The sequence below is a fragment of the Gnatocerus cornutus genome, chromosome 7, assembly GCF_029298725.1.
Source record: "Gnatocerus cornutus isolate USDA-ARS CGAHR chromosome 7, icGnaCorn1.1, whole genome shotgun sequence".
Classification (NCBI taxonomy): domain Eukaryota; kingdom Metazoa; phylum Arthropoda; class Insecta; order Coleoptera; family Tenebrionidae; genus Gnatocerus; species Gnatocerus cornutus.
In genome coordinates, this window is record NC_142239.1 from 11319829 (window position 1) to 11569406 (window position 249578).

General features: G+C 37.6%; 50 protein-coding genes and 3 long non-coding RNA genes across 64 annotated transcripts; 26 read left to right on the forward strand and 27 right to left on the reverse strand.

Moving 5' to 3' along the window:
* Positions 1-16980: 16980 nt before the first annotated feature.
* On the reverse strand, positions 16981-19703 carry kel (kelch protein). Its single transcript, XM_088042568.1, has 7 exons — positions 19452-19703; positions 19252-19398; positions 18802-19203; positions 18659-18755; positions 17901-18599; positions 17376-17857; positions 16981-17070 (listed from the first exon to the last, which is right to left on the reverse strand). The coding sequence occupies exons 1-6, from the start codon at positions 19496-19498 to the stop codon at positions 17429-17431; spliced, it is 1821 nt and encodes a 606-aa protein (XP_087898694.1). The 5' UTR covers positions 19499-19703; the 3' UTR covers positions 16981-17070; positions 17376-17428.
* A 49-nt stretch (positions 19704-19752) lies between these two features.
* LOC148170955 (erlin-1-like) lies at positions 19753-21159 on the forward strand. The gene is made up of 4 exons (XM_088042571.1): positions 19753-20075; positions 20120-20200; positions 20248-20356; positions 20407-21159. Exons 1-4 carry the CDS (start codon positions 19962-19964, stop codon positions 21081-21083), a joined length of 981 nt encoding a protein of 326 aa, XP_087898697.1. The 5' UTR covers positions 19753-19961; the 3' UTR covers positions 21084-21159.
* On the reverse strand, positions 21147-22809 carry SmydA-3 (SET and MYND domain containing, arthropod-specific, member 3). Its single transcript, XM_088042569.1, has 2 exons — positions 22601-22809; positions 21147-22545 (listed from the first exon to the last, which is right to left on the reverse strand). The coding sequence occupies exons 1-2, from the start codon at positions 22806-22808 to the stop codon at positions 21194-21196; spliced, it is 1560 nt and encodes a 519-aa protein (XP_087898695.1). The 5' UTR covers position 22809; the 3' UTR covers positions 21147-21193.
* A 214-nt stretch (positions 22810-23023) lies between these two features.
* LOC148170957 (uncharacterized) lies at positions 23024-24219 on the forward strand. Its single transcript, XM_088042272.1, has 2 exons — positions 23024-24091; positions 24136-24219. Exons 1-2 carry the CDS (start codon positions 23093-23095, stop codon positions 24184-24186), a joined length of 1050 nt encoding a protein of 349 aa, XP_087898398.1. The 5' UTR covers positions 23024-23092; the 3' UTR covers positions 24187-24219.
* Positions 24220-24270: 51 nt separating this feature from the next.
* LOC148170958 (uncharacterized) lies at positions 24271-24746 on the forward strand. Its single transcript, XR_015770527.1, has 3 exons — positions 24271-24381; positions 24428-24488; positions 24534-24746. It is a non-coding gene; the product is annotated as an uncharacterized LOC148170958 (long non-coding RNA).
* Position 24747: 1 nt separating this feature from the next.
* On the reverse strand, positions 24748-26460 carry LOC148170959 (SET domain-containing protein SmydA-8-like). Its single transcript, XM_088042570.1, has 3 exons — positions 26385-26460; positions 26164-26339; positions 24748-26119 (listed from the first exon to the last, which is right to left on the reverse strand). Exons 1-3 carry the CDS (start codon positions 26435-26437, stop codon positions 24873-24875), a joined length of 1476 nt encoding a protein of 491 aa, XP_087898696.1. The 5' UTR covers positions 26438-26460; the 3' UTR covers positions 24748-24872.
* LOC148170960 (uncharacterized) lies at positions 26440-27933 on the reverse strand. Its single transcript, XM_088042273.1, has 2 exons — positions 26511-27933; positions 26440-26464 (listed from the first exon to the last, which is right to left on the reverse strand). The coding sequence occupies exons 1-2, from the start codon at positions 27848-27850 to the stop codon at positions 26440-26442; spliced, it is 1365 nt and encodes a 454-aa protein (XP_087898399.1). The 5' UTR covers positions 27851-27933.
* Positions 27934-28776: 843 nt separating this feature from the next.
* On the forward strand, positions 28777-30680 carry CSN4 (COP9 signalosome subunit 4). Its single transcript, XM_088041561.1, has 5 exons — positions 28777-28981; positions 29027-29106; positions 29156-29859; positions 30190-30418; positions 30462-30680. Exons 1-5 carry the CDS (start codon positions 28899-28901, stop codon positions 30593-30595), a joined length of 1230 nt encoding a protein of 409 aa, XP_087897687.1. The 5' UTR covers positions 28777-28898; the 3' UTR covers positions 30596-30680.
* Positions 30681-30774: 94 nt separating this feature from the next.
* On the reverse strand, positions 30775-32565 carry LOC148170962 (voltage-dependent anion-selective channel-like). Its single transcript, XM_088041564.1, has 5 exons — positions 32348-32565; positions 31618-31940; positions 31345-31572; positions 31032-31240; positions 30775-30980 (listed from the first exon to the last, which is right to left on the reverse strand). The coding sequence occupies exons 2-5, from the start codon at positions 31935-31937 to the stop codon at positions 30889-30891; spliced, it is 849 nt and encodes a 282-aa protein (XP_087897690.1). The 5' UTR covers positions 31938-31940; positions 32348-32565; the 3' UTR covers positions 30775-30888.
* A 695-nt stretch (positions 32566-33260) lies between these two features.
* LOC148170963 (protein lin-54 homolog) lies at positions 33261-35994 on the forward strand. Of its 2 annotated transcripts, none has more exons than XM_088041557.1 (4): positions 33261-33350; positions 33612-33767; positions 33813-34732; positions 34876-35994. In XM_088041557.1, exons 1-4 carry the CDS (start codon positions 33332-33334, stop codon positions 35878-35880), a joined length of 2100 nt encoding a protein of 699 aa, XP_087897683.1. In that variant the 5' UTR covers positions 33261-33331; the 3' UTR covers positions 35881-35994. The 2 variants fall into 2 exon arrangements, with proteins under 2 accessions (XP_087897683.1, XP_087897684.1); XM_088041558.1 differs by having other exon boundaries at positions 33822-34732.
* A 5-nt stretch (positions 35995-35999) lies between these two features.
* LOC148170964 (uncharacterized) lies at positions 36000-37522 on the reverse strand. The gene is made up of 4 exons (XM_088041565.1): positions 37161-37522; positions 36653-36776; positions 36448-36603; positions 36000-36400 (listed from the first exon to the last, which is right to left on the reverse strand). The coding sequence occupies exons 2-4, from the start codon at positions 36764-36766 to the stop codon at positions 36035-36037; spliced, it is 636 nt and encodes a 211-aa protein (XP_087897691.1). The 5' UTR covers positions 36767-36776; positions 37161-37522; the 3' UTR covers positions 36000-36034.
* Positions 37523-37756: 234 nt separating this feature from the next.
* Positions 37757-38889, reverse strand: eEF5 (eukaryotic translation elongation factor 5). The gene is made up of 4 exons (XM_088041566.1): positions 38779-38889; positions 38215-38443; positions 37930-38168; positions 37757-37883 (listed from the first exon to the last, which is right to left on the reverse strand). Exons 2-4 carry the CDS (start codon positions 38414-38416, stop codon positions 37842-37844), a joined length of 483 nt encoding a protein of 160 aa, XP_087897692.1. The 5' UTR covers positions 38417-38443; positions 38779-38889; the 3' UTR covers positions 37757-37841.
* Positions 38890-39114: 225 nt separating this feature from the next.
* Positions 39115-40419, reverse strand: LOC148170966 (NADPH-dependent quinone oxidoreductase VAT1-like). Its single transcript, XM_088041562.1, has 4 exons — positions 40271-40419; positions 40036-40221; positions 39782-39992; positions 39115-39738 (listed from the first exon to the last, which is right to left on the reverse strand). Exons 1-4 carry the CDS (start codon positions 40325-40327, stop codon positions 39155-39157), a joined length of 1038 nt encoding a protein of 345 aa, XP_087897688.1. The 5' UTR covers positions 40328-40419; the 3' UTR covers positions 39115-39154.
* A 111-nt stretch (positions 40420-40530) lies between these two features.
* Positions 40531-42868, reverse strand: SCCRO3 (defective in cullin neddylation 1 domain containing SCCRO3). Its single transcript, XM_088041563.1, has 4 exons — positions 42565-42868; positions 42357-42511; positions 41605-42047; positions 40531-41551 (listed from the first exon to the last, which is right to left on the reverse strand). Exons 2-4 carry the CDS (start codon positions 42430-42432, stop codon positions 41162-41164), a joined length of 909 nt encoding a protein of 302 aa, XP_087897689.1. The 5' UTR covers positions 42433-42511; positions 42565-42868; the 3' UTR covers positions 40531-41161.
* A 56-nt stretch (positions 42869-42924) lies between these two features.
* Positions 42925-44613, reverse strand: LOC148170968 (uncharacterized). The gene is made up of 5 exons (XM_088040427.1): positions 44383-44613; positions 44199-44339; positions 43966-44152; positions 43719-43915; positions 42925-43670 (listed from the first exon to the last, which is right to left on the reverse strand). Exons 1-5 carry the CDS (start codon positions 44398-44400, stop codon positions 43074-43076), a joined length of 1140 nt encoding a protein of 379 aa, XP_087896553.1. The 5' UTR covers positions 44401-44613; the 3' UTR covers positions 42925-43073.
* A 46-nt stretch (positions 44614-44659) lies between these two features.
* LOC148170969 (uncharacterized) lies at positions 44660-57998 on the reverse strand. Its single transcript, XM_088040428.1, has 11 exons — positions 57670-57998; positions 57182-57624; positions 56842-57132; positions 56565-56796; positions 45825-45949; positions 45715-45781; positions 45360-45668; positions 45232-45315; positions 44972-45185; positions 44800-44927; positions 44660-44754 (listed from the first exon to the last, which is right to left on the reverse strand). Exons 1-11 carry the CDS (start codon positions 57928-57930, stop codon positions 44668-44670), a joined length of 2241 nt encoding a protein of 746 aa, XP_087896554.1. The 5' UTR covers positions 57931-57998; the 3' UTR covers positions 44660-44667.
* Positions 49478-50482, forward strand: LOC148170970 (syntaxin-1A-like). The gene is made up of 2 exons (XM_088041806.1): positions 49478-49846; positions 49979-50482. The coding sequence occupies exons 1-2, from the start codon at positions 49478-49480 to the stop codon at positions 50462-50464; spliced, it is 855 nt and encodes a 284-aa protein (XP_087897932.1). The 3' UTR covers positions 50465-50482.
* On the forward strand, positions 51911-53785 carry LOC148170971 (triokinase/FMN cyclase-like). Its single transcript, XM_088040426.1, has 4 exons — positions 51911-52195; positions 52240-52884; positions 52936-53416; positions 53456-53785. The coding sequence occupies exons 1-4, from the start codon at positions 51967-51969 to the stop codon at positions 53718-53720; spliced, it is 1620 nt and encodes a 539-aa protein (XP_087896552.1). The 5' UTR covers positions 51911-51966; the 3' UTR covers positions 53721-53785.
* On the forward strand, positions 54223-56546 carry Hpr1 (THO complex 1-like protein Hpr1). The gene is made up of 4 exons (XM_088040425.1): positions 54223-54359; positions 54406-55077; positions 55123-55346; positions 55396-56546. Exons 1-4 carry the CDS (start codon positions 54321-54323, stop codon positions 56405-56407), a joined length of 1947 nt encoding a protein of 648 aa, XP_087896551.1. The 5' UTR covers positions 54223-54320; the 3' UTR covers positions 56408-56546.
* A 506-nt stretch (positions 57999-58504) lies between the features above and the next one.
* Positions 58505-60400, forward strand: LOC148170973 (uncharacterized). The gene is made up of 5 exons (XM_088042274.1): positions 58505-58512; positions 58549-59199; positions 59251-59971; positions 60021-60193; positions 60238-60400. The coding sequence occupies exons 1-5, from the start codon at positions 58505-58507 to the stop codon at positions 60398-60400; spliced, it is 1716 nt and encodes a 571-aa protein (XP_087898400.1).
* Positions 60401-74181: 13781 nt separating this feature from the next.
* On the forward strand, positions 74182-74776 carry LOC148170974 (uncharacterized). Its single transcript, XM_088042275.1, has 2 exons — positions 74182-74480; positions 74524-74776. Exons 1-2 carry the CDS (start codon positions 74182-74184, stop codon positions 74774-74776), a joined length of 552 nt encoding a protein of 183 aa, XP_087898401.1.
* Positions 74777-74781: 5 nt separating this feature from the next.
* LOC148170975 (uncharacterized) lies at positions 74782-77475 on the reverse strand. Its single transcript, XM_088042276.1, has 9 exons — positions 77248-77475; positions 77069-77209; positions 76781-77027; positions 76351-76735; positions 76172-76306; positions 75982-76127; positions 75413-75947; positions 74948-75368; positions 74782-74907 (listed from the first exon to the last, which is right to left on the reverse strand). The coding sequence occupies exons 1-9, from the start codon at positions 77473-77475 to the stop codon at positions 74782-74784; spliced, it is 2364 nt and encodes a 787-aa protein (XP_087898402.1).
* Positions 77476-80837: 3362 nt separating this feature from the next.
* Positions 80838-139243, reverse strand: LOC148170976 (kielin/chordin-like protein). Its single transcript, XM_088041037.1, has 5 exons — positions 139138-139243; positions 95156-95307; positions 82166-82289; positions 81954-82118; positions 80838-81897 (listed from the first exon to the last, which is right to left on the reverse strand). Exons 1-5 carry the CDS (start codon positions 139202-139204, stop codon positions 81728-81730), a joined length of 678 nt encoding a protein of 225 aa, XP_087897163.1. The 5' UTR covers positions 139205-139243; the 3' UTR covers positions 80838-81727.
* LOC148170977 (uncharacterized) lies at positions 89042-90336 on the forward strand. Its single transcript, XM_088041168.1, has 8 exons — positions 89042-89048; positions 89114-89137; positions 89201-89228; positions 89440-89487; positions 89536-89608; positions 89674-89801; positions 89846-90031; positions 90077-90336. The coding sequence occupies exons 1-8, from the start codon at positions 89042-89044 to the stop codon at positions 90093-90095; spliced, it is 513 nt and encodes a 170-aa protein (XP_087897294.1). The 3' UTR covers positions 90096-90336.
* Positions 102812-104085, forward strand: LOC148170978 (casein kinase I-like). Its single transcript, XM_088041169.1, has 4 exons — positions 102812-103350; positions 103396-103766; positions 103818-103920; positions 103953-104085. The coding sequence occupies exons 1-4, from the start codon at positions 102812-102814 to the stop codon at positions 104083-104085; spliced, it is 1146 nt and encodes a 381-aa protein (XP_087897295.1).
* A 161-nt stretch (positions 139244-139404) lies between the features above and the next one.
* Positions 139405-145466, reverse strand: snama (something that sticks like glue). Of its 3 annotated transcripts, none has more exons than XM_088040978.1 (11): positions 145305-145466; positions 145059-145250; positions 144766-145009; positions 144029-144716; positions 143746-143978; positions 143275-143694; positions 142968-143171; positions 142753-142878; positions 142301-142582; positions 140586-141459; positions 139405-140534 (listed from the first exon to the last, which is right to left on the reverse strand). In XM_088040978.1, exons 2-11 carry the CDS (start codon positions 145222-145224, stop codon positions 139527-139529), a joined length of 4245 nt encoding a protein of 1414 aa, XP_087897104.1. In that variant the 5' UTR covers positions 145225-145250; positions 145305-145466; the 3' UTR covers positions 139405-139526. The 3 variants fall into 3 exon arrangements, with proteins under 3 accessions (XP_087897104.1, XP_087897103.1, XP_087897105.1); XM_088040977.1 differs by having other exon boundaries at positions 144026-144716; XM_088040979.1 differs by lacking the exon at positions 142753-142878 and having other exon boundaries at positions 144026-144716.
* Positions 145467-145935: 469 nt separating this feature from the next.
* LOC148170980 (cyclin-A1-like) lies at positions 145936-147134 on the forward strand. The gene is made up of 4 exons (XM_088041793.1): positions 145936-146109; positions 146160-146465; positions 146512-146766; positions 146812-147134. Exons 1-4 carry the CDS (start codon positions 145936-145938, stop codon positions 147115-147117), a joined length of 1041 nt encoding a protein of 346 aa, XP_087897919.1. The 3' UTR covers positions 147118-147134.
* A 106-nt stretch (positions 147135-147240) lies between these two features.
* On the forward strand, positions 147241-148956 carry LOC148170981 (uncharacterized). Of its 2 annotated transcripts, XM_088040567.1 has the most exons (4): positions 147241-147330; positions 147379-147488; positions 147535-148083; positions 148144-148956. In XM_088040567.1, the coding sequence occupies exons 1-4, from the start codon at positions 147316-147318 to the stop codon at positions 148850-148852; spliced, it is 1383 nt and encodes a 460-aa protein (XP_087896693.1). In that variant the 5' UTR covers positions 147241-147315; the 3' UTR covers positions 148853-148956. The 2 variants fall into 2 exon arrangements, with proteins under 2 accessions (XP_087896693.1, XP_087896692.1); XM_088040566.1 differs by having other exon boundaries at positions 147535-148956.
* LOC148170982 (sialin-like) lies at positions 148869-150607 on the forward strand. The gene is made up of 7 exons (XM_088040568.1): positions 148869-148956; positions 149006-149184; positions 149235-149474; positions 149516-149821; positions 149870-150149; positions 150194-150435; positions 150482-150607. Exons 1-7 carry the CDS (start codon positions 148953-148955, stop codon positions 150605-150607), a joined length of 1377 nt encoding a protein of 458 aa, XP_087896694.1. The 5' UTR covers positions 148869-148952.
* A 171-nt stretch (positions 150608-150778) lies between these two features.
* Positions 150779-155425, forward strand: LOC148170983 (receptor-type tyrosine-protein phosphatase C-like). The gene is made up of 14 exons (XM_088040564.1): positions 150779-151395; positions 151436-151759; positions 151807-152352; positions 152399-152631; positions 152677-152931; positions 152972-153455; positions 153502-153578; positions 153624-153761; positions 153808-154070; positions 154116-154251; positions 154296-154625; positions 154673-154950; positions 155072-155204; positions 155249-155425. Exons 1-14 carry the CDS (start codon positions 150855-150857, stop codon positions 155333-155335), a joined length of 3825 nt encoding a protein of 1274 aa, XP_087896690.1. The 5' UTR covers positions 150779-150854; the 3' UTR covers positions 155336-155425.
* Positions 155426-155436: 11 nt separating this feature from the next.
* Positions 155437-157753, reverse strand: Hacl (2-hydroxyacyl-CoA lyase). Its single transcript, XM_088040565.1, has 4 exons — positions 157349-157753; positions 156940-157239; positions 155753-156888; positions 155437-155706 (listed from the first exon to the last, which is right to left on the reverse strand). The coding sequence occupies exons 1-4, from the start codon at positions 157511-157513 to the stop codon at positions 155487-155489; spliced, it is 1821 nt and encodes a 606-aa protein (XP_087896691.1). The 5' UTR covers positions 157514-157753; the 3' UTR covers positions 155437-155486.
* A 2029-nt stretch (positions 157754-159782) lies between these two features.
* Positions 159783-160116, forward strand: LOC148170985 (uncharacterized). The gene is made up of 2 exons (XR_015770379.1): positions 159783-159857; positions 160026-160116. It is a non-coding gene; the product is annotated as an uncharacterized LOC148170985 (long non-coding RNA).
* Positions 159853-161307, reverse strand: LOC148170986 (uncharacterized). Its single transcript, XR_015770380.1, has 3 exons — positions 160747-161307; positions 160269-160693; positions 159853-160222 (listed from the first exon to the last, which is right to left on the reverse strand). It is a non-coding gene; the product is annotated as an uncharacterized LOC148170986 (long non-coding RNA).
* Positions 161308-161532: 225 nt separating this feature from the next.
* Positions 161533-166810, reverse strand: Cdk5alpha (Cdk5 activator-like protein). Its single transcript, XM_088041046.1, has 2 exons — positions 166105-166810; positions 161533-162951 (listed from the first exon to the last, which is right to left on the reverse strand). The coding sequence occupies exons 1-2, from the start codon at positions 166750-166752 to the stop codon at positions 162571-162573; spliced, it is 1029 nt and encodes a 342-aa protein (XP_087897172.1). The 5' UTR covers positions 166753-166810; the 3' UTR covers positions 161533-162570.
* A 1057-nt stretch (positions 166811-167867) lies between these two features.
* On the forward strand, positions 167868-169154 carry dgt6 (dim gamma-tubulin 6). The gene is made up of 2 exons (XM_088042169.1): positions 167868-167985; positions 168032-169154. Exons 1-2 carry the CDS (start codon positions 167981-167983, stop codon positions 169152-169154), a joined length of 1128 nt encoding a protein of 375 aa, XP_087898295.1. The 5' UTR covers positions 167868-167980.
* Positions 169133-170211, reverse strand: nero (deoxyhypusine hydroxylase nero). The gene is made up of 2 exons (XM_088042170.1): positions 169835-170211; positions 169133-169780 (listed from the first exon to the last, which is right to left on the reverse strand). The coding sequence occupies exons 1-2, from the start codon at positions 170112-170114 to the stop codon at positions 169161-169163; spliced, it is 900 nt and encodes a 299-aa protein (XP_087898296.1). The 5' UTR covers positions 170115-170211; the 3' UTR covers positions 169133-169160.
* A 125-nt stretch (positions 170212-170336) lies between these two features.
* mRpS23 (mitochondrial ribosomal protein S23) lies at positions 170337-171353 on the forward strand. The gene is made up of 3 exons (XM_088042172.1): positions 170337-170460; positions 170506-170667; positions 171052-171353. Exons 1-3 carry the CDS (start codon positions 170417-170419, stop codon positions 171311-171313), a joined length of 468 nt encoding a protein of 155 aa, XP_087898298.1. The 5' UTR covers positions 170337-170416; the 3' UTR covers positions 171314-171353.
* An 89-nt stretch (positions 171354-171442) lies between these two features.
* On the forward strand, positions 171443-172519 carry LOC148170991 (uncharacterized). Its single transcript, XM_088042173.1, has 3 exons — positions 171443-171794; positions 171835-172081; positions 172136-172519. The coding sequence occupies exons 1-3, from the start codon at positions 171496-171498 to the stop codon at positions 172502-172504; spliced, it is 915 nt and encodes a 304-aa protein (XP_087898299.1). The 5' UTR covers positions 171443-171495; the 3' UTR covers positions 172505-172519.
* A 6-nt stretch (positions 172520-172525) lies between these two features.
* Positions 172526-175290, forward strand: Nup75 (nuclear pore complex protein Nup75). Its single transcript, XM_088042163.1, has 9 exons — positions 172526-172698; positions 172750-172830; positions 172879-173320; positions 173367-173620; positions 173666-173788; positions 173835-174053; positions 174308-174420; positions 174467-175003; positions 175053-175290. Exons 2-9 carry the CDS (start codon positions 172807-172809, stop codon positions 175255-175257), a joined length of 1917 nt encoding a protein of 638 aa, XP_087898289.1. The 5' UTR covers positions 172526-172698; positions 172750-172806; the 3' UTR covers positions 175258-175290.
* LOC148170993 (oxidized purine nucleoside triphosphate hydrolase-like) lies at positions 175249-175862 on the reverse strand. The gene has a single exon (XM_088042171.1). The coding sequence runs from the start codon at positions 175808-175810 to the stop codon at positions 175292-175294; it is 519 nt and encodes a 172-aa protein (XP_087898297.1). The 5' UTR covers positions 175811-175862; the 3' UTR covers positions 175249-175291.
* Positions 175863-176004: 142 nt separating this feature from the next.
* On the forward strand, positions 176005-183482 carry lqf (epsin homolog lqf). 4 transcript variants are annotated; one of them, XM_088042165.1, is made up of 7 exons: positions 176005-176397; positions 176742-176787; positions 178398-179158; positions 179198-179327; positions 179382-179417; positions 182004-182433; positions 182480-183482. In XM_088042165.1, exons 3-7 carry the CDS (start codon positions 178398-178400, stop codon positions 182749-182751), a joined length of 1629 nt encoding a protein of 542 aa, XP_087898291.1. In that variant the 5' UTR covers positions 176005-176397; positions 176742-176787; the 3' UTR covers positions 182752-183482. The 4 variants fall into 4 exon arrangements, with proteins under 4 accessions (XP_087898291.1, XP_087898293.1, XP_087898294.1 ...); XM_088042167.1 differs by having other exon boundaries at positions 179204-179327; XM_088042168.1 differs by lacking the exon at positions 179382-179417.
* Positions 183483-184115: 633 nt separating this feature from the next.
* LOC148170995 (ribosomal L1 domain-containing protein 1) lies at positions 184116-185432 on the reverse strand. Its single transcript, XM_088041012.1, has 2 exons — positions 184381-185432; positions 184116-184330 (listed from the first exon to the last, which is right to left on the reverse strand). The coding sequence occupies exons 1-2, from the start codon at positions 185339-185341 to the stop codon at positions 184173-184175; spliced, it is 1119 nt and encodes a 372-aa protein (XP_087897138.1). The 5' UTR covers positions 185342-185432; the 3' UTR covers positions 184116-184172.
* Positions 185433-185555: 123 nt separating this feature from the next.
* On the reverse strand, positions 185556-186972 carry LOC148170996 (alpha-tocopherol transfer protein-like). The gene is made up of 6 exons (XM_088041658.1): positions 186598-186972; positions 186391-186550; positions 186088-186343; positions 185938-186048; positions 185790-185892; positions 185556-185745 (listed from the first exon to the last, which is right to left on the reverse strand). The coding sequence occupies exons 1-6, from the start codon at positions 186728-186730 to the stop codon at positions 185597-185599; spliced, it is 912 nt and encodes a 303-aa protein (XP_087897784.1). The 5' UTR covers positions 186731-186972; the 3' UTR covers positions 185556-185596.
* Positions 186973-187072: 100 nt separating this feature from the next.
* LOC148170997 (cyclin-dependent kinase 2-associated protein 1-like) lies at positions 187073-187907 on the forward strand. 3 transcript variants are annotated; one of them, XM_088041485.1, is made up of 2 exons: positions 187073-187298; positions 187348-187907. In XM_088041485.1, coding segments are annotated over exons 1-2 (276 nt in total). In that variant the 5' UTR covers positions 187073-187296; the 3' UTR covers positions 187622-187907. The 3 variants fall into 3 exon arrangements, with proteins under 3 accessions (XP_087897611.1, XP_087897613.1, XP_087897612.1); XM_088041487.1 differs by having other exon boundaries at positions 187073-187293; XM_088041486.1 differs by having other exon boundaries at positions 187073-187192.
* LOC148170998 (protein C10) lies at positions 187888-188384 on the reverse strand. Its single transcript, XM_088041484.1, has one exon. The coding sequence runs from the start codon at positions 188296-188298 to the stop codon at positions 187918-187920; it is 381 nt and encodes a 126-aa protein (XP_087897610.1). The 5' UTR covers positions 188299-188384; the 3' UTR covers positions 187888-187917.
* Positions 188385-188582: 198 nt separating this feature from the next.
* Positions 188583-192279, reverse strand: LOC148170999 (uncharacterized). Its single transcript, XM_088042278.1, has 7 exons — positions 192274-192279; positions 192148-192227; positions 192110-192113; positions 191950-192064; positions 191588-191718; positions 191378-191528; positions 188583-188917 (listed from the first exon to the last, which is right to left on the reverse strand). The coding sequence occupies exons 1-5, from the start codon at positions 192277-192279 to the stop codon at positions 191597-191599; spliced, it is 327 nt and encodes a 108-aa protein (XP_087898404.1). The 3' UTR covers positions 188583-188917; positions 191378-191528; positions 191588-191596.
* A 368-nt stretch (positions 192280-192647) lies between these two features.
* LOC148171000 (uncharacterized) lies at positions 192648-208978 on the forward strand. The gene is made up of 2 exons (XM_088041483.1): positions 192648-192740; positions 208313-208978. Exons 1-2 carry the CDS (start codon positions 192733-192735, stop codon positions 208872-208874), a joined length of 570 nt encoding a protein of 189 aa, XP_087897609.1. The 5' UTR covers positions 192648-192732; the 3' UTR covers positions 208875-208978.
* Positions 195667-200968, reverse strand: LOC148171001 (sodium/potassium-transporting ATPase subunit alpha-like). Its single transcript, XM_088040859.1, has 7 exons — positions 200795-200968; positions 200514-200749; positions 199454-200472; positions 198067-198826; positions 197773-198018; positions 197507-197722; positions 195667-196406 (listed from the first exon to the last, which is right to left on the reverse strand). The coding sequence occupies exons 1-7, from the start codon at positions 200962-200964 to the stop codon at positions 195991-195993; spliced, it is 3063 nt and encodes a 1020-aa protein (XP_087896985.1). The 5' UTR covers positions 200965-200968; the 3' UTR covers positions 195667-195990.
* Positions 204745-205135, reverse strand: LOC148171002 (ankyrin repeat domain-containing protein 40-like). The gene is made up of 2 exons (XM_088041171.1): positions 205102-205135; positions 204745-205051 (listed from the first exon to the last, which is right to left on the reverse strand). The coding sequence occupies exons 1-2, from the start codon at positions 205133-205135 to the stop codon at positions 204780-204782; spliced, it is 306 nt and encodes a 101-aa protein (XP_087897297.1). The 3' UTR covers positions 204745-204779.
* Positions 208979-210106: 1128 nt separating the features above from the next.
* On the forward strand, positions 210107-214249 carry tous (testes of unusual size). Its single transcript, XM_088040619.1, has 8 exons — positions 210107-210345; positions 210392-210665; positions 210713-210978; positions 211097-211545; positions 211590-212299; positions 212361-212678; positions 212723-214075; positions 214119-214249. The coding sequence occupies exons 1-8, from the start codon at positions 210137-210139 to the stop codon at positions 214239-214241; spliced, it is 3702 nt and encodes a 1233-aa protein (XP_087896745.1). The 5' UTR covers positions 210107-210136; the 3' UTR covers positions 214242-214249.
* LOC148171004 (platelet-activating factor acetylhydrolase-like) lies at positions 214217-216196 on the reverse strand. The gene is made up of 6 exons (XM_088040614.1): positions 215922-216196; positions 215491-215591; positions 215329-215443; positions 214768-215281; positions 214550-214720; positions 214217-214504 (listed from the first exon to the last, which is right to left on the reverse strand). Exons 1-6 carry the CDS (start codon positions 215965-215967, stop codon positions 214276-214278), a joined length of 1176 nt encoding a protein of 391 aa, XP_087896740.1. The 5' UTR covers positions 215968-216196; the 3' UTR covers positions 214217-214275.
* On the forward strand, positions 215705-217068 carry LOC148171005 (thymidine kinase 2, mitochondrial-like). The gene is made up of 5 exons (XM_088040615.1): positions 215705-215933; positions 216195-216330; positions 216383-216689; positions 216727-216951; positions 216999-217068. Exons 1-5 carry the CDS (start codon positions 215866-215868, stop codon positions 217013-217015), a joined length of 753 nt encoding a protein of 250 aa, XP_087896741.1. The 5' UTR covers positions 215705-215865; the 3' UTR covers positions 217016-217068.
* Positions 217069-217364: 296 nt separating this feature from the next.
* Positions 217365-234491, reverse strand: dimm (basic helix-loop-helix family member dimmed). Of its 3 annotated transcripts, XM_088040616.1 has the most exons (6): positions 234395-234491; positions 224955-224997; positions 219332-219492; positions 219134-219279; positions 218303-218439; positions 217365-218251 (listed from the first exon to the last, which is right to left on the reverse strand). In XM_088040616.1, exons 3-6 carry the CDS (start codon positions 219474-219476, stop codon positions 218116-218118), a joined length of 564 nt encoding a protein of 187 aa, XP_087896742.1. In that variant the 5' UTR covers positions 219477-219492; positions 224955-224997; positions 234395-234491; the 3' UTR covers positions 217365-218115. The 3 variants fall into 3 exon arrangements, with proteins under 3 accessions (XP_087896742.1, XP_087896744.1, XP_087896743.1); XM_088040618.1 differs by lacking the exon at positions 224955-224997 and having other exon boundaries at positions 234395-234490; XM_088040617.1 differs by lacking the exons at positions 224955-224997; positions 234395-234491 and adding an exon at positions 221851-221984.
* Positions 234492-249578: the final 15087 nt, after the last annotated feature.

The following is a 249578-nucleotide window of genomic DNA, read 5'->3' on the forward strand; positions in this document are numbered from 1 at the left end:
AAAATATTGAGAATCTTTGGTTCGTTTCAGAACTGAAAATTTTTAAAATCCGTCCCTGTTGCTCAAAAAATTTGAAAATTGGAACAAAAAATCAACATGTCAAAAATAACATTTTTTCCAAATTTCATTATTCTAGCATCAAAATTAATAAAAATACAGACGCGAATGAAAAATATACAGAATTTTTGGCTCCTTTTAAAACTGAAAATTTCTAAAATCGGTCCCTATTGATCAAAAAAATTGAAATTTGGAACAGAAAATCAACAGGCCAAAAATAATAATCTCTTCAAATTTCATTATTCTAAAATTAAAACTAATAAAATTACAGATGCGAATGTAAAATATTGGGAATCTTTGCTTCGTATCAAAACTGAAAATTTCTAAAATCCGTCTCTGTTGCTCAAAAAATTTTAAATTTGAAACAGACAGTCAACAGGTCAAAAATAGTTATCTCTCTAAATTTCATTATTCTAGCATCAAAATTAATAAAATTACAAATGCGAATAAAAAATATTGAGAATTTTTGGTTCTTTTCAAAACTGAAAATTTTTAAAATTCGTCCCTGTTGCTCAAAAAATTTAAAATTTCAAACACACATTTAGCTAGTCATAGATAATTATCTCTCCAAATTTCATTACTCTAGCCTCAAAACCAGCAAAATGCCAGGTAAATTACAAATTTGTAAAGTAAAAAAATTTAAAGCCTAAAGCCCATTTTTGTAATAGGGCAGTCCAAAAACCGGAAATAACTTGAGAAGCATTTTAAAACTCGGAAAATAATTTGGAAATCCTACCTTTAGGTTCCATCGTTGGCATCTACTTCATTGTTACGAACAAACTGCAAAGAAGAAATCAAAGTTAAAATTTCGCCATTCCCTATTTTTTAAAGGACCTACCCTTTCATCCTGCCAGAACTACTGTCACGTCAGATTCCAGAACTCCTCCATAACCACATTCTTCCAGAGACCACTTCACACCACTTTAGCACTACTTTTTACTTTTAGCACTACCAGTAGGGCACACGCACTAAAATAACTACTTTTCGGCACAGTTTTAGGGGTTGAAAGTCGCGACACATCACGGAAATCAAAATTAGGTTGATTTGCCTGTAAAAAAATTTGTAAAATAATTGCTGGAAGCTGAGACGCAAACCGAGAAAACCTGAAAATGCTGAAATTTGGGAAAAATTCCACTGAACTTGAGAGCCTTAAAGATAAAAACTAGGAAACCTAGAGGAAACCTGGAAAAAAAAATTATAGAATAATTTAATTAAAGTTCCATAAAGATAAAATAAGGCTAATCCGCCGAAGAAAGCTTTGTTTCATCGCAATTCGCAGCTTTCCTCCAGCTCAGAAATTAATTTATGGTTTTGAAAATAAACAATAAAGGATACATTTTCCAAACTTAACAGCGAGACTCCAGAAAGAATTCCAATGTTATCGATCACCGGTATTTAATATTCGTCGTATCAGTCTGCCCTCTCAATACAGAGGCGGATTCCATCCGAGATTTATGACGGGAAGCGGAAACACGAATATTATTGGGAGCCATTCCACTGTGAAAATAGCGTTTTTATTCTAGACGAAGAATTTAAACACACATGGATGTAGTTCTTCTTTTTCTTGGAAGAAAATGCAATTTTCTTCGCAGTGGCGTGCCGCTTAATTAAAGTACACGTCTAAAAATTTTCAACCGGCGTCTAGTACGATTAATTTGAAAGCTTCTCTCTGTTAAAAATTAAATTCTCGTGCAGACATTATTTTCAACTCAATTGACGTGGGTTGTAATGCACGTGTTCAAAGAATAAAACCTTGACAGCGCTTATAAAAATGTTTTAAGAGTAAAATATCGTTTCTTTTCGCGCGATGATGTTATTTTTCTTTTTTGTTGTTGCGGGTATAGAATTTTATACAAAGGCGGAATTACAATGCCGACGTGCAAGGTTTTCTTCTTCTGCAAGGTCAATTATTTTATTGAAGGGAACAACACATCTTCGTCTAAAGTGTTGGGGTTTCCGCCGGATATTAAACGGGCTGTGAGAGGCTGTGTTATTTCTGTTTACATGGCAATGTTTGGCTTGCCGATAGACTGGGAAACATCTGTTTTTGCTCTTAAGGACTATAACTCCGACAAGGGTTGCTCTGTTGGGGCACATACACACTATGACATATATCTGTCACCGGAATTAGCTCGCATTTATAAGATTTAACACCCGCGAATATAAAACTCGAGTTAATTGTTTCATCCCCTAAACGACGCACAGTGAGACGAATCGTAGGATTTAGGTGGACAAAAGTCGAATTTTCAACTTAGTTCTGTGTTTCTACTTTACAGCCCTTAGTTCATTTCATGCCCCAATTTGCCTCCCTCCTTCATTAAACTTATCTTTCCATTTATGTACTCCATACAAAAAATAGTAATTTGTGTACCAAGGTCAAAAAGTGTTTCCTTTTTGGCCGAGCCTTTTTTTAATGGCCGAGCCGATAATGGCCGTGATACACACAAGATTTTTAGGCGACATCATTAAACTTACAAGTTAATTAATTTTCATTTATGATTTATTAATTTAATTATTTATAACAACTGAATAATTGGAAATATTTATGAATCCTTCAGAAAAGTTCTTATTTTCTTTATTTACATTTGCAGTTTCGGCATGTGCAGCTTCACAATTTGTATGAATTAGATTTGATGTGCTTTGCAGCACTGCTAGACATGTAAAAGACTCACTTTTAGGCCGCTTTTAAGGCCTAAAAATTTCATTTTCAGTTTAAGTCGCCTAAAAATTTTATTTTTAGTTAAGTCGCCTAAAAATTCCATTTTTAGTTTAAGTCGCCTAAAAAATACTTTTTTTAAAGTTTAACTTAAGTTTTTTTTTCAACTTCTATGTATATTAATTAACCACTCAAACGAAACAATTTTTAATAATTTCCAAAAAAAAAATATTTAAGAATATACTTGTTATTTCTTTCTCAATTTTACCGATTTTTAGTAAAATATGAAAATCGAGATTAAAAAAAATCAGAGCCAATTTTACAAAACCATCTATAGTTTCGTGAGTTGTGGGTATAGAAGTATTCGAAACCAGTCTGTATAATTTATAATTGTTTTTTGCAGATAGAACTTTGAACTCCTAAAATTTTGGAAAACCAGTAACATTAAACCAGTAAAAATCGCAATTTTCACCAAAAGTGCAGTTAGAACCTTGTCATTCCAAACCCGCGAAATATCTGTCACCAGAATTAGCCCGCATTTATAAGATTTAACACCCGCGAATATAAAACTCGAGTTAATTGTTTCATCCCCTAAACAACAGGGCGAATATTCAATGTTTACAACCTGAAATCACGAAATCCCCCGACATATAAATACTCGAGGCAATTAAAGCCGCTGGAGTTGTGCATGTGACAGCGGTTATCGCAACGTGTATCGTCCGTATCTCGGCTTTGGTCCGGTTATCGGGCACATGTCACGCGTCCGACGTTTCGGCCGAACGGCGCCATTCATCTTCAGGGATAGCGAGGACACCTCGTCGTGTTTGCCGTCCCCGTCCGTTTAATTGCTTCGTTATAGATGTCAGAATCGGTCGGCCGATTTGGTTAGTCCGTGGTCTGTTAAGTGAGTTAGTCGAGTCGGGGGCGGCTGCACTCACACCGGGCGGCACTTACCGGGGGCCTGCTTGGGTTTCGCAACGATCGCGCCGCCGCCGGCTCAGGCAACCACTCAACGCCCGATATTAAGTTAATGTACATTAAATTAGATATTGAACAAACGCCAACGTAAACCGAGCCGAGTTAGTACTCTGTCAACAACCCTCATTTCGATAATGCTTCTCTCTTCGGATTACTTAGACCCATCATCTACTCTCTACAATTACAGACAACACATACACTTCCGGAAGTGAGTATTTGTGTTGCCATCACAGGGACTATATCCCAGTTTTCATATCAAACAAGGATTGCCCCATTCCCGGGCTTGTTAAACAAAAGGGGCGGCAGACGGGCTTCTTCTCGCATGATGGAAAGTTTTTACTACCCGAGAGCATCGCTGCGCCCACATTAGGGACTTTATTAGCTGAACTAGACTACCAACAACAAAATTCTTCTACTTACCAGAAATCACGTCCTCTTTCCCGGCGCCGATACAAAAAATTCTGAAAATTCCGACCAAATCTCCTCATTTTCTATGGAATTTTCTAAAAATTAGATGTCGTTGACAACCTCTATGTGTCTTTAAATTTCAAGCCAATTTCGTCTTCGATTAATAAAATTTTGGAAACCTACAAAAGAAAAATGTCATGTTAAAAAAAGTTGAAAGGTTTCGTCAACAAAAAATTTAGAATGATTTTTAATTAGCTTAGAAATGTATGCATAATTAAGAATTAAGACGAGAGGTTACGACCGAGGTGGTTGTTTGGATACGTTTTTTGTTGTAAAAACCGCATTGATAAAGATAATGCAAGCCAATGAATAAATTTCAATTTTTTTGAGCCACCGAAACAAATTTTAGCAATTCTCATTGTTAAAACGAGCCAAAATTTCCAATATTTTTCATTCGCATCTGTAAATTTATTAGTTTTGATGCTAGAATAATGAGCTTTTAAAAGATTACTACTTTTCATCTGTTGACTGTCTGTTCTAAATTTCAAAGTTTTTGAGCAACAGAGACGGATTTTAGAAATTTTAATTTTCAAACTACAAGAAAAATTCCCAATATTTTCCATTCGCATTTGTAACTTTAGTAATTTTGATGCTATCGCAACAAAATTTACAGAGATTACTGTTTTTGCCCTGTTAACTGTTTGTTCCAAATTCTAAATTTTTTGAACAACAGGGATGGTTTTAGAAATTTTTTGTTTCAAACTACTAGAAAAATTCCGAATATTTCCCATTCGCGTTTGTAAGTTTAGTAATTTTGCCGCTATCGCAATGAAATTTGCAAAGATTACTATTTTTGGCCTGCTGACAGTTTCTTCTAAATTTCAAAATTTCTGAGCAACAGGGACGGATTTTAGAAATTTTCAGTTTCGAACTATAACAAAAGTTCCCAATATTTTATATTCGCATCTGTAATTTTAGTAATTTTACCGCTATCGCAATGAAATTTGCAGAGATTACTATTTTTGCTCTGCTGATAATTTCTTCTGAATTTCAAAATTTTTAAGCAACAGGGACGGATTTTAGAAATTTTCAGTTTCGAACTAAATATAACCAAAATTCTCAATATTTTCCATTCGCATCTGTAATTTTAGTAATTTTGATGCTATCGCAATAAAATTTACAGAGATTACTGTTTTTGCCCTGTTAACTGTTTGTTCCAAATTCTAAATTTTTTGAACAACAGGGATGGTTTTAGAAATTTTTTGTTTCAAACTACTAGAAAAATTCCGAATATTTCCCATTCGCGTTTTTAAGTTTAGTAATTTTGCCGCTATCGCAATGAAATTTGCAGAGATTACTATTTTTGGCCTGCTGACAGTTTCTTCTAAATTTCAAAATTTCTGAGCAACAGGGACGGATTTTAGAAATTTTCAGTTTCGAACTATAACAAAAGTTCCCAATATTTTATATTCGCATCTGTAATTTTAGTAATTTTACCGCTATCGCAATGAAATTTGCAGAGATTACTATTTTTGCTCTGCTGATAATTTCTTCTAAATTTCAAAATTTTTAAGCAACAGGGACGGATTTTAGAAATTTTCAGTTTCGAACTAAATATAACCAAAATTCTCAATATTTTCCATTCGCATCTGTAATTTTAGTAATTTTGATGCTATCGCAATAAAATTTACAGAGATTACTGTTTTTGCCCTGTTAACTGTTTGTTCCAAATTCTAAATTTTTTGAACAACAGGGATGGTTTTAGAAATTTTTTGTTTCAAACTACTAGAAAAATTCCGAATATTTCCCATTCGCGTTTGTAAGTTTAGTAATTTTGCCGCTATCGCAATGAAATTTGCAAAGATTACTATTTTTGGCCTGCTGACAGTTTCTTCTAAATTTCAAAATTTCTGAGCAACAGGGACGGATTTTAGAAATTTTCAGTTTCGAACTATAACAAAAGTTCCCAATATTTTATATTCGCATCTGTAATTTTAGTAATTTTACCGCTATCGCAATGAAATTTGCAGAGATTACTATTTTTGCTCTGCTGATAATTTGTTCTAAATTTCAAAATTTTTAAGCAACAGGGACGGATTTTAGAAATTTTCAGTTTCGAACTAAATATAACAAAAATTCTCAATATTTTCCATTCGCATCTGTAATTTTAGTAATTTTGATGCTATCGCAATAAAATTTACAGAGATTACTGTTTTTGCCCTGTTGACTGTTTGTTCCAAATTATAAATTTTTTGAACAACTGGGACGGTTTTAGAAATTTTTTGTTTCAAACTACTAGAAAAATTCCGAATATATCCCATTCGCGTTTGTAAGTTTAGTAATTTTGCCGCTATCGCAATGAAATTTGCAGAGATTACTATTTTTGGCCTTCTGACAGTTTCTTCTAAATTTCAAAATTTCTGAGCAACAGGGACGGATTTTAGAAATTTTCAGTTTCGAACTATAACAAAAATTCCCAATATTTTCTACTCGCATCTGTAATTTTAGTAATTTTACCGCTATCGCAATGAAATTTGCATAGATGACTGTTTTTGCCCTGCTGACAGTTTCTTTAAAATTTCAAAATTTTTGAATAACAGAGACGCATTTTAGAAATTTTTAGTTTCAAACTACAAGAAAAATTTCCAATATTTTCCATTTGCGTTTGTAATTTTAGTAATTTTGCCGCTATTGCAATGAAATTTGCAGCGATCACTATTTTTTCCCTGCTGACAGTTTCTTCTAAATTTCAAATTTTTTGAGCAACAGGGACGGATTTTAGAAATTTTCGGTTTCAAACTATAACAAAAATTCCCAATATTTTCCATTCGCATCTGTAATTTTAGTAATTTTACCGCTATCGCAATGAAATTTGCAGAGATTACTATTTTTGCTCTGCTGATAATTTCTTCTAAATTTAAAAATTTTTAAGCAACAGGTACGGATTTCGGTTTCAAACTATAACAACAATTCCCAATATTTTTTATTCGCACCTGTTAATTTAGTAATTTTGATGTTATCGCAATGAAATTTAGAGAAATTACTACTTTTAAACTGTTGACTGTTTGTTCCAAATTTCAAATTTTTTGAGCAACAAGGACAGATTTTTGAAATTTTTGGTTTCAAACTACAAGAAAAATTCCCAATATTTTGTAATTTTGTAATTTTAATGCTATCGCAATGAAATTTGAAGAGATTACTAGTTTTGCCCTGCTAACAGTATTTTCTAAATTTCAAAATTATTGAGCAACAGGGACGGATTTTAGAAATTTTCAATTTCGAACTATGTATAACAAAAATTCCCAATATTTTCCATTCGCATCTGTAATTCAAATAGTTTTAATTCTAGCGCAATAAATTTTGAAGAAATAAGTACTTTTAATCTGCTGACTGTCTGTTACAAATTTCAAATTTTTGAGGAACAGGGACGGATTTTAGAAATTTTCCTTTTCAAAACAAGCCAAAATTTCCCAACATTTTCCATTCGCATTTGTAATTTTATTAGTTTTGATGCTAAAACAATGAAATTTGGAGAGGTTACTATTTTAGATCTGTTGATTGTCTGTTCCAAGTCTTAAATTTTTTGAACAACAGAAACAAATTTTGGATTTTTTAGTTTTAAAACAAGACTTCAAAAAGTTTCTAAAATTAGTATCATTTGCTCTAGAATTTTGTAAATGGGCACAATTAATACACGTGTCATAAGTAATATTTTTAGATATGTAAAATCGCGACTGTAGCGTTAAAAACAAAACTTTCCGAATCTTCCATTAGAGTTGTAAACGCGATTATCTAATTTTCATTGCACCTGGGCCATCCCCGAGCACTCCACTCCCCCATTTCCCGCTCAAAGCACCCATTTTTTCATTTCCATAATTAATTTATTAATGCCACCAATTTAATGTCCCCAAAAAAAAATCCCACTCTCATTTCATTCCACCCTTAACCCGAGAGAGTGCGGAATCGTCCAAGTTTTTAGACATTTACAAAACACCCCCGTTAATGTAACGACACACACAAAACTTCCATTATTTAGTTGCGTGCTAATTAGAACAGTGGCGGCGCATGTTTTTGTTGGTAATCACTTTTACGTCTTGAAGGGGATGAGACGCGTTGAAAATTAAATATTTTGAGAGAATGGCTGGGATCATCGATTGCTCAGAAGGCGGCAAAGATGAAATCCCTTGTCGGGGTCGGAGCGTGCGTTCATTTTTTGCCTTCATCCTTCATCGGGACGTGAAACTCGATACATGCACGGCGAGGGTGTGTTCTGTCAATCTACACAAGGGAGGAAATCTCCAGGAACTCGTGTAGAAGTTTAAATAACACAGTGGAGAGAACGAGGCGGATTGATATTTTGAGGGAGCGGTAACAAGTTCGACGGGTTTTATTGTTAAATTTGCTTTGTCCACTTATCGGGAAGATAAATAGAAACCGAATTGAAAGTTCTCCACTGATTTGAAACAAGAGATTATATAAGAACAATGCGTATAAACAACCACAAAATGGAGGAATAGACACAATGAAAAATTTATCAAGTGTACATTATGGTAAACCATCTCGATAAAAGTGCAAATATTTTTCAATGCGGTCGTTTCTGGTGCAAATCCCGGACTATTTAGTCGTTCCGGAGCTGTTCCGGATACGATCTAATCTCAACTGAAAGCTGGAACAATTTCAGGAGCACACAATAATACAACTGTGGACCGATTTATATGTTTTTTATTTATGTGTTAAGCATATGCCGATGATTTATACAAAAAAGAGAACGGAAGATTAGAACGATGAAATACGGGCCACCCCCTGCGTGAATTTACAATATTATCGAGGGATATTTATGTCTCCGATCACACAATGAGACCTTTTCCCACAAGAAACAGAATGGGAAGTGTACAGGGAGAAGGGTAATAGGTCAGTCCGGGGGGTCAATCGGCGACGGTACACCACTGGAATTATACATAAGTTCGAAGCCCTTTTAACTATTTATGAGTCTTACCGGAGAAACGGAATAACTATGCATGGGCTCGCTCTTAACACAAAACAAAATCTTTTTGTTGGGTTAAGGTATCATCAGCAAGGTCGGACTCGAGATTAATCAAGCTCCGGGTCCTTTAATCAACTAATTAGATTCGAGTTCAGGAGAAGGTGAGAAAAAATCCGAGATTCGTTAAGAATTATTATAAAAGGACATCACCAGGATAACGCTGCCATTACTTAATTACATTCAATCGAAAGGGTAACCAGACCAGGAATTTCAATACACGCAAAACAGAAAACGACCAGTTCGTCCCCGACAATTCGTCCCCCTGTTAATTCGTCTCCGGCTTTTTCGTCCCCAGGTCGATTTATCCCCCAATGCAATTTACTCCCAGTAGAGCAAAAAAGAAAAATTTGAGATATTTTTATTTTGAGAGCGAACGAAAGTCTTGACCTATTCTAGCTAAATTTGTAATTCTCGTAATTTTGATCCTATTTAAACTAAATTTGGGGGGATTACTATTTTAGATCCGTTTAGTAATTGTGCCAAATTACAAAATTTTAGAGCAAAAGAAAAAAATTTTAGAAATTTTTATTTTGAGAGCGAACGAAAATCTGTACATATTGTAGTTGAATTTGTAATTCTCGTAATTTTATTCCTATTCTAACTTAATTTGGGAGGATTGTTATTTCAGACTCACTTATTAATTGTGCCAAATTACAAAATTATAGAAAAAAAAAGAAAAATTTTAGAAATTGTAATTTTGAGAGCGAACGAAATTCTCGACATATTGTAAATAAATTTGTAATTCTCGTAATTCTAATCCTATTTAAACTACATTTGGGAGGATTGTTATCTCAGACTAACTTATTAATTGTGTCAAATTAAAAAATTATAGAGCAAAAGAGACGAATTTTAGAAATTTTTATTTCTAGAGCAAACGAAAATTCCGACATATTCTAGTTAAAATTGTAATTCTTGTAATTTTGATGCTACTTAAACTCATTTTTGGGCGAATTACTATTTTACATCCGCTTATTAATTATGCCAAATTACAAAATTATAGAGCAAAAGAGAAGAATTTTAGAATTTTTATTTTAGGGCCAACGAAAATCACAACATATTCTAGTTAAATTTGTAACGCCCGTAATTTAAATGCTATTCGAACAAAATTTGGGAAAATTGGTATTTTAAACCCACTCATTAATTGTGGCAAATTACAAAATTATAGAACAAAAGAGAAAAATTTTAGAAATTTTTATTTTGAGAGCGAACGAAAATCCCGAATTATTTTAGTCAAATTTGTAATTCTCACAATGTTGATGCAATTTAAACTAAATTTGGAAAGATTATTATTTTATATCCACTTATTAATGTGCCACATTACAAAATTATAGAGCTAAAAAAAATTTTAGAAATTGTTATTTTGAGAGCGAACGAAAATCTCGACATATTGTAGTTAAATTTGTAATTCTCGTAATTTTAGTCCTATTCAAACTAAATTTGGGAGAATTACTATTTAAAACCCGCTCATAAATTGTGCCAAATTACAAATATGGAGCAAAGGAGATAAATTTTAGACATTTTTATTTATAGAGCGAACGAAAATTTGTAATTCCCGTAATTTACATGCTATTCGAACGAAATTTGGGGAAATTGCTATTTTGTATCCGCTTATTAATTGTGCCAAATTACAGAATTATAGAGCACAAGAAAAAAAAATTAGAAATTTTTATTTATAGAGCGAACGAAAATTCCGACATATTCTAGTTAAATTTGTAATTCCTGTAATTTTGATGCTATTTAAACTAAATTTGGGAAAACTACTATTTTAGATCCGCTTTTAAAGATGGCTACAATTGTTGCCAAACCCTATGCAGATAATAAATTATGAAAAACAGATTACGTTTTTGTAGTATGTGACCGTAAATACGTGCAGTTGATGCTCTTATTATTATTATTATTATTATTACAGGCGCATTTAAACAAAGCTTTCAGGGACAAATTTGCAGGGGACGAATTTCCAATAGAACCAATTGACCGGGGACGAAAAGATTTGGGGACCAATTGCCGGGGACGAACTGTCCGCAAAACGAACAAAACGCGGATAAACGCTTCTAATGAAACATTTACCATGAGGACCGTCCGTCAAACCGCCCCAATTAATCCAAATTAATAAATCCCCACAATATTTACATGTCAAATAACCCACCAGCGTCGTCTCATGCATCTGGGCAGCAGGACTCTCCCCCATCTCCACCCCCGAATAACTTTGTTGATTTGTTTCACTTTTGCGAATTTAATCGAGTTTGAGCGAAGAGTATCAGCGGCCTCTTAATACTTATTAAGTAGTAGTGTAATGTTGTAATTAAATTTGAACAGGGTTTTCTCCCGAAATTTACATAAATTGCTTGTCAGCAAACTTACTATATAAGCCGCTTAACTTCTACGATCAACTTAGGGCAATGTTTAATATAAGTTATACATATAACATCGCACCGAGCCGCCATTAACCAGGACCTCGTTTTTATTTTTACTACCAACACTGCGTCGTAAAACTCCCCGACGAAAAAATGTGGGGGCTTTTAACGCCACTAACTGATTTTTGCAAACTGACATGTGCTGGGGGAAAGAAAGTAACAACTAAGTTTAGACTTTGTCGGGGATTTTTTTTCGGGGCAGCTAAATTATTCATTTTGCGCCACCTCTACAGCAAACTTTAATTCCGGGTCCGATGCCTCAATTAATATTTCACAGTCTTGTGTTGTTTGAAACGTCAATATTGACGCTGCGCCCCGTTAATTTACGAGTTTTATTGTAGGCAAATTTAACGATATTTTCAGGAAATTTGGGCGCATTTTAGAATTTCGGCGAGTTCTTCTTAAAAAAATTATGTAAATATGAGTTCTGAAATCGCATGATAAAATATTCCTGAACGCCTCTAGCTCGTATTTCAGTATGCGTGCATCGGCCGGTCGATGTGTGTTCGACTCCTATTTGGAACTTGCTCGTTTTAATAAATAAACAGCACTTACATCCCTTAAATATTTACTTGACATCCCTTAATATTATGGCGATTAAAAGTATATAATATTCAAATTTAGAGCTTTCAGAGATTCAATTTGCAATTCATAAACGAGTTTAATTGCTTCGTTATATCGGCGGGTACAGACGATTTTGTCAACTCCCTTATTTATCTCTCGTTATTTATTAACCGGGTGAGACATTAACGACGTTTTTTCATGACTGTTGACGTTCATTTCAGCTGAAATTGGAAACTGTTTGAATTAGTAATGAGTTTGACTTTTTAGTGCATTTCCTTGTTGATGCAGCGCGCTGAACTGACCAGACGTGCGCCGTGCTCTGCATATATACCACTTCCCCCCACCCCAGTCCAGCCACGCCCACTCGCCTGCTTTTATTCTCTTATTCATACTCATATCTACTCCAATCACTCCTAATTTGAATAAAGCAGGCAGGAAATAAAATCCCCGCTCAAGTCCTTAACGCACACTTCCTCATATTTAATTCATAAACATGTTCACAGATCTTCGCTCTCCATCCAGTCCATTAAGACCAATTATTGGTTTGCACTCCCGACACTTGTTGGTTTGTACATTTGTGTCGGTAATCGCCTATAATTAAGAAAAATGAATGCGACGCCTCGTTCTGGTCGATTCAGGTGGGGGCGCCGCAAGGCTCGCACTGCGGCCCGCCGCTGTTCCACTGTATAAATTTATTCGAGTAGTCATTTAGGGCCGTCCGGCGTAATGCATTGCTGGAATTCGGCTGTGTCTCACTGTCCTTTCTGCGAGTACACGGTTCTGCACTCGAACGCCGCCATTACTCTTCACTCGGTTAGATGACAAAAGATGTCGGCGTTATGAGGCGGGACGCGAGTTTTGTTTATGGGTTTGCCAAAAGTTGGGGAATTTACATGTTATTTATATTGCGGAGAGTGCAGGCCGGGGATTAAAAACCGAACAGTGCAACACAAAACTCAAAATTCAAAATAATTTTGGTGGATGCGCCGGGACAAATCCGGCACCAAAATCGATGACGGATTCTTCATTTAACCCTTTAACTGTTATAAACGTACGTTTTGCCATTTTTCTCAGAAATTAAATGATAAGAATTGGAAATTATGGGGACAAATAAATTCACATTTACGTGACACATTGCTTATTTAATAAAACACCCTATATTTTATTGTATTTTTGAATTCTATATGCAAATGGAAGATCAATTTCTATATACCGTGCTATACCTAAATTGCATCATTTTTGAAATATCTCGATTTTTCAATAAAATTAATCAAATTTGCAATACAAAAAAATATTTCCACAACCATTTTTGAGAATTTTGTACTTCTATTAGACCACCAAATTTGTTTGTAAAAGATCCACATAAAATTGAATTGTCACCATTCCAAAGCATGCGTAAAAAAATTGGAAACAAAAGAGTAAACACTTTTTTTCCGTATTTTTAGTAGGAAATTGATGTCCAATACATAAACTTAACGCAAAATTTTATTGTACGTTTGTATTGTGCTTATTTTTCAATTATCGTGGCGATTTTGAAATAGATTATAGGGTACTTATTTCGGAAAGAAAATTACACTTCTGTTGTGCAATTTTTTTTACAAAAATCAAAATATCTCTGAAATGGTTCAATTTAAGTATAGCAGATTATACATAAAGTCACCTTTAGTCTGGATATAAAATCTGAAAATGCAATAATATATGAGGTGTTTCATTTCAAATAAGCAAGTTGACCACTACTTTCCACATAACCGAAAGTGTCATGAATACGTGAATATTCTCATTCGATTTGTCTTATTCGCTTATTTTTGTTCCCAAAATTTCAAATTCTCATCTTTTGTAGTTTATGAGAAAAATGTCAAAATGTATATACAGAGTGTCCCAGAACATTTTTAGCCCAAAAAATAATCGAGTAAAGACTAAAAAACGGTAGCCCATCCAGAAGCTAAACAGAATTTGAAAATCGGTAACTATGGACACATACTCGTTCATTGATCAGACTCTCGTTGCCTAGGAAGATGGAATGGTTTTTTACTCCACCTCTAAAATAAGCTTTCGGGATTGGTTGTTAATTTTTTATCCTTTCTCAAATACTATTAATAAACATAATCAATTTTTGTTTTGAAATTTACCATCTGGTATTGCTGTCGGCACCCATCCTTGCTCTCTGAGTCATAAGTTTTAGAACACCTTGTATATACTTTTATAACAGTTAAAGGGTTAAAAGGCACAACCACTGTGACTCCTAAAAAAAAGGTGATTTTTGGATTTTTTTTTAAAGAAAACTTCTGCATGAAATGTTTTCAAATTTGGAGAATACATTTTTACATAAATAATAAAAAAAAGTTGAAGTTTTCAGAAAAAAATATTTAATTCTGCCCGAGTTATTAAGTATTTCCCAAGCCACTAGAAAAAAAGCCCTCCACTGCTGCAGTGATTGTGGCCTTCTCCATCCTTGAATTCAAAAAAATTAAAAAAATTATTAAACTTGAAGATATTTCCCGTGGGATAAACTTCAATAGTAAAAAAATTTTGAAATTTGACAAAACAGCAAATTTTTGAAAAAAAAAGTCAAATTTCGCTCAAAAATTTGATGATTTTTAGCCAGCCAAAATTACATTTTTTATACGATCGAAAAAAATAGAGGTTCATCGTACAGAGCAAGACATACAAAATAAAACAAAAAAAAATTCAAGACGATCGAATGATTTGTCTTTGAGTTACTGCAGCAAATTTGAATAATGAAGTTTCGAGAAAAACGCGTTTAAAGATAACATTATTATAGTTAATAGCTAACTAAGTAGTTATAACTCAAAAACTATTTAAAATATTTATTGAAACTCTTCTAGATTATTTTTAAAGGTATAGGCTATCAATATGCAAAAAAAAACGATTTTTTCCAAATGTCCCAGTGGTTGTGCCCCTAAAATTTTGTATTTTGATCGTCGAGATGTGCGTTTTCCCCATTTTTTCCGCGCGTTTGTCTTAGAAAATAAAATCGGGAAAGCCTCCGCCAGAATAAGTCTCTATAGCGTTCATCCTTATATCGTTATTCGTTTATATGCGTCAATGTGCCTCTCCATCTGTAAACGTAAGATAAGAAGCAAGACCTTATATCTAACCTCCCTTAAAACCGATCGATCTCTCCTAAATTCAGGAGGTGAAAAACTGGAAACCCCCTAAATTGGAAAGGACGTCGGGCAATCTTATTACCGTCTACATATTCCAGCGCTGTGCGAATAAACTCACGTATTCTTGATTCGGAAAAAAATGCAATTTTCCCAAAGACCGAACAGTTGTCGAAAGATGACCCTTTTTGAGAGCATTAAAGAATCTAATTTGGTAAGCGCGGGAAATTCGACTTTTCTCGTCGCTAAATCCCAGTTGAGCCGCTTCCAACGAGCCGGGATTTAATATCCAGGTCCGGACCCTTACCTAACTGAAACTTTCGTTAATAATAATGCCCCTGATAATGCTGACTAGTCCCCGAGATGCTGACTTCTTGTCAAAGTCTACTCACTTAATGGTTATTATCCCCGCGGCTGCTTTCTTGTTTACCATTCAAATTGATTGGTCGCTTTTAGCCCGGCTTAATTATGATTTGTAATTTTATTCGAAGAACAATGGAGAAAAAATGAAGCAACGTATTCAGAGCACACAAAGCAAATTCGAGTCGGACTGTTTTGTCAAAATTGAAACTAACCACAAAGGGCTCATTAACAGATTTGCCCATTGTTGGAAGATTTGTATTACTTGGGACGCTGTGTTCCTGCATCTGCGGTTTGAAGGCGTTGAGGGGGCAATTTACCAACAATGAACCGGTGAATAAAACACGAATTTGCTGGAAATTTATAAATTGGGACGGATTAGGACAACGCTACGACTCGGTGCGTCTATCTGGCCTTTGGATAAATAAAGTTGTTCATCGTCAACATTTTTATTTTTGTATCCACTTTGAATATCTAGTCTACAAAAATTAATAAAATATAGATCTTAGGCTATAATAGAATCACCCAAAATACTGAATCACAACAAGAGAAATAAAATCGTCGTTTTTCAATCCATCGCTACTCAAGCTATTCATTATATCACATCAGGAAGTATAAATAAAATAAAAAAAATAAAACTAGTTCAAGTCAAGTCGAGATAATTACAACACATATTGTCTTTTTTCGTCACAATCATGAATTGTCACAGTTACATAATTATAAACCTAGAAACTACGACTTTTTTTTCGTTAGAACGTCTAGTTTGAAATCACAATTAGCAAAAACAACTAACTAGAAGTTTATCCCTAATATGCGGCCAACCTCTGATTTTAATGAGCTTGTTAGCACAACATCGAAGCGACAAAAACTTTTCAATAGAAAAATAGAATTTAAGTTTGTGAAGGTCCATCACTGGACTGCCCTTCTCGATCCTGTAAATCCTCCTCGCTTTCCGATCTCTGAGCCAACAAAAAATCAATAATCCGATAATCCCGTCCCGTTTCCGTGTTAGCGATCCACAAAGGCAGCCACTTATTAGCCAACAACCACTGCACGGAGACTTTACTGATTCGCCCTGTAGAATCCGCCGTACCGTATATACTCTCTAGGGCGTAATGATTGCTGTTGATACTGCCACAAGAAGACGACAGATGGCGTTCGATGCGGCCTATCCCGTGACCTATAACGTCTATACGACCGTAGGCGTTACCGATACGTCCGTACGTGCTACAACTAGGCATATCCGGATTGACGTCATAGAGCGGTTGCTGCTCGTCGGAAGGTGGCGCTGGGGGCGGTGGCGGCGGAGGCATCGCACCCTCCTGTCGAACATCTTCAATTGTTTCGTAGATGTTCTCGTTGTCTGGGTTGCTGGCGTTCGGGTCGATCGTCTCATAAAAGATCGGCTGGTGGTCGTAGCCGACGGCGCCTTCGGCGTTGCTGTTTTCGTCACAGTTGGCGTATCTACAAGAACTTTCAGGATCATTTCCTGATTCTAATTGGCGGGGAAATTGGACGGAAACGGGAAGAAAAGTGCAATAAGCACGTTGCACTTTGGAAAGATTTCATTTGGGAGCTCGCTTTTAACAGTCAGCATACGCAACTGGAAGTTTAAAGACCAAACTTTAAAGTTGGAAGTTTGGGATTTCCGGGAATGGGACCTTCGTGGCTCGTTCGGGTTCTGACAACTCAGATTGGGGCGGTTCATAAATAGCAATATTTAACACACAAGAGGCGCAATAGTCATTTACATTTAAGATTTTACTCACCTAGTCGCCGCCGCCGTTACGCCACTGACCCTGTTGCCAGCAAGAGGCGACCTTCAAATCGGCTTATCTATGATCGCCACCCCCGCATAGCTGCGTCCAATCCCCATGCAACTCGGCAACATCGTCCAAGTGTCAGTTTTGGGGTTGTACACCTCCACCGAGGAAAGATTGCTGCATCCATCGTCTCCTCCCACGACGTAGAGTGATCCGTTGAGGGCAACCACCCCCGCGTTGCGCCTACAGAATGTCATGTCGCTGACTGCAGTCCACATTCTCTTAGCCGGGTCGTAAGCCTCCACGGATTTGCGAACTTGAGGGCCATCGTGGCCTCCCACTGCGTATAAAACCCCATCGAGGACCCCAACCCCGGCGCCGCTGCGCCGACATCCCATGTCCTGAACGGGGGTCCAACAATCGACGTCGGGGGAGTAACATTCGACAGAGCTGAGACACTGGCGGGAGGCGCCGTCGTAGCCCCCGACCTAAGATAATTGAGTGTTTGGAAGCGCGGGTTTTATAACTTACCGCGTATAGAAGGCCGTACAGCACCCCAACTCCCACGCTGCTCCTCCTCGTCGACATCGGCGCAATCGACCTCCACTTCTGCGTCGTGGGATCGAACATTTCCGCCGTATTCAATCCAGTCGACCCATCAAAGCCTCCCACTGCATAAATACAATTCCCCAAAACCGCAACCCCAAGCGTTGACCTTCTCGCTTCCATGTGCTCGCAAGTGTTCCACTGATCCGAAGCCGCATCGTAAACATCAACCGTTCGGACCCGTAACGACCCATTGAAACCGCCGACGGCGTAAACTTTCCCGTGGAGAACAGCCAGGCCGGCTCTACACCGTCGCGTTGGCATCTCGGCGACTTGGTACCATTTCTCTTCTTTGAAATCAAAACATTCCACGCTGCGGATCGCTTTGGGCGCTTGACCGCCGACCACCAACAAAACTTTCGGCAAACCGACGGGTTGGCGCGGTTTCGTGCGAGGACTATGAAAAGCGGTTTTATTGTCGCCTTGGAGGAGGTGGTATTTTAGGGCTTCGATTATGTAGTCTTTGCATTGGAGGTCGGCTTTCAAAAGGGGCTCTTTCTCCACGCGCTGGACGAGGTACTCTTTGGAGGTGAGCGGAAGACGGACGTGCTCCATGAGCGAGGACAGGTGCTTGTGGCGGGAGTCCAGGTCGTTCTGCACCCACGTAATCACGCACTCGAAAACCTGCAAATATAATAAACTGTTTAGTTACTTTGGCACAAACATGCAATTATTTACTTCACCTGCTCCTCTGAAGGTACAGTGAGTCTGTCGCTACAAATTAATCTAGAAACTTGCTGAGGGGACAAAGAGAGGAACTCCTCACATTCCACAACCTCACTAAAAAACATGATTAGACCACCGCCAAACCACTGCTCAAACTTACATAAAATGTTGCTCAATGTAAGACTCGGCATGAGTCAGCAACTCCAAACAACCATGTAAATCAGCAAAGGCCCTAATACCTAGACAGTTTGTTGGGTGCAACTGCATCTGCAGAAACTCGCAACAAGCATCCCTAACATCAGTCAACTGTAGCAAATTAGCTGCAGGTAGTAAAACTTGAACGTTATCTTCAGTTACTTGAACCTCAGAAGTGTAAACATATTCAACTAAGATTTGTAGAGCCTGGTGGTCTACTTCTTTTAAAACAATCCTGTCTTGTTTGCTCTCCTCAAAACTTGTAAACATTGCATAAAAATAGGGGGAACAGGCAGCAAGGACCATTTTGTGAGCAGGGATCTCTACTGTGTCAGCTATGAGAATAACATCACACAGAAGTCTTTGTCTGTGAAAACAACAAAATTATGAACGAAACACCCCCAGACAGTCTTACTTTCTCAGTAAATTCATGGCATCAAATGCCCTTTGTGTGTGGTGGTAGTTGCGATACGGGGGCTTGTCTTTGCCCCCACTTCTAGGAAGCTGTTTCTGCGAGCTCTCATCGAGAGAATTTTGACTGTCGCAGCGAAGAAGAAGACAACTAAAACGAGTTTTTCTTAAACTGAAACTTTGGAAAGAATTTTGTTTGTTTACCTTCCTTGTCTCTCCATCACGTTGTCTTGATCTGACGTCAGATCCATTGTTTTCGATTGTTCGTACCCGCTACACTAAATCATTGAAAATTTAGCACATTCTAGTCTTCGTTTCGTTAGTTTTAACGAGATTTCGTGGCACAAAAGAAATTTCACTAAGATTTCCGAATTTTTACGCATTTAAGAAAAAAAGAACAGCTGACAGTGCGCAGGCGCAGTGACAAGCATGCGTACCAACTTAGTTACGTAACGGGACAAAAAAAACTGTTTTTTTATCATAAAAAAAAATTATAAAGAAATTACATGAATAAAACATTTCTTTGTACCTCGTTAAGTTCCTGTTGTTTGATCAATAAATAATAAGCTTTGTCGTTACAATTTTTTTCTTATCTGATGTCAACTGTCATTATCACCTAACCTCAAAACAAAATGAGGGTCGATCTAAAGATTTCCAATAATACTAAACTGATGTGCTTCATAAATTATTAACGACTTCATTGTTAAAAATAAAATGTCGAATTTCACTGAGCATTTAATTATAGGTTCTGTTTTGTCTACATTATTTATAATTTTCAACTATTCCCTCCATAGAATTGAAGAGGGGCACATTGGGGTGTATTTCAGGGTGAGTTACACATTTTTTTACTTGGAAATAAAGGGGGCTTCCAGGGCGGAGCGCTACTTCCGGTGACGAGCTACCCAGGGTACCACATGATGATCCCTCTTTTGACTTCGTACAAATCCATGCAGGTGAGTGCCCCCCGAGCCCGTACGCTCTTTAACTACTCGTTTTTAAGGTCACTCTGCAAACGGACGAGGTCAAAAATGTCCCCTGTGGCACCAGCGGGGGCGTCATGATTTATTTCGATCGAATTGAGGTGGTCAATCATCTGAACTCCAACAGCGGTGGGCCCCCTTGTTACCCCCACAACGTTTTACTATCTTTTTATTTCCAGTCATGGACATTGTGAGGAACTACACTGCCGACTATGACAAGACGCTTATCTTCAATAAAGTCCACCACGAACTGAACCAATTCTGCAGCATCCACACGCTCCACGAAGTCTACATCGACCTCTTCGACCAAATCGACGAAAACTTGAAGCAAGCCCTCCAACGCGACCTCCTAGAAATGGCTCCAGGTCTCACCATCCAAGCCGTGAGAGTAACAAAACCCAAAATTCCGGAAGTCATCCGCAAGAACTACGAGCTGATGGAGGGCGAAAAAACAAAGTTGTTGATTGCGACGCAGCACCAGAAAGTCGTGGAGAAAGACGCTGAGACGGAGAGGAAGAGAGCGGTGATCGAGGCGGAGAAAGAAGCACAAGTTGCGAAGATACAGTATCAGCAGAAGATCATGGAGAAGGAGTCGTTGCAGAGGATCGCGCAGATCGAAGATGAGATGCATTTAGCGAGGCAGAAGAGCCACGCCGATGCGGAGTTCTACAGTATGAAGCAACAGGCGGAAGTTAACACTTTGTTGTACACGCCGCAGTACCTGGAGCTGAAGAAGTTCGAGTCTTTGGCGCAGAATAACAAGGTCTACTTCGGGAAGGACATTCCTCAGACGTTTGTTACGACGGGAACTGTTGAGGCTGTCGTCGATAAGAAGAAGTTGGAGGGAAGACCATAATGTGATTTATTGATTAATTGTCCACGTGTGATATGTTAAACCACTTGTATTATAATAAAAGCGTTTGATTAAAGAAGTTTTATTTATTTCTAATTATAACAAGAGAATCTTTAGGCAGTCTCCAAGAGCATGTCGAAATTCTGCTGCAGGGCTTCATGTGCTTGCGCCGCCATCATCGCCAGTTGTCCCTCACTCGAACTCGGTTCTTCGTTCTTCAAGATCTCCACTGCCTTCCCCAAAGTGTCAAGAGCCTCTTGCAGCTTCTCCCTGAACTGCTCTTTGTCTATAACATCGTAGTTGTACGCGTTCCTGGCCAACATCATCAACGGTGCGTGCAACTCATAGAGCGTAACTCCTCGAATTCTGGAAGCTCCAGGTTCCACCACGTCCAAAACCGCCAAGAGATCCTTGCACAGCTCAACTTTCCTCTCCAATAACAAGTCAGGCATATCCTCAATGGTGTACCCTTCAACTCGTCCATACATCTGCGTCAAGGCCGTTCTTAGAATCGTCATATAGGCGCTCTTGGGATGAAACACCGATCTGTACTTCTTGAAAATCGTCTCTCGTTGTTCAATACCTTCAGGTCCGGTGACGTACTCAACCGCATCGAGTTCGCTCTGCACCGCATCATAGACTTTCTTCACGGCGACGGCGCTGGTCTTGAACTCGCAATGAGTGCACTTCCATTCGCACGTAAAACTTAAAGGATCGCTGCTGAGGATGACCCCATTATCACATTTGTTGCATTTAAGAGTCCCCATGTGCGTGCCGAGCTCGGTTTTGTCACGACACCGCTCGCACTCGCACAAGAAGTATTTACTTTCTTTCAAGAAGTTGCGGCGGACGAGCGTCGGCCACAACGAGTACGTGTAACTGCTGAACAACTCGCCGTTTTCTGGGGTCTCTACAGCCGCTCGGACACTCACTGAGAAGTCTTCAGTTGACACAGAATGATGGACGTTGGAGACGCAGTTGTGCGACAAAATTGCGAGGTTTGGGTACAAGCATCTGATGAGGAAACCAGAAGAGGTGCGGGCTTCGAACGCGTTGACCTCGAGGATCCCGCAAACTGTGTGGATCAACTCTTCGGGGAAGTCGCACTTGCATGGTCCTCTTAAGTAAGCGACGACGTTGGTTTGGTTGAAATTCCATATGGGTTTGGTTTTGCGGATTTCGTTGTGGGCTTCCATGGAGGCTACTTCTTCCTCCCAACGTTTCGGGTGGCGTTCCTTCGCCAAGAGGACTCGCAGAGGAGTGATGCATTCATACTGGAGGCACACATCGGTGGGGTCTTCAACGGACTGGAACTTCACGCCGGCTTTAGCGAAAATTTGACACTCGTTCTCGGAGTGGACTTGTAGGGCTTCGCACTCGGGGCCACAGACTGGCCATCCACATTTCGAACACAGAGTTGAGCAGTCTGAAGGAGAACAACACCCCAAACACAACGGATATGTATCTATGTACAAAATTTTAGTTAGTTGAGAGGTGGCGGTACGAATCTGCGAACTTACCAGACTTGGGGCCGTAAGCAAAAGGCGTCTCTCTGAAGATGAGGTCACCGGGCTTCAACGAGCGCTTGGCCACGGCGTAGCGGCCAACTTTTTCGTTCTTTTTTACGGTAAATAAAACTTCCTCAGCCATTTGTGTTGAACTGATGCAGGGAAGTGGACGCGGCTTATTATAGACCAGTGTTAAAACTTCGAGAGGCTTCTGGTGCATTCGATTGGCAACGCGCCCATGCCATGTGTTATATTCGTGCTTATTTGGGTCAAAGACTCTTCTTTAGTGTTGGATAATGCGAATTCGAAGATAAAAACGTGGAGGAAAAAAATCCGATTGAATTGTCCATTTCCTGGAAGGCAATCAATCAAATTAATGTTGTTTTCTTCGCGACGCCGACACGAACTCATGAATTTTTCATTGCAGCAAATCGTTAATATCTCGATTAGAATCAAATTTCAGTGTTTAGATGTTTGTCTTTATCAAATTCCAGTGATTGAACAATGGAAGGCGTGAACAGACCTCTCCGATTATTGGCCTCAATTTTCCTATTGACCGGTGTTAAGAACAACATCTTCTGGATTTCCATCACTCTGGTGGTGTTGAGCATCGCCGTCATCACCAGACAAGTGTTGAAACCTGTCGATGTCACCAAAGACTTCATTGTAATGTCGGTGGAGATCGCCAGTCACAATCTCCCTCTAGTGATGACTTCCTGCTGCTTAATCTTCACGAATCTCCGAAGAAACTGCTTCCAACAGTTTAGTAGAGAAATGCGGGCGTTGAAGAAGAAGTTTGAGTCTCTGGGATTCCCAGTGGATCGCCGCGAAAGAGCGAGATTTGAGCGCCGGCTCGCCGGTATCCTTTTATTGAAAATTGGAGCTCAACAGATCCCGTTTCTTACAAAAGGATTTCCCTGGAACGAATTTAATTACTTGGAGTTCATCATTCAAAACGTCCCTCTTCTGGTCCTGCACACTTTTCTCTCGCTGTGGATCCTCCACGTTAACAATCTCCGCATTCTCTTCAAGACTCTCAACTCGATGCTCAGAACAATTCACCACCAGCAGAACTGGATGGCGCAGGATTTCCGCGCGTTACGAAAATCGACTCATCACCGCAGAGTTCTCCAGGCTTGTGCAAGTCTCTACGACTCCCTGTGGTCACAGTCGAGGCAACTCAACGCGGTTTTTGCCCCCCAGATCTTATCAATCATCCCCTCAGTCTTCATCGTGGTGATTTTCAACTCCTTTCAAACTTTCAAAGTGATAAAAGAGCGGATGGTGCTTGAGGCGAGTTGGATCATCTTCGATCTTCTTTACTTCGAGGTGTTGTTCGAGCTCGTCGTCCCCTGCATTCTTGTCCAAGACGAATCAGAGAAGTTCAAAGAGACGCTGTTAAAGATGAGTGGGAGTGAGGGGTTGATTCTTCAGAGCCACCACCAGAAGGTGGAGTTTTCGGCGTGTGCGATTTTTCCTTTAGATGGGAGTTTGATTTACACAGTAAGACCGTGAAGAAAACGGGCAAAAACTGTATTTTCTTTCAGATTCTTGGCGCGCTGACCACCTACCTCGTCATTCTCCTCCAGTTCGATTAGTGTTTTTATTCTTTGCGAAGCGAAAGCAGTGTGCGCTACCGAAAAACCGCAACTTGGTTTCGTTGACCAACTTTCTTCCTTCCGGAAGGTAATGAAAGTGGCTTTTTATCAAATCGCGTAAAATATATAAAGAATTCGTGGTAAAACCCGCCAGTCAACTCCGAGCTGTCTACCACGATGAACTTTGCCAAAATTGTAAGTGCGCCCGAAGAATTTCCACAAATTACGATGTGTCTTTCAGATTGCCGTTCTTTTCGCTTTTATTGGGGCGACTCTGGCCGCTGTCTACCCCCAAGAGAATGGTAATTAACACCGGGGAGTCTTCAGGGTGGTTATTTTGTCTTTAGTTGCAGAAGCTAGTGAACACCGCTTGAAAAGAGATCATGGACGTGGCGTCACCGGACCTGTGCACACTTATGTTAAAACCGACAAGCACGCCAATTTCAAATGGGGGGTGAAGCACCACGTGGGGCACCACTACGCCGGACGCCGTTGAAATCCTCCTCCAGACGCTCATTTGTACTTTTTTACAACCACTGTAAATAAATTTAGGAAATAACTCGACTATTATTTAACTCTTGGGCGCGCGCCAACTAACTGAACTGAAATAGATTCTAGAAGATTCGAGAGCCTCCGAAGAATAAGTTACCAAAAAGAGGTGGTGACGTAAAATAAAACATTAGAAACTACTTCTTATTTTTATTTTTCTTGGTTTTGATCACCTCCACTTCTTCGTTCTCCGCCTGGAAGTTATTCATGGTCGTCCTGAGCATCTTGAGCTCGGCCAACGCGTTCTGCGCCAAGCGTCCTTCAGGACTCTTCACCGGTTCGTACAACAAATACTTAAGCGAGTTCTTCAGAGTGCTCTCAGCAGTGGAGAGCAACTTCATAAACTCCACACTCCCTACTTCTTTGAATGTTAACCGCGCTAGACTAATAACCGCCGAGTGGAGTTCGTACAACGCCACCGCTTGAATCCGCGAAATCCCCGGCTCGATCTTCTTAAAAATCTCCAAGAACTTATTGCAAAGATCGACTTTTCTCCGCAGAGTCTTAGCCGTTGGAGGCGCTTGCGTGTAGAGCTTCACCAAGCACTGTTCGACTTCCAACACCAAGTGGTGGTGCGAATGGAAAGTGAACGAGAGTCGCGAGAGGAAGTCCTCAAGAGTGGTGATGTTGGGGACAATCTCATCGATTCTTCGTCTGCATTCCGCGAGGGTGCTTCTTATTAAAGAGTGGTGGTACGTTCGCTTACACGAAGAGCATGTCCATGATGGTGGGCGCAACACCCCTTTAAGACACCGAGGACACTTCAAGGAACTGAGTTCGGTTCCGAGTTCCCGCGGGTCAAGACACCTGGAGCAACCACACTGGAAGTATTTTCCTTCTTGGAGTTGCTGCTTCCGTTCTTCATTCCCATAGAGGACGTTGGTGTAGTTGAACGAAATTGGGGCTCCTTCGGGAATGTCAACAGCGGCGTGGACGTACAACACGAAGTCATCATCCACCCCCACGTGCGCGTTTGCCATGCAATCATGAGCCATGAGTGCAGCTTCTAAATACAACCCTCGTAGGTTTTCACCGGGGTTGAACCCCGAGCGGTTCTTCGGCGGCTGTCTCACATCGAAAGTGTTGGTGTCAAGAACCCCGCAGATTCTCTGGACAGTTTCGCTTGTCACTTCCCTCTCAGTGATCATATTCAGTTTTGCTAAGACATCTTCGATGTTGACACGAACCCTGCGGTAGATTTGGGAGTCGCGACGCGCCTCCAGGTGGCTCTCCAAGTCTAACAGTCGTTGAAACGTCTCGCTTTTGGAAGACTTCCAGAGGAGACACCTCAAAGGCGTGGTGAGATCGGCGTTCATAAGAAAATCCTCGGGTTTTAGTGGTGTTGTCTTCAGAGCTGAACACTCCTCGGGGGTGTGGAATTGGCCTAAAATTACGTAGAAACGTGGGGGCTGCGAAATAAAGACTTACCGGTGCATTGTTGGTTGCATAAAACCGCCGGACAATGCGGACAAACTTCAACTTTTTTTATTTGGGCACAACAATTGAAGCAAGTGGTGGAGCCCCCTAGTTGTGGGGCCAATAGAATGGGGGCTTCTTTGAATATTAACTGACCCTGCTTAAGTGCTGTTGTGGCCACGAGGTACCTAAAGACATCGTTTTTCGTACTGTTAAAAAAAGAGGGGTTTTACCGTCCGAAAACTTCATTTTTTGCTATTTTGTACAGAGATTTAGCCTCTGCCATTGTCACAGTATAAGAGAATGAAACGAACTAAAATTAGAAGAACGCCTCATTTTAAGCTAATTATAAAGTAAACCACGTGATTTCTATGTCGTAATAAAACTCGGAAGAAAATTTAATTATTTTATTCGGTCTCTTGAAATTCCTTATGGCTACATTTTCGTTTTTATCTAAAATATCCGGATTCTCCTCCTCGGCGATGGTGTCCAACTTCACACTCTCCCCCAGCTGCTGCTGCTGCGCTTGGAACTTCGGACAGTCCTTCTTCAAGTGTGTGACGTCCCCACAGACCTTGCAAGCCCCTCCTTTGGGATACAGCCCCCTTGCATTATCCGGACACTGCCTCGCAATGTGCCCCTGTTCATTGCAGATAAAACACTGCGCAAATTTAAACTCTTGCCCCCGTACGACTCTACACTCAAAATGTGTGTGCTCAGTCGACCCACACTTAAAACAGATCCCAGTCCCCGATGACTCCGCCAGCTGGTTCCCTACATCCGGACATTCCGAGAGATTATGTCCAGACTTCCGGCAGTTATAACAAACTTTCTTCTTCTCTCTAGCGAACGCTTTCTCCGCCTTGCGTCGCTCGAGCTTCAAGGCGATTTTCATCTCGCTTCGCGGGAGGCCTTTGCCCATCATTTGTCTGCGTAACTGGTGAATTCTGTCGGCGTCTTCTTTCTTGATGGGGAAGCCGTCGACGTAGGCGATGTCCACTTCTATTCCGTTGATTATCATGCGGTCGATGGGCTTTTTACGGCGCTCCGGTTGTTTGGGTTTGAAAGCTTTGCGTTTTTCGATCTGACGGATTTTCTTCTCCTTCTTCTTCTCCACCTTCTTTAGCTCGTCTTCTGTTTGAGGGGGCTTCTTTGGGGGCTTTTCCTTCATTTTGCGCGTCTTCGAGTTTTGTTGGAGTTTGGGGGCAGTTGGAGATTCGGGGTCTTCTTTTCCGTTTTCTTTCTTCTTCTTTTTCTTTTTCTTCTTTTGTGGCTGCTCAACACTGCTGGGAGACTCATCTAATTGCGTTTTATTCCTTACGTCAACTGCTTGCTCATTTTCCTCGGGTTTCCCAAGTGTCTTCTCCTTCTTCTTCTTCTTCTTCTTCAGTACCTCTGTTTCTGTCCCTTCATTTCCGTTCTGTTTTCTTTTTTGGGCCCCCTTTTCGCTCTCTTTCCGTTTCGATTGTTGTGGGAACTCTGCCCACTTCGCACTCTTCGTCTTCTCCTCTTCCACTTCGTTCAAAAACGCTTGATAATTCTCTTGCCTTTGCTTGTCCGCCTGTCTTTTCTTCTCCAGTTGTTGGCCTTCTTCCTTCTTCTCCAAGAGTTGTTTTTTCATCTCGTTCCATGGCGTCGCCTCTTCAGGAACCCTCTCATTTGAGGCCTTCGAGCCCTTGGCACGTGCGAACCTCGTCATTTTAACAATTTAACACGTTTATCTGACGTTTTACACAAATTTGTGGTTATGTTGATTAATGAGGGTGTATTACTGGTTGCATGCAAAAAACTTTTTTCACTAATTTGTGCTTGTTTCAGATGTATTCCAGTGAAGAATTTTCTTCAGTGGTTGTTCCTTCTTCTAATTAATGTCTTTTGTATGTTTTTATTTTAGAGCTTTCCTAGCATAGTTAGTTAAGTTAGCAATTAAGTTAGCAACAAGTTAGTTAGGCCCTTCAAACTAAAAAAGTTTTTTCCAGAGCAGAAATAACAGAGGACCAGTAGTCAAAAGAGCTGTTCTTGAAGACACAAAATGCTCAGCGAAGGTAACAGTTTTTCTTTTTGTAATTGCTGTCCCTAATAACACGAAATGTAATTTCAGATACGGAGTTTAAAGGAAATCGAGCCGCTCGTCGTCTACCAGCTAGGGGGTGGAGACCCTCGGGTGAGTGTACATTTGTTTTCTTCTTATTTGTCGCTTTCTGGGGTTGAAAACGAAGAGTGTTTAACATTTAAAGTTAGAGATTGTTAAAATTTATTTATTTAATTAAGTTATGTATTGTGTCTGAGTTAATAAAACTTATACAAAAATCGATGTATTTTGTTTTATTTTCCTCACGTTAAAACTACAGTTAAACCTCAAAACAGCAAACACAAATTATCGCTTTTTTTGAAAAATTTTAACTAGAAATTCATAAAAATCTCAAAAATGGTAATCTAAGAGAAAATAATCAAAATCGTCTCAAAACACGAAATAGAAAACTCATTTTAACCCCAGCTGCTAAAAAATTGATTCAAAAAAGCGTAGTTTCGTTCCTGAAGTAAATTTTAATAATTTTAGGCAAAATGGTGAATGCGCCGGGATAATTTGAATTTTTGACATTGACAAAACACTAGGACCCTCTAGCGATGCATCTTACAACTCGAGTGGCAGCTGTCAAACTCGCATTTTTTTCCATTGTCAAAACAATTTCTCCGAAAAAGTGTTGAAAACTCGTTCCAGCAGCCCCCAACTGCTCGTGGTCACAATGTTCGAAAAGAGCAACGCAATCCGGACCCAACTAGCCAATATCATAGCTTCCGGCGGCTCCCACAAAGACCAAGCCGAGAAGTAAGGTTATGTTTACTCAATTTTTTTCTACCATTTTTACCGTAGGTACCGCTTAATCCTTGAAAACATTCTGACGGGCTCCGGTCCTGAGCTCAGTGAAGGTCTGCAAATCTTCATCGAAGCAAGTACGGGTATAATTAAAATCTTGATCCAACTTAACCTTACTATTTCTAGTTGTGAATGAAAATGTGAGTCTCGTCATTTCAAGACAGATCCTCACTGAGATTGGCGCTCATTTAATGAAGCTCCCTGATGAGATTTCCAAGGATGTGTGTCATTACATGCTTGACAAGGTGCAGCCTCGAGTTATTTCCTTTGAAGAACAAGTTGCGAGTATCAGACAGCACCTCGCCGACATTTACGAGCGGAATCAAATGTGGCGCGACGCCGCCATTGTCTTAGTAGGAATCCCATTAGAAACAGGCCAGAAACAGTATACAGTCGACTACAAACTAGAGACTTATCTAAAAATCGCGCGTCTATATCTTGAAGATGATGATCCAGTCCAAGCCGAAGCATTCATAAACCGAGCTTCACTACTCCAAGCAGAATCTCGCAACGAACAACTACAAATCTACTACAAAGTTTGCTACGCGAGGGTCCTAGACTACCGCCGGAAGTTCATAGAAGCGGCTCAACGATACAACGAGTTGTCGTACAGAGTTATCGTCCATGAAGATGAACGAATGACGGCGTTACGAAACGCTTTAGTGTGTACAGTTTTGGCGTCTGCCGGCCAACAGAGGTCGCGCATGTTGGCGACTTTGTTCAAAGACGAGAGATGTCAGCAGCTGCCGGCGGTCGCCATCTTGGAAAAGATGTATCTTGAGAGGATCATTCGGCGGTCCGAGCTACGAGATTTTGAGGCGCTGCTACAGGTGAACTAGCGCTAGAGTTATACAGGGTGATGATGAAATTAATGAATCATCCTGTATGTTTTTTATTGCGTGCTAATTTTTCTGTTGATTCCACAATTTCACGATTTGATTACGATAATTGAGGCATTTATAGACGTTACGCAATATTTTTTGCATTCGAAGGTTATCGCTATCTTCGTTTTTTCTTGTTTCTTGTCGCCAAACTGTAATATTGAACAACATTAAAGTGTGTCATGATAAACATTTGACGCACGTGATAAATGAACACCACTTGACGTCAATTACTCAACGTTTGTTGAATATACAGGGTGATTTAATAAAATTTTGCAGCCTCACCAGAAGGCGAGTACCATCGATGGTTCAACTATTTTGGACAGAGCTGTAATCGAGCATAATCTTCTCTCGGCCAGTAAATTGTATAATAACATAAGTTTCGAAGAATTGGGGGCGCTTTTAGAAATCCATCCATCGAAAGCGGAGAAGATTGCGAGTCAGATGATAACAGAGGGCCGAATGAATGGTTATATCGATCAGATCGATTCGATTGTTCATTTTGAAAGTAAGTTTCGTTATTTTTTGCTCGTTTGAAACGTGTTTTGTAGCTCGCGAGACTCTGCCTCAGTGGGATAAGCAGATCCAGTCTTTGTGCTACCAGGTAAACTCTATAATAGAGTCGATTACGAAAAATGAGCCCGAATGGATAAGCAAAGTGATGGAGGAGCAGATGGTATCGTAATAACACTCAGTTTTTTTGTAAATGATTTTATTGTTTTACAATACTTAATGTCAAAAGAATTAAAAGCTTGCACAAGTAAAAAAAACTGTGTCGGAAGTAGCAATTTCGAAGTAATCCAAAAACGATAACAAAAGGACGACTTCATAAAAACCCTACAAAACGCAAAAACAAAGACGTAATCAGGTATATGTTTTAATACTAAAAAGTCCCATAGAACAATTAAAATATCTACAATACAGCAGGCTGAAACGTGTTTTTGGTTCTAATACAATTTGGAACAGACAAAATTCTGATTAAGCCTCTAATTCAACGGCGAGACCGATCTTGTGACCGCCATTGTTGAAGTTCTTGCCATCGATAAGAGCCGACAAGGTCAAAGTCACGCCTGCCAATCAAACAAAATTAGATGAAGCACAAGTGTCCAACGTAAACTTACCCTCGCGCAAACGCTGCTGATAACCCAAACCAATCTGACTGGAATTGTTGACTTTAGCGCGGATAGCGGCGTCCTGGTCGAGGTCGTATTTAGCCCCAATGCCAAATTTGGTGTTGTTGCTGCCTGCAGACCACGCCAACTGGATGCCGGTTTCCAATTTCGGGGACAGTTTTTGATAGATGGAGCCACCGAACTCCTGGCCGTCGTCACTGTGATCGCTAGATTTTAGAATGGGTTAGTAGGGTAGGATTTGGGTGATGATAGGACCTTTGGGTTTAGGTTGGTACGGCTGGTTTTCTCGGGGTGCACTTACACGTTGGTGTGGAGGATGAAGTCACCAGTGGAGAAGCCTAGAGCAAAGTTGTTTCTTGTTAGCTTGGACTTTTGGGTGTCGAAGGCTGTTTGGTAGCCGGCGAGCCAGCCCTGGTGTCCCACGACAGCAGAGGCCTGGATCAAGGGGCCACTAGTATCCAAATCCACGTCAGTGTTCAACGCTACCCTATCGTTGGTGAAGGCGGACTTGACGCGAGCCGACTTGCTCCTGCAACTCTCAATTCAACCCAAGTCACTTGATTAGTTGTCTTACCCTGTCTGTGGCGAAAAAGTCAAATCCGCGGACAATTTTAGCCCCTTTAGAAGTTGATCTTGAATGGCCACCTCTGTAGCAAGAGTGTTATCAGTGTTCCACTTCTCAGAGAACGTCAATCCGTACTCTTTGACTTTGTACTTCGTCTCCAACGACCCAAAGACTTTCCCAGATTCTTGATTAGAGATTCCTCCAGTGTTGAATTCCACCCCTGAGCCAGTTTTAGTCTTGCAGTCCAATTTGATGAGCCCAAAGTGGTAGCCCTTGCCGAAAACATCCTTGGCCTTCTTGCCGAGATCAGAGTACGGTGGTGGGGCCATGATCTACAACCATAGGTGCTCAAAAATAGAACCTAACCTTGACTTTACAAAAAAATTTGACAATTGTGGAAGTGGCTCCAGCTCCACCTCGCGACCCCAACCACAACCAACTCAGGTCACGACCGGCCAAAATGGCGCTGGCGGAAACCCCCTCGGAGACCCCAAAACACCCTTAAATAACACATACCCCCTCGAGCGACCCCCGCGGGTTCACCAAAACCGGCGCCCCACCCCCACCCGGCCACTGCCGCCGTTTCCACGGAAAAAATCAATCGACCCTTCTTACATAACAAATGACGATCGGGACTCAGGCAACTCCGTTTTTTTGCTCACAGGGGCTGTTTTAGCCCCCAGACGAAACGTGGCGCGTTCATGTGACCGATTTCATTGAAATAACGGGAATTTCTTACCTGTGATTTGAAGCGGTTAAAAAATAAAAGGGTCGCGTTCGATTATTGCGTTGTTTAGTTGAGAATAGGGCCGACACTGGTTTGGAATAAAATCCCGGCGAATTATTTCAGGTTTCACAGTTATTTAGAACCGCGACCACACCGTGAGACGAACCTCCTCAAACCTCAAATTTCTTTAATTAGACAGAGACGACACGAAGCGCTGTTGCCACGTCTACACCGCACTATTTCGGTTTTATAACCGAAAATAATCCCCCAGGCTTATCTCTTATCAATTCGTTGTCCTCCTTATCGCTCAATCTAAAGCGGACAAATCTAATTTATGCAAGAGGAAACAATTGTAGCTCGGGTGGATAATTCGACGTAAAACGCAACGTCACAAGAGACGTGGCAACAGCGCCAATCTACAGGGCGGTCGATTTTCAAAAATTCCCTGTTTGAATTAACAATGATTATTAAAATAAACAATAAAAGCAATAAAAAGACGAAAATACAAACCATGCGTGTTTCTTCTTTGATCGGGGGGCAACAGGAGGGCGTGCAAGCCACATTCTTCGAAGGAGTTTTTGAGTCGAACTGCAGCATCCGAACTTCCGTCTTGGGATCATCATTTTTTACCCCCCCGTCCAAAATTCTGGGGCCGTCGTACTTTCCGGCACTTTTAAAAAAGGAATTTGCCATCACTTTCAAAAAAAGCGCTCCAAAAACTGCAAGTTTTACTGCGACATCGCGACGTTAAAACTCGTCAAATTGTACCAAAGAAACGTCAATCGGCCCCCTTCATCGTTACCCAGCTCCCTTTTTCAATAGTTTCCACGAAAATCCACAAATTTAAAGGTTTCCACGGAAAATCTCCCTAGGGTTTTTCGCCGCAGACGTTGGCACCAACAAACGCTTCCCTGATCACGTGACCTGTCAAATTTGACTATGGTGTTTTGAATAGTTTCAATTTTTAGAAAAAGACGCGGATTTAAGGACGAAATTATGCCCTTCGGTCAAAAAGGTACAGTGCCCACGTTCTAGGCTTGCTTATTTTGAGGTTGGAGGTTAGTTTCGGGTGTAGGGTGACCACAATTTCAAAAGGCGTCCTCTGCAGCTTGTGGGGCGTCGGAATTCAAATAAAAATTTGAACGAGAAGCGCCAAGATGCCACCAACGCTTGTGCCTGAGCCCCCTTTTGTTCAATTGTGTTCCAAACGTTCATTCAGTGGAGCTTTTAAATGGGGGCCCTTGTTAGACTCTCATTTGGCATTTTCGCTTTTTAGGCTCGGGGGATGACGTGGAGGCTCTCGTGGACACTCTCACCATCGACGGGACGACCCTCACTGAAAGCAACCTGTCTACGTTATCTTCCACTGATATCCAACAGCTCGCAGAGTTGTCTCATGAGCTGCATCTAACCAATGACCTGGAGACTGATGGTAAGGAAATTCGTTGTCTTTTCGAGTTTTATCTGTGATTTTCAGAGCCTGAAGTTATAATAGAAACGGTTGATGACACCGGACACGTTGAAGAAGAGGTCATGCAGAGCGAATTAGCTCATGAAGTCGAGATTGAGACAGAGAGAGCTCCTTCCCCTGAAGAAATCCTTCCAGACGTTAAAACCAAGACGACTATTCCACCTCTGCGTCCTTTGACCATCGCCCCAAAGCCTACAAAAGTCCCCATCGCCATGAAACCCGTTCCAGGGCAACAACTCCTTCTTTTACAAGGCACCGGGTCCAACCAAGCCATCAAATTGGTTGCCTCCCAGGGACAAGAACTCAATCTTGCCAATCTGTCTTTGGGGCGTCCAGTTGCCATCAAACCCGCGATGAAAACCGTCACGAGTCAAGGGAATATCGCTCTGGTTCAGCCCAAACAAGTCGTTATGAAAAAAATCATCACGACGGGGCAAAAGACGGTCCCCAAAACCACCACCACGATCAACAAACAAGGTCATATCATGGTGGTCCAAAAAGCTGATCAAGTCAAATTGTTACCATCGCAGACCCTGCCGAGCCCCACGAAAACGATAACTTTGCAACAAGCGCAGGAAATGGGGCTCATCGCGACTACGAAGATTTTACCACAGGCGCAATCAACCCCTAAGCACACCGTGGTGTTGAACAAGGCGACGGGGTCTCCGAAAACTATTAAGATTGTCCCCCAGGTAGCCCCCGGGCAATTCGTGGGGGGCAAAACTGTCATGAGTCAGATGAAATCACCCACGAAAATATTACCGGCGACTCCGACTACCTCGACGGCGAAAGCCCCCCAGAGGATCATTTTCAAGAGCGCGGGAACGGGGCACACAATCCTCCCTTCGGCGCAGATTATACAAGTGGCGGGCACCCAGGCGTTGAGCACGGGGCAGTTACACCAAATTAACATACCTGGAAAGGGGGTAAGTGGACTGAATTCCCCCTGATTTTGGCGCGGTTTTTAAAAATTAAAAAAATTGATTTCTCCTCCCCAGACCTAGTTCCCTCGTCCCTTCCCAGGTGAGCCCCCATCTTACGTCCCTCAGTGATAACTTTGGTTTTCTAGATGCAGTATATAAAGTTCGTGACGGCCTCCAGCGCCGAGTCACTCCCTACTTCAGCCACCACGATCACAACAGTGAAGGCCCCAATCCATGCCTCCCCCACGAATATAGTCCTGTCTGAATTAAAACCGGCGGTGAGTCAAGGGACGGCTATCGCCCCCAAGCCGTTGAAAAACATTGCCGCGAAGACCACAGTGAGCACGGGACAGGTGGTGATGCTCCCCAGTTACGTCCAGACGCAAGTAAACTCCAAAGTTCCGATCCCGATGAGGCACACTCCAGTGACGAAACAGGTTTCGCCGGAGAACACCGTGGCGATGACGCCCGATGGGAACTTGGAGTCCAACGGAATGAGGCCGAGGAAGCCTTGCAACTGCACCAAGAGTCAGTGCTTGAAATTATATTGCGATTGTTTCGCAAACGGCGAGTTCTGTTACATGTGTAACTGCATGAATTGTTTCAATAACTTGGAAAATGAAGATCATAGACAGAGGGCGATAAAAACGTGTCTGGAAAGGAACCCCAACGCCTTTCGACCGAAAATCGGAAAAGCGAAGGATGTGAGTGGAGACAGTTCCATCCGGAAACACACAAAAGGGTGCAACTGCAAGAGATCCGGATGTCTGAAGAACTACTGCGAATGTTACGAAGCAAAGATCGCGTGTTCTAACAACTGCAAATGCGTCGGGTGTCGAAACATTGAGGATTCTTTAGAGAAGAAAGGAATGAGGGCCAATTTGGACGACAGTTTCTCCCAGCCTTTACAAGGGAAATTGAACGTATCTAAAGACGTGGCACAGTTCAGACCAAGAAGAGCCTCCAAGAGTCGACAGGCGATTAACTGCATCACTGAAGACGTCATCGAAGCCACGTCTCAGTGCATGTTGACCATCTCCAACAGAGACGAGGCTCTCATGGAGGACGAAGAAGTCACCAAAAGTCAAATCATCGAGGAGTTTGGTAGGTGTCTCAAAGAAATCATCGATCATTCGATGGTGCATAATTGATAGCGATAGTTGAGCCACTTTTAGCAGGTTTCAAAGTTTATTGTTAGCGTTAAGTTCAAATCTATTGTAATTTTGCATGGTCTTAATAAATCTTTATTTTGCGGTTGTAAAGAATAGTGTGAATTTCATATTTTTATTAAAAAACAATTACAAATCAAGCATTCTTATGCACCTTGTTCTGGTGCCGAATTAAATACGAATCTCTGACGAACCGCCTCTGACAGACACCGCATTCGAACCCCCTTTGACTAGTGTGGCCTTTGACATGCTGCACCAATTGACTCTTGGTGTTAAAAACTGCGTTACATTGCGGACACGACAACCCATCAGACACGTGCGACCACCGATGCGCCACCAAATAACTCTTCACTGCGAACTTCTTCTCGCAGATATCGCACCCATAGGGGCGCAGCCCCGTGTGGACTTTCTTGTGCGTGTTCAAACTCGATTTTTGAGTGAACCTCTTATCGCACACGTCGCATTTAAACGGTTTTTCGCCGGTGTGGGTCCTCAGGTGCACCTACAACAAGCCCAGTCTTCTAAATTACAAACAAAGGGGAGAGTCACCTCAAGATAGGGCTTCCGGCAGAAACAAGCCTCGCATTGATTGCACTGAAACGGTTTGTTTCCAGAATGAAGCTTCATATGGACGTAGTAACTCGAGGTTGATGAAAGGACTTTCCCGCAGACTTTGCATATTTGAGGTTTGCGCTTTTTGGGCTCCTGAAACTTAAAAGTTGGGTGATTTGTCAAAGGGGGTGAAGAGACGTACGGCGTCGGAAGGGGCGCTAGACTTGTCACTCTCTGAGGTGGAGCAGCCGTAGAAGCTGATCGGCTCGATTTTGATTTCCGTGTCGAAGACACTGTGGGAAATGGTGCCGAACATCGGGGGGCACCTGGGGGAGGGTAAGACACGTCATGGTAACCTATATGATCCTAGTTTTACGAAATAAGATAGTTAAACGTCCGTTCACAAGTCCAGTGGAAACCGTATTTTTGCTCCGAAAAGGAGAAATGTTGCTTTTATTTGTTAAATTTGTTTGCATGCATACAATAATTACATTTATGTGATTTTTTCTTGGTTTTATTCATAATTATCGCCAGTTTTGGTACTTTATTCGTTCAATTTTGAGGTTAGGTTGGGGCCCCATTTCGGCAGTTTCGTTGCGAAATTAGCATAGATTGATACAATTGTACGAAAATGCGTTTTTGTTCAAATAAAAAGTCCGTTTAGTTGATTGGGGGAAAGAATGGGGAGGTTTCGTGCAAAAGCGAAATACCTTAAAACGGACTTTGGACGAAACCAGAGAAGACACTCATGACAAGTTTACATCTTCAGACAAAAACGAAACGAAACAGTGATTATTATGTTGGAATAGTTTTTTAATTATACATTTTCCGTTGAGTGATAAGTGACGTCACTTTGTCCCTAACCTCACTTAATCTTTGATTTTCCAAGGGGTGACTGACCAAGTTGGAATGAAAGTCACGTTTAATTCCTATGTTAATGTATTTAAACCAATTCCAGGAAATTATTGCAAAAATCAATTGGTCAATTATTAAAAAACTTATGGCTAAACAATATCAAAACAATCTTTAAAAAAATTCTATACTTACTGAACATAGTTAACAAAAGGAATCAGAGCCAGCTGCCTCTCAAACAAGACAAAAAGAAGAGGCAGATGGCTGCGACCTTGGCGGAACTTGAATAAAATTTACATAGATTCAAAATTAAATTAAATTTTATTGAACATAAGATTGTAGCTTTTGCATTAGAATTTCGCCAACAAAAGTACAAGAGATGTAAAATGTAAACACCACATTGACGACCTGCGAGTCCACCTGGTGTAGGTAAGCTGTTGATATAACTGGTCCAATACGATAATATATAGCTTAGCGGCTGTGGAGGCCTCTGGACTTGGTGAAAACAGGCTGACGGCCCCCACATCACGTGACCGGGATTATTTATCAAGTGCAGTGTTTGTTTTCACAGCAATAACCACCTGAAAAGTTCCATCAGACTCTGATGGCTGTAAAGCGAGTTCTCACCTCTTCACCACAGGATTTGAGCACTGTACATAGAATATCTTTGCCGGCGTCGTACTCGGTGCGTAGTTGCGTGCCGACGTCTCCTTCAGGAACTTTGAGGTCCTCGCGCAGATCGCCGTTGTCGGACATGAGAGACAAGTAGCCGTCGTCGGAAATGTCAGTCAGTTGATAGTCCTCGCGCTTAACGTGCGGGACGTCCATGTTATGTGTCGAAGGGCAAATATCTTCGTATTTCTTCCCTACATAACCTCACTTAGTAACTCTCAAACGGGCCAATCAACTCACCTGTGAAAATATCAATGCCTACTAGATGCACTTTAGCATGTCCGTGTTTGCCAGTCTTAGAAGTCGACATTTCAACAATCTTGCAGGGTCGGGATTTGAGCATGACGAAGCCGTTCTTGCGCAGGGCGGAGCACTGCATGGGGTACGTGGCGGAGGCGCCGGAGTCCCCAGTTTCAAAATGAGTGTCCTCGATATCGGCCATGGTGCTGACTTTGTGTGACCGTGCAAGCTGCAACAAAACAATAACCTCAAAGGGCGTCCACGCGGCGCGCTATGGGGGCCCCCTATAACCCCCCCACGACCAAAACACACGCCCCCGAGCCGCCACGACTGGCATTTCGCCGCACTTTCGCCGGTTTTCAAACGTTTTCGTGGGGCCAAGAGGCAACATGGCGCGAACATACACCTAAATCATGCACACTGTCAAAACGGGAAAAGTCAAAAGTCGGGAGTGATAGGAACGGACGGGGTGGTAACCAAACCGGGAAAGTCGGGCGTGGAGGGTGGAAGGGCTAAATTCACACAGTTTTCAGGGGTTTTTTAACAGAAAAATGAGCTACTCACATGTGTCCAAGATGGCAAATGATTCCAAAAGAAGCGTAAATGTCATGCGCGAAGAAAAACGAACGGTACCCGTGGAAGCGACTGCAGCGCCACCACCGCGCCAAATTCAAACGCCGGTGATAACCTTAGGTTATCGCCGATTTACACAAAAGCACAAACACGTGCTTAAAACCAACCAAACTGTGATAACGAGCCTCACGACTACAATTTATCTGATAACAGCGAAATCACGTTTGTTTTGATTTTTTTGTAACACCCCTTCACAAGTCTGGTGGAATTTAAACAATTTCAAAAACGCTGAGTAACTCAGAGTGAGTAGAACAAACTCCGCCCACGTAACTCCATGACTCTTTTATTTAATATTCAAGTAAACAGATTATTTGTCGGGTCTCATGCAAATCAGTACTTTTCCAATATTCTTTCGCTCGGCCAGCAACCTCGTCGCTTCCACCACCTTCTCCATGGGAACCACAGAATGGATCTTAATCTTCACCTCCTCGTTTCTCACCATTTCGAAGATTTTCCTCAGTGCGCGTCTGACTTTCTCTGGATCTTTTTCGATTAAAGTCCCTAGGTGGAGTCCGGCAGCCGCTCGGTTGAACACCACCAATTCTTCCAGTTTTACGTCTTTTGTGGTCCACCACCCTTTCAAGAGGGTGAAAAGTGACAATTTCCCTTCGTTTTGAATGAGATTGTTGGCCCCAATCACTACGATCCGCCCCAAGGGCTTTAGGAGTGTTTCCAAAAACCCAAAGAGGGACCCCGAGTAATTCGAGACAATTAAATCAAACCCGTTGGGGCACTTTTCGGTGATATTTCTCTTGAAATTCTCGTCAAGGGTGAGAGTTACATTGACCCCATTCCTCGTGACTTCTGGGTACTTTTCCGGGGAGGTGGTCCCGGCGATAGTGACCCCAGAAACGGTTTTGGCGAGTTGGGTGGCTGCCCAACCCACACCCCCTGCAAAAAATCGTGAGAATTTGCCCAATTCTGGGGGTTTTACCTCCACACGAGAGGATGAGAACTGTTTCGTTTTCTTTGAGGTGCCCCAGTTCCATCAGGGAGAAATACGCCGTCAAGTAGTTGACGAAAACAGCCCCACCTTGTTCAAAACTGATGTCTTCAGGTAGAGGGTAGCATTTGTCCGGGGCGACTCTGAGTACGTCCCTGTACATCCCACAATGGTAGTCGTAACAGATGACCCGTTGCCCCACCTAAACACTTGTTAAAAGGGGGGTAAATTCAACATCATTTTACCTGTAGCTCCGTGTTGTTACCCCCGATTTTTGTGATGGTTCCAACGCATTCCATCCCCAAAACAAAGGGTAGTTTTTTACTGTACATCAGCCCCTGGCGGGTGTACAAGTCGGCGAAGTTGACGCCCCCGTACTCCACTTCGACTTCGATTTTGTCGTCCAAAGGGGGTAGTTCGAACTGCTCCACCTGCAACGAATTGGTGAGAATCTGGAGGGTTTTGGGGGTGCAAACAAACGCTGATGGCATCATAATTGCCGAATTTTTTCACCACGACTGCTCGGCTCTTCTCCATGTCTGCCGGCACAACAACTAACAGGTGGTTTCTTCCTCAAGGACGCCAGCAAGGTCAAGGTCAAGCACGGAGATAACTGTCGCGAGTATACAGTGTGGTCAAAGATGGATGGTCCTCTGGAAATTTGAATTTAGCGCGTTTTTTTTTAATTGGTCGCGGTGATAAGAAGGGTGTAATGTTGGTTGCCGGTTTGGAGCGTAATAAATAATCATATGATTTATTCACAAAACATTCAAATATACAGTAATATCTACAATTAAAAAATCTAAATAAATATATTGATAGAATAATGTTTACAAGACGTAATAAAAATAATGAATAAATCAAGACGGTTAAAATGATCAAGCACCTAAAACGACTTTTCAGTCTTCGACGAAAAAATCCAACGAATAAAAAAAAAACATATCACAAAAGGAAAAACCGACAGCTCAAACAATTTCAGCGTAGCCAAGAGACTGAATTAATACTGAACACACCCAATTTTAGCGTTTTGAATAAAATTCAGCGGCCTAGTCCTGAGTCATGACGCATAAAAAAATAATTTCCCCCAGAAAAAACCTAAAACCATGGACGCAGACAATCGAGGAAACCGAATTTTAAGTAAAAAATCGTAGGCACAATTCCTGCCTAGCTATCACTTCCGTTTATATAAAACCGACGAACATCCAAAGCAACAGCGCGACTCGTCAAGGAAAAAAAAGGATTTTTGAACATCCTCCTGAAAAAAACTCTTAGTTGCACTTCACCACTACAGAAATATCACGAACAACGAGACTCTCGTCCCGTGCGTTTAAAAATATAGGCAGTTTTATTTACAGAAACCCCGAACCACCATCAATCGTTCTGTTCGATGACGATGAGCCCTTCGCAGTCCTTCTCTTTGGAAATGTTCTGATTCGCCTGGTCGTTTTCGTACTCGACGAAATCGTCGAACAAACTCGGCCACGCCTCGTTGTCGTCGTAGCAGCTGAGGTCGTCGCCCACGGCTTCGGAAAAATTAAGAAACATGTTCCACGTGTCTCTAGGAATCCCTCGGACCGACTGGTGGCACTCGAGGAACGCCAACCATCGACCGAGGATCGGCGGTTCTCGTATCGTGAAAACCAACCGCCACAGCACCACCGCCATGTCCGTTGGAAGAATCCGCTGGCCAGCGGCGGAGTCCAAACCGAACCGAAACGTGAACCTGTAGAGATCCTTGAAAAGCTCCACGTTCTGATCCACCTAGAAAAAACACAGTTCGTAACACCGGAGATTCGGGGTTCAATCTCACTCACCTCGGCTGCGATTTCCGGTAGCCGCGTCTGGATGGCTTTTAGTGAGTCGGCTCGCATGAGGCGCAGCCCTGTGATGAATTCGCCCCTCGTGAATCTGCACATTTGCTCGGCGTTGAGCTTCCACGCCAAGACGAGAATGAGGAAGTCGTCGGGGTTGATCTGCAGGTCTCTGCAGAGTTGCTCGATACCCTCGGCGAGGATGTTGTCTTCAGCGGTGTCTTTATATTGGTCGAACAAAGCGTTTAGTTTAGCGTCGGATGGTTTGCTGTCGGTGAGCCCCATCGCTGGCGCAGACTTCGGGTGGTTTTTACGAGGGTAAAAGCGGTTCAAGGGGGCTTCTGGAAGCGCGCTCAGGTGGTTGCCGTTGCTCAGAATCGTCTCGGAGGGCGCCGAGGAAGCTGGCACGTGACTGGGGGCCGGGAACAGCTGCGCTTCTGGCATTTCTAACACAACAAAGAAATTTATTGCACATTTGAAGCGGAGACTTCTTAATTTTATAAGCTCTGCTTACTACTTACAGGAGCGAGCATGAGCAGCTCTAAACTCTAAACTGTTTGTTATTATAACTAGCTATAAACGCGCCAGATGTTGGGTTTGGGTCAAGTAATAATAAATTTTATGTTTGGAGGTGCAATAAACCACAAGTCGACTCCTGACCCCCACAAATTTACACACAAAAAACGGATTTATTGCTCGCTCATGCTTCACTCCACTTCTGGCTATTCTTTGAGTTTATTGCCCCTTTTACCCACCTTCCTTACGACAACTGGGTGAATTGTCCAGGGCCGTACTGTTGGGCTCCTTGAAGCAAGCCAAGCAATTGCCCATTGGAAGGGCCCAAACGAAACCTCGCGAGGATTTTCAAGAAACACTCTTGCATTGCCTATGCTGCCTTTACCATCAAATTCTGCAACACCACAATTATAAAAACCACAAATTACCCTCGCGGGGGCTCCTTACCTGAAGAAACTTCTATTCTAACACTATTCACGCGACGAACTCTCAAATTTCGCTGAGTTTTCTGACGGAATTTTCATTATGACACTTGACGGATTCTGAACGTGATTTTGGTCATTTCGCTTGAGCGAACTGTACTCGACGTGGACGCAACACTGTTAAGAACATAAAAGTGAAGTGGAGGCGGCGTCGCGACGCTGGAAGGGGGCTAAAACTCGACAGTTTTCGAGGGCCAACTATCACAATACATCTGTTGATTTGACAGATGTAGAGCTAGCTTCACGCCGTCCTGTCAAAACTGACAGCGCCACCTGTAGGAAACTCCAGGAACTATTTTGAATTTCAAATTTCAAAGAAGCGCGCTTCTAACTAAACGTTTATTAATGTAAACAGTACAATAAAGCGACATTATAAAATTACACAATAAAAAAACGAATGCGCGATTTTGAGCAGTCTTGGTTCGATTTGCCAGCAAAGGAATGCCAATCGTGAAATTTAGTAAAAAATCAGCCTTAAATCAGGTTTAAAATAAAATCCTCAGACTCGCTGCGTGAAGTGCTCGGTTTCTCTTCGTCCTTCAAAAACGACAAAATCACGCTATTTTCCCGCTTAAAACCAGACGGCTGCGTTTGAGTATAGGGCAAATCCCGTTGACCCAAAATCGCTTCTGGAGAAATCTCAAAATTCTTAATTATGGAAGTGACGATGGGGTTCTCATCCATGCTTGGGAGTTTCACGTATTCAGTTGGCACATCGTTGGAGCTTTCACTCATTACAGGTTTTGTGCAGTCATCTGTTTGATCCGTATCGCTCCGAGGCTTCTTGATTTTGCGTTTTCTGGTTCTTTTCTCTTGTCGTCCGTGGAAAGTTGGCGAGTTTTCGGACGCCCAATTCTCAACTTCCTTCTGATAAGCCTCCGTTTCTTCAGCTGTGGGCTTCACGAAAGACTCGCAAAATTGCCAAGTCAGTCGCAGCCACCAGAATCGATAACTATCGTTAAAACAGTCGAAATTCTCGTTATCAATGGCGTAGAATTCGTTGAGCTTCCCCACGCAGCCTGGGTTTGCCCAGTTTAACATATTCCACTGGAGTTTCTGATCGGGATTAATCTAGAATCGGTCTTTAATTAGCTGGAATTAGTGTCGATTCTGTCTTACGTAGAAACTGCGAGATGTGAGGCCAATATTGAAATTCCCGCTCAGTCTTTTGATCACTCTTTTTACAGCGAGTTGTTCAAAGTCCTCAATGACCACTGAGAAAAAATCGGACTCTACAAGGTCATCACAGAGATTCAAACTGTCAGAGCACACCAGTAGGGCTACTTTTTTCGTAGCATCGTAGGGCTCCTTCAAATCTACAATAAAACAGTTGTAATCACCCCCAAAGTCACCGCTCTAAACTTACTCTTTGTGGTAACATGAACAACTTCAAACTCCGCATGCTTGGTGAGATGGTAATCCCAGAAACACGCTGATTGTCTTGGGCAGATCACCAGAACCAACGCTGGCCCAACAATCACTCCCCTAAAGAACCCTGAAACTTGCAGGGGGTAGTTCATATCCACCTCACCATTCAAAATCGACCCTTTCATCTACAACGTTCTGATTAAGACAGGGATGGGTAATAACAACCCTCACCCCTTTCCTGTAATTGCGGTACAGAAACTCAATCGCCATAATGTGATAATTGGACAACAACCCCGCGACTTCAAGAGGGATGGAAACGACATTTTCGTCGTCTTTGTTGGACAGAATCCAGGGCTTGTTCCGGGCGGAAGGCTACAAAGAGAGTAAAATCGCCACCTGTCAAGTCTTTACTCACGTTTTTGACGTAGAACATTGCAGCTATGAAAGAATCTCGTTGAATCTCGACATGATGTAAAAAATCATCGCAACTATATATAATAATTTTAGATATAAAATCGCCACGAACACGGAGAAACTAGTCTTATCACTCTCATCGTCCAAAAAATCGTGTAATTCAAGCATTATTTATCATAGTTTGGCCGAACACTAACCTAGAAATCGCGAAACGTCAGGTGCAAATTTCGAATTCCACGCGACTTGTGAACGGGGCGACGTGATTGGCTGCGCGAACGCGCGAATTTTAATTATAGTTCGTGTCCATTTTTTTGCGGTCGTACAAAACTTCAATTAAGCGGGTTATAATAAAATGCGCGTCATTCCCCAGTTTCTAAAATTATAATCAAAATAGTATTACTAAATTGCCGCCAACTACCCTCGTTATCTTGCGTAGAATCTCCGGGGGCTGCGCCCCAAAATGCGCCATTAAATCCACAACTAAAACCTCCTCGGAGCCTTTTTCTTTCAGCACCCATTTGTCAATTCGATCGGGATGTGATCCCTCTAAAACCACCCCTAAAGTCTGTTGGATTTCCCCTCAAAGTTACCTGTTTTCGCGTATTTAAAATGAGTTTCCCCTTCGTGCTCCACGACGACGGATAAATCATCAATGAAGGTGTCTCTTCGGGCTACAGTAAACCTCCCGCTGGTGAAATTGACGACAGAAGGGGAGAACAAAAAAAACGCCGCTTTAACGTCTCCTTTATTACTCTGGAAGTATTTCATGAACGTCGTTATTTCCGTCGTTTTTGACCCTTCGTCCTGGCGCAAAAATGTCAGGGTAAATGAAGGATGACGATGAACTTACTCCAAAGCCGTCCAACAGGGAATTACCAATGGGAACATTGTCGCGGAAACCCTGGAAGTTGGACACCCAATTGGAGTAGATGGGCTGAAAAACAAACAAGTAATTGCGAAGACGATTTTCTTTTATACCAGCGATTGGGAAAATTGGTAGCCATCAGGGTTCAGCAGTGGTAAAAAATGAAAATTGAACTTATTTAACAGACGATTGGTTCTTTGCACGTCGGAAAAAAACTTGTGCATGATTTGGATTGAGCTCCAGACGCTCAGGCAGTCTTTGCCCAATAACCCCGAGACTATAAGAACGGAATTTCTGGTCCTTTCTTTCTTTTTCATGACGAGCTCATAAATTGGGTTGCTTTCAGGAAGAGTTTCTCCGATTTTTGCCACCGTGAAGAGAAAACTGCGCTCTTTGGCGAACTCCTCAAGATACTCGAAGATCTGTAAGAGAGCGTCATTCCTTGGGGTGGTTTTGTATCGATCGTACTTCGGACAACGAGTAGGATTTCTCCGGGAAATTGTTTAGAGAGGTGGTATCCGTTCGGTTGGTAGACCTTGAATTTTTATCACAGGGGAATCCCAGGGAATTTTACTCACAAGTAGACATAACTGGGCCTTTGGAGGTGGTCGGTTTGGATCAACACAAGAGGGAGTAAAACAGCCACGAATGTTAAACTCGGGATCAAAACCAAATAGAAGCACTTCTCCGTTGGCATTCTGACCTAGAAAATCACCTGATTTTCATGCGGGGGTGTAATAAAACCCTTCAAAAAGGATCAAAAGAAATAAAATCCAAGCGTTCACCGATTATATTTTCGCACGATCCAAACTTACGTAATCTGACCAGAGGGTTCCTCGGTCACGCGATAAACTTTTTATGTCATTGATCACGAGACGTTGGGGGAAAAATAGAAAATTTTCTTCGTGTCACGAAACACATTTTCACTGTGCGCCTGAATTATCTCTAATTATCTTTTTCATTTGGAATCGTCGACTTAAGGTGGCTCGGGAGTGACAAAAATCTTTTTTTCTCCAAACGTCACAAAAAGTCATTATTTTTTAGTTGTTTTTAGATAGTAAAGTAGGCAGTTTTGTTATAAGTAATGAAAAGTGGTTGTTGACATGGGAACACTTTTGCTGCCTAGGCAGAAAAAGTACTTTTTGTGACGGTTACTATTTGAGACTTATATTTTGTATGGCACTTGCACGATCTAAACTTTGAAACTCGTTAAAATCAATATTTTTCACAGTAAATGTCATTAATGACAACTACATGCATAGCCATACATGTTTATAGTTCAATTTGCGTTCACTCATTGTCGGTCGTGGAACTGAATCTAACTTTTGGAGAAAAAGTAGTATTTGTTATTTGGCCGAAAAGTGGCTTTGCTACGCTTCGCCTTGCTACTGCATTGCTCGACAAAAAGTACCACTTTTCTGCCGTATAACAAAATCTACTATTTTCGCTTTTTTTTGCCACTTTTTTTCACATAATATCAACTTGTTATACATCAAACTCAAACTGTATATTTTTTCATTTTGTAGGAAAGTTGCTATGTTATAACTTGGTTCACTTTTTTATAACAATATAGGAGCAAAAAACGTGTTTTTTTCGCTTTTTTTCGATTTTTTTGTCTGTTTAAACTTATATGGATGTGTATTTTCTTATTTTGTAGGAAGGATGCTATATTATAACTTGGTTCAGTATTTTGTATCGTAATGAAAGCAAAACAACAGGTTTTTAACCATGTTTTTTCATAATTTTTACTCTAAATCTTCATAAAATGTCACAAAAATTGGTATGAACTTTTGATAAGTCAATATAAAGGACGCTAACTTGTATCTTTTACATTTGTTTAAATATTAATTATTTTTCAAAATACATAATGTCTTCGAAAGAAATACCTAAAATCGTTCAATCTTGGGTAAATAAATAGAAAAAAAATCTACGTTAAATCCACCCAAATTTTTTGCTTATAAACTTGTCCTTTTTTTATTATAAATTATTGTTTGTAAAGTTATTTGAACAGTTAGTTTGACCCCAAAATATTACCTGGTTCTGTTCACAAAACCATAACATTAATCGTTTTATAAACTCCTAATTTACTGAGACGAGTAGCACATTTCTTCCTTTGAAAAAGATACTTTTTAGGCGACTTAAACTGAAAATGAAATTTTTAGGCCTTAAAAGCGGCCTAAAAGTGAGTCTTTTCTGGCCGCAAACATTTTCGGCCGATCTATGGTGGCGCCATCTATCCATAGTTTTGCATATTACGTCAAGATACCGATATTACCCTTAATTTTATAACTATTTGGCACGACCTGCTGTATATTTACGACCTGTGCATTCGTGTAGCTTCACTGTTTCTCCGCATATGCTTTGGAAAGCGCTGCTGCTCGGGCACTTTTGGGAATATTTTACCATATTGGGTTTATTACCAACATTGTTTTTGACATTTCAAATTTTAAGTTTGAATTTTCAAATTATTACACGTTGTTTGTTGCTCTTTCAAGTTTTCGTTGTGTGCTCTGTTCACGATCGTTACTTTGTTCTACGTTTGTGTTTTTTGTAGCTTTCAAAAGTCAAAAATCTTACTAACCCCAAAATTCAATTTGTCAACAATGTCAAAAGCGCCCGAGCAGCAGCGCCCTCCTCGGCAAAAGAATGCGTTTTCTCGGAAACATTCTTGATACGGGGAAATGAGATTTTGCACAGGCCGTAGATATACAGCAGGTCGTGCTATTTGGGTAAAATCAAATCGACAATCTGCTGTAAAGTGCAACAAAGACGTGTTGAATTATTGAAAATGAACATGTCTAGCAGTGCTCCTGCAACAACATTAAAAAACACATTAAACCTAATTCATACAAATTGTGAAGCTACACATGCCGAAACTGCAAATGTAAATAAAGAAAATATGAACTTTTCTGAAGGATTCATAAATATTTACAATTATTCAGTTGTTATAATTGATTAAATCAATAAATCATAAATAAAAATTAATTAACTGGTAAATTTAATGATGTCGCCTAAAAAATCTTGTGTGTTTCACGGCCAAAAAGTGCCATTTTGTCCTCGCCTCGGCCATTAAAAAAAGGCTCGGTCAAAAAAGAAGCACTTTTTGGCATTGGTACACAAATCACTATTTTTTCAATTAAATAAAAAATAGAAAAAAATCGGCCTATTCTCGGATATCCGGGAATAATCGCAGAATTAATGAAAGTTTTTTTGAAAAAAATACAATAAAAAAAATGACGAACTTCGAAAAATAAACGGTATTTCTCAAAAATGGCAAAAATTTCATTGAATTCATTTTTTTTTTCTGAAAAGTACAATTTTGAAAAAAGTCTTAATAAGTTGTTTTTTGAAAAAGTTATAGCTATTTGAAAATAAAGGACATTTTTTGAAAAAAATCATAACTTTTTTGAATTGGATACAAAATTTGAAAAAAAAATCTGAGAACTGTTTTTCATCGGGCAGAAAAAGATGAAAAACTTTCAGCCAAATCGAAAAAGGTCGGGGTCAAAAGTGGTCGATTTGGTGTGGAATACCCCATATGAAACACAAGCGCTTTTCGGTATCCTTTAGAACTCTTCCATAATTACTAAATTGCATTAGAATAGAACTCATTAAAAGCCAATTCTACAATATTTCAACGAATACTTTCGGGCTCCACAATGTGAGTTCAGTGGAAAATCATAAATAGAATGATTATAAATTGTGGTCATAACAGACCATCTGGGTCGGTCCCAGTGTATTGCTGGATGCACTGGTAAGATGAAATAGAAAATTTAGAGTTACTCCCGAGCCACCTGCGATCCATACTTGAATCGGGAGAGTTCCGAAAGGGATGAAGTTTTGAATCGTTAGGCAATGTTGGTCAGGGTCAAGGCGAAATGTGCTTATCTCAAGCGATCGGTGAAAAAAAAAAGAGAGAATCTGAGGGAATTATGAAATGTGGATCGAAACGGTGGTTCTTGTTCTTCATGCAAATCCTCATCGATTTTGCATAATGCGCAACTATCGATCGTTCCTAATATAGTCTGTAATGCCGCCGCCGACTTCCTTTCATTCATATTCAATCCATAACAATTATAATCCGCGAAAATGTGGCCTTTTCCGCCCCCGATCCGTATGCAACCCGCCATTCCCGCACTATCGATTGTCCCCGCCGCTCCCGGTGGCGGTGTGGGTGCACGCAACCATTCATCTGGCCTAAATCCAAACAGTGCGCGCAGTGATAACCACAATGACAAAAGACAAACTCGCGGCTCTGATAGCCGCCCAAGATGACTCCGAGCCCGAGGATGCCTACGATCTTCCAGACAACGATCCCATGGAAGCCTTCTTCAACGAGATACAGACAATCCGCGAAATGCTTAGTCGCATCGAAGAGTGCGTCAAAGAAGTGAAAGACTTGCACAGCACTCTTCTGACCGCACCGCAACAAGACGACAAGGATAAGCAAAGATTGGAGGATCTCACCGCGGAGATTAAGCAATTGGCGAATAAATCGAGGTCAAAGTTGAAGCAGATCGAACCTGAAGACGAAGTGGATACTTCCTCGGCGGAGACGAGGATGCGGATGACCCAGCACATGACGTTGTCGAAGAAGATGGTTAGTGCGGGGCCATCGAGATGCGAAAAAGTGTTGGGACACCATTAATGCAAGATAATTTTTGATGGTCGTGTCCCACCACTTTTTCCCTTCGTTTTGCTTATCATCTAAGTGCTTCCAATCGTCCCCCAGGTGGAGATCATGACGGAGTACAACCGCGCACAAGTGGACTACAGCGATCGCTGCAAATCGCGTCTTCAGCGTCAACTGGAGATCGCCGGCAAGCAGACCACCACCGAAGAACTGGATAAAATGTTGGAAGAAGGCAACGTTTCGGTGTTTACAGACGACATCATGACGGATACGCGGCAGGCGAAACAGACGCTGGCGGATATAGAAGCTCGCCATGCCGATCTAGTCAAGTTGGAGAAAAGCATCAAAGAACTCCACGACATGTTCTTGGATATGGCGATGCTTGTGGAGAATCAAGGCGAGCTGATGGACCGGATTGAGTACCAAGTGGGGTTGACGCGCGATCGCGTCGACGACGCCACCAAGGATCTCAAGAAGGCCGGGCAGTACCAAGCCGCAGCGAGAAAGAAGAAGCTCATGATTCTACTGTGCCTTACGATATCCGGTATTATTGTGATCAGTATTATAGCAGCAAAGTTTTCTTAAACTGCCGATTCGACGCGACGGGGCGCGTGGAGGAAATGCCATTTTCATCAAATCTTAAGGCTAGGATATTAATCAGTGTAGAATACGTCAATCACAGTACTAGCCTTCTCAAGTCCTCGCTCGTCTCGTCGCCGACGATGCGGACTTCACTATGCGAAAAATACTTCCTCCACTTTATAGAGTAGCTTAGAGTTTTCAAATTTTTCGTATAGAAAAGTCGATTTTCACGCAATGTACCACGTTTTACGCACTTATGCCAATTACGAAGGTTGCCGCATGTTTTTCGAAGCAATGTTATAATGAAACTCGTATTGATGCGCGTTTGCTTCATCTCGTATTTTAATACGTATTTTTTAAAATACGATCGTTATTATTAAAATATATTATGTAATGACAATAAGGATTTATGATGGGTGCCAATAAACTGCCATGACAATGAGAAACTATCAAAGGAGATTGGTCACTCGGGTCATCATGTTGTCAGGACACTGTCAACTTCCAATATTCAGTTTTAGTGGCATTTTAGCTCAAATACATAACATGTTCAAACATGGCAAATAACATGTATCTTGTTTCTGAACTACGTGAAGTATTTATCGTGTATAAGACAGACTTTTATCATTATTAATGCATGTGAAAATTAGACGAGTTCAACGAGATAAATTCTACACGTAGCTTCCATGCGATATTAGATATGGTTTAATGCTGCATTTAATCGACTTGTTAGACATATTTTAGAAATTTACCAACGTTTTGTATACTATTGTTAAAATTTTTGAGAAATAAAAAAATAAAACGTAGACAAGACTTTTGACTTGTTATTCGTTACACCACAAACACTCATCCTCAACGCCACACTACCCGGACTCGTTACATAATATACCATCGTTTTTTCCTCCATCAACTAATTCGTGTTTTATGTAAATTGCGCCTTATCTAATTGCAACAAGACAACTTTATGTTATCTCCAACAAAATATTAACGTTTAAAAAAGAAAAAATCAATAGCTCTGCGGCAATAAATGGCACAGATGGCATTCGCAGCAGATTTCTGCTTTATCGGCAAAATTTCAATTCTAATAACTTCAAAACTGCTTTTATCACGGAAATTCAAAACCACATACCTCAAATCTTTATATTCACTCAAATAGGCACTAAAAATGCGTTTTTCTCAAAAACTGAGCACCAAACACGCCATTTTTGAAAAAATTGAAGGCGATGAAAACTGTCGTGCCAACTTAGTTTTAGTGTTTTTTCTGTTCCCAACTAACCAAGCCTGCTCAAATTAGATAATTTCACGTCCACTTCAACGATTTGTCTTCATTTTATATTAAAACAAACTTTTTTTGAATTACCCGAACACGAATTGCGCACAATTTAAACGATTGTTGGGACTTTATTTTCTTAGGTTGGTACCAACTCAACACTACTCAATAAAGTGCGTAGATGGCGCCACAGTCGGTTTGTTTATTTTCGAAATTTAGGTTATTTTTTCAAATTTGAATGGAGGCCCCCCAGTGCTCCGCTCCCGGTCGTTTAACACTCCGTGATGTCTTGGATGCTGTAACGGCCACAAATCAAGAGACTGCTTTACTCGATTATGGTAACGTGCTGATCCGGCGGGGCTACAATCAACTGAAGACTGTGGGTCTTCTGAGTGGGGGCATCGCGGGGGCTGATCTCATTCATGCAGGTTTTGTGGGGAAAGGCATGTTGACCGCTGTTATTCTTGGTGAGTTCTCATGATTATGATCAATTTGTAATTTTTTTTTGTAGGTGAGACTGTGGTGCCTAGTTCTCGCCAGATTTTACACACAATCAAGGAAATGAACGAAGGGACGAAAAACGGGATATTTGTTATCGTGCAAGGGAATTCCGACGTTTTTAATTTTAAGTTGGCAGTGCAGAGAGCCAATCAAGATTGTAGAACTAGAGTGAAGTTGCTGCTCATTGATGATGATAAAAGTGAAGTGAAGGAAAGGTACTCTTGCGGGTTTATTCTCCTTGCGAAGATTCTGGGGGCTCTGGTGGAAGAGGGGGCCCTCTTTGACGATGTCTCCAAGTTCTATGAAAGTGTTGTTCACAACATTATTACCTTGTCTTTGAATTTTTTAATAGAGGGGCACAATATTACAATAAGTGAAGATTTCGAAATGATGTTCAAACAGACTGTGGACTTCCCCCAGGGGGCTGCAACTCCTATAGTTGCTCTGATCAACACGTCAAGAAGTATGGACCGATTTCTGGAGCTGGGACTGGTAAAACGGATCATAGACAAGTTTCAGGGGATACAAGTGCCCGTTGTCAGACTATACTATGGGAATTTTGTAACGACAGCCCCCCAAACCGTCACAGTGACTGTCATGAAAGAAATAGACACAAAAATACTGCAGTGTTTAGACGCCGCCACCGACGCGCCCGGTTTGTACCCACATCACCCAGAAAATTTCACTGGGATTTTTGTTTTTCTAGGTTGGAAGCATGTCACGCAGTTCCTTCCCCAGATCACCACTTTTAACCAAATCCCCGGAATTTTGCACCAGCAGGGCAAGCAACCTTGCGTGTTAAAAGGCCCCAGATTGAGTCAGTACCAGACTTTTATCTTGGAAAAAAGCGTTCAGTTTGCCTGCGACGCTCTTATTTCCTGCGAGCGCCAACTCAATATCATCGACTCTGAACGCAGCGCCGGGAATGTGGGGACTCGCTTTAGGAAACTCTCAGAAGGCTTGAATAAAAAACTGGCGAATCGCAAGCTACCCACCGACTGTCCTTACGCCTTTTTTAAAAAACTAGCAATTATAGCAGAGGCAGGGCTGGGGGGCACTTTGGGGTCCATCTACGGTATACTTTTCGACAATGCTGCCAACGTGTTCGGGGAATTACCGGATGTAGAGTACGTAACGCCGTTTTTGTGGGCGCGGGCTTTTACTTACGCCGTCAACAGTATGAAAGAGTAAGTATTTTCGAGGGGTTGTTTCCAATGTCTGGTTAGTTATTTTCAGGTGGATGGAGACAAGAATGTATTTTACCCCCTGAAATCGTGCGAAATGGCTATAAATAAGGAAATATCAAAAGATCAACAGTTTTTGCAATGTTATGGTCTCGGAGTCAGTGTGGCGGAGGAGGCGGCGCAAAAGACAAAGCTCGAAAATGAACATCCAGATGCGGGGGCGCACGCGGTTGGAATTTGGATGCGGGCGTCCTTTGAAGCCGTGAAATTAACGAGCGCAAACGCCATGTGCGAAAATGAGTTGTGATGGTTAAATAAATTATTTCGGAAATGGGGGCTGTCGACTTCGTTTGAATATCCGGAAATTTTGAATTTTTGCGTTTCAATTTCCACTACACTTGGAATTGGATCGAAAATGCGCACGTTTGATTGGTTAGTCAAGTGTCAAACCAAGAGTTTAGCCCTCTGGTGAGAGAATGCGTAAACTAACAACTTAGGCATTATTCCGCTAGATGGCTTTTATGCAAAAAAAGTTAAAATTTGCTTTAATCACCTCACTTGTTTTTTCAAGACTGGAAAACACGAAACACTTTTTAATTACACAAAAGCCCCAATAAGAGAATAATCGATTTTAAACTTGAAACAGACTGCTCAAATTTTTCCATTTTTGGATAAAAGCCATCTACCGGAGTAACGCCAAAGTTGTTAGTTCACGCGTTCTCTCACCAGAGGACCAAAACTTTTACCACATTTTTGATTGGTTGGATGAGATTTCAAATTCCACTCCAGTTAATAATCCAGAAATTTGAGGTTAAATCGCCGACGCTCGTTTACTATTTTATTGCAGCTTCGCTAGTATTACCAACTTTAAAACTCCACAACCCGTTGTTTTGGGCCCCCTGCAGCCATGGGGGGCAAATTCGAGACCCTCCGCATGGAGTTCCAGGTACCCCTCCAACATAACCTCGAACTTCTTCAAACTCTAGTTTCAGGACGTTTTACGAAAAAGTTACAAAACAAAATCCATTGAATTAATAGAAAATAAGACCAAACTTACAACGAAGACGGCCGCGGACTTGAAAGCCCCCTTGGACCAATCCTTCAGAGACATCCTCCTTGAGCTTCTGGAACAAGAAGTCGCCGTTTCAGTCCTGTGCGAGTTCGTCGATTTCAGTGTGTTATGTTGTCGCAAAGAACTGAGCAACCCCACAATGCCTGTGGTTCTCCTGAGCGACATCTTCGACGCGCTTACTTTAGATGCTTGCCAGGAGATGTTTCTTTATGTTGAAAACAATGTGGAAGTTTGGAAAGAAAACCTCTTCTTCAGTTGTTGTAAAAACAATCTACTGCGATTGTGCAACGACTTGTTGAGGAGGCTGTCGAGGTCCACCGCGACTGTCTTTTGCGGAAGAATTTTACTGTTTTTGGCAAAATTCTTTCCGTTTTCGGAGCGATCAGGTTTGAACATTGTCAGCGAGTTTAATTTGGAGAACACGACAGAGTATGGAACGGATTCTGGTCACGATGCAGGGGGCGACGTCGAAGGAGACGAAAAGAAAACTGTTATTGATTTCACTTTTTATTGCAAGTTTTGGTCGCTGCAGGACTTCTTCAGGAACCCCAACCAGTTGTACAGCAAGGTCCAATGGAAGCTATTCTGCACGGTGAGCCCCCTCGAAGCTCGACCTCTCATTATATGAAAGTTTCAGTATGCAACCAACGTCCTCAACACGTTCCAAGGACTCAAATTGGAGCACGTGGAAAACAGTGGGAGCTTCAGCGACGAAGGAAAAACAAAAATGTACTTTTCCAAGTACCTAACAAGCCAGAAACTCCTAGATCTGCAGCTGTACGACGTCAACTTCCGGCGAGCTGTTTTACTTCAGTTCCTCATCTTATTCCAGTACCTCTCGTCCTCCGTCAAGTTCAAATCGTACGTAATATAAATTGGGGGCTCTTTTTTTTCTCACTTGAAGTTTCAGAGACAGTTTCGAGCTCAAATCCGACCAGAAGGAGTGGATCCAATCCAGCACAGATAAAGTCTATAATTTACTCCGGGAAACCCCCCCTGACGGCAAACGTTTCGCCGAAATAGCCTCAAACATCCTCAGTCGCGAGGAGTACTGGAACGCCTGGAAAAACGACGGTTGTCCCGAACTTAAAAAAGCACCCCTCGTGGAGAGTCCCGAAAAACGCAAACTTGAAGAGCGCCCCCTCTTGGGTGACATCATCAAAGAAGCGTCGAGTCAAGGGAAATTCTACATGGGAAGCACCGAACTTACCAAACTCTGGAACTTGTGTCCAGACAACCTCGAATCGTGTAAAGGAAAAGAAAGAGATTTTCTCCCGACTCTGGAGGACTACTTCGCGGATGCTATCGCCCAGATCGAGAGCCCCACGCCTGTCAAAGACGAAGACAACTTGTTAAAAGACGGGAATTATGGTTGGAGGGCGTTGAGATTACTGGCGAAACGGAGCCCCCACTTTTTTACGTACAGTACTGTGATTATGAATCCTCTGTCTTCGTATTTGGAGATGATGGTGAAGAAGATCGCGCATGATCGACCGGGGCGCAGCCAGGAGAATTCTCAGGAGGCCCAACAAGCGGATGCTGAAGAAGAAAACTTGTTCAAAGACACCCAAGTTGAAGAGGGTGCGGAGGATATAAAACCCTCAGAAAACGAAGACTTCATCGACGATAAGAATCTGAGGGTTGAACATAAGATCACCCCAGCTCAGCTCCAGTTGTTTAGTCAGAAAGTCGCCCCAAATTGGAAGAAACTCGCTTCGAAGTTGGGTTTTAAGACAGACGAGATCCAGTTTTTCATCCAGGAGAACGGAAACGAGATTGATCAAGCAAAAAATATGTTACAATTGTGGTTCGATGATGATGAGGACGCTACTTTGGACAACTTCCTCTATATTCTAGAAGGATTGGAGTTGGAGGATGTTGCCGCGGTCGTTCGCAACGAAATTAATTCAATGGACACTTGAAATTTTATTTTTTCTTAGATTTACGTTGTCTTTTAGTGTGTAGTTCGTTGTGGTCCACGGTCGGACACTGGCGCTTTTTGTGTCCCGGTTGTTTGCAATGGAAACAATTCTTTTATATCAATAAAAAAATATTTTCTAAGATCAAGTGTTCACTTACTTGGAGAAATTCAAGTTTCCCGCACTTATGGTCAGGTTGGCAGCACCGCTTGCATTTCCGACAGTGTTCCCAACTGGGTTTGACGCAACGTTGGCACTCACTGCAGTGAATATAGGTCCTTCCATCTTTAGAAGTACATTTTCCGCACTCCGAGCAGTGTTGGTTTTCCTGGGAAACCCACCGACTGCACTTTTGACAGAATTTATAACCATCAGATGGAAGAATAATTTCCCTAAAAGTGGAACTAAGTTTGGTGTTGGTACCACTGCGAACTTACTTGGGATCAACATTGGTGAAAATTCGAACGGGTGATCCAAATTTCCTCGCTTTGGCGCCATCTTGAAACAAAGGATGGTTGTCATAGTCAACTTTATAATCCAACATCGTGAAGTTCGGTAAAGAGTTCAAAATCTGGGGCTCCATGAAATAGGGGAAAACCCAAAACACCGGGAGCTCACGTTTTGTCTTGTTAATTTGTTGGTACCACTGATTTATTTCAAGGATTGTGTGGGCCAAGGGTTCCACCCGTCCTCCAAACGGGGGATCTAAAACCAGGACGTGATCCGCACTAGAACAAAAACCCTAAGCAAACCGGGGACTTTCACAGTGCTACCAACCTCTCGCTTTTCAGGAAATCCCGAAAAACTTCCCTAGATTCCGGGAGAAAAAAATGATTATTGAAACTGTTGTACCAACAGAACTGCAACGGGCCGTAAAAGTTGTGGTACCGCGAATCAAAATCCAATAGAAGGCTGTCACTGTCAGAGCAATCATTTGTTACAAACTCGTGGAGGCGTGGGGTTCCCATACTGATCATTTTGCGATATTTCAATTGTTTAAAAATGTTCACGATGACTCTGACTGATGTCGCCGCAAATAAAAACTGGGCCTCCTTTTTTGCGTCTTCCAATGGGGGTAAAAACTCGCTTGGATGGTCAATTTCGTAGTCACTAATGTTAGCTATGAAGTCATGATCCTGGTGTTTCTGCCAAAACTGTTCTAATTGAAACGACGAACAACTGTGGCAATATCCTCTGTGGGACTCCGCTAGTTGGCGCACCTAGAAGCCCCAATTTTTACCAAACTAAAAAAATAGCAATCTTACTTTGTTTAAAGTTATAAAAAGTTTTCTGTGGTTTATGTTCTTCACTAGCTTCTTTCTTTCTTCTTCCCACAACTCTGATTTGTATTTTGCGAGGTTTTCTTGCTCCAAGTAGAAGGGGCACAACTTGCGGTCTCTGCAGGCCGAACAAGCGTAAAAATTAGATTTTTTTCCGTTGACAATGCGCGAAAAGAGTAGAGTGGGGCCATGGGGGCATTTGGGGTGATTCTCCAGGTTTTCTGTTATGAGTTCTAGCCCTGCCATTCCGTTAAAAAAGCACCCAAAAGCACCTTAAACATAACCTCACTTTTTATAGACACTTTCTTTCTCTCTTTCTCATAATAAAGCACCTGCGCTTTTTTAGTTCAGTTGCCGGTATGACCTAAGCGAATTGTTAGTTGCCTAACCTTCTTTCCAATATTCTGTGTTTTTTTTTTAATTTTCGATTTAAGACTGGATTCTTATGTAATAAAGCGTGAGAAAAACGATGGCACAAACCGTATCTTTTTATCTGTTGTAGTTTCAAAGACATTAAGCATTAAAAAATAAAAAAATAAAAATCAATTATCCGAAGTTTTAAACGAGATTTCGACCGAGCCTGAATTAGAGACCAAAAGACAGCTAACTTCAACACAAAAAAAAATAAAATCAATTCATTTTTCTCGAAGAATTTAAAACTTTTAAACCATCGATTTTACCGTCTCCTCAAACCTCAACTTGTTATTAAAATAACGATTTCCAAATACCCCTCACTATAATTATTGTAGCTTAAATACAAACGTCAATAATCACAAAAATTACAGTAATCCTCCTCAAACAAACCATCTTGGAATTATTAATGCACAAGTACGCCTCAGTAGACACTTAAACTAAACGCAACAGTCTCCGAATAATGTTGTTCTTTCTTTCGCTAATAATTCCGTCTCTGGCTATATTAAAGCCCCCATCTCTACCCCCCACTCTCCCTTCTTCCATTTCCAACCAATTCCAAGACTACGATCTCATTGTTCATTTCGATTCCTCCTCAAACCACCCTCAAATTCTCAAACGCACCACTCGACAAACATACTTATTTAATTATCACCACAACACGTCTGTAAAGTTACGCCCTGAGGGCTACAAATTCATTAACCTCGTCTTCCTCAAAGACCCTTTTAGATTCCAAGAGTTCACCACACAGTCGTACAACTTTATTCAGGACGACTTCGTTGTTTTCGCCACCAAGAAACTTCAAGGGGACAAAATCTGGCTCATGAAGGGACTAAACCGAGCTGCTGGTGTCTTCGTGTTTGAAACAACACCACGGAAATTGTCCCATTGTTGTTATTACTGTGGAAACTCTTCAGGGGTGCTCAAAGAAGTAACCGGGGAATTACGAGGGTTGTTGAACGACTACTCCAACTTCCAAGGGCACGTTTTTCGGGTGGCGTTCACAAATTTCTTGCCGTTTTTCATAAAGGAGGTTGGAGAGGACAGACCGTGGGGGGCCGAAGGGCGGCTCCTCCACCATTTCTGTAAATTCCTCAACTTCCGGTACTCCCCCAACTCGTTTTTTCTTCGTTTTTCTTATTGTTTTCTTTGAAGAGTTGACTTGCTGGAGTTCCAAAGTTCCCCAAACCAAGGCGCCTGGCAGAAGATGGTGAAAGCTGTCGAAAACAAAGAAGTTGATTGGGCGGTGGGCGGCATCTCCGTCTCTATCAAACGAGGGCTCTTCACAGACTTCACACGATACATCAAAACTCAAGGATTTTCAGTGGTCTATGCGGTTTACCAAGACACCTGGGTGGCCTTCGAGAGCGTTCTCTTCGTCTTTCAATGGACCATCTGGGTGGTCATCACCATCACCATTATCCTAATTTGTCTCATCGCCACAATGGCCGAAAGAATGTTCAGAGGTCGAGGAAGCTTCTCCAAATTTCTAAGAATCTGCTTGGTGGCCATAGCTGAGCAACCAACTTCCAGTCTTCATATCAGAGGATTTACAGTTCGAAGTCTTTTCTTGATCTGGTGGCTCACTTCTTTGAGTTTGACCACGACGTATAAGAGCCAACTGGCGTCTTGTTTGATCAAGCCGAAGTACAACCAACCGAACAAGGTTGATGAGCTCGTGGAAAAAGACTTCAAGTTTCATATCGGGAAGGAAAACTGGAGCGTTCTCAAAGAGAATATCGACAACTCTCGAGATAACATTTATGGGCGGATTTTACGGCAAAGTGAGTTTAACATGTCGTTCTGCGAGGCGATTTTGGCTCTGAACAAACGGAAATTGGCGGTCATCGCTGAAGAGTCGTACTTGCAGCATAGAGTGGGTCTTTGGTCTTCACAGATAACACTACTAAAATCTTTTTCTTCAGACTTTCAAGGAATGTCAAAGTGTGATTCCTCTTCGCTCCAATTTGAGATTGGTTAATGAAAATCTTTTCCCCAACACTTACCATGCTTGGCCGATGGTCATGGGAACTCCATTTCGAACGAAATTTTCTCGTACCATCAGCAGGATGGAAGCGCACGGCCTCATTCACTACTGGTAGTCTGTTCAATCATAAACCCCATCTAAACTGATTTTTTTAGGTATAGAAACATGTCCAGTTATAAGATTCCGCGAAGCAACTCAAGAAGTCGGACTTCGGAGGAGTCGTCTTTGACCATCGCGCAGATGTTACCACCGTTGATGATTCTCACCATTGGTCTCTGTGTGTCTGTTGTAGTTTTTGTGACAGAAATACTAAAATAAAGTTGGAATTTTGACAATTGTTATTGTCAATGGGTACAATGGGTACAACTGTTCGAAACATTAATTTAGTATAACTCGGTTATTTGTTCTCGGATATGAATTTTGAGCACAGATTTAGAATCTTCGTAAAATTCTGCGTAAAATGAGTATTAATAAAAAAAAGAGAGGTAGAGGTAGAGGTAGAGGTAAAGTTTGGTCATAGTGCGCCTGGGAAGAGCATCGATATCTCTGAAACTATGACATGTATACTGTTCCAATTCTTTTAAAGTTTGTATGGCACACAGTTCTCATTACCGCAAAGATTATGAGGGTTTCAGGTACCCGAAAGTGGTCAAGAACGAATTTGGGAGAGGGCCGGGTTTAGAATAAGAATTAAATCGGAATTAAAGTAAACACAATTACATGTTTGTTCTTTTTAATTAATTAGAATGAAATCAATCGCTTTTAGTGAGATTTTCATCGCCGCCGCTTTCTTCCAAATTAATCACAAGTTTGGGAAAATTAGGCGACGCTCTAGTGCGGTTATGGCTTTGACTTTTTAAATCGTTTACAGCCACCTTACCGCAAACCCCCATAAACATAATAACGCTCAAATGGTTGGGTTTCATCTAATAAATATTTTTTCCCAGCTGATCAGTCTTACAAACCAACTCCTTAGAGGTCTACATTTCGAGGTGATTTTGTTACTCACCTGACCCAAACTTACTCAAATTGATGATAAACGCAATTATATTAATTGGGAATTCAAAAGAAAAAAATACGTGTATTGGAACATTTGGAAATTTGTGGAGTTTATAAGTCTTGACTGTCTTATTAATAGGACCGATTTAGAAAAATTTAAACCAAAAAGGAGTATATTTAGAAATTTTTATTTGGACAACAATGTCAATTTTTTTCAACACTGTAATTTCGTTATTTCTAGTGCGACAGGAACGAAATTTATGCATGTTGTTCGTGTAATTTCTTTATTTTTTATGCGATTTTAACGAAATTTGTGGAGATTATCACTGTCGACTGCCTTATTAAGAGCGTCAATTTAGAAAAATTTAGACCAAAAAAGAGAATTTTTAGAAATTTTGATTTCGAGGAGCGAAGAAAATGTTTTGTTTTTAACCAAAAAAAAATGTGACCAAAAATTTTAAACGACCTGTAAGTTCTTCATTTTTAATGCCACTATAACCAAATTTGTGAAGTTTATAAGTCTTAACTGTATTATTAAGAGTTTTAGAAAAATTTAGACCAAAAAAGGAGAATATTTAGAAATTTTTATTTAGACAACAATGAAAATATCAATTTTTTCAACACTGTAATTTCGTTATTTCTAGTGCGACAGGAACGAAATTTATGCATGTTGTTTCTTTTGTTTGTTTTAGTAGTATCACTAATTTGCAAAAATTTTGATTAAAAAGTCGAATTTTTCAAAATTTTCGTTTTAAAACCATAAAAACGCCAACAATTTTTTTTTAGATCCTGCAATTTATTTGTTAAGTGATTTTAACTAAATTTGTGGAGATTATCACTCTTGACTGTCTTATTTACAGTGCCGATTTACAAAAATTTAGAGCGAAAAGGAGAATTTGTAGAAATTTTTATTTCAAGTAGCTAAAAAAAATTACAAAAAAAACTTGAACACGCTTTAATTTCCACATTTTTGGTGTCACAAGAACGAAATTTCTGGGCGTTATTTTTAAGGTCAAATAGTCCATAAAAGTTGTTGAATTTGGGTTAATTTTAATATGTCTTTGTTAACCATTATTTCTAATAACGTATTATCTTTATTTGTGTAAAAACATTGTTAATTTTTTTCGAAAGTTTCTATTACTAAGTGGGACTTAGGTCCATATAATCTAATTTTTCTTAGAAGCAAAAGGAACCTAGTGTAAAAATATGCCCAAAAAAATATTTTTGGATCAAAAATTACGACTATTACGCACGATTTGAAATAAATAGTCATCAATAACTCGCAATGCGCTTTTAAATTGCATATTTGAAAAGAGATTGAGAATATTTATTACGGTTCATTTCAAGCCAGATGAGATGAGCGGTAAGGTGGCTATAAACGGTTTAAAAAGTCAAAGTCATAACCGCACTAGAGCGTTTGATAAACTGTAACTGTCCTTCGAGCTTAAATTTGGAAACTTATTTGTTCATCTTCCGAATTGATCTCTTCAAAGAGCTCCAAATTAATTCGATGGGGTTCAGAACACAGTAATAAGGAGGCAGTCGAAGCGCTATGTGGCTTTGCTCCTTTGCCCATTCGTCATTTTAAAAATTTTTTGGAACATCTAAATCTTTAATTTACTACTCAGTAAGAATCAAAAGTGTAAATGTAGGTATAAATCAATCATATATGTGCCTATTTAATTATCATGTCATCGCCCGTAAAATGGATCACAAAAAAATTAATCTGAAAATCAAAAATAAATTTGTTGCATATTATTACTGTTTGGTCTGCAACAGAATTGAACAGAATTTGTCGATGCAATATTTTTATGCATCCGGTCCTGTTAAAACCTTTCTGGACGGTCGAAACCGCCATTTATGAGGGGTATTGTGTGGGTTATTAGCTTTTCTAAGGGTGGTACTGCCATAAAATCGTTAGAAGAATTGGAACAGTACATCGAACTGCGGTTTGGAAAATCGTTTTTCTCGCACCTTTTTACATAAGAAAAAGTGCAATACAAAAATTAGCATTATTAAAAGTTATTAAAAAAAATCTGCGTTATCAGTCTGCTCGTAAAACACTTTATTACTGACATAAAGAGCATTCTAAACTAATTTACGGTGTTGTTTAGAACTATTAAGTTTAAGATAAAGTAAAACCATTTTGGAACTTTACAAAAATTTGATTCAAAAAAATCATAACAGAGTGTTCGATGTCTCTAAACAAATTTCCCTTCATTTCCGCAACGAGGTTTTTTGATTTAAACCTTATTACAACTTTTTGTCACAAAAACGACTAAACAGTTGCAATTTAATTAAAAACGCTCGGGTTGTCATGAATTTTCAGTGTCACCTGATGTAACCCATCATTTTAATAAAGCAATGGTTTTTGTCGCATAGATGAAGGTTAGTATCCTTAATGCATAGGCGGGTAACGGTTTTCACGCCAAATTTTCATTGATTTTTAATTCGAAAACGAAAGCATTTTGGATTTTTTTTTATTAAGAAAAGTTGTTGCATATGGTGAGTTCTATTACCAGTTTAATTTTACGCACTCAATTCCATAACACCTTGTATTTTGCGATTGGTAAAAAACTTGAGTCAATGTTGGTAGAACTGACACTTAGTTTCCCTCTAGGACACAGAAAACAAAAATAATAAGAAAAAAATGAGAAAATGAAATAGATAATGTGACAAAATAAAGAACGTCATAGAATAAAAGAAATTTCAATAGAAAAATTAATAGTGACTTGGGAAAATAATGAGATTATGTACTAAGATTTCAAGCAAACTATAAATTCCCTGAATTTATTATTTATTCATTGTTATTCAATATTATGTTTGTTCAAGGCAATAGTGCGCCACCGAATAATTTTTTGTTCGCTCAATAAAAAGGTGGTGATTAGCAATTTGAACATTACGTATTAATCTTTTTATTGAAATCAGTTGTGTTTCGACTTTTCGAGAAGAGAGTCGTTTTGATTGTGTGTGTTGTTCTGAGAAAAAATTTTACAAAGTAGGTGGTAAAAATTCGTTACTTTGGTAATTTTAGTGCAACAGCTATGAAATTTGAGGAAATTACTAGTTTTCAATTGTACATTGACTCTGGCAAATTGCTATAAAATTAAAGAACAAAAAAGCATAAAAAACTGCGTTATCAGTCCGCTTGTAAAACACTTTTTTATTAATGGCCATTCTAAACAAATTTTCGGTGGTGTTTAGAACTATTAAGTTTAACATAAAGTAAAACATTTTGGGAATTTACAAAAATTTTAATCAAAAAAATCATAACAGGTTATGAAATTAAATACACAAAATTTAACCGGTTAGAACGCATCAAGATCTACAACTTTTCTAGATAATTTTTTCCGTAAACGCATTTTGATTTTCGCCTTTTTCCGCCGTTAATTTGGCCAGCCGTTCGATATCTCTAAACAAATTCACTTTCATTTCCGCAACGAGGAGATTTTTTTACTTCAACCATATCACAACTCTTTGTCATAAAAACGGCTGAGCATCTGTAATTTAATTAAAAACGCTCAGTTTGTTGTGAATTTTCATAGTGTCAGAGTTATCAGATCGTTCTTAAAGTGCAAAAGGTGGTACAAAATGGTTTATACCAACATGGAATACACGGATATGGTGCTTCTCTATGTGTCGAATTTTTTTTTTTATTAAGAAAAATTGTTGCATATGGTGAGTTCTCTTACCAGTTTAATTTTGTGTACTCATTTCCATAACACCTGTATAAGCAATTAAGAAATTACATATTAATCTCATTATTAGAATCAGTTGTGTTTACAGAGTATTTATGCTTGGTAATAATCGGAATTTATGGGAAGTTAGATACATTTAAACTTTTTTGTTCTTAATTCTTTGTTCTGTGTTTGACTGTTAAATACAATGAACAAAATTAGAAGGTTGCTCGAAGAATTTTGTAAATTTTTCATTTAGACGAAAACATTTCTTAAAATTAGTCACCCAATATTAATTTTGCGATTTAAATTTTATTTGAAAGCACATATGCAAATCAACTTTATAATCGTGTTCTGCACTAAAAATTATGTTTTCTTTGCTTGGATCTTTTATAAAAATTTCCATAGTCGTCTCACGCCACCGTGCTGAAATTCACTTAGGTCTCATGTATTCATTTCATCCTTCATTTACGTAATTAGTTGAAGGTTAGGCAAGTTGAGCCGTACCGCACCATCGACGAACAATTCGTTTTTTTGACAAAAAAATAGTTAGATAACAATACTGTTAACTTCGCTCTTATTGTGCTCAATTTCAACTCCAATTATAGGAAAAAAGGCCACACTACTAAACCTTTGTTAAAATATGCCTTGATTGATTTTCTTTCTGGAGGAAATATGACAAATTCGCTAAAAATCCTGATGTGACCCAGACGTCTTATTCCATATTTAACAAGGAATCAAAATCAGCGTCTCACCGAAAATCAAATGATTAAATTTTGTGGCATAGTGAAATCAGTGCTTCATTATTTATTATTTAGGCGTGTTCGGAGTTTTGTTTTAAAAATTCGAAATTTGGTTTAATCTGCAATTATTAAATCTGATTATTGCAAGCAGTCTAAATACAAGTTTTTAGTGTAAGGGAACAGTTTTATTTTTTGTTCGCTCAAAAAAAATTTCGCAATTACGAAATTACATAATAAATCTCATTATTAGAATCAGTTGTGTTTCGACTTTTGATAAAGACGGTCGTTTCGTGCTGCTCTGAGAAAATATCTTGCAAGGTAAAGTACTACTAAGGTAATTTTAGTGCTACAGTTATGAAATTTCGGGAAATTACTAGTTTTTAATCAAATATTAAATTGCAAAATTGTAAATCAAAAGACATAAATAGAAATTTTTATTTTTAATGCCCAAATGCTTCACTAAAATTGATAACTCTCGTAATTTTAGTGAAATGTGAGGAATTACCACTAAAACTCGATTGTTTAAATTAGAATGTAAATCAATTTTGTGGACAGATAAGAAATATGCGGTTTTTTCTATCGTTTTTCTAGCTAACTATTGTTGCTACTCTTTCATTATTAGATTGAAAATTTGCAAACTATGTAAAGTTGCAAATACTGTTTTGTCTACCCATCGTATATTTGGATTTATTTTGGAACTCGACCTTCTGAAAAATCGTTGTCATTCATTACCCTCGGTTTTGGCATGGCAATAGCGCCACCTGATTAGGTACTTTTTGTTCGCTCAAGAAAATGTAAAAGTTTTTGTTACAAGCAATTAGGAAATTACATATTAATCTCATTATTGAAGACAGTTGTGTTTCGACTTTTGATAAAGACGGCCGTTTCAGAGATGTGTGCTACAGAGTGCTGTTCTGATAAAATATTTTGTAAGGTAAAGTACTAACCTGTAATTCATTTATAAACACGTTAGGCGCGTTTGATTGTCCACTTTTTCAGTTTGTTAGCGTTAACGCAAGCAGTTTAATATACAGAGTGTTTATGTTTAGCAATAATCGGATTTTAAAGGAAGTTAGATACATATTGCAAGGCAGGCTAGATACAACAAGTTTTTAATGTAAGGGAACTGTTTTAACCAAAATTGCGTCGGTAAATATCCGATTGATTAGTTTTAATATTGGCGAAACGGTATTTTCCGCGAGTCTTGAAATGAAATGTTTTTTGCAAACGCGAGGCGAAATAGTAACGAAATCTCATAGCAATTTGCTAGATTTTCTATCAGGAGATATATTTTTGGCCGTATGGTTTTTTTCTGTACGTTTTAGTCTTGTTTTTTAATGCAGATTACGTAATTGATGGAGTTGCATTGTTCCTAATTAGTAAAAGGTCAGTGCAATCACAAACAAATTGGGAGTCATTTTTTTCAAGAAGTTAAATCATCGTTATCTAATAACGTCCGTAAAGCCTTTATTTATTTAGTTATACTCCGAGTTTTGAGTAAGAAAGACGTGCTACAGTGACTCGAAATTTATTTTAGTGTAGTTTAGTGATTGCCAGAGTTTAATGGTAGGACTTGCATTGCTACGATGGTTTAAATGCAGGCCTGTACTATTTTTCCATACATATTTGACTTTTTTACTTATTCGTATTTATTTGTTACAGATATCATCCTAACTTCGGAATTTTCACTCGAAATCTTGGAACATCTTGAAAAATGTAAGACGAAGGATTAAGGTAGGGCAGTTTAGTTGCATCTTTCTAGTTCACTGTTCTTGTTGCATTTTTGCATCATTTCTTCATTTATCAATTTTATCTTTTTTATACTTTTTCTTAGTCTCATGTCTATTGAAATGAAATTCCTCCTTTCTATGACGTTTTGCTCTTTTACCACATAAACTTCTATTTCCTCTCTTTCTTAATACTGGAAAAGTCTGTCCAGTTCTTTTATACCAACACAACCATGAACTTCTATTCCTCTCTTTTTTAATACTGGAAAAGTCTGTCCAGTTCTTTTATACCAACACAATCATGAACTTCTATTTACTCTCTTTTTAATACTGGAAAATTCTGTCCAGTTCTTTTATACCAACACAACCATGAACTTCTATTTCCTCTCTTTCTTATTACTGGAAAAGTCTGTTTAGTTCTTTTATACCAACACAACAATGAACTTCTAGTTCCTCTCTTTTTAATACTGGAAAACTCTGTTCAATTCTTTTATACCAACACAACAATGAACTTCTATTTCCTCTCTTTTTAATACTGGAAAATTCTGTCCAGTTCTTTTATACCAACACAACCATGAACTTCTATTTCCTCTCTTTCTTATTACTGGAAAAGTCTGTTCAGTTCTTTTATACCAACACAACAATGAACTTCTATTTCCTCTCTTTTTAATACTGGAAAATTCTGTCCAGTTCTTTTATACCAACACAACCATGAACTTCTATTTCCTCTCTTTCTTATTACTGGAAAAGTCTGTTCAGTTCTTTTATACCAACACAACAATGAACTTCTATTTCCTCTCTTTTTAATACTGGAAAACTCTGTCCAATTCTTTTATACCAACACAACAATGAACTCCTCTCTTTCTTAATACTGGAAAAGTCTGTCCATACCAACACAACCATGAACTTCTATTTCCTCTCTTTTTTAATACTGGAAAATTCTGTCCAGTTGTTTTATACCAACACAACAATGAACTTCTATTTCCTCTCTTTTTAATACTGGAAAACTCTGTCCAATTCTTTTATACTAACACAACAATGAACTTCTATTTCCTCTCTTTTTAATACTGGAAAACTCTGTCCAATTCTTTTATACTAACACAACAATGAACTTCTATTTCCTCTCTTTCTTAATACTGGAAAAGTCTGTCCATACCAACACAACCATGAACTTCTATTTCCTCTCTTTTTTAATACTGGAAAATTCTGTCCAGTTGTTTTATACCAACACAACAATGAACTTCTATTTCCTCTCTTTTTAATACTGGAAAACTCTGTCCAATTCTTTTATACTAACACAACAATGAACTTCTATTTCCTCTCTTTCTTAATACTGGAAAAGTCTGTCCATACCAACACAACCATGAACTTCTATTTCCTCTCTTTTTTAATACTGGAAAATTCTGTCCAGTTGTTTTATACCAACACAACAATGAACTTCTATTTCCTCTCTTTTTAATACTGGAAAATTCAGTCCAGTTCTTTTATACCAACACAACCAAGGGGAAACAAGTAGGTAGACAAAATTGGGGAATTAGATACACACATTTTGCGTGAGTTTATGGAAACATCCATGCATGTTCTGTATTCTGCACATAATTTAACATCACTACACTTGCTGCCACCTACCCTGTACACTTAAACATACCAACACTAGAAAGGGGACCCACGTTCATCCACGTAGGCACACAAATTTAGGAAATTAGGTACCTTTTGCGTGCGTCTATGGAAACATCCATGCATGTTCTGTAGCCGACACATTAGTTTGTCAAGTTACGGCATTTACAGAGTCTTCTAAAGGTGTTCAGTTTGTGTGAGCTAATGATGCGACGGTGTCAATCCGATACCGACCAGCAGACGTCGGGTACGAATGACTTCATTTGCAGCTCTAAACTCTCAGAGCGCATTTAGTTGAAGCTGTATCTGCATATCTCCACGATTTGACTTTAGGGGGGTGGATGAACCTTAAGGCGGGGGGATTAGCTAGAAAGCCGAAGTAGAATGCCGGTCGCATCACATGCTAACCTAGAAACAGGGCCAATGTTAGTCATTCAATACCCCAGGCTCGGATTGTGTTATACCATAATGGTTGGAACGGAACTATTGAGGTATTTTGCTTTCATTTCTCCAACACTGGTTGGACAGTATTCATTTGGCACCACCGAAAAACTGGCCTCGACTGGACAATTGGTAGCCGACAGACCTTAGTATGTGGGCGCGCGATGAACGAACTTCATGTTGAGGGGGACGAGGACACTATAGGGACGGGAGTTTAGCTAGCTGTCGTTTGAAAGCACAACTGCCCTTCGAATCAAAATTTACCATAGAGTTCAGAATAGGGTTTAGAATCATTTTATGTAATTTTTTAAGGCAGTTAGTTTGAAAGTAAATGTCCGGTTAGTTTTGCTAGAAGGGTGGACACACTTTACGGGACACCTTGGTCAAGATGCTCACTCACGGGATAAACTTTTGTTTCGTTAAACATGGTGGACTTCCGGGAGCCGAGTTCATTTTGGTTCCACCAAGATCCCCTACGGTGTCTGTGTTCGCGAAAGGGGTGTATTTTGAGACCAAAAATGGGGGGAGAGTCACCCGAATTTTATTCATTTTCTCTTGCCACTTTACACTTTTCAACTCCAACTTGTGTCCTATTCAATCTTCGATGAGTCACTCTGCCCAACCACTCATTCATCCCCCATCTGAACACTATTTTTATTAAATTTTCCTCCATTCCAAAATTTTACGACGTTTCTCATTTTGTCATTTTATCTGTTTCAATGTTCTCTTTTTTTCTTATTAAAAATGGGGGGAGAGTTACCCGATTCCATTCATTTTTTCTTGCCACTTTACACTTTTCAACCCCAACTTGTGTCCTATTTGTTCAATCTTCGATGAGTCACTCTGCCCAACCAGCCATTCATCCCCCATCTGAACATTATTTTTATTAAATTTTCCTCCATTCCACCATTTTACGACGTTCCTCATTTTGTCATTTTATCTGTTTCAATGTTCTCTTTTTTCTTATTAAAAATGGGGGGAGAGTTATCCGATTCCATTCATTTTTTCTTGCCACTTTACACTTTTTAACCCCAACTTGTGTCCTATTTGTTTAATCTTCGATGAGTCACTCTGCCCAACCAGCCTTTCATTCCCCATCTAAACACTATTTTTCCTAATTTGTATCTTAAACATTCCCAAGTTGCTATGGAAACAATGCTATTCTAACATTCCGTATCGAAATGGATATTCTAGCACTGAAAACGAATCGGAAAATAGCGAAAATAGCTGTGTTACAAGAACAAATTAGGAAAAATAATATAAAAACCTCGTTCATAAGGCCATTTAGGCACTCATCCATTATAAAACTCGCGGCTTTGCCGCTCGTTTTATAAACTTGGATTCGTGCCTAAAAAATTGCCTTATGAAACTCGGTGTTTTAATATACTATTTATTAAATTTTCCTCCATTCCACCATTTTACGACGCTTCTAATTTTTGTCATTTTATCTATTTCAATGTTCTCTTTTTTTTTCTTATTCAAATATGGGGGAGAGTCACCCGAATTCCATTAATTTTTTCTTGCCACTTTACACTTTTCAACCCCAACTTGTGTCCTATTTGTTCAATCTTCGATGAGTCACTCTGCCCAACCACCCATTAATTCTGCATCTAAACACTATTTTTATTAAATTTTCTTCCATTCCACCATTTTACGACGTTTCTAATTTTGTCATTTTATCTATTAATGTTCTCTTTTCTTCTTAATATTCCTCCTATTTGAATTTCACTATTAATTTCGAGTGCCGACATTTTTAGTGCGGGAGATAGTTTAGTTCAGTTTCTGTAGTGTCTTAAAAATAAAATTAAAATCGTTCTTAAAACAAAGTGAGTGAATGAGTGGTTCCTGGTTCCTGATTCCTGATTCCTAGAGGGGGATGCAGTGGTAGGAGCCTATCGATGCAGCTTCGAGATCAGGATTAAAGGGTAAGTTAACTGCTAACTTTAAAATGTTAGTTCAAATTTCTAATAAAAAAATTCTCTTGCAGTAAGTCCGTGTACGAAGACGATGGCGACGTTGGATCCAACAAGGTAGGATTTTTTCCTTCTGGGTGATGGGATTTGAAGGACGAACCTCGCGATGGGATGTTTTTCTTTACGAGTTGTTCGCGGAGTGTGAGTGCATTCGTTGTTTGACAAGTGGTAGTGGTAGTGACACTGTGTTGGTGTGTAAACATACAGGTAAAACAAACTTATGTTTAGCTAAATGAAAATAATTTTTACTATTTTTAACTCTTCATAAATTTGGAACTTCCGCGAGTGTCAAAGTTAAAAGTCGAGTTTTGCAAAACAGTGTCGAAGTTCTTTCTAGTGCGCGAGCTACTTCAGTGTCTTAAAATTAAAATTCAAACCGTTTTTGAAACAAAGTGAGTTAGTGCTTTCGGTGTCCTAGAGGGGGATGCAGCTTAGGGATCAGGATTAAAGGGTAAGTTAATGAAATTCGTAATTTTGGTAATTTTAGTGCTACAGCTATGAAATTCCATCGTCAATTTGAAAATGCGACTAAAATGACTAATAAAACATTTCTATTGCAGTAGGTCCGTGTACGAAGACGATGGCGACGTTGGATCTCACAAGGTAGGATTTTTTTCTTTCTGGTGTTGGGATGTTGCGTTTGCGGTTCTTCGCGGAGTGTAAGTGAACCCGATTTTTTGCGCAGTGGTAGTGTTAGTGCTGTTGTGCTAGTGTGTGTTAACATGCAGGTAAGAGACTATCAGTCACTTAAATGTAAGACCCGACATGTGCATGTGACCCAAATTTGACACATCAATATAAATTTCACAATTAAATTTTGAAAACACCTTCGTATTTTATAAGCTTTTATTTCATTTATTATTCAATAATAAATAAAATTAAAGCTTACAAATTACGAAGGTGTATATATAGTATATATATTATTATTATATATATTTATTATTATATTATTATTAATTTTATCTTTCTTTATTAAGCGCTAGAAAAGTTTTCTCGATTGCTCTAAAAATTAGGGTAGAATGCAGATGCCGGGTTTTGCTTTTAAGCGACTCGTATAACTAACTGTCGTTTTCACTTCTTTAAAACAAAATTATAAGGTACAAAACAATTATATCCAGGTAAGCATATCATTTTGTATCATTTTATTACTTTTTAATTAACACTTTTTTTTAGGTTTAACTCCGCCTGCAGCGTTCTGGAGCCTGTTTCATCAAATTTACTCTGATAAGGTTTGTGTTTGAACGAAAGACACCTCACTAATTTATCATAGTAAGTTTTATGATACAAGCCCCCTGTGGTACATTACGTATCACTAAAAAGAACGCTGTTGCCGGTCCCAAGCCCGGAAAAAGGAGGAGGGTTTTTCGGCTAATTTAGAAAGGAACCTGCCTATTGTAACACAGCTTTTGGGAATTCTTTTGCGTTTGGAGACAAAGCTGGAAACACAGATAACAATGAAGAGAAGAGTTTCTTAGGACAGATTCCACGATACCGACTCTTGTCTAAGTTTATGGACGCAGTTTTGCCACGGATGAAGAAGACAATAAAGTCTCAAGTCTAATTGTTTAATTTTTGATCTACATTTCAATGTGAATTAATTTATTATTATTTATGAAACTAATTCGTATTTTAACAATATTAAAATTTTTACACCATTTGGTTTATTATGTGAAATGAGTGGGTGCGGGACAGGGCAGTTTTAGGTAGAAAATTTGGATCTCGAAGATTCCATTGAACTTTCTACAAATTCATTTTTTTCGAACTTAGGAGGATGAAGCTCTGCTTGAAGTGTTTTTTATTTTTCGACTTAATTCGATTTTATGAATTTAAGGGAAGTACATTACTGACAATAACTTATAATATTATACTTATTTACTATGTAATTCATATAATATTTTTGATTTTTTAGTTCAATTTTATGACTTATTAGGATGGAGAGTGCAAATAATTCAAATGAGTGTATTTTAAAACCATTTTTTGTCGATAAACTCTCACGGCCAAAACGAATCAAGAATCTTTTAATCCGTTAAATTTAGGCAACATAATTGAAGGTACCTACTTAATTCATATTTCAACTTCTATAGTACATCCGGTGAGAGATTGGAAGATATCGACAGTTGACATATAGGGGCAGCAAATTATGCTACAAAATACACTAAAAACACTAAATTCCTACGCGAAATGGGTTGACAGGGTCGTCAGTAACTGGGGTTACTTTGTTATTTTAAATTTCGCGCGTATGGAACACTTTTTATTGCGTAGATTTAGTGACTTTTCTGTCATTTAAACTCTCACTGTACGAACTATAAGATGCAGCTTAATTCTTAATTAAAATTTTTAGGATCTGTTTCAGATTCTGCGTGAAATTCTGCGTAAAATGAGCGCCAATACTTACTTTAAGATTGCTCCGACATATCGACCAAATTATACAGGTGTCCCAGAACTCGCGCCCCATATAGCAAGGGAGGGTGCCGACAGCAATACAGATGGTAAATTTTAAAACAAAAATTGACTAAGTTTAATAGTATTCAAGAACTGATAAAAAGTTAACAACCAATCCCGAAAGCTTATTTGAGAAGTGGAGTAAAAGGCCATCCCAATTTCCTAGGCAACGAGAGTCTAACGTTCAGCTGACCAATGGATGATAGTAGTCCATAGTTACCAATTTTCAAATTCTGTTCAGCTTCAAGATTGGCTACAGTTTTTTTATCTTATCTCGGTTATGTTTTGAGTTTAAAAATTGTAGTTTCGAAAGTTTGGTTCAGAATTGTTTCCTCCATTAGCCGTTTTTCTCTGGGGCGCGAGTTCTGGGACACTCTGTATTTAGAGTTTTCAACACCGTACGGTAGCGACCTGTGGTCTTAAAAATGTAGTTTCTGACAGAAATACTGAAAGTTCAAACTTTGACAACTGTCATTGTCAATGGGGACTGTATGGTCGCGCCTCATTGAGTGCCCTCTCAAAGACAAACCCATCTGTTTCCACCTCCAGAAGAACTTCACCTCCACCGGAGACGAAAAACCAGAAGAAGAACCTCAAACCGACGCGTATGACGATCTCCAAAACGCCTTTACAGCAAAACTGAGAGAAGTGAAGGAAGTCAACAAGAACTGGATGGCGGAGAACTTTCCATTTTGGGACGAACTAGCGATAGACAATCTGCACAACACCTTCACGTTGTTTGTTTCAGAAGACAACGGAATGATGGACCTCCGGCACTTGTACAAAACCCTCTGTTAAACACCCACTAAAAATTCCTTCTAGTTGTTGGTTCTTGGACAGCATCGGGGATTCAACCACCACCAACTACCGTGAAGAGAAATTCAATGAAAGTGACGTTGACAACGATGGGTTCATCAACATCGACGAGTTCTTGCTCTTGGTGTACTATTACCACGATTTTAGCGAGATCGAAGGGTTGAAGGGCGTCGCCAAAGCGTGCATGGAAGCGGCGGAATGCATTCGTACTCTCAACACTTTGTCTGTAGGAGAACAACTCCAATTCGGTTTATTTTAAACGTTTTATTCAATTTCCAATCGTAAGACTCTGATTTTTCCTTGGTCGACGAAAAGACAAGCGGCGTCGTTGGAAATCCCGCAGTACTTCGACGAGGAGAAGATCGTCATTGCTTGTCCTTTCTGCTGGAACTGCACCACCATCAACTCTGCTGTTTTTACTCAAACTTACATAGAAACCGGCTTCGACGACTTCGTGGGCTCTCACTAAATGCGTGAATCCGTTGATTGAAAGAAACTTCTCCAAAGCTTCAACACTGAAGATATGTGCGGTGCCTCGACGGTAATTCGCAGCGAAGCCTTCGTTGGCCATCAACTCCATGGCGATCTTCTCTGACATGTGTTTGGATTTGAGAGGGTCGTTCCATAGTAACTCCCACGCTAAACAACTCTGATCTTGAGGATCGTCAAGGACTGTAGGAATGTCGTCGATTGCCGTCACCACCGGGCACATCCAAGGTGGAGGAATACCACCATGGCAACAAAAGATGCTCTCATCGATCACCGCAGCCAAAGGAAGAGCGTCAAAGACGTCGTTAATACTACTAAAAACCACAAAACCGAGTTTTTCCCCGAATTTTAACTTGAGCTCTCTGGAATACAAGGGTGAGTAACCTGCAGGAGGACGAAGAGATACTTTTCAAAAGTCCACTGGAGCTGAATGTTGCGGATCTCGTGGTTCCCTCGCAGAAGATTTACCTTTTGCGGCGACTGAAACTTGTACGCAAACAGATAACAAATCACCTCCAAGCTGAAGAGACCACGGTCGACGTAGTCGCCCAAGAACAACAAGTTCGAAGGGCACAGCGCTGGACCCACATTCCAGAAGTTTTTCTCGAAAGTCAGAAGATCAGAGCAGTTGCCATGAAGATCCCCCATGATGTACACCGGCGATTGGATCCTCAACATCCTGGGCTCGCTCTTGAAGATGCTTTGCAGGTCCAAACACAACTCTATCAAGTGCTTTGCGAAGAGCTCCGGGTCCACGATGCCCCAACTGAATTGAAAAGCTTCTATCTTCGAGTAGCACTGCGACTTCGCGTTAAGTTGGACGACGTAACGGAGCGTCTTCAGAAGCTGGTTGGAAACAGAGTTTTGGTCGAATTTATTTTTGGATTGCTTGCGGAGAACGTCGGGGATGAGAGGACTCCCGCTGGAATAACTCGAGGAATCTGCGGGGGTTAAAACCTATGAAAAGGACCTCACGATCGATCTTCCAGAAAGGATCGATGTTGATGGTAGCTCCAATCTTATTAATCTTCACGCTGTGGACCGCCAATTCGTACCTCTTCTTCGCGACTTCAACACTTGGTGCAGGTTTTATTGGAACTTTTTTCTTCGTTTCTCGTTCGCTGCAAGAGAGTGATGCTTAAAGTACCAACTCTTAGAGACGTACCTGACTTCTTTGATAAACTTGTGGATGCTGGTAGGTGCGTGGTACATCAACGACGTCCCTCTGATCTTCAACTCACCAACTCCTTGCACAAAGTCAGACATTGTAAGAGAGTTGAAATTCTGGATTCCGAGGGCTCTACAATTCCCCTCAAAAAAACTTTTTTGGTTGGTACCACTCACTTATAACACGCCTCCAAGTCTTGTTCAATACTCAAAGTGTCTAGAGGTTGCTTCTTCTGTTTTCTTACCATCACTATAAAGCTGCGGAGTTCGTCTCGATCCAAGACGTTGTCTCTTTTGGTGTCTAAATACTTGAAGATGTAGCGACAACGGAGTTCTGCACTAGCACCACTGAACACGATGGCGGGTTCCGTAACAGCTATGAAGTAGAGGAACTCGCGAAAAGAAATTCCTCCGCGTTCGTTAAAGTCCGCGGATCGGTAGAGTTGAAGGAACTCGTCTTTAGGCCAACCAAGAGACGTGAGGAAATGGCAGAAGCTAGAGTAAGTGAGGTAGATAGCAGGGGCGCAGAGAAGAAAAAACTCTTTGTAGAGTATCTCTTGGGCTAAAAGTTGCGATTATCAAAGAGAGAGTTCTTGGAGAAGCGCACCAAGTTTGTCGAGCCCACATCCGTCCAGAAACTGGCCTAAAACGGAGTATTTCGCCGTTACCAAAGCGGTTTCGTTGATTTCAACCATATGAAGCGCGTTGGTGTATTCTTGAGGAGTGTTAACAGGTGGTGGAGTCTTGTTGGTTTTCGCACTGATGAACTCGAGGAGTTCGGGACTTTTTAGTAAATTGGTGGTGTGGTACAACCTAATATCCTCAAAACTGCACCATTTAACATTCCCTTTAAACTACGAAGAAGAAATCAATAAATAAACCTCATTTTGCGTACCCTTCCGTGGAAATTCTTCGCCTTCTTAACATCAATCTTCACCAACAGACAAAAAATCGCGTGATTTACGTACCCAGATTTTGGTACCCACAGTCTGTGTAGATGGTACAACTCCTCCACTTTCAAAAACTCCCCAAAAATCTTAAGAAGTGTTAAAATTCGTGTGAGTGGTTGCTTACGTCGTGAGTTAGTTCTTGCGCGGTGCTCAACCAGGACGCTCCAGGTGATACTTTCACTGATGGTACCCAAAATTCGTGGCTTGAAGGTTCTAGTAGTACCATCATGGTAGCGTCTTGGGGACAAAAACAGAAAATGGAGACATTGTCGCTGAGATCGAGAGAAGCTTTCGGGTTCTTTGCGTGGCTCATTTGGGATTTGGTGAGGAGAAAATCGCCAGAGGAACTCATTTGGGTGTCATCATGACAAAAAAAGTGTCAAAAAGGGCGTTCAGAGGTAATCTGAACTTTTGAATGGATTATAATTGAAACAAACTGTCAACTGGTCAAAAACTGTGGTTTTTCCAAATTATATTGCTCTAATGTACCTGTCAAAATTACTAAAACTGAATATTTTTAAAATCCGTCCCTGTTGTTCAAAAAATCTGAAATTTGGGACAGACTAGCTCGTTTTAAAATTGAAAATTTCTAAAATCCGTCTCTGTTGCTCAAAAAATTTGACATTTGGGACTAATTGTCAACAGGTTAAAAGTAATAATCTCTTTAAATTTCATTGCGCTAGCATCAAAATTACCAAAATTACAAGTGCGAATGAAAAATATTAGAAATTTTTGGCTTGTTTTAAAATTCAAAATTTCTAAAATCCGTCCCTGTTGATCAAAAAATTTGACATTTGGGACTAATTGTCAACAGGTTAAAAGTAGTAATCTCTGCAAATTTAATTGCTCTAGCATCAAAATTACCAAAATTCCAGGTGCTAATGGAAAACATTGGACATTTTTAGCTAGTTTTAAAATTGAAAATTTCTAAAATCCGTCTCTGTTGCTCAAAAAATTTGACATTTGGGACAAATTGTCAACAGGTTAAAATTAATAATCTCTTCAAATTTCATTGCGCTAGCATTAAAATTAACAAAATTACAGGTGCGAATAAAAAAATATGGAAATTTTTGACTCGTTTTAAAATTGAAAATTTCTAAAATCCGTTCCTGTTACTCAAAAAATTTGACATTTGGGACAAATTGTTAACAGGTTAAAGGCAGTACTCACTTCAAATTTCATTGCTCTAGCATCAAAATTATCAAAATTACAGGTGCGAATGAAAAATATTAGCAAATTTTTAGCTCGTTTTAAAATTAAAAATTTCTAAAATCCGTCTCTGTTGCTCAAAAAATTTGACATTTGGGACTATTTGTCAACAGGTTAAAAGTACTAATCTCTGCAAATTTAATTGCTCTAGCACCAAAATTACCACAATTCCAGGTGCTAATGGAAAACATTGGACAATTTTAGCTAGTTTTAAAATTGAAAATTTCTAAAATCCGTGTCTGTTGCTCAAAAAAATTTGACATTTGGGACTATTTGTCAACAGGTTAAAAGTACTAATCTCTGCAAATTTAATTGCTCTAGCATCAAAATTACCAAAATTCCAGGTGCTAATGAATACATTGGACATTTTTAGCTAGTTTTAAAATTGAAAATTTCTAAAATCCGCATCTGTTGCTCAAAAAATTTGACATTTGGGACGAATTGTCAACAGGTTAAAAGCAGTAATCACTTCAAATTTCATTGCTCTAGCATCAAAATTATCACAATTACAGGTGCGAATGAAAAATATTAGCAATTTTTAGCTCGTTTTAAAATTGAAAATTTCTAAAATCCGTCACTGTTGCTCAAAAAATTTGACATTTGGGACTAATTGTCAACAGGTTAAAAGTACTAATTTCTGCAAATTTAATTGCTCTAGCATCAAAATTACCAAAATTCCAGGTGCTAATGGAAAACGTTGGACATTTTTAGGTAGTTTTAAAATTGAAAATTTCTAGAATCCGTTCCTGTTACTCAAAAAATTTGACATTTGGGACACATTGTCAACAGGTTAAAAGCAGTAATCACTTCAAATTTCATTACTCTAGCATCAAAATTATCAAAATTACAGGTGCGAATGAAAAATATTAGCAATTTTTAGCTCGTTTTAAAATTGAAAATTTCTAAAATCCGTCTCTGTTGCTCAAAAAATTTGACATTTGGGACTAATTGTCAACAGGTTAAAAGTACTAATCTCTGCAAATTTAATTGCTCTAGCATCAAAATTACCAAAATTCCAGGTGCTAATGGAAAACGTTGGACATTTTTAGCTAGTTTTAAAATTGAAAATTTCTAAAATCCGTCTCTGTTGCTCAAAAAATTTGACATTTGGGACAAATTGTCAACAGGTTAAAAGCAGTAATCACTTCAAATTTCATTGCTCTAGCATCAAAATTATCAAAATTACAGGTGCGAATGAAAAATATTAGCAATTTTTAGCTCGTTTTAAAATTGAAAATTTCTAAAATCCGTCTCTGTTGCTCAAAAAATTTGACATTTGGGACTAATTGTCAACAGGTTAAAAGTACTAATCTCTGCAAATTTAATTGCTCTAGCATCAAAATTACCAAAATTCCAGGTGCTAATGAAAAACATTGGACATTTTTAGCTAGTTTTAAAACTGAAAATTCCTAAAATCCGTTTCTGTTGCTCAAAAAAATTGACATCTAAGACAGACAGTAAACAGGTCAAAAATAGTAATTCCGCTAACATTAAAACTACTAAAATTACAGATGCGAATGGAAAATATTGAAGATTTTTGGTTTGTCTTAAAAAAAAATTTCTAAAATCCGCCCCTGTTGTTTAAAAAGTTTAGAATTTGGGATAAACAGTCAACATGTTAAAAATAATAATCTCTTTAAATTTCATTGCCCTAGCATCAAAACTACTAAAATTACACGTCTGAATGGAAAATGTTGGAAACTTTCGGTCCGTCTTCAAACTAAAAATTTCTAAAATTCGTCCCTATTGTTCAAAAAATTTGATATTTAGAACAAACAGTCAGTAGATCAAAGATAGGAACCTCTCTAACTTTCATGGCGCTAGCATCAAAACTACTAAAATTACAGATGCTTTCTATACATAATAGAAATTTTTGGCTCGTTTTAAAACTAAACATTTCTAAAAGCCGTCTCTGTTGCTCAAAATATTTGAGATTTGGAATAAACAGTCAACAAAATGAAAATAGTAATCTCTTCAAGTTTCATTGCGCTAGCATTAAAACTACTAAAGTTACAGATCCGAATGAAAAATATTAGAAATTACAAACTTCTAGATTAAAAAATACAAATTCTTGAAAATTTAATTTAAAGATCCACCCATTCTCCATAACAAAATGGCGAATGTGATTGCATTGGGATTAAAACCTAAAAAAGAATTAATCCATTGGCTCGCATTGTCTTTATCCGTGCGGTTTTTATAACAAAAAACGCACCGAAACAACCAACTCGATCGTAACCTCTTCTTCATTGGCCACTTCAATTCTTATTGTTTATTGCATAAATTTCTAAGCTAATTAAAAGTCAACCTAATTAATTTTTGTACAGTGTCTGTTTTCACACTTTACACCAAATATTCAAACTGAAAATTTTTCTTTTGTATGTTTCCATATTTTTATTTATGAATGACTGACTTCTAACATTGCTTCTTTGTAAATCGGTAAATTCTCTGCAAGGAAAATGACCTATAGTCCAGATATCAGCGATTTCCTCCAATAAAAATAATTAGTTCATCAAATAATATTTTATTTGTTATAACAAATTTAAATATACACTATACATAAATTGTGGAAAAAAACCTGCTAGTGAAAAAAATTGTATATGCACCACGGTTAAGATGATGTATTATTATTGTTTTAATTTTCACCCAAAAAAAATCAAACAAACGTCTAAGGCTGCGAATTTTTCCATCCCTCAGACGTCTCATTCATTTTTTCCGAAGCTCTTTCATGCAGTTTTTTCCTAAATCTAATGTTAATTTTTTTCGCCACCAGATGTCCGCCTCGAATACAGTAAAGAAACATAATAAAATCTTAACAATAACAAGTATGAATTCTTATTAATATTAATACTGATAACATTTTTCACAACAGTTATTACTTTCACTAGCGTAACACGAAATTATCCAATGCTCGTTCCACAAATAACTGTTGTTAAAAATTTGTTCAAATCTTAAGTAATTACAAGGTACACTTTAATATTACAAATTGTGATTTTTTTGATTTGGATATTTTCATATTAGGCTAACGATATCAACCAAGCTGATAGAAAAAACGTTCTGACACACACGTAAATCTCTCAAAAAACGAAAGGTGGGATTAGAACCTTAGTCCTAGTATTATCAAATGATCTACAACTAAGTTATTGGTTCCACTGGTTTCGACTAATGTAAAAATCCCTAATATAAAATCACTAGCTCCCGTACATTTTCACTTAATTAATGGTTCCCACTGATAAACGTTCGCTTAGAGTCCAAATAGAAAAGTTTGGACCAACACTACAAAATAAGACACAAATTGATATATTTTCACTGATATGACTAGGGTCCAGGGGAGGATCAGGAAGAGAAGAAAAGGCATTTAATGGCAACAAAACAAAAAACTACCCCTTTATCACATATTAAAACACATCAGGTTGGCGCGGCCCAGGCGGACGATAGTCGTTTATTTCTTCGCCTGCGGGAGCACACTGGTGAGGAGAACACGTGACTTTAGCCCCAGAAGCGCAGATGCATTCCACGCAGTTTCCCGTGTCGTGCGGCAACTTGTCGCCGATCTCATATTTCCGACCTGAATCAAAAAAATCCAAAATCAACTTCTGACTCCTCTTCACAGTGTAATCTTACCCATAACAAGACAGAAATGATGCTGAGTGGTCGCCGGAACGTCTTCTGTCGAATTACTTTCAGGGGAGAACGTGGAAGCATCGGTGGCGTTCTCACCCTCTGAATCAGCTGTCGAGGATTCGTGCTCAATGATCGCAGGACGCGCCGAAGACGACGGGGGATTCACTAGAAAAAGCCTTTCAGGACAAATCTGCGGAATTGGGGGTACTCACGGCAGGGGGTGAAGGGTCCTCTGTCCCTGCACGGCCCTTCCATGGTCGGCGGGCAGTCCTGCCACCAACAGAACATCTCCCCGTCGAGACACAGGCAGAACTCGCACGGATCCTTCCGGTAAATCTGCGGATAAGCAATAAAATAAATCCAATTTCGTTCAAGGGGGCGCTTAATTCACCGGCGAATGAATATTCACGAGGGGTGCGGATACTAGAGAGTGTTTTTAAGAGGCCATCTGAATTATGGCGGAAAAATGGGGCAGTCACGTGGAAAGCAATAAAATGAAAATAATTTCAACGGTTTTAATTAGCGCGAAAAAGGCCTGCATGGCCGGAAATGGTGGCGGCGCAAAAAAACGATTTTAGCTAAATTTTTCATACAGTTTTGTAAGGTTTCTCAAATAAAATTAATTTGAAGAGTTTTGATTCTATGGAAATGGTGGAGGCGTCTGGTCGAATTTCTAATCTGGTTATCAAATTTTCAAAAAGCTCGGAGTTTCAATTGCTTCTAATTCAGTTATTTATCGTTTTAAAAAAATTCTAAATATTGATTTGGATTCTGCGTGAAATTCCGCGTTAAATGAGCATCAATAACTTGAGTTTGCCTCACAAATAACCAAGATATTGATGGAAATCTGTTTTGAAGTAATTTTCAAAAAAGTTTTTTGCGACAAAAACGGCAATTAAAATCTTTGAGTTTCTAGCTTTTGTTATTTTTTTTATAGAATTTGTAAGATTTTTCAAATAAAAATAATTTCAAGTGTTTTGGTTCTATGAAAATGGTGGTCAAATGATTTCAAATCTAAAAATAAGTTTCAAAAGTGCCGGAATTTTAATTGCTTTTAATTCAGTTATTTGTCGTTCTAAAACAATTTTAAAAAATAGATTTCGATTCTGCATGAAATTCTGCATAAATGAGTACCAAATAACTTAAATTTGCTCCAGAAATAAACGAGAAATCGACCGAAGTGTGTAGGTTTACATAGTTTAGTCAATTTTTTATTCGAAAAAATTTAAACCCAAAACTTTATTCGGCCATAACTCAATTAATTGTTGACGTAAAGGAAAACGTAGAACAGTTTTGGATTCTGCGTGAACTTCTGCGTTAAATGAGCACAATAATTTGAGTTTCCTTCACAAATAACCAGTATATTGATGGAAATCTGTTTTGGAGTAATTTTCAATTGCCGAAATTTCAATTCAGTTATTTGTTATTCTAGAAAAATTCTAAAAATAGATTTGGAATTTGCATGAAATTCTACGAAAATGAGTACCAAACAACTTAAATTTGCTCCAGAAATAAACGAGAAATTGACCGAAGTAGATTTACATAATTTTGGTTTTTTTTTTTTCGAAAAATTAAAACCCAAAACTTTATTTGACCATAATTCAGTTATTTGTTGACGTACAGGAAAAATTTGAACAGTTTTGGATTCTGCGTGAACTTCTGCGTTAAATAAGTACCATTTAACCCAAGTTTGCTCCAGAAATAAGCAAGAAATTGACTGAAGTAGGTTTTCATAGTATTAGTCAATTTTTTTGGAAAAATCAACACCCTAAACTTTAATCGGCCATAATTTAGTTATTTATTGACGTACAGGAAAAATTAGGACAGTTTTGGATTCTGCGTGAAATTCTGCGTTAAATGAGCACCAATAACTTATGTTTCTTCCACAAATAAATAAATAAACCATTGATCAAAATCTATTTTCAAGAAGTCTTTTTAGAGTTAATTTCAAGAATTTTTTTCCAGACAAAAGCGACGTTTAATACCTTTAAGTGACACATAAATCGGAAAAGCAGCTCAAGGCTTACTAGTGGCGGCCAAAAAACCGAAAATTAAAAAAGTTTTTTGCGGTGAAAACGACATTTAAAATCTTTGAGTTTTTAGCTTTTGTTACATTTTTTATAGAATTTGTAAGATTTCTCAAATAAAAATAATTTTAAGAGTTTTGCTTCTATGGAAATGATGAAGAGGCACCGGTTTATTTCAAATCAGAAAATATCAAGTTCTAAAAATGCTGAAATTTAATTGCTTCTTATTCACTTATTTGTCGTTATAAAAAAAATCTAAAAATATATTTGGATTCTGTATAAAATTCTGCGTAAATAAGTACCAAATGACTTAAATTTGCCTCAGAAATAAGCGAGAAATCGACCAAAGTAGGTTAACATAGTTTGTCATTTTTTTTTGAAAAATTAAAAACCAAAAATTTTATTTGGCCTTAATTAACTTATTATTTGTTGACGTTCTGGAAAAATTAGGACAGTTTTGGATTCTGCATAAAATTCGGCATAAATGAGTACCAAATGACTTAAGTTTGCTCGAAAAATAAGCGAGAAATCGACTCAAGTACATTTACACAGTTTTTTTTTGTCATTTTTTTTGAAAAAAAATTAGAACCCAAAATTTTATTCGACCGTAACTCAGTTGTTTGTTAACGTATAAGAAAAATTAACACAGTTTTGGATTCTGCGTGAAATTCTTCGTTAAATGAGCACAAGTAATTTGAGTTTGCTTCACAAATAATGAAGATATTAGAATAATTTTCCAAAAAATTTTTTCGGGCGAAAACGACATTTAAAACCTTTAAATTTTTAGCTTTTGTTAAATTTTCTATAGAATTTGTAGGATTTCTCAAATAAACACAATTTCAAGTGTTTTAGTTCTGTGGAAATGGTGGAGGCGCCGGATCGAATTTCTAAAAACCTTTATTAAGCAATAACCCGCTCGCGCCCCTCTTCAGAATTTCGACTTAATGCGTAAACAAAGCTTTTATCTATTCTAGTAGGGCCAACGAAGCCTCCGGCGTCGTTAAAGTTAGGTTTCTCGCCCCCATTAGTCGGAATCAATAGCAAACACATGCAGAGAGGACGAAGGCACGCATCGGGAGGCCCTTTTCGTATAACGTAATTGACCTGCCTCCCAGCAGGAAGCGTAACAGGTGTGGGAGGAATATTTATGAGGGTGGCGAACATTTGTCAGATGACGAACGAAAGGAGAATCTACATCTAATAAGCAAAAGAATTGTAAGATTTAGTAGTTTTATTTAAATGGTTTTGTGGTCTCTAGCGTGTCGTTGGTCTTCCAGGAGTCATTATCCTTCTAGCTAATCCTTAATTTCATGACCCGGAAGAGAATTTGATCACTGTTGGTGAGAGTTTACCTGCGGTCAGGAAGTTGGGCTTTGTTAAACGAATTCGATTTTGGGAATTTCAAAGTTGGGAACTGGGGCATAATTAGGTGGGATTTTGTACCAACAGGCGTTATAAAGCGTCGGTTGAATTGTTGATCTTAGTTACTTTTTAGCATCATTCTATTTCCCCCAATCTCCACTTTTCACTTCATTCTAAAAACCCTCGATGAAATAACAAAATAAATCACCAACTTTGCTCGTTAAGGCCTCTACAAAAACAATCCAACCAACTCTACACAGCGAACTCTTTTTATCAGAACTAGTATACAATCGCAGGCGTTAATTAACGTTACAAGTATCCGATTACTACAGCCCCATCTTTAATTACGGTTTTATTTGTCTCCTTTGAATCCACACAGTCATCTTCAAACACTGTTACAGTCTGCATACCTCTCTAATTATGGTAATGAGTCGCTCATCGCCGAGGGATTTTGTATCGGAATACACACACGGAAAAAATCCACTTTAAGCAGAGGAAGCATCTCTTTTGTTGAGAGATGACACGCAATTTGCTCCCAGCAAAAAAATAATGCGCAAATTACGAACACGCCATTTGCATAAATTGGGAGCGCGGCCGGAAAATCATCCATGAGTCAATTTCCTGCCGTGATGTGGACGGGAAAGGGATCAAGTTTTTTTTTATAAAAATAAGTGTGGGAAAATGGTGCAGGCGCCGGGCGAAATGTATTTTTAACGGCTTTATTTATTTGCGTATTTATGCTAAAATTCCACCTAAGCGGAGGTTTTTCAAGCCCTCAACTTCTTCATATTCTTAGATTCTTAATTTCGCAAAATGTCTAAATTTGAACATTTTTTTATTTGTTTTAATTCTAAAAATTTCAAGGTTAAAAAATGTCGGGTATTTTTAATTGTTTCTAATTCAGATATTTATTGTCCTATAAAAATTATAAAAATAGATTCAGATTCAGCGGAACATTCTGCATAAATGAGTACCTTATGCGCCTCCAGTTTGGTCCAGAATTAACCGAGAAATCGATAAAAGTAGGTTTACATAGTTTACATAATTAAAATAAAACTAAAAATTGTATTTGACTCTAACTTTGTTATTTGTTGTCGTACAATAAAAATTTGAAGAGTTTTGGATTCTGGGTAAAATTCTGCGTTAAATGACCACCAATAACTTAAATTAGCTTCACAAATAAACAAGGTATTGACTGAAATTTGTTGTCAGGGGATTTTCTTCAGGTATTTTTATTTCTTGAGCAAAAACTACATATTATACGTTTGAGTTATACATTAACCGAAAGAGTTGCTTGAGATGTATTATATGGCCAAATCTCTGATATATAGGCCAAATAGTATACGAGTGGTGGTCAAAAACCTGAAAATTCAAAAATTTTAAAAATAAAATCTAACTTTCCGAAATTTAAAACGACTATAACTCGGTGATTTGTTATCGCACGTAAATTTTAAGACTTGATCTGTGCAAAATTCTGCGTAAAATGAGTCCAAACAACGCAAGTTTATTCTAAAAATAAGCGAGATATCGACAACAGAATTTTGATATATACAGGGTCCGGCAACACTTGTGTCCACCCCTAAAATCGTCTTTAATTTTAAAGATAAAATTTTGAAAATTTGCATACGCTTATAGTTGACAAGGCTCTAGAAGCTGACACAAAAATTTGTTTTGATATCACGGTTTCTTTGGCGTCGCGACGCCTAAAAAGTTTAATTTTTAGCGATTTTTGGGTTTTTGCGGTAATATTAGCGAATTCAATTTTTTTTCAACATAACTGTAATACAAATATTTGAGTTTTTATTTTAAATCTACTTCAAATGGTGTTTAAAATTTGCGAAAAAAACGCTGTTTTATCAAGTTAGTTTTCAACATTTTGACGGTGCAGTGACAAACTACGTTTACACCAAAATTTCACAAGTCACTTCATTCACTCATATGAAGGTGAATTTTGATTAGCACGTTCTAGACACTAGAAATCGTTAATTAACATCGACAAAGCGACAATTTCGCCAAGTAAGACTTTTGTTACCTTCTAAAACGAACCAAAGAATAGATGTCATTTGTGACACAAGATGTTGACAGATGGGTGTAAACGTAGTTCCCAATTTTGACGTAATAAAATTGGAAACTAACTTGATTAAACAGCATTTTTTCCTCAAATTTTGAATACAATTTACATTAAATCTAAAATGTCAACTGAGATATTTTTAACACATTTATATTGAAAAAAAATTAAATTAGAGGTTCATTTCATAAAACTTCACAATTAGCTAAAAACTACACTTTTAAGGCGTCGCGACGCCAAAACTATAAGTGATAAAAAATAAATTTTTGCGTCGGCTTCTAGAGCTTTGTCATCTATGAGTGTATGCAAATTTTCAAAATTGTAACTTTAAAATTAAAGACGATTTTGGGGGTGGACACAAGTGTTGCCGGACCCTGTATATTTTTAATCATAATTTTTTTGCCAAAATCAAAATTTCGCCTTTTAAGAAATCAAAAAATTAATTCTTAACTAAAACATCGCAAGAAAAACGATGGCAAAACTGTTTCTTTCTATCTGTCGTAGTTTCCAAGATATCGAGCACCAATGTTCGAATCTCCAAAAATTTAACCCTCTGTCAATTACCCAAAAATTCAAACGGCCCTAACTCAATTATTTGTTGACGTACGTAAAAAATTCGCCCGGTTTTGAATTCTGAGTGAAGTTTTGCGTTAAATGAGCACAAATAACTTATGTTTCCTCCACATTAATTAATTCATTATGTTAATAATTGATCAAAATCTATTTTCAAGGAGTCTTAATTTTTTTGAGATGAAAGCAATGATTAATATTATTAATTAACACACAAATCAAAAGAGCAGCTCAAGGTTTATCAAGTGGCCAAATTTCAAATCGGTAGGTCAAATAGTTTACTAGTGGCTGTTAAATAGTTTACTAGTGGCGGCCAAAAAACCGAAAATTAAAATTTTTTTATCGAATGAATGAATTTTTGACAAAAAAAAATTACTCTCTCAGGGTGTATTTTAAAGAAAAATGGCGCAAAAAAAACGGTTCTTTATCTGTTGTAGTTTCAAAAATATTGAGCTTTGAAAATTTTGAAACTGAAAATTTATTGCACGAAACTTAAATTAGCCACATCTCTGTTTTTCTTGTCGTACGTAGATTTTATGCTTGGATTTAGAATCCGCGTAAAATTCTGCGTAAAATGAGCCCTAATAAACTTAAATTTGCTCTAGAAATAAGCGAGAATTCGACCAAAGTTGGTTTACATAGTTATAGATTTTTGGTGGTTTCTCAAGTCCTTAAGTTCTCGGTTCTTTATATTCTTATATTCTCAATTTTGCAAAATCCCTATCCTCCAGTTTGCAGGGTGTCTTAAAAAAATGGTAAATTTGTTTGTATTCTACTAAACATGTACTAAAATGAGTCAGAAGCTAAAAATATAAGCTTATTTTCAATTTTGAGTAATAAATAATAAATTTTAAAATAAAGATAAGATCAGATTCTTATCATTTACTATAAAAGAAATTCAATGGTGCAAACTGCATTTTTCTATTTCTTCTAGTTCTGAAGATATCAAGCTTCAACAGTGTATGAATTTCAATTGCTTCTATTCAGTTATTTGTCATCCTAGACAACTTCTAAAAATAGATTTGGATTTTATATGAAATTTTGCGTAAAATAAGTACAAAATGCATTGTATGTTCTATTCGTACTTGAGATTTCATTCTTATCGCTCTTAGTGTTATGAAATTGAAATTTAGCAACCTTATTAGATAAGAGTAGCAGTTATTTTTTATCATTGCAATTATAACAAAGTCGAACTAAAGTTAACTTTTTTATATTTTAAGTCTCAACGGTTTTTAATTTAGATCTTAAGTAAGAATTTTTTTTTGATTTTCAATTATTTTTCCAAATTTTGAAGAAGCGATTTTGGTAACAAGAAAAGGAAAATCAAAAATCAGACTGTCCAATTTAATCAATTTAAAATTAAATTTACGATTTTCATCGATTTCTCTCCGGTGTTCAAATAACAAAATTTTACGTTTCTTTAGACCAACTCTTGCGTTTTCAACGATTGTCACTGCAGTTTTCTAAGCGATGTTGCTCTAACACGCAATATGGCTTTTTTTGTAAAGTAAATTTGAAGAAAAAAAAAACTTTTGAAATACGGAATTTTTTACAGCTGGTTTAGCCAGTCATTAAAGTACAGAACGCCCTGTATATTCCGAAACCTTTTTTACATCTTTGAAAAAAAAGTACAAATTGCATTGCATTTAGTGTTTTTCTACGTACTTTGAGATCCCATTCCTATCGCTTTTAGTGTTGTCAAATTGAAATTTTGCAACCTTATCAGATAAGATTAGCAGTTATTTTTTATCATTGCAATCATAATTTAGTTGCAGAAAAGTTTGGAATTTCTTGTGCAACACAGAAATCAGTTCCTGTTATGTAAGTACTTAATAACACGCGCAAATTTCATTTGATTTTTGAAGGGCGCTCCAAAATCCATACAAGATCGCCCTTGATAAAAAAAATGATTCTAAAGATGAAAAATTTCAAGTGGGTGCTTGTGTAACAAATGCGGATGGACAAGTTCTTGGACAAGACGCCAACAGAATGCCAGATGGATGTAGTGATATAGAATGGAAACATAATGAAAAATCACAAACATCTTTATGGTAATTAAAAACATGGGGCAATAACAAATTTAACAAAATTTTTAGTTTGTCATGCGGAACTTAATGCAATGGTTTAAAGCGACAGCGAGGGTGTGAGAGGAGGCACCCTGTACACCACCCTTTTCCCGTGCCACAACTGTGCTCAATTAATTATTTTGAATGGCATCAAAAAAGTTGTTTTTGACAGTATTGAAAAGAATCACAAAGTTTCGTTTCAAAATTCTGAAAAAATGCTCGAAGCTGCTGGTGTAATCTTGAGCCGCGAAGACTTTGAGTTGAAATCCAAATAAACGCAGTGAAACTTCCGTTTTCTTACCACCCCTTTCCTCCTCCTCCAATTTCAATACCGCATTTAACGTCCGCCTAAACATTTTAACGACTTCATTAATCATTTAAGGAGTCGCAGAAATCCAGAACAAAGATCATTGTGGCGGCGAAGGCGACGAGGAGGTCGTGGAATCTGTGTTGAACAGCTTGCTGACTAGATAACTATTCAATGTTCCGGTTCTCTGTTTACATTATAATTAATTCTGTACGTTCGCAATCGAATCCCATTCTTGGGCCATCTTTAATGCATGAAGTTTCGAACGGAGATGAGAGTGCACGTTGACACGAAAGTCCGACTATTTATCTAAGACATTTTTTCCATGGACATTAGAATGAAAGAACGCTTCGTCGATTTTCAAATAAGAATAAATTCCGCACACACAATAAAAATTGCCGCATCGAATACCGGGCTCAGACTAATATTCTTTTAACGGTCCGAAAGAACGCCCCGCTGCGAATATCTAGAATTTAATGGGGTTCAATAAAGCAAACATTCCGGCTTTGGTTTTGCTTAGCGGACGGAATTTCGGTTGCGTCCACGCGAAACTACTTGAAACTTTAGAAAATCTTTCGCCGCAGGAAACTGCTAATAGACAGGTCGACATGAAGTGTTGTGAAGTGGAGAAGGAATTGATCCCTAACCGAGTGAGAGGTGGAGTGGAACTTCAAGTTCCTACATTTGTTCCCAAAACGTGAGCACACTTTAACCTTTGCCCTTTATTTTAAACCTCTCTTTTGAGTTTTATCGGTTCAATTACGCGACTGATAATTATTATACGCAAAGACTCCAATTAAACAGAACTGGAATGATCAGCAATTCATAACATGTCAAGATATTAAAGAAAGAACTTTGGCTGTTGGTATTTTTTCCCTCATAAAGTTCGAACGGGATTCAATTTGAAGTTATCGGCTGGATTAAAATTAATGCCGGACAGGTCGTAAATTCACGTTTGCCGATAAAATAGGTTTCTACTGACGAACGGTATTGATAAAGTGGTTTGGTAAAATAGAACGGGGAAAATGAAATGTGCATCGTTTAGGTGGGAGTTTTTTTATCTGCACTTTATGATTCGTCTGTCGGGGAATTTTAATGGGGTTTCCAAATAAATGCATAAATAAACAGAGGGGTTAAAAATACACTTTAAAAATACACTTTTTTCGAATTTGCCGCTTTAATAGGTCCATTAGAGTACTCAATTTAGAGTCGTTTATAGGTATCTATAAAAGAACTCAAAGTAGGAAATTTTGTTTTTTAAGAATTGACAGAACTAATTCGTCTGGCTGTCACCAGTTTCCTGTCAAGTTCTTGGTCAATTTGGTTTTTACAATTCGTGTTTAATAAATTGCTGCGTGAATAAAATATGTATGAATATAATTGAATTGTTCTTTGCGGCCAACAATAATTGTACCTAAATATAATAGATATGAATACTGGCTGTGAGGTTAGGTTACATTATGTCAAAATTCAGTGTCAGTGAAACTCAATAAATGTCAAATTTTAAATTAAATTTGAAAATCAAGTGGCAAGTCGTAGTTAGAAAACCATTACCAATCGTGTAACACGAAAACTCTTAGAATTGGAAAATTTAAATTTTTAATTAAAAAAAGGGTGCAAATTCGAAAAAAATAGTTTAAAGGACTTGTTTTATAACGGCGTGTCACTATTATTGGCACCTCCACCATTTAATTATGGCGTGTCACTATTATTAGCACCTTCACCATTTAATTATGGTCTTCTTTTTCTTCGAATACTCTAATAATGTTATTAGAAAAAAATTTACATTTTTGCCGAAATTTCCGGTTAAAAAACCTTCATTTTCATAGTTTCAAACATCTTATCGGTGGCTTCGGACCCTTTTTTTTTTAGTGGAATAAACTACCCTTTTAATTCTACATTGTATAATTAATTTAGTGCACTCGTTACAAGAATAAAACTTGGTGTAAAGAGTTCCATTTTTGCTCTTTCTTTACTGTTAGCGATGGCCATAATTTCGGCGTGAAATTCTACATAAAAAAAAACGTTTTTTGGTGGTGTAAGTACCACTATTTTACCAAAATGGGAATCATCTTCAAACCCTTTAAGTATTGTGGGTTTTTGGGTAAAACCTATGCCTGCAATCTTGCCGTTTTCGTCAACCACAATTGCAGTTTTTGGGTTTATTTTCGGCAAAACTAAGCTCATGTAGTCTTCATCATTGGATGTAGGACCAAATTAAAATGAAGAAAATACTAGAAATCTACTCACGTTTCTTGTGACATTTTCTCAAGTGGTGATGCACTAAAAGCAACTGCTAAACTGATAATAAATCGATAAGTTTGACGCACTCACTCGCGAGATCGGTTTTTCAAATCTTTGCAATTTTAAAATTATCTTTTGCTTTATGATACCGTGTTTTAGGACACTTAAAATCGAATAAGACAGTTTTGGATTTTGCGTGAAATTCTGTGTTAAATGAGCACCAATAACTTAGAGGTTTTTTGGAGGTAATTTTCTTTTTCGGGGTGAAAACGACCTTAATTACCTTGGAGTTAAACATCAATTGAAAGAGTAGTTTCAGACAATTGGACAAATTTCAGATCAGTAGGTCAAATATTTTACGAGTGGTGGTCAAAAAAAACAAAAATTCAAAAAAAAAATAACATTTGAGTCAGATTTTTTTCCAAAAATTGGCCATCAAAGTAAGAGTATTTCAAAGCAAATTTTAAACAAAAAAAGCGCGGGAAATTCTATGACCATTTTCCGTAGTTTCGATGATAATAAGCATTAAACATTTCAGAACTGAAAATTCACTTTCCGGGACTTTAATCGGCTATAACTCTGTTATTTGTTGTTGTATGTAGATTATTAGCCAGGATTTGAAATCTGCATCAAATTCTGCGTAAAATAAGCCCTAATAACTTGAGTTTACTCCAAAAATAAGAGAGAAATCGATCGAAGTAAGTTAACATAGTTTTACTCATAAATTTTGTTTCCAAAAAATTAAATTTTTGACTTTTACAAAATTTTAAAACGAATTCTTATCAATCAAAATACTAGAAAAACTATGGTAAAAACCGCATCTCCAGATTTGTCGTAGTTTCCGAGATGCACTGATAATTCCAAACCTTTAAAAAGTTGACTCTCTGGCGACTACCCAGAATTTATATCCGACATAACTCAGTTATTTGTTGAAGTACGAAAAAAATTAAAACAGTTTTGAATTCTGCTTGAAATTTTGCGTTAAATGAGCACCAATAATTCAAATTTGTTTCACAAATAAACCAGATATTGACCAAAACTTATTTTCAAGAGTTCGTTATGATGTCATTTTCAAAAAAGTTTTTTAAGATGAAAACAACATTTAATGCTTTTGAGTTATGCATTAATCAAAAAAGCACCTCAAAATCTATCAACTGACCAAATCTTAGATCTGTAGGTCAAATAGTTTACAAGTGACGCTCAAATAACAAAACATTGAAAAATTTTTATCGATTGACTCAAAAAAATTTTTGTGCAAAAATCAACCATTGTATTTTAAGTATTTAAGGACGATTTCTAAAAGAAAAAAGGCCTAAGAAAAACAATGGCGCAAACCGTTTGTTTTTATCTGTCATAGTTTCCGAGATATTTAGCTTTAAAAATTTGTAAAATAAAAATCAAATATCCGAAACTTTAATTAGCCACACCTCAGCTAATTGTTGTCGTATGTGAATTTCGAGCCCAGATTTGGAATGTGCGCAAAATTCTGCGTAAAATGAGCCCTAATAACGCAATTTTGCTCCAAGAATAAGCGAGAAATCGAATTAGATTTAAACAGTTTTAGTCATAAATTTCATTTTCGAAAAATTTGTAACTGTTTTTTCCCGTTCCCGCGAGATATTTCCTTAAAAACTCATTTTGTTTCGTCAAAACTCCACATTTGTCCCAAAGTCCGTAAAATTCGCGTAAGAAAATGTAAACGTAAAACTCATTGCGAAGTAAATCTTCGGTTGGTAGAGCGCAGATTGGAATAAAATCCAGCAAGGTAGGAGTTGTTATTGCGGCTCCTTTCCCAAATAAAATTCCACCCCCAAGTAAATCACCCCTTAACAACATGTAATTTCTGCGCCGAACTCGCCAGAAAACTTTAAATATCTTTCCATACAATCTGAATTACGCTAATCTTCCTCTGTCTGTTCTCTTATTTCGTTGAAAAATTCGGGTCTTTTCGACAGAAATAAAGCCAACAAAGCCCATTTATTTCCGCTGTTTCATCTTCTTCAAAGAAAGAAAATTCGCTTGAGTTGTCGAGGCAATTAATTCTTGCTAGTGTCAAACGTGCGTAAATTCTCCGATAAACAACCCCTATTTGTTCGAACCGCAACGGAATTCTAGCAACCCTTAACGAGAGTTTAATTTGCCGAGGGGGAAGTTTATTTTTAGCTACCTAGCACTAGTTTCACTATTTTTCTCCAGAAACAATTCCGTTCTGTAATTTTCACTTCCACACGACTAATGTAGAATTCGTCGTAAATATTCAAGTGAAAACTTCATAACGAGGGTCTAATTAGCAACGCCTGGGGGTCCCGACTTTCGGTTTTGCTGCCATAAATGATTCAGGGGCAGTTCTTGCGAATTTGCTAGATCGGGGGAACGTTCTTTTCACTTGGTCATTTAATTCAAATATTTCCACCCCCACTGTTTAATTGCACCCCCAAGGGTCAACCTTTTGGAGAAGCCCCCCAACACAAAGACGTCTAATTAGGTTAGTTAGCACCAACCCCAAAGTAAACACACGCTAAATTGCGACAAGCACTAAAACACCCTCATGCTTTTACCTGTTGTCCATGCGTGTATTCGACGCCCGCCACCAGGCACGTCGCCGCCGAGCTCAACCTCTCCAAGCCATGTGTGGTGAAATCGTCGTCGATGGCTCCTTCTTCGGCGCCGGTGTCGTCGATGCTATTAGAATCCACGGCGTTCAAAGGAACTAAAATTAGACAACACAATAGAGTCCAGAGTTAATCAGTTTGATTTATGAACGTCCAGATAAATTAATCCCGATAAAATCCCGGGAATTTACACGATATGCCTTTTATTGTTCGTGTCTATCGGAAAACGGTTTTCCCCGAAAGAATTCAGGTTATGATCGTGCGAAATTCGATTACGGAAGCGCAAAATGTGGCGGTTCTAACAATTATCTAATGGGATTACAGTGTTGCCAACAAATGAGGCGAATGTTTCGCTTCATCAGACTTGTATTGACGAAGAATTTCGGGAGGAAGTTTAGAGATTTATGCGACATGTGCACTTAGTAAATTATTCGTGGGTTTTAGTCCGGACTACAAAGTTGAATCAAAATGTTAATAATTTAGAGAATGGGGTGTAAGTACAGGATTTATAGTTGAAAGAGAAACGATAGTGGAAAGCGGCCTAACATCATCAAACGATTTTTATAGGATCCGGACACCATTCTTAGCTCAAATGTGATAAATTCCAACGATGCAACTTTGAAATTCAACACTCTTCTATGTAAATTTTCGAAAATTTTTTAGTGTAAATCAAGCTTTCAATTTTTTAGGGAGAAAATTAGGGGAAAATTGAAGGTGGCAATTTTTGAGGTTAACACGTTGTCAAAGTTGAGTGTACTAATCAATAAGTAATCAAAAATTTGTTGCAAAAGAATGGTTTCAATAAAGATTTTACAAGTTTTAGCAATGTTGTGCAAGACGATTAGCTTCTACGCATGCTCAAGGTCAAACGCTTTCGCTGTCAACTGTCACGGTGCTGCCAACTTACTTTTTAGTGAGTGGACCGATAGTAATGAGCTCTAGTATAGAAACGATAAATTCTCGGGCAAATAAAAAAAAAATCAATCGGTGCATCTGCAATGTGCAGCGAAAACACATTTGTTCTGTCAGGGTTTTATAACACAGCTGCGTTATTAATTATGGCGTCGTAAGTGTCTTTCTTGTCTTTCTTTATCATCCACCGGCGCTCAATTAACTCGAGTTTCCGCTAAAATAATCCCGGCGCCTCTATCATTTTTTAAATTTTAAAACTGAGTAAGTGAGGTGCGTCAAGTTTGAGCATCATCGCAAAGAAAACTGTTTTCGTCTTTGGGTTATTTTAAAAACAAAAACTAACAGAATTTAATAAAAAAAATTGAATTTGAGTTTGTACCGATTATAAAAAATTACAAAATTTTTGTTTTTAGTTTTTAAGTTCTGTAATTTGGTACACTAAATAAGCGCCTTTAAACAAATAAATCCTCCAAGTTTCACTGCTTTAACGGCAAAACTGTCAAACTTACCAAATTTAAATGAAAGAAAATTTTGAATTTGAGTTTGTACCAATTATAAAAAAAATCCAAAATTCTTGCTTCTAGCTCTAACGTTCTGTAATTTAGTACACTTAATCAGCGCCTTCAAAGAAATAAATCCTCAAAATTTCATTGCTTTGACTATAAAACTGTCAAATTTACAGAATTTAATAGAATATTTTGAATTTGAGTTTGTACCAATTATAAAAAATTCCAAAATTCTTGTTTTCGGTTTAAAAGTTCTGCAATTTGGTACACTGAATAAGCGCCTCCAAACAAATAAAACCTCTAAGCTTCACTGCTTTAACGGCAAAATTGTCAAACTTACAGAATTTAATTGAAAATTTTGAATTTGAATTTGTACTAGTTATAAAAAAATTACAAAATTCTTGCTTCTAGCTCTAACGTTCTGTAATTTACTACACTTAATAAGCGCCTCCGAAGAAATAAATCCTCAAAATTTCATTGCTTTGACTATAAAACTGTCAAATTTACAGAATTTAATAGAATATTTTGAATTTGAGTTTGTACCAATTATAAAAAATTACAAAATTCTTGTTTTCGGTTTAAAAGTTCTGCAATTTGGTACACTGAATAAGCGCCTCCAAACAAATAAAACCTCTAAGCTTCACTGCTTTAACGGCAAAATTGTCAAACTTACAGAATTTAATTGAAAATTTTGAATTTGAATTTGTACTAGTTATAAAAAAATTACAAAATTCTTGCTTCTAGCTCTAACGTTCTGTAATTTAGTACACTTAATCAGCGCCTTCAAAGAAATAAATCCTCAAAATTTCATTGCTTTGACTATAAAACTGTCAAATTTACAGAATTTAATAGAATATTTTGAATTTGAGTTTGTACCAATTATAAAAAATTCCAAAATTCTTGTTTTCGGTTTAAAAGTTCTGCAATTTGGTACACTGAATAAGCGCCTCCAAACAAATAAAACCTCTAAGCTTCACTGCTTTAACGGCAAAATTGTCAAACTTACAGAATTTAATTGAAAATTTTGAATTTGAATTTGTACTAGTTATAAAAAAATTACAAAATTCTTGCTTCTAGCTCTAACGTTCTGTAATTTACTACACTTAATAAGCGCCTCCGAAGAAATAAATCCTCAAAATTTCATTGCTTTGACTATAAAACTGTCAAATTTACAGAATTTAATAGAATATTTTGAATTTGAGTTTGAACCAATTATAAAAAATTCCAAAATTCTTGTTTTCAGTTTAAAAGTTCTGCAATTTGGTACACTGAATAAGCGCCTCCAAACAAATAAAACCTCTAAGCTTCACTGCTTTAACGGCAAAATTGTCAAACTTACAGAATTTAATTGAAAATTTTGAATTTGAATTTGTACTAGTTATAAAAAAATTACAAAATTCTTGCTTCTAGCTCTAACGTTCTGTAATTTAGTACACTTAATAAGCGCCTGCGAATAAATAAATCCTCAAAATTTCATTGCTTTGACTATAAAACTGTCAAATTTACAGAATTTAATAGAACATTTTGAATTTGAGTTTGTACCAATTATAAAAAATTACAAAATTTCTGTTTCCGGTTTAAAATTTTGCAATTTGGTACACTAAATAAGCGCCTTGAAACAAATAAAACCACTAAGTTTCACTGTTTTAACGATAAAACTATTAAACTCACGGAATTTAATACTCAAAGACGAAAAAAGCACAGAATTTAAAAATTATAGCACAAATAGGCACAAAATTTTGTTGACAAGTTTGAGCATCATTTTTGTTTCTTGAAAGAAAATTTATTGGATCAACTCTTGGTGTTGACAAAAACTATCAAAATTACAATTTATTTCCAAACACCAAATTTTGTCAAAAATGCTGACGCGCGTTTCGATAGCAATGCTATCATCATCAGAGCGATGATTAAACTGATTAAACTGTTTGTAAAATAAATAAATAATAATAAATAAATAAATTGTAATTTTGATGATTTTTGTTTCTTGAATAACTCGAAATCGAAAAAAGCACAGAATTTAAGAATTGCAGCGCAAATTAGCACAGAATTAGCAAAAAATTATGACATATGTTTGAAATTTTTTTGCGATCTATAATGCTTAAAATTGACGCACCTTTAGAAGTAGTCGTGGAGTCGCAACAAAAACATTTTCGAATTCCTACGTTGTTTAGACACTTAATTCTGTTATTTTTGTTTCACTTAACATTTCTATTCCACATTTGAAGCGGATTAGCCCCAAGTCAATATAAAACACCCTCGCAGTTATTCTATTAACTTCGCTCCTTTTACAAGCAGTTGATTGTTGGAAATTCCTGAACGCTCGTAACCATTCAAGATAACGTCGAAAACATTGATTGATTGTCTCGTTTCGAAACTTTACGGTTACGTCGCAGTATCACCAAAAATAACTGTCAAAGTTCAAGGTTATTACATGTGATCATTATCGCATTTTACGACGGCAGTTTGGATTTTTCAATTTCTTGTCCTTTCAGATGTCACGAGCAGAAATTACGTTTTCCCCGATTTTTTTTTCGATTGAGGTTAGATTTTCGTCGGCCATTTTTAATCCTGGAGACAAAGCAATATTGCGCGACACTTAAATATGCAGATCAGTGAGCTGTTTAAACAAGAGACTATCGATTTCAAAGCCCTCTCTGTTTATTCAAGTCTGCGATGATGAAATTGGGTGCAACGTGCATTAACGTAATACACCTGAGACGTGGCAACGTCGCATCATATCACAGTAGTGACAACTCTTAAATAAGAAATATCTCGGTTTTAATTGCCGTCAAGTTGGTCACGCGCCACTCAAATCCGTTAGGTAATTCCGGAAAAGCCGCCATCATCTTCAGATAACACCTGTTCTGTATTCTGGAAGTGTTTGGGGTGAGGTACAGCACGTGACCATCCTCCAATATCCGGTATTTCATCAGCATCTGTCATCATTCATTGCCAAAGACGGTTTACAAGAGTTAGGGTTATGTAGGTTTCGAGGAATCTATCCATTTGAGGGTCATTTCTCACGCTTTTTCTATGTAAGTGCAATTCGAGAACGAGGAGTTTGAAGTCAGGATAAAATGGGAAAAATAATGGCTTTGACTGGGTAGTTATTTTAGGTTTTTTTTGTGGTGGAGCGTGGCGAATCGGTCAAATGAAAACTTGAGGGAAGTGGTTGTTGACCTGGCGCCTCCACCATTTTCTAAAAGTAAACAGCGCACAACTCTGTTATCCATCGGAGTTTAGATTTGAAATTTGCACCACTTATTCATCTGAAGACACTCAATAAGCGTGCTAAATTTCAAAATTTTCCAAAAATCAGGGTACAAACTGCACAAATTTAAATTTTCAGGCAAAGAAAAATTATTTTGAGGGCTGTAATTCAGGGGGTTGACAATCTATAATGTTAAAATTTAGCACAAATATTGATGCTTATGTAACAAATAACTGTGTCAAAAAAGTAAAAAATCTCAAGCATTTTAAAATTTGAGAATAGTAAAATCACTGATTATTTTATTAGGCGCTGTAGCTCTAGGATTTGGCGCCCTATAATTATGAAATTTAGTACACTCAGTATTGTTGGTGCGCCTAATAGTTGTGCCAAATTTCAAAGCATTATATAACTAAATAGAGATGCAGTTCCGCCACAACTCCAGTTCCGGTCTGTAATGGACGGCCCGACCTTCTGCGTATAAAAAATTCCAAAATTGTTGTTTCTAGTTCTTAAGTTGTGTAATTTTGTACACTTAATAAGCGCCTCTAAAGAAATAAATCCTCCAAATTTCAGTGGTTTAACGATAAAACTGTCAAATTTACAGAATTTAATAGAAAATTTTGAATTTGAGTTTGTACCAATTATAAAAAATTCCAAAATTTTTGTTCCCAGTTTTAAAGTTCTGAAATTTGGTACACTAAATAAGCGCCTCTAAAAAAATTAATCCTCCAAGTTTCACTGCTTTAACGGCCAAACTGTCAAACTTACAGAATTTAATTGAAAATTTTGAATTTGAGTTCGTACCAATTATAAAAAAAATCCAAAATCCTTGCTTCCAGTTCTAACGTTCTGTAATTTAGTACACTTAATAAGCGCCTCTAAAGAAATTAATCTTCCAAATTTCGTTGCTTACAGAATTTAATAGAATATTTTGAATTTGAGTTCGTACCAATTATAAAAAATTCTAAAATTCTTGTTTTTGGTTTAAAAGTTCTGCAATTTGGTACCCTGAATAAGCGCCTTCAAACAAATAAATCCTCCAAGTTTCACTATTTAACGGCAAAACTGTCAAACTTACAGAATTTAATTGAAAATTTTGAGTTTAAGTTTGTACCAATTATAAAAAAATTCAAAAATTCTTGCTTCCAGTTCAAACGTTCTGTAACTTAGTACACTTAATAAGCGCCGCCAAAGAAATAAATTTTCCAAATTTCATTGCTTTAAACATAAAACTGTCAAACTTACAGAATTTAATAAAAAAAATTTGAATTTGAGTTTGTATCAATTATAAAAAAACTCCAAAATTTTTGTTTTCGGTTTAAAAGTTCTGCAATTTGATACGCTGAATAAGCGCCTCCAAACAAATAAATCGTCTAAATTTCACTGCTTTACCGATAATACTGTCAAACTTTCAGAATTTAAAAGAAAATTTTGAATTTGAGTTTGTACTAATTATAAAAAATTTCAAAATTTTTGTTTCCAGCTTTAAAGTTCTGTAATTTGGTACACTAAATAAGCGCCTCCAAACAAATAAATCCTCCAAGTTTCACTGCTTTAACGGCAAAACTGTCAAACTTACAAAATTTAATTCAAAATTTTGAATTTGAGTTTGTACCAATTATAAAAAAAATCCAAAATTCTTGCTTCCAGTTCTAACGTTCTGTAATTTAGTACACTTAATAAGCGCCTCTAAAGAAATTAATCTTCCAATTTCGTTGCTTACAGAATTTAATAGAATATTTTGAATTTGAGTTCGTACCAATTATAAAAAATTCTAAAATTCTTGTTTTTGGTTTAAAGGTTCTGCAATTTGGTACGCCTTCAAACAAATAAATCCTCCAAGTTTCACTATTTAACGGCAAAACTGTCAAACTTACAGAATTTAATTGAAAATTTTGAGTTTAAGTTTGTACCAATTATAAAAAAATTCAAAAATTCTTGCTTCCAGTTCAAAGGTTCTGTAATTTAGTACACTTAACAAGCGCCGCCAAAGAAATAAATTTTCCAAATTTCACTGCTTTAAACATAAAACTGTCAAACTTACAGAATTTAATAAAAAAATTTGAATTTGAGTTTGTATCAATTATAAAAAACTCCAAAATTTTTGTTTTCGGTTTAAAAGTTCTGCAATTTGATACACTGAATAAGCGCCTCCAAACAAATAAATCCTCTAAATTTCACTGCTTTACCGATGATACTGTCAAACTTTCAAAATTTAAAAAAAAAATTTGAATTTGAGTTTGTACTCATTATAAAAAATTCCAAAATTTTTGTTTCCAGCTTTAAAGTTCTGTAATTTGGTACACTAAATAAGCGCCTCCAAACAAATAAATCCTCCAAGTTTCACTGCTTTAACGGCAAAACTGTCAAACTTACAGAATTTAATTCAAAATTTTGAATTTGAGTTTGTACTAATTATAAAAAACTCCAAAATTTTTGCTTCCAGTTCTAACGTTCTGTAATTTAGTACACTTAATAAGCGCTTTCACAGAAATGAATCCTCCAAATTTCACTGCTTTACTGATAAAACTGTCAAACTTTCAGAACTGAAAAGAAAATTTTAAATTTAATTTGTACATACCAATTATCAAAAACTCAAAAAATTTTGTTATTGTCTTAAAAGTTCTGTAAATTAGTACACTTAATAAGCGCCCCCAAAGTAATAAATCCTCCAACTTTCACTCCTTTAATGGCAAAACCGTCAAACTTACTGAGTTAATAAAAAAAAATTGATTTTGAGAAAACTAAACACCCTAAATATTGCCTTAAGCAAAAAACAAGCTCTTCACTTTTCTCATGTTGGCAATGACACCTTTCAATTTAAAACTCAAATTGACAAAGTGCCGTCAGAGTTGCCAACCCCCTAAAAAAAATCAAATACTTTCCCCCCCGTCGTCCCCGCGCCAATTTTGACTGGGCCGTCAAAGTCAGCGCTCAGGTCCCGTCAAAATTTCTGTAATGTAAAACCCGGAAATGCAGTCCCGTCACAACTCCAGTTCCGGCCTGTTAATGGTCGGCCCGAATTTCCGCGTAGGTAAGAAAATAGGAAGCGGAAACTTCGGGGAGTTGCGTCTTGGTAAAAATCTCTACAACAACGAGCACGTGGCTATTAAATTAGAGCCTATCAAGACGAAAGCGCCACAACTTCATTTAGAGTATCGGTTTTACAAGATTTTGGGGGCGCATGAAGGGATTCCAAAGTGTTACCATTTGGGGACTTGTGGAGGGAGGTACAATGCGATGGTGATGGAGTTGCTTGGTCCGAGTCTTGAGGATCTCTTCACGTTGTGTAATAGACGGTTTAAGTTGAAGACTGTGTTGTTGATAGCCGACCAACTGTTGACGAGGATTGAGTACGTGCACAGTAAGAGGTTGATTTATCGGGACATCAAACCAGAGAATTTCTTGTTGGGGAGGACTAAGACAAAAAAGGAGAAGATTATCCATATTATCGACTTTGGATTAGCGAAAGAGTACTTGGATGAAGCCACCAATCGACACATTCCGTACAGGTCAGTACCACTCCTTCTTAGTTAGTGGTAACTTCTTTAACATAGAGAACACAAGTCTCTCACCGGTACCGCGAGATACATGAGTATCAACACCCATCTTGGTCGCGAACAGAGTCGAAGAGACGACCTCGAAGCCATGGGGCACATGTTCATGTACTTCCTTCGCGGCTCTTTACCATGGCAGGGCCTCAAAGCCGACACTCTTAAAGAACGCTACCAGAAAATTGGAGAAACGAAACGAACCACACCTATAGAAACACTCTGTGAGGGTCATCCTGAAGAAATGGCGACGTATCTCCGATATGTGCGACGCTTAGACTTCTTCGAAACGCCGGATTACGACTACTTGAAGAAGTTATTCAAAGACTTGTTCAAAGAAAAAGGATTCACAGACGACGGTGTGTTTGACTGGTCAGGTAAACATTCCTCGTTGGAGTAACTCGAGGTTCTATTCTTACTCTCAACAGACCGTTTGATTTGGTTGAATGGCTACAAGATGAATGGCTCGAAAAATTCCAGCAAGCATATAGAGCTTAAAGTAAGTAGACTTGCTGGAATTTTCGAGCTCCGGCGACTTTTTCTGTTAATCGTTTTTGTTTCAGGGCTGACGCCCCCTTCCGCCACTGCCCTTGTCAAAGAGCAGAATTGAAGTACAGTTTCATGAGTAAAAGTTTAAGGATTGCTTGTCTATTTTATTTATGGGGTAAAGCAATATTAACCCTCAATTGCGGTTAATCGAATTTGATGCTCCTAACCTAACACAACCCTGCAATAACAATGGCGGTAAGTCATTTCCGGTTTATCTGTGACTGACACGCTGAGATTGTGTGTTATAATAGGACGAAATGGGGGAAACCCACGTTTATTCGTAGTTCATTTATTCCATCAATGGGCAATATAATAGAGAAAAACAGAGAAGGGAGTTTATTAACTACCCCGGCGCCTCCTAGCGCTCCCCTTTCTCAGTCGTATGTCGATTGAAATCGAATCGCGACAGTACAATATAATTTTATCAAACCTCTCGTGCCATCGATGGTTTTCATTGTGCGACTATAAGTTCAGGGGCGGCTTATTAAATTGCGACGGAAGATTACATTCAATTTATTCAATTCTTTCCTCGGAGTTTAAACCCGAAAGCCAATTATTGTTTAGAATTGCGGTTTCTCCGAGTTTAGCGAAATACATTTTAATAAATCGATCCCGTTTTTATCACCGGAAGTCATTGTCTCTTATGTAATTGTAATTAAACGTTACTCTTGTTCTCGACTGAAATTAACACGCCGTTTCCTGTAGGAATTAGTGGTGATTCAAGCGGAAAATTTACTGTTGCTGCCCCCTTGAAATAATGTCTCATCTCCTTAATTAAGACTCGTTGAATTATCGGCGGCGCGGCTCCTAAAACCCACGACGTTCACGAAATTTTATTAAAATACATCAATCAAGTGGAGGACATCAAAGGGAATTTATTTCGCGCAACATGCAAAAGTTGGCAATGCTGACATAATGGGGTGTGAAGAATGTCAAATGGTGCACTACTGCCAACTTTACAGCACGCCCTAGTGCATGTGGACGAAGAAAATGCAGGAGTTGATGCTTAATGGACGGTGAAGGGCGACGTTTCTACTTCAGTTGGTAAAAGACGGTTTGCTATCCCGATTCATCGATTTTTGGAATGGAAGAATAATTAAAAAAGCGGGTTGCGTTCCATTCCTGTTCGAGACGGCAAACTAGGAATCTGTAGTTTTTTTATTTTTTGACACTAAAAAATTTTTAAAATTCTTACTTTATGTTCTAAGGGGCTGTAATTTAGTACACTTTGAAAACGCATTCAAAGTAATGTATCCTCCAAATTTCATTGCTTTAGCGGTAAATCTGTTAAACTTACAGAATTTAATAGAAAATTTTGAATATAAGTTTGTACCAATTATAAAAAATTACAAAATTTTTACTTCTAGTTCTAGAGTTCTAGAATTTAGTACACTCAAAAAGCGCCTTCAAATAAATAAATCTTGCAAATTTCATTGTTTTAACGCTAAAACTGTCAAACTAAATAAAAAATCTCGAATTTGAGTTATAACACCACTGATAAAAATTTCAAAATTTTTGTTTTTGGTTACAATGTTTTGTAATTTAGCACACTTAATAAAGTAATAATTCCAAATTTCATTACTTTAACGGTAAAACTGTCAATCTTACAAAATTTAATAAAAAAAATTCGAGTTTCAGTTTTTATCAAATATAAAAAATCCCAAAATTTTTATTTCTAGCTCTAATGTTCTGTAATTTAGCACAGTCAATAAGTGGCTTTCAAGTAATAAATTCTCCAAATCTCATTGTTTTAGCAGTAAATCGGTTGATCTTACAAAATTTAATAAAAAAAATTGAATTTGAGTTTGTACCTATTATAAAAAATTCCAAAATCTTTATTTCTAGTTTTAAAGTTCTGTTATTTAACACAGTGAATAAGTGCCTTTAAAGTAATAAATCTTCCAAATTTCATTGCTTTAACGGTAAAACTGTCAACCTTACAAAATTTAATAGAAAATTTTGAATTTGAGTTTGTACCAATTAAAAAAAATTCCAAAATCTTAATTTCTTGTTCTAAAATTCTGTAATTTAGCATACTTAATAAGTGTCTTCAAGATAATAAATACTCCAAATTTGATTGCTTTAACGGTAAAACTGTCAATCTTACTGAATTTAATAGAAAATTTTGTTTTTTTGTTAGTGCCAAATACAAAAAAATTCTAAAATTTTTATTTCTAGTTCTAAAGTTTTGTAATTTAACACAGTCAATAAGTGCCTTTAAAGTAATAAATACTTTAAATTTCATTGCTTTAACGGTAAAACTGTCAAACTTATAGAATTTAATAGAAAATTTTGAATTTGAGTTTTTACCAAATACAATAAAATTTCAAAATTTTTATTTTTAATTCTAAAGTTCTGTAATTTAACACAATCAATGAGTGCTTTCAACAAAATAAAAAATTTAAATTTCATTGCTTTAAGGGTAAAACTGTCAAACTTATAGAATTTAATAAAAAAATTTGAATTTGAGTTTTTACCAACTACAAAAAAATTCCAAAATCTTTATTTCTTGTTCTTAAATTCTGTAATTTAACACATTCAATAAATGCTTCTAAACTAATAAATCTGCCAAATTTCAATGCTTTACCGTTAGAGCTACCGGAGTTACAGAATTTAACGCAAAACTTTAAACATGGGTCTATCTTACTCATAATATTTCATTTAAATTTGTACTTCTTCCTCTAAAATTTTGCATTTTGGCACAAAGAATAAACGCACTTAAGGTAATAAATCCACCAAATCTAAATGTTTTGACATTAAACCAGTCAAACTTACAGAATTTTAAAATTAAATGACGATGACTACGCCACTGGTATCATAATAATTATTAGTTTTTTGTTAAACCCAAGTCTTTTTTAAGTTCTTTGATTGGTTACAAATAAAACCGTCCACTTCTTAACCGATTAAGAAAATTAAAAAATATGGTGGATGCGCCGGGCAATAAATTTTTTCCAAAGTGTCTATGATTGCGTCAAAACAAGCTTAAAACGAAACCTCTGCAAGGCTCGATCGATGTGGAACAGAAATGCAAACAAAGCAATACCATACAATAATTTTATCTCTTCATTTCACACAAGATAATTATAAACGCAAACAGCAATTATAAAGTTAGCCCCTGTCGATCTCCTTAATACTTTGAACCCAACTTCATCTAATACCCTTAAAATTAATTATATCTAAAACAAAATTCAGTTTAATGAGCACAAAAACTTCCTCTTGAGAGTTTTTCTCTAAAGCAATCGATATCTTAAAAACTCCAACTCCCAACGCGTGAAATAAACAACCCTCAGATTGTACAAGCAACAAATTAGAGAATTAATTAAAAAGTTGGCACACTTTTCTTCGCGAGAATCCACTCGGTCCGCATATTAAATAAGGAAACTTGGAGCCGATGAAAAATGCCACGGCTCATTTTTCCAGAGATTAATGTAGAATGTCACCGATTGTTTTGTTCGATTAAGCTTGAGGCTAACTTCATGGAGCTTAAATCCACAACTTCATTCCTCTCTGTAGCAGGTGGAAGCTTGCAATGCCACGAATTCTGATGCATTCTACCAACATTACAAATACCGAGCCGGGCGATGAACTGGGGAATAATCGATTTAGGTTGGTAGTGATGTATGAGACGTTCCTTGGTCCGGGATTTTAATTATATTTCCCGAAAATTGATATTTTGGTGTGAAAAAGTGAATTATCTCCCGCCGCATCTCGTGGAAATATAAATTAAAACAAGCCGAATCTTTTTCGTTCCGCACTCTCAATAATTACGAGTGGGGGCCTCTTCCATTAACCTCGTTAAATTTCCTCCTTTGACTACTTTCGCGGCTTGGAAAATCCACATACCCCCTCGTTTCCATTTCATTCCAATCGAAAGCACCGAAGCACGCAATTAATATTTAATTGGTGTTTAAAGCGGCTGCGAAAAGGCTCTTCTAAATCGAGTCGGTTAATTACGCGGTTTCGGGGCACCTGCCCTTCTTGGGAATTCTAATAAACATAAATTGGCCTCGGGGGAACCACAGGAAACGCGTCGACGACCAATTACATTTCAATTCATAAATCATCGTCGGTTTTGTTGTTATTATTGTTATCGCAGATTGATGGGAGCTAAAGCGAGCGCCAATTTTTCCCAGTTGCTCTAATTGAAGCTCATCGGATCCGGACGGAAATAGAAAATGTTTCCGTCAAGACCATGATAAATACGACTTCGGTTTTAATAAAAGAAATATCAAAGAGAAAACTTGGAGTATTGAATAAATGAAAGTGCGCTTCGAAAAATGATGACGGAGTTGGAAAGTTGTAAGGAGATGAAGCAATTTATAAGACGAGGAACAGTTCGAGTAAAGTGTTTCATTTTTGAGCTGATTTAAACTCCGCCGCTCTAAAAACAATAACGCCACTTCTGCCAACTGACAAAAAATATTGATGTATCACCGCGTGTGTTATGAATGTAAATATGGTCCAACATCGGCCAATAACATTTTACTGTTTTCATTTCCCGTTGCACTCTTAAGACCGCCGCCCCCACAACCCCCGGTATTATAATATCCACCCCTGATGACGCCGCCACCCGCTACCGACACAGATTTATCTTTTTTGGAACCCCCACATTACACGGACACTTTTACAGATGACGGTGCGGATTTATAGCACGCAATATTGTTTAGACAAGATGGCCGCAATTAACATGACGTCATTTTCGGTTTTATTTAAACAAACGAATGTTTAAGTTGGGAATAACGCGAGTCTGAGTATTCAATTTCATTGTTTGTCTTGCGGAAGTCGGACTGAAAAAACAACTGAGTTGGGGATTTAAGTTTTTGCCCTATGATGAATGCTGGGAATGTGGGACAGGGTTGCCACATTAATAACGGCGTCCACCAATTTTATGCATTTTCTGGGCCACCTTGGAGTGGTCGCCGCCCCCTCGCCGCCCCCCAAAAAGCAATTACACCGAAAATTCGCCTCAGCTTAGAATGAACGAAATCAAGTCGTGCGATGTCTCACAGCTGACGCACTATTGGGCCATATTTCTTCATTTCAGGCTTTAAAAACACATAAAAGATACAAATACAAAGACGAGGGATAAATAAGAGCGACTCTTTCGCCGTAATGAAAATAAAAGCGAAAATTTCTAGTGCTTGTATCTTTTGACTATAGTTTAATAAAAGACGCCAAGATCCAATATGGCGTCAACTTAATTGCGAAGGAAATTTTCCTACGAGAGGTTTTATATTTTCCTTAATTTTCGTGTAATCTGGACGCTTTGAAGTAATTAATTTTGGAGGGTCCGTTCGGAATTTGTCCATATACATGTAAATTAGCGAAGCATGGAGATGCTGTTGCGGTTTTAATTAGTTTACAGCCTCAAAGTGAGTCAAGAACCCGAAAAGAACGCTAATTTTCAGGTGTGGTGGCAGCCCTGTCTCTTTGACAGCTTGGTAGATTGTCAATCGAGCATGGGACAGGCAAATCTGTTCCCCGGTGATTTTTCCGCCCTCGGCGATCCGCCCCTGTAAACAATCACTATCGCCGCCACCAACGCCTCCATAAAATCCCGTATAAATTTCACAACGTTTCGTCTTTGTCCTGGATATCAAGACGACAGCTTTGTATAACGTAGATGTGACAAGCGTGCACGCATGGGACGGATTTCCTGTGACGTTGCAATTTCCTTAGCTGTCATAATGTATCTCTATTATTCGGGCTTTCCCCGCGAGATCCAGAATTAAAAACTGAACAAAACTACTACTCATTGCTACCACTACACTGTTCTACCTAAATTCTCGAAAATTCGTGGGTGTAAATCAGGCTTTCAATTCTTTGTAGCGATTTTTGAGATTAACTAACAATTAATTAAAAATTTGTTTTAAATGAGAGATTTAAATAAAGATTTAACAAGTTTACGTAAACTTGTGTAAGACTATTATGTCACAATTGCGTCAGGGTCAAAAGTTTTTGCTGCCAACTGTTACCAATAAAAATTGCTACAAATTCCTACCAACTTAACTTTTTAATAACTGGATTGGTAGTAATGAGCTCTAATATTCATTCTCAAAACGTAAAAGTTATCTATTATAGTTGGCAAAAACAAAACATCCTAAACGTGACAGTTGGCGAAAGTGGTAACTAAATAAGCAATTGACGTTTCTAATGTCAAAAGTTCAACTTTAAAACTTTAATTTTAAGAAAAAATCGAAAGAAATTAATAATTGGTTCCTCAACAAATCCTTTAGATAATCTGAAATAAAGTAAAGCAAACCTTATTGCTATCACTCAACTTCGAAGATTTTTAGGTGTAAATCAAGCATTAGGAAAAAAATTAGGGGAAAATTAAATGTAGCAAATTTTTAAGGTTACGACGTTCTCAAATTAATTAATAATTATAATTAATTGAAGATTTGGTTCAAAAGAGAGATTTAATTAAAGATTTAACAAGTTGGCAAGCTTGCGCACGACTATTAGCTTCTAAAGGCTATTTTCTCTGCATAGAATTTTTCTAGGCGCCAAATTTAAAATGCGTCTGTGTGATTGGTCGGTCAGCAGAGTGAGTTACAGAAGACTACAATTTCTGCAAAAAAATGACAAATAAAAACTGTCACATTTCTTAAATTTTTATCACTATACTTTACGATTATTCATAAACTTGACAGTTGTGGAGCCATTTTTTAATCAAATTTGACAGATACCCATTACAGATAGCTAACTTATCTTTTTCAAATCCTTGTGATGTCAAAAATTGAGTTTAACCCACTCTCTTGTGTGAATTTTCGAAAATTCTTGGGTGTAAATCAGGTTTTAGGGGAAAAATTACCGCGGGAAATTGAATGTTGCAATTTTTGAGGTTACCACGTTCCCAAAGTTTGCTCTCAAATTAATTAATTAATACTTTTAATTAATTAAAGATTTGGTTCAAAATATTTAACAAGTTGCCAAGCTTGCCCACGACTATTAGCTTCTAAAAGCTATTATCGCTGAAAGAAATTTTTATAGGCGCCAAATTTAAAATGCGAAATGTCAATTGATAACTGTCAAATTTCTCAAATTTTCATCATTATTTCTTGCGATTATTAATCAACTTGACAGTTGTGGAGCTATTTATTAATCAAATTTGACAGGTATCCATTACAGGTATCTAACTTATCCTCTTCAAATCTTGCTGATGTCAAAAATTGAATTCAGTCCACTCTCCTGTGTGAATTTTCGAAAATTCTTGGGTGTAAATCAGGCTTTAAGGAGAAAATTGAGAAAAAATTGAATGTAGCAATTTTGAGGTTACCACGTTTTCAAAGCTAGGTGTCAAATTAATTAATAATTATGATTAATTAAAGATTTGGTCCAAAAGAGAGATTTAATTAAAGATTTAACAAGTTGACATGCTTGCCCACGACTATTAGCTTCGAAAGCCTTTTTTCTTTGCATAGAATTTTTGTTGGCGCCAAATTTAAAATGCGGCTCTGTGATTGGTCGGTTAGCAGAGTGAGTCACAGAAGGCTGCAATTCCTGCGAAATGTCAAATAAGAACAGTCAAATTTCTTGAATTTTCACCATTATATTTTGCGATTATTAATAAACTTGACAGTTGTTGAGCTATTTATTAATCAAATTTGATTGGTATCAATTATAGGTATTTAACTTATTCTTTTCAAATCCTGCTGTTGTCAAAATTACAGTTCAGTCAATTTTTTCGAAAATTCTTGGGTGTATATCAGGCTTTCACTTTTTAGGGGAAAAAATTAGGGATTTCGCAGTTGCATCAAATAAATCAAAATTGCTAGGAGTGCTACCAACTTTACTCAAATGACAAATATCAACTGTCAGATCTCTCGACTTCCGTGAAGTTTCTCAAAGCCTACCCTAAATAAAAATCCAAGAATTAAGGTCACTAGGCGGCCTTGGAGCTTTCATTAGCGCTCGCGGAGATTTATGCAGCGCCTACAAGACAACCGTCTCATTTGCCGTCTAAATATTGACTTCCTGTGAGTTGCAGGCATCAGAACCAAGGCAGCCGTGGAATGTCCCAACCTCACAACAACCCCAGGCGGCTGTGATCCCTTAACTGTCATTAACCGTTAAAGCATCGCTTTTAACCAATCAGCTAACGAGCTCCGTTATTTAACTGTCATTAATCGTCACGTTCCGTCATAAACGCGTCTGCCATGAATAAAACATGGCGTCGAAACGCTCGAAAGTTATGGCGGCTAAATAAAATTGCGCCACTTCATTCTCGCTCGTATTTTTCCGACGTAATATGCGTGAAAGGACGGAATGTCAACAGAAAAATCGCTCAAGGACAACGTGATTGCATCTCTTGACGCGTGAAATCGAATGACAACGTTGCAGTGATTGGAGACGCGGCAACGTTGCAATTGGATTTTTAGAGATAATGGAAAAATGGGGTGTTGGGGGAGTTCGTCTTGCGACTGAATAATTAAGAAAGACTGTACAAACAACGATGGGAAAATTACAGGGTTCTGTAAAGTGTGGTAATTAGAGTATCGGGGATGAGAGTGCAGCAGATGCAGTGCAGCCAACCTAGCATCGTTGAAAGCATAAAATGTGGTTAGTTTCACGATATAATTAACTTTTTTTGGTTTAAAAACTGCACCAAGGCACCGGCGGCACAGTTTCAACAATTTTTTTTAATTCGAATTCCATTTCTGCGCATCATTTCAGTACAATTAATCAGCGGCCGTGTCACCATTGCACCACTGGCGCACGCATCGCATGTAATGCAGTCTTTACAACTTAATTCCAATGTATACAGAATAAACAAATGTCCCTAACCCATTAATCAAAGCCACAAGCACACGATAAAAACCCTGGCGGCCGTCCAACAGAATACACTCCCCTCGGCCAAACTTGTACAAATAAACTTTATCTCCTGGTTTATGTAAGTTGGATTTATACGTCTAAACCCGCAAGAAATGCTCAAAGGGTGGGGAAACGGCGAGGCGAACTTGGAAAATTCCAAACAATTAGTCTGGATTTCGACTCGACAACACTAAACCTATGACGGTTCAGCATGCTAATCGTGTGTCAAAGCCACGTCGTTTCGGGTTGGCAGCACTGAGGGAATTCACACGAACCAGTTACAACAACTCGAATAAATCTCGTGTTGGCTAGACTGGAGAAAAAGTGACGGAGCTAAGGAGGATTTTATTTCCAAGGCTGTTGTGTCGTTTTATCGGCGGTTTTAAGGCTCTTTTAAGATGTAAAGCTCAATGCGAAGAGAGTGAATTTCAATTTTACATGGAAATTCTCAGCCGGTTCGGAAAGATCTGAATATTGCACGTTCGGATCGTAAAAATATTACCATGGGGGCTAAATAAATTAGTTTTTTCTTGATAAAGCGTCGTAACTAAACTAATTTTAGTGGCTACAATAACGCGCAAACAATGCAAAATTTGATATGATTTGTTACATAATTGAAAAATTAGGCTCAATTTGATCTAGTTTGACAAACAAAGCTGATGGAATTGTCGATTTTAATTGAGCAGTTTCGGATTTAGGCAATTATTGGATGCCTATTTAGAGATTTAATTTGAAAATGGGGACACTTCTCGTGTTTTAGTAATGTGTGGAAATAAAGAATTTACAATTTTTAATTATTTTGTCCCGGCGCATCCACCATTTGGTAAAAAAACATTATGTTTTTTTATTTACCGGAGTTTTTGCTCTATAATTTTTTTCTTTGGCACAAATAATAAGCAAGTCTAAATTAGTAATTTCTGTAAATTTGAATTTTATAGCATTAAAATTACGGAAATTACAATTTTAACTAGAAAATAATGATAGATTTTTGTTGGGCCTAAAAATAAAAATTTCTAAAGTCTGTGTTTGTTGCTCTAGAATTTTGAAATTTGGCACAAATAATAAACAAGCCTAAGTTAGTAATCCCTAAAAATTTAGTTTTCATAGCATTAAAATTACGAAATTTACAATTTTGACTAGAAAATAATAATGGATTTTCATTAGGCCTAAAAATAAAAATTTCTAAAATCTGTGTTTGTTGCTCTAGAATTTTGAAATTTAGTGCAATTAATTAGCCTTAATTAGTAATTTCTGCAAAATTTAGTTTTCATACCATCAAAATAACGAAAATTACAATTTTAACTGGGAAATAATGATGGATTTCTGTTGAGTCTAAAAATAAAAATTTCTCAAATCTGTGTTTTTGCTCTATAATTTTTTTCTTTGGCACCAATAATAAGCAAGTCTAAACTAGTAATTTCTGTAAATTTTAATTTTATAGCATCAAAATTACGGAAACTACAATTTTAACTAGAAAATAATGATGGATTTTTGTTGGGCCTAAAAATAAAAATTTCTAAAGTCTGTGTTTGTTGCTCTGGAATTTTGAAATTTGGCACAAATAATAAACAAGCCAAAATTAGTAGTCCCTAAAAATTTAGTTTTCATAGTATCAAAATTACGAAATTTACAATTTTAACTAGAAAATAATAATGAATTTTCATTAGGCCTAAAAATAAAAATTTCTAAAATCTGTGTTTGTTGCTCTAGAATTTTGAAATTTAGTGCAATTAATTAACAAGCCTTAATTAGTAATTTCTGCAAAATTTAGTTTTCTTACCATCAAAATAACGAAAATTACAATTTTAACTGGGAAATAATGATGGATTTCTGTTGAGTCTAAAAATAAAAATTTCTCAAATCTGTGTTTTTGCTCTATAATTTTTTTTCTTTGGCACCAATAATAAGCAAGTCTAAACTAGTAATTTCTGTAAATTTTAATTTTATAGCATCAAAATTACGGAAACTACAATTTTAACTAGAAAATAATGATGGATTTTTGTTGGGCCTAAAAATAAAAATTTCTAAAGTCTGTGTTTGTTGCTCTGGAATTTTGAAATTTGGCACAAATAATAAACAAGCCTAAGTTAGTAATCCCTAAAAATTTAGTTTTCATAGTATCAAAATTACGAAATTTACAATTTTAACTAGAAAGTAATAATGGATTTTCATTAGGCCTAAAAATAAAAATTTCTAAAATCTGTGTTTGTTGCTCTAGAATTTTGAAATTTAATGCAATTAATTAACAAGCCTTAATTAGTAATTTCTGCAAAATTTAGTTTTCATACCATCAAAATAACGAAAATTACAATTTTAACTGGGAAATAATGATGGATTTCTGTTGAGTTTAAAAATAAAAATTTCTCAAATCTGTGTTTTTGCCCTATAATTTTTTTCTTTGGCACAAATAATAAGCAAGTCTAAACTAGTAATTTTTGTAAATTTAAATTTTATAGCATCAAAATTACGGAAACTACAATTTTAACTAGAAAATAATGATGGTTTTTTGTTGGGCGTAAAAATAAAAATTTCTAAAGTCAGTGTTTGTTGCTCTGGAATTTTGAAATTTGGCACAAATAATAAACAAGCCTAAGTTAGTAATCCCTAAAAATTTAGTTTTCATAGCATCAAAATTACGAAATTTACAATTTTAACTAGAAAATAATGATAAATTTTTGTTAGGCCTAAAAATATTTTTTTTAAAAATCTGTGTTTGTTGCTCTAGAATTTTGAAATTTGATGCAATTAATTAACAAACCTTAATTAGTAATTTCTGCAAATTTAGTTTTCATACCATCAAAATAACGAAAATTACAATTTTAACTGGGAAATGATGGATTTCTGTTGAGTCTAAAAATAAAAATTTCTCAAATCTGTGTTTGTGCTCTAGAATTTTGAAATTTGGCACAACTAACAAGCAAGTCTAAATTAGTAATCCCTGCAAATTTAGTATTCATAGTATCAAAATTACAAAAATTACAATTTTAACTAGAAAATATTGATGGATTTTTGTTGAACCCAAAAATTAAAATTTCTTAAATCTGTGTTTTTTGCTCTAGAATTTTGAAATTTGGTATAAACAAGCTTAAAGTAGTAATTTCTGCAAATTTAGTTTTTATAGCATCAAAATTACGAGAATTAGAATTTTGACTAAAAACTAATGATGGATTTTTGTTGAACCTAAAAATAAAAATTTCTAAAATCGGTGCCTTTAGTTTTAAAATTTTGAATTTTGGCACAACAAGCAAGTCTGAATTAGTAATCTCCCAAAATTTAATTGTCGTATTATAAAATCTACAAAAATTACAAATTTTATTAGAAAATTTTAGACTTTCCGTTGGCCCTGAAATTTCTCAACTGTAACTACGAATGTTGCAACTAAGAAATTAATTTTATCTAATGGAATTGTCCACTTTTCATGGACAATTATTGGACGCCCATTTATATATTTAGTTTAAAACTCCAGAAAAGCGCCAACTTCCTCCACGCCTCGTTTTGCAAAGTGTGAAAATGGTGAATGCGCCCAGCTGCAGTCTGCATTTAATTATAACAATTCCAGCCGTTTTTTCATTTCCTTTCGTCCAAACTTCGTTATCTACGTTTCACAAAACAGGGATAAAAGCGCATTACAACAACGTATTACATTTCACTTCCTGAAATATCTAGTTTACGAGTTTATGATACATAATGTAAAGTTTTGGCAACCGTCTCACATTCTCATTCCTCCACAGCGCGATATTAAATTTTGATTTACGCCGATTCTAATTGTTCCAATAAAATCCCTTTCCTTTATTCCCGAAGAAAAAACCGTAATCTCCCGGAAATGGAAAGGCATTATCTCGTCCTTCGAACTCGCGTCAGTTGCACTCGTTTATTCCGAAAATGTTGGAGCATTTCCGTCGATCCTCTGCTCAACACAAAACGATGTTAAATTTTAAACGATGGCGCTTCACTTTGAAAAATTGCCGTGTGGTTTGACAAGTAGGGAAACTATTTTCACACGTGTGTTAAGTTTTTATGCGCTGCAATTTTACGACAAATTTCAATGTAAATGTGAGACAATGTTGCTCTGATTTCTATAGAGTCGAGGTGTCAAGAAAGTATGCGCAATTTTCTCGCAGATCGTCGGCGGAAATACACATTTCTTCATATCACGTGTTTTATCAGTCACGCCAGACAAGCAGAAATAAGACAGAATTAAATTAGAACGTGCGAGCTCGTATTTTTTTCATCTTGATGTCGTTCTCCCGGGACCCATTTGTTGTAGTGTACACAATTATTTGTGTAGAACTGTCTAAGAGGATCAGATAACATAATCCTGATATATATGGATATAGGCTCGAAGTCCTTTAGGTCCCGCGGGAACTCTGGAGATACCAGGACAAATAACTTGGAAAAGTGGAGGACGCAACTCTGTTACGAAGTATCGACGCGAATTTTTCTCAATTTTAACAGTTTGAGGTGAGTATATGGAGTATTCCGCACCAAATCAACCACTTTTGACCCCGACTTTATTTGAAAGTTTTTTTATCTTTTTCTACTATATAAAAAAACTTTCTTATATTTTTATATATATTTTATATAAAAAATACAAAAAAAATTTAAGATGATAAATTTAATAAAATTTTCGATTTTTTTTGAAAGAAACGTTATTTTCTCGGTGTTCATCATTTTTTATTTTATATTTTATTTTCTCAAAAAAAACATTGATTAATTCTGCAATCATTCCCGCATTTCCCAGAGTGAGCCAATTTTTTTTCTATTTTTTTTAATTAATTGAAAAAAACAATTTAATTTGAAAATTTTGTATTTTTATTTTTTCCTAAAAGCTTTGTTTATACAATAAAATAAATGCAATTAAACAATTTTACAATTTTATTTTTTAGTTTCATTTTACAAATATAACGACTAGAATTTATGTTGCAAACATGTAATTAACATTCAATAATTTTGAAAATAATGCACCAATCATTTATTACTTTCTTCTCTGGCAAATATGTGGAAATAATCGCAGAATTAATTGAAGTTTTTTTTGATAAAATAAAAATTTGCGAACTTTGAGAAAATAACAATTTACAATTTTTAATTATTTCGTCCCGGCGCATCCACCATTTGGTAAAAAAAAAAATATTTATTTATTTATTTACCGGAGTTTTTGCTCTATAATTTTTTTCTTTGGCACAATTAATAATAAGCAAGTCTAAATTAGTAATCCCTGCAAATTTAGATTTTATAGCATCAAAATTACGAAAATTACAATTTTATCTAGAAAATAATGATGGATTTTTGTTGAGTCTAAAAATAAAAATTTCTAAATCTGCGTTTTTAGCGATAGAATTTTTAAATTTGGTACAATTAATAAACAAGTCCAAATTAGTTACTCCTGCAAATTTAGTGATCATAACATTAAAATTACGAAAATTACAATTTTAACTAGGAAATAATAATGGATTTTTGTCGAGACTAAAAATAAAAATTTCTAAAATGTGTTTTCAGCTATAGAATTTTGAAATTTGGCACAATTAATAAAAAGGTCTAAATTAGTAATCTCTGAAAATTTAGTTTCCATAGCATAAAATTACACAAATTTCAATTTTAACTAGAAAATTATGATGGATTTTTGTTAGGCCTAAAAATCAAAATTTCTAAGATTTGTGTTTGTTGCTCTAGAATTTTGAAATTTGGTCCAATTAATAAACAAGCCCAAATTAGTAACTCCTGCAAATTTAGTGTTCATAAAATCAAAATTACGAGAATTACAATTTTAACTAAAAAATAATGATGGATTTCTGTTGGGTCTAAAAATAAATATTTCTAAAATCTGTGTCTTTTGCTCTAAAATTTTGAAATTTGTTATAATTAATAAACAAGCCTAAATTAGTAATCCCTCCAAATTTAGATTTTATAGCATCAAAATAACGAAAATTACAATTTTAATTAAAATATAATGATGGATTTTTGTTGGGTCTAAAAATAAAAATTTCTAAAATCTGTGTTTTTAGCTATAATATTTTGAAATTAGGCACAATTAATAAAAAAGTCTAAATTAGTAATCTCTGGAAATTTAGTTTCCATAGCATCAAAATTACAAAAATTTCAATTGTAACTAAAAAATTATGATGGATTTTTGTTAGGCCTAAAAATAAAAATTTCTAAGATTTGTGTTTGTTGCTCTAGAATTTTGAAATTTGGTCCAATTAATAAACAAGCCCAAATTAGTAACTTCTGCAAATTTAGTGTTCATAAAATCAAAATTACGAAAATTACAATTTTAACTAAAAAATAATGATGGATTTCTGTTGGGTCTAAAAATAAATATTTCTAAAATCTGTGTCTTTTGCTCTAAAATTTTGAAATTTGGTACAATTAATAAACAAGCCTAAATTAGTAATCCCTGCAAATTTAGATTTTATTGCATCAAAATTACGAAAATTACAATTTTAACTAGAAAATAATGATGGATTTTTGTTGGGTCTAAAAATAAAAATTTCTAAAATCTGTGTTTTTAGCTATAATATTTTGAAATTAGGCACAATTAATAAGAAAGTCTAAATTAGTAATCTCTGGAAATTTAGTTTCCATAGCATCAAAATTACAAAAATTTCAATTTTAACTAAAAAATTATGATGGATTTTTGTTAGGCCTAAAAATAAAAATTTCTAAGATTTGTGTTTGTTGCTCTAGAATTTTGAAATTTGGTCCAATTAATAAACAAGCCCAAATTAGTAACTCCTGCAAATTTAGTGTTCATAACATCAAAATTACAAAAATTACAATTTTAACTAGGAAATAATGATGGATTTTTGTTGAGCCTAAAAATTAAAATTTCTAAATCTGTGTTTTTTGCTCTAAAATTTTAAAATTTGGTACAATTAAAAACAAGCCTAAATTAGTAATTCCTGCAAATTTAGTTTTCATAGCATCAAAATTACGAAAATTACAATTTTAACTAAAAAATAATGATGGATTTTTGTTGGGTCTAAAAATAAAAATTTCTAAAATCTGTGTTTTTTGCTCAAAAATTTTGAAATTTGGTGCAATTAATAAACAAACTTAAGTTAGTAATTCCTGCAAATTTAGTTTTCATAACAGCAAAATTACGAAAATTGCAATTTTAACTAGGAAATAATGATGAATTTTTGTTAAGGTTCTACGCTCCCCATATACTCGTATATGGGCTACGATTTTTCGTTTTGAGGCGCATTTTGGACTTTGAAAAACTGCTCGAGTTTTGTATGTGTGCGTCTCAGGGAAAACTATGGATGTGACATCTTCGAATTTTAAAAAAGTGAAAGATTTAACTTTAATTAATTAAAAACTGAAAATCCCATTTTTCGTTTTTAAGGAATATGAAGTTGAAATGAAATTTGGGTCAACTATTAAGCAAGTCTAAGTTAGTAATTCTTGCAAATTTAGTACTCATTGCATCAAAATTGCATCAAAATCATTTATTATTGTATAAACAAAGCTTTTAGAAAAAAATTAAAATACAAATTTTTTAAATTAAATTATTTTTTTCAATTATTAAAAAAATAAAAAAAAATTGGCCTTCTCTCAAATATGTGGGAATAATCGCAGAATTAATTGAAGTTTTTTTTGATAAAATAAAATAAAAAATGGCGAACTTTGAGAAAATATCGGTTTTTTTTCAAAAAAATTTTATTGAATTTATCATCATAGTTTTTTTGATTTTTTTCTGAAAAGTACATTACAAATCAAAAATTTTGAAAAAAAAAGTCCCAATAAGTTAATTTTTGAAAAAGTTATAGCTATTTGAAAATATAAAAATCATTTTTTGGAAAAACTTTTTTTGGGTTGAGAACGAAATTATGAAAAAATTCTGAGAACTGTTTTTCATGGGGTAGAAAAAGTTGAAAAACTTTCAGTCAAATCGAAAAGTGTCGAGGTCAAAAGTGGTGGATTTGGTATGGAATATACAGGGTCCGGCAACACTTGTGTCCACCCCCAAAATCGTCTTTAATTTTAAAGATAAAATTTTGAAAATTTGCATACGCTCATAGTTGACAAAGCTCTAGAAGCTGACGTAAAAATTTGTTTTTTTTATCACGGTTTGGTTGGCGTCGCGACGCCTAAGAAGTATAATTTTTAGCGATTTTTGAGTTTTTGCGGAAATATACGCGAATTCAATTTTATTTCAACATAACTGTGGTACAAATATCTGAGTTTTTATTTTAAATCTAATGCAAATTGTGTTTAAAATTTGCGAAAAAAACGTTGCTTTATCAAGTTAGTTTTCAAAATTATGACAGTGCAGCGGCAATCTACGTTTACACCAAAATTTCACAAGTCACTTCACTCACTTTTATAAAGGTTAATTTTGATTACCACGGGCATGTTGCACTTTATGGACACCAGAAATCGTTAATTAACATCGACAAAGTGACAATTTCACCAAGTAACACTTTTGTTACAATCTAAAGCGAGCCAAAGAATAGATGTCATTTGTGACACAAGATGTTGACAGATGGGTGTAAACGTAGTTCCCAATTTTGACATAATAAAATTGGAAACTAACTTGATAAAACAGCATTTTTTCCTCAAATTTTGAAGACTATTTGCATTGAATCTAAAATAATAACTCAGATATTTTTAACATATTTATATTGAAAAAAAATTAAATTAGGGGTTGATATCACAAACCCTCACAGTTACCTAACAATTACATTTTTAAGGCGTCGCGACGCCAAAACTATCAGTGATAAAAAACAAATTTTTACGTCAGCTTCTAGAGCTTTGTCAACTGTGAGCGTATGCAAATTTTCAAAATTTTATCTTTAAAATTAAAGACGATTTTGGGGGTGGACACAAGTGTTGCCGGACCCTGTATACAGGCCGGTTAAAAACTCTAGTTAATGAAATTTCCCGCTCGCCTTCTCGGCGCATATTTTTAATAAAATCGCCTTTCTCGCCTCGTTGCTTTTATTCGTCGACTCTTTCCATCAACTCCGACATCCTACAGCAAATGGATAGAGTCCATTAGAGCGTGTAATACTTATACCGGCAGAATATCAAGTAAGCTGTGCAGTTTGCGCGTGCCGCCATTAGTCGCAGGCGGCCATGGATATCGACAGCACATCGCAAATCGCGGCGTGCCTTGCATTAAAAATTCGAGTGCGAAAATTAATCTAAACATGGCGGCGTGACTTTTATATGTCATTCGGTGACATTTAGCGGGAACCTTTAAAGGTTTGCCAACATAATAAAACGGAAAAGGACGCCATTAATCATCGAGTCTTGATGATAAAGTTAGTACGGTATCGTCGCGCGTCATTTGCAGATTTTCACTCGGATGTTCATTGAGCACGGCCGATTTACTGGCATTTCGGGGCGGCAAGTGGAGTGGAATGGCTGACTGACTGAGAGTACAGATCAAAGGTGGTTTTGCATTTTAGCACGTTGGTCTTAGCGATTCTCACACTGATTGAAGAGTTGGCGTATAAGCACAATAAAAACAAATTTGTTTAATAGCGAAATGTTGCTACATGATGGGTCAAGGTTTTTAAGGTAACTGTCATGAAAATGTTGTCAAATTTCATTTTTATTCTTAATTTGACCGCTTAGCCGTTTTCGCGAAAATAATCCAGAAATTTTAGTACCTAGGTACATTCTAAAAATAAAAATTTCTAAAATTTTTCTGCTTCGCTCTATAATTTTGTAATTTGGTACAACGAATAAACATATCTTTAGTAGTAATTTTCCCAAATTTGGTTAAAATATTATTAGAATTACGAGAATTACAAATTTAACTAGAACATGTTGGAATCTTCGCTTGCCCTAAAAATAAAAAAAATTCTAAAAATTGTTCTTTTTTGCTTTATAATTTTATAAATTGGCACAATAAATAATCATATCCACAATAGCAATCTCTCAAAATTTAGTCCCAATTGCATCAAAATTACCAGAATTACAAATTTAACTAAAATATGTTGAAATCTCCGTTTGCCTTAAAAATAAAAATTTCTAAATTATTTTTGTTTTGCTTTATAATTTTGCAATTTGGCACAACGAATAAACACATTTTTAGTAATAATTTTCCTAAATTTGTTTAAAATATTACTAGTACATATTACAAAAATTAGAAATTTATCTAGAACATGTTGGAATCTCCGCTTGTCCTAAAAATATATATTTTGCTCCTTTGCTCTATAACTTTGTAATTTGGCACAATTAATAAGAAAGTTTAAAATAGCAATCCCTCCAAATTCAGTTCAAATATCATCAAAATTACGAGAATTACAAATTTAACTAAAATAGAACCAAAATAAAAATTTCTAAAATTATTCTTCTTTGTTCTATAATTTTGTAAATTGACACAATTAATAATCGTATCCATAATAGCAATCTCCCAAAATGTAGTTCCAATTGCGTTAAAATTACAAGAATTACAAATTTTACGTCTACGTTTCCCTTAATAATAAAAATTTCTAAAATTGTTGTTCTTTGCTCTATAACTTTGTAATTTGGCACAATTAATAAGCGTGTCCTAAGTAACAATCTTCATAAATTTGGTTTAAATAACATTAAAATTACCAAAATTACAAATTTAACTAGAATAAGTCCGGATTTTCGCTCGCCGTAAAAATAAAATTCTCTAAAATGTTTTTCTTTTGCTTTATAATTGTGTAATTAGGCACAACAAATAAACACATTTTAAATAGCAATCTCCCCAAATTTAGTTCAAATATCATTATAATTACGAGAATTACGAATTTAACTAGAATATATTGGAATCTCCGTTTGCCCTAAAATAAATTTTCAAATTAAATTTGTATTTTCCGTAATTTTGATGCTATTTATTTCAAATTTTGGAAAATTGCTATTTAGACACACTTATTAATTGTGCTAAATTTCAAAATTATAGAGCAAAAGAGACAAACTTTAAGAATTTTAATTTTCAATATGTATTAAATTGTTCAAATTTTCATATTAAATTTGTAATTCTCATATTTTTGATGCTATAAGAACTAAATTTAGAGAAATTACTGATTTTAGTGTGCTTATTAGTCGTACCAAAGTACATCAGTATTATAGAGCAAAAAAAACATATTTTAAGGATTTTTTTTATAATACGAACTAAAACTCCTAAATCTATAGTTCTTGTACTTTTAAAGGTACAGTGATTAAATTCTGTCAGATTATTTATTAACAAATACTTGCTGTAAAGTGTGCCAGCATACAAAATTTAAAAATTTCAATCAATTTCTGCAAAAACTTTTTTTTTAGTTTAGAATAAAAATTCGAAATAATACGGAAATTGCAATTTGAGACAATAACACAAAAATAATAATAGTACAATCATCACAAATGCTCGTAGTTTTTTGTACAAGCTGAAATATCTGATTTTCATCGAGGCTAGGCTGAGCCTTGTTAAAATATTTTCATAAATCTAAATTTTTTAGAATAGTCTGTGCGACTACCTGTTAACAACTGGAAGCTCATTCCAAAAAAACTCTCCCAACGGCATCATCTCCTTGTTTGCGCCGTAAATGAGACTTCCATGCTTTCAGAGCAGTAAGCAATTGTATTCTAATACTGCATAATTAATTTCCACTGCAGTTGACACTCTTCCATCAAAAGTCTGGGGTGCGATTTTGTTTCTCGATCGAAGTGATAAATTATCACTTGCGATAAATGTTATTGCGTAGCTTTTAAACTTTTGTTTGCATTTGGTCTTTGTATATAAGCTTATTAAATGTTCAAAAGTTTACAATTACCTTAATTTTAAGAACTTGTAACTCAGAATTACGATTTTGAACTTCTATTTTGACATAAATTTCGAGGTTATGTCTCCAACATTTATCAGTTCATTCAGAGCTGGTGAGAAAATATCACTCTATGAAGACTTGATTTTGTGACAGAATCGAGAAGTGTGACAGAAATGTAGCATCTTAACCAATCAGCAAACGAGATTTTATCGCTATCGAGTTTTTTTCGATAGAGAAACAAAATCGCACCCCTGGCCACCAGCACTTCCGCTCTGCTATTTCCTTTGTCCCGAATCAAAAAATCAGTTTTCTTTTTCCGTACGGAAATAATTAGAAGAGGGTTCGTCGTCTTCAACAAAAAAGAAAATTCAGAGGTGGGGGCGCACAATCGACTCTCGGACAATTAATATGAAAGAACAAAAGGCAAGACCGCTCGACCGGGAAATATCTGACTATCTGCAATCTGACAGACGCCAACTTCTGAATGAATATGTGGCACTTTCGAAGGCTTTTGTTGTACCCTGTAGATAACGACGGAGTTTTTGGAGTTTAGTTTGCAAGAAATGACAGGATTTTAGCTTTAGACTGTTGGTATTACGTTTCGTTAAGTTGGAATGAAAGGATTTGTGTGATTTTATAATCTCGAAGTTGCGGGGATTTCCAGGTCAATCCCGGATCATCTAAGAACGCCATTTTTAAGTTTTAATTGGCGAACTTTCACTTTTACCGGCAATTGAATCTTGAGAAAATGGTGGATGCGCCGGGTTCCCGCCAAAACTGCTCCCCCTTTTAATTTATCGGATCCGCATTGAATTTTAAATTAAAATTTAATTAAAATGGATCCGATCAACTACAATTGGAGTAATTTACTGCCGTCGACGCCCGATAATAAATACCCATCGCGAACACTTCCAGAGAGGAATTAGCGCGCCATTTCGCCGGACAATGCACAACAAGCTCTCGTGTTCTTTTCCAGGCGATGCGTGCAGGTAGAATTCCGAGACGATCATCAGTCACGTAACGACGACAGTGACGGATAACGACAGCGTCGATACGCTAATTTTCGCTATTACGGATTGTTCGAATGTGTTCGGAATTTCGCCGAGACGGAGGAATTGGAAGTGAAAATTAGAAAATGGAGTTTTTTATTCGATTTGGCAGACGACGGACTTGGTACATTTGTACGCTCATTAGTCTGGAAACATATGGAGAGCCGGAAATAAAGGTTGATTAAGTTTACTTCCATCGCTTGTTATACAAATAACTAAAAGTGGTGGAGGCGCCGGGACAGACATTCATACAGGGCGATTCTTTTCAATATTAATCAAAGGCGCCGTTAATTAATTATTCTTAATTGTACCAAATTATAAAATTGTAAAGCAAAGATTTTTTTTAATTTCAAAAATTACAAATTTCGTTAGAATATACAGGGTCAGGCAACACTTGTGTCCACCCCCAAAATCGTCTTTAATTTTAAAGTTACAATTTTGAAAATGTGCATGCGTTCATAGTTGACAAAGCTCTAGAAGCTGACGCAAAAATTTGTTTTTTTATCACGGTTTGGTTGGCGTCGCAACGCCTACGAAGTATAATTTTTAGCGATTTTTGAGTTTTTGCGGAAATATTTGCGAATTCAATTTTTTTTCAATATAACTGTGAAACAAATATCTCAGTTTTTATTTTAAATCAAATGCAAATTGTGTTTAAAATTTGCGAAAAAAACGTTGTTTTATCAAGTTAGTTTTCAAAATTATGGCAGCGCATCGGCAAACTATGTTTATACCAAAATTTCACAAGTCACTTCATTCTCTCTTATAAAGGTTAATTTTGATTAACACGGGCATGTTGCACTTTATGGACACCAGAAATCGTTAATTAACATCGACAAAGCGACAATTTCACCATGCAAGACTTTTGTTACAATCTAAAGCGAGCCAAAGGATAGATGTCATTTGTAACACAAGATGCTGACAGATGGGTGTAAACGTAGTTCCGAACTTTGACGTAATGAAATTGGAAACTAACTTGATAAAACAGCATTTTTTTCTCCAATTTTGAAGACAATTTGCATTGAATCTAAAATAACAACTAAGATATTTTTAACACATTTATATTGAAAAAAAATTAAATTAGGGATTGATATCATAAACCCTCACAATTAATTAAAAATTACATTTTTGAGGCGTCGCGACGCCAAAACTATAAGTGATAAAAAACAAATTTTTGCGTATATATATTTTTTTTTAATTGTTTGCTTTATAATTTTTTAATTTGGCACAACTATAAGCATGTCCAAAATAGCAATTTCTCTAAATTTAGTTCAAATCGCAACAAAATTACAAGAATTACAAATTTAAGTAAAATATGTTGGAAATTTGTTGGCCTTAAAAATAAAAATTTCTAAAATTGTTCTTCTTTGTTCTATAATTTTGTAAATTAGCACAATTAATAATCATATCCACAGTAGCAATCTCTCAAAATGTAGTTCCTATTGCATCAAAATTACAAGAATTACAAATTTAACTAAAATACGCTGAAACCTCCGCTTACCCTAAAAATAAAATTTTCTAAAGTTGTTTGCCTTTGTTCTACAGTATGTCCACGGATTGAGTTCACAAAAATGTTTCTTTTTTATTTTACAAAAAAATGACAAAAAAATAACATTTTTTGCTTATTTCAGAACAGATAAATTTATTTCATTAATTAAAATTTCAAAATTATTAGTTTGTACTCTTAAAATTAATTTTTTCATTATTTTTATTTATTAAATTTTGTAATCGTATTTAAATAATAGCAGGCTGTGGATTCACAATATCAAATAGTGCGTTAAAGATTAAAAAAAAATTACCCAATAATGTGTAAGTATTAAAAAATTGGAAAAGAAATGTAATTGCATCCTTAACAATAATTGAGAAAATTCGAAACAGTCTTGAAGAATTACGAGTTAGAATTTAACTATGGGCTAAAACAGGTAATAGGTCAATCAAATAATGGAAATTGGGTTTGAGTTAAGGAACAAATTTCATTACTTTGACATTTTTTGCAAAATTAAATATTAAAAAGTTCTTCGTTATTTTTTGTTTGTTTCGATTTTACGAACACAGCTTGATAATATTAAAGTTTTAATTAAAGATTTATTTATTTTAAAATAAGCAAAAATTATTATTCCTTTGTAATTTTTTTGTAAAATGAAAAACAACGTTTTTTTTTTCTCTTGTGAACTTAATCCGGGAACATACTGTATAATTTCGTAATTTGGCACAATTAATAAGCATATTTACAATAGCAATCCTCTAAAATTTAGTTCCAATTGCATTAAAATTACAAGAATTACAAATTTAACTAAAATATGTTGGAGTCTGCCTTTGCCCTAATAATAAAAATTTCTAAAATTGTTGTTCTTTGCTCAATTACTTTGTAATTTAACACATTTAATCAGCGTGAACTAAGTAACAATTTCTATAAATTTGGTTTAAATAACATTAAAATTGCGAAAATTATAAATTTATGTCGGGATTTTCGATCGCCCTAAAATTAAAAAAAAAACTAAAATGTTTCTCTTTTGCTCTGTAATTTTGTTATTTAGCACAACAAATAAACACATTGTAAATTACAAATTTAACTAGAATATGTTGGAATCTCCGTTCGCCCTAAAATAAATTTTCAAACGAAAATGGAAGTTGATTAAGTTTACTTTTACCGCTTGTTATACAAATAACTAAAAGTGGCGGAGGCGCCGGGACAAACATTCATACAGGGCGATTCTTTTCAATATTAATCAAAGGCGCCATTAGTCAATTATTCTTAATTGTACCACATTACAAAATTGTAAACAAAGATTTTTTTTAATTACAAAAATTACAAATTTCGTTAGAATATATGTTGTAAATTTAGCCCTAAAAATATTTTTTTTAAAACAGTTTTCTTTATAATTTTTTAATTTGGCACAACTATAAGCATGTCCAAAATAGCAATTTCTCTAAATTTAGTTCAAATAGCAACAAAATTACGAGAATTACAAATTTAACTAAAATATGTTGAAATCTCCGTTGGCTCTAAAAATAAAAATTTCTAAAATTCTTCTTCCTTGTTCTATAATTTTGTAAATTGGCACAATTAATAATTATATTCATAGTAGCAATCTCCAAAAATGTAGATTCTATTGCATTAAAATTACAAGAATTACAAATTTAACTAAAATATGTTAGAGTCTGCGTTTGCCCTAATAATAAAAATTTCTAAAATTGTTGTCCTTTGCTTTTTAACTTTGTAATTTAACACAATTAATAAGCGTGTACTTAGTAACAATCTCCATAAATTTAGTTTAAATAATATTAAAATTACGAAAATTATAAATTTATGTCGGGATTTTCATTCGCCCTAAAACTAAAAAAAAATTCTAAAATGTCTCTCTTTTGCTCTGTAATTTTGTTATTTAGCACAACAAATAAACACAATTTAAATTACGAATTTAACTTGAATATGTTGAAATCTCCGTTCGCCCTAAAATAAATTTTCAAATGAAAATGGAAGTTGATTAAGTTTACTTAAAATTACAAGAATTACAAATTTAACTAAAATATGTTGTAAATTTGTTTGGCCCTAAAAATAAAAATTTCTAAAACTGTTCTCTTTCGCTCTATAATTTTGAACTTAGGCGCAACTAATAAGTAAAACCATATAAATAATTTCTTGAAATTTAATTGTCATAACATCAAAATTACGAGAAATATAAATTAATTTTGATGAACCAGAACCAGAAAGGCCACGAATAGTTTATCCGGCAAAACCGCATCGCCATTTGCCATATTTGCCCTATTATTTTTCGCTGTTGTCACAAATTGCATGAATTCCCGTCCCATTCAGCGTTTCTTGCAAAAACTCGATGAAATTGCCCCAGATAGTTCCATCCACTGTGGAATTCGGTTATTATGTCGTAAATTACGTTGCAGCTTCGTCGTCACATTTTGCATCAGTTTTGATTTATGTCCCGCACGGTGCGCACTTTTCCCCGATCACTGCCTGACTGAATTCAATTAACAGTAATAAAGTACAAGCAATGAAGGTGGTAGTCTTGTACCAAAAACCGCTTTATATCCGGATACTACGCCATTAAACCCTCGCTGGCATTAACTCGTAATCGCGTACAGTATTCAGTGAACAATTTCGCCGAGCTAATTAAATTTCCGCCAGTTTTGTTCGAATTATTGATATATTTATATCGGGCATTATCAAATTCGGGAAGCCGATTAGGGATTCAGAACAAAGTCGCTCTAAATACACGCGATATTTCAACTGGGAAATTGTTTCAACGATTAATCAAACTTCACAGCGGCGTGGTTACATTAAAATTCGCTAAAATGTGGCTTTCGTAACAATTTTTCAAAGTCGCTTTGTCCCGGAGCAAAAATCACGATTTGTAAATAGCGAGAATTCCAATCCTGCGCCACTTCCACGTTATAGTAATGAGATTTGACGATGACAACGAGTGCTCATTCCAGTTCCAGCAGATTACTTTAAAGGGACATTCATTACATTAATTAATCGATGGAACGGCGTTTAGTTAATTATGTTGGCATTACTGAACACGGAATGACGCAGTGCTCAAAAACTGACATAATGACCCTTGACGTGCACTTTGCAAAAAATAACTTTCCACTTTCATAAAAATTCATTTCCACTTTGCTAAGGATAACAAAGGGCTGGCAATTAACCGTTGCAATAATAAGAATGAAATGCAAAGAGTGGCTGAAACCAGCCGTGTTTTGTCCTATTGATTCCAATCGTAAAGTTTGATTAATATGGACGAGTGCTCGAAACCGTATTTTCATATAAACTGGTTTTCCGGTCAGAGTTTATGTAAAATATAAACGTTGATTTATCAATTGTTGGTTAAACGTGGCAATAAACACGTTTGGCCACCATTTTTGTTCTTTTATTTGCTATTATTTTGTTAATGGATGTGGGAGCAAACCCCAACTGACACTCCGCTTGCGATCATTATAGTGCTTTTGGTGCTTCAGATATTTACAGAAAGAGATACGTTTCCAAGGCGCTTCCACCATTCTTAAGCTTCGGTTTGTGTCGATTTGTAATTTTTGTAGTTTTCGTTTTGATTTGGATTTTAGGAAGTTAATTATTCTGGCTCAATTATTAGAATTGGAACATTCCAAATAAATTGAGCAAACAGGACTAATTTTAGAAATTTTTATTTTTGGAGTGAAGTTAATATTTAAAAATTTCCAGTCAATTTTATAGTTCCCGTCATTTTGATGCTATAACAATTAAATTAAAAAAGATAACTAATTTTGATTTAGTTATGAATTATATAAAAAAATATTTAGTTTTCATGACATCAAAATTACGCAAATTACAATTTTAATTAGAAAATAATGATGGATTTTTGTTGGTCTAAAAATAAATATTTCTAAAATCTGTTTCTTTTGCTTTAAAATTTTGAAATTTGGTACAATTAATAAACAAACCTAAATTAGTAATTCCTGCAAATGTAGGTTTGATAGCATCAAAATTACGGAAATCACAATTTTAACAAGAAAGTAACAATGGATTTTTGTTGGTCCTAAAAATATATTTTTTTTAAATCTCTCTTTTGCTCTAGAAATTTTTGAGTTTTAGCACAATTAATAAGCAACTTTAAGTTAGTAATTTCTGCAAATTTAGTTTTCATAGCATCAAAATTACGGAAATTACAATTTTAACTAGGAAATAATGATAGATTATTATTGGATCTAAAAATAAAAATTTCTAAAATCTGTGTTCTTCTTTCTAAAATTTTGAAATTTGATACCAATAATAAACAAGCCTAAATTAATAATTCCTGCAAATTTAGGTTTGATACCATCAAAATTACGGAAATTACAATTTTAACAAGAAAGTTATGATGGATTTTTGTTGAGCCCAAAAATAAAAATTTCTAAAATCTGTTTTATGCTCTAAAATTTTGAAATTTGGCACAATTAATAAACAAGTCTAAATTAGTAATTCCTGCAAATTAAGGTTTGATAGCATCAAAATTACGGAAATCACAATTTTAACAAGAAAGTATCAATGGATTTTTGTTGGTCCTAAAAATATTTTTTTTTAAATCTCTCTTTTGCTCTAGAAATTTTTGAGTTTTAGCACAATTAATAAGCAACTTTAAGTTAGTAATTTCTGCAAATTTAATTTTCATAGCATCAAAATTACGGAAATTACAATTTTAATTAGGAAATAATGATGGATTTTTATTGGGTCTAAAAATAAAAATTTCTAAAATCTGTGTTCCTTTTTCTAAAATTTTGAAATTTGATACAATTAATAAACAAGCCTAAATTAGTAATTCCTGCAAATTTAGGTTTTATAGCATCAAAAGTACGGAAATTACAATTTTAACAAGAAAGTAATGATGGATTTTTGTTGAGCCCAAAAATAAAAATTTCTAAAATCTGTGTTTTATGCTCAAAAATTTTGAAATTTAGTACAATTAATAAACAAGTCTAAATTAGTAATTTCTGCAAAATTAAGTTTGAGAGCATCAAAATTACGGAAATTACAATTTTAACAAGAAAGTAATGATGGATTTTTGTTGAGCCCAAAAATAAAAATTTCTAAAATCTGTGTTTTATGCTCTAAAATTTTGAAATTTGGTACAATTAATAAACAAGTCTCAATTAGTAATTCTTGCAAATTTAAGTTTGAGAGCATCAAAATTACGGAAATTACAATTTTAACAAGAAAGTAATGATGGATTTTTGTTAAACCGAAAAATAAAAATTTCTAAAATCTGTGCTTTATGCTCTAAAATTTTGAAATTTGGTATAATTAATAAAAAAGTCTAAATTAGTAATTTCTGCAAATTTAGTTTTTATAGCATCAAAATTACGAAAATTACAATTTTAACTAAAAAATAATGATGGATTTTTGTTGAGCCTAAAAATTAAAATTTCTAAAATCTGTGTTTTTTGCTCTAAAATTTTGAAATTTAGTACAATTAATAAACATGCCTAAATTAGTAATTCCTGCAAATTTAGGTTTGATAGCATCAAAATTACGGAAATCACAATTTTAACAAGAAAGTAACAATGGATTTTTGTTGGTCCTAAAAATATTTTTTTTTAAATCTCTCTTTTACTCTAGAAATTTTTGAGTTTTAGCACAATTAATAAGCAACTTTAAGTTAGTAATTTCTGCAAATTTAGTTTTCATAGCATTAAAATTACGGAAATTACAATTTTAACTAGGAAATAATGATGGATTTTTATTGGGTCTAAAAATAAAAATTTCTAAAATCTGTGTTCTTTTTTCTAAAATTTTGAAATTTGATACAATTAATAAACAAGCCTAAGTTAGTAATTCCTGCAAATTTAAGTTTGAGAGCATCAAAATTACGGAAATTACAATTTTAACAAGAAAGTAATGATGGATTTTTGTTAAACCGAAAAATAAAAATTTCTAAAATCTGTGTTTTATGCTCTAAAATTTTGAAATTTGGTATAATTAATAAAAAATTCTACATTAGTAATTCCTGCAAATTTAGTTTTTATAGCATCAAAATTACGAAAATTACAATTTTAACTAAAAAATAATGATGGATTTTTGTTGAGCCTAAAAATTAAAATTTCTAAAATCTGTGTTTTTTGCTCTAAAATTTTGAAATTTAGTACAATTAATAAACATGCCTAAATTAGTAATTCCTGCAAATTTAGTTTTCATAGCATCAAAATTACGAAAATTACAATTTTAACTAGAAAATAATGATGGATTTTCGTTGAGTCTAAAAATAAAAAATTCTAAAATCTGTGTTTTTTGCTCTAGAGTTTTGAAATTTGGCACAACTAATAAGCAAATTTAAATTCATAATTCCTGCAAATTTAGCTTTCATAGTATCAAAATTACGGAAATTACAATTTTGTAGAAAGTAATGTAATGATAGATTTTTGTTGGGCCAAAAAATAAAAATTTCTAAAATCTGTGTCTTTTGCTCTAGAATTTTGAACTTTGACACAATTAATAAGCAACTCCAAATTAGTAATTTTCCCAAATTTAGTTTTCATACCATCATAATTACGAAAATTACAAATATTTATCAATTTATTATTAAAAATATTCTTTGAATTTTCAAAATTTTTTTTAAATTCTCTTTGAATTCTCCTTAAATTCTGTCTCGATTCTGATTGAATTTTTAAAATTCTGTTTATTATCCCAAAATCTTCGGATTTTCTTCAAATTCGGTCTAATTATTCTCAGATTGGTCCTCAAATTCTGTGTAAACTTTCTAGATTCTCCTTAAATTTCCAACATATTTCTAAATTATTTTTAGATCCTTTCGACTCTCTTCACATTTTTTCTTATATTCTTCAAATTTTCTTTACATTTTCATTATTAAAAAAATTATTAGAGCACTTCTCCTTTAAATCCGCCCCTGTATTGATTGGCCAATTCAAATCCATTTATATTGCAGTGCATAAATTTTTTATCAACCTGAAAATATTGTGTGTATTTAATCGAGATTTATTATTCCAAACCATGGAATTTGTTTCCACATTAAACTATCAATTTTCCCCAATGTGGCAAAAAACCTCATAAAACATAAACCGCAAACAGATCTCCATTAAAGCATAGAAATTACATTTGTAGATTACAAAACTAAAGTCAGACACAAAGCTGTAATCCACTGTTCTCTGTTTGTACCGACAATAATCAAATTAACCTGAAACTTTTATTTAACTTGGTGATAATGCGCCGTGCTTCTAATACACTTTACTTTGACGTGATTTTATTTAAAATTCGCATTTTGTAACTCAATTTGCCTGATTATTCCCTGCAAAAAAACTCCCTTTCACTGGACTCGCACTTGTAGGCTTTCCTCGACATATTCAACAGCCAATATTGCAGTAAGTTGCATTTCCGGACTTCGCCAACATTGAAAACACATCGATTTCCAATACGGCCGGTTCGAATTTCGCGCAAAAAACTCGCCCAATCGGACGCCAGGCGCGCTTTTTGAATCCACAATAGCCTTGATCGAGTTGATCGGTGTTACAATAGGCCACTTTTGTGCGACGGAGCGGTAAATCCACACCTGAATGTGAGCGTTTACCATTAATTATAATCTGAAATGTGATCGATCATTTTTTGCTGGTTGCGTGTGTGGCGCCCTTAATTGACATCAGATTTTCATGAAACGTCAAAAGGGGTGAGTTATGGACGAGATTGGAACAATTGGTTTGGGATAAATATGGCCCGGACTAGTGATAAGAAAAACGAAAAATGGGGAAAATGGCGGATGGGCGCCGCGGCGGTGTGTTTCTTATTATTCTCTTGAAACTTCCGCATTAATTACCCCCCAAACAATCGGCGGGGTTTTTCGTCTCGACCCGAGCGGTTTAAGTGCAGGCAATTAAAAGTTTTGATCAACTCTCATCTCGAATTGTTCAAGACACTAATGAAAATTACATTGGCGAAGTCTCTTGATTTTTACCTGAAATCAATTTTAAAACGGGCAGGTTACATTCGTCGTTATAATGGTTGAAATGCAGCGACTCCGTAATGAAAGAGGGAAGCCAAGCTTCGCCAGACTCATTAGTGTAATTCACGTTTTTAGACTTTTTAATGAGTTTGGTTTATACTTTAAACATGAGTTGAGTGCTAGAAGAGCTGAACATGCAGCTGGAGATTAATACACCGACGGAACAGGAAAAATTGGCGCAGTCGGTAGGATTGATTATAGATTATGTGGAGCGGTGCGTTAATAATTCTTTTAGATGTGTTTTTATTACCAGAGAAAATGAAAAACATTTCAGAAATGGCGGTTATTGATAAACGCTGTTATGATCATTGTTTACAATTTTTACAGAACGGAATTAATCTATCATGAGCTATTTACAATAACACTGATATATTTCGGAGTTACGGTCAAAAATCGTTAATTAAACATTCATTTCGAGCACAATTTATGCTTCGTTTGTGTAATTTGTTTTTCAGCGGCCGTTCATTAAACAATTTCATGCACAAATATTAAGCGGGTACAAACAGCTGAAACGCAAAATTTGTTATGAATTAATTCCGAAAATTGAGAAAAAGCGGAAAATTATCGCGGCACACTAACCCAGCAGCTTCATTTAGAACCCCTGAATCTATTTCTAGTATCAGTTTCTCACTACCTGTAAAATTTTCCGAAAAAACTCAAATTGAAAATCTCGAAATTTTCTATTTCCCGCGTCAAGTGTCAGCTGTCAACAGTGCCAAGTTGAGACGTACGTCAAGAGACCTGTCCTATCTTTAGACACACTAATTTTAAATATTAAAAAACACAATAACAGAGTTGTGAGTGTTAAAACAGAGTTCAGATTCTTTATTCTAAGGCAGAAATTGATAAAGAACGTATTTTTTGCTTTAATTTTAACCAAAAAATTTCACGAGAAATAAAAATTTTAAAAATTAATTAAAAATTAACGGAGCGTCGGATCAACAAAACTTCAACGGATTCTTGTTTCTGGGGTCTAAATTGATGAAAAAAGTCGGTTTCAAAACGATTTTAATTTTCGTCGAAATCGTCAAAAATCCATGAATTAACCCCTTTGCTCTTTTTTTGACCACAAACACGAAAGTTTTCAGATCAACACAAAACTTTGCACACGGTATCATTTGGTACTTCTGAATCCATTTCTGGTATCAGTTCCTCGCTACCTGTAAGATTTTTTAAGAGAATTGGAATTAAAATCTCGAAGATTTTTATTTCCCGCGTCAAGTGTCAATTGTCAACTGCTTCAAGTTAGACATACGCCAAGAGACCTGTCCTATCTTTAGACACAAATTAATTAAATACAATTAAAAATACGTTCTGAATTCGACTTTAGAGCTCATATTCTTGTTCCTGAGGCCAAAATTAATAGAAAACATGTTTTTAAGAAATTTTTGCTTCGTTTCAAAGTTCCTGACCTAACCTCATTGGTGTTGTCATCCTAATGACATACAAGTTTTTAGATCAACACGAAACCCTGCACACAGCATCATTTGGTACTTCTGAATATATTTCTGGAATCAGTTCCTCGCTATCTGTAACATTTTCCGAGAAAATTCAATTTGAAATCCTCAAAGAAATGTGCGTGCTGCTAAGTTAAGACATACGGCGCAAGCCTAACTTCAGACCTAAAGTTAAAAAAATATAAATTACACAACAACCAGAGCTTGAATCTCAAAACAGAGTTTGGATTCGTTTTACTGAGGTCCAAATTGATGTAGAAAGTATTTTTTTGCTTTCATTTTCGCCGAAAAAATCAAGTCAAATAAAAATTTTAAAAAATTAATAAAAAATTAACAGGGCGTCGGATCAAAAAAACTTTGACAGATCCTGGTTCCTGAGATCCAAATTGATTAAAAAAGTCGGTTTCAAAAAGATTTTATTTTTTGTCGAAATCGCCAAAAAACCTGAAAAACATGAAAGTTTTCAGATCAACATGAAATTTAACACACCGCATCATTTGGCGATTCTCTATCCATTTCTGGTCTCAGTTCCTCGATATCTGTGAGATTTTTCGAGAAAATGCAAATTAAAATCTCGAACATTTGATTTCCCGCATCGGGTGAAATGTCAACAGTACCAAGTTAACTGAGACATACGGTAAACACCACGCGCATGCCTAACTTCACACCAAAAGTTATAAATATTAATTGCACAATAACTGACGCTCGAATCTAAAATCGGAGTTCAGATTCTTTTTCCTGAGGTCTAAATTGATGAAGAGAGTATTTATCTGACTTTATTTGCGCCGAAAAAATTAAGACAAATAAAAAGTTTTAAAAATTAATTGAAAAGTAATGGAGCGTCGAATCAAAAAAACTTTCACAGATTCTTATTCCTAAGATTCAAATTGATAGGAAAAATCGGTTTCAAATAGATTTTAAGTTTTGACCAAAATGCATAAACTAACCTGTTTTGTGTTTTTTGAGTGAAAGACATAACGTTTAAGAGTCTGATCAACATGGAATTTTGTTCACAACAGCATTTAGCACTCCTCATGCCATTTCTGTTGTCAATTTTTAAGTTTTTCCAAAAGAATTTATTTTTTCGAAAAAATTCAAAATGCGTGTATAATTGGTTGCCTATCTTCAAACGCAAAAAAATGTAATCCGATTTGCTACAAAATAATCTGTTTTTAAGGAACCCTTTTGGCGTTTTTGGGTAAAAGATCACCATGAAACGGTGCGCACAATTTATGCTTTCGAGAAAATTTGAATTAACAATTTGGAAAGCAATTGTCCATTGTTGAGCCCCGCTAAAAATTACAGGCGATAATTCAAATATCCAAGCGCCAAACATAAAAAGTGCGAGGCTTTCCGTAATTTCCTCATCGATTCTACCTCCATAAAGCGAGATATTTAGGTAAATTTTCTCGTTCCCGAACATTAAACTGTTTGAAAAGCTGGCATGTTCCTAAATCACTGTCAGCAGGGTCTTGATCGATGCCAAGGAATTTGCGAACACTGTTATGTGCATCAAAAGAAATATGTGCTTTCAAACCCAGCCCGTCCTAAAACTCGAGTATTTCTGTTATTCATTAAACGCTTTGATTGATTTTCCTAAAACCCCCAAAGACAAAAAGTGGAACAGTGCGCCTCCAATTGAACGTGACATTCCCCACGGCCCCATAATATCAAAAATCCATTTGTTCCGACTTGTGCAGATTGCTGATTGATTGAAAGCATCTGTAAAGCGTCGACTTGAAAGGTTTAAGCGTGTGGAAGCTCTCCAAAACGAACAAATTTTGTTATAAAGTGCGCATTCGAACAAAAGTAATTGCGACCAAATCGATGATCAAACATCGGCGACATGTAAAAGTTTGCAAAAGAAATTAAAAGGAGAAATTTTTTCCCTAGAAAAGGTCTCATCTCGGAAAAACGACAAAAAGTTACGTGGAAATTAATTCCCGATATGCTTTTTGTTGACATTCCGTGTTATATGAACGCATTAAAACCAAAGTGTCAGACAAACTTTCCTAATTACTCAAAACTTCAGAAAAGTTGGGAATATCGCGAAACTAACGCCACATTGAGGCGGAATTTGTTGTGCGAGCGCATTAAGTGACGATTTTTTAGACGTGGGCATAAATATGCATGACCGAGTGAAGCGATTTTTTACATGTTCGCTGTCAGGGCGATAATTACTGCAAATATTTTCTGAAATAATATTCGCGATCGAAAAAGACAAGGAATTCGAGTGTGTGCTCGGAATGTAATTATTAACAAAAGGGAAGAATTTTCATACAAGTATTTCCACCCACTGAAAAATTGTAAAATTGCTTTTGCAACAAAAGCAATTGAATTAACCTGAGAGTTTTATTTAACTTTCCGGGAATTTTTAATTGGATGCGAGCTCGAATTTATCCCGGCGCCTCCACCAAATTTCACCCCAAACTATGACACAATTCCCTCATTTCCATTATCCCCACACGTCCTAAGTGTGATATTCGCCAATTTCCCCAACTTTCAGCACTTTAATTAGCCCGATATAAACAGTTTTAATTAACTCAGTATTAACTTGAAGTGAACTCGCATTTTTATGCACCGTAAATAAGAGGAAACTTAATTAAAATTCGATTGTGTTGCATCGGAAACAACTCTTTGTTTAAACGTGGAAAAAATGATGTAGGCAACTTACCGGCGCCGATGCGAGCGCTTCCTTCCAGAGCGATGGTAAAAACGATGAAAAAAGCGAGCGCGTCCATGATAGGTCGCACACGTCCACACCACTGGAACGTTGGCGCACCACTAAAGCTACAGGTGCAGAGCGTCGCGACGTCGCTTCAGGGGCTTGCGCAACGAAGCGTTGGACATATCATAACGGTCACACTTGAGCGACTTCGTTCTTAAATGATTGGTCGCTTGTTTGACAAGCCGGCGGTTAATGAAAGGAAAATAAAGGAAGTTTGAAATTATCTGTTTATTCTCAGTAAGTTACTTTACAGAACTTAAAAAACGTAATCACATCCAGTGGAAAAAGAACCGACTATATACAAAATAAACTTAATTTAATTATACGGAGAAACTTTACTTATGTTTGGACTTCTTCCTCTTCTTCTGCTTCTTTTTGTGTTTCTTCTTCTTTCGTTCTTTGTCGTCGTCCGACGACTCCGACTCTGACTCTGAACTGCTAGAGCTCGACTCCTTCCGACTCCTCTTCTTCCTGTGTTTCTTATGTTTCTTCTTCTTCTTATCGTCATCAGAGCTCGTTTCCGACGACTCCGAACTCGAACTCGTCTTCTTCTCCTCACTCTTCTTCTCCCGCTTCTCCTCCTTCTCCGACTCGCTCTCTAGATCGTAATCCGGCTCAAAGTTCGCCTCATCAATCGTCGGTTTCCTCTTCTCAGTCACAACTTTCACCTTCAGCTCGTCGACTTTCTCCTCCTCCTTCTTCTCCTCGTCCTCCTCTTTATGCTTCTTCGTCTTTTCCTTCTTCACCTTCTTCTCCTTCTTCCTCCGTTTATCCTTCCTCTCCTCACTATCACTCTTCGACCTCGACCTCTTCTTCTTCTCTTCGTGATGCGGCCGCGACTTCGACCTCTCCCGCCTCTTTTCATCCCTCCTCCGTCCATCATTACGATCACGTCTGTCCCGTCGAGGAAAATCATCCCTCCGGAAATCGCGCCTGTTGCTTCGTTCGCGGTGACGCGACCGCTCGCGCCGCCTCCGGTCCACCACCTCCACGCGCCGCTCCCCAATCCCGTAATTCCTGTTGGTTTCGTGGACACGCCGAGTAAACGGCGAGACGCTCCTCGACTTGTTTCTATCGACTTTAACGATTCGATCGATGTCGTCGATTTTTATCCCCAAGCGCTCTTTTACGGACAGTCGAGGGGGTTGACTAGGTGCTTCAACTTTCTTGCGTTCGGAGGGTTTCTCCTCCAAGACACTCTTAATCTCGACTTCTTCGTCTTTTTCTTCCTCTTTCTCGCCGGAGTAGAGCTTCGCCCGATCAGTGCTGATCTTCTTGATTTCGATGGGGCGGATGGCGTTGATGGCCTTCGCGAAGATGGCGTTCTCGGCGCGTTTCAACACCTACAAACAAACTGTTTAGGGAAAGAATGAAGAAATGGTGAGAGTAAATACCTCATTGGTGACTTTTCCGGTTTTGTCTGCCTTCTGCTCGTTTCTTCCTTCGCGTGGACTCGAATGCGACGGTGTGGTTTCGTCCTCGACTTCCCATTTGGATTTTTCCGGTAAGTGAGCGAGCATCTCGTTTTTAACATCGAGTTCGCTCTTCAAATCCATATCAGTGGTGTGTAATTCCAAGATATCTTTCTCTGAATCTTCGTCCTTTTGTGTCTCGACTTCTTCCTCGATTTTTTCTTGTTCTTTTTCGACGCTCGCTTCTTTGTTTGGTTTGACGTAACTCTCCATGACGTTCGTATCGACGCCCTCGGACAAGACATCGTCGTACAAGTCCTGTTTTTGTTCTTGGGGCACTTCAGGAGTCGCTTCTTTCTCCTCCTCCTTCACTTCTTCTTTTTCTTCTTTATGTTTCTTTTCTTTGTGCTTCTCCTTCTTGTCTTTCCGTTTCTTCTTGTCCGAATCTTTCTTTTCTTTCTTCTTCTTCCGGTCTTTGCTCTTCTTGGCTTTCTCTTCGTCCGACGCGAGTTTCTTATCTCGGTCCACTGAAGTCTCTCGCTTTTTCCGTTTGTGTTTATCCGGGCTCTCTTCTTTGGACTTTGACTTCCTCTCCGGACTCTTCTTCCTTTCCGGGGAGCGACTCTTCTCATGCTTCTTCTTCTCTTTGTTTTTGGGCTCTTCGCGTTTCTGTTCTCTTGCCGGACTCGGGAATCTATCAAACCGCTCTTCAAAACGCGTGTTTTCCAGTCCTGGAACTGGAGGTTCCTCGACGCCAGGAGGCGCGACGTCGTCATAGCGTCGCGGCGCCATAATCCCCGGTGGAACCCCATGAGCCTCCTTCGCCCCATACGCCGGATATTCTCGCGGTGGATACCTAAAACACACAGAAACAAAGAAGTTAAAACACGCCAAAATACCTCCAAAAATAGTTAAATTCAACTGACTTAAACAACTCAGTTTCTTCAGGGGCGGCGGCGGCGGCGGGGCGACCTAAAACACACTTGAACAGAGTGAAACGTTTGAGTCCGTGAGAAATAAACAGTGTTTTTCTGAGATGGTTTATTTGTTTTTGGGTACATTTTTTTGATACAAAGTGACTTAATTTTGCCCGGGGTTAAGTAATCGGGGAAAATTAAGCAGCGGTACAAAAATACAGTCTCACATGTTCACAGCCTTGGAAAATAAACTAAATATACAGTAGGAACCAAGAACAAGATGACGTGCGATCAAGAACAAGTTTCCACGTGCTAAATGACATTGAGTACAGTTGGGAGTAAAAAATATTGGGCGCCAACTGTAAGTCTGCATTCTAAATCGCACGACAGTACATTGTTTTGTTTAATTTAGGGGTGATTATCACAAACTTGACTACTTTTTAGAGATTTTAACTTTAAAGTCCCCAAGTTAGTGACGATCACTCGCTTACATTGTTTTCTACACTACACAGTCGTTTTTTTTACCCCCACCACTGTAACCGGAAACATCTTAAACTTATCCATCGCTCCAGAAACTTAACACTCTTAATTGATCGCCCGATGGGAAACTTCCATGTTTCAAAGTCAGCACGCAAATTTCCCATTTGACCGAAAATAAATACACAACAACCCCAAAACGTCTTAATAATAACCAAATTACGCAAGACTCGGAACCGGTGAAGCAGTTCCTCGCCTTTCGCGTTCGTTGCCTTAAAATATCGTTCACATAGATCACAATACCTGTTTGGAGGCGGGGCGTACTGATGTTGCATCTCTGGTTGGTAATAGGCGTCCGATTGAGTGGGAGGTGGTCCTCTGTGCCCCCATCCTCCTTTCCCCCTCGTGCGATCGTCGTAGTTATCGTAGTAGGCGTAGTCACGATCTCGATCGCGACCTTCGCGATCATCACGATTTCGGTGATCGCGGTCTCGGCTGAAGGCGCGATCGTCCCGAACGTAATCACGATCGCGATCGTGATCGTAGTCGCGATCGCGGAACTGATGGGTGTCCTTGAAGCGGTGTCTGAAACAAACGAAGAGTTATACCGAGCAACACAACGATGAAACGCAAAACTACTGAAAGGGGGCAACTTTGATACGCATGCGTGGAAAAAGGATAGTACGGAACAAATTCTGACGAGTTTCACACTTTCAAAACTAAAAATAACCGACGAAAAGTCATCTTCAACTGACCTTGGTGGCGATCGAATGGGCGACCTGTAGCGCGAAGGTCCCCTTCGTCTCGGGGGCGAGTGTCTGGGGGAGAAGTCCCTAAACGGGGAACCCCTCAAACTGCCCGAGAACGATCTCGAGCGCGACCTATAAGAAGCAATACAAATTGGACGCTTGCTGACGTTTGATTCGTGTTCAGGGGGGCTGTTGGGAGTTTTTTGCGCTTTGGAACTTACCTACTGATCGAGAACGATCGAGATCGACTTCTGCTTTGGCGTCTTCGGGGAGATCGACTACGTAAGCGACGCGGCGATCGACTGTAACTTCTGCTGCGACTGCGACTCCGACTGTAACTGCGTCTCTGACGTTTGGCACGCCGCTCGCGCTCGTCTTTTTCACGCAACATGCGATTGAAAGCCGCAAGAGGGTCATCGATGACTCTGTAAGTTCTCCTATTAGAGATAAACATTAGGAAAACGTGCAAAAAATAATTTGAACCAATCATGGATCTCTAAAAAAACGCGAAAAAAACATGATACACACCCTGAAGGAGTTCGGCCTCTCATCCTTCGATCACTCATACTATAATCTCTGTGATGAGACCGCGACCCTTGATATGGTGGGTTGTACATGGGTGGAGGCCCCGCCATGGGAGGTCTGCTAGCATCGAACATCGGGCGTGGAGGCACCTGATACGCTCCTGGCGGCATATAAGGCGGAGCTCCGGGTGGAGGCAAACGAAAGTTGGGAGGAGGCGGTCCGTTGGTTGGTGGATATCCTCCCATCTGAGCGGGGGGATTGGCGTAGCTCGGCGGCATATTAGGAGGCGGGCCTTGCATGGGCGGTACCATACCCATCATTGGTGGAGCATTGTACGGACGCACGTCAGGCGGAGGGTAATTCGCATTGGCAGACACGCCCGGCTCATCAACCGTTGGAGTCCCCGCCCTCTCTTCAGTGCGACTAAAAACAGAAAAATTACAAACTGAACTAATAAAGGTGAAGGAAAAGTACCTGGAATCGCGATAAGGAGAACTCCGGTGGGTGCGATGATGGCGTCGCGGCGACTCGTCTCGTGACCGGTGCTTGTGCTGACGGGACGATCCAGAACGCTCCCTGGGCTCGCGGCTGGAATTCACCCTTTTCGATATAGATTGAGTTTTCGGGGACTCTGCAGGAGATACTCCAGGAGGTCCCTCGGGAATATTTTCCGACTCAGTCTTGGGAGAACTCTTGATATCTTCCTCCTAAATCAAACTGGGTCAGATCTAATCAAAAATCCCTGAATTCTTACCACTTTCTCTTCCGTTTTAGCGTGTTCCGTCGAATCCGCCTCGCTAATAACCGTTTTTTCTTCAATTTCCACCCTCACCGGTTCCATAGGGAGCGGCGCCACCGCATCTTTCGCTCTAATTTCGACGACTTCCTCCCTCCTCTGCCTGTACGCCGGTTTCTTCACATATCCAGTCGTGTTTTTAAAGGTGGAAACCGAATTCCTCAAAAATCGATTGGGGATCAACGTCGCCGGAGAAATATCCTTCTCGTGACAATCAGGACACTCGTGCTCCTCGCTCTCGAGTAAAAAACTGCGAATACACTCGTCGCAGAAAGAATTACCGCAACAAGGAATCATGACAGCATCAGTCAACAAATCCGAGCAAATAGAACAAAGTAAATCTTCAGGAATTTCAGGTTTGAGCTCTTGAACTGGAGCTTGGGGTGCTTGTTTTTGGGTGTACGTTTGGTGATCGAGAACAGGAACGGCGTAGGAGCCATTGGGAGTCATCATAGCCCCCTGAACTTGGGGGCCTTCAACAGGAACCATGAAACTGAGAGGAATACCGGTGCTCTTCTTGATTTCTATAGGCTCTGGGCCTTTGCTAAGGGGGCAATCCTTGATCCAATGGCCAGTCTGGTGGCACTTGTAGCACCGGTAATTAGGAGGGACAGCCCCCATTTGGTTGGCACCGCGAATCTTCATATAACTAACAATAAAATGATTAAAAACAGAGTTGGAAAAATTAAAATTCTTACTTGCTGGGATCATAATCTTGAGTGGACTGTGACATCATAGCCTTGATTTTATCGTCCTCAGGAGCGTCCAAACTCGACAAATCCACCGCTTTGGCGATGGGCCCCCCTTCGTCGAGCTTTGTAGGTGGCGTGGCGTCGCCCCCATAGCCCTCCCACTGTTTTGACTTTGTCTGGGCCGCGTTTGGGATTCGAGCAATCAAAAGTGACGTGTTTTTCGGGATCAACACATTCTCATCTTCATAAACTACAACAAGAGAATTAAATCAGTTTTCACAACTCTAGGAAAATCGTACCTTCTTTCGTTTGCGCGTTGGTCACTTGGAGGTCAAAATCCGTGTTCTTCCCAATTCGCTTCTGTTGAACTATTGAATTCTTCAAATCCTTGACTGAAATGTGGAGACCATCGAACGTGACAGTGTCGTACTCTAATGCTGATTTGAATTTGTAGTGGACAGACATTGCGAGGCTTTAAAGAACCGATTCGGCTGCAATACCAGTCAATGAGGTTTGGTGAAAAATCAACGAAAATAAATACTCACAGTTGCCTCTTGACTTAAATAAACGCACAATAAACACTAAAAAACACATTAATAGCGTTCGAACGTTGTTTTTCTAGGATATTTCATTATTTTCGGGAGAAAATCACCACAAACATCTTCGTTTAAGCTTGACAGGTGACAGTTGAGTTGGGCAAGATGGTGGACGCTGAAGGGAGGACGCAATCAGAAATAAATCCAACAAAAATAAGAGACTCGTCAAAAATTTTGTTTGTTTTTATTAATCTCTGTTTTATTTGTGTGCAACTCCTAACGTTACATAAAAAGTACAAATTTTTTAATAGCGATAGTGTCCTGTGCATTTAAATCAAATTCAAATTCCACTAGAGTTGGACATAAAGGCTATCCCTCGGACACTCTCTCATTGTAATTTTTTATTAACTAAAACACCTTTTTTTGTTAAAAAATTATTTTTAAGCCTGTTTGTAAGGTCGTAATAACATTCATTTAGTGCCTTTAATATTTCCGCTAGTTTTTAAACTAAGATGCGTCCTGCGTCTAGTCGCCTTTTTTTGAATTTTACACCCGCCAAAAAACTGCCATAAAACCCGACATTTATCTTTTAAAATTCCTTTTCTTCTCGTCTTCCACCGTGTTCACGTTACCTGCAGCAATGTCGAGGTTTCACAACCGCAAAGAGTCAGCTCAAATTGAAAATATGAGACCGAAAGGTGTTCAAAATGTGACGAAATGTTTACCAGAACAAAGAGTAGCAAATAGGGCTCCTCTTCAGTGTTTGGGTGAACAGAAGCAGAAAAAAGAAGTGAAACCAGAGAAGAAAGAAATGGTAAGTTCAATTTGTTTTGCGAAGAGTTTATGAGCGTTTTGTGGGCGCAGAAAAGTACCGCAATCTACCAGGACGTCTTCAAGCTGAAATCGGTGTTTACGCAAAGAACTCTGCTGCGCTTCCAATCTACAGAAACCAGAGAGTACGAGGAGGAAATATGGAGCTACATGTGTCATCTGGAGAAGAGCATGTTGGCGCACCCCGGCTACATGTCGAAGCAAACGCATTTGACTTGGGAAATGAGGAGTATTTTAGTGGATTGGCTCGCAACCGTTGCAAGCGAGTATAAAATGAACGGAAACACGATACATTTAACAGTAAACTACTTGGACAGGTTTCTTAACAACATTTCTGTGGTAAGAAGTTTCAACTTGTTTTCTCTTTTTTGATTGTTTTTTGCAGATACGCGAAAAACTCCAACTTGTGGGGGCCACAGCCATGATGATCGCCGGCAAAGTCGAAGACATCTACCCTCCAGACACCAAAGAATGGTCCTACTTAACTGGTGACGCCTTCACAGTCCGACAATTCCTTAAAATGGAACAACTTATGCTTAAAATCCTCGAGTTCAAAATGAACGCGCCCACAACTTTCGATTTCCTCCAACACTTGTGTGTTAAGCATTCAGTGGATAAGAAGACCAAGTATCTTGCTATGGTAAGATTAACACCAATTGGAGACTATTGGTAACTTTTTTTTCAGTATTTTAGCGAGTTGGTGCTCCTGGAAGGCAAAGACTACCTGCGGTACTTCCCCTCGAAATTGGCGGCGGCGTCGCTCCTTTTAGCGCGCCACACTTTATCAAAACCGCAAGTTTGGACCGAAAAAATGCAAGAGACTTCGGGCTACAGCCTCAAACAGTTGAGTCCAGTGGTGGAGAAGCAACAGAAGACGTTCCAGAGTTCGCCTTTCAAGGAACAACAATCAATCCAGAAGAAATATGCGAGCGAAAAGTACCAGAGAGTGGCGTTGTTGAAGCCGCGAGTTTTGATACTCGACGAGGACTAATCAAGAATGTTATTATATCCGACCCCAATTGTTGTAATTGTAGCAAATTTATGTAAATTGTTGTAAATAAAACTCGTGTGAATTTTCCCGGCGCTTTTATTCAAAAGAAAGAAGTAACTTTCGTGTTAACCTGTCACAGTTGGTAGCGGTAGTGACCCAGATCTAACCTCAAATTTTTTTTTTGGATTGTGGGCCCCCATGATGTCGTCTGAGGTTATATCAAACGGTAAAATCCCATCTAACTCAACTTCCACGTTTTAGGTTCGAAAAGCCATCATCCACAATGACCTTGAAACCCTTAAAAGAGCCCCCTTGAGCAGCATAGATCGGGAAAACAACAGTCTGGTCCTCCTCGCGCTGTGCCACCACAAGTAACACCGTTTTGAAACCATTCTCAATGACAACCCCAATTTTCAGGTTTGAAGTCCTTCAATTCCTGTTATCACTAAACCATTTTGATCTTGAAACCCCTAACTGTGAAGGCGACACCCCATTGATGATAGCCCTAACTTATCAGTTTCTCGAAGAACAGTTCTCGCTGAGCTTGGTGGAAAAACTAACGAAAGTTGATCGAGTTTGTCCCAACAAAAACACATATTTGCACTTAGCTCTGGAGCGGCATTTCGTCCAAACCGCGCGGATTTTAATCGAAAAAGGCGCAGATGTGAACGTGCAAAACACCGATGGATGCACCCCCTTCCACATGTTATTCCACACGAAAATCCACCCCAAAGGAGTCGTGGAAGGGGTAGGTTTGATGATTTATTACGGGGCTGACCCGACGATTTGTGATAACAACGGAAGCTTGCCGTTTGATCTAGCTGTGATGTACGACCGCGATATTATCGTGGCCCAAGAAAACCTCTTATTTTACACGTTTGATTCGGATTTTAAATACGAAATGTCCAATGAAGTTCTCTTTGAGTTGTTGGAAACTCGCTCTAGTTTAGTTTTCCATATTAGTGAGTACGTGTCTGAGATAGTTTTCCTCAAAAACGTGTTTCTATCGCCGATTTTCTTCCTCAGGCTCGAGCCGGAGTTCCTTAAGGTTGTTATAGATAAATTTAGGGATGTCGTCAGGTTTTGTATGAATTTCCCGGTTTTGTGGTACGATTTCCCAGAGGACTGCTTCGGGAATTTCGAGATGTTGATGGACAGTCCTTGTGCGGAAGACACGCGACAGTTTATCACCAAACTGAAGATTGAATCTTTGATTGAACAACTCGAGGAGTTTGGACACCCCACCCAAGTAACAACTGACTTGATTTACTATTTTTTGTCCCACGGGATCTACGTTTGGGAAAAAGACCTAGAAGTTGTGTACAAATTCTACGGTTACTGCCAACTCTTCAAAACGTTGTTATTTATGGAAATTAGACCCAGCAATTGCGATATTTTACCCCGTGTCATCCACGACGTGCACTTTGATTTGGACAGTTTTCTGGACGATCCGCACGACTACTCCATCAACGCATTAGGGAAATTAATGAGTTTCTTTGCCCGTCCGAAAATTAAGAAGCTCTGTTACAAACTCAACGTCCCCAAGTTGATTACAAGAGCTGAAACTTTACCATTAGTGCCACTTTTGGTGGAGCTGGCAAGAGATGCCTGCCGGAAACACCTCATTGACAGATTTAACGTCCAGAAAACGAGCCACTTCTTCACTTTGTTGAACAACCTCCCCATTGGAAGCCCCCATCGGAAAATATTGGCGTTGGAGGCGAGGCTGTACTAGTCAAAATACAAAAAAAAAAAACACTTGCTTTTATTTTACCTCCACTGAATAACTATAACAACTCATGTTGACGTTACGACAGTTCTAAAACTGTTTTAAAATGAGTAAGTTTCCTTTTACCATTCCTCCAGTTGTCCAGAGTCCTTTCTTCAGAAAAACCGCCAATTCGCCTATGGATCGGAGTAATGATCTTTTTCACCACCTTCACCAACTACATGCTGCGATCGAACATGTCCGTCAGCATCATCGAGATGGTGGAACGAAAATCCAAGAACTTCACCCCTGCGTGTCTGAAAGACCAACCAAAAGCCGCCCCTAAAAACACCACTGTCGTAAATAAACATTAAAAATTCTTCCATCTCCCAAAACCCACTTTGCGCAGACTGAAGAAAAGTTCAACTGGAATGAAAACGAAGTGGGGTGGATCCTGGCGGCGTACTTCTGGGGGTACATCACGACTGTATTACCCGGGGGGTTCTTGTCGGAGATGTTTGGCCCATGGCATGTCATACTATGGAGTAGTTTGTTGGCAATGATCATCACGGGGTTGTCGCCGGTGTCGGCAACATATGGGGGTGTTATAGGGATGTGTGTGAACAGATTCTTGATCGGATTCTTGGGGGTAAGTTGTTTAATGGGGAAAAAACATGATTGTTAATTTAGGGGGTGGGGTACCCTGCTGTTAACGTCCTGGTCGCGAAATGGGCACCCCCGAAAGAAAAAGGTAAGTTTCTAGCAGCTATGATGGGTAACACCTTGGGGACGGTCATCACTTTCAACTTGGTGGGTTGGACAACATCGCGTTGGGGGTGGCCATGGGGATTCTACTCCTTAGTCATAGTGATGGTTGCGTTTTGCACGTCTTTCGCACTCATCGTCACAGATAGTCCAGAGAAACACCCGTGGATTACAGAGAAAGAAAAGAAGTACATCAAAAACGCTCAAGGAAGAGACGTTTCAACCAAGAAGGTAAATTAAAAGCGTCTCCATCTGAAGAGTCTTCGACGGTTCTTGTAGAAAGTTCCACCATACGTCAAGATTCTAACATCAGGACCATTCTGGATTATGACCATCGCCCAGTTTGGAAGTCTGTGGGGGTTAAACCTCATGATCTCCTACGCCCCCAAGTACTTAGCTGAGACTCTTGGTTTCAATCTGAAAGCGTCCGCGGGCCTAGCCGCCCTCCCTTACCTCGGAAGACTCATTTTCAGCTCAATCTTCGGCACGGTCAGCGACTACATGTTAACCAAAGAAGTCATGACAAGAACAAACAACCGGAGATTCTTCATCATCTTCTGTAACTCTCCTCTTGTAACACCTCGTATTAACACCAGTTTCCAGCTCATTTCGTCCCTGCAGCTTGCATGTTCCTCGTGTACCCCGCAGGATGCAAGTACGCAATCGTCGTGACTCTCTTAATCTTGAATCAAGCGTTCAATGGGGCTGTGGTCACCAGTCATCTCGTTGTACCTCAAGATTTGGCACCGAACTTTGCAGGGACTGTTTTTGGTATGATGAATCTCTTCGCTATGACGACAGGACTGGTGGTGCCCCCCATAACTGGCTACATTAATGATGCTTATGTAAGAATGACTCTTAGTTGAGTGGTGGTGATTTCGTTACTTCTAGCATATGAGTCTTAAAGCAGCCGCCATCATCTTCTCGCTTGGTGGTTGCGTGTCCACTTTCGGGGGCGTCATTTTTATGTTGTTCGGACAAGCGACGGTGCAGCCCTGGAATGCGATCACTGACTAGTGGTCAATTTGCGAATAAAAATTTGACGGTTTTTCGAGTTTTATTAAGAGTCTCTGAATGTTTCATAAAAGAAATGCAAGATTTTTCGTTCATTTTCTAGATTCTATGTAGATTCCTGTTTACTTCACGTGTCCTCAATGATTCAATCTTTTGTTTGTTTCTAAAAACTTTTAATCTCATTTTATCTAGTTGCAATACGATAAAAATCGATAAAACTCATTCAATCTACGTACTCACCTAGTTAAAAATGTTAATATTGTTTCTTTTAACCTTGCCATTGGTCTCAACAGAGGTCATCACCTTAACAAAAGACAATTCCATAACGTGCGTGTTAACTGAAGACTCTGTGTACTCAGCTCTGGATCTCCTACCAGTAAAAACAGAAAACGAGAGCTTTGGGATCAAAAGACCACTGCAGGTACTAAACCACTGGATCAATGATGACTGGAACGTTGGTAACACCACCGAACACTCCTTCTACCCCGTGGTGGATATCCGCTGGGAAGACTTCCAAAGAAGTTCCGATGGCCACATCTCATTGAATCCGAAGACAGCAACTTCTTTCTCCGTTTGTTCCAGGAAACATTTGGTGCTTATTAGTGAGATGACGGTGGGAACGTTCCATCGGGAAAGAAGTAACAACATGATATGCGAGTGGGCACATTTCCTTGCTGATGGTAATAGAATCATGGAGATTTCTTCCGGTGGGAATAACACTGTGCTAACTCTACAGCATCGCCCGGGTTTCTTAAAGATAAAAGAAGGGAAGTTGTACAAGATACACGACTGTGAGTTGAGCATCAACTTCTTCTCATTCGTCTTTCTTAGATTCTTTTAGGTACTCCACTAAAGCCACCAGAGACGTCAGCGATTTGGAGCTAACAAACCTGACGACGTCTTCCCATCTTTGCATCTCCATGTTCGTCTCCGTAGATACAGATTCATACTTGTTTGTGTTTCTGCAGACAGGTACTGCACTCATATCAACAAAAGTCAAAGGATTCAACGGTGGTACAGTGAGATCCTGGAGAAGAATCAGTATCAAAACCGACTCGTACAACGGAACTGGAAGACTCTATTTCCGCCGCCGAACCACAAAGGCCACCGGTTATTGGGCCATCGACAAAATCCACCTCTGTAAACCGGAAACCGGTACTACCCTCACCGTTTCTCCCCATTTTGTAACAAACCAATTTCAGAGACTTTCACCCAGACTGTTAAGTCTTCAGAGTACCGTTGTACCACCCTTGAAAACACTCCTTCCGGTGGTGACATCCGGTGTGAAACCCCCGGAGTCTTGGGAAGGAACTGCACCATCAACTGCAGTACCATTTTTGGGGATTCCGCCCCTTTGTGCCAGGAATACAAAATCTGTTCGGAAACTCATTGTGGTTGCGCGTGGGGCTATCATGGTAGCTTTTGCGAAAACCCATGTAACAATGGCCACGAAACGTTAAACTGCTCTGGAGAAGCTGTGGAAACTGCAGACATGCCTGAAGAAGTACTTCTATCACTCAAAAGAGTTAATTTGGCGTTTGAATTTGCTCCTTTTAATTCAACATATTTGGTCAATTTACGTTGTCACGAAGAGTGGTGTGGTAATAAGAGCACGAGTACCACTGTAGAGGTGTCCAAGAGCAAAAGTACGAGCAAAGTGGAGGTTGTACCTTTCAGTAGGTACGACATTGAGGTGGTCGCTCAGAACGGAGAAGAGCAGACTTACCAATCGATTTCGCCACCTTCCGGTACGACTGTCTTTCTTACCTTCAGTAGACAAAACTTTGGTTTTAGCTCCTCATCCTGTCCAAGACGTGTCGGTGTTTAGTAGTACCAACGACACCTTCTGGTTGCGGTGGAAGCAACCATATCCACCCACTGGAATCGTGGAACAGTACACCATCACCTATCAAGGTACAGAAGAAGAAAGACGCTCTTCTAACTCCACGTTTGCTTGTGCGATCTGGAAGGACTACGTCTGTGCAGAGTTGAGGGATCTTACCCCCCACACGTTTTACCACCTAGAGGTTGGTTTTAACACCCCCGAAAACTCTTCTGATTTGTTCTTCTAGATTAAAGCAAAGAATATGAATGTTTCCGATTGGAGTACACCGGTCATTTATGGTTTTACCACGAATCAAAGACAGTCAGATCCTCCTCGGCACCTCAATCTTAGTCTTTTTTCCGAAAGCAACGAGGCTGTGGTAAGGTGGGCGTACCCTCTGTACACTTACGGTCTTCTAGAGAGGTTTGTTGTGGAAGTGGAGGATGGTACCGGTAAGACCACCACCAAAGTGAAGATAAGTGGAGAACAGTACCAACAGAAGGTAAAAACCGAACGTAAAAGGCAAAGTACCGTTTTCTTAGATTCCAGTTGGAGGGAAAAATTTCGTGGTCACGGTCTGGGGAGAAAATTCTGCCAATTCTTCCAAAGCGGCCCTAATTGTTGAGAACGGAAAGTGGAGGAGTTTCTTCCCTAAAGACAGTTCCGTTACTCAGACTGTCGAAACTGATAGTGCCGCCTCTTTTATACTCCCAGTCTCCATCATCTGTTTTCTTCTATTTCTTGTTCTTGTGGGATATTTACGCCATAAAATTATTTCTTCTTGTTCACTTTGTAAAGAGCCACAGTTGCTTCTCAATGAAGAAATCTATCTCTTACCGCAAGTCCCTCGTACCGACATCAACACTGAAGAACTCGAAGATTACATGTGTAGTCTTCACGATGCCAACAAGCTAAACCAACTGAAGCAACTCTTTCTTGAATCGCTCGTGGACAAGACCAAGAGTTGTACAGAGGCTTCCAAAGAAGAGAACATCAACAAGAATAAAGACCAAGTTCACATTCCATGTATGGTACGTAACCAAGAGTCACAAATGACCAGTTCTTCTTCTAGATGACTCCACCAGAGTTGTTTTGGAAGATCTCGAAGGAGTGAGTAGTGGTGACTACATCAACGCGAGCTACATTGATGTAAGTTTTCTCTTGTTTTTCCCCCAACCAAAACAGTCGTTTCAGGGGTACCATCACGCTAAAACCTACATTGCTTGTCAAGGACCGAAATTTAACACAGTCTTGGACTTCTGGAGGATGATTTGGACGGAGAAAATCGAAGTTGTGGTGATGACGACCGACTTTGTTGAAACTGATGGAACGGTACGTTTTACCATGTCCATTCTTTGGCTTAGAGAGACTTCTTCAGCGCAACTGTGCCGAGTACTGGTCTCATGGTTTGAACACCATTGCACAGTTTGGTAATCTTACCGTCACGATGACCGCGGAGGAGTTGTGCCAACATTACATCTTCAGAACTTTTGAAATTTCGTACCAAGGTGCGGTTCGGCAACTGCGCCATCTCCAAGCGAGGTGGTACCAAAACAGACGCCCCCAATCCGAAGAAATGTTAGCGGTGTTACAAAAACTCCGCAAACTTGAAACGTCTTTGCCTATTGTCGTCCACTCCGGGTAACTCTTCAGTTTTTTTTACAATCGCTCAGTTTTTTCCTCCAGTTTTGGATCGAACCGAAGCGGGATGTTAATCCTCTGTGACATTGTGCTCAAAGCTGCGGAAGCCGAAGGAACCATGGACTTTGTAAAGACACTGAAGAACCTCCGGCAGCAAAGACCACTGATTATCGATGAGTTTGTAAGTTCCGCGAGAAAACTTACTTAAGTTAAGTCGTTATGTAGGGATACTTCATTGTGGCTCATCTCACCATCTTGGAGTTCTTCCTCGCAGAACAGAACCCTTTCAAGCGAACCATGGATGTGATTTTAGCCACTGACTGCTCCGAAGAAGTTGAGTTTTTGGACCGCTTGAGTTTGCACGAATATGTTTTGCTGACAAAACCACAGAAAAAAAGTACAAGAGATGTGACCAACGTGATTAGTAATTATCGTAAAAATCCCCAGTTTCTGCTCCAATCACCTCCTGGGAAAAAGGGGATGTTGGCTTTCTGGGAGGAAATCTTAACGGAGAACATTGAGTTTGTTTTAATTTTGAACCCAACTAAAAGACAAGTTGGTAATTGATTCGTTTTGTTTAGTTGTAAAACTTGAGATTTCAGTTGTGGCCTCTTGAGTTGCGCTACAATGAAACTATTCTCGTCGTCGAAGAAGTGGAAGTTAAACAGATTTCTCTGTGTTGTTCTTCGACTCAGTTGCTGGTGAAGAAGTATCTCAGTAAAAAGAACAACGTGATAAAAGAGAAGAAAATTTGGGTTTATGAACTTTTAGATTGGAATGCGAAAGAACTGATTCCTGGGTCTATTACCAATATTTTGTGTCTTTTACAACACTTACGCAGAAGAGTCAAAGAGGATGAAAAAATTTTGGTCGTCTCACAGTAAGTGTCCCAATAAATTTCCCCTCGAGTTATCCATGACGTCAAAATAAACCAACGAAAAATTTAAATGAACTCACGATGTATTGTCAAAATGTCACATTTACGTTAAAAATTGTTGTAGTGCTGAAAATAACGCGAGTGTTTTAACCACCGTCTTGTTTAACACACTAGAGAAGTATGAACAAGAAAAAGAAGTCGATGTTTACGGATTTTTAAGAGCTTTCGCAAGAAGCGACAGATTTAAAATTCAGCCGGTAAGTTAGATCGCTGTAATTTTTTTTATAATAATCTTTTGCAGGTCGAAGTTCAATTCCTTTACAACGCAATTGTTGAATATTTGAATAATTTTGACATGAAGAAACATGTTTATGAATATATGATTTAAAGATTGACTTTTCTTTAGATATCATGTGTTCAAAAAAACTTCATTTCCAGATGGCAATAAAATTTCAAGTCATGTCTTTGATTGAAGAAACAGTCTTTTTTACTTTTGAAACGTTTTATCAACACCTTAACCAACAATAACACCATAAAAATTACAATTTCGACTCTGTCAGCCATGCAAAAGTCTGCGGTTTTCTGTCAGCTGTGGGACTGATGATCACATTGATGATGCTGGGGCCATCCGTGACTTTCAGTGCCTCTTTGACAGCCTCTTGAAGCTGCGGGATGGTAGTGCAATGGTACCCCTTCCTTCCGAACAAATTCATCATGTTCTCGTACCTCGTACTAGTAAAAAGTGTCGTTGGAGGTGTCCTAAAACCGACCATTATTAAAAAACCTCACTGAAGACCCAACTTACACTTTCGTGACTTCTCCACTGTCTTGTAAATCTTTGTAGACATCTTCTGGTAAACCCCCGTAAATCCCCGAATTGTTAATAACAACCATGACCACTGGGAGTTTGTACCTGACCATGGTCTCCATCTCCATACCAGAGAACCCAAAAGCTGAGTCTCCTTCAACGCAAACAACTCTTTTCTCTGGTTGGTAATGTCTGCAGTACAAAGCAGCAGCAATGGCGAAACCCAAACCCACGCCCATGGTACCGAAGGTACCAGCATCGAGTCGGTGCCTTGGTAGCGAATTCATGAGCATTGCCCGTCCAATGTCCATGGTATTGGCACCTTCACTCACTATAATGGGATTTTGAGGCAAAGCTTTCTGTAAATGGTGAAAAACTGCGTAGTAATTCAACGGCTCACTCAAATCAAGTGACATTTCTTCAACTTTCTTTTTGTTGTCTGTGATCTTCTTGTCAAGATCCACCCACCAATCAGAACGCTTATTGAAGACGTAACCACGCCTCTTCACTGCATCCACCAATTGTTGAACGGCGGGCTTAAGATCTGATTGAATCGCCACAGCTGATTGGACGCTGTTGTGTAACTCCTCCGCGTTGATATCAATTTGGATGACTTTAACATCAGGGCTGTAGCGAGGAGGACGGCCAAAGTGCAAAATCCAGTTTAATCTAGCTCCTAACAATAAAACAACATCGGCGCGTTGTAACGCCAAAGATCTCGCCGGTTGTATAGAATGGGGGGAGTTATCATCAACCACGCCTTTTCCCATAGGCGTGGCCAAAACCGGCAAACCAGTGATGTCGATCAACTCACGCACCTCCTTCTCGGCACGGGCATACGCCGCCCCTTTTCCCACAATCACCAATGGGCGTTGCGCTCTCGCCAACACCTCCACCGCTTCTTCAATTCTACGTGGCTCCGGGTAAATCACCGGTACGTCCGGAGTGACGTACTGTTTAGGAATTTGATCAACAGTGGTACGAGCTTGGAGTAAATTCCCTGGGAAATCCAAATACGCAGCACCAGGCCGACCATACCTCGCTAATCTCACCGCTTTCTCAACATGCTGGGGGATGAGCGAAAGACTTGGTGGGCGGGCAGAGTATTTACAATAAGGACGAGCCAACTCCACCTACCAACCAATGAAAAGTCACAGATAAATGAGTGAGTGGGTGGTGCAAACCTGATTGCATTCTTGGAATCCTCCAATCCCTTCATGATCTTGCGGGCACGAACCACCAATAACCAAAACAGGCCAACAGTTAATTTGAGCGTTGCCTAAACCCCCGAAAACGTGTAAAAGTCCGGGCCCGGAAACTACAAGAACACCTCCGGGGATTCCCGTGAGGTAACCAATAGCTTGCGCGGCGTAACAAGCTGCTTGTTCATTTCGCATTCCGATGTAGTGGATCCCTGCGGTTTGGAGAGCCATACTGAGCTCGATGACGGGGAAACCACAGATGCCGAAGACATACTCAATGCCCTGGAAATTTAAATTTAGCGCCATATATCCATCTGGTGGAGGTTTCGGGTAGTTGTTACAGAAACCGACTTGTCAAGGTGACGTTTCGGGAAAATTTGGTTATTTTTACCTGTTCTTTTAGGGCTTGGGCGAGGATGGCGTTCCCGTCGATTTCTTCCATTTTGGGGCACTTTAAACAAATTTCAGAGGTCTTGCACTGGAGAAGAGTCGCGGAGCAGTGATTACACGCAGCACATTTTGCTTTATCGTCGTTGTTTATCGTTGTTGACAGCATGTAGGGGAGAGGAGAGCAAAGAAATTGTTTGATTTTTCTGTTTTACGAGAGGTTTTGCAGGAAAAGCGAGTTCGTAGATAAATAGATTTTGCTACGAATCTTATTTGGGGTTTTTACTAAGGTAGTGTCCGCTTTTTCTACCATTTTTTCAAGCAAAAGGCTTCTCCTCTACGTGCAGAATTTTTATCAGGACTTTTTACCTTTTGGACTTTGAAATAATGAGGCGTTTACTAAAATCTAAAGGACGGAATGGAGCAGTTGATAAAAACGATTCTTGAACAGTTTTGGTTATCGATTTGTTGGTGCGATGTAGGCAACCAACAATACATTTTTTATTTGGCATGAATTACAGTACAGTTACGGGCAAAATGAACGGGTATAGTTCGTACAGTGAGAGTTTGAATGACAAAAAAGTCACTAAATCTACGCAATAAAAAGTGTACCAAACGCGCGAAATTCAAAATAAGAAAATAACCCCAGTTACTGACAACCCTGTCAACCCATTTCGCGTAGGAATTTAGTGTTTTTAGTGTATTTTGTAGCATAATTTTCTGCCAACCTGTATGTCAACTGTCGAAATCTCCCAATCTCTCACCGGATATACTATACCCTTCTGTTATACGTCAATATTGACAATGACAATAATGTCAAAATTTTTGTGTTTCTGACTGCATTATCTGGAGTATTTTAAGATGGCAGGGTTGGTACTATTGCCCAAAAACCTAATTTACAAAGCAATATTTGCAGTAGGTATAGTTCGTACAGTGAGAAATTAAATGACAGAACAGTGCTGCCAGATCAAAATTAATAATAAAATATCTCTCGAAAATCCCTAGACGCCATGAATTCCATACGTCAAATTACTTCATTTCCCAGATTTGTTTCAAACCTTCGCTTATCAGGCAGATAAACCTTATTTTTTCAGCAATGAATTTTTTGTAGACGCGAAATTTAAAATGCGGCTCTGTGATGGGTCGTTCAGTAAATTTCAACCGGGGAAAGTCAAAGAAGTACTATCATATTTGTCAAATTGTCACCAATTGCAGATTTGCAGGTTTTTCTTTCTAATTGATGTTTTTCATTATTACATGGCGACCAAAATAAAGTGGTAAAGTGGTAATAAAGTCTTGGACCACATTTTTTCAAAAATTGAGCTGTGTAGATCCGGTTCCAAAGTAGGCATAATGATAATTTCGTAGGCTTAGCGACGACATTAAAAAACAAATGAAAATTATGACATTACAGTTGTAGGCTACTACTTATGCAGTGGTTTGCTTATTTTCTTCTGCTTTTAAATGCGTTTACAATCTTTAAAACACCTTTACATTGTAGGCACAAATTACCCTTGTAGGTTAATAATTATTAAGTTTCTATTATTGACCGTCTCTGTATATTTTGCAATCACTACAAAAACTTGACAGTAAGGTCACTAGATCAAAGTGTCTGTTTTTATAAGGTACCGCCATTAGTTTTCAGTGCGCAATTCAAGAGAGACATACATAGTCCATAAAGCAATGGGTTAGAACGAGACGCAAGATTCTAGGGAATTGTCATAAAATTGTTGACGTAAAATTTGTCATTGACAAAATGTAAGGTTATCTTAAATTTATTTGTTTAAAATACACTTAAATAAACCGTGGGTACAAAAAGAAAATTGGTTCCAACAAGACTATGTGAATACGTAAGAGGTGAGCGAACCGACATTAGAACCGATTCCATTTTAGCACGTTAAGGAGGTGCAACACTCAGAAACGGTCTCGGACTTCAAGCACTGTCTTTTCTAATCTTCAACGATTCGACTTGTATGCAGTAACGCCCTAATTAGAATATGCTATTAGCACTTATTATATTGTAGCTTCTCCCGACGATGTAGTAACAATGATGAGATGTTAAAGTAACTGAGAGAAAGCATTGCACAAATGGAAGTAGCAAATACATGAGCAGAAAATTGTTGTGTGCCGTTGTGTTTCTCTGTACGGGGATTAACTAGTGAAAAAGCGAGATTCCTTAAATTGTGGTTTTTTGCTAATATTTACATTCCGGGTTGGAGTCCGGATCAGTACCTCTTAAGAACTAAATCTAAAATCTAAGAAAAATGCGTGGTCGGAATAGTCGCACCCCCACTCCGTCTTAAAGGAGAGTTATGAGATGTGACTAATTGAACATATGTGAATGAGGGTGGCTGGAATTAATTACAACAAAATGAAGTACATGAGATATTTTAAAGGGGCTATTAAGAAGAAAGAATTTACAAGTTTGAAGAAGTAGACATGTTTAAGATCTTGAATGAGTTTATGCAAAACAACTGCAACAAAATGAATGAATATCAAGAACAAATATTAAGGTTATGTTAAAATTATTTACTTAAATCACCCTGAAATACAAAATTACATCTATTTTTAACACTACAGGAGACCATTTGAATGCGTTTAAGGACCTTCGTACGCCACATTAAACTATAGAACCAGTTTTGCATATCTTATGTATATTTCATGTCCCATTGCATTTTCAGTTTTCACATTCATTATGAGGAGGTAGCAGTGGCTTCAAACCAACCATCTTCTGCCGCTGATGTTGAAAGCGATGGTGTGTCTTCCTTATGAGACTGTGTATCTGCACTGTTCAAGTGATGAGTGCAATGACTGTGTCTTGTCCACCTGCTAGTTTATGAGGCCCCGCTGTTACATTAAGGATAGCAGTCAGTTGGTCCTACAACACATTTGGGAACGTTTACCGTTGAGGCTGATATACTTACACTTTACAATATCATTGCTTGTGTTTTAGGCATTTGAAATAATATTTCTGTCCATAACGCAGGTTTTGTGATGTACCACATGTGAGTGGCCTTCCTTCTTCCATTTTCTTGTCCATAGATTTGATTTTCAACTCATATTAACAATAAGATGAACGAGTTATTCGCCTGAATGCAAGAAGTTCATGTTGGTATTGGGGCTATTGAAACACAAAAGCGATTGAAGACAAATTGGGGGAACATTATTTAAATTTAGTTCACAGAATTCGTAAACTAACAGGTACAAAATTCCATAACCTTATAAGAAGTACTCAAGGGTTCATATACAAAAACCAACTTTAGTATTCCCCCAATACGTACTGCTTAACCAATGTCACAATAATTGTCGGCTTCGATAGGGCTTCCATCTACCTTCTATTTGGAGTTTTCTGAAATTAGTGGAAAGTCGTCGTACATAAAACGTCAAATAGTATTTACTTACGGCGGAGGAAACAAATACAGCATAACGATTCGTGTTGAGAAATCGCACATTCAAACCATTTTATTACAAACGATATTTGACAAGAATTGACAGTTCATAAAGCAATGTGTCCACACAAACAACACAAAATTTAGTGCGCATGTAGAGATAGACAGAAGATATCGTTGTCTTTCATTTTGTCACTAACAGCGGTACCTTATAAAACAGACAATTTGATCTAGTGACCTTACTTGACAGTGGCTCATAGAGCCACCTATTAAACAAAATTGACATGTGTTCATTACAGGTATCTAACTTATCTCTCGACAAATGACGGATAGATGAATGCAGTATTTTCAATAAAACCAAAGAATACGGAAGGAATACAAATATTTAAACACTAGAATTCCCTAAATTCGTCAAAAAAATCCTCTTTCTCCTTCAGTACTACAAAAATTTCTAGATTCGGGGAAAATCCCTAGACCTGACAACACTGTGACAGAAAAGTCACTAAATCTAATCGATTAAAAGGATACCATACGGGCGAAATTTAAAATAACAAAATAAGCACACTTACTGTCAATCCTGTCAACCCATTTCGCGTAGGAATTTAGTGTTTTTTGTGTATTTTCTAGCATAATTTGCTGCCAACCTATATGTCAACTGTCAAAATCTCCCAATCTCTCACCGGATATATTATACTTAGTGGATATTTACCTTATTTACACAACTATTTTTATTAAAATGTAGTTTAACTGTCACTGTAGTGATGTTTTGTTTATCAGGAATAATAGAAAAACTCCCCAAAATATTTCCTACATTTATTTATCCAACGATAACCCTCAACTCACTTGACATGGCATCACTCACAACATTTCCATACAAAAACAAATAATTTCTTTAATATATTTCGAGTCTTACAACTAATTTTTGTAATTTCTCATATCACTTTGCCTCTCGGTCAAAGCCGGCAGTTTCGCCGAGTTTGTCCGATCGAGACTCGGTTATTTCCGCGATGGACTAGAAAAATACCGTTTCGAAAAATACAAATTAACATCCTTCTCTCAACAGAAGAAGAAACAAAAAAATGTAACAACTGAACAACGTCCAACATTCCCGCTAGTTTTTCATGTAAGAAAAATTAGTAAAGTACGTTTATACCTATTGAGTATATGACGTCGCGCGAGGCGTCGCGACGCTCCGCCTCGCGACTTTCTCTACATTGTTACATTGTAACAACAACGGTTAAAAGTAAATACGTTTCGATTTCACTAAGACTTATTTCCTATGGCAAAATTCACTTTGTTTGAGTGAGTTTATTTTACAGATTGCACGCTCCCGACCGATTTTTACCTACAACAGTAAGAAATGGGGCACTGGCGCCCCAGCTGTACAAAATACAAAAGTCGATTACGAGGGGGGAAGCCCCGACATGACGTCAAAAACTGGCGCGGTTTTCAAAGAGATGTGGGGGAGCTTTGGGGACGAAAAAGCTTGGGGGCATCGCGCGGTGGAGGTTCGAGAACCGTCCACGTCGCTCCGACACGAAAAGGACCAACTTAACCAAGTGACATTCCACAACAATTATGTACAAAACGCACCTGTGATCAATACGAAACGAAAACATGTAATGGACGCATGAAACACAGAATTTCCATTTTCATCGACACGCAAACAATGGGGGCGGCGGAGGCTTCGCTAAGAGCAGACTTGGCGGCGGCGCCGCCGCCCCATCCGTCCCATAACAAAAAACTATAAACATGAACACATTTTCCACCCTTAAACCTGACACGGAACGGTGGGCATCTCGGCCAGAGTCAATTTAACTACAGTGAGTTGTTTGCGTCAAGCCGCCAACGTGCCCGCATTGCACGCCACCACCGGCACCGTCTGGCACGCCATCGTCGCCATATTGTTAACTCCACAGGCTTTCAATTCGGTGAAGATCTCGGTGAAGTAGCCCGGCTCGGCGTTGATCCGCAACATGTTTGAAGACAGTTTGTTCACTATGTCTAAACAACGGTCCCAGAATTTCTCTTTGGAGTCCTCGACGAGGAAGGGCTTCAGAGGGTAGGAGATCTCGTTGCCCATGTAAGAGTAGGAGAGGTAGAGGCAGGTGAGGACGACGGCTTGGAGTTCTTGTTCACATTCGATCTCTTCTTCGACGAGCTCGCGGACAAGCATGTACACAAACACCACGTTGGCGGGATTTATGAAGGCCACGTCCTAAAAAACAGCTAAATCAGACCAAGAACTCTGGTAAAAATGCCACATTTAATTACAATAAAATTATATAAATCATTGATTGTTAATTACATATGTACCTATATCCAACATAAATCCTAGTCATTATATTTGTAAAATGCAACTATAAATGATAAAGTATATAACCCTGTAAAATCGTTTAATTATTATTTTTATTATCCTTATTTTTGTTTTTATTTTTTCTGAAAAGTACATTTCAAAACAAAAATTAAAAAAAAAAGCGTCCCAATAAGTCAATTTTGAAAAAATTATAGCTATTTAAAAGTACAAAGTGTTCATAAATGTTTCTGGCATCAAGGGTTGCTCTGGAATTCCTGCCATGCACTATTTTGCCGCTTTATTTTCATAGTGAATATAACTATGTTTAACTACACTTAAAATGACATTCACGTCAACGACATTTCAGTTACGATTTGGTGTCCAAGTCTTTGATTTTTAGGTTTTTAGGATTTTTAGGATTTTTAGGATCACTAGGACAGTTTTTTTTGTCAAAATTAACTTTGCTCTATCATTGAGGTTAACTGCAAATGTCAATTGAAAAATCTAAACCCACATTTGTAATGAGCGGCAAATTTTATTGACATTTCGTAGCCACCCTTGATGCTAGAAACATTTATAAACACCTTGTATAAAAGCCATTTTTTGGAAAAATTCATAACTTTTTTTGGGTTGAGAACAAAAATTCAAAAAAATTCTGACAACTGTTTTTCAAAGGGTAGAAAAAGATGATAAACTTTCAGTCAAATCTTAAAGGGTCGGGGTCAAACAAAAGTGGTCGATTTGGTATGAATTTCCTTCTACATGTCGTAAATATACAGCCGGGGACAAAAAATCTTAGACGTCAATGTCATCTAATTGTCACATGCTGTAAAACCCCACTTAGAATTCGTAACCTTACTTTTTTGCATTGTCAATTTTGACAGTTTTATTTTTTTTTATGTCAAAATGGTTACAATTTTCGGTGTTTCTTATATTATAAGAACCTGACTGTAGATCAGACCACTTTGTACCAAAGAGACTATTCTAATTTTATCAGCTTTAAATACTTCAGTCATGACACTTCTGAATTGACAACTTGTCAATACCTTGATGTTTTAAACGTCAGTAATGACAATGACAGTAAAGCACAGACTACACTCAAATTTTTGAAACGTCAGAAAAATGACATCTAAGATTTTGTGTCAGCGGCTGTATGTGGATTTCCATTTATCCTTTCAATTTTTTATTGGTTTCTAGGTGGTATTATTACCAGGAAACAATCTCCCGGCGCATCCACCATTTTTACACCTTTGGAGAAGCAACCCTCTTTGCACCCCACAGCCCAATTTAAATTTTTATCAAGCGTCAGACGGCGCCGTGTATCGAGATCGATCCTTATATAGCGTAGAGTGCTCCAATTGAGTCGTGAACTTGGTCAACCGACAAGGATAACGACGTCCTCGGTGGTCGACTGCATCGTTACGGACGAGTCCAAGCTGGAGGGGTGGTTTGCCCTTGCAATGCTCAAATGACCTTATAGTTAGACACCTCGATTGGAGCTAAAATGCAGATCGCTCCACAAGGATGCCTCATACGCCCTTTGTTGGGGTTTTTTACACCGCGTGGCAACACTGTAATTAACTCAAAGGGGGTTGTTTTCCATTACCGACGTTACAAATTTAATCATCCCCAATGAAACGAATCGCGAGGGCAAAAGTGGCAAAGCCACCCTCTCCACTTAAATATTTCATTCCAGACAGACGACAGACAAAAGAACTGTCATTACTCCCAGCGAATGACACTCCAACTCCAATTAAATTAACATTATCGTTAATTGCTCCTGCTTTTGACGGAAAAATCGAACCATCTGCGGATAAACCAACCCCTCAGTTTAAAAAATTTACCCCTTTATCCCTAGTGTTTATTTATTTACCCTCACAACCCCATTTCCTTTACACTGCACAATTTTTAGTTTGAGATCACGTGATCTCTTCTGACATGCACCCACTTGATGTCCTGATTTTTTTTAAATGGTGGAGGCGCCGGGTCAGAGCAACCACGTGCCAGCGATGAAATTCCACAAGGCCACGCCTCTGTAATTATTTTAAGTTTCTACACGCGCTGATCGATAAACTGTTTATTCTTATTTTTACCAAATTGAGTTTCCTTTGTCAGTTTGGAGGAATTGCGCGTTTTTCATGTCACTTTTGACGCAGTGCGTTCCATCATACCGAAATGTCAAAAGTCTAGAGAAAAATGTCAGCGTGTCGCTTCTATGAATCATCAATCGATTGGTTTGGCTAATAATTGTGTTAGTTGAGGCTTTTTTAGCGGCTGCGACTATTAATAACTTAAAGTTCAAACGGAAGCAGTTTTGTTTCATTGATTGAAATTGTATTTTAAATTTTGCGCCGCATATTGTCGTTCAAAACAATACGTATTATCATAGTTGGCTGTTTATGAATGTTTCTAGCATCAAGGGTGGCTCTGGAAATCCTGTCAGCACTATTTTGCCGCCTTGTTTTCATAGTGAATATAACTATTTCAAAATGATTTGATTATTTTATTATTTCAGTGACGGTTTTCTGTCTAAGTTATTAATTTTCACGTTTCAAACCACAACTAAAAGTGTTTTTAAACTAACTTTGCTCTATAATTGAGGTTAACTATAAATGTCAGTTAAAAAAATCCAAACCCACATTTATAATGAGCGGCACGCTTCTTTGACATTTCATAGCCACCCTTGATGCTAATCATATATAAACACTTGTTTAACAAATCAGTAGGCGCGAAATTCGAATAAGTAATAACCAGACTCAAGGATTTTGAGCCTGAAATTCCACCCTCGCAAATCCGTCGTGGAATTTCGTTGGGGGCGATAACTTATCGATTGCTGCAAAACCAGACTCAGCTTTGAAGCTGCTATAAACTGTAATTTATTGGCGCGACGCAAAAGAAAAGAGCCGCAACCAAATTCAGGTCACAAAGTGGTTTGAGGAGGTAAAAAAATTAGATGGTGGATGCGCCGGTGAGGTTTGCATTTTCCCACCCCCAGGGGTCAGTGCTCTGCGTCAACAACCCCTTCGTCGTAGCACGCAGCGTAAACACCTCGAGGAGTTGTAATCGATTCCTTACCTGCCACCCCTGCAGCAGCAGACTTCTGTCGACCGTCCTGAGCCACATGACAGCATCTCCAGCTTGGAAATCTCTTAGTTTGTAACATTTTCCGTGTAGATACATCCCCAGACACTTGAGTAGTTCGGAGGTGGAAGCTTGGATGACAGTCTTCTTCGGCGCGGCTACGGGCACCACCTGGTTCTGGGAACTCGTGGAATTCTGTTGCAGCAACAACGGCTTGTTCCCCACCTTCTCGCAATTCGCATGATGATTCGCGTTATTCGCGTTGTTCACTCGCACAATATCCGTCGCGTTCGAGTAGTACGTGATATTCTGAATATTCTTGTTCTTGTCCACGTGGACGTTGTCTTGCCTGAACACCGCAACATTCTTGTTTTTGTTGTCCAACTTCTTCTTGTTGTTCGTCGTGGAAAACCTCTTCCACGAGAGCGCGTTGATGAACAACGAATGCTTCTTGAGGTTCTTCTCCAGAGCGTTCTTCTCGGAGATGATGCGGGCATTGTCGTTGTTGTTGCTGATGGTGTTCTTGTTCTTGGCGTTGTTCAACTGCTCGTACGAGAAGTTGTTGAGGGTGAAATCGCCAGTGGAGGCGGTGGTGTACACGGGGCGGCGTTCGCGCGGGGAAAAGCTCAACACGGTGCCCATGATGCGGGTTTAGCACATCTTCGGCCCGGACTGCTATGACGGCCCGGGGGTCGATGCGGCGGTGGCGGCGACGAGCGCCGGCGCCGCGTCACTTAGCAACCCCGTGATGTCATGGGGAATCAATAGAGGCGGCGGAGGGTGCGATCGGGGACAAAACAATAACATCCACGATAAATAAATAGTAGTAACAATATGAGTGGTGGAAAATTACACCTCTTTTTACCTTAAATTTCTTAGTTTTGCTCTCAAATTCAACACCCTCTAATAAGAGTCTTAGATGGAAAAACTACCCGTTTACTGCTCTAGTTAGGAAGGGGTTGTTTACTAAATTTAGTAAAAGAAGTCGTAAATCAACCAAAGGGGGGTCGACGTTTTTAGGGCGATAAATTGGGGTTTCAACTCTCAATCCCATTTGGCCGGAGGGTTGATTCGACTTCATCAAAATTCGCATCAAGTCAGGTCAAATTAACAATTAAATAAAAAGTTTGGCTATAAACAAGCTGAACTAGTAAATAAAAACCTTGTTTTTAGACCTTGACCGTTTTTTTGGCTGGAATCGATAAAATTCGCCCTCATTACAATTATTGTCGTTTAAGTGGTTCCTTTATCCGTCGAGAACCGCCATAAATGTTCACATCTGGGAAACCCCTAAATTATGATGGCGGCGATTTATTAGGGGTGCACGTGTTGCCAAATAAATCTTGAAATGAAGCGCCGTTTATTACTCAAAGTTCTGGCGTTAGACAGGGTCGGAATTCTTAGTTTTGTAGACTTTTAAGGATACAGTAGCGGGCATAATATTTTGGAAAATTTGAAATTTTTTCGTATAGTCGATGCTGTCATTTTTTTATTTATTTTTTTATCATTTTCACTGGAGATTAGCAGGTTTTTTATTATTATATGATATTTTGCGATTAGTACAAAAATTGACAGTTGCTGGTACTTTACGTTTTTGTTGCTTTACTTTTTAATAAGTGGAGCCATAGTAATGAGTTCTAGAATACTAAATAATGCAGCCTTTTAGTTATTTTGGGCGCAGTGTACTAAATTACGACTGTGTTTAATGTGTTGCCTACCTCTCACTAACGTTTTATTTAGTGTTTTTCACTTACATAAGTTGGTACAACAAAATGACAGCTGTCAAATTTGACAGTTTCAACTTCAAAAGTTCAAATTGTTTTTCAGGTACTCTTTCTTCTGATTTATCTTGTTACTTCAACAGCCCGCCATGGCGTAATTATCTAAAATCATCCATTTCTCCTCTAATTAAACTTTTCAGAGTGTCAACACTCTCAGTGAAGCACCTGAAGGACCAAGAGAAACTCCTTCAAATCAAACTCTATGAAAACCTCACTCTTCTGAAGAACTTTTACGCCCCCTCAAAGGAGTTGAAACAACTTTTTAAGCCTTCAATGTTTGAAAAAACCAGTCAGGAAACCTTTCAAGAAGTTACTTATTACTTGTTTAGTATAGTAGAGCCAGAATTGGTGAAAGAAAAAGTCACCTGGCCCATCTATGAGAAGAAATTAGAAGCGAATTTTCGCAAACAAGTCATCGATTTTATTAATTTTTTGGGTACTAAGTATGAGTATGATTGCCCAAATTTGATGCCTTCTCAGTTGGTAACACCTAAAGCATACAAAGTCTTGAAGATGTTGTTCAAATTGTCGACGCTTGTCATGCACGAGCACCTTAAGAAAGACGTGAAGATAGCGTCTATGTTGTTGGCCCCCCCAAAGTCACATAAACGGCCTGAAATCACTCAGTTAATTATTAAGAATATTAAAACTGCCACTGCAGGTATAGAAAAGCAGACGGCGAAAATGTCGGAGGATTTCCATGAAGACCACCAAGCAGCAATTCAAGAAGCTGAACAAGTTCTTCAGGACCAGGAACAATCAAAACGAGATTTTGGTAGAATAAAATCAGAGCTGGACGAGAAGAAGAAGAATCTTCCTGAGACCAACATGGAGAGTTTGAGTCAAAAATTAGAGGAAGTCAAATCTAAAATGTCTCTTCTTATGAAGATGAAGACAATGTGTGAACAGGGCACAGAGCTGTTGTCGTGTATCTCTAGCGACGAAGCTCTGCTAGAGTTTAAGAAAGACGATTTTGTCCCTCCTCCAAGTGTTGCTCACTTTTTCAATGCGAAAGAGTTGAATTTGCATGAGTTGTTTCAGAGTTTAACTGTTTATCTAGATCAGCTCAAATTTGAATTACCAACTCTGTCGTCCATGGACCTGGAAGAACTAACGAGAATTTTTGAAGAGATGGGCGCCCAGTGTTCAATGATGGACGAAAAGCTAACTTCTCACTTAAAAGAATTAGAAGACTTCTCCAAAGAAGATGTGCCCACAATCACCATCACACAACACCAAAATGAATCTCGCGTTATTTATTAAAATTTGTTATAAAATAAGTGCATTGGCGTACTGAAATTCCGGGCTGTTCTCATATTCACACATATCCAAGGCGATTTCGCAGCTCTCCTTCACCACCCTCCGCTCATCCCCCACGTATTTATTCAGAATTTTGATGCAGTCGTCGGTTGCGATGGCCCCCAGCGCCTCCGCGCATTCATGTCGAACCATTTCATTTTCAGAAGAATCTTCGAGACTGTCTTTTAGAAACGGGACGCCCCCTTCATGTTGTAGTTGACCGAGGACGAAAGCAATCTCGTGTCGGAACAAGGCGCTCCCACATTTCAGGGCTTCTCCGAGCGCAACGACAGCTTCAGGACTCTTTAAGTTTCGCAACGAAAACATCGCTCGGTAACGCTCAAAAAGGGGGGCGTTCTCATCCATTAAGAGCGATTTTAATTTAGTTACGTCGGTGGTAGATAACGGGGGCGCGGGATCCACGGAGTTGTAAGGGCTTTGCGTGTTTAGTTTCGCTTGGGGGCTGTTGAGCCATTTTAGTCTTTCTAGAGCCAACTGGCAGGTTTCTGCAACTTCAATGGTGGGGTCTGATTTGTGTTTTTCTAGAGTTGACAACGCTGTTGGTGAGCCTATCGCCCCCAGAGCCTCGGCTGAAATACCAGAAAGTTAGTTTGAAGGGCAAAGACGTGGGAAAAAAGTAAAACCTGCTTCGTGTCTGACCATGGGCTCTTGTTGACGATCTTCTAATACTTGAATTAGGGTATAAATGGCGTACGAATCTTGCATTTGTCCTAGACAATACGCGAGTTCGTGCTTCAGGAGCGCTGAGCTGTCGGTGAAGGTGTCTTTGATGCAGTCTATGGAAATGGGGCCCCCAATGTTGCGGAGGGTGAAAAGCGCCCTGAATCTTTCCTTAAGTGGGCGCGTTTCGTCCTTTAAGACTTTTCCGATGTTGCGGATTTGGCTCTCGGTGATGTTAACCATTTTAGGGGTGTTTTTTTCAACTTCAAAAGACACGTTTTTTATGGTGACACATGACAGTGACAGTTTGAAGTAAGCTGCCAACCTGACAAAAAAAATTCTACATATAATTCTTATTTTCCAGAGAAACTCGCAACGAAATGCGATCAGAATATTGTTGAAATGATAAGAAGCGATACATTTTTCATTGCGTGTCTTCAGAAAGACGACGGAGGCCTCGCTACGATGAAATTTCATGCCGGGTGGTTGGCTCCCTGACTGTCATCACCAAGGTTATGCTTTTAACCTAAAAATCGGGAACAGAGATGGCACAGAGTCGATTAGAGAAAATCGGAACTATTTACACAAGGTACGATAATGGAGTTGAGGTCCTTTAATAAAGGGGTGGTTGCAGGGCAAGGGGGCTCCTTCAATCCGGCGCGTTGAAATGGGAGGATCGCCCTTTATGGTACGACGTTTATGAAGCCTTCCCACCCAAAGAAGAGCCGAGATTTGATCGACCCGCTCCTAATTTACCCCTAAGACCGATTTTCTATGAAGAGGATAAAATCAGAACGTACTTAAATGAGTTTTAGCCAAAACCCGCTGATAAAGTTGCCCATTACTCACTCATTTGGGGCAGATAAACTCGTCTATAGTCATAAATGCCAATAATATTGTCGCCACTGCCATTCCAACAAAGTCTTTTAACGCTTTTGGGACAACTACAACAGGTTTTGGATAAAATATTGTATTACATTTGAGCATAACACTATGTAACTATGGTAACACACAACGTAACCATGGTAACACGCTACGTAACCATGGGAACACTACGTAACCATGGTTACAGCCACGCCCTTGTAATATGAGTCACGTGAGGGTCATATTCACACTTGTTAGAATATGAATATACAATAAATGTATGTTTTTCTGGCTAAATTGAGATTCTCTCTTTTAGGATGTTTCACAACAACAACAAGAATATCGGAGCTGTGAATCTCTCTGACGCCAAGTATAGGACTCTGACTCAAAAGTTTATAGAAACGTACAGGAAAATTGAGGCTCAATATGAGGGTACAGCTGGTCAAAAGCAGATTTACCAGGAGGCTATAGACTTGATGAAGAGAGATCAAGCTGAAGTTAGTTTGAGTAGTGCTTTCAAGGAGGCCCAGGAGAGTAAACCGCTTAAAATCAACGTTAGCGACATTTTTAAACAATGAATGTAGTTTTTAGAAATAGAATTTAGAGTTAGACAGTTTATTTATGCAATTTAATTGGCAGTAAAAAGTGGTGGATGCGCCGGGCAAATGGTACGATTTTGAAGAGTGACCAGTGAAAATGAGCAGTCAATGTGAAATTTTTGTATGACAATATATTTCGTGCTAACATTTAAATTTCCGTAATGGGAAACAAAGTTAGACGTCCCAAAGACGGCATCTTCATCCCTCCTCGAGCCTCCACCTCGTCTATTTCACTGACGATTCCTTCAATGTGCACATCTCCGTCCTTTCACCTCTCTGTGCAACACTCCGCCTCAACAGCAAGTGACATCTTCAATTGGCAACACATGCAGAACATCCACTTCAAGCAAGAGCATCTAAGAGCCGGTAATCTCACACCGCCTGTTTTAAAAGTGGTGGCTGCAGGTCTAGAGACCCTAAAACGAGATATTGGTGAGATTTGTTGGGAACTTCAAGTGGGGTAAACATTTCGACTCGCAGGTTTAAATAATGAAATTTAGAACGTTGAAGATGCCTGATGTTGTCGTTGAGCGATTTGGGACTCTTGGATTCTCGTTTAAGGGATCTGAAGAAGCAGTTTGTTCGCCGGGAGTGAAGAAATTAATGACACATTTTGTTAAGGTTCTGTATATTCACGATTTGATTTTAATTCACTTCAGGGAGAACGAAATTCAAGCTGCTCTTGATCTGCTAAAGCAGACGGCAGTTCATCATGCGATTTTTGGCGTCTTGACGGTGGAGTTTCGAGTATAAATACACAAACAAACATCCAAAACTACTCTAAACTCGTTGTTTTTTAAGATGATCAACTTCTTCATTGCTCACTACTTAATAAAAAACAAACTCATTCATGAAGAAAATATTAACTATTTAATAATGTATCTTAGCATCGTCTGCAACTACATCGAAATGTTTTACGAGTCCCAGAGTGTTCGCTTCAACATAATGGACGCAAAACACGACGACAGAGAAAATAAAGCCAGAGAAAACTTTCGCTTGATGAAAAAATGGAAAAAGCTTGTTGCCGCTTTTAGAGACCAAGACCGTCATGTCGATCAACTCTTAACGGAGCAGATGCAGATCAGAAAAAAGACTGAAGAGACCACAAGCATCGACACAATCACATTGAAAAAGAACGATTTTATCATGAAACATTTCATCAAGAACTAATTCAAAGTCTCGCGGTATTTCATTTGACAGTTGTGCATGCGTAGTTAGTGACAAACTCAAAGTTCCTAGTGTTCTGTTTTGAATTCGAGCAACAAACATTGTGAAAAAACGTAATTAATCATTTATTCAACGCTTTAATTTAATGTATTTCGTTTCTTTGATGTCCCCTCGTTAAAGACAATCTCCAAATTAACGTAAGTAACGCAAAAAACCCAATTAAATTTTTTGAGGTTATGTCATTTTAGTTTGAATGAGAAGGCGACGAAAAAGTACCACAACTCCGCATTTTGTGTAATTCTACAATGGAGGCCAATCCAAAAACTTTCGTAAGTTTCTCTAGATGCTTTTTTTTGAGGTTATCTATTTTTTTGTAGTTGATTCCCAACGATCTCTGTCGCCGAGCTGGGGTGGCCGCGTCATGGCTCTCCATAAACGACTTGGGTGTCTTTCCCTACGAAAAAGCGCCTCGCACCGACAAACCGACACATTTTGCCCCCTCGGAAGCCTCAGTTTTTCATTTACGCCCCGATATCATTCTTTTTACCCCCATTTTACGTAAACTGGTGAACGAAGCGAACGGCACGTTTTTGCACGTTCAGAATTTGATGAGTACGGAAGGGGATCACAAGTCTGAGTTGCTAAAATTGAGTAGACAGTACCGGTCTATTATCAGGGCTTGTTTGGAGAACTTGCAAGATGAAGTAATGAGGGCTAATGGGGATTATCGGGAGGAGCTGCAGAATTATATCACGATTTTTTACTCGGTTGAATGTATCTGGCACTTGTGCGAGATTTTGTTTGTTGATGCAGTACCAGGTGAGGATGACTCTGAGAAAAAAAATAATCTAATTGTTGTTTTTAGGGAATATTGTTTTGCCACATTTACTGGACTGGGTGCGTTTCCACTTCCCCAAATACGAACGCAACGCTGCGACTATGTTAGCAGGGGAGTTAAGTGGTTTAGAGTCACATCCAGATTACTGGGAGACAGTAATAGGCTCACTTTTACAAGGCCGCATTAAAGTTGTAAGAGCCCTCTTAAAACTACACTCAGAGGCGGACTCTCAACCCTTTAAAATCGTGGATCAATGCCTCAGAGCCATGCCCGTTTACAACGTACGTTCCACCTCAAACCACTTTTTTTTAATCAAATTTTTATAGATGTTCAGTGGGACTTCTGTCGCCGAGTTTAATCTACAGTGGAGTCACTGGGTTGTGGACGTACAGTCGAAAATCGACGCCAAAGTGTTCATTTCTTGCTACAATTTGAATCTCATCATGAAGGTTTGTAGGTAAACTGAATTTCTTTAGTTATTTTTGTTTGTTTCAGTTGACAGTGGGTAATGAGATTGCTTGGGGCGAAATTCAACAGTATTGTGAAGCTTGGTATGAACTCTTAGCCGCTTGGTTGTTTTTCACGCAACCAACAGTCAAGTCTTTCGAATTGGGGCAATTCGCCAAGAAGTGCATCTCGAAAATGTCGATAGGAAACCGAATTAAACATTTGGATCGAGTTCTGTTGGCAGCCATGGAGTTCGATCTGCTACAGGTAAAAATTGGTTCAGTAGGTATATCTCACTACTATGTGGCGTATTGGTGGCACTTTATAAATCTCCCATACGTCATAGGATAAGGTGGGGAAATGAAGACATCATACTTTGATCCTCTGTTGTGAGGGAATGATTTTTCATTAAAAGTGACGTAATTCTGATTCCCTTTTTTTTGATACTGTAATATTCGATTTATCACATTTTTACGACATGTACCATAACAACTGTTTTTACGTAGTAAATTTGTCCCCAGGTAATTAACGAAATCCAGAACATGACCGAAAACGGCTGGTTTGCGAGCCACCTAACCGACTTATTGTACCATTCGGGGCGCCTCAACGACATCAACGCCGAGACAGACAACTTGTAAGTTCCTTCTTGTCGTAGTTTTAACTCCCATGTGCCTTTTCAGCCAACCCGAGAAACTCCGCGAGTCGTTTTTAATAGACTACGGCTCGTTGCTCATGGGAAACAAATCCTTATGGCAAGTGGGACTGAGCTACCTGGATCATTGCCCGAAAGACGGTCTGGAAGTGATCAAATTGTTGCTTCCTCGATTGCATTTAGATTCGGAGAAGCGTGCACAGAAGATTATCAGAGAAGCGCTCAATAGAAACTTACCGGAGACGGCTAGCAGTATTTGTAAAGTTCAAGGGAAAATTTGTCTTCAAAGAGAGCGATTGGGGCACGCGTTGGCGTGGGCTTTGAAGTCGCAAGACGCCGCGTTTGTCTCGTATCTTTCCGATAAGTTTCTGAAGGAGTATTCGGAAACTGGGAACTTGAGGAGTGTGGATTTGTTGGATAATTTAGGATCTGGGATGTTGGCGAGTGATAGATTGATCTTTTTGGGGAAGTACTACGAGTTCCGGAAGTTGTACCAAGCGAAGGAGTACAGAGAAGCGGGGAGTTTGTTGGTGTCTCTACTAGAGTCTAAGATCATTCCAAAATTGTAAGTTAAGAAGGAGTTGCACCAGTCCCATTCTCACTTCATTTTGTAGCTTCTGGGGAATTCTTCTGAGTGAAACCATTCCATTACTTGAGTGTCAAGACATGGTTTTCTCCTCCACAGACACCTTCATCATCATGCAGTGTCTGGAAGAGCACGAGCACGCGAAGGAACTCCACGACAAAATCCCAACTTTGAGATTCGCAGCGACACAGAACCTCGCCAGGGCGCTTGTTTACGAAACGCAGTCGAAATAACCATTTATTGAAATACATTTTTACAAACTAAAATCTACTCGGCTAATTTTAGAGCCTTGTCCAAGCTCCCATACTCTTGGATAATACTGCCTGTGATTGTCTTCTGGTCACTATAAGTGACTCTAGCTGAGAAGTAGTTCTCGGCTAGCATGGAAGGGTACCAGTCTACGCTGTCCGGCCACATTTCCCCAAAAGGAATGTCTTGGAAGTCGTACCACCGCACCGGGTTCATTTCCTCGCTGCCTTTTTCCGTCCCCTCAAACTCCGAACATGTGAAGACATGCACGACATCGGAAGAGTTGTCGTACTTGAGGTCGTACCTCACCACGCCGATGTGTTTCAAGTCTTTGGCGATTAAATTACACTCTTCTTGAAGCTCCCGCTTCGCGCAGTCGAGTACCGTCTCATGTTTTTCGACTTTACCCCCGAAACCGTTCCACAGCCCCTTTCCCAAACCGCGCGTTTTGAACCCCAGAAGCACTGTATTGTCTCGTTTCAAGAACACCAGCGTAAACAGCTTTTTCACATGCATCGTACCCTCAATCTTGGCCATGGTAAAGTTTCGAGGTTATCTTTTCGAAATTTGACACTTGGCGCCAATTCCAACGTTGCCATTTTCCCAACGTATTATAACCGCCGATTAAATAAAAGTGAGACGATAATTACGTAATTCTATCGTTGTCTGGGTTTAGAATTACTCAAATTATCGCTCATGTTAATTATACGTGTCAATTTCCGCGAAAATTGTAGCAGCAACGTCGCCGAACTGGTTTAACCTCATTGGTTCGTGATATGTCACATTTCCTGAAAAATTGCGAGTTTATTGTTCCTGAGCCACGAAATCGGATGTTATTTTCATCGTGAAAGCGTCAAATCTGCTTGATTTCGTCAGAATTATCAGGGAAAAAAACAAGTTTCGTGGTATTTTGATCCGAAGAAAATACGCCGCCATGTTGAATTTCTGCAGTGAAAATGATAAAGTGTAGTGTCATCATTTAGGATACGAAAACAATTTAATTTATTAATAAATTTGCAGTGACCCCGTAAATAGTTCGTGAAATTTGACAATTTACTTGTGTGACAATTCGTGTGTTTTTGGTTACAGCGAGGAGGTCGTTTTTGTGTAGTTGTCAAAAATAGGTGAGTTTTATGTGTCAAATTGTTTATTTAGGTGCCGAGTTATTTTTTTCGTCTTTTTTAGGTCTGTGAGCTTTGTAAAGTGCTTTGCCAGTGTTTGTTTCAATCAAACAAACAAGTTTGCTGCAATTCCATTCCTTTAAAAACTATTCGAAATTTTCGCTTAATGAGACAAAATCTGACTTATCTAGGTGTGATAATAGACTTCTCCTTCATCATCGTACACAGAATAACATATCACGCTAGATAAGAAATATTGATCGCGAAATCTTACAAAGACGATATTCTAGCATGTTTGTTTTTGCATGATTTGTTTTCTACATAACATTTTATTAATGTTTTCACAGACGGCTCTTTAAGTGGATTCTAACAACGAACCAACTAACAGCCAAAGTAAGTTTCTTTCAATTTTTCCAATCTTAAGTTGGTTAGTCTGAAAACAACAACCGCTTTTGTTTGCTAAGCTAGCTTTACCAAAAATACACACAAAGCCGCTTGTGATTATTTTTGGATTATTTTGTTTGTTGGGGTTACATTTGTTGTCTCAGTTTCACCTAAGACAATGACCTTGAACCGGAGACGGCCATTTTGGAACAATGGCGGTGCTCTGACGTCAAGATTTTTTGATTTTCAGTCGTAAATTGTCGTACCCATGTTGCCGTTTGCTCTAAATTGCCCAAATTTCATCATAATAGAAACAATTGCACGTCACAGTTGTTTAAATATTAAGATATCTGCACCAAAAATACGCACATAGGTGGTTGTGATTATTTTTGGATTAATTTGTTTATCGAGGTTTCCATTTGTTGCTTCGGTTTTACACAAAACAAGGACTTTGAAGAGTGGACGGCCATTTTGGAAAATGGCGGTCCCGTGACGTCAGGGCTTTTTGATTTTCAGCCGTCAATTTGGCCGTTTGTTCAAAATTTCCACGGACAGTTCGATGAATTAAGACATCTTCGCCAAAAAACACGCGAGGGTGCTTTGGATTGTTTTGTTTGTTGCCGGCCATTTTGGAAAAATGGCGGCGATGTGTTTCTCGATTTTTATACTGTCGATTTGGAGATGAAATTCAAAGTAACCGCATGTAAAATTGTCGCCGTTTGCTCTAAATTGGCCGAATTTGATCATAGAAAGTTTCGGAACATGTTAATAGCAACAATTGCACGTCACAGTTGGTTAAATATTGAGATATCTGCACCAAAAATACGCACAAAGTTGGTTGTGATAATTATTGGATTAATTTGTTTATAGAGGTTTCCATTTGTTGTCTCGGTTTTACAAAAAACAATGACCTTGAACAGTGGACGGCCATTTTGGAAAATGGCGGTCCCATGACGTTAGGGTAACACGTTCCCGTTTGTTCAGAATTCCCACGTGACACTTCGATGAATTAAGATATCTTCGCTAAAAAACCCACAAGGGTGCTTTGGATTGTTTTGTTTGTTGCCGGCCATTTTGGAAAAATGGCGGCGATGTGTTTTTTGATTTTCATACTGTCGATTTGGAGATGAAATTTAAAGCGACCGCATGTAAAATTGTCGCCGTTTGCTCTAAATTGGCCGAATTTGATCAGCGGAAATGTTCCGGAACACGTTAATAGCAACAATTGCACGTGACAGTTGTTTAAATATTGAAATGTCTTCACCTTGGCCCAGAAAGCCATCCTCGGTAACCTTGCAAATATGTGATTTGGTTTAATGACGTGCTTTCTACCCAACTGGTGGTCAAAATTGGAAATTTTCTCAATAATTTCGCAACACTCTGTTTATCTTCTAATTATTGGGGGATCCATTAAATGCCCATTTAAGGGAGGTCATGCATTCAACGTGTGTCGGCTTCTTGTTCGAAAACTCTCAATATAGTTGTATACTCTGTTTTGATAGGTCAAAATTGCTGGGGTGGTGTTAGTTACGACATGACCTTTCCTCAAAGCCAACTACAAATGGAAATTTCAATAAACTCCATTTTCGCTTATCGATTTTCACATTTTGTTTTGTTAGATGAGACGAGGTTCCCACGATATGCAAGTCAATGTGGCTGGAATCCGACGCAATTTAAAAAACTTTGCTCACAACTACTCCGATGCCCAGAAGAAGGTGCGGGAGGCGACATCGAACGATCCATGGGGTCCAAGCAGCACGATCATGGCTGAAATAGCCGATCTGACTTACAATGTAGTGGCCTTTAGTGAAATTATGCAAATGGTATGGAAGAGGTTGAACGATCACGGAAGGAACTGGCGTCACGTCTACAAAGCGCTCGTTCTTTTGGAGTACCTAATCAAAACGGGCTCGGAGAAAGTCGGCCAGCAATGCAAAGAGAACATTTTCGCCATACAGACGTTGAAGGATTTCCAGTATTTAGAAGAGGGTAAAGATCAAGGACAAAACGTCCGTGAAAAAGCAAAGCAGCTCGTCACTTTGCTAAAGGACGACGAACGACTAAAGAACGAACGCGCTCGAGCCCTCAAAGCGAAAGAGAGATTCGCCCAAAGTGCCAGCGGCTTCGGCAGCGACGGCGGTTTGGACACCCCGTGCAGCCCCAAATTCCCAGCCTTCAGAGGCGACTGGAACACCAGTCGCGATCTCGAATTACCGCGAGAAATCGAAAACGCGCGACCGCAAACTGCCGGCGAAGAAGAATTGCAGTTACAATTGGCCTTAGCGATGTCGAGGGAAGAAGCGGAGCAAGAAGAACAAAAAAGAAAATCGGATGACGTCAGATTACAGCTCGCGCTGAGTCAGAGTCAACAGGACTTTAAGTGAGTTCTTGCAGTGTGGCGATTTTCACTCATTCCTAGTTTCAGAGCGAATGAAGATAAAGTCAAGATTGAACCAAGTCATATGGTCGATCTCTTGGATGTTAATTTGGGGGAGACGGCAGCGCCTCCTGTGGATCCATGGGGGATGCCCCAACCGCCTCGGCCGCAGGTATTAAATTAGCGCTTTCACCTTTGTTACATTCTTAATTATTTCTTTGTATAGTCGTTGGATCTCAATTATTTTGATTTTCTGTCGTTGGTACGTACGTGAGTTACAGTGTTGCCACTAACAAAACGAAAAGGCGCTAGAAATTTGCGCTGGTTCTAACGAAATTGCATGTGTGTGCCGCTAGCGAAAAACAGTTAAAAAATATTTAACCCTACCAATCAGGCAGGCCATAAAATTCAGTTTAACCCATTACTGCCCAGTGTCCTGTACAGGGTGTTCCAGAACTTGCGCCCCAGAGAAAAGTTTAGGGAATCAAGAATTTTGAACCAAAATTTCAAAACTAAAATTTGTTAGCTCAAAAACTAATCGAGATAAGACGAAAAAACGGTAGCCAATCTCAAATTCGATTAACCCACCACCTCTTTCAGCACATAGTTCAATTCTAACTAGTAATACTTTAAGACTGTTTCGAATTTTCTCAATTATTGTTTCGGATGCAACTGCATTTAATATTTAATATTTACACATTATTGGATAAATTTTCCTTTAATTTTTAATGCACTATTTGATATTTTTTTTGTAAAATGGAAAATACAGTGTTTTTTTCCCTCTTGTGAACTCAATCCGGGGACATACTGTATAGGACAGCTAATTTAATTTTTTTTTAAGTACTTTAGAATTGTTTTTTCTGTATGTTTTATTTTTACCATAAACTACTGTCTTTTGACTTTTCATTGACATTTTTTTTTCAAGCAATCGATTGTTTCAGTTTTTAGCAAAAAAAAATTTAATTTTTAGGCGACTTTCACTGAAAATGAAATTTTTAGGCCTTAAAAGCGGCCTAAAAGTGAGTCTTTTCTGGCCGCAAACATTTTCGGCCGATCTATGGTGGCGCCATCTATCCATAATTTTGCATATTACATCAAGATACCGATATTACCATCAATTTTATACTTATTTGGGTAAAATCAAATGGACAAACTGCTGTAAAGTGCAACAAATACGTGTTGAATTATTGAAAATGAACATGTCTAGCAGTGCTCCTGCAACAACATTAAAAAACACATTAAACCTAATTCATACAAATTGTGAAGCTACACGTGCTGAAACTGCAAATGTAAATAAAGAAAATATGAACTTTTCTGAAGGATTTATAAATATTTACAATTATTCAGTTGTTATAATTGATTAAATCAATAAATCATAAATAAAAATTAATTAACTTGTAAATTTAATGATGTCGCCTAAAAAATCTTGTGTGTAAAACGGCCAAAAAGTGCCATTTTGCCTTCGCCTCCTTTCTGGCCTCGGCCATTAAAAAAAGGCTCGGCCAAAAAAGAACCACTTTTTGGCCTTGGTACACAAATAGCTATTATTGCACTTAAAACCATAAGGTGTTGAAATCATGATCCTTATGATCAGCGATTTAATGAAATGAGCAAGTTTTCATTCTTAAATTAAATTCTAATTAATTAAATTAAAATTAAATCTTAATTAATTAAATTCTAAAATTCCCAATTATGTATTAAAAAAATTCTTACAATTTATGAAAGGGATTGAAAATACGACTGGTTACCAAATAAATATTCCATTCAAATTAGAAGGTGAAAAGTGGTCCAATCACCTATACATAAATTTTATACATGGTGTTTATAAATGTTTCTAGCATCAAGGATGGCTCTGGAATTCCTGTCATGCACTATTTTGCCGCTTTGTTTTCATAGTGAATATAACTATCGTATCTAGAAAATTATTGATAATGTCATTTGCGTCAACGACTTTTAAGTTACGGTTTTGTGTTTAAGTTTATAATTTTCAGGTTTTAAACCACAACTAGAACAGTTTTTTTTTCAAAACTTACTTTACACTGTGATTGAAGTTAACTACAAATGTCAGTTGCAAAATCTAAACCCCCATTTGTAGTAAGCAGCAAATTTCATTGACATTTCATAACCACCGTTGATGCTACAAGGTGTTTATAAATGTTTCTAGCATCAAGGGTGGCACTGGAATTCCAGTGGGGCACCACTTTGCCGCTTTGTTTTCATAGTGAATATAACTATTTTGAAAATTATTTATAATATTACTTATGTCAACGACGTTTTTGTTACGGTTTTGTGTCAAAATTTTTGATTTTCGGGTTTCAAACCACAACTAGAACAGTTTTCTTCTCAAAACTAACTTTGCTCTATGATTGAGGTTAACTACAAATGTCAGTTTAAAAATCTAAACCCACATTTATAAGGAACGGCAAATTTCTTTGACATTTCATAGCCACCCTTGATGCTAGAAACATATATAAACACTTTGTAGAAACATTTATAAACATCTATTCCACAAATTTTTCTTCGCTTTTGATTTTCGAAGAATTGTTGCGAAACTCTAGGGGTTGCACGTAACATAAGGGGCGAGGGGAAAATTTATGAAAAAATAATTATTATTTCTAGTAATGGGTTAAACCCGTTTTGGCTTGTTTCTTCAGTGTCACCAAATTATAAAAAAAAAGTTTTAATGATCGCACGGTACTTTGAACGCCAATTATACAAATAGTTTGCGTCAAACTAATTAATTGTGACGTCTTTATGGTCACTGCTCCTCATGGTAACACAACGCGAGTATTGATTTCCGCTGTCTTTTCCTTCCACTGAATAATTTTTGAGTAATTTTTATTTCCAGCCATCATCCCCATGGCAATCGAGCGCGCTTTCCTCCCCACCCAGCAATACGCTAGCTTCTGGCGACCCCTGGCAGCCTGTCCATTCCATGCCGAAACCTGACCCATGGGGTGGGGTGTTGACGACCGCCCCCCGAACGACTCCAACGCCGCCTCAAAGTACCCAAACTAAACACGACCCGTGGTCGCCGACTAGTCAGGGTTCTTCCACCGATTTGGACGATTTCGATGTGATAACAAACCGAAATCGTTCTTCACCAAAATCGACAACAACGAACGGCCACAACTCTGATCCGTTCGAACTGAATTTATTAGGGGATGCCTTACCGACTTCAACTCTCAGTCCGTCAACTGGTGCTACGAAAAAGACCCCGCAGAGTTTCCTAGGCGAGAACTCTGCACTCGTCAATTTGGATAACTTGGTGACTACGAGTAAGTTCCTCTTATTAAAGAACGAAGAGTTAAGTTGTGTTTGAAGGTAAACCGCAGAATTCGCCGTTGGCCGCCAATCCGTTCTCAGACTCGCAAGCCCAACAGCGACCGGTGTTTAATACTCCAGCTCCTAAGCCGACGATAAACGAGATGAAACAGGCGTCGTTCGCTCAATTCGCAGCGCCGCCAACGACGACCTACGCCGGTTTCAGCGGACAGCAGCAACAGCAAGATCCGTGGACTCCAGTGCCCAACAACAATCAATTGGGAGCGCCGTGGATGAAAAGCGGCGAACAAGCGAATCCGTTTTTATCTTAACAAACTCGTAACCATTCTCGCAAAGGTCAGTTCTTATGGTAATGACGGAAAATTCAACGTTTGCGCAACTGTACACAATGTTTTCTTCATACACCAATTGTTTTATGATCATTTGGGAGGGAAGTAAACGCTGCAGCGACTTGTTTCGTTCAAAAATTGGTTGAATTGTGATGGAAGTATTGCTCATTTAGTTCTCAAGTATACATGGTTTTATTGTTATACAAAATACATATCTATATTTTGATGAAATAAATTTAAGGAATTTTATAACTCGCTTGCTTGAAGCTTTACTTCAAAAGGAATCCGTCACTTGATAGACTGATAATTGTACAGTTTTTGTATGTTGCTGTGTTTATGCTATGGTTTGGTTACTGCCTCAGTTTGTTTTACCAAAATGCGTTTATTTATTCAATGCCTAAAACAGTAATTCTATTTTTATGTATATTTTAGCATATAACCAGTATTCTCATCATTTTATAAAACATGTTATGTATAGATGGATTTTACGTAATATATTTCTATATTGTTTATTTAACGCTATGTATATATACAGTTATTTACCATGTTGAGTTACGCAATATTTTAAACTACTTCAAAATGTAAATATGACTAATTTTTAGACTAGATTTTGTAATATAAGAAGGAAACAGGCGCGTTTATGAAGGGTTTATTGGAAATTTATGTATCGTGATAGCTATTTTCACTTACATTCATAAAAGAAATAAAACGAACTCTGCTTTTTACTCACCTCACCTTACTTTATACAGTGACGACCGAAAAAACGGGGCAAATTTTACGACGCCATTTTCTCAAAACTAAAGTTTTTTCTTTTTTGATATTTTTCTTCATTTTAATAGAAATAAGTAATTATTTGGAGTTTTTATATATTTAAAAACTGGGGTTCATCGATAATTTTCAAGGTCACCATCGTGCTCAGAGGCTCAAAGTATACAAGGTGTTTATAAATGTTTCTAGCATCAAGGGCGGCTATGAAATGTCAAAGAAATTTGCCGCTCATTACAAATGTGGGTTTCCCTTTGTCAACTGACATTTGCAGTTAACCTCAAACATGAAGCAAAGTAAGTTTTGAGAAATAAACTGTTCCAGTTGTGGTTGAAAACCTAAAAATCGAAAACTTGGACACAAAACCGTAACTAAAACGTCATTGAAGTAAGTAACATTATAAATAATTTTCAAGATAGTTATATTCACTATGAAAACAAAGCGGCAAAATAGTGTACGACAGAAATTCCAAAGCCATGCATGATGCTAGAAACATTTATAAACACCTTGTATAAGAATATCAACTTTTACGCCGACGACAAAAATCGTGTTGACCAAGTGTAAGGCAATTAAAACAATGCTTTAATGAGGCTATTAAAGCACCGAACGATTTACTTTTTATTGTTATCCAACACATTTCAATATTTCGCTCTCCTCCTCAATTTGTACACCTCAACTTCCCCCGTTGGCTTCACAATGACTCCAGAGTTGAGTTTGGTGGTCAACTCCCCTTTGACTGTCTTCCTCGTTTTGCCTTCTTTGATGTTCTTCCTCAGATCAACTTCGTTCTGATTTCCTAAAAAACAATGTTAATTGGAGAAAAACACGAATTCTGTTTTAACGTACTTAAAGTGGTGTAGATGGGGATTCGGAGCCCCCGATGGGCGAAGACGTTCACGCTCCTAACATTGCCGAAGCCCCCTGGGAAATCCTTTTCCAACGCTTTACCTACATAAATAACATTTTCTGTGATTTCCTTCGTATTCATTTTACTGTGGCCGACTTGGACAACAAAACTGTCTCCTTTTCCATGCAAATACAGAGAGGTCTTCTTCAAGGTTTGGTCAATGTGTTCTTTTAATTTCGTCGCTCTTAACTTGACAGCTGTTGGTACTTTGCGCTTGTTGTAGAAGATTTTCCCGCACTTATTTACAGTTTTCCCGGAAATTCTCCCGTCGACTAAAAACGTCTCATAGAGTTCAACCAAGCGACTCCGGAGTTCAAACGTTTCATACTCTGTTCGGAACTCATGGAACGTCATTATTTTCTTAATGTTGGTCACCCCTTTCAGGTGGAGGAGCTTCTCGTAGTGCTCCAAGTGCTCGTCGTGATTTTTATTGGGGACTCCTTTAACATCAGGAACGATGAGACACACTTCACTCTCTGGAGTCAAAAGAGAGTGTCTTAGAGGAATCCGGAGGATTTTGGAGTGGATTTTAGGCACTTTAATCGTATTAATTTGAAGAAAAACAGGGAACTGATCATCCTCAAACAACTTATTCTTCAATTTTGGGTTCTCTGAAGTGAATTTGATCAAACCCTCTACGGCCTGGAGGACAGTTTTCGGGTCGATGCGAAGATGCGCCCCCAACTCGTAAATTTCAGGATCAAACAGCTTCTTAGAGGAGTCCTTTTTAGTTTTCACAGCGTTCTCAAGGTGTTCCTTCAAATTTACGATCGCAGGGAGTTTTCTCGTTTTTTTTGCACTTGCTTTCACAATAGCCGACGCCGACACCAATTTTGACTCTTTTTTCTTCAGTTTCTTGTTGTCTTTGGTGAGTTTCGAGATTAGAGCACTTTTTAACATAATTGCAGATTTACACCACACGTGAAAAAATTGAGGTTAGGAATGTGACGTTTCGAATTCCACTAGAGGTGTGATCTCGTCGCTCATTGGTTGTCACAGAGCGGGATTATTGAAATTCGAAATGTGCAGTCAGTGCTGCCAACTTTACTAAGGAAACGTCCGCGACGCTTTTTTTACGTTTTTGTTATTTTAAAGGAGTTTGCAAAAAAGTACGCCCAAGACTATCAACTTTACTGATAAAACAAATCGCGACTCTTAATCAACTTCTAGCTTCTTGAAGCTCCCGTGGAACCCAAGAAACTCATGATTTTTGAGCTCCTCAGGTCTCAAACTCTCATTAACGCGAAGTTGGTCCAAGTCGTCGAGGTCCTTCGCGTTTTGTTTGAATTTTTCCTTTGCCATTTCTGTAACTCAACATTTCTGAAAGGTTCAGACTATAAAAACAGACCTTGCAACTCCTCCAGAGACTTTTCTTCACCTCCGTAGTCCCTAGGAATGACCTTTTTTCCCAACTCCTTAAAGAGCACCTCTAAATTTTGCACCACGTGCACCTAAAAGTTCACGATTACTCCTAAAAAACTCAATTATCGTGTTACTCTGTCAAAAAGCTTCGGTTTCAGGACCGTCTTAAGAATGAGGAGAAGTTTGTCCAAGAAAGAAGGGAAGTTGATGAAGTAAACTCCCTTCAAGCGGATCGAAAAAACTTTCTAAAAAGAGAATCAGACTTTTCTTTTCTTTGATTTTACCTCGTAGATCAACACGGCGGCTTTGTACAGTATTGTGGGTGTTAAACTCAGCATTGCGCTCATTGTGAAATTGCTGCCATCCACAACAAAAATATCCCCAAACATGACATCGTCCAACAAACGCACTTCTTGGGAATTGACCAAGAAGCGGAGACCATCAATGGGATTAAAAGTCTCCAGTAATTTCTTGTCGCGCGGTTTAATATAAATCACCCGGTATAAATCTTTAGTGAAGTGCATGGACGCCACAATGTACCTACAAAGAATTCTCATTTTAGGAGTTATAAGGTGTCGGGGTTCTACCAAGTGTTCATGAATTTTTGCATATACGGAAGTTTAGGATTAATTCCTTCAAAAACTTCCGGTAACAAACTACGCACGGTGTAGTAATTATCAATCTTTTGCTTCGCTAGCTCGAGGCTTCCTTTATTCAAAATCAGAAAGTTTTGAATCTTCCGGTCATCTAAAATAAGAAGTACTTAACACAAATAGACAAATTCTGGTACTAACCTATGACCTCAGGAAAATGGGGCTGATTAGAAGCCCAGTTTTTGATAATTTTAACATCGTTTTCGAAAGCCTCTCGCGAAGAGTAATTTAGCAGTTTGATGACGCGTTCTAAGATGATCGTTTTTGGCTCCATTCTTTGGCGAAGTGCGTATTTGATTCGACTTTGCTCTAATAAAAGCTTCCTTGGAGTAATTAGAGATGTAATTAATCTATATATATAGTAAATATATGCGTGTCCCGACAAGGTTTTATGAAGAAAAATGCGATTAAATTAAAAGGTAATTAGAGAAATTGTACTTGTTCTTTGGATAAAACTTTTTAACTTGTTAGCCTTCAAATCACGTTACAAAAGTTATTAAAGAAAACTGTGTTGCCATGTTGTTTACGCAAAAATTGTACTGTGAACTGAGGGTTAAAACTGAGTACAAAAAAGTATTTTCAAATTTACCGCCTCAATCTAGTAACTTTGGGTTGAGTGGGTAACTTTGGGCTCTCCGGCCGTCACCTGTCATTTAACCGCTCTGTGATTGGTCAAAGCCCAAACAAAAATTTTAATTATTTGTGAATTTATTTACCAACTCCTCGTGAATTTCTGGTAATTATCCCTCACTCTCCCGAAATTCCCGTTTTTTAGAATCCAATTTCGACTTCCCCCACGTCACATTGACGTAGCCGTGGGAGCAAGTCAACATTGAGGTTATGTTAGTATTTATTTTCCGTTTCTTATGTAAAACGTTAATTTTGGAACAGGTGCACAATGGACACCGTCGACATCCAAGCGGTGGAATCGAAGCTGAGTGACGTGACGGTTACTGCAATTCCGATGACACCGAAAGTGCAGCAGCAGCCAGGACAGTCTAAATATGCCCAATTGTTGGGGGTTATCGAAGAGATGGGGAGGGAAGTGCGCCCCACTTATGCAGGAAGCCGGAGTTCGGCAGAGAGATTGAAACGTGGGATTGTTCACGCAAGGATATTAGTTAGGGAATGTTTAATAGAAACTGAAAGAAGTGCACGACAGTAAGTTACCTTCCGCGACCAAAAAACACAAAGTCAATTTAAAATTAATTCAGGTATCCAAGTACAAATTGCCCGATTAATTTTCAACCGCTTGTTTCTTCAAAATGTTAACTTTTAGAGGTTTATCATGTGACGAGGTTAAGCGTCTTGTTTAGCTTTGTTCAAACTGTATAAAGTGTAGTTTTATATTGCTCAGGTGTAAAATAGGGAACATATTTTTACATGTTTTGTATCCAATAGTTTGATTTTAGAACCGCACTAAATAAAATATTTTTTTTATTACAAAACAATTTATTCAAATCAACTACTACTCGTCCTTTCTTCAGCTGGAGATTCATTTGAAGCATTCACAGACACTGGAGGTAAATAATACGCTTTAATCAACCCATTCAAACGAGCAACTTCTGTGTCTTCTCGTTCCAGACCCCTCAACATCTGTGTAAACTTAATAATTCCGTCACGACCACTGGGAAACCCGAAATCTTTAATCACGTCCATTTCAACTTGCATGATGATGGGGAACAAGAACTGCATCATTTTCAACATTTCGTTGCCGACGTTGTCTTTCGCGTCTTCCAGTTTTTTCATGCTCTGCGGGGTCTGTAGTTCCTCCAATGTTTTGTTTAAAATCTCAATTGCCATCTCTGATGTTAAAACGGGGATTGTTTCTGATCGAGCCATTGTTTGGGGATTTCCGACGTAACCTCACTTTTTTAGTTTGAAGTTTGACGGCGCAGGTGTACCACGTTCAGAAAGTTAAATGTCCCGGGGCGGGTGATTCGAAGAGAACCATTTGTGTGTTAAGAGCGTGAAATGACACGTTGCCGATCGAGAGAGGCGGTTGCGCGACGGACTAATGTTATAAATACTTTTCAATTGAAGTTTTGCATTTAAAAAAGAACTAATTAGGTAAGTAATTAGGCCAAAAATTGTCCCTTGCGTTGATTGGTCGGGGACATCCAGCACTCAGGGTTGGATGGCCAACAGCAGAAGTCGGTTTTCTCATTCGGGCACTTTCTGGGACACTATTTCAAAAATTGCTCCTTTGTAAAAATTGCGTCGATTCATCGATCGTGATTGGCTATTTTCGTCGATTGTTTTTCGCCTTAAACATTTTTCGTTTTCAAATTTTGGTCTCGTACGGCTGTCTGCATGTGCCTGTTTTCAAAATACGCAACGAAAACTTAAAAAAGCAACAAAGTGTATTTGAAAATTCAAATTTCAAATTTGACATCTCAAAAACAATGTTGGTAATAATAAAATATTCCCCAAAAGTCTCGATTCACATCTTCAGTGGAATCTGGAAAATTAATTTTATCTATAGGCAACACATTATACTTTAGTGACAGAATGACAATCTACCACCGCTTAAAAAATCAAATGAATGGTAATCGCATCTCAACGCTCGTCTAATAAGAAAGCGCAAATTTCTCCAATCCGTTTCTCAATAGTATATTATGAAACGCGTTTCATAATGAACATTTTGCCGCACGCACGTTTTTAAAGTAGTAAGTGCGGCAAAATGCATTATAAACAAGTATCATACGCTATTTTTTCTATTTCGCCTTATTTTAAACGAAATCTAGGGAATTTTAGGGTAGTTGGCATTTGCAAAATGTTCGGAAATGTTTTTCCTTTTTTTGCATGCGCCAATTGGTCTGGTCCAGAAATACAAAACCATTTGGAATGTCTAAAAACGGCGGATTTTGAAAGTTTTTCAGAGTGCTCTTGAGATAATTTTGCATTATTTTGGGAGATTTTAAAGGTTTTTTCGTGTGCCCAATTTTTGGTGGTCTACAGATATTTGGGTACTTTTGGGATGCATAAAAATTAATGCTTTTTAAAGGGTTTTAGCCCTTGTTTGGTTGTTAGCTTTTAGGCAAACAGTTAAATTTGTAGGATTCTGTCCTATTTTTTAAGACGCCAAATGCGTCCAGAAAAAGAAAGCCATTTTGGGGTGTTTAAAAACAAGGCATTTTCTAAGTTTTTTGGAACTTTTTTGGTTGTTTACTTTTGGAAAAACATTAAATTTGTAGAATTCTACCCCGTTTTTTCGTGTGCCCAATTTTCGGTGGTCTACAGATATTTGGGTACTTTTGGGGTGGATGAAAATTAATGCTTTTTGAGAGGTTTTTTGCCTTTTTTGGTTGTTGACTTTAGAGCAAACAGCTAAATTTGTAGGATTCTGTCCTGTTTTTTAACACGCCAAATGCCGTGGCCCAGAAGTAACATTTTATACTCTACTTAGAAAAAATTAGTTTTGAAGATATTGGGTTTTGACATTTTTCCAACTTAAAATTTAATATCTGAAACTTTGATCCCTCATAACTCAGTTATGTTTGGACCGATCTTAACGAGTTTTGCATTTTTGGATTCTACGCAAAATTCTGCGTCAAATGAGTACTATTACATTAAAATTGCTTCATTAATAAGAGAGATAGCGACCGAGTATAAATTAGAGACTGAAAGGCAGCTAACTTCTACATTAAAAAAAATGAAAATTTTGAATTTTAACTATTTAAAATCGATTTCTAAGGTAAAAAATTAATAATTTCGGGGAAATCGGGAAAAATCCTTTTCGGAGCGTGAAAATTTTAGTCCTTTGGCGACAAGCCGAAATTTCAAACGGCTCTAACTCAGTTATTTGTTGACTGAACCTGTAAAATTAATTTTGTGCGCCTCCGTCATTTTTCATGGCATTTGTGACACTTATTTGCGGCAAGAAAATCACCTTTTGAATGTCTAGGCAGTCGAACGTGACATTTCGAATAGTTGGTTTTATTTTGCAAGTTGGCATCGCTGCAAAAATGTCAATTGTGTCAATTTGTGTGTCGATTTAGAGACCAATGACCTTCGAAAATAATAAAGGTAAATTAATTAAGTAAAGATACCACAAAAAGTTGCTGAAACACATTTGAATTTACATTAATCTGCAATCGTTTGATTTGAATGGGGTGCTACCAACCTATTTCCCAGCTGATGAAATTCCCCTAAATGAGAGAATGACGTTTCAAATTCAAACCAAAAGTCAAAATAAATAACTATTAATAATTGTCGGCGCACAAAATTTCGTGTTTGACACGGCTAGAAAATGTTTTCTAAATGCTTGAAAACTTTCCTTGCATTTCCAAAAGACCATTTTCTAGCCTAGTGAAACGAATAACTATTGTGCGCCTCCGTCATTTTTCATGGCATTTGTGATACTCATTTGCGGCAAGAAAATCACTTTTTGAATGTCTAGGGAATCAAACGTGACATTTCGAATAGTTGGTTTTGTTTTACAAGTTGGCATCGCTGCATAAATGTCAATTGTGTCAATTTGTGTGCAGATTTGGAGGCCAATAACCTTCGAAAATAATAAAGGTAGATTAATTAAGCAAAGATACCACCAAAATTTGCAGAAACATATTTGAATTTAAATTAATCTGCAATCGTTTGGTTTAAATGGGTGCTACCAACCTATTTTGCAGCTGATAAAATTCCCCTAAATGACGGAATGATTCAAATCAAAAGTCAAAATAAATAACTATTAGTAATTGTCGGCGCACAAAATTTCGTGTTTGACACGGCTAGAAAAGACCATTTTCTAGCCTAGTGAAACAAATAACTATTGTCTATAGGCAACACATTATACACTGGTGACAGGATGCCAATCTACCACCGCTTAAAAAATGAAGAAATGAATGGCAATCGCATTTCAAAGCTCGTCTAATAAGAAAGCGCAAATTCCTCCAATCATTAAAATTTAATTCCACCATACCTAATTCCGCTCTTATTTCTTCATCTCACTCAGCACGATTCCATTGTTCTTCGGTCCCGTTCTTCGCGTCTTCCCACAATTATCCAATGAAATAAATCCAGCGTAGGCGCCCCAATCATGTCGATGACGTCATCATCCTCACCCTATTATCCTTATTGAAAATTGACCCTGTATATGTTTATCGAATAAACTACTTCGGCAAATTCTTACGGTGTAATCTCATCGTCGCCTCCGGGGGTGGCTGGGAACGGTGTAATTGATGTGGACTGGTCTTGTCCGAGGGGAATCAACACCGCAGTTTTGGGGTTGTTGGGCCGCCCTTACATCTAAAGGAGGGTAATCTGAAATAAACTTGAAATGAGTTTTTCTGATTGCGGATCGGAAATCGTTGTTTGTGGATAAATATTTAAAGAAGCGGTTTTTGAGGGGGTGAGGAAAAATGATCACGTTGCAAAAGGGGTGAGCAATTATGTTGTTAAGGGTTACAGGTGAGGAGAGGTGATCAATATGTACAGAGAGCGGTTTTTCAAACGCACAAATATTTTATCAAGCGACGTTTATTTGATCTTTACCTGTCTCTTGTTGACAAATTATGCTCTTAGTTGGGGTAGGAACGAAGAATTCGTCTGTTTGTGGGTGTGTTTGCTCCGCGATAAGGGTCAGGGTGAGATTCAGGGGCGGACTCGACTAATGGATTTATTTTGATGGAGATTAGGCGTGTGTTTTCGAAACCTGTCTGTTAATCTCAGGACTGCCAACACAACTCAAACTGCAAAGCCGATTTCAGAACGAATTTTATGCTTCCACGAATCGTGTCGGGTTTTCCTCGTCGTCTCTGTTTCTTATTATACTTAATAACACACCCGTAAATCCATGATTACATTGAACCAGCGAACCATCATTTATTTTCACTTTTGTCAAACAACGGTCAATTTCCTTTCTGACCCTTTACGTTTTTGACTCAGATTTAACCGTTAGCTAAGGAGTGTGCGTTTATTGACTTACACTTTTACAGTCGAATTCTAATTAAGTGAAGAAAAAAAGCTGCCGCTGGTAGAAAGTGGTTGGGATTTAAACAATCGGGAATTTTCTTCGGGAAAATCGTCCGTTTTCTCAACGAAATTCGTTGGAACGTGACATCTTCAACGAAGAGGCATCGAGGTCGGCCAACTTTGTACATACATGCAAGACAAGCACTAGGGAGACCGAAAAGAGACCGCCAAACACCACATGTATACGCAACGTCGAGGCATTTCCCATTCGGCTGCAGACGAAGAAGCACGTGTGTTCCTTTACACACGGAAATTTCGCGAAAATTGTGACTGAGTGAAAAGTGACAAGATTTTCCAGACGACATGAAGCGGTAAGTGGTTGTATTTTCTACTAAAAAAACGATTTTTTTTATAATTCATCGGCGCCGGCGGTCGGTGAAGTTTTGCAGATGGGAGTGGTGCATATGATTGACAATGTGCATATGTCTTCACGTGGGGGGTCGGTAACCTTGCGATTTTTTGGTCAGCCCCTTTGTCTTCATCTTTTTGAGCGGTGGATTTATCTCTTCCGCTGCGAAAGTAATGTAATAAATGATTAGGATGTAATGCGGAGTCGTAAGAAAGTTATGTTTATTGCCAATTACCGGATCACTCTTTGAAGTTTATTAATTGGAAATATATGGAGGAAAGTGGCAGAGATTTACACTTGAAGTCATACTTTGTAGCATACTTCCTAAATTCTCTTAAGATTTTAGTTGGATTCCTTTAGTTTCCATTTGCATCTTATTTTTCTCTTTCGAGTTTCACTTACATTTCCTTCACTTTTTGTTTTTCTACAGATTTTCTAAGTAACCTCTTGGTTTTGTTTAATTTTTTAATTCTCTTTACGTTTTTATATGTTGTTTTTTTTAATTTCGAATTTATGTAAAAAAATCGCAAGAAAAACGATTTCAAAAACCGTTTCTTAATATCTGTCTTAATTCCGGAAATACCGAGCAAAATCGTTTTCAAACCTCCAAAATTTTGGCTCTCTGGCAACAACTCAAAATTTCAACCGCCTCTAACTCTGTTATTTGTTGACGTACGAGAAAAATACGAATATTTTTGGATTCAGCGCGAAATTCTGCGTTATATAAGCCCATATAGCTTAAATTTACTTAACAAATAAACGAGGTATCGACCGAATTACATTTTCAGAGGGTGATTTTAGAGTCATTTTCAAGACGCTGTTTCGTGGCAAAAACTGCGTTTAATATTATTGAATTATACAGGGTGTCTCAGAACTTGTGACCCAGAGAAAAAAGGCAACAATTCTGAAATAAAATTTTGAAACAAAAATTTTCTAGCTCAAAGAATAACCGAGTTAAGACAAAAAAACGGTAGCCAATCCGGAAGCTAAACAGAATTTGAAAATCGGTAACTATGGACACATACTGTCGTACTTTGGTCAAACTTTTTGCCTAGGAAATGTCTTAGATTGGTTGTTAATTTTTTATCCTTTCTCGAATACTATTAAACTTAATCAATTTTTGTTTTGAAATTAACCATCTGTATTGCTGTCGGCTCCCTCCCTTGCTCTCTGGGTCATGAGTTCTGAGACACCTGTATATCGATTGAAAGAGGAGCTCGAGATCTATCAACTGGCCAAATCTCAGATCGATCGAGCAAATAGTTTAGAAGGGGCGATCGTAAAACAATTAAGTCGCAAAATTGCTTTGCCCAAAAAATTAACCATCGAATTTTCGACTTTTAAAGGCTTATTCTAAAGTAAAATGAGCCGAGAAAAGCGATGGCGCAAACCATTTCTTAAAATCTTTTTTAGTTTTGGAGATATCAAGCTTTGAAAATTTTCCAACTCAAAATTCAATATCCGAAATTTTGATCGCTCATAACTCAGTTTTTTCTGGACCGATCTTAACGAATCTCGCCTTTTTGGATTCTGTGTGAAATTCTGCATAAAATGAGCACCAATACTTTAATATTGCTTTATAAATAAGCAAAATAGCGACCGAGTTTGAATTAGAGTCTGCAAGGCAGCTAACTTCTATATTGAAAAAAATAAAAATTTTTAATTCGAACTATCTAAGACCGGTTTACAAAGTAAAAAATTGTGAAAAAAACGATTCCGAAAAGGGTTGTTTAACATTTGCCATAATTCCGGAGATATCGGGCAAAATCGTTTTCAAACCTTTTTGGTCCTCTGGCGACAACCCAAAATTTCAAACGCCTCTAACTCAGTTCTTTGTTGACGTACAAAAAATATAAGGGTATTTTTGGATTCAGCGCGAAATTCTGCGTTAAATAAGCCCACATAGCTCCAATTTTCTCAACGCATAAACGGGATATCGACCGAATTACATTTTCAGAGAGTGATTTTAGGGTCATTTTCAAGACGCTGTTTCGGCGCGAAAACTGGGTTTAGTATTATTGAATTAAATATCGATCGAAAGCGCAGCTCGAGATCTATCAACTGGCCAAATCTCAGATCGACCGAGCAACAAAAGGCGATCGAAAAAAGAAAAATTGAAAATTTTTCATCGATTGAGTTGTAAAATTGACGATTGAATTTTCGACTTTTAAGGGCGTATTCCAAAGCAAAATGAGCCAAAAAAAAAACGCTGGTGAAAACCGTTTCAAAAAATCTCTTGTAGTTTCGGAGATATCGAGCTTTGAAATTTTTCCAACTCAAAATTCAATATCCGAAACTTTGATCGCTCATAACTCAGTTATTTTAAAACTGATTTTAACGAATCTCACCTTTTTGGATTTTTCGTAATATTCTGCGTAAAATGAGCACCAATACTTTAGGATTGCTCCATAAATAAGCGATATGTCAATCAAATTAATATTAAAAAAAATGCTAGGCCCACTAGCCCGAGCGAATTTCTAAAACTTTAATAACAAAAAGGTTCCAAGCACAAATCTTCGATTTTTGTCTCACTACATTTAACACCTCGAGTTCCATCCAAGCCGTTGAGTTTTCACGCCCAATTTATGAACCACATCCACCTTTGACTCTCCATTCGGAAGAGCAAGTTTTTCATCTTTAACGACCATCGCTCCCTAATTTATGTTCTCACATGTTTTTCCTATTGAAGGGTGGTCAAACAAGTGCTTTGTCCTCAATTACTTACGTTCGTGTATCAGACGGCAATGCCATAAATTACCGCACACGAGCCTCACAAAGCATATAATTTCTTTTTATTAATGTACAGCTGTGGGGTACATCAATCATATAGTCATCGCATCTGACTCCGATCCCTTTATAAATCTCCAATTTTTCTTGTAATTATCAATTGCAACATTTTCTTGTGAGAAGCGGCGCAAACGACTCGGGTCGACCAGTGTAATCAGGTTATTCACATGAGCGAAGTTCCTCGACCATAAAAAATCGTCGAACGCTATGAGATTATAAAGCAATTCGGGTTTAATATGCAGCGAATAGAACGATTTTTTCGAGATGTTGAGAGCGATGATAAATTAGCATTGCTGGCGGTGTTACACCCAAAACTAACGGAAGAGATTTCAACGGGTCAAGACGAAATGGAGCAGTGTTAAAGTGATTGATTGGGCGGTGACGGTGCTAATGAAGCGTTTGATCGAACAACGAAAAAAACTCTTTTAGTAGTACGTCTCTACGTCTATAACTCCTTCAGGAAACTTCCGGATCATCCATTTTCTTATCTCGTCGCACACGATAATAATAACAGCAAACGGGATTGTTGGTAAAAACAACGACAATCCAATGGGTTCGAATTGGAGGAATTTCTGGACTCCGGGACAGTACACCGCCACGATCGCCACCAAAATCGTGATGAAAATCCCCATGTTTAACACCCAATTTGTCATGCCTTGTTGGAACAGAGATAATTTCCTAGTTTTACAAATTATTAAATCAGAGACTTGGGTGATGACGATGGAGAAGAAATACGCGCTGTAACATTTGTATTGCAACACTTTTCGTTCTTTGTACGTCCACTCTTGGCCATAGGAGTCCACGACGATGGCGTCTTCGTCCACCCACTCCGGACCCAAACCTACCGGAAAAATTAAGAAAAACTCCACGCTTATTAACCCTTTAACTGTTGAAAACTTATATGTCGTTTGTCATTTTTCTCAGAAAATGCAAATGATAAGAATTTGAAATTTTGGGGACAAAAGTAAGCGGATAAGATGAATCGAACAAATAGATTCACATTTACGTGACACTTCCGGTTATGTCATAATTTTGAAAACTATCTTGATAAAACAGCGTTTTTTTTTCGCAAATTTTAAACATAATTTGTATTAGATTAAAAATAAAAACTCAAATATTTGTATCACAGTTATGTTGAAAAAATTTGAATTCGCGAATATTTCCGCAAAAACCCAAAAATCGCTAAAATTATACTTCTTAGACGTGCGATGCCAAATGAACCGTGATAAAATAAAAAAAAACGCGTCAGCTTTTAGAGCTTTGTCAATTATGAAATTATGCAAATTTTCAAAATTTTATCATTACAATTAAAGACGATTTTGGAGGTGGACACAAGTGTATTTGTAAAATGAAACTATAAATGAAGTATATGACACTGTAAAATCGTTCAATTGCATTTATTTTATTGTGTAAACAAAGCTTTAAAAAAATAAAAATAAAAAATTTCCAAATTAATTTTTTTTTCAATTAATTAAAAAAATACAAAAAAATCGGACCACTTTCGGATATACGGAAATAATCGCGGAATTAATTGAAGTTTTCTTTCATAAAATAAAATAAAAAATGGCAAACTTCGACAAAATAAAGATTTTTCTCAAAAAGAGGGAGAATTTATTTGAATTTATCATCTTAAACTTATTTTGAATTTTTTTCTGAAAAGTTCATTTTAAAACAAAAATCTTGAAAATAAAAAACGAATAAGTTAATTTTTGAAAAGTTATAGCTATTTGAAAATAACAAAGCCCATTTTTGAAAAAATTCATAACTTTTTTAGGGTTGAGAACAAAAATTTGAAAAAATTCTGAGAACTGTTTTTCATAAGGTAGAAAAAGATAGAATCTTTCAGTCAAATCAAAAAAGGTCGGGGTCAAAAGTGGTCAATTTAGTATGAAATACCCCATGCGTTTACAACAGTTAAAGGGTTAAAGGGTTAACAGGCACCTGGAAGTTTCTCCCAGTAAAAGCCGTGTTCGATCATGCACAAGAAGTAACACATAAAACCCCCCAACGCCTGCAAGACTCCGATCTGGGCGTACGTCAAAAGAATGATTCGGTGGTTCACCAATTTATCATAGAAAGGGTCTCGGGGGCGGCGCAGCATAATGTCCGCTTCGGGCTTTTCGTACGCCAAGCTAATAGCGGGCCAGAGATCAGTTCCTGAAAACTCCAATGACATTTCCTGGGTACTTAAAATTCCGCGCACGCACCAACATCAATAACAATAATGGACAAGACTCCAAGAACTGGCGGTATCTTGAGCAACACCGTCATAACAAGCGGTATAATTTCAGGAACGTTTGACGTCAACAAATACGCGATGCTTTTCTTCAAGTTGTCGAATATCAAACGGCCTTCTTCAATCCCCGTGACAATCGAAGAGAAGTTGTCGTCGAGGAGGATCATATCCGCCGCGTCTTTAGACACTTCCGTGCCGGAAATCCCCATCGCAATACCTTAAGATAAACACACGTTGGTAAGACTGTTGGACAGTTCGCCCTTACCAATATCGGCCTTCTTCAAAGCCGGCGAGTCATTAACCCCATCCCCCGTCACGGCGACGATGTGTCCCAGCCTCTGGAACGCTTCAACAATCTTCAGCTTCTGCTGGGGGCTCGTTCGCGCGAACACCATCTCCTGGTAGCCCATTATAACATTCTGCAACTCAAGCGACGACATTTCTCTGAGATCTTTCCCGGTGATGACGGCGGCGGTGCAAAGCTCCCGCTCCTTATCCGTGATCATGGAGGTGGAGATGTCTCTCCGGAGCGCAATGTCATAGGCTGTGATGCTCTGAGGGGAAATTATCCCGACTTGTTTCGCAATGGCGGCGGCGGTTAGGGGATGGTCTCCTGTGACCATCACGACTTTGATTCCTGCAGCTTGACATGTTCGTACGGCGTCGGGGACTTGTGGACGTGGAGGGTCCATCATGGAGATGAGCCCCACGAAACGCAGACCTATCAAAGGGAAATTTTGTTGGTCGGCGTCGAACGAGTAATCAAGATCGTAAGTGTCTAGAGGGAGGCGAAGATCAGCGAAGGCGAGGACGCGCTCGCCACGGTTCCCCATGAGGTTGATGGCTTTCAAGACGCCTTGGCGCAAGTCTTTGGTGAAGGGCTCGATTTCGTCGAACCGAAGAATCTCACTGCAGCGGTCAATGATGCGTTCGGGGGCTCCTTTCATTAGAAGAACGAGCTGGCCGCGGATATTGTGAATTGACACTTGGTACTTGTTCCTGGAGTTGAAGGGGATTTCAAAGACCTGAAAGACATAACGGTAGACGACGATTACATAAATTATTGCTAAATTTGTCATTCGAAACCGTCGAGGAATCTAACGGCGCGCAAAAATTCTCGGCAAAATTCCATTTTTCAGGAAATGGCGCCGCAATTTGCATAAATTTGTACGGTAATTTCGTGGGTTTCGTCATTTCCGACGAGTGATTTTAAGATGTCGTAAATCACGGATTTATTGTTCGATTCCGTTACGACAAGCTTTACGGAGCGCATAAATTATAACTCGAGTTACAGTAGAACCTCGATGGCGCAACCACAATTGAACCACAGTACAAGCAGTAGCGACGCGAAGCCGTCGAGTTGTGATCGCCAATCAGAGGAACGAGTCTTTGAAAAACTGCAACCTTGAGATAAGAAATACCCTAGAAATTGGCCGCTTTATAAATAGTTACTTAAATTTATTCAAGTTTGCCGAATCTAAATTTGACAGATCTTGACAGAACAAGTAGTAGTTTCATTCATTTTCTTAAGACCGGACCGATGATAAAAGTGACAGATCTGTTACGACCCGACCCGATTAGACTTTTGCAACCCCGAAGAAACTTTTTGGTCGCAATTTTGGGCTACTGGTTGTACTGTGAGCGTCCCTCACCTTCGGGTTAGCCGCCCTCTTCTCCTCCACATCCCCGAGCAACATCTCCATGCATCTCAGCAACGCAGTCTCGCTCGCATCCCCAATGACTTCTCTATTATCAATGTCCGTATTTGATGGCCCCGGAGCAAAAACCGCCCTACTGCACAAAGTGGCGATCTGACATAACGTCTGATAGGCTTTACTGTTGGAGTCGATGGAAATTGGCCCCAAAAGAACATAGTAGGCTTGGTTGTCATAGAACATGTTGGTCACCTTCATCTTGTTCTGTGTCAGAGTGCCCGTTTTGTCCGAACAGATGACACTGGTGCACCCCAAAGATTCGATCGCTTCTAACTTCTTGACCATGCAGTTCTTCGTCGCCATTCTCTTGGAGGTTAAAGTTAAACAAGCGGTGAGAGTTGGCGGAAGGCCTTCCGGGACGTTGGCGATGAGTAAGGCGACGGTTTGGAAGAACGCGGTGAAGAAGTCGTACCCGGAGGCTATGCAGATGATGAAGAAGATCGTCCCGATGGCGAAGGCCAGGATTGTTATGAACTTAATAAAGTAGTTGATTTCTCTTCGTATGGGAGTTTGGCCTTTCTCCAAGGAAGTCGCGAGATTAGCGATGGCGCCGATGAGGGAGTCGTCTCCACGGCGGACTACAATACCTCGACCTGTACCTTCAGTGATGCAAGTGCTGAAGAACGCCATGTTGCGGGACTCTAGGGGGTTATGATCCCAATGCTCCACGGAGCGGAACTGGGGGTTAGACTCCCCGGTGATGGCGCTGTTGTCCACTTTAAGCCCTTGACATTTCACAAGGCGGATGTCGGCAGGAATCCACTCGCCAGCTTTGAGTTCGATGAGATCTCCCAAAACCACGTCTTCACTGGGGATGACCATCGCCACCCCGTTTCGGATAACTGTTGCGTGTTTGGGGGTGAGCTTCTGGAAACTTTTGATGATGGCGACGTTGGCCGACTCTTGGTAGAACCCGAACAAACCGGTGATTATAATGACGGTAGCGATGACGGTACCTAGGAAAAATTCAGAAGGAAAAGAGAGGTGTTCAACTCACCGAAATAGAGCTGCTCCTGGGCTTCCGGGTTCCCTTTGCTGCGCATAATAAAGAAGAGAATCACCGACATGACCACGGCGAACCACATGAGTGCGGCGAAACCACAGAACAGAAACTCCGCCAAAATGAGCCATTTGGACCTCATCGGAGGCTCGGCGAGGCAGTTGGGGCCGTCACGAAGAAGGCGCTCTTCAGCCTCGCGGAAACTCAAACCTCTTTTGTAACTAGTGTGGTACCTTCAACACTTCAATCACCAACAAGGCGAGGAGAAGAAAAAATACTTGTGTTGAAGCTCCTCGAGAGAAATGAGGTGGTCATCGATCGTGTACTCATTCTTCTTCTCCTCTAGTTCTTTTTCGGTGAGTTTGACTCTGGAGCGGGATTTTGTTGACGGGGTTGTATGAAGAACATGGGTCATTTTGATTTGACAGGTGGTTACTCGATTTATCATCGATTTATCATCGATTTATCTGGCTCCAATCTCCGAGTTCAATAATTGGAATGAGTTCGAGCACGTCGCATTCCCGTTTGAAATTCTACAAACGTAGCCACAATGGCTTCTCATTGTTGCCAATATCAGAAAAATCCAACACAATAGGCAGTTAAAAAAGCTAGTTAAGTCGTTAAAGCGTCTGCGAACTCCGGCAAAAATGCAAATAAAAAAACAACTTCCACGCTCCACCTACGCTTTCCTCTAACACTTGTCCGAATTTCGTTAGGACAGCGAAGACTCCGTTAGACGGACGTCTGGAATCCACAATTAGAGTTCCTTCGCTAAAAGTAAATACATTTGAATATTCAGACACTTGTAATTGCAATTAGAGCCACTTAAATGGTAATAGAACTTGTTTACAAACTCGTAGCGCAACCTGAAAAAAACCTATGAAATATTTATTTCACATTTACAGTAAAATATTTCGGTTATGGTGCGAAGAACACGGAAGTTAATAACTCAAGGTGGTGTTCAACCATTCTGGTTCAAGCACGTGTTCGTAAACCGAATGATATTAATCATATTTATTGGTTCTAGATAATTACCGATACGAGTTGCTCAAAAATGCTGCGAGCGGTTTCGTATCCTCTAAATTAGGAAGTGCAGTTCGGATTTTGCGTCAAAAAACTAAACATAAAAGTTTCTGATTGGTACTCATGGTTTAGTGCGTCATAAATCAAGAAGAGTAATTACAGGAAACTGCGTTTAATAATTTTATGAGTTAATAGTAGTATCGACATAAACAGTTTCTTTTTTGAAATTGTTTGCATCTACACCTCATTTTTCCTGAAGCGAAACGCATAAGTGAATATATGTCAAAAAAATTCATAGATGGCGTCAAGAGCAAGGGTTAAATTATATACAGGGTGTGTCAAACGATTTTGATATTCACTTCCGGGGAGAATTAGCGTCACCGGAACTAACTGTCAACTTTGTTATTTTTTGGATGCCTCACAATTTTTTTGTCCTACAGTTAAGAATCAAATCATTGTTGTAACATTACAAGTACCGGAATTGTCTCAAAACAAAAATTTCGCACTTTTACTCAACTTCACAGTCAAAACGTAAGGTTAGGCTATTAATTTCCCGAAATGTCATTGTTGTAATGTTATAACTACCAGAATTACAATTGGTAAATATTGGTTCTTTCCAAAAATAAAAATTTGTAAAATCTACGTGTTTTGCTCTAAATTTTTGTAACTTCCTACAGTTAAAAACCAAGCCGAAAATAGTAGTTTTTCCCAGTTTTATTGTTGTAACATTACAACAACCAGAATTACAACATTTAACAAATATTTGTAAATATTTGGTTCTTTCCATAAACAAAAATTTGTAAAATCTGTCTCCTTTGCATTATAATTTTGCAACTTTCCACAGTTGAAAACTAAGGCGTAAATAGTAATTTCCCTTAGTTTCATTGTTGCAACATTATAACTACGAGAATTACAATTTTTACCAAAAAAAATTGTTAATATTTGGTTCTTTCCATAAACAAAAATTTGTAAAATCTCTCTTTTGCGTTATAATTTTGTAACTTCTCACAGATAAAAACCCAGCCGAAAATAGTAACTTCCTCCAGTTTCATTGTTGTTACATTACAACTTTTAACAAAAAATTTGTAAATATTTGGTTCTTTCTATAAGCAAAAATTTGTAAAATCTGTCTCCTTTGCGTTATAATTTTGTAACTTTCCACATTTAAAAACTAAACCGTAAATAGTAATTTCCCCCAGTTTCATTGTTGTAACAATACAACTATCAGGATTACAATTTTTAACAAAAAATTCGTAAATATTTGGTTCTTTCCAAGACAAAAATTTGTAAAATCTGTTTCTTTTACGTTACAATTTTGTAACTTTCTACAGTTAAAAACCAAGCCGAAAATAGTAATTTCCTCCAGTTTCTTTGTAACATTACAACTTTTAACAAAAAATTTGTAAATATTTGGTTCTTTCCATAAGCAAAAATTTGTAAAATCTGTCTCCTTTGCGTTATAATTTTGTAACTTTCCACAGTTAAAAACTAAACCGTAAATAGTAATTTCCCCCCGTTTCATTGTTGTAACAATGCAATTACCAGAATTACAATTTTGAACAAAAAATTGTAAATATTTGGTTCTTTCCAAGACAAAAATTTGTAAAATCTGTTTCTTTTACGTTACAATTTTGTAACTTTCTACAGTTAAAAACCAAGCCGAAAATAGTAATTTCCCCCACTTTCATTGTTGTAACATTACAACTACCAGAATTACAACTTTTGACAAAAAATGTAAATATTTGGTTCCTTCTAAAAACAAAAATTTGTAAAATCTGGCTTCTTTGCGCTATAAAGTTTTGTAACTTCCCAAAGTTAAAAACCAAGTCGAAAATAGTAATTTTCCCCAGTTTCATTGTGGTAACATTACAACTACCAAAATTAAAAAAAAAAAGATTTACAGTTTTTAACAAACAAAAATAGTTGTCTCAAAAACTAAAATTTGAATTCTTTGGCTCTATAAATTTGGAAATTGAAGGTTTTGAGAAATTTCAATGATATAAAATCTGAATAATCTGAAGAAACTAAAAATCCGAGGCAGAATTTGAAAGATGACATAACCCGAGAAATAAGAATAAGAATCTGAAAAATTGGAGTATTTTAAGAATCTGAGAAACCTTAGGAAGTGTCAATTCTGCCAGGTTTAAAAAAAACAAAAAATGAGACATATGGAGGCGTCGAATTTAAAACTTTTGGAGAATTTGTTGCAAAATATGTAAAACCTGAGGAATTCAAGACGAAAACTGAAAATTTTAGGAATTTAATAAAAAATTACAATCCCAAGAATCTGAAGAGCCTAAAATTTTTTGAGAAACTTGAGGAATTCAAAGAATAAGTAATCTGTAGAATTTGGGAATTCTAAAGAAAAGGAGACAAAATTTCATGTCGTAGCTCTAGCTCCACCTCAGCATATTCGCCGTATGAAAACGAAACATTTGGGAGATTTGTCGGTTATTCATTAGAAAATCGACATACGTCCTGCCTCGCGTGGAAATCGAATGCATCGCGCGATACCAACACAACACACATTCCGGAGCCTACTTGGTGGTATGTCCGATTTCCTCCGATACCAGCGCACGGTACGTCCACTCGAAATCGATTTTCCTCGTGAGCCTCGTCTGGTCAAACCAATCAAAACTCTTCATTGTACCTCCGCAACCGCGCAATGTGTATTAATCACGATTAAGAATTATTACTTATAACCGCGCCGAAGAATAATTGCATCGTGACCTTCGCTCCAACAAATTAAACCAAGAACCGATTCATAGCAAAGTTCTTCGAAAAACACATACATCTCGTCCTCATTGAGCACACAGGTCCAGTTATTCCCTTTCCAAGAAGTGGTTATGCTAATTTCTGCATTTCAATTAAGTCGTCTACTGGAGGATATCTGCTTGGTTTCCTCTGAAATTCGAGCTGCAGCGCGACATGGGACGATCCCTTTTTTGTCTGTGTGTTAAATGCATCTTTTTGACCTTGGGGTCATTGCAGGTCGCGAAGAATTTGCGTGCTCGCTAATTGCTGATAATGACGACGATAGGGGATTTGCATAGACGTTTTTGTGGGTGATTTTATGACGTTCTAAGAAAACGTCGTAAACGGCGCGCAGCTCGACTCCAGAGGATGTCAATATTTGCAGAGCTATTGGTGGATATTAGCACGTAATTAAATCCCGTTCGCTTCCAAAGACATATATTTTACCATGATTACAGTGTGGAATTCCACAAATCCCCGAAACCTCTAAATTTGATAATTATAGATCTTCTGCATTCTCGCCGGCACGATCACCACTTCCAAATGCTCCAACTTGTTGAACCTCTGCACGTCTTCGTCACGTCGTATCGTAACATCAGGCAATTTGCGAATTTTCTCAATGTCAATCTTATCAACACCGAGCTCCTCGCAGCAGGTTTCTATCAGGTCACGATAGTTCAATTTGTTTTCGTCGTAGTCGATCTCGATGAAGTCTTCATCATCGAGGTTCGCAACTCGTAATCGTAAAACATACGGCACTAAAACCAACTTTTACTTGATTCATTAATTAGTGGTTTTTACGACTTGCCTGGCCGTGGAGGAGCTCTTGGATGCAGAGACATGCTACTTAGTGGGACGAGAAATGAAGGAGTTGCGGCCTCTTGCGACATAGCGGATGAAAATAAAGATAAGCGAACAACGCGAAGATGAACACTGAATTGAAGGAGCGGCGATTGAAGGCAAAAACTGGGTAGAAGAAGTCACAGGTGTTTTTCCAGGGAAATTTTTACAGACGGAGCTAACGGGGCATGTTAGATCTGAGACGTCCGCGTTCTGTACATTTGTTGAACTTTTTACCTCCAAATTACAACCGGATTCTTGTAATTTCATCCTCGCTAATTCCCAAACTTAACATCCTTCGTTTTTTGCCCATAAATTTTCGCTGGGAATTAATTAATTAAATTGCAATTGTTCCGCGCGCTTCCTTGACGGGCGTATTGACAACCGCAATAAAAATGTTGAATGCTCTTGTACACGCCGCCATTGACGTCGGGGTGCCGATCAATAAGGTAGATATTAAGCCGTTTCTATTGTAATGCAACAATAGTCATCAAATAGAACGGTTCAAGGCAGCACGACGAGTTCTTCTTTCTATTTTAACAATGAACATGTAAGTGCATATGCAACCAACAAAACCCCGTTATCAAAAAATCACGACAATTACGGGGTGATTCACAGAACTTTGCAACCCAATACACCGTGTGATTCGCTAAATTTGCATTCTGCACAGGCGTAAATGAACGTATGTTGGCTTCTTGCTCGAAAACTGTCAAATATTTCATTTTCATACATGAAAACTGCTGCGACGACATGAAATTTAGTCTCGCAGCCAACTGCTAATGGAATTTTAATTGGTCACACGATAGCTCTGCCTAAACTTCATTTTTCCTGCAGCGAATTTTTTTTAGACAAAATTTAAAATACATTTGGAGCGACATGTCAAACAATAACTGTCATGATTTGTTTTCCGAAACCTGCAAAAATTGCTTGTTTTATTGCACACAGAAGCGTTGTGATCGGTCGACTTCAAATACTCAAAAACCATACATGTTTGAGGGCAATTTTACAAATTTTTATTTTTGGGACGAACTAAAAATTTTAATTTTTTTGTTAAAAGCTGTAATTTTGTTAGTTTTAATGTAACAACAATGAAATTTGGCGAAACCATAATTATATAATTACATAGTTACAAATGTAGAGAGAAAAAGGGACAGATTTTATAAAATTTTATTTTTGGGACAAACCAAAAATTCTTTTGTTAAAAGTTGTCATTTTGGGAGTTGTAATGTTACAACAATGTCATTTATGGAAATTACAATCTTAATGTTGCACTTTGACTGTGCGAAGTTGCAAAGTTATTAAGCAAAAAACACCGATTTTAGAAATTTTTATTTTTGAGACAAACTAAAAAGTAACTTTTTTTCTAAACAGCAGTAATTTTGGTAGTTGTAATGTTACAACAATGACATTTAGGGAAATTAGTATTCCAACCTTGCTCTATGATTGTGCGAAGTTGCAAAATTATTAAGCAAAAAAGACAGATTTTACAAATTTTTATTTTTGGAACGAACAAAAAATTGTATTTTTTTTGTAAAAAGTTTTTTAACTTGAAAGGTTACAACAATAACACTTCGGGAAGTTACTATCCCAGCCTTGATCTTTGATTGTGCGAAGTTGCAAAATTATTAAGCAATAAAGACAGATTTTACAAATTTTCATTTTTGAGACGAATAAAAAATTTACACTTTTTTTGTTAAAATCTGTAATTTTGATAGTTGCAATGTTACAACAATGGCATTTAAGAAAATTACTTTCCAAACCTTCCTGTTTAACTCTGTGAAGTTGCAAAATTATTAAGCAAAAGTGACAGATTTTACAAATTTTAATTTTTGAGACAAATAAAACTTACAATTTTTTCGTTAAAAGCCATAATTTTGGTAGTTATAATGTTACAACAATGACATTTAGGGAAATTACTATTTTAACCTTGCTCTATGATTGTGCGAAGTTGCAAAATTATTAAGGAAAAAAGACAGATTTTACAAATTTTTATTTTTGGAACGAACAAAAAATTGTATTTTTTTTTGTAAAAAGTTTTAATTTTGGTACTTGAAATGTTACAACAATAACACTTCGGGAAGTTACTATCCCAGCCTTGATCTTTGATTGTGCGAAGTTGCAAAATTATTAAGCAAAAAAGACAGATTTTACAAATTTTTATTTTTAGGACAGATTAAAATTTTTCATTTTTCTTGTTAAAAGTTGTAATTCTGGTAGTTGTAAAGTTACAACAATGACATTTAGGGAAATTACTATCCCAACCTTGCTCTTTAAATCTGTGAAGTTGCGAAACTATTGAGCAGAAAAGATAGATTTTACAATTTTTTATTTTTGGGACGAACCAATTTTTTTTTATTTTCTTAATAATAGCTATAATTTTAAGAGTTATTGCCATGTTGCAAGAATGACATTTAGGTAAATTACTGTCCCACCCTTGCTCTTTAATTTTGCGAAGTTGCAAAATCATTGCCCCAAAGTGACAAATTTTAGAAATTTTTATTTTTGAAGTGAATAAAAAATTTATAATATTTTTGTTAAAAGTTGTAATTCTAATACGATAACAATAAAATTTTAACTATGCAAACTTACAAATTACAATCGTGACAACTTGATTTCTTTTATTGCATTATCGTGTAATTTGGACACCCCTGACAGTAATCTCAATCAATTGACAGAATTTTTGGTATTAAATGTAACTCAACAATTTATGTTTATTTATGGGGCATTTGTGTTGTATTTATGGCCAATCTGTCTCAATTACTTAGTTAAGATCGATAAAGGATTTCATTGCGGATTATTTGCATTTAACGAGGAATGTCCAAACAACATTTCATGTTTTTGAATCAAGTTGCATTAACATAACGTATTAGTGGTTGCGCTTAAAGCTTGTCAGGGTCCTAAAATGAATCACACTGTATGATAAGTGGGACGTGGAGGGCTAAAATTGTCCCAAGGACACGACTGACTCGTTAAAACATGCACCAGACCGGATTTGAAAGAAAAAAAAAATGTAATGAAAGGTGGGACGTCAGAATGATAAGTTTACCGGTGGTAAATGAACTGAGACAGGTTGTTCTCGCTAATTTTCTTTTTTACCCCCCGGAGCGCCCAAATTGCAACGCACTGAACAAAAAAAACTCGCTAAAACTATTCTAATTAGTACCAATTTTGTGTTTCAGCTCTTTGATGCTGCTGCTGCTCGTCGCCGCCGCCGCCCTCACCGCCTCCGAATCCACCCCCTCCCGCAAGAAACACGAGCTCTTCACAAAGTTAGGCTTCAAACGCGTCAAAGCCCCCAATACACACCACCGTAAACGTTTGGCGGTGGAGTCCCGTCACCACACTCGATCCGACGACTCGCACGTGTATATCATCAAGCTGCCCCCCAACCCTCATTACTACGCTCATGCCAACGCCGTCGCCATCCCGAGGAAGAACATTCCGGTTTCGTTTAAGAGTAATGGGAAACCAGCGAAAGTTTATCATTGGAATATTCCAGTGATCAAAAAGATAGTAAAGTCCCGGACGAACGATGTCAGTGTTGCCAACGATATAGATTTTCAGAACGAAGTGTTTGATAAACCGGAGAAGGAGAGGAAGGCGACGAAACCGACATATTACATCCCTGCAAAGCCGAAGAAGGAGGCGTTTATGAAGTATTTTCCGGGGAATGGGAAATTGCACTCGTTTTATGTTATCGAGAGCAGTAAGAAGGCGCATTATCATAGGTTGCTGCCGTGACGAGAGGAGGGTGTGCAATTGGGGTCATTCTGGAGCTAGACTGACGTGTGCTTTTTCGATTTATATGTAATTGTTTATTATTAATACATTTTTATTTAAACAAAGTGTGAGTTTTACTTTGAAGTTCTCAAAACGACCACCTCGAAACGCATTCCAGAGCTAAACATAAATGTGTCCTATGAGATTATCTCCTGTCTATCAGTGTCATTAATTGATGACTAGCAGAGGCCCATTAGGGTCGGTTGAGACCCTGGACATGGAGAAAATATTCTTAAATTCACTCCTCATTCTCCATAGACTCTTAATAGTTTCCCTGGATTGATTTTTCAAAGCAAAAATTAAAATATTTCTCTTTTTTCAAAATGGTAGGCGAAAATAATAACATTAACGCAAAATTTCAATTTAAAAAATCTGCATGCTGAACGACCAATCACAAAGTCGCATTTTAAATTTGGCGCCTACATTTTTGAACTTCCGATTCGACATTTAAAGTAAAAATACAAATCACTTTTCCTGCTGGAGCGGCAAAGTCTTGTTATAATAATTTTCAGGACATAAACATTGTGCCCTATAAAATTAGTTCTCCATAATCACAGAGTTTTCAAGTTCCAAGGTCTTTGTAACCTCTAAAAAAAATGATAAAAATTACGATTTTTAGAACCAAATTTATCATCAAAATTCGTGCAGTGGAACCACAAATTATACATCAAACTAAAGCTACTGACCTCTACTTTCCATTTCTGTCTTCTTTTCTCGCCATTCTTGTCACAAAACACTTTTTTTTCTTGAAAATAAAGCACGAAAAAAGTTCTTACTCATCACTCATTACCAACCATGAAAAAAAAAACTGGTTGGTAATTTTTTTCAAAAAAATAAATGAAAATAGACAGTGTGTTGAAAATTCGAGATCTCTGAATGTCTCAGTACCACCATGCACATTGTTGTCGCGAAAGTATCATTTTAAAACTGCGTCTACCGTTTCAAGAAGGAAAAAAATTGGGGACTTTCCGTGGTTGGTACGTCTCTGAAGTCTGAAGTAGTTCATTTAAGAGTGAATAACAATTAATTTATTTCGATGAATTTGTGGGGATTTTCCTTCTGTTCAAACCAGAAACGAGAGCTTATTAAAGTACCTTCAGCACCCCGAAAAAGACGGATTTTTGACGTACAAAAATGGTGGATGCGCCAGGTTTTGGTTCCTTTCGTGTTATTTCCACCCCTGTCACCCTGGCAACAAATCAACAACTGCACCACCTCTCAAAATGTCCACCCTACCTCTCCTGCAGCCCCGTGTAATTTGGGGGCTGCGAACTGACGTCAAAGGTAACGCGCAATTTATTACCGACGAAGACATAATTTACCCCGTTGGAGGAGTCCTCACTGTCAATAACTGGAATCTCAAACGTCAGAAATACATCAAACTCACCGACAAGGGTAAAAATGTTTCTGAAGTTATAGTAAGCCCACACAAGTAAGTTTCTTTATACACCCCCAAAGTCTTGAGAGTTTTGTTGTAGAACTTTGGTAGCAGTGGTTGAGTCGGGGGAAAAACCGTTTGTGACATTATGGTGTCCTATTACTTACAAAAAGAAGAGACAGATTACCATTCCGAATGAAAAGGAAACGTCCGCGACGGAGTTTACAGCAGTTGCGTTTACTTTCGACTCGAAATATTTGATGTGTGTTAGCGGGGACCCCGATTGGATTTTGTACGCTTTTAGGTGTGATAAAGGCAAGTTGGATAGCACAGGACGAGCGAATAATGTTGGTAACACTGGCTATGTGAGACATGTAAGGGGTGCATGGTTACCAACTAAATTTAACTCGGAGTTTGATAGATTGCTTGCAACCCCAATGATGCCAACGTTGTGGCTCTCGTTGGAGACAGCTTGATCAAAATTTTGGCCTGCACTGATTACACGTGGAGGCAGTTCGGCTACAGTAAAGGCGAACAGTGGAATTTTACCACAGCGGCGTGGTTGTCCCAGGACCGCCTCTTATGCGGGACTCAAGATGGCCGATTCCTAGCCATCGACAGCGGGGAACTAAAATTCATCTTCAACGCTGCAGACTTGTTGGTGTTGGATTTGAAGCCCAAAGATGAGTAAGTTTGTGGTAACCATCCGGTAACTCTTTTTTTCTTTTTGTTGTGCACACTAGGGGTCGAAAACCAAGGTCAGTTGTACCTCCTTTCCAGTCTTTCTAAATTTCTGATTTCTTAGGTTGCAGCAGTCTTCAGAAACTAGCTTAAAGGTGGTCAGTGATACTGCCTCCGAATCGCTTGAAGATTTCAGTATCCGACTCATGGTCATGTTTCCTCGAGGTTTTGCCTTTGGGTACATGACCGGAAGTGTTCACTTGTTTGAAATGGAGACTCCTACCAAATACATCAAACGAAACATCTTCAAGCTTCCGGTACGACCCGTCCAAGAACACACCGAAGGAGACGAAAAAATCAACGTCATCAACTGCATTGCTGTTAACCCCGCACAGACTAAGCTAGTGGTGACGTGCGGACAGAGTCAAGTCTTCGCGGTTAACCTCTGGATGCAAGATTCCGCCTCCACCACAGTCGATGAAGAAGTCTTCACCGAATACGGACCACGACTTCACAATGGTCCGATCGGAGGATTGGGTCTTTGCAACTGGAAGCCTATTTTATTGACCGCAGGTGCTCACCACTCTTTCAATTCTTCTCTAGTTTTTTCTTGTTAGGACAAACCGATCGCACGCTGAAGATCTGGAACTACGAAACTGAAGATCTCGAGTTGAGTCAAAAGTTCCAAGATGATCTCTACGGAGTCGCGCTCCACCCAACTGGTCTCTACTGCATCGTGGGGTTCTCGGATAAGCTCCGGTTTCTTACCATCATGATCGAGGAGTTTGAAATAACCCGCGAGTTTAACGTCCGCGTGTGCAAGCAGTGCGTCTTCAGCAAACTGGGGCATCTCTTCGCTGCCGCCAACGGCAACGTCATCCAAGTGTACTCCTCCATTAACTTCGATATGATGTACAACTTGAAGGGACACAACGGGAAGATCAACGGGATTTCCTTCACCAACGACGATAAGAAGATGGCGTCGTGTGGGAGCGAAGGAGCGATCTATGAGTGGATTATAACAGAACAGAAGAGATTCTCCGAGGTCATCATGAAACAATGCGAGTTTAGAGGAGTGAACATTACCACCGACGGAAAGTCGCTCTACGTGGTGGGCAGCGATGGTCGCATTCGTGAAATAATGAACGCCAACATCAGCAGAGATGTCTTCGTCACCAACACGGGGTTGGACGCCATGGTGTTGTCAAAAATAGACACGATGCTGTTCGTTTCCGGAAACTCCGGCACTGTGTACAACATTAAGTTACCACTGATGGAAAAAGCAGAGTTCCACGACTACAACATCCACGCTGATGTAGTCACCCACGTGAGTTTCTCCCCTTTTAACTTCTTGTTTTGGTTTTAGTAAGTTGGTAAGTCACCCACAGATGTTGGTGTCGTACGACGACAAGTTCCTCTTCACTGCCGACCGGAAAGGCGACATCTGCATGTGGAAGATCCTCAACGCCGAAACGAAAGCCGTCAAAATGGACAAAGACTTCGAGCCTTCGACAGACATTTTAATTTCGCGCCAGATCCTCGAAGAGCGTCTCGCTCAAACCAGAAACCTCCAGAGCAGACTCCACGAGCTCGAATCAGAGTACGCTTATCAACTCCGACAGAACGACGTGGTCAACAGTTTGAGGATGCAGGAGATCCACTCGGGTTACTGCCAAGCCATCGAGGAGTTAAAAGAGAAGAACGAGGTAAGATCTCCGGATACCAACCCCAAGTGATGGTGTCGTTGCAGCAATTGGAGAACGACCACGTCCAAGAGATCCACAACATCAACTTGGACATCAAACAGATGAAACTTGACCACGAGCAGTTTGTGAGGGAGTTGGAGGCCAACTACAACGAGAAGCTCATCTTCGAGTACGAGAAGTTCATGAGGTTGGAAGAGAAAATGGAGAAGATGCGTTTGCGGTACGAAAAAGAACTCGAGGATTTAAGACAAGCGAAGAAGCAGTCTGAGGAGGCAATAACGGTGCAGTTTATGGAGAAGTTAGAAGAGAAGCAGATGCAGTTCGATGAGTTAATGGAACAAATGGCGCAAAAGACACGAACACACGAGCAGATCAAACAACAGATTGAAGAAGACGCCGATCGTGAAATTTACGAACTCCGCGCCAGCCACGCCAAAGAACTCAAAGAAGAACAAGACTTAAACGTAAAAATCAGAGGCGAAACTGCGATTGTCAAGAAAAAGTTGATTTCATCACAAAAAGAAATCGACGAGTTGAAGAGTAAAGTGTACAACCTCGACAACGAGCATACCAAACTCAAAAAGACCATCATCAACCTGGAGAAAGACATCGCGGACCTCAAGAAGGAAATCTCCGAGAGGGACTCCACAATCCAAGATAAAGAGAAACGCATCTTTGACCTCAAACGCAAGAACCAAGAACTGGAGAAGTTCAAGTTTATCCTCGACTTTAAAATCAAAGAGTTGAAGTCTCAGATTGAACCGCGCGAGAAGATGATTCAAGAACAAACGGATCAAATCAACGCCATGGTCAAAGAACTCGAGAACCTCCAACGAGTCATTTTGAGTCTTGATCTCCAGCTGCACGAATTGCGGGAAAAACTCTTCGCGTCGGACCAGGAGGTCAAGAAGGAAGTCGCGAAGAACGTCGCGATGAAACGCGCGTTGAAGAAGATCAAAACTGACATTTTCTTAGCGAGTGGTCAAGTGCAGAACCCTCCAGCTCTAAGTAGAATCGTCAGGGACATGTACCACAAATACAACATTGATGATGACTTCGCGCTGACTCAGGCGGAGGACACTGAAGTGAAAACCGAGTTTATGAGACAGAGGGAGTTCTTGGAGAGGACCGTGTCCAGTTTACAAGTGCAGGTGAACAAGAGCACGTCCACGTTGAGTTCGGATAAGGTGAAGTTGACGGAAGAGAACGCTGTGCTTTTGGTGGAAACCAACATGTTGAGGAAGGAGTTGAAAGAGGAACAAAAGAGGAAGGATAAGCTGCAGTCGATCCTGGGGATGAACCAGAAGTATCTACCACCGAAAGTTGCGATGGAGAAGGTGCAGAATGCGACAGCTACACGAGACGAGATCCGAAGAGAATACAAGAACATCATTGAGGTAAAATCGCACGTTCCGTTTCTTTGTCTGAGTCTTTGTTTAGATGAATGAGAAGAAGATACAACTTCTGAAGGATGAAAACGACAGACTTACTAACAAGGTGATGACTGAGGTGGAGTCGCATGAAATACAGAACCCTGATGAAGATCCAGAAGAAGACATATAATTTTATTTTTACTTTTATAAAGATTTACAGTAATTTAGGCCCACGGTTTTGTGAGTCCAACTTCATAATTGTGTGATTCCTCCTCCAAGAACTGCTTGAATTCACTGATATCACTGGGGGTGCCGACGTGCTTCCCCAAGAACTCCAGGATGAGAGAGTTGTTGATTTTCAGCGCCACCAAAGGGTCTATCTTCTTCATAAACCAGTTTAACCACGACCCGAAAAGAAGAACTGTATCAGTTTGGTGCTCATGGGTTGAATACCTAAAACACCCATTTCATGGTTGTTAACAACGTGGTAAAACTCACAGAATGGTGAACATGGTCCTTTCGTTGTTGGTGAGGTACTTTGACATGGCCTGGACATTCGACGCGATGTGGAAGGTCTGAGTGTTGATGAAGAGCAGCGGTTGGCGAACTTTGGTTGGTAAATCCAGATCTTTGATTGGGTACATCCAGGGATCCAACAACACACCTTGTCTGCAATAACAAGAGTTAAACAGAAGAGTACCTCTTCAGGGTCTTACTTGAACTCTTGTCTTTGCGAGAGTGTTAGAAGCGCCGATGCGCCCCCAAAAGAGTGTCCCGCCATCGTCAAACTCTCCAAATCCAAAGCTCCCTCTAAATCCGCAAGTTTAAACTCGTTTTTGAAGCAACCAGGCACATCATCCATGACGTTGTAAGGGACTTGCCCTCGATTCACCCCCAGCAAGAAATCCAACGCTCGGTTGCACTCTTTGGCGCGAATTTCGATCTGTCTTTTTCTCTGCTTGAAGTGCGTGGGCCCCAATTGAAACGCCTCATACTCAACGTGCGATTTCACGTTACCTTCCGCGTCTTCTTTACTTTTATAGTAGTAGCTGTAACAGGCTGAGCCCCCTTTGTGTTCTAACGCGGCTACTAGAAACCCTCTGGAAGCCAACTCGCAGCACATGGTGCTGTACAACACTCTGTGGGCCCCCAGTCCGTGCGACAAGACAATACATTTTAGTTTTTTATCCGTTTTGGGTTTTGCTCCGTAGCTTGCAGGAATATCGCAGGCTGTAAATACCCGAGTTTGATTAGGTGGAGTTGGAGGGTTTGCTTACATGACCACCACTGGACAAGACGTATGACGAATGTGAAGGTGAAGAGAACTTTGGCGAGGCCTATAATGTAGCCGTTACCTGATGGCATCCATGGAATCCAACGCGCACTGTTGTTCTGGAAATAAAGAATGAAAGGCGGGATTTGGGGCCAAGGGGGCTTACTGGATCCTTTTTATCTTCGTTGGTGGGGTAGTAGAGACGCATGAGGATGCCGTCGGGGCTGTAATCCAACATTACGTCCATGCAGCCGGGGGCATAGGGGCCTGTTGTGAACAAAACCGCCAGATTTCAATTTTGAATGCATTTAAATAGCGCGGGCTTGGGTGGACCAATCAGGTTGCACACTTTTGCTCGTGAAGAAAGGAATTTAAATTACGCGCGCGTGGTGGCCAATCAGATCGCCACCCTTATCAGAGGTTTTAAGATAAAGTCGCAATAAAATAATCGCGAAATGTAACTTTACTGTGTTAGGCCAATGAGTCTGAAAAATATCTCATTTTTGCTTGAATCTCAAAATTCCGTGATCTGTCATCTGTCATGAAATTCAGGTTAATCACATTCCGGAAAAATCCTTTAAATTTCTCAATACTCACCCGTGGCTTCAGGTAAGTGGCGACTTTTCTTTCCAAACCACCACATTTTCACCCTCGTCCTCTACTTGTGCATAAAACTTGAAAATTCGCACAAAAACAAAAAAGTTAGGTTATGACGTGAGCAAAGTTTGCAATGATTTGACACCTTTGGAAAGCTGACTTTCTTATTGGAAGTGACCCCAATCCGACACTTTACTTGACTGTACTACTGGAAATGCTCAAACTACTTGAAATCAAAGTCCGCCGATAAATGACCTTGATCATGCATTTAAGAAACGCCCCCTCTTTGATGATGGCATCTCCACCGTCGAAACGTCCTTTCAAAGTATCGATTGAGGGGAATATAGGAGCGGGGAAATCGACTCTTATTCGTTATTTTGAGAGTTTACCAGGCATTGAAACCTATGGGGTGAGTTGGTAGACAGGGTTGGATTTATTAATTTTCATCCCTCCATCTCCAGGAGCCCTTGGAGTCGTGGCGTGATGTCGACGGTCACAACCTCTTAGACCTAATGTACTCGAATATCCAACAGTGGCTTAAAGTTTTCCAGACTTACGTCCAATTGACGAGGGTAAAAGTACAGACTTCAACCCCTAAAAGACCTGACACCACTGTCCAGATTTTTGAGCGGTCTGTCCAGAATAATCGCTACTGCTTCGTGGAGTTGGCACGGAAAGGGGGCTATTTGAGCGAGCCGGATTACGTAGTCTTAGATGAGTGGTTCAATTGGATCAATAATAATATAGATATAGGATTAGATCTCATAGGTGAGTGGAAAAAGAATGTTGACTTAATTTTTATTAGTTTATTTAAGGAGTACCCCGGAGGTTGTTTACGACCGGATAAAGGCGCGTGGGCGCCCGGAAGAAAAAAATATATCTTTGGATTATCTCAAACAATTACATGAAACCCACGAGGAATGGTTGGTTAAAGAGGGCCGCAACTCGATTCCGGTCTTAGTGATGGACGCTGACCAAACCGTTACGCAGATCCAGGAAGAGTTCCGGGCGAACGAAAGCAGAATCCTCGGTAAGTTTCAATACTTGAAACGAGGCGAAGTTATGTTTGATTTTCAGGTAATCTGAGGAGGTAACCAAATCTCATTTTGTAACTTTTTATGAAATAAACAACTTTTATGACAAAAAATGGTTTTTTGAGCAACAAAAACGCGAAGACCGTTTCTTTCTATCTGTCGTAGTTTTGGAAATAATGAGCATTAAAAATTAACTATCCGAAACTTGAATCGACCACAACTCAGTTATTTGTTGTCCTATCTGAATTTTGAGCATGGATTTGGAATCTGCGTGAAATTCTGGGCAAAATGAGCTATAACAACATAAGTTTGCTCCGCGGATAAACGAGATATCGACCGAAATAGGAGTGTTTTCATGTGGCGCCATCTGTCAGAGGAGGGGTGAAGTTGTCGGTAAGAGAAAAGCGCGTTTAAGATTCCTGACATTTTATTTGATATTTTTATACATTTGAATGTTTGACGATTTGTAATATTCTTCCAAGAATACACTTAATACATGTCATAAAATATATATCATATTTAATTTCTAACTAAAACTTGTGCAAGTTTCTACAATATCACATTTGCGTTTGGAACTTCATGCTTCTTCCGTTCAGACTGTACAAACTGTCCACTTCGAGAGGAAAGTCAAATCTACGCTAAGACAGTCTGTGAACAGTTTGCAGCAGTTCAAATCATTCTTGAGCATAACTTTAGAGTATTTTGAGGCTCAACCTCGCTTTAGGTAACTTTGTTCGTGTCATTTCAAGCTTCGTAATGGATGGAGTCGAGCGATGACACTTTATCTTACATATCTAAGGTACATATTTTAAAATGTAGGTAGTTATGTCATAGAAAATAATTTAACACACCTATACTTAAAAAATAAGTGTCTTTTATGTAGCGCATCTTACGTAACTAGAGTCTGTAGATATATTATATACACTATCTATACATTTATCTCACGACACGACACGGAAGCACATAAAATCACATTTGCTTTATCATTACAACCACCCTAACAGATATGCAAAGTCAATTGCACAATTGAATCACGCGCCAAAACTTTGAGCTAAGTTTCAATCCGTGGCGGGACTTTCAAATTTCAAATAAATAATTGAGCTAAAATCTGCCTTAAACTAATCACTTATTAGTACGGAATTCATGGCGGGTTATGGACTTCAGCGCGAGTTCACCAACGCGTTTTCTTGGTGATTTTCGAGATTTTCTTGGAACATGGAGTTGTTGTTTTGCTCTCGGGTGTTCTCCTCCGTCGTTTCTAATTCTACTGTACTATCCTCTTCCACGTCTTGGAATCTAAAAATCACTCATCAGTACACCAGGGGGCCACTTTCAACGGGGGCTTACGTGTAGTGCTTCTCTTCGCCGCGCATCTCGCAGATCACGTTCGTTAGAGCCATTATGTAGTTCTTAGCTAAAGTTAGAGTCTCGATTTTGGAGAGCTTCCGTTCCATTTTTATGTGGGGAATCACCTCGCGGAGTTGCTAAAACAAACAAAATTATCCACAACTGTCAAATACTCCAAAGAACTGTGTTGTGGATAAAACATAGTATGTAATTCGGGTATAATGGTCGTACAAACACAGTATGTAACCAGTAGCGACACAAAATCAAAGCTGGTCGCTATTGTTTACGGAATAGTCAAAGTTATGCAACCAATTAAACGCGTCGTGAACAGGGCCGGGTTGTGGTCAGGGACGTACTTGGAGCCCGCGCGAATTTGGCGATAATTGTGCGATTTAAAGGGCGTTGAATAAAACCATCCACGGTTTTTACAGTCAATGTACGTCGATAATTGTGTGCGGCGATAATGTTATCGCGATTTTAATCACAAAAAGCGGTCAAAGTTGACTTTCAAATTTGAAGAATGTTACGCGTGGTGTCTTCAAATGACTCTTTAATAGCTCCTGCGCTTACTTATTAGTGTATTCTAAGTGAAAGTAAATTTTTTCATTAATGGATCCGCAATGGGATAAATTTCATTCGAAGCAAGAACGTTATTGATTGTAATTTCCTGTAATAATCGTTTTTTGCGAGATGGAGAGAGAATTTCTCTTTCTGTGCGCGTTAACATAATTTGTTTGCCCGACTTTTTATTGTTTCACAGTAATAAAACTGTAATTGGTATTTTTAACAAGAAATTTGCTTAAAAAATGACGGAATATTTATTTCCTTTACCTCAAAAGCGTCGTTGAGCGAATGCATTCGCATTCTTTCCCTCTCGTTGCTCTCCAGTCTTCTTAAATTTCTCTCTCGTGCACTGATGCACGACTTCCTCCTCCTCGTCGTCGTCCCACTGGACGCACTTCCGCTCGACGCGCTCCCTGAACATCCAAACATTGCAATTTTTACAAAACAACCACACCGCCACTATACCTCCATGTTTTCTTCGTTTTCTTCCTGTAGCTTCGTCGCTGCTGGATTCAGTCAAGTCATCTCTAGCGTGTTTACCCAAGTCGATGTCTTCCACTTCAACGTCTTCTTCCTCTTGCCAAGGAGTCGACAGTTCGAGGGACCTCATCGTGGACGATTACAACCTGCAAAGAGCAAAAATGTTAATAAACGATTTTATTGATAATTAACGTTGCTTGGCCATTGTTTTAAATTTACGAGCTGGAAAGCAGTTGGGAAAATAAAGTGTTAATTAAGATTTCTGGTCTTACTTCAGTTCAAAGCAATTTGCTCTGAAAGTCGTGCAATAAACGAGAATTTTTAAATTTCGCGCCCTTAGTACGCAAAAACCCCCAAACGACATAACCTAAAAAAAGCAACGATTTTCTAGATTCGTACTGTAAGTACCGCTAAATTTATACACCCCACTCAATATTTATTACAAATTGTTCGTTTTAAATCAACTAAAATTAAGTAGTGACATGGTAAATCTCAGGTTGGCACCACTGGAAGGTTGGTACCGGCACCGATGCGCGTTTGTTCGTGTTGTTTAAAAGTTGTGTGTCGTGTTTGAGCTCGCATTTTATATAAAGAGGCTCTTTCTGGTGACATTTTGGTGCAAAATCGTGTCTTTACTGTGCAGTTTGTGAGTTAAAACTCGAAAATTTTCACTGGAGTGTGACATAACCTCAAAACACAGTGACTTTCCGGTGGCGTTTTCTTCATCTTTTAACGCGATGGGTGAGTAAACACTGAAAGTTTTAACGTAAAAAACCTAAAAACCGAAAATAGTCCTGTCCCATTGGACGACATAACCTCAAAAAAGCTCAGTTCATTTTACATGTTCACCAACTAGAATTTTGTGTTTTCGTAAATTCTAGGTTGGCACTACTGAAAATTAGCTGAAGTTGGTACGGGTGTTGTGCGCGTTTGTTCGTCTCGTTCAAAAGTTTTATTTTATGTAAAAATGTGAATTTTGGTGCAAAACAATTTGTGCGTCTTTAGAGCGCAGTTTGTAAGCCGACAGCAGTTAAAAGTTGGCAGTGGAGTGTGACATAACCTCAAACCTGGTGAGACTTCGAGCTCCGTGGCCTTTTCATCACTTTTTGATGGGGTGAGAGAGTAAAAAGTGCAAGTCTTAACGTAAAAAACCCTAAAAACCGTAGTGACATAACCTTAAAAAAGCACAGATTTTCTAGTCGCATGTTTAAAGGGCAGCTAAATTTATCGACCAGCTCAAGTTAGCTCTGTTCATTTTACACGTTTACCAACAAGAATTTAGTGTTTTCGTAAAGTACTATTGAAAACTTGCTGAAGTTGGTACCGATCTTGATGCGCGTTCACGTAAAAATGTGAATTTTAGTACGAAATGATTAGAGTTTGTTTGTGCCCCGCCAGCACGTTAAAGTTTTCAGTGGAGTGTGACATAACCCCAAATCCTAGTGAGACTTTCTAGAAGAATTCGAGTTCGGTGGCGTTTTCATCACTTTTTGAAGAAGTGAGTAAATAAAAAGTGAAAGTCTCAACGTAAAAAACCCTAAAAAGCAAAAACCGTAGTGACATAACCTTAAAAAAGCACAGATTTTCGACTCGCATGTTTAAAGAGTAGCTAAATTTATCGGCCAACGCAATTCAGTTGCACCATTAATTTTACACGTTTACCAACTAGAATTTAGTGTTTTCGTAAAGTAAGGTTGGTACGACTGAAAATTTGCTGAAGTTGGTACCGGAGATGATGCGCGTTCAGTAAAAATGTAAATTTTGGTACAAAATGATTAGAGCTTGTTTGTGCTCCACCAGCACGTTAAAGTTTTCAGTGGAGTGTGACATAACCTGAAAACATGATGAGACTTTCAAGGAGAGTTTGAGTTTTCATCACTTTGATGGGGTGAGTGAGTAAAAAGTGAAAGTTTCGCATTTACGCGTTGCCAACTTAACGAAAATTTGAACACTTTAGATTAACGGAGCGTCATAATTTTACGGTTTATGCAAATTGTTGGTTATAACAGTGATGTCATTGTCACCGCTAGGTTGGTACCCTTTGTGACTTTTGGAAAAGTTGTTTTCTTTGTGATCGAAATATCACGGTCATTGGTAAGATAAGCGACCCCAGGGAAGGCTGCAGTGCTGCCACCAGTAGAAATAGAAGAGTAGTGACTTTTTTGTGGTCATGCCCCGTCGAATTTGATGAAATCGCGTGACCTTTCCATTTTTCGTCGCTTCCATATCACTTTCTAAGTGAAAGATTTTGTAATAGCACAATAACTTTCTCGAAAAGTGCAATTAGCGAGTCCGCATTCGCACCGCGTGTTTTTTCACCACGGTTGCCACCCTTGAATACTAAACCCCCTAAATTGAGTTTCTATATTTTGATGAGACTTCCCAAATTGAAATTCAATGCGTCAAGCTGCTTGAAAATTCCAACTTAACTTAGTAATTTTCAATCTATATTCGTACGACGCTGTCAAGATATCAATTTTTCGTTTTGTTGGGAAAAACTTAACTGTTTTGGTCGTCTATGAAGTAAAGGTGGATGTGCACTGGCTTCCACTAGGGGTGCACTTGATAAGACACATTTCAACGGACGTGCACGCGACAAGACATGGAGTGAAACTGAACTGAATTATTGGAACGAGTTTTAAAGAATTTTGCGCTCTCCCGTTATATGGTGAATGGCAATGTAAAAATCTAGGTCGGTCAGTTCGGTTTGGGAGTCGTGCTACACCTCCCCCACTTTCTAGACGTCTGTGGAGCCATTGTTGAAAATTTCCTGCTTCTGGACACCGATGGCAGGTTCATTGTCGGCGGAAATTACCTGCGAGATTTAACACGAAAAGATCCTGCTTTTAAAACATTTCAATCGTCCATTTTGGGAATTTGACAGGGGCCACTAATACACTTCTTGTCAGACTTTAATTAACTCATTTTTAACAATTTTCGATCGATTTATTAATAATAACTTTTGATTAACAAAGGCGTAAAATTAAATTAAGTTTCACAATTAATTGCTTCACTGTAGAAATTCATTTTGATGTAACTATAAAAGTTTAATTCCTTCATGTTTGTCATGTAAGTGTGTCTAGAACTTATTGGTTTTTCATTGCATTCATTATTCGAATTTTGTAATTACCTACGTTCATTGTTTGTCGCCATTCCGCATTTTCCTGCCATTAAAATATCATTAATATTTATTTTTCTTATCTGTCGCAAGAATATTTTTCTTTCTCCAAAGGTCACTTTTCGCGTGTTACCAATTTGACAACATAATTTTGATGTTTAAGGCCACAAACACAAAACCTTTTTTTCTCTTTACACTGCTGCCAACCTTGAATTTCACGCACCAACACCGAAGTCGTTATCACTTCCAAAAACTCGTTTTCGTCATTAAAATTTTCGTTGTTTAACCTTTTTCCAGCGACTATTATGTAAATAAACGTTAACAAATAACATTTTACTTTCAATACCTACAACTTTCATTTAATTTGATTTATTAGAACTCATAGTGCAACAATTCGAGCAATTGCGATCGTTTGCACAGATGACATTTAACCACAGGAAACAAGCAAATGTCAAAAATGACATTCGATGCACGTGACGGAAGTAGACACGTTCCAGAATTTCAACGACACAAAAAATGGGAAGGTCGATTGGCAGCTATGGGAAGTGGCGGCCTTGGAACGTTGGGAAATAAGAAAGTAGTAGGCTTCGGAAAACGGGGAGAAATTTTGCACCAAGAACTTTGTAAATCGCAACATAACCTCCAAACTGCTCAAAATTTGGATTTTCTTTGTTTTATTTCCTATAAATTAAAAAATGAACAAAATTTTTCGATTTTTCAGACTCTAGAAAGTTAAAAATTAATCGTGGATAAAATGTTATAAGGTACACGTGTTAAAAAACGAGGCATAGCCGAAGTTTGCATATTTTTTTTCAATTTTTTTTAAATATGCGCTTCGATCTTATTACAAATGGGAAATAATACCCTTTATCCATGATTTTGAATATTTTTATGCAACACCCTGTATATATTATTTTTGAATTTTGTTGGTAACAGAGAAAAACAATCAAAAACTCACTACCGGAATGATGTTTCGGAAATCACATCATTACCTCAATTGGGCTTAAACGTCACTTATAAATTGTCATTCAGGGTTACTGAAATCCAAAAACTTCAAAATTAGAGGGTTTTTTTTGTTTTCGCCTAAGTTTTGAAAAAATTAATAAAGAGACGTTTTATGAATAAATTGCATATAAATCTGAGAATTGCAATTTTATTTTTTTCAAAATGTTTTAATTTTTTTACATACTTTTATCTTTGACTCTAGAAAATTGGAAAATAAGCAAAATGTTACACGTTTTAGCCATGAATGTGATTTTTTTTATGTAACACACTGTATATCCAATTTTTGAATTTTGTTATTTGTAATCCAGAAAATAAACTAAACCTATAGTTCGTACAGTGAGAGTTTGAATGACAGAAAAGTCACTAAATCTACGCAATAAAAAGTGTTCCATACGCGCGAAATTTAAAATAACAAAGTAACCCCAGTTACTAACAACCCTGTCAACCCATTTCGCGTAGGAATTTAGTGTTTTAGTGTATTTTGTAGCATAATTTGCTGCCAACCTATATGTCAACTGTCGAAATCTCCCAACTCTCACCAGATATACTATAGTACGGAATAACATGAATACATTGACATTCTGGTTTACCAAAATTTTCAGTTTAAAAATTTCGTTTTTTTGTTTTGATTCAAAAATAATAATAATTTTGTCTATCATGGCTCTAGAAAATTGTAATATGAACAATAATATTACGTTTTAGCCGTGATTGTGAATATCTTTTTATGCAACACTCTGTATATCCTATTTTCGAATTCTGTAATTTCGTAACGTTGAAAAAAAAAACAATAAAAAAACGACACCTGTAATGACATTTCGTAAGTCGGATCATAACCTCAAAGGGGCATAAATGTCACTTATAAATTGACATTCAGGGCTATCAAAAATTGGAATAATTTTAATTTCATCAATTTTTTTCGAAATATTTAGTTAGAAAGTTAAGAAATGAGCTATTATATCTTATAGCCGCGATTGTGAATATATTTTTATTGAAACACCCTGTATATTATTAACTATTTGAGTTCCGTAATTTGGCAACACTGAAAAAACAATTAAAAAAACGACCTAGAACGATAATTTGTAAATCGCACCGTCCCGTTGTCATTCAGGGTTACCAACATCCTACTTTTTTGAAGCCACCTGTGTTTCAGTTTATTTTGGTTCAATTTTTATACTTGGGAACGTGCTGAATGTAAGCCAATGATTTCTGACGCGCGAGCTATTGATTAGTTTGATGTATTGAGACGACAAATAGCTGACTTTTTCAGAGTAAATATTTGCACGATTTCGATCATACCTTTTCAAACATGACAATGAGAGAGATTAAATCGACATTTATCTCATCTCTGTTTATATTTTGATGTGGCATCGAGACATTTTTCCGAAGGAAAGGAATTTCTTACACAAGCGATTGAAATTAAATTGTGCTATAATAAAGTTATACAAGAAAATTGTTAGAGCACGAAGGGTTCTTAACCAATCTTACCTTAACAATCTCGCATCCAAAGATGCCCCTCGCTCCTGTGTCCCTGTAACAAATCCGAAATGATAAAAAATGGTGTAAAAATCTCATTTACGGTAACAATAGTCTTGACGCTGTGTACGTGTCGTCGTGGGCGTCCCACACATCAAGAATGATTACGTAGGTCGCCTACATCTTTGTGATGCAAAAATACGAAAGAAACAAATCCTAAAAGCTCTGCAGAATACGCAAGGAGCGTCCTTAATCCGAGTCCCCTGTTGCCTTCAAAGGAACCGTGAGCTTTCCAAGATGGTCACGTGAAGAAGAAGAAAATAAAGAGAGTGACGGGTCGGGGGCGGCGACGCGTTGTTTTCGTTGTTGTGTACAACACGAGTGATTAGAGTTAAGACGAGACAGAATCGATATTCGCACAATGAAAGCGGACACTAATATAATTTTCGCGTCAGCCGCTATGAAACAATGTACTAATTGAGGCCTCATAACGAAAATAAAATAGAATTAGGATCGGGAACGATAGCGATGGGAATTTTGTCAAAAAATCTCCGCTGGTATCCGGTTGGGCAAGACTGGTCTAAATTAGTCGCATTTTCTCCACAATACCAGTTTTCGAACGACAACTGCACCCAGCGAGTTTTTCGGCCATCAAACGATTAGCTAATCAGTAACTAATTGTCAATTATTCAAGAACAAAACGCATCCGGTTTCGATGGCGAAATTCCTCTGGTGAATGTTCTAAGAGTGCCACCCATTTTACGTTTGTTTTCACAATAGTCTGGTTTGGGTCTGGTCTAGCAACTTAATTAGGTGGCAAGTGATGGAGAAAGTCATTTTGATGTTGTTACTTAAATGTTCATTTTAAATTAATAAGCTTTCTTTTCTGGAGAAGGCGCTGTAACTGTTGGCAAGATTGTCCCGTTACCGGTCAAGGAACCAACAATGCTTTCGGATTGGACGAGACCTTCAACATGGCCCAAACCTAAATCCTAAATTTTTAGTCCCAGACTGCGTTTTTTCAAATATTTCTCTTATTTTCATGCGATTTTATGCAAAAATTCGAACGTAAACAACAATCAAAAAATACTTCAAACGCTCACGTCACATTTAGAAACTTGAAATGCACAATGTTGAATTTACATATCCTTATCAGTTGAAATTAAAAATAAAGTTATCAATTTTAAGCAGTTATTAAGCAGATAATAATAAATAACATATATCTTGGGTTACTTAAAGTGTATTTTAATCAATATCCTGACACTAGTTTAAAGTGGTCCGGAATTACAATGTACAGGGTGTCTTATCCCCTCCCACGAAGTCCGGTTAAAAGAGCAACAATTTGACGTTTTACTAACAGGTAGCACTGTAATAAATCAATTTATTGTTATAATATCAACTTCCGGTGACTAGGTTTATACATGAAGGAACTCAAAATTCAATATTCGAAACTTTGATCGCTCATAACTTAGTTATTTGTGGACCATAGTTAAAAAGCCGCACGTTTTTGGATTGGTGAAATTCTGCGTAAAATGAGCACCAATACCAGTGGCGTAACTATACCGTTTGAGGCCCGTGGCAAATCCATCGGATGGGGCCCTTTCTCTATTGATTTTTAAGAAGCCCTCTTTAACCAGGGGCCCTTTCAGCTCGGGGCCCGTGGCTTTTTGCCGTCTTGCCACCCTATTGTTACGCCACTGACCAATACTTTAATATTGCTTCATAAATAAGCGTGATATCGAGCGTATCTGAATTTGAGACCGAAAGGCAATGAAAAAATGAAAATTTTAAGTTCGAACTATGTAAGATCGATTTCTAAGGTAAAAAATTGCGTGAAAAACGATTGCGAAAAGGGTTTCTTCATATTTGCCACTATTCCGGAGATATTGGGGAAAATCGTTTTCGAACCTCCAAAATTTTGGCCCTCTGAAGACAACCCAAAATTTCAAACGCCTTTAACTCAGTTATTTCTTGACGCACCAGAAAAATAAGGATATTTTTGGATTCAGCGCAAAATTCTGCATTAAATGAGCCCTTCCAGCTCAAATTTCTTTACTAAATAACCGAGATAACGACTGTCAAGGGGTGATTTTAGAGTCATTTTCAAGAGGCTGTTTCGGGGAGAAAACGTCCTATAGTATTATTAAATTATATGTATATTAATCGAAAGAGGAGCTCGAGATCTATCAACTGGCCAAACCTCAGATCGATCGGGCAAGTAGTTTACGAGGAGCGATGGAAAAACGAAAAATTGAAAATTTTTCATCGATTGAGTCGCAACATTTTTTTGTCCAAAAAATTGATTATCGAATTTTCGTCTTTTGAGGGCTTATTCTAAAGTAGAATGAGTCGAGAAAAACGATGGCGCAAACCGTTTCTCAAAATCTTTTTTAGTTTTGGAAATATCGAGCTTTGAAATTTTTCCAACTCAAAATCCAATATCCGAAACTTTGATCGCTCATAACTCAGTTATTTCTAGACCGATCTTAACGAATATTACCTTTTTGGATTCTATGAAAAATTCTGCGTAAAATGAGTATCAATACTTTAAGATTGCTTCATAAATAAGCGAGATAGCGACCGAGTCTGAACTAGAGAAAGGCAGCTAACTTCTACATTAAAAAAATGAAAATTTCGAACTCGAACGATCAAAGACCGATTTCTAAGCTAAAAATCGACCGAATTAGAATTAATTTCCCAAGATGAGTTATGCAAGCACAAATCGCCACCCTGAACATCAAAGCTGCGACTTCCGCCTTCCAAAACTTCGGCTTTTGATGTGTCTTTCCTGCGGCTCGGTCTTGTTTTCCGTTTTCACACACTGCTAACTGTATTTAATAAACACTCCTTGCCTTGCTGAAGGACGTCGTCGCAGCCACGCCCGACGTTACCGTTAGATTTTGGAGCAGACGGAGGTAAAGCGTGACATGACAATGACGACAACAAAGAACAGAATTTTTCTTTTTTTTTTCGGCTTCACCTTTCGCCTTTTTCAAGAGGAATGAAAGTGAATGACCTTTGGTATATTTTTTGGCTTGGAGGTGTCAGTGTTAGAAACTTTCAGGTAATTAAAATAACACCTTGTGGTTAATTAAACGAGTTCGAAACGTCAATCACTTTCATTTTCTTATCGGTGGATATGGATATGTACTTGTTGCATAATTACAAAAAAATGGCGGCTAAAAAAAGTGGTGAATGGAGTGAAGAAAAGCTCCCCCGAGTCTATTTTAGGCTTCCAAACCTTGAAATTTCGCTCTAAAAAAACAAAACATGCCAGAGACTTCAGGGGCGGCGCGCCTCCCCCCTTCCGTTGACATTTCCAGCAGCGCACCGATCCGATAAAATCAGAAAACGTGTCGAAATAGAGAAAGTCGTCTGTTTTTCTACTCCCGTTTAATCTGTCGTTATCGCCGACTTCACAGCACTATCTACATAAAATAATAATATTAAACTTGTTCTTTATCGCCTCTCAAATTTCGCTCTTTATCGTACTTTCCGATTGAGAGGTTAACATCGAAAAGTACCAAACGTTCTTGAACTTGGTGCAGAAACGGATTATTTTAAGATTGAATTGTTAATTCAGAACAGATAAAAGGATTAAGTCCTCCAGATAAGATATCTTTGGTTATCGGTATTGTTGCAACCGCAAAGTCGGTGGCAACGGGTTCTCGTTCGGTGGTTTAACTTTCTAAAGTCTGCAAAGGTTACCACTTTCTTGATCGGGTTTAGATAAAGTGGATCAACTGCGATTTTAAATTTCGGACGTCTCTCATTGTCTGCAAGAGATTTTGCAGTTATATGACGCGACTCGTGCATCCTCAAGCATAAAAACCGACGAAACCGTTCGACTAACAATTAATCTCCATCTCAGGGTCAACTGCGAAGAATTTTTGTACCAGATCTGGTGTAGGCCAAGGTGGAGCTGCAGAGCGACATTTTATGCATACATTAATACTGCAGATCGAAACTTTTCGATTGGCCCTCGTAGCGTCCCAAACAATTACCAGAATCGCCTCTGGTGATTTGTGATTCCCAATCGGTGGAGAGCGGTATAAATGGAATTCCGTCGTAAACACTTCTTATCTTCTTGAGACGAGTATTTTTCTAGATTGGTTAAAAATAGCGGATATCTTTTTATGTTAATAACAATTAGTTGGGTTTAGTGAGTGGAAAGGGTTTTTTGAGACGATTGCTGCACCTATTGCATTCTTGGGATAAACGGAGAACAATGACGATTGTTTATATCTAGTTGCGAAATGGGACAATAAAATTTTATCTCAAGACCATTTAAAATTGACCGGATTCTACCACATCTGATTTAGTTCCCGGAAATCCCCAAAAATGACATAAATATTAAGACACGCGTCCACAAAGTAAGAGCCAACTAGAATTAGCTCTGCAGAAACTTGAATGAAATATTTTTGTTCCTCGAGCCACATCTGAAATTTCATCATCTCGCTCTCTTTTAATCGAGTCAGACCCCAAAGGCACGATCTCCAATCTAATTAAATATACCTTTTATAAGACTACGAAAACGTATCCTGCACTCATTTTTCGTAATCGGAGACGTCAAACGAACCATAAAATTCTTCATGTACATCTTGAAGGAAGTCATTCATCACCTGTTAAAATAATAATTGTTACGACGACCTGATTTAAAACTTATCCAACAATGTGTATCTGGAGTGCTGTGATAAGGGACAAATTAGTTTAGGGGAGATAAAAATGACCAATAACGCAGCGGGCTTTGAAATTGGTCTGTTGGCAGTACTTGTTATTCCTCACCTTATAGCGACTCCCCTCCTAGTTGCCTACTAGATGTAATTTTTTTTTAATCATTTCAACTGTTTTTGTCGATGTGAGCGAGCTTTCGCTGTGAGGTTTTGGTGAGAGTACTGTACTTACATGATTTTTTGTGTTTAATTTTGCCACTAAGCGCTAGATGTCGGAACTATGTCAAAGCTTCGATTTTCAGAAAATTATATTATAAAAGCGCAAAACAACACGAAAGACATGGGCACAAGAAACATAACCTCGAACTGTCGTATTTTATAATTGCATTTCACATGTTGCCGCTCTAGATCCTTGAAAAATATTGCGCTTCTTCTGGGTCAAACGATAATTGTCGTTTTCGATGACAACAGTAGGTATGAAAAATATTTTTAATGTTTTGGTTTCTTCTGAAAGTGAAAATTAGAAAAATGCGTAAATTCCAATATTCTATAATTTGATTACTTTAATACTAAAAGTTTTTTAAATTTTTGGTTTATTTTAAATAAAGTTTTTATGTTAAAACATTGAAATTTGAAGGTCTTACTAGCTTAGAATTGTTTGTCAACTACGCAAAATTTTAAATTTTTGGAACAATAAACAGAATTTTTAGAGATTTTTATTTTAAAGACAGATCGAAAATTTTCATCTCTGTATATTAATTTCCGTAACTTTAACAGTTTCAATCGTAAAACAATGAAATTTGAGGGTTTTACTACTTTTGACTCAGTTATTAGCTCTGCCAAATTTTAAAATTTTAGAACAAAAAATAGAATTTTTAGATTTTTTTCTTTTGAAGACAGACCGAAAATTTTTACCTCTACCGATAAAATGCCGTAACTTTGACAATTTCAATCGGAAAACAGTAAAATTTGGAGCTCTTATTACTTTTGACTACGTTACTACTTGTGCCAAATGTCAAAATTTTAGAACAAAAAATAGAATTTTTAGAATTTTCTCTTCTAAAGACTGACCAAAAATTTCCACCTCTGACTATTAAATTCCGTAACTTTGACAATTTCAATCGGAAAACAGTAAAACTTGGAGCTTTTATTATTTTTGACTACGTTATTACTTGTGCCAAATTTCAAAATTTTAGTACAAAAAACCGAATTTTTAGAAATTTTGCTTTTGAAGACAGACCGAAAATTTCCACCTCTGACTATTAAATACCTTAACTTTGACAATTTCAATCGGAAAACAGTAAAATTTACAGCTTTTATTATTTTTGATTCCGTTATTACTTGTGCCAACTTTCAAAATTTTAGAACAAAAAACAGAATTTTTAGAAATTTTTGTTTTGAAGACAGACTGACAATTTTCACGTCTGCCTATTAACGTCCGTTACTCGTATTAACGTCCGTTACTCGTCGTTAATCGAAAAATAATAAAATTTGGAGATTTTACTACTTTTGACTACGTTATTAGTTATTACTTGTGTCAAATTTCAAAATTTTAGAACAAAAAACAGAATTTTTAGATTTTTTTTATTTTGAAGACAGACCGAAAATTTCCACCTCTGACTATTAAATTCCGTAACTTTGACAATTTCAATCGGAAAACAGTAAAATTTGGAGCTCTTATTACTTTTGACTACGTTACTACTTGTGCCAAATGTCAAAATTTTAGAACAAAAAATAGAATTTTTATAATTTTTTCTCCTAAAGACTGACCAAAAATTTCCACCTCTGACTATTAAATTCCGTAACTTTGACAATTTCAATCGGAAAACAGTAAAATTTAAAGCTTTTATTATTTTTGATTCCGTTATTACTTGTGCTAATTTTCAAAATTTTAGAACAAAAAACAGAATTTTTAGAAATTTTTGTTTTGAAGACAGACTGATAATTTTCACGTCTGCCTATTAACGTCCGTTACTCGTCGTTAATCGAAAAATAATAAAATTTGGAGATTTTATTACTTTTGACTACGTTATTAGTTATTACTTGTGTCAAATTTCAAAATTTTAGAAGAAAAAATAGAATTTTTAGAGTTTTTTCTTTTGAAGACAAACCGAAAATTTCCACCTCTGCTGATAAAATTCCGTAACTTTGACAATTTCAATCGGAAAACAGTAAAATTTGGAGCTCTTATTACTTTTGACTACGTTACTACTTGTGCCAAATGTCAAAATTTTAGAACAAAAAATAGAATTTTTAGAATTTTTTCTTCTAAAGACTGACCAAAAATTTCCACCTCTGACTATTAAATTCCGTAACTTTGACAATTTCAATCGGAAAACAGTAAAATTTGGAGCTTTTATTATTTTTGACTACGTTATTACTTGTGTCAAATTTCAAAATTTTAGAACAAAAAACAGAATTTTTAGATTTTTTTATTTTGAAGACAGACCGAAAATTTCCACCTCTGACTATTAAATTCCGTAACTTTGACAATTTCAATCGGAAAACAGTAAAATTTAGAGCTTTTATTACTTTTGACTACGTTACTACTTGTGCGAAATGTCAAAATTTTAGAATAAAATATAGAATTTTTATAATTTTTTCTTCTACAGACTGACCAAAAATTTCCACCTATTATCTTCCGTAACTTTGGCAGTTTCAAACGTAAATTTTGAATTTTTGGTTCCAAATTTTGATATGGAGCAGACTAAAACTAATAAATAATATCTCAAAATTTCATTGTTCTACAATTGAAATGACCAGTACAGGTTTGAATGCAATACGTCATTTTTTTTTCATTTTTGGTTTATTTTAAAAAGTGAAAATTTTTTATTCAAAAATTGTGTAATTTCATAAAATGATAGGCAGCACAAAGACAACAAGTTCTTAAAGTTTCATTAGTCATTACTTTAGGACTAAACCAAATTTTATAAAAAATTATGAAAATTTTGGTTTGCCAAAAAATGAAAATTTCAAAATGATATCTTTTTGGTTCTAAAATTTTTTAATTTAAGACAGTTAATAACATGCTTCGATATTTGCACGTTTCAATATAAAACTTAATTTCTCCCCCAAATTAAATTTGAATTTTAATAACTGTAGTGGAATTCTTCGGCAATTGAGGCGGAACAAATCGACTTTTTAACTCGTCAACTTTTACTGTTGGCCACGATCGCATTTTAGTAATCTAGCACTAAAAACACGATTACAGGTGTAAAAACAACAGTAAAATGAGGAAAATGCTGTTTTATTGCGTGCGGGAAACAGGACCGGCCTCGGGAACAAGTGTGAATTTAAATTCGACTAGTTAAATAATTGGAGAAAGTTGGCAGGACTGACTTTGTTACTTAACTAGTTAAATAAGCAATCGAGTTTTTGCGCTCCGAATATTTCAAATAATTTGTTGCATTCTTTAAAAATAATTCATAGCCTGCTATAACCAACTGATTACAATAATTTATTATTAGTGAACTTCATTGGTCACTTCGGCGAACGAACCCTGGATGTTTCTGTCAAATTTAACAGCGTCCTTGACTTTTATGCACGCGTCGAAAAAATGTCAAATTAGTAGTCGGACTGGAAATGGCAAAATGTAAATTGCAAATGATTCAATTAATTTTGAATTAAGCACATGCTCCGATTGTTGTTTAGTAGGTGTGGCAATAAAACAAATCGAAATAATTTTTTACATTCGAGCCTCTTGCTCTCATCAAATTTATCATCACGATATATTGTTCTTTCAATTTAATTCCGCCACGTGTTATGATCAGGTCTACCAACTGTCCTCTGCAAATATTAGTCGGGTAAATAATGAAAACTGATTAAAAGATAATGAATAATTCATCGTCGCCTCCGATTTCCATAGTTTCGTTTATCGCAATTAGTCCACATCACCTTGAATTGGCATTTTTCACCCGCATCGTCGCCAGAAATCGATTGGGACACTTTCACTAGGAAATTCTGGAGGATTTGGTTTTTGTGAACCACCTGTTGAGAAGCGCTTTGCATTTAAATTTGCAGAAACGCGGATGGAATTTTGAGGAATGATGAGGAGTTTCCGAAACACGACATTAAGACAGAGGCGGAATCGGGAATTTTGTTGTGGCATTGAAACTAATTGTTATCTAAATCTCAACGCGATAAGATCTCGGCTATCTTAATTTTTCTCAAGTTCGATAGTTAATTTATGCTAAACTGAGCTAACTCCGACTTTATTAGCAAACTTTTCTTTTCGCAGATAACCATAATCTTTTAATGAAAATTTGCCAAAGCGATTTATAGTTTGGAATCACGTGGGCCTTAAGCGAGATAAAAACAATTCTGTAATCGTTTCATTGTTATAAACAAAAATTGCACAGTCCGCATAACAAGACAAGTTTTGTAAACATAAACTACAATGTGCAAATAAAAACCGAGGCGACATTTGAAACTTGCGGAATTTCGCTGTTATTGTATTAAAAACAATAAAACAAATAATTTTCGGTTACGATAACAGTAAGCGGGATTAACTGCAGTTAAGTTAATCCGGCCCTAAATTCAGCGATTAGCCAAATTGGCCCTGTAACCACTTCCGTTTTTTCATATCCAATCCAACATATCTTTTTAATTTTCGTGTAATTTTTCGTTTCGGTGCACACAATTAGCGGCCACATCCGCGCCACGTTAGCACCTCATCCCAACCCGAATTTTCACATTTCGGAAATCCCCGAATCGCGTTGCCACAATCCCCCCGTAGTACCAACCCCTAAACTCGCAACTTCCTAAATTGTTAAAACTTACGTTATCACGTGTGTAGCTGTCAGATGAAATGTCAGTCCGTACACACTCACTCACGTTGTTTTTCGAACACTGAATGATAGTCGCAATCGTAAAACAAATGAGCGGCACGCGCAAGCGTCCTCCCACGTTCGTGCAGAGACGTCAGAGTGGCCACGTGGTGGTATGGGAGCTTTAGCGCCCACGTTCGAAAGCCCTGTTTTATTGATATTCGAAGAAATGAGATTTTGGAGTGGCGAAATGGGCCGGGGAACGCTGATAATGAATGGGGGGATTAACAGGGATTTTGTTTTTATTCCGAAATCCGATTTAATGTGGAATGAATTATTGGCAAGTTATCAGATTATTCAATAAATGTATTAGTGCAGTTGGTAATACTGGAATTAGTTACAGGTAAAGGTGCAGAGCTTACGAATTATTGAATTATGTTATTCATTTTGGCTAATTCCTAGAATATGTTCACGTCAAAGTTAATCAGTTTCAGGTATTTAATTTAATTTCTAATCATGTGTGAATTAATTACCTAATTAGCCGTTAAAAAGAAATTGGGCTAAACACATTTTTTCTGTAATTTTGAGGGGTTTTAAAGCGCTGTGGTTTCTTTTTTGGTGGTTTTTATCGGTCCACAAGTAAAAGTGTAAAAAAAATAGGCAGGTCATTTCATCACTTGGTAACAATAAAACAGTGAAAAATTGACACTTGGATTGACGTTTCTCACATACAAATAACCTCAAATGCGTTTAAACGTCAGTCATATCAATTGACATTTAGTGTTACCAATTCCTCACCAAAAGTCATAGCCTATACCTGTATTTTAAATGCGATTGAACTGAATGCGCGCTGCTTTATTTCAATAAACAAGTGAAAAACTGACAGTTAAAATGACGTTTTGTACACAAATATTTTTCAAACGTCTGTATGACATTCAGTGTTACCAACATCTCTGTAAAAATCATGGGCTGTCCGATTTTTTAAACAACTGCAACTGAAATTAACGGGTGCAGCATAATTTTAAAAACAAATGAATAATTCACAGTTAAAATGACGTTTCGTACATAGCTCTCAGATAACCTTAAATGCGTTTAAATGTCAGTCATCAAATGACATGCAGTGTTACCAACATCTTACTAAAACTCTTGGCTTTCCTGTCTTATAAATGAGGCTGCAATGTATTCGACCTGCTTTTCAAAAAACAAGTAAAAAACTGACAGTTGAAATGACGTTTTGTACATAAATAACTTCCAACGTTTAAAAGTCAGTTATTCAGTGTAAAAGTCATGGCTGGCTGTTTTTTAAACAACTGCATCTGAAATCAACGCCTGCTGCGATATTTCAAAAAACAAATTACGAACTGACATTTGGAAAGACGATTCGGACAGTGCCTAAGATAACCTCAAATTTGTTTAAACGTAAGTCATCGATTGACATTCAGTGTTACCAACATTTCTATAAAAGTCAGGGCCTGCATGTCTTTTAAATGCGACTAAAATCAATGCGAGTTGCTCTATTTCAAAAAACAAGTGAAAATCTGACAGTTGGATTGGCAATTCCGACATTGTCTAAGATAACCTAAAATGCGTTTAAACGTCAGTCATTGATTGACATTCAGTGTTACCAACATTTGACTAGAAGTCATGTCTGCCTGTTTTTTAAACAACTGCAATTGAAATCAACGGCTGCTCCAATTATTTTAAAAAACAAATGAGGAACTAACAATTGGAATGATGATTCGGACAGTGTCTAAGATAACCTCAAATGTGTTTAAAAGTCATTCAGTGTTACCAACATTTCACTAGAAGTTAGGGTCGGCTTGTCTTTTAAATGCGACAAAAATGAATGCGAGTTGCTCTATTTTAAAAAACAAGTGAAAATCTGACAGTTTGATTGACGTTTTGTACACAAATAACTTTCAATCTTTAAAACTACATTTGTCTACTTACATTCAGTGTTACCAACATTTCACTAAAAGTCATGGCTGCCTGTTTTTTAAACAACTGTAACTGAAATCAACGCCTTCTGCAATTATGTTAAAAATCAAATGAGGAACGGACAGTTGGAATAATGATTCGGACGGTGTCTAAGATAACTTCAAATTCCTTTAAACGTCAGTCATCAATTGACATACAGTGTTACCAACATTTCTCTAAAAATCAGAGCCTGTTTGTCATTTAAATGCGACTAAAATAATTACGAGTTGTACTTTTTCAAAAAACAAGTGAAAACCTGACAGATTGACGTTTTGTATCCACATAACGTCACTCATGTATTGACATTCAGTGTTACCAACATCTCATTAAAAGTCATGGCCAATCTGTCTTTTAAATACGACTAAAATGAATGCGAGCTGCTCTATTTAAAAAAACAGATGAAAAATTGACAGTTGGAATGACGATTCGGACAGTAAAATAGCCTCAAATGCGTTTGCATGTCAGTCATCGATTGACATCAGTGTCGCCAACTTCTCATTGAAAGTTATGGCCTGTTTGATTGTGATTAAATGCGTCTATTTGCTGGTCTATTTCCGAGTCCGTCTCTGCAACTCTCGTTGAAATTGAAACAGTTTCTAAGCACTTTGCACCACAAATTGAATTTCCTTTTTTTTCGATGTAGAATCAGCGCGTCTACGAATGCCATTAGAGGCCCCACAATCGCATTATCCGTCACAGGTGCAATTAAGAAACTCGTTTGAAAATGAACGTCAGTCTCTAACAGTAAATCGAACTGTCGGTAATTACGAATTCGTTCAGACCTACATCTTGTCATAATTTATCTTTAATTGATTGCGGCACACAAAATGATTGTGGGAATGCTTCTTGCTGACATTTTTAAGGGTCATGGCGCAGTGTGCGTTGGTGGAAAACGGGGAAAGATCAAAGGTGAAAAGGTTTATTGTGACGAGATGAAGTTCGGTAATTAAGGGAAATTGCTGGCGAAATATGAAGAATTAATTGGGGGGAGTCTAGACGGGGGTTTTTTTCAGCGGCTTTCTTTAAAATGTGTCCATTTTCCTGGATGTCATCGCCCATTGACACCACAATCATTAGAAAATAAGTGTGCCACCCACTGAAAAATCAATAAGTGGCAGCGCCTGCATGGGGCTTACGTAGATTTCAGACGGCGCAACAAGTGAAGCGCCTGAAAAGTGCTGAAACGACGTGATCATTGACGCAACAGATTAACAGTTATTAGTGTTAAAGTCGCCTTCACTTGATCCAAGAAAATCAATTTCTAGTCTTATTTTTGGTTGCTTTTCGCCCACGTTCAACTTAATTACGAGTCTTTGACGGATCAAATTTAATGAAAATGTCTTCGCTTTTTCTGGGCTTTCATTTACATAAATCGCTGTAATGATGTTGTCGGGAACAGGGGAATTTTTTCCCGATAAAATTCGCAATCCTGGAGGATTACAACGATAACGGTTTAAAAACAGGAAACCACCGGTAGCACTTATCAGTGTAAACACTGAAGATAAAGAAGCGAATTAACACCGAAGAACGGGAAACTTTTACGACGGTTTGAGGGTGGCAACGTTGAGTGGGCGCTGAAAATTGAGGAAGGAAACTGAGAAGTCTGCAAATGAGACTTGAAATTTTTACGATCGTAAATAATCTTTATGAATTTATTAGATACCTCGTAAAAGATTTACAATGACAGTCGTGAGTTGATTAGGATATCTCGCGTTTTTAAGACTGATAACGAAACAATCTCTTTAGCCTTGACATTTAGTGCAAATACCGTTTGCAGCAAGGACGTTTTTTCGAAATTATAACAAACTTTCTGGTTCAATAGTTTGAATAAGCTTCCGCCTACGAAGCGTGGATAATTCGAAAGACAAGCAAAATTAATCTTTTATTTGAGGTGGGTAAGGCTGAGAATTAATTTCAGGGGGCTAGGGAGCTTTCAGGGGGAATTTTCGAATTTCATGTTTGTTGGACTGGAGAATTTGGAACACTCAATAGGCAGAATTACAGATTTTAGAATTTTGTTTTGAAATTTTGGACTTTTTATAAGAGAGGCGTAACAAGTAATATTTTAAAATTTTATTGCTCTATAATTTAAAGCAGCAAAATTACAGATTTTAATAAAAAAAATAATTTCCAAAATTTCATACAACTTTAAAAAAATTTTTGCAGTTTGACTGAATGGGAAATTTAATTGCAACATTTTAATGAAGTCTGCACATGTGATAAAATTATTATTAACAAAATGAATTTATCTCTGACGTTTGTTTGACTCTTTTATTATTTCCATTGATATGCAATATATACAGGGTGGTTCACGACGAGTTGTTGAATGAGAAGAATTGAATAAAAATATTAAAATTTTTGGGACAATGTCGCTCAAGAAAGAGACCAAAAAATGCTTTAAAAACACTCGAAAAACATTGTTCTAGACAATTCAACATTACTTTTTACTTGTGGACTAGTCATTATTGAAAAACGTCCAAAAAACAATCAAAAAGGACCCGGTAATAAATTTTTTGACACCCCAAAAGTGCCTCAAGATTTATAGAAAACCAAAAACTGGGCAATAAAATTTGTTTTGTTTTGTTTTAATGTCGATGCTGTATTGTGATTAAAAAAACAATTGGAAAACGGGTTCCGCTTCCGCGACGACTAGCGCCACCTAGAGCCGGAGAAACGAGCCACGGCGAATGAAAACACAGTTCTCGCACTTCCACGTACTGATTGGTTGTCTCGTGCTCTTCTTGATTTTTTTTTTAATTTTTTTGCAGTTTATGCGCAATGCTCTGGTCTGGAAGTAACATTTTGTACATTACTGTAGCTTACTATCAATGGAAATAATATTAGAGAGAATCAAACGTCAGAGATAAATTAATTTTGTTAATAATAATTTTATCAGTTCTGCAGACTTCATTAAAATCTTGCGATTAAGTTTCACAGTCTGTTAACTATGAGTGGGCAAAATTGTTCTAATTTAATTAGTCGAAGTGAAAAAATCGCTGTATTTCTTATAGCTAAAATGCTAATAGTTTGACATTTCAGGGCGTTACATTTTTGACGTGCTTATTACTTGTGTTAAATTGTAACATTTTATAAATTTTCTTTAGATTTTCTCTTCATTTTTTATAAAAACTTTGTATTTACCTAAGTTTTAATCCCAAAATTAGGAAATTTTACAATTTTTGGACTAAAAAAAATTTGTTGTGATGTTTTACGCTTAGAATGAACCTGAAATTTGAAATATTTTCTACTAAAATTTAAATTCTTGACATTTTGAGACATCAATAGTTTTGCCTTGTTTGTCGAGAGTTGCAAATCTCAAAATTTTAGAACCGAAGACTCAAAATTTAGAAATTTTAAAAAGGTATAAAAACATTCAAACTGGTTTTATAAAATTCTGTAATTCTGGTAGTTTTCGTGTCAAAATAATAAAATTTGAGAAGTTACTATCTTTGTATTTAACGTATCAAATTATACAAATTTTTTTGATTAGAGATTTTTACGTTTAAAATGAACCAAAAAATTCTAACATTTTCTACAATTTGTAACTCTGGTGGTTGAAACTCTGGAGTTATGAAATTTTGGGACTTTACTTGCCTAACCTTTGTTACCAACTGTTCCAAATCTCAAAATTTTAGTACCGAAGAGACAAAATTTAGAAATTTTTATTTTTAAGGCAAAAATGGTTCATAAACCCTTATAAATTCTGTAGTTTTATTGTCACAAAAAAAGTTTGGGAAGTTTCTATTTTTCGATGAGTTACAGCTAGTCAAATTACACAATTTTATAACAAAATATATTTGTAAATTTTTAGTTACTGAGTGACCCAGAAATTTAAGATATTTTAAACCTGTAATTCTGTTGTTTTAAATTCTAATGCAAGGAATTAAGGGACATTTTTAGTTTTGTCTTTCTAATTGAGAATTGCAAATCTCAAAATTTTAGGACCGAAAAGACACAATTTTTAAAATGTTTTTAGGACCAATTAAAATTAAAAAAAAAAATCTAAAATTTTGCGATTCTGATAGTTTGATAGCCAAAATAATGAAATTTTGAGAAGTTACTTTCTTTATATTAGTTAATGTGTCTAATTTGACAATTTTAGAAAAAAAAGAATTTTTTTGAAGAACCAAATTTTTTTAATATTTTCTACAGGTTGTAACTTCGGTGGTTTTAATTCTAGAGCAACGAAATTTTGAGAGATATCTAGTTTAATCTTTCTAACTAACTGTTCCAAATCTCAAAATTTTAGAACCGAAGAGACAGTATTTAGAAATATTTATTATTTCTAGGACAAATATTTAAAAAATAACTTGTAATTTCGGTAGTTTTATTGCAAAAAGAATGAATTTTGAGAAGTTTGTCAACGACCTATTTATTCAGTGTGTCAAATTACACAATTAATTCTCTTATAGAACGAAAAACCTAATTTTTATTTTTTAATTTTCTATCAAAACATGTGATTTTAGTGGTTTCAATTGTAGAGAAAGGAAATTTTGAAACATTACTAGTTTTACTTTATTAGTAACTGTCATATATTTCCAAATTTTAGAACCAAAAAAAAACAAAACTCAAAAATTTTAATATTCAGAATTTTTGACTTTTTCTTGATGTTTTTATGTTCTTTTTGGGTCGTTTTTCAACGATTTTTGCACCCGCCAAATGCTCTCCGGTTCAGGAGTACCAATTTACGTACCACTTGCTACTTTCTACCACAAATAAGTGAAAACTTAATAAACCACAGCGATTTTTGGTCAAACGAAGGAATTAAGGTGTGAGCCCAAATTAAAACCAAATTTGTGACATGTAATCGTCATTTACGAAACGAGAGGTGCGGCGATCCACTTAACGTAATTTCAGAGCGAAGGTAGATCTTGTCTAAAAGGTCAGTAAACAGCAAAACAGGCTTTGTAATGATAGAATAACATAAACAGGAGCTGATTTATCGGTGGTTATAATTTACGAGTTGTGATCAATTTTCTTGCAGTATTCCAGCAAGCAACTACACCGGACTGTACAGTTGGTTGTCTACACCAAAACCCGGAGTTTTATTATCAATTTATCATTTTGTTCATTTTTAACAGCGCCTCGCTAATGTATTCCGAACCAATTTCGATTTTAATGGAGTCCGATGAATATTTATTAGTTTCCCGCAATAAATTACTCGCGTTGGATAATGGCGGAAACGGTGTAAAGTTGTCACGTAATTTTAACACAGACGATTATCTCTATGTAAACTAAAGCAGAGTTGTGTTTAAGACTGCGGCGCATAAAATTAGTGTCGTCTTGAATGGGGACAAGAAATGGGTTTGTTCATGGTTGGAAGAACCAATTTAATGGGGTGAATACCATAGATGTTTGTCAACGGTGGATGTTTATGGGATGGGGAGATAATTTTTTTTTCGGACACTCTGTACAGTTCCCACTTCAAATCGATTAGCCATGAAAGTGAGCAGAGCGAGAAACTGTGAGCAATTAATCGAATAACTAGGATAAAACGTCATTTGTGATGAGACAGAAGTCAGCAACCTCAAGTCACTTCATTAATTCCTCTTTCGTAGTCGTAAACGGTTTTATTGGAGGATTGCAACTGTCGATTATGCATACGGCCCCAAAAATACATTTAAATTTAAATTACGGCAGCTTTGAACTAATCCGCTGAGACACGTGGAAAAATTGATGGACGTGGGAAAATTCACCAATGACTAAATTAACGAGTTTTTCTAGCCGGAGAATATTTATTTGAGTTGCCAACGACGCTACTGGGAGAAGTTCGGGACAAATTGTGCGATTAATTTCACTGGTGTCAACGTATTTGGTTGTTTATTGCCGTTTTTTACATCTTTCGTTCTTTATAGTGGCTGTCATTGTGACTATTTAAATAACTTCGAATTTTACTGGAGATTTTAACTCCTCGATTTGATTAGTAAGCGACGAACCCAAATTAAAATAAAAAAAGTTGTGTCAAAATTCATTAAATCATTAAATTAATATTCGCAAAGAATTTGTTTATCTAGTTGGCCAGATTTGACCCTAAAACAAATAATTGGCAGATATCAAGACATAAACGCGAAAAATTCGGTGTATCGTTATGCGTTTCTGCAGAAAAATGGCCTTAGTTAACACTTAACAGTGAGCGGAACCCTGGTGTCTTCGGTCGTAATATCCACCTCCCCTGGTGATTTCGCGGCCCATAATTCACCCAACAGATATCAGAACGATAAATAGTAAAGCCGTTGGTACTTTGGTTATTTATCTCTTCAGAGTCCTCAAGAAAAAAGGACAAATACCGTCATCTGTAAAGTGCAGCGATCCGCAGAGTTTACGGCACAGCAAGAGGCGTGGTGCTGAAATTAAAATAATAAAGATCTATGAGCATTATACATCAGACCGTGCCGACTATCGAAATGCCATTCTTCATTTTGACTTTGAACCCGCATAGGGTTTGTGGGGCCGAGGGCGATTAGTTGAATTTCTTTTTTGTCTTCCATCTTCAACCTTCAACGAAATTAAAAAGCGAGTGTTGCCACCGTTGAGCAAAAACTTCTTTTATCTATCGTGACTCTGCTTTTTCCGTCTATTTTTAGTTTGCATATCTATGAAATGTCTTTCATTGTTAATGTTCTTAAGAATCAAAAGCAGCTTTCGATAAAAAATCCCCGCAGAATCCTGGTTCGTCTCCAGTAGAGCATGACAATCGCAAGTTCATTTCTGCATGCCTATTTAAGTGGACATCAGCGCAAGCACTCATGTACGCCGTTAATAAAAACGCGAATTTTCAAAAATGCCCTCCTGTCAAGTCTTGATCTTTCAATTTTTGATGCCAGCAGATAGCCGAATGTTTACGATAAACGATCTCTCCGGCATTCATTAAACAAGTCATTAGTGATGACGTTTCCCAGATGTTATCTCTTCAGGAAAAATCGTCGCTTTTGCCGAATTTGACAGCACGTTGTTTGTAATCTCGTCTAATGTTAATAAAGAACATGGTATGACCCGTAATCCGTGTACATAAATACTGCTATATCATAGACGGCCGATATTAATTACCCTCCAGTAATTATGACCACTCCCTGACCCGACCGAAGTCCCACCAAGAAAAAATTCTAAATAGCTACTTCGCAACGGTGGACTCGGACGTGGGCGTGAGAGGTATCCGCGTGTTCTATCTGTATTGTTTCAACTCGATTAGTTTCACTGCTTTTATCGACGAATTTCATCGAAAGAAGGCTTAGGAGGAAACGGGGGGATTAAGTGGCACGGGAGATTACGTCTAATTGAATTTAGACGAGGCAGTGCTTGGGGATTCTTACATTTCACAGAAAACTAAAAAGTTAAAAAGCTCAAGTAATTGAGGATTATCACAAACTCATGAGTAAATTTTCTAGGCAATACGAAATTAAGACAATTCCGACAATTATTTAACACTCTTTCACATTTCTGGTGATAAAAATTGGGGAGTTGAAATCTCCAGTAAAATTTAAAGTTCGTCGCTTAATAAATCAAATCGAGGAGTTGAAATCTCCAGTCAAATTAAAAGTTCGTCGCTTATAATCAATTCGAGGAGTTGAAATCTCTAGTTGACTCAAAGTTTGTCGCTTCCTACTAGTGAATTCGAGGAGTTGAAATTTCTAGCAATATTCTAAAATTGGCTTTAAAGCGCTGTTTTCTACTTTTACCTACAGTTAATAGAAATTGGAGAGTCGAAATCTCCAGTAGAAATCTAAGTTCGTTGCTTTAATCAAATCGAGGAGTTGAAATCTCCAATAAAATGAAAAGTTCGTTGTTTATAATTAATTCGAGGAGTTGAAATCTCTAGTTAACTCAAAGTTTGTCGCTTCCTACTAGTGAATTCGAGGAGTTGAAATTTTTAGCAATATTTTAAAATTGACTTTAAAGCGCTGTTTTTTTCTTTTACCTACAGTCAATATAAATTGGATAGTCGAAATCTCTAGTAGAAATCTAAGTTTGTTGCTTAAATCAAATTGAGGAGTTGAAATCTCCAGTACAATTGTTAGTTCATCGCTTAATAACTAATCAATTCGAGGTGTTGAAATCTCCAGAAGATTTTTAAAATTGACTTTAAATCGTTTTTGGAATTTTTTGCCAAATTGTCAGCGTCACTTTTAACCGTAGTGGGGTAAGATGCCAAATAGGTATGACAAGAGTAGCAAAAATCAGCATTGTGTAAATCACACTGAATGGTAAATCACAAAGCCGCATTTTAAAATTGGTGTCTACAAACAAACCCGCTGCAGGAAAAATGAAGTATGGAAAGTTCGTCGCTTATTGTCGATACAAATTGAGGCGTTGAAATTTCCAAAAGTTTGTCGCTTACTAATTCAATTCGAAAAGGAATAGCTATTCTGAAATTGACTTTATACCGCTGGCGCTGTCTTTTACTTTTATTACTATCCATGCAACCAAAATGAGGAGCTGAAATCTCGTGTAAAACTCAAAGTTGGTTGATTACTGATTATTGTTTATTGATTATTGTTATTATATAATTGCCAACTAAATCCTAAGTTTGTCGTTTACTAATTAAATTAAATTGAATTGAAATCTTTAGTTAATTTCTAAGTGCGTCGCTTACCTATACCTACTGATCAAATGGAGGAGTTGAAATCTCTCATAAAACTCAAAGTTTGTCGCTTATCTACTAGTGAAATCAAGGAGTTGAAATTTCTAGCAATATTTTAAAATTGACTTTAAAGAACTGTGTTTTACTTTTACTGTCGATTCCAATTGGGGGAGTAGAAACCTCCAGTAAAAACAAGGTTCATCGCTTAATAATCGATTTGAGAAGTTGAAGTCTCTACTAAAATTCGAAGTTTGTTGCTTTACTAATCAATTTAAGGAGTTGAAATCTCTAGTAAAATTTTAAGTTCGTCGCTTACTTATAATTTGAGGAGTTAAAATTTCCAGTAAAATTCCAACTTTGTCGCCCACAAAATCAATTCGAGGTGTGGAAATCTCCAGCAAAATTTTAAAATTTCTGAAATTCTTGGTCAGAATGTTAGCGACACTTTTATCCGTAGTAGGTAAGAAGATTTATAGCTATGGCAGGAGTGGCAAAAGTCAGCATTGTGTAAATCGCACTGAATGGTCAATAACAAAGTCGCATTTTAAAATTGGTGTCACAAAAAACCGCTGCAGGAAAAATGGAATGTAGACATTGGACTACCAAAATTTTATGGGCACTTTTGTCGCTTGCTGTATGAATACAGTTTGAGGAGTTTAAATCTCCTGAAAAATTCTAAAATTGACTTTAAGGCGTCTCTAAAATGATCCGTACCACTTTATTGCCGTCGACAAATAAACCCGCTGCAGGAAAAATGAAGTATGGAAAGTTCGTCGCTTACTGTCGATACAAATTGAGGAGTTGAAATCTCCAGTAAAGTTTAAAGTTCGTCGCCTACAAGCAATTTAGGGAGTTGAAATCTCCAGTAAAACTCAAAGTTTGTCGCTTACCCTACTAGTGAATTCGAGGAGTTGAAATCTCTAGCAATATTCTAAAAACGACTTTAAAGAGCTGTTTTTAGGTACTTTTACTGTCGAAACAAATTGGGGAGTTGAAATCTCCACATTTTTCCACATTTTTACTGTCAAATTCCCAAACTTTCGGGCCTCAATATCTCAGTTTCTCAATTTTCCAGCAAAGACGGCACCAACAGTAAACAACATTTTTTCTTTTGATTTACGTCGCCACGAAATCCCACGAAAATTGGAAACAAATTGCAGATGCCCGCGATAAAAATTTCTTTATTTATGCATTGACAGCCGACATGGACTTGGGCGTATTATATTTCATCCCGTTTGAATTTTGGTAATTTATGTCTTTCATCACAATGCAAGAAGAAAGTCGTTAATCAAATCGTTCTCAGAATTTGAATGTTTTTCTTGGCAAGAATTCAAAATATTGCTACTTCTTCTTTGGAACGAAATTGGGTACCACCTAATTGGAACCGCATTGGAGCAACGTAATAAATTTCGAGCGATATTAAATACGTGTACAAATCAATAAAGTAAGATGTTATCTCCGGCTATTGCGTAATTTCGGAATTTCTCCGACTTTATCGAGCGTAGTTTATATCCAAGATAGTTAATTTAATTTTATTAATAAAACAGTTTGAAATTGAATTTCCCCAAGCCGCAAAGGTCATTACTAATCGCATTTTCCACGTGGGCGTCAATAAAGTACCGATTACCGAGCCAATGAAAAGCATCACCTCGTTGTCTTTGTCTGCAAAACACACCTTTAAATTAAATTGTAACAATTATTATGCCCAAGCGAACAGCAATAAATGTCCACCATTATCGTTTAAACACGGGGTAAAAGCAATAACAGTGAATATGGACGGCATCCTTTTCCAGACGTGCTTTGGTGAGAATTGATGCGGTATTGTTGGACCAAATGGTGCGATAAACAACGCTGAATTATCATCAAAATTTGCCCGTTTGTCCGAGTGACCTCTCGTCGGTAATTATTGGAAGCATCAGTCTTTAATCTGAATGGAACGAACGTGCCAAGCTTACTGTAGTAATTACTGATCCAAATCTATGGATTTATATTGACTTGGACAGGAGCCATTAACCATGAACTATTACTCAAACTAGCGCTTTGCACTCTTGCAGGAATTTTCTAGGAATAGCAATGAACTATCGACTCAAAGAGGGTATCAGAAACAGAAGTAACAAATAACTTAATTGGACGCACTTAAATATACCTCGGAAATCAGAGGTGTTATAATAAATGAGTCCAAATGATGGTTGGTAGTAAATTACACCATTTTTTCTTTTGGAAATAAATTATGGTCAAGCTTTGAAGGTTTATTATAGAGTTAAGATGTCAAGTGGTAAACAGGACATATAAGTTTGATTTAAGCCGGTTGTAGAGATGTAAGTTAAAGTTTTATGGGCTGCGAGGTTTTGCATTAAAATTACGCTAATTTAAGAGCACTTTTTTCGTTTCTCATTTACTTTGCAGGTTAATGAACAATCTAGAACCTGCTCCGAGTCAAAAAAAAATTCTTTTAAAGTAGCAAGAATATTTTATGGGTGCAGGAATAATTAGTTTCGTCGCTTACTCACAAATCTCCAACAAATGTTACAAAATACCTTTAAGAGACCGCCGGTTTCGCATTTTGGAGCATTTTCTGTCTCTTGAAGCATTTCCTTACACATCAATGTTTTTGTAATGCACTAATTTTGTTAATTTTGGGTGCATCAATTCGAGACGTTAATTAGCATTGTGAAAAATGTACTGAATAACCAATCACAGATAAAAAAAATATTTAGCGCCCACAAGCACGTTCGTTGTTTCTCCTTTTTCTTAAGATACAAATTGAGGAGTTGAAATTTCTAGTAAAATGCGAGGTTTGTCGCTTACTAATCAATTGAGGAATTGAAATCTCCAGTAAAATTGTAAGTTCGTCGCTTATTTTTAATTTGAGGAGTTGAAATCTTTAGTAAAATTCTAAGTTCGTCACCTACAAATCAATTTGAGGTGTTGAAATCTCCCGTAAAATTTTAAAATTGACATTAAAACATTTTTGAAATTTTTTGACTAGAATGTTAACGTCACTTTTATCGGTTTTTGGCTATGACAGGAGTGTCAAAAATCAGCATTTTGAAAATTGTACTGAATAACCAATCACAGATAAAAAAAAAAAATAGCGCCCACAAGCACGTTCGTCGTTTCTCGTTTTATTAAGATACAATTTGAGGAGTTGAAATGTCTAGTAAAATGCGGTGTTCGTTGCTTACTAATCAATTGAGGAGTTAAAATCTCCAGTAAAATTGTAAGTTCATCGCTTAGTTTTAATTTGAAGATTTGATATCTCCAGGAAAGTTTTAAGTTCGTCACCGACAAATCAGTTTGAGGAGTTCAAATTTGTAAAATGCGATGTTCGTCGTTTACTAATCAATTGAGGAGTTGAAATTTTCAATAAAATTGTAAGTTCGTCGCTTAGTTTTAATTTGAGGAGTTTAAATTTCTAGTAAAATGCGATGTTCGTCGCTTACTAATTAATTGAGGAGTTGAAATCTTCAGTACAATTGTAAGTTCGTCGCTTAGTTTTAATTTGAGGTGTTAAAATCTCAAGGAAAATTCTAAGTTTGTCGCCTACAAATCAATTTGAAGTGTTGAAATCTCTAGCAAAATTTTAAAATTGACTTTAAAGTAACTTGGAATTTTTTTGACCAGAATGTTAGCGTCACTTTTATTTGTTTATAGCTATGACAGGAGTGTCAAAAATCAGCATTGTGAAAATTGTTCTGAATATTAAAAAAAAAATAATTTAGTGCCCACAAGCGCGTTCGTAGTTTCTCGTTTTATTAAGATACAATTTGAAGAGTTGAAATTTCTAGTAAAATGCGATGTTCGTCGCTTATTAATCAATTGAGGAGTTGAAATGTTAGTAAAATTGTAAGTTCGTCGCTTAGTTTTAATTTGAGGAGTTGAAATCTCAAGGAAAATTTTAAGTTTGTCGCCTACAAATCAATTTTAGGTCTTGAAATTTCTCGCAAAATTTTAAAATTGACTTTAAACAACTTGGAATTTTTTTTACCAGAATGTTAGCGTCACTTTTATTCGTTTATGGCTATGACAGGAGTGTCAAAAATCAGCATTGTAAAAATTGTACTGAATAACCAATCACAGATAAAAAAAAATATTTAGCGTCCACAAGCACGTTCGTCGTTTCTTGTTTTATTATGGTACAATTTAAGGAGTCGAAATTTTTAGCACAATGCGATGTTCGTCGCTTATTAATCAATTGAAGAGTTGAAATCTCCAGTAAAATTGTAAGTTCGTCGCTTAGTTTTAATTTGAGGAGTTGAAATCTCAAGGAAAGTTCGTCGCCTACTAACCAATATGAAAAGTTGAAATTGCCAATTAAATTCTAACTTTGACACTTACTAATAAATTCGAGGAGTTGAAATTTCCAGTAAAACTCAAAATTCGCCGCAGTGAAATTTTAAATCATTTCTGCCACACCACGAATGTCACTTTTATACGTTCCCTGGCGCTCAGCCTAACAATCTCAATTTCCAATTCCTGCTAGTTAACCGTCTTCTTGTTAGAATTGTAAAGTTGTGCTCTCATTTAGTTGGAAATGCCAGTGATTTCAATTCACGATCAAACACGTAGACATCTGTAGACTTCCAGGAATTTTTGTCACATCGCGCCGAATTCTTCCGCGTTTTCGAACCATAAATCTAAA

Coding starts and splice junctions, on each gene's coding strand:
- kel (XM_088042568.1), bottom strand. CDS start 19,498: ATGGATCTGACGTCAGATCAAGACAACGTGATGGAGAGACAAGGAAG. Junction 18,756..18,801: donor TACATTGAGCAACATTTTAT/GTAAGTTTGAGC, acceptor CATGTTTTTTAG/TGAGGTTGTGGAATGTGAGG. Junction 18,600..18,658: donor CTGTACCTTCAGAGGAGCAG/GTGAAGTAAATA, acceptor TTATATTTGCAG/GTTTTCGAGTGCGTGATTAC.
- LOC148170955 (XM_088042571.1), top strand. CDS start 19,962: ATGTCGAATTTCACTGAGCATTTAATTATAGGTTCTGTTTTGTCTACA. Junction 20,076..20,119: donor ACATTGGGGTGTATTTCAGG/GTGAGTTACACA, acceptor GGGGGCTTCCAG/GGCGGAGCGCTACTTCCGGT. Junction 20,357..20,406: donor TCATCTGAACTCCAACAGCG/GTGGGCCCCCTT, acceptor TTTTATTTCCAG/TCATGGACATTGTGAGGAAC.
- SmydA-3 (XM_088042569.1), bottom strand. CDS start 22,808: ATGCACCAGAAGCCTCTCGAAGTTTTAACACTGGTCTATAATAAGCCG. Junction 22,546..22,600: donor TGCTTACGGCCCCAAGTCTG/GTAAGTTCGCAG, acceptor TTTTGTACATAG/ATACATATCCGTTGTGTTTG.
- LOC148170957 (XM_088042272.1), top strand. CDS start 23,093: ATGGAAGGCGTGAACAGACCTCTCCGATTATTGGCCTCAATTTTCCTA. Junction 24,092..24,135: donor ATGGGAGTTTGATTTACACA/GTAAGACCGTGA, acceptor ATTTTCTTTCAG/ATTCTTGGCGCGCTGACCAC.
- LOC148170959 (XM_088042570.1), bottom strand. CDS start 26,437: ATGGCAGAGGCTAAATCTCTGTACAAAATAGCAAAAAATGAAGTTTTC. Junction 26,340..26,384: donor AAAAATGAAGTTTTCGGACG/GTAAAACCCCTC, acceptor CGATGTCTTTAG/GTACCTCGTGGCCACAACAG. Junction 26,120..26,163: donor ATGCAACCAACAATGCACCG/GTAAGTCTTTAT, acceptor ACGTAATTTTAG/GCCAATTCCACACCCCCGAG.
- LOC148170960 (XM_088042273.1), bottom strand. CDS start 27,850: ATGACGAGGTTCGCACGTGCCAAGGGCTCGAAGGCCTCAAATGAGAGG. Junction 26,465..26,510: donor TACGACATAGAAATCACGTG/GTTTACTTTATA, acceptor TTCTAATTTTAG/TTCGTTTCATTCTCTTATAC.
- CSN4 (XM_088041561.1), top strand. CDS start 28,899: ATGTTCGAAAAGAGCAACGCAATCCGGACCCAACTAGCCAATATCATA. Junction 28,982..29,026: donor CACAAAGACCAAGCCGAGAA/GTAAGGTTATGT, acceptor TTTTTACCGTAG/GTACCGCTTAATCCTTGAAA. Junction 29,860..30,189: donor ATTTTGAGGCGCTGCTACAG/GTGAACTAGCGC, acceptor AAAATTTTGCAG/CCTCACCAGAAGGCGAGTAC.
- LOC148170962 (XM_088041564.1), bottom strand. CDS start 31,937: ATGGCCCCACCACCGTACTCTGATCTCGGCAAGAAGGCCAAGGATGTT. Junction 31,573..31,617: donor ACTTTTTCGCCACAGACAGG/GTAAGACAACTA, acceptor TGAGAGTTGCAG/GAGCAAGTCGGCTCGCGTCA. Junction 31,241..31,344: donor TTCATCCTCCACACCAACGT/GTAAGTGCACCC, acceptor TAGCGATCACAG/TGACGACGGCCAGGAGTTCG.
- LOC148170963 (XM_088041557.1), top strand. Junction 33,768..33,812: donor CAATGACCTGGAGACTGATG/GTAAGGAAATTC, acceptor TGTGATTTTCAG/AGCCTGAAGTTATAATAGAA. Junction 34,733..34,875: donor TTAACATACCTGGAAAGGGG/GTAAGTGGACTG, acceptor TTGGTTTTCTAG/ATGCAGTATATAAAGTTCGT.
- LOC148170964 (XM_088041565.1), bottom strand. CDS start 36,766: ATGTTCGGCACCATTTCCCACAGTGTCTTCGACACGGAAATCAAAATC. Junction 36,604..36,652: donor CTAGCGCCCCTTCCGACGCC/GTACGTCTCTTC, acceptor TTTAAGTTTCAG/GAGCCCAAAAAGCGCAAACC. Junction 36,401..36,447: donor GCCGGAAGCCCTATCTTGAG/GTGACTCTCCCC, acceptor GGCTTGTTGTAG/GTGCACCTGAGGACCCACAC.
- eEF5 (XM_088041566.1), bottom strand. CDS start 38,416: ATGGCCGATATCGAGGACACTCATTTTGAAACTGGGGACTCCGGCGCC. Junction 38,169..38,214: donor AGGCATTGATATTTTCACAG/GTGAGTTGATTG, acceptor GAGGTTATGTAG/GGAAGAAATACGAAGATATT. Junction 37,884..37,929: donor TCAAATCCTGTGGTGAAGAG/GTGAGAACTCGC, acceptor GGAACTTTTCAG/GTGGTTATTGCTGTGAAAAC.
- LOC148170966 (XM_088041562.1), bottom strand. CDS start 40,327: ATGGAGAAGAGCCGAGCAGTCGTGGTGAAAAAATTCGGCAATTATGAT. Junction 39,993..40,035: donor GTAACAACACGGAGCTACAG/GTAAAATGATGT, acceptor ACAAGTGTTTAG/GTGGGGCAACGGGTCATCTG. Junction 39,739..39,781: donor TCTCATCCTCTCGTGTGGAG/GTAAAACCCCCA, acceptor GATTTTTTGCAG/GGGGTGTGGGTTGGGCAGCC.
- SCCRO3 (XM_088041563.1), bottom strand. CDS start 42,432: ATGGGCAATTGCTTGGCTTGCTTCAAGGAGCCCAACAGTACGGCCCTG. Junction 42,048..42,356: donor ACCCAGTTGTCGTAAGGAAG/GTGGGTAAAAGG, acceptor TTGTTGTGTTAG/AAATGCCAGAAGCGCAGCTG. Junction 41,552..41,604: donor TACCGGAAATCGCAGCCGAG/GTGAGTGAGATT, acceptor TGTTTTTTCTAG/GTGGATCAGAACGTGGAGCT.
- LOC148170968 (XM_088040427.1), bottom strand. Junction 43,916..43,965: donor TGTTCATGTTACCACAAAGA/GTAAGTTTAGAG, acceptor GTTTTATTGTAG/ATTTGAAGGAGCCCTACGAT. Junction 43,671..43,718: donor TCACATCTCGCAGTTTCTAC/GTAAGACAGAAT, acceptor GACCGATTCTAG/ATTAATCCCGATCAGAAACT.
- LOC148170970 (XM_088041806.1), top strand. CDS start 49,478: ATGACAAAAGACAAACTCGCGGCTCTGATAGCCGCCCAAGATGACTCC. Junction 49,847..49,978: donor TGACGTTGTCGAAGAAGATG/GTTAGTGCGGGG, acceptor ATCGTCCCCCAG/GTGGAGATCATGACGGAGTA.
- LOC148170971 (XM_088040426.1), top strand. CDS start 51,967: ATGGAGGCCCCCCAGTGCTCCGCTCCCGGTCGTTTAACACTCCGTGAT. Junction 52,196..52,239: donor GTTGACCGCTGTTATTCTTG/GTGAGTTCTCAT, acceptor TTTTTTTTGTAG/GTGAGACTGTGGTGCCTAGT. Junction 53,417..53,455: donor GCCGTCAACAGTATGAAAGA/GTAAGTATTTTC, acceptor ATGTCTGGTTAG/TTATTTTCAGGTGGATGGAG.
- Hpr1 (XM_088040425.1), top strand. CDS start 54,321: ATGGGGGGCAAATTCGAGACCCTCCGCATGGAGTTCCAG. Junction 54,360..54,405: donor CCCTCCGCATGGAGTTCCAG/GTACCCCTCCAA, acceptor CTCTAGTTTCAG/GACGTTTTACGAAAAAGTTA. Junction 55,347..55,395: donor TCCTCCGTCAAGTTCAAATC/GTACGTAATATA, acceptor TTGAAGTTTCAG/AGACAGTTTCGAGCTCAAAT.
- LOC148170969 (XM_088040428.1), bottom strand. CDS start 57,930: ATGGCAGGGCTAGAACTCATAACAGAAAACCTGGAGAATCACCCCAAA. Junction 57,625..57,669: donor TTTTTATAACTTTAAACAAA/GTAAGATTGCTA, acceptor TGGGGCTTCTAG/GTGCGCCAACTAGCGGAGTC. Junction 45,186..45,231: donor CCCTGTTGGACGGCTTTGGA/GTAAGTTCATCG, acceptor TTTTTGCGCCAG/GACGAAGGGTCAAAAACGAC.
- LOC148170973 (XM_088042274.1), top strand. Junction 59,972..60,020: donor AGTCGTACTTGCAGCATAGA/GTGGGTCTTTGG, acceptor CTTTTTCTTCAG/ACTTTCAAGGAATGTCAAAG. Junction 60,194..60,237: donor CACGGCCTCATTCACTACTG/GTAGTCTGTTCA, acceptor TGATTTTTTTAG/GTATAGAAACATGTCCAGTT.
- LOC148170974 (XM_088042275.1), top strand. CDS start 74,182: ATGGGGACTGTATGGTCGCGCCTCATTGAGTGCCCTCTCAAAGACAAA. Junction 74,481..74,523: donor ATGATGGACCTCCGGCACTT/GTACAAAACCCT, acceptor AATTCCTTCTAG/TTGTTGGTTCTTGGACAGCA.
- LOC148170975 (XM_088042276.1), bottom strand. CDS start 77,475: ATGAGTTCCTCTGGCGATTTTCTCCTCACCAAATCCCAAATGAGCCAC. Junction 75,948..75,981: donor TCCTTTCTGGAAGATCGATC/GTGAGGTCCTTT, acceptor TAACCCCCGCAG/ATTCCTCGAGTTATTCCAGC. Junction 75,369..75,412: donor CTCCAGTGGACTTTTGAAAA/GTATCTCTTCGT, acceptor CTTGTATTCCAG/AGAGCTCAAGTTAAAATTCG.
- LOC148170977 (XM_088041168.1), top strand. Junction 89,229..89,439: donor GTTTTTAATTTAGATCTTAA/GTAAGAATTTTT, acceptor TTGTCACTGCAG/TTTTCTAAGCGATGTTGCTC. Junction 89,609..89,673: donor TTTACATCTTTGAAAAAAAA/GTACAAATTGCA, acceptor TATCGCTTTTAG/TGTTGTCAAATTGAAATTTT.
- LOC148170978 (XM_088041169.1), top strand. CDS start 102,812: ATGCAGTCCCGTCACAACTCCAGTTCCGGCCTGTTAATGGTCGGCCCG. Junction 103,351..103,395: donor AATCGACACATTCCGTACAG/GTCAGTACCACT, acceptor TCTTTAACATAG/AGAACACAAGTCTCTCACCG. Junction 103,767..103,817: donor CGGTGTGTTTGACTGGTCAG/GTAAACATTCCT, acceptor TACTCTCAACAG/ACCGTTTGATTTGGTTGAAT.
- LOC148170976 (XM_088041037.1), bottom strand. CDS start 139,204: ATGGACGCGCTCGCTTTTTTCATCGTTTTTACCATCGCTCTGGAAGGA. Junction 82,119..82,165: donor AGGACCCTTCACCCCCTGCC/GTGAGTACCCCC, acceptor GGCTTTTTCTAG/TGAATCCCCCGTCGTCTTCG. Junction 81,898..81,953: donor TCATTTCTGTCTTGTTATGG/GTAAGATTACAC, acceptor TTTTTGATTCAG/GTCGGAAATATGAGATCGGC.
- snama (XM_088040977.1), bottom strand. CDS start 145,224: ATGTCTGTCCACTACAAATTCAAATCAGCATTAGAGTACGACACTGTC. Junction 142,583..142,752: donor CCCATTCGATCGCCACCAAG/GTCAGTTGAAGA, acceptor CGTTTGTTTCAG/ACACCGCTTCAAGGACACCC. Junction 141,460..142,300: donor TACGCCCCGCCTCCAAACAG/GTATTGTGATCT, acceptor TGTGTGTTTTAG/GTATCCACCGCGAGAATATC.
- LOC148170980 (XM_088041793.1), top strand. CDS start 145,936: ATGTCGAGGTTTCACAACCGCAAAGAGTCAGCTCAAATTGAAAATATG. Junction 146,110..146,159: donor AACCAGAGAAGAAAGAAATG/GTAAGTTCAATT, acceptor TTGTGGGCGCAG/AAAAGTACCGCAATCTACCA. Junction 146,767..146,811: donor AGACCAAGTATCTTGCTATG/GTAAGATTAACA, acceptor CTTTTTTTTCAG/TATTTTAGCGAGTTGGTGCT.
- LOC148170981 (XM_088040566.1), top strand. Junction 147,489..147,534: donor CTCGCGCTGTGCCACCACAA/GTAACACCGTTT, acceptor CCCAATTTTCAG/GTTTGAAGTCCTTCAATTCC.
- LOC148170982 (XM_088040568.1), top strand. Junction 149,185..149,234: donor CCCCTAAAAACACCACTGTC/GTAAATAAACAT, acceptor CACTTTGCGCAG/ACTGAAGAAAAGTTCAACTG. Junction 150,436..150,481: donor GCTACATTAATGATGCTTAT/GTAAGAATGACT, acceptor CGTTACTTCTAG/CATATGAGTCTTAAAGCAGC.
- LOC148170983 (XM_088040564.1), top strand. CDS start 150,855: ATGTTAATATTGTTTCTTTTAACCTTGCCATTGGTCTCAACAGAGGTC. Junction 152,932..152,971: donor GAGAACAGTACCAACAGAAG/GTAAAAACCGAA, acceptor CCGTTTTCTTAG/ATTCCAGTTGGAGGGAAAAA. Junction 153,762..153,807: donor TTGTTGAAACTGATGGAACG/GTACGTTTTACC, acceptor AGACTTCTTCAG/CGCAACTGTGCCGAGTACTG.
- Hacl (XM_088040565.1), bottom strand. CDS start 157,513: ATGCTGTCAACAACGATAAACAACGACGATAAAGCAAAATGTGCTGCG. Junction 156,889..156,939: donor GATTCCAAGAATGCAATCAG/GTTTGCACCACC, acceptor ATTGGTTGGTAG/GTGGAGTTGGCTCGTCCTTA. Junction 155,707..155,752: donor AGTGGAGAAGTCACGAAAGT/GTAAGTTGGGTC, acceptor GGTCGGTTTTAG/GACACCTCCAACGACACTTT.
- Cdk5alpha (XM_088041046.1), bottom strand. CDS start 166,752: ATGGGCACCGTGTTGAGCTTTTCCCCGCGCGAACGCCGCCCCGTGTAC. Junction 162,952..166,104: donor TGCTGCTGCAGGGGTGGCAG/GTAAGGAATCGA, acceptor GCTGTTTTTTAG/GACGTGGCCTTCATAAATCC.
- nero (XM_088042170.1), bottom strand. CDS start 170,114: ATGGTTAACATCACCGAGAGCCAAATCCGCAACATCGGAAAAGTCTTA. Junction 169,781..169,834: donor CATGGTCAGACACGAAGCAG/GTTTTACTTTTT, acceptor CTGGTATTTCAG/CCGAGGCTCTGGGGGCGATA.
- mRpS23 (XM_088042172.1), top strand. CDS start 170,417: ATGGCACAGAGTCGATTAGAGAAAATCGGAACTATTTACACAAG. Junction 170,461..170,505: donor ATCGGAACTATTTACACAAG/GTACGATAATGG, acceptor GGGTGGTTGCAG/GGCAAGGGGGCTCCTTCAAT. Junction 170,668..171,051: donor GAAGAGGATAAAATCAGAAC/GTACTTAAATGA, acceptor TCTCTCTTTTAG/GATGTTTCACAACAACAACA.
- LOC148170991 (XM_088042173.1), top strand. CDS start 171,496: ATGGGAAACAAAGTTAGACGTCCCAAAGACGGCATCTTCATCCCTCCT. Junction 171,795..171,834: donor TGTTGGGAACTTCAAGTGGG/GTAAACATTTCG, acceptor AATGAAATTTAG/AACGTTGAAGATGCCTGATG. Junction 172,082..172,135: donor TCTTGACGGTGGAGTTTCGA/GTATAAATACAC, acceptor TTGTTTTTTAAG/ATGATCAACTTCTTCATTGC.
- Nup75 (XM_088042163.1), top strand. CDS start 172,807: ATGGAGGCCAATCCAAAAACTTTC. Junction 172,831..172,878: donor AGGCCAATCCAAAAACTTTC/GTAAGTTTCTCT, acceptor ATTTTTTTGTAG/TTGATTCCCAACGATCTCTG. Junction 175,004..175,052: donor TCTAAGATCATTCCAAAATT/GTAAGTTAAGAA, acceptor TTCATTTTGTAG/CTTCTGGGGAATTCTTCTGA.
- LOC148170993 (XM_088042171.1), bottom strand. CDS start 175,810: ATGGCCAAGATTGAGGGTACGATGCATGTGAAAAAGCTGTTTACGCTG.
- lqf (XM_088042165.1), top strand. CDS start 178,398: ATGAGACGAGGTTCCCACGATATGCAAGTCAATGTGGCTGGAATCCGA. Junction 179,159..179,197: donor CAGAGTCAACAGGACTTTAA/GTGAGTTCTTGC, acceptor ACTCATTCCTAG/TTTCAGAGCGAATGAAGATA. Junction 179,418..182,003: donor ATTTTGATTTTCTGTCGTTG/GTACGTACGTGA, acceptor TTTTATTTCCAG/CCATCATCCCCATGGCAATC.
- LOC148170995 (XM_088041012.1), bottom strand. CDS start 185,341: ATGTTAAAAAGTGCTCTAATCTCGAAACTCACCAAAGACAACAAGAAA. Junction 184,331..184,380: donor CCCCATCTACACCACTTTAA/GTACGTTAAAAC, acceptor ATTGTTTTTTAG/GAAATCAGAACGAAGTTGAT.
- LOC148170996 (XM_088041658.1), bottom strand. CDS start 186,730: ATGGAGCCAAAAACGATCATCTTAGAACGCGTCATCAAACTGCTAAAT. Junction 186,551..186,597: donor CCATTTTCCTGAGGTCATAG/GTTAGTACCAGA, acceptor TTCTTATTTTAG/ATGACCGGAAGATTCAAAAC. Junction 185,893..185,937: donor AACCGAAGCTTTTTGACAGA/GTAACACGATAA, acceptor GTGAACTTTTAG/GTGCACGTGGTGCAAAATTT.
- LOC148170998 (XM_088041484.1), bottom strand. CDS start 188,298: ATGGCTCGATCAGAAACAATCCCCGTTTTAACATCAGAGATGGCAATT.
- LOC148170999 (XM_088042278.1), bottom strand. Junction 191,719..191,949: donor AATTTGTCAACAAGAGACAG/GTAAAGATCAAA, acceptor AGTTTATTTCAG/ATTACCCTCCTTTAGATGTA.
- LOC148171001 (XM_088040859.1), bottom strand. CDS start 200,964: ATGATAAATCGAGTAACCACCTGTCAAATCAAAATGACCCATGTTCTT. Junction 198,019..198,066: donor TTTGAAGAAGGCCGATATTG/GTAAGGGCGAAC, acceptor GTTTATCTTAAG/GTATTGCGATGGGGATTTCC. Junction 196,407..197,506: donor TTACTGGGAGAAACTTCCAG/GTGCCTGTTAAC, acceptor TTTTTCCGGTAG/GTTTGGGTCCGGAGTGGGTG.
- LOC148171002 (XM_088041171.1), bottom strand. CDS start 205,135: ATGTCTCTGCATCCAAGAGCTCCTCCACGGCCAG. Junction 205,052..205,101: donor AAGAGCTCCTCCACGGCCAG/GCAAGTCGTAAA, acceptor AGTTGGTTTTAG/TGCCGTATGTTTTACGATTA.
- tous (XM_088040619.1), top strand. CDS start 210,137: ATGTCCACCCTACCTCTCCTGCAGCCCCGTGTAATTTGGGGGCTGCGA. Junction 210,346..210,391: donor GTTATAGTAAGCCCACACAA/GTAAGTTTCTTT, acceptor GTTTTGTTGTAG/AACTTTGGTAGCAGTGGTTG. Junction 210,979..211,096: donor GATTTGAAGCCCAAAGATGA/GTAAGTTTGTGG, acceptor CTGATTTCTTAG/GTTGCAGCAGTCTTCAGAAA.
- LOC148171005 (XM_088040615.1), top strand. CDS start 215,866: ATGAAATTCAGGTTAATCACATTCCGGAAAAATCCTTTAAATTTCTCA. Junction 215,934..216,194: donor ATACTCACCCGTGGCTTCAG/GTAAGTGGCGAC, acceptor CATGCATTTAAG/AAACGCCCCCTCTTTGATGA. Junction 216,690..216,726: donor TATAGGATTAGATCTCATAG/GTGAGTGGAAAA, acceptor AATTTTTATTAG/TTTATTTAAGGAGTACCCCG.
- LOC148171004 (XM_088040614.1), bottom strand. CDS start 215,967: ATGTGGTGGTTTGGAAAGAAAAGTCGCCACTTACCTGAAGCCACGG. Junction 215,444..215,490: donor ACGAAGATAAAAAGGATCCA/GTAAGCCCCCTT, acceptor CTTTATTTCCAG/AACAACAGTGCGCGTTGGAT. Junction 215,282..215,328: donor TCTTGTCCAGTGGTGGTCAT/GTAAGCAAACCC, acceptor GGGTATTTACAG/CCTGCGATATTCCTGCAAGC.
- dimm (XM_088040616.1), bottom strand. CDS start 219,476: ATGAGGTCCCTCGAACTGTCGACTCCTTGGCAAGAGGAAGAAGACGTT. Junction 218,440..219,133: donor CGCTCAACGACGCTTTTGAG/GTAAAGGAAATA, acceptor TGTTTGTTTTAG/CAACTCCGCGAGGTGATTCC. Junction 218,252..218,302: donor GGCGAAGAGAAGCACTACAC/GTAAGCCCCCGT, acceptor AGTGATTTTTAG/ATTCCAAGACGTGGAAGAGG.